The sequence below is a fragment of the Vombatus ursinus genome, unplaced genomic scaffold (assembly GCF_900497805.2).
Source record: "Vombatus ursinus unplaced genomic scaffold, bare-nosed wombat genome assembly UNPS02014945.1, whole genome shotgun sequence".
In the NCBI taxonomy this organism is placed as follows: Eukaryota; Metazoa; Chordata; class Mammalia; order Diprotodontia; family Vombatidae; genus Vombatus; species Vombatus ursinus.
The window spans coordinates 5,255,339-5,543,696 of record NW_020954723.1 but is presented as its reverse complement, the minus strand read 5'-3'; the positions used below and the strand labels follow the sequence as shown (position 1 = coordinate 5,543,696).

At 38.7% G+C, this 288,358-nt stretch overlaps 4 protein-coding genes across 6 annotated transcripts in view; 2 read left to right on the top strand and 2 right to left on the bottom strand.

Annotated features, from left to right (window-relative positions):
• The window catches only part of TDP1 (tyrosyl-DNA phosphodiesterase 1), a 162,158-nt gene extending 119,564 nt beyond the window's left edge, over positions 1-42,594 (top strand). For all 3 annotated transcript variants that reach the window (XM_027844894.1, XM_027844892.1, XM_027844893.1), the window contains exons 15-16: positions 18,732-18,840; positions 42,062-42,594. In XM_027844894.1, the coding sequence (XP_027700695.1) occupies positions 18,732-18,840; positions 42,062-42,135 (183 nt within the window). In that variant the 3' untranslated portion in view covers positions 42,136-42,594. The remainder of the gene's footprint in view (positions 1-18,731; positions 18,841-42,061) is intronic.
• Positions 42,595-70,585: 27,991 nt separating this feature from the next.
• KCNK13 (potassium two pore domain channel subfamily K member 13) lies at positions 70,586-276,356 on the top strand. Its single transcript, XM_027844903.1, has 2 exons — positions 70,586-71,465; positions 275,467-276,356. Exons 1-2 carry the CDS (start codon positions 71,126-71,128, stop codon positions 276,354-276,356), a joined length of 1,230 nt encoding a protein of 409 aa, XP_027700704.1. The 5' UTR covers positions 70,586-71,125.
• LOC114030153 (zinc-alpha-2-glycoprotein-like) lies at positions 191,858-200,856 on the bottom strand. The gene is made up of 4 exons (XM_027844904.1): positions 200,681-200,856; positions 194,919-195,161; positions 193,395-193,667; positions 191,858-192,111 (listed from the first exon to the last, which is right to left on the bottom strand). The coding sequence occupies exons 1-3, from the start codon at positions 200,775-200,777 to the stop codon at positions 193,405-193,407; spliced, it is 603 nt and encodes a 200-aa protein (XP_027700705.1). The 5' UTR covers positions 200,778-200,856; the 3' UTR covers positions 191,858-192,111; positions 193,395-193,404.
• Positions 211,350-217,472, bottom strand: LOC114030154 (zinc-alpha-2-glycoprotein-like). Its single transcript, XM_027844905.1, has 4 exons — positions 217,293-217,472; positions 214,211-214,453; positions 212,685-212,957; positions 211,350-211,597 (listed from the first exon to the last, which is right to left on the bottom strand). The coding sequence occupies exons 1-3, from the start codon at positions 217,387-217,389 to the stop codon at positions 212,695-212,697; spliced, it is 603 nt and encodes a 200-aa protein (XP_027700706.1). The 5' UTR covers positions 217,390-217,472; the 3' UTR covers positions 211,350-211,597; positions 212,685-212,694.
• Positions 276,357-288,358: the final 12,002 nt, after the last annotated feature.

Here is a 288,358-nt window from a genome sequence, read left to right as displayed (position 1 = left end):
GTATATCTCTTCTATCTTACTCTGTGTAGTCAAGAATTTACTCTTCTAAAAAGAATGATTATATACAGAATGCATGGTTACTGCATGGGGCAAACTAAGGGCTATTGGAAAATGTTTATTGTCTCTCCATATACTGAAAAACCAGTTGTCTTGAAGTGTGAATTGACTTTTGATTTCGTGATTATATCTTTTGTGTTAGACTAGATCAGGGATTTTTAATCTGTGGCCTGTGAACTTAATTTTTAAAAAAATTCTGATAATTATATTTCAATAAAAATGGAATTATAATTCTATGCATTTTATTTTATGCATTTAAAACTATTATTCTGAGGTGTCTGTAGGCTTCCCCAGAGTGCCAAAGGGTTTTATAGCACAAAAGGTCAAGGACTCTTTAAATAGTTGAAAAATAGGAATTTTCCTGAATTTTGACTCTCATTAAGTCCTTGATATGACCAACCTTCCTGCTAATCTTTATTATTAGATAGGGAGAGAGATGGGGCAGCTAGGTGGTGCAGTGGATAGAGTGCCACGTCTTGGAATCAAGAAGACCTGAGTTCAAATTTGGCCTCAGACATTTACTAGCTATGTGATCGTGGGCAAGTCACTTTTTTTCTGTTTACCTCAGTTTCCCCCTGTAAAATGAGCTGGAGAAGGAAATGGTAAACTACTCTAGTATCTTTGCCAAAGAAAATCCCAAATGGAGTCATGCAGAGTCAAATATGACTGAAAAGACTGAACAACAACAGTAATAGAGATAGGAGGTAAACCTTTGATTTCACAGGTCCAGGGAACTCACCTCCAAATGCAGGTCAGTACCTCCTCTGTAACTTAGAGTCAATAGAGAGTTGCCTTGGACTATATGAGGTTAAGTGAGGGTCGGACAGTGAGGTATAACTTGAATCCAGGTCTTCCAGACTCCTTGACCACTTCTAAATCCACTGTGCCTTGCAGTGAACAGTAATTTTGCTAATGCTGTCTATTAGTCGGCCAACATTAAACTATTTTTTAACCATAGTATATTTAGAATCACAAAATATTAAAACCAGAAGAAGTTTTAGAAATCATTTAGTCCAGCCTCTTCGTTTTATTGATAAGATAATTTAGCTAGATAGATGAAATGCCTTGCTTGTTGTTCAGCTAGTTAGTGACAATTCAATTCAACAGACATTTATTGAGTAATGACCAAAAGATGCTAGGCTAGTCTCTGAGCAGCTTTTAGCCATAATTTAATAAAAGCGTGTTGAATTGAATTGCCATTAATTGGCTGAAAGGGGGACGCAGTTCTTTCTTCCAATCAAAGAAATGGTAGTCTGGGGAAGAACCAGATTTCTTGCCTCTTAATCTAGTGATTTTTCCATCAGATCATAGTCATTACAACAGTAATAGAATGTCGGAATTTTCCCCAAAGACCTCAACTTCCCATTGTACTATTGGATAGCTTTCATTTGTTAGGATTTTTTTTCCCCTTCTTCAAGCCTAAGTTTGCTTCTTTATAACTTCTGCTCGTTGCTTCTAAGCTTCATCCTCTGAAGCCAGAGCCATCTTGTGATAGGAGGAGTATCTACCATAGTCCTATCCATGTGGGCTGGACTGGTCCTTTTCCCTAAAAGGTGGAGGCTTCCTTGACTCAAGGGACTAAATGGTCAGGCTGTCATCGTAGCTTGCTGATCACGAAAGTACAAAAAAGTTATGAGATGCTCCAGCTCTCACTGATGCTTGGCTAGCAGACAGCAATGGGCAGTTTAGGGGTAGGGGAGTTAACTCTTACCTGAAACTATTCAGTGTCCTCAGTGGGAATCCTTATTGAATATCCTTTGCATTTCAGCTAAGTGAACCTCCTTTGAAGTGAACCTCCAGTGTTCAAGTCTTTCATTTCCTTCCATAATCAAACCTAAGTAACTAAGAAAACTTGTCAGGCTTTTCTGTACCATATCTAATCTCTTTTCTATGTGATATCTCTCTTCAAATGCTTGAAGATGACTATAGTTTCTCCTAAGTCTTGTTTCCATTCTAAACATCTCCAGTTCCTCTGTCCTCATATGGCATGAACTCAAGGCCTTTCATCATTCTGGTTGCTCTTCTTTTGAACACTTTCCAATTTGTTCTTTCTAAAATGTGGATTCCAGAGCAGAGTATTCCAGATGTGGTCTGATTAGGATACACTGTATTATTTATAATGCATTCTTTTTATCCAGAGCAGATGGGAAAATAGGTGTTTGGGTTAATGGAATATTCCTAGTTAACTGAGGTTAATCAAATCTATCATACTAGTAGTATTACTGATTTTCAAATAAAAACAAAGTCATAATCAACATAGTGAAGAGGCACCTCTGGGTGATGTGATGCCTTGGGTTTATCCTCATGAACATTAGTTACTAGGAGCACTGGATTTGAAGTTGTAGGACCCGAGTTTGAATGCTGGCTCTACCACGTAGAATCTGTATCATCATCTATCTGCAAATTATTTCACTTCTCTGGGGCTTAGTTTCCTCATTAGTGAAAAGGACATTAGACAATAGCTAAGAACCTTCATAAGAGGTTGAAAGCTAAGTACCTTAAAAAAATCTATTTATTTGTACTTTCTGGTCAGATATTTTATGTAAAAGAATTTTCTTTCTATCTGTTTCTTACGTACACAGCCCTATACTATCATTTCCTATTTGCATTGCCCTGTACTAAAACTATGGGGAATACAAAAGAAATAGAAAGCTTATCCCCTGCCCATAAAGAGATTTCAAGACTTCTTGGGGAGATATAATAAATAGGAAAGTAGAAAATACAAAGATGATCAGATATACTTTGTACATAGTAGACTAGTGGTGTCAAAAAGTAGAAATGGAGGGTACATGTTGTTTTAGAAAACCACAAATTAATATTATCCGTGTTGTATTTTTATATATTTTGTTAAACATTTCCCAATTGCATTTTAATCTGGTTCTCTAAGTGAGTTTGACACCTCTATAATAAGACAATTAGTAAATGTCAGTGAGTGATAACCCTAGTCATAACTAATACTTGTCTGTTATTGAAGTTTAAAAATCTTGATTCTATACCAGTATCTAAGAGTGTCAACTTTTGAATTTTTTTCATTTGATGGTAGATTTTTCCATACCATTTTTTTCATTTTTTCAATTTTTCATTCCCAGAATCTTCACATTGCCTCCAAAAGTTGTTGTGATTTTTGTTGTTGTTTTGTTTTGTTTTTGCCAAGAGAGCAATTCATCTATCAGAAAATAGACTGTTCTTTTCTTTGACAAAGATTCTACTTTCCAGTTTTGTTTCTCTAGTTAAAAATCCATATTTTTTCCCCTAAGTTTGCAGATTCAAGGCCATCATATAATTTCTGCAAGAAGAGTATATGAGATTATATCTCTAATCCTTGTTTATGGTACAGAACCTTTATTTAAAAAAAAAAAAAAGGAAATATCCTTTATTCCTGTAGCACATTGCAGTTTATAGAGTACGTTCTTCACAGCAGTCATGTGAGGCTCATTAGTGAAAATATTCACCCATTTTTCAGATCAGGAAAATAGTTCAAGAAGAGGAAACAGTATGCTACCTAAGGTCATATGGTTAGTAAGTGGTAGAACTAAGCCAGGTCTTTTAGGGGGCACCTCTCAAGGCTGTATTGGCCTCAGTTTCCTCATCCGTACAATGGAAAAGGCTGGACTAGGTCATTAGTTCTCAAAGTATGGTCCATGGATCCTTAGGAGTTCCCAAGAACCTTTCAGGGGGTCCTTGAGGTCAAAACTGTTTTCATAATTATGCTAAGTTGTTTCTTGCCTTTTGCACTGTCATTCTCTCACAAGTATACAATGGAGTTTTCCAGAGGCTGCATGACTTGTGACTTAAAGAGATAGCTGTAGACAGGAAAACTGAGTGCAGATTGAAATATATTTTTTAAAATTTTCTTTTCCTTGCTTTTATTTTTTTTTCAACATGACCAATATGGAAATATATTTTACATGACTTCACATGTATAATGGGTATCATATGCCTTCTCAATGGGTAGAGGAGAGATAGGAGGATGGGAGAGAATTTGAAATTAAGAATTTAAAAAAGTGAATGTCAAAATGTTATTGGGAAATGTTTAACAAAATAAATAAAAGTATAGTAAAACAAAAAGAAAAGACATGAAGACTGAGTTCTGCAGAATTGTACTTTTACCTTAAAATGGATGAACCTGTAGACGTGACTGGATTTGATGTTTTGCTTGTATGCATCCAGTATTATTAATACCAACTGATCATTGAAGATCTTCTTTTATGAGAATGCTTGGCAACAAACACAAGTGGTACATAAATATTCAAAGTGTTGAATAGGTATTTTGAACTTTATGATTTGTCCTGAAACCACTGTGTTGACATTTGTACTGATCTTGCAAATCCAATGATGATTCAGACTTCTGATGTTTTAGCGTGAATCATAATAGTGGCAACAGACTATACTATTAGTAATTGCATTCTTTACTACCAGACATTCACGGAAGTAAAAAAAAAAAAGAATCCAGTTTTGCTTAAGAATGTCCTCATTGAAACAACAAATATTATTAATTTTATTAAATCTCGGCCTTGAGTACATGTGATATTCTGTGACAAAATAGGTCTTCCTGCCACATGCCCAAGTACAGTGGTTGTCTTATGGAAAACACTTGTACAATTGTGTGAGTTGTGAACTGAAGTCATCACTTTTTTTCATGGAATACCATTTTTACTTGAAAGAATGAGTGACAGACCACAGCTACTTGAGTAATTGGCAGACATTTTCTTGAGAGTGGATGAAGTGAATCTGTCACCTCAAGGAAAAGAACTGACAGGATTCATTACCAGTGATAACAATCAAGTTCTCAATTGAAAATTAGAATTTTGGAAACATGTATCTACCACTTTGAGCTTGACAGTTTCCTGATATTTAAAGACTTTTCTGATGAGATCAGTGGTCATATTAGCAAATGTGGTTTTTTGATAATGCACAGTGAAATGTGTCAGCATCTGGATGATCTGCGTAACTCATTTAACCAGTATTTTCCAAGGGACCAATGTATAATGTCAATAAAATCATATATTGGTAAAAGATCCATTCAAAGTGCAAGATAGACCAGTGGATTTTAATACAGCATGTAACACAATATGAAAAGTTCTTTGATATGGTTTCTAATTCCACATTACAAGTAACCTTTAAGAAGCCACCATTTGTACAGTTTTGGCATATTATCAAAGAAGAATATCCACAGTTATCTGAAAAAGCAACTAATATTCTCCCTTTTTCAATTTTCTGTGTCCATCCAAATTTCCTTCATATACTTCAACCAAAACAGCATTAAAACATTAAATGTAAAAGCAGACATGAGAACCTAGCTCTTTTATTAATCTAGACATTAAACAGATTTGCAAAAATGTAAAACAGTGCCATCCCACTAATTTTGTTTTCCAAAATATAGTTATTTATCATTAAATATTGATATTAAATATAAACATTAACATTAAAAATGATACTTATGTTAACATGTAATGGGTTTATTTTTAAATGAATAAAATTTAAAAATTTTCTAATATGTTAAATATCAGTAGATCTAACCCCAAGAACAAAAGTGCTTTGGGATCCTCAGTAATTTTTTAAAGTGTAAAGGAATCTTGAGACCAAAAAGTTTGAGAACCACTATGGCTGGATAGCTCAGGACCCTTTGTGCTCTAAATCCTCTAACTCTAAGCACTGGGCTTTTTTCACTTCACCATTCTGCCTCAAAACCATGGTAGCATTTCTTTATTGCTAATGGTGCAGTGGATAGAGCACCAAGGCTAGAGTCAGGAAGACTTATCTTCCTGAGTTCAAATCTTACTAGCTTTGTGACCCTGGGCAAGTCATTTAACTCTGTTTGCCTCAGTTTCCTCATCTGTAAAATGAGCTGGAGAAGGAAATGGTAAACCACTTCAATATCTTTGCCAAGCAAACCCCAAATGGAGGCATGAAGAGTCAGACGAGACCACAACAACTTGGCTTTTCTTAAGATTTTTATTTTTGTTATTTTGAGTCTAGATCTCCCAATCTTGCCTGAGCTAGAAGTATAGTCCCTATTTGAATGCTGATGGTTACAGAAGCATTTTTTCCAACTTGGGATGTTTTGTCTCTCTATAGGCAGCCCGGTGACCCACCATTCCAGGGGGCTTGCCATATTAAAGTTGGATTTAATGCAGACTCTGGATTGGCATTAGCCCCACTGTAGCTCAGAATTCTTGAACCCAAGCCACTCACCAACCCCAGCCTTTCCAATAGCAGAGATTAAAGGCATGGTAATTCCTGAATTAACAAATCACTCAAATAATCTCTGCTGGTACTACTTTACTGATGTAATACAAGAGAAAGAGAGAAAATTAAAAAAAAATAGAAAAGAAAATCTATCCTTTTTTATTTTGTACCTTAAATGTAGCATATCTTTGAGCACTGCATGTCCATAACATCCACATTTCTGAATTATCAGCAACCAGTGTTACAACTTTTGTTCTTCATGCTGGTAAGTTGCCCTGATCACAAGGTGTTCCAGAACACATACTTTTGCTGTAAATTTTGCTTACATTGACCTTTCAATTTTTAATGTTGCTGAGTCTTTCACTTCAAAGGAAACTCAGAAACTTTTAAAAATTCTTCTTAGCTGTAAGAATAAATATCTGTTCTCAGAGAGCTCTGGGCCAATAATATGTGACATTTCTTAGGGGTGTGAGGTATTTCTCAGTTCATGCCAACAGACAGCAATGACATTGTTTACCCACTTGGATGGAGAGGGAACCCCCAAAACATGGAAGACTTCTGGTAGTTGATTGGGAAGGCCAGAAGTTCCAAGGTAACCATATACTGAATTGCCCCTGTTTTTGTGCGCCTTTTCGAGTGAAATAATTGAGCCTTAAGCTAATAACTCACATTTATATTTTGTATTATATCAAAATTATTGTATTTAATCTTCATAACAACCCTGTAAAATAAAGATAATATACATATATAGTATAGTATAGTATAGTGTGTGTGTGTGTGTGTGTGTGTGTGTATACATATATAGTATGTTCCAGAAGCCTTAGTTCAGGGACAGGGAGGAGGGTGTGGAAGGAAAAGAGAAAGAGAATGAGAGGGAAAGAGAGTAAGGGAGAGAGAGAATGAAAGAATATCGGGTGGATATTGAGAGAATATGAGAGGGGAATAGGAGAAAATATGAGAAGAGAATGAAAGAGAGAGAGAGAGAAAAAACAAACAAGTACATAAATATCTGAAGGCTTAGGGTATGGTTTTATATACCTCCTTGAGTTGATTGTCACAGCAATTACCTGTTCTTCAAAAGGAGAAACTGAGGCTCAGCAGCCTTTAATAATTTTCCCACAATCACATAGCTTACTAAGTGGCAATCCAGGGCTTTCTTACTCTCAAACTCATTGTTCTTTACATTAGACCACATTTTCTGGAAGAAATAAGCCCAACTTTGCATTGTGCCTAACCAGATAGATACCAAGAGGGAACATGTGGCCCTCTAGGTCCTCAAGTGTGGCCTTTTTACTGAGTCCAAGTTTTACAGAACAAATCCTTTTATTAAGGGGATTGGTTCTGTGAAGTTTGGATTCTGTCAAAAGGCCCACACCCAGGGACCTAGAAGGTCATATGTGGCCTTGAGGCTGTAGGGACCTAAGAAATCATTTGATCTAAATTCAGTCTCCCTCTTCTACATCATTCCTTCCTCATCTCCCTAGCTACTATTATCCTTCCCTCAAAATCACTTTGTGTCTATATTTTGTAACATTTCATATATACTATGTAGGTGTTTTCCTTGGCTGATCGTAAATTCCCTGAGTTTCAGGAATTGTTGCTTTTGTCATCGCATCCCCACCTCCTGTCACATAGTTCTCTGCATGTAATAGCAGTTTAATAATGCTGGTGGATTCATTGATTGGCAAGAACACCTGGAGTTAATCTTGTTATTAGTTAATAGATACAGAGTTGGAAGAGATTTTAGAGACTAGCCCAGATCCTTAATTTAATAGATCAGGAAATCAAGGCCCAGAGAGGTTAACTTATCCAAAGTAGCTGAGCTATAACCTGAATCCAGGTCTTCTGATTCAAAACCCAATATTCTTTTCCCTGTATTATACTTTTTGTTAAGTAGTGATTCACTTGGAGGTTTTAGGAAAGTAAGAGAGCTGGTGATTTACAATTATCCCCTGTTGATGCAGTGGATGGAGTACTGGACTCAGAATCAGGAAAACTCATCTTCCTGAGATCAAATCCGGCTTCAGACACTTACTAGCCGTGTGACCTTGGGCGAGTCATTTAACCCTGTTTGCCTCAGTTTCCTCATCTGTAAAAGCCATGGGAGAGGGAAATGACAAACCATTCCAGTATCTTTGCCAAGAAAACCCAAAATGGGTTCAGGAAGAGTCGAATGTGACTGAATAACAACAACCCAAAAACCTGTTAGGATAAAAAACAGAACAAAGAAGTGTAGGTATAGTCGTCGGTCGGTCAGTAGACTTTTATTAATCACCTACTATGTGCCAAATGCTGTGCTGAGTGCGAGGGATTCAGAAAAAGGTAAAAGATACACTGTGCGCCTCTTGAAAGCAGGGATTGTCTTTTACCTTTATCTGGGGCTTACAGCCTAATGGGAGAGACAATAGGGAAACAACTTTACAAATAATATATCAGGATAAATTGTAAATAATCAGCTGAGAGAAGGTGAGAAGGTTTGGGGGGAAGCTTCCTGTAGAAGGTGAGATTCTAGCTGAGACTTGAAGAAAGCCAAGCTAGTCAGGAGGCAGAGATAAGAAGAGTATTCCACACATGACACCATGCATGATAGTAGAGCATGACTGATATGAGAGAGATTAAGTCAGTATTCAGCTGTGTATCCTGGTATGGCCACTGTGGTATCAGGAAGCGCTGGCTCTCACCTACCCTCAGGGGAGTGTCTGTGGCTGTCAGGGTTAGGGTTTTGCTGGCCTTTATTAGAGGCCTGTGCATGGTGTCTCGTTTCTTTATTCCCTTGGGAGAGTAGGCTTTAGCAAACCCCCTAGTTGCATCTGCCCGGGCTAGGAGAAAGTCCAGTGATAAAAAAAAGACAGAAACATGGTCCCCAGGCTCAACCACATGCTCCATATCTGCTGTAGTCTACTCAAGCTTTCCTTCTTCAAGAGGCCCCCAGCAATTGCTTAAAGTTGCCTTTGGCTAATTTCATCGTATGGCAGGTGCTTGGGTGTCCTGTTTTTTATACTTTGGTAGACCTACAAAACTCTGGTGTAAGAAATTTTCCATCTGTGCCAGTGAGTGAATACTCCAGGAATTTTGGAGTCAGTCCTCTTAAATGTGATGAAGGCAATCTGTGACCATCAGATTAGGTCTAAGTCAACTATCTAGGAAGTGGGTCATCTGTTGCAGTTCTTTATAGTGTTAGAAGATAGTGGGGAATGGTGAAAAGGACTCTGGACTTGGAGTGAAATGACCTGATAACAAACCCTGCCTCTGTCCCTTACTAGCCATATGATCTCAAGCAAGTCACTCACTAATATGAGGCAGCTAGTCAGTGGACAGAGTACTGGACCTGCATTTAGGAAGACCTGCGTTTGAATTTGGCTTCAGACTCTTACTGGCTGTGTGAACTTGGACAAGTCTCTTAACCTATTTGTCTCAGTTTCCTCATCTGTAAACTAGAAATAATAGCACAATCACCTAGGGTTGTTTTGAGGGTAAAATTAGATAATATTTGTAAAGCACTTTGCAAACCTTAAAACACTAGATAGACTTCTGGGTCACATGAGCAGTGAATTGGTGGACTATTCTCCCATACCTTTGACCTCTCAAACTTCTCCAAAACAGAAATTATGTGCCAAATATAAAGTAGCTTCAGCTGTTTGCATGGCCTAGGACCCCCAGAATCCCCCCAAAAAGTTAAAAAAAGGAATCCCCTTAAACTCAGGAACTGATACTCACTGACCCTGAGCTCACTCAGCACCCCTCCTCTATTTCCCCTGTTACCTGCATCAGGGCTGTACCAGCAGGCCCAAGGACACAACATAGAGTTGCATCAAATCCCACCATTGCACCTTGGTGCCCCATTACTTTTTCCAGAGCCATGGAGACCCCAGCTCCAGGTTGCTGAAATTTGCTCATGCCTTGACAGCCAGCTTGGCCATAGCCCTTCAGAAACCTGCTGGGAGCTACAGCCTGAAAGCACCAGTGCTGCAAAGTTCTGAACTGCCAGTGCGAGACCAGAGAACTGTGAAACAGAGGAAGTGGGACAGATCACCAGGACAGGACACTGTGCATGTGGGGAACTATGTATTACTCAACCAAACCAAAGGAGAAGGGCACAGTACTCAGCTGGGGCCAATTCTGAGAAAAATCAGCTCTGTTAGAGGCCTAGGCTGGTGATCCAGTGCAGAAAGAGGCTGAGATGATTTGAGACCTACCCAAGGAAAATCACTGTCAGAAGGGAAGTAGTCAGAAAGTGAGTAAAAAGGAAAATGGGGGGGGGTGGACTGAAATTACAAAAGATTTTAGGAAGAAGAGAACTCAGACCTCAAACATAAACAAACAAAACAACAGGAAAAAGTGTTAGCAATAGAAGGAAATAAGGCCTACACATCTATGAAGCATCTATGAATAAATACTGCAAAACAAAGGAAGATGATATGATACTTGATGAAACAGAGGACCCTGTGGAGTTTGAGGAGAACACAGGACCACCCCACGCCAATCCTGCATGGTTTAAAGGAGAAGGGAGATTTATGAAAGAAAAATTTATGGCCTATACAACAAAAAGAATGAACAGAATAGAAAAACTTGTATCTTCAATGGTTAACCTCATCAAAGAAACAAAAGAGGGAACAATAGATAGGAAATGCAAATACACAGAAGTAGAGAAGAAAAGAGAAAGAAAGAGAAGAAGAAAAAAACATTAAAAATATACTCACTATACAAGCAAAACATGGATTTCAAAGACAGGATGTGCGAGAAAACCTAAGGATTATAGGTCTCCCGGAAGAACACAACAGAACAAAAAAAATCTTAACACCATGATGAAGGAAATAATAGAAGAGTATTGCCCTGAACTTCTGAGCATAAAAAAATGAAGTTCTAATGGAAAGAATTCACAGGTCACCTGAAACAAACCCAACTCTGCAAACTCCAAGGTACGTAGTGGTTAAATTTAATAGTTCAATAAAGAAACAAGTTCTGCAAGCAATCAAGAGAAAGACCTTCAAATACAAAGGAGAAATTCAAACAATGCAAGACTTTTCTGCACCCGCTAGAAAACATAGGAAGGAAGAGAATGATGTGTTTTGAAGAACAGCAGAGCTCAGGATGCAGCCCAGGGCAACCTACCTTGCAAATCTGAGCTTAATCCTACAGGGGAAAAAATGGGCATTCAAAAATATAAATAAGAGTTTAAAACATTTTTAGAAACAAATCAGAACTGAAGAGTTTATGTGTTTCTGGAACACATCAAACAACAGAAATGCAGGACGAGTGAATAAATGCAACAGGCAAGGACAACAGCAACAAAGTGACAATAGAGAGACCAGTAAGAGACTCCTTTTCAAATATATGCAAAGGGACAGGGTTGAAGGCAGAAATCTGGTAGAGGTAACAGTAAAGAGACAGACAAGGGGGCATTATGGACAGAATCTGGCAGTGCCCTTTCTACAAGCGAATGCTCTTGTGTGACCCACATTACAACATAGAAAAGTATATAAAAGGAGGAGGGAAGAGAAGGGGGATAGAGAGGTGTGAGGGATGTGCCTGGGGTTAAGTCAAGGCTAGCATTGAGGGGAAGGTGATCTCTTTGGTCTCAGAGAAGTGGGAGTGATTGTGGAAGACAAAGGAAAGATTGAAAAGAATGAGGGCTGGAGGAGGAAGGAGGCTTTGCTTTGAAGGTGAGAGGGGCTTTCACTGATGAATACTTCTATGAGTGAAGAGAGGGTGTTGGTGTAGATGAGGACCTTACATCGGATGAGGCCTGGGGACTTTGGTGCTTGAAAAGTCTACTTGTCCTTGGGGGTGGGACCTCTGGGAAGCAATTGGCACCTGGGGGAGTGGGAGAGCATGGACCCAGCAAAGAGATTTCCAGGCAAATGTAGAAAAAAAAAGGTTAACAAGAGAGGATATGGAGCAATAGTGGACTGCATTATCATGGACGTGGTGGGGGAAGGGTCCTACCATGGGGCAGTGTCTTCTCTGACACCTAGAATAATTGGCATTGTTCTGGAAATGAGGCTGCAATGGAAAAGGGGAATCCATGGGGCAGACCCTGGATGGCAGTGGCAGACAGCACCTATAGGGGAGAGAGCCTAGAGTAGATGCCTTTGAAGCTTTGATAGCATTAAGAGTACAAAGAAAAGACAGACCACACAATTATAGGTATCATGAATTAGAAACTAAAAGTCTAGAGTAAACAGAAAGAGGATGGATGGATAATGAAGAGAGTAAGAGAAATTCTCTTTGGAAGGGGCACCAAAAAATGATACTTAAAAACTAAGGAACAGGACCAGTTGAAGGGGAGGAAAGAGAGGGGGAATATCAAAGGGGAAGAAGGGATTGGTAGTGAAGGGAAGAGAGCTAGTGAGAACAGAGCCACCTTTAAAATATTAAGTAAAGTATTAAAAGTATTTAAAATATTAAAGTAACAGAAGGATAATAATACCATGTTTAAAGCAAGAGGGAAATTGAAATTGAAAAGCTTCTGTACTGACAACTTTAATGCATCTAGGATAAGAAAGGAAGTGGTTAAATGGGGAAAAAAAAGTTCTTTGTGTCAGATTTCTCTAATAAAGGTTTGATATCTAAGATGTACTGGCAGTCAGGTGGCACAGTGGATAGAGTACCAGGGCTGGACGTGGGAAGACTCATCATACTGAGTTCAAATCCAGCTTCAGACATTTATTAGCGGTGTGACCCTAGGCAAGGCACTTAACCCTGTTTGCCTCAGTTACTTGTCTATAAAATGAGCTGGAGAAGGACATGGGAAACCACTCCAGTGTCTTTGCCTAGAAAACCCCAAATTGGGTCAGGAAGAGTTGGATGTGACTAAACAGCTGAACAAGACATTGAAGATTTATATCTATCCATTCATGTATTCATGTATATATGTGAATAGCAGCCATTTCCCAATAGATAAATGGTTAAAGGATATGAACAAACACTTCTGCAAAAAAGAACTGCAAAGTGTTCAAAATTATGTGGAAAAAATGCTCCAAATCACTAATAATAAGAGAACTATAAATCAAAACAACCAGAGGTTTCATCTCATACAACCTGCAAATTGGCAAAAATGACAAAAAATGGCAAAAGTCAGTTGGAGGGATTGTGGAAAGATAGGTGCACTAATGAATTGTTGGTGGAGGTTTGAAATTGTACAGCAATTTGAAATTATGCAAGTGGACATGGGACCTAGGTGGTACAGTGGTTAGAGCACTAGTCCTGGAGTCAGGAAGGCCTGAGTTCAAATGTGACTTCAGATTATTAGCTGTGTAACCCTGAGCGAGTCACTTAACCCTGTCTGTCTCAGTTTCCTCATCTGTAAAATTATCTGGATAAGGAAATGGCAAACCACTCCAGTATCTTTGCCAAGAAAACCCCAAATGGAGTTGCAGAGAGTTGGACGCAACTGAAAAATGACTGAACTGCAACATGGTTAGACCTGCAATTCATAGGAAGATCACATTGGCAGATGAGTGGAGGATGGACTGGAATGGAGAGAGTCTAGAGATGGAGAACAACCAGAAAACTATTGTGGTAGTAATCCACAAGTACAATGTTGACTGCTTCTACCAGGGCGGTGGTTATGGCTGTGGAGAGAAGGGGATATACAAGAAATGTTGGGAAGGTAGAGATGGGAAGACTTGGTAACAGCTTGGACATGTGGGGCGACCACGAGTGAGGAGCAGAGGATGATACTTAGATTCTTGGAGGTGAGTGACTAGGAAAATAATGGTACCCTCAACAGTAACAGGGACGTTTGGAAGAAGGCAGGGTTGGAGTGAGAGGGGATGTGTAAATGTGTTTTAGAAACCATAATGCACTATATAACTGGGAACTTTTATTATGATTGTTGTTATGCAAGCTGATGACTACCATTGTCTTAATTGCTTGTCAGCTGCTACGTCTTTGAACAGTATATTCTTGGAGGATTCAGTAATGTTTGAGCATTATTTCTGGGAGGAAAACGTTAACCTGTGTATAGGTTTCTATGTAGAGCATGCTGCTTTAGTTTGTGTCTAATGTAAACACCCACTTCCTCCCCCCCATTCCCTCCCCAGTAACCACAAAAAAATGGAATGCAGTTTGAGATTCATGCTGTTTGTGCCGTATGATGGAACTTTGCTGTGGAGCTCAAATAGGTGCAGAGCTGATGAGGTCTTTCACTGTCAAAGCAATTAGAGGAAAAAGCTGGCAATTTCTGAGCTATGAGATGCATCCTCCCTCTCACCTGGTGTTTTATGCATTGCATTGTCTTTTCTAGCATAGAAGCATCTGCAGCATAGAAGCATCTCCTTTGGTTTCAGAAATGCTCGGGAATACTGCAGATGATGAATAAATAAGAATAATTAGCCGAAGGCCTGAAATTATTTTACGAACAGATTGAAGGAAAAAGAATCCCCTTTATGATAAACCCTAGAATTTGGAACAAAAATGGCACTCCAGGGACAAAAATGCTTATTAGCTGTTGTCAGAATTGGATGGAGCCAACCATCCTTTGAATAGAAAGCCAAATAGACACAACAAAGCAGAAACACATGGCAAGATGTGTAGGACGGCAGATCTGGGTGTCAAGTGAATCATAGTGAGCTTAGGAAGCTATGAGAGTCTATCCATGGTGACTAAAGAAGAGGAAAAAGAAAATGGCTTCTATCTGAATTTCCAGGAAATATTTAACAGTGACTGTGATGGCCATTAGCCTGCAACCTGTTTCTCTTCTCAAATGTTTCCAGTTTTAATGCGTTGCACGTTTTTCTCACATTGACCTGGTTTTCCCATAACATATTTCAGATCCTTTGATGGGTCCTACCAGCAGCATGACTCATAAGGGAGAGAACATCAGGCTTTTTCTCAGCCCTGTGGATAGGATGAGAACTAAATCAGGACACTTGAATTTGAATCCTATCTCTGTTAACTTACCAACTGGGACACGTTGCTTAAGCTCTCTGAGGCTGCTAGATAGAGCACCAGGCCTGGAATAAGGAAGACCTGAGTTCAAATGTGACCACAGACACTTACTACCAGTGTAATCTTGGGTAGGTCACTTAACCTCTAGCCTGCCTCAGTTTCTTCAACTGTGAAATGGCCATAATAATACCAGTTGCCTCCTAGGTTTGTTTTAAGGGTCAAATGAGAGAATATTTGACAAGTACTTAGCACAGTGCCTGGAACATAGTAGATGTTGATGATGAAGATGACAGTGGTTGCTAACATTTATATAGTATTTACTATGTGCCAGGTATTGTGCTAAACACTTTACAGTTATTGTCTTGATTGATCCTTGAAACAACCCTTGTAGGTAGGTGCTATTATTATCCCCATTTTACAGATGAGGAAACCAAGGAAGACGGGGGGGGGGGGTTTGTTTTTTAAACATTTATTTAGTGCTTACTGTGTGCCAGGCACTGTACTAAGTGCTCTGCAATTACCTCATTTGATCCTCACAAAAACCCTGAGAGTTAGGTGCAATTATTATCCTCGTTTTATGGATGAGGAGACTTAGGCAAACAAAGGGTAAATGACTTGCCCAGGGGTAACACAGCTTGTAAGCAACTGAGGCCAAATTTGAACTCGGGTCTTCTTGACTTCAGGCCCAGGGGCTCTATCCACATCACCATCTAGCTGTCCCTAGTAGATGCATAATAAATATTTGTGTCCTTCCTGCCTCGTTTTTGAAATAAGAGGAGTTGAATTAAATCATGTCTAACTCCAGCTCTCTAAGGTCAGTGAAATTCCTCCATAGTCTACTGTTAGGACTTTGAACAAGTCATTTAACCATTCTGGGCTTCAGTTTCCTCCTCTGTAAAGTGAAATTATTGCCCAAGATGATCATGAATGTCCCTTTTATCCCTGTGAGCCAGAATATGTCTATGCTGACTGTGAGAGGTACGGCTTTAGAGAGAAGGAGCAGTACCAGGTAGATTTAAAGATACTACACTGATGTCAGGCTGTGAATGGTTGTTTCCCTGATCACTTTCCTCTCAGTACCACACAAAAATGCCCTGTGTAACAAAAAAATGTAAGAATTCCATTCACTGATTCACTCACTCATATAGCAAGTATTTCAGGGCCTGCCCTGTAACAGTCACCGTGCTGGGTATTTGGGGTAGAAATGGTTTCACTGACTATCATTGTCCTCCTTGGATCATTAGTTACATTGCTCTATGAAGTGAGAATTAGCCCCAAATGAGGGCTGTACTTCCCTCTTAAACTCTCACATCAGACTTTCTGCTATAATTCTACTGCAGGAATCTCCAGTGTCATTGCCTTTTGGAAATTTTTATGGTTCTTTCAGCAAGATTATCAACTTCATTTCAAAAAAGTCATAATACTCTGCATACCTTTTGAACTAAGCCTATACCTCAAAGAGAATCCAAAAAAAAGGAAAAACACCCACATGTACAAAAATATTTATAGCAGTTGTTTTTTGTGTTGGCAAAGAATTGGAAACTGAAGGGGTGCCCATCCATTGGGGAATGTCTGAACAAATTGTGGTATATGATTGTGATGGAATACCAGTGTGATGAAGGTGATGATTTCAGAAAAACCTGGTGAGATTTATGTGAACTGATATGAAGTGGAAGTGAACAGAACCAGAAGAACATTGTACACAACAACAGAAATATCATAATGATAATGAAAGACTCAGTTACTCTGATCATTACAGCGATCAAAGATACTTCCAAAGAATTCGTGCTAACAAATGCTATCCACCTCCAGGGAGAAAACTGATTAACTCAATGTAGATTGAAACTTTTTTTTTTAACTTTCTTTACTTTTCTTGCTTTTTCTTTTTAACATGGCTAATATGGAAATATTTTACATGATTTCATATGTACAATGAGTATCATATCGCTTGCTTTCTCAATGAGTGGGGTATGAACTGGAGAGGGAGGGAGAAAATTTGGAATTGAAAATTTTAAAAAAGAATGTTAAAGAATATTTTTAAAAAAGTCATAATGGCCACAAGAACTCAAAGAACTTGTAAGTAGCTCTGACCATACTAAGAGTTAAAAAATATTTCTACTAAGAGAAATACTTTCAAAATGTTCTGGTCACTCATTGTGCACATCTGCATGGGTACAAATTCAAGGCGACAACATCTGATCATAACATTAAAACTAGAAGCTATCTTTGAGGCCATCAATATGAATAGCTAATGTATCACTATGTGTTAGGGATTATGCTAAACACTTGACACATTATTATCTCATTTGATCCTCCTAACAGTCGTGGGAGGTTGGTGCTATTATTATCCCCCTTTTACAATTGAGGAAATTGAGGCAAATGAAGGTTAAGTGGCTTATCCAGAGTCACACAGCTAGTAAGTGTCAGAGGTGGGATTTTGAAATCAGGTCTTCTTCCTTCACTCGATCTACTCTGCCACCCAGCTTTTCAGTTTCTAATTTGATGCTACATAAGTGACCATGCTGTATCATTAAAGATAATTTCTCTTGGATAATAAATGAGTGCCATAGCAAATTTAATTAATATTCTTTTGGCCACCTGTTTTCCAGCTTCATGTCTAAACTTTCCCTTTCCCAAAAGGGTAAACCATGACTTCAAAGCCTGGTCTAGTTTGGACCCTGTTCTGCGTGCTTCTCTTTGTATAATCCTAGGACACTGTCAGTCTTCCTCTTCAGACTGCCCTCTAAAGTAACAAAGTCAAGTGAGTTGTAAAAAGCCTGGTGTCAGCTCTACTGCTTTACTCCTCCTATTCATCCGGTCTCAAAACCTCAGCATCATCTTTAACCTTCCTCTCATCTTCAGTGCCTCACTGAATGGCCTTCTTATCTGTTTGGCCCTAGGCAGTTTCCATCCCTTCTCTCAACTTTTGGTCCTCAACCACAGAATGAGGATGTTCAACTAGATAATTTGAAGTCTCTTCAAAACTTATATCACAGAGCTCATCTCTGGTGAATTCAGCAAGTGGGACGCTCTCTGGCCCTTTATTCACTATATCTTGTTTCTGTTCTCACCTCCCTGTTCCCTACTGCCATACCCCAAATTCCTAGGCTCAGGCTCTTGCTACCTCTGCTGGGACTTTTGCAGTCACATCCTCCACCTTATTCTACTACAAGTAGCCTATTATTGTGACAGTGCCTGTCTGGGAAATTGGTAATAATGTACTTGGAGGTGTTTTTGCACAGTGAGTTACATGAGCTCCCTACAAACTTTATGTGGGATTATGGTGAAAATGGGTTGTGATGCCTAAAATTGGTTCCATTTTCTCTCTATGAAATTTGTACAGGCATTATCTGCTTGTAGATTTCTTCCTGCTTGAGCCTCTCTTCCTTTTAAGTAACGTTTTAGATGAAAGAATAGGAAAGATGATTTGGGTGGGAATGGAGGGGAAAATATTTGGCTTCTCGGGGCTTTTTAACTTCCCTGAACCAACTTGGATTGGATAGTAAATTTCATAAAAGATACGTTTGTTCCATAAAGCGTCTCTTTTCCCAGAATTTTGCATGCCTTAGTAATATCACCCTCTGTTTCTTCAGGGAATGGATACCTTCAAAGTCAAGAGGAAAGTCTTTTCAGAAAACCAGGAGCCAGCAACCTCTTTTCCTGTGCCTTATGATTTGCCTCCAGAAATTTACGACCATAACGGTAAGACTTGGATTAATAAAAAGTATGCGTGTGTGTATGCCCCCAAAGCAAAAAAAGCAAATTACATGACATCCCCAAAGAACGAATTTTTATGGTTTCTCTGTAGTAAGAGAAGGAGCACTAGATTTTGCTTCAGGTCATGTGGTGTGCTAGAATGACTGGAAAGTCATAGAGGCCCTGAGTTTGAATTCTGACTCTACTACTTGCTAGCTGTGTGACTTTGGATGGCTCATTTAAGATCTCTGGGCTTAGATTTTCCTCAGCTGTAAAATAAAAGCATGGGACTAGGTGACTTCTGAGGTTGGCTTTGTGACTCTTACCCGTTCAAGGTTTTCCTTGATCTTCCATCTTAACCTGATATAAAAGTATTGAGGGTGGAGGTTAGCAGGACACACACAGAGTGTGACTTAGGTTCCACACCATCTAGATGGGTATGTGGTCCTGGGTCCCTTACTATCCTGATCACCTTTTTTTTTTTTAATAATTAATTTATTTTTAGTTTTCAACATTCATTTCCATAAGATTTAGAGTTAAATTTTCTTCCCCTCCACCTCCTTCCCCTCCCCCAGACGGTGGCATGCAATCTGATACAGGCTCTACTTATACATTCATATTGAGCATATTTTCCCATTAGTCATGATGTAAAGAACAATTAGAACTAATGGGAGGAACCATGAGAATGATGCAATAAAATAAAACAACAAAGGAAAAGGAGAGCAAATAGTATGTTTCGATCTGCATTCAGACTCCATAGTTCTTTCTCTGCATGTGGATAGCATGAGTCTTTTGGAGTTGTCTTAGATTCTTACATTGCTGTGAAAAGCCAAGTCTATCAAAGTCAGTCATTGCACAGTATGGCTGTTACTTTGTACAATCTTCTCCTGATTCTGCCCATTTCACTCTCAGAGAGCATCCTGATCACCTTCTTGTGGACCATATCATCTAATACCAGTCATAGAAAAAAGCCAGGAAAGCAGTAATGGAAGATAGGTGTCCCAAATGGTGATCCATTTAGATTTTTTTTAATTAATTTTTTCCCAATTAACTGAAATTTATTTTCTCTCCTTTCAACCTAACATCTCTCTCTCATTGGAAAAGGAAAAAAAAAAACCACAAAACCAAAAACCTCCTTGTAACTAGTATGCATAGTCAGGCAAAATTAATTCTCTAAATTGGCCATATCCAAAAAATAGATGTCTCATTCTTCACCCTGAATTCATTACCTCTCTGTCCAATAGTAGGTGGCATGCTTCATTATGCTTTTCTCTTGTTTCACGTAGTTGACCCTTGTATTCTTCGTTAAGGATCACATTATTTCCCCTTGAAAAATGCTCTAAAGGTCTTCCTGCAGAGAGCAAAGCATCTTCCTCAACTATGCAGCATTTTATGTACTGTTAATACCCAATAACATGCTGAAAATGGTAGTAACTGAAATATAATTTCATGTCGTTAATGCTATAAATGGGCATTTGGACTATGAGGAAAGGCATTTTTTTATTATGCTTTGGGAAAGTGAGTGGCTAATAACATTTCAAAAGCGTTTTTCATTTTTCACAGTGGTTTGTGATCTATTCCCATACCTATAAAAATATTTCTGGTTATTTTCACATCAAAGGATGATGGTTAAAAAAAAATGCGGCTAGACTTCAGACATAGGCAAGATCCTTTCTTTGTTTTTGTGGGGACAGGTTTAGATGTACACATGACCATCGAGATGGGGGCTGCCTGTAGGGTGAGTCTGTGATCAGGCTTTACTAATCTTTGATTTGAGACCCCATCTTCACTTGTGATTAGGTGGGAATAGAATTGGAGAACTTAGGTCACTATGAAAAGAAATTAAAGATATGTAAGGTACAGTAAAAGAGACAAACGGAACTGGGAACGTTAAAAAAACCAATTTGATATTAACTGGGATTACTTAAATTTAGGATAACTGTGTTGCATGTAAATTAAGTTGTATTTCCAGTATATTAGGGCAGCTGGCATTGTTGCCAAGGGAAAATATAGACAGAAACCAGGACAATAGCACTGGGATATATTTGATATACTCAGTTAGTGGGCATGACATTGATGATGAAGCAGCAGGAGACTAAGAAGGAATGGTCAGGAAGGTAGGAGGAGAACCATCTGTGATCTCATTAATCTGGATACCTCCTGATTGTACAAATTATGACCTATCAACCTATATGATTCTTGCCCATCTCTTACCATAAATCCACTGCAGGAAGAACCCCACAGTATGCTCAAGGCCATCCCCTAAGTCTCAGCATTATGAGGGTGCGAATTCAGCACATCCATCTCTTCTGTTCTTTGCAATGTGTCTGGCCCACATCTTTTTCTGGTTATATATCTCTGATGCAATCTGCCCCTTGTATGCAGTTCCTTATTGGTAATAGGCTTCAGCTCACTTACAACCAGAGTGGGCCTTTTCCTTTGAGTGGCCTATAATTTTGTGAGCCTTTCCTGCTTTGAGTGACCTATAATTTTGACTCCTTAAAGATTTTGGTATCCCACAAATCACAGCCATTTAGCATCTTCAAAAGAAAGGTAGTCAGGGTTTACACAGCTAATATGTGTCAGAAGTAGTTTTGATCCCAAATCTTCCTACCTCCAGTGCCATCTCACTCTTTTCTGCCACATTGCCTCTGTAAAATACAAAACACAGTTTAACTGGGGAGTCAGCCCTGTATAGTAAAAAGAGTCATGGAATGACCCTTTGGAACCTTAGGTTCACTTCTCAGCCTTGCTATTAAGTAGCTGCATGACTTGGAAGAAGTCACTTCTCTCTGGGCCTAGTGTCTTTCATCTCATTATATGAGTTATGATTTATAATATGAAATGAGGAAAGATTTCAAGGTCCCTTCTAGCTGTTTCCATTCAGCAATTCAACCAAGAACAGTTAAATGCTTGCTCTGTGCAGAGTACTTGCTGTACTAGGGTTACACATTCTGTGTAAGAATTGTATTCCCCCTGCCCCCCCAATATTCTTTAGAATAGAGGAGTTTGTAAATGACTTGATACTTAGATGGATCCGTGATTATGGTGGGTTCTCCTTCCACCTGTGAGGATTACAGCCAGTCCTTGCTGTGTAAGGCCCTCCCCCAGGAAGGGTAAAAGGTATTGCAATTATCTTTAAGGCTTAATTGGTTCAAAGGACTAAGGCCTGGGCTGTTTATGTAGTTTCCTGGTGGCCTACCTAAAAAACGACTGGACATGAGCAATTAACTTGCTTCTCCCTCAGGCTTCTGACCAGAAGACCAGCATGGAGAGCACAGAAGCCCAGAAATTACCCCCTGTGGAATCAATACTCTGCTCTCACTGAATATCTTTTCCATGCTATTGCCAACTAAAGTCTTTCTTTGTTAGTGGTTTGATCTGCAAGTGTTTCATTTTATTCAAGTCTCAAACCCTGAGCCTCCAGAATGGCCTGAGTTGATTTCACCTGGTCCACTCCACATGACATCTTATCCTATATGATTCTTCCCATGCCTCTCCATAAGTCTCTCTTATTGGGTGATCCACTCTGCATTTAGGGGCTTCTGATTCTTTTAATATTTAAATGAAATTCTTTTTAATATTTCATGAAAATTTCATGAAATGAAGTCATTTAGCTAAAAAGAATTTTTTAGCATATTAAACATCTGTGAGTTTATCATGTATTTTATATGTAATTACTCAGGTGTTGTTGAGTCATTTCAGTCATGTTTGACTCTCTGACCCCATTTGGGGTTTTCTTGGCAAAGCTCCAGGAATGGTTTGTCATTCCCTTCTCCAGCTTATTTTACAGATGGAGAAACTGAAGCAAACAGGGGAAGGTAACTTGCCCAGGATCACACAGCTAGTGTCTGTCTGAGGCCAGATTTGAACTCAGGCAGATGAGTCTTCCTGACTCCAGAGCCAGTGCTGTACCATTTAACTGCCCAGTTATCCAGATCTTCCCTTTTAGTTGTGATTTTACACAGGGCTGCCAAAGTAATATTACTACAGGACTTCCCTGTTTGATATTTAAAGCTCTTTAACCATCTGCCTTCAGATGACCTTTCCACTTACTCCTTTCTAATTAACTCTGCTATCTAGCTCATCTGGCCCATGTGCTGCTCCTCACACATAACAGGATCATATCTACCATTGTTTTTCCTTTGCACAGACTATGTCAAATCTCAGCTCAAGTGCCATCACCTAGTTGAACCATTCCCTGATCTTTCCCCTCATCTCAATTTACCTTATATTTATTTTGCTTTTATTTGGTAAGCTCACAGACTTTCATTTTTGCCTTTGTATCCCTACACCAATGCCTGGCATAGAATAATAACTTAAGGTTATATGATTGATGGATCTTAATCACTTAACCGTAAAAATCTTATCATTTAAGTTTGGTTTAATTATCCTACTCCATTTGCCCCCTTCACCAAATTGTTTTTAGTTTCATGACTTTTACAAGGACCTGAAATTAAACTGCCAACCCTACTTTGAAAATTATTCTGTGATCCTGGAGTATAAGGGACTAGGGAGCTGTTAGAGCAACTACATTGTGATTTTACTCTGGTGATAAGTCAGTAATAATCAATAAGCAATTATTAAATGCCTACTCTGTGCCAGACCTGGGTTAAATCAAGGGCTAGCAATGAGAGGAAGGTGGCTTCTATGGTCTCATAATCTGATAGCCTCTAGGGGAACAGGAGGGGTGAAAGATGAAAAGGGGCAGGGGAGATTGAAAGGGGGGAGGAAAAAAGGCCTTACTTGAGAGGTGGGAGGGGATACTACTGACGAATGCTTTTGAAGGGAGCACCTGAAGGGTGAAGAGAGAAGGGAGATGAGGACTTTGCCCAAATAGGATAAGACCTGGGGGTATACCATCTGAGGGATATGTTGGGTTTTACAGGCTAGATTTCTTTCTTAAGGACCATGACTTAAACCCAAATCACTCTGGCTCTCATTGATTGGTCAATAATACATCTCAGCCCAAGCTCCACTTGGTCATTATTTGGGACCTGATGTCTCAAAGTGGATGTAAATAGCAATTGTTTCTGTTTTGGCCAGAAACCCTGAAGGTCTTTCCCTCCCAGATTGATTTTTTTTTTTTAACTAGCTAAAAGAGGCCATTCTTTGCCTCATTTCTTACCTAGCCTTAATCACTGAATGGGCATTGCTTCAGTCAAACTGAGACCTGGGAAAGACCTCAGCTTAAAAAGGCCAAGGTCTCCCACTGTATCCTGGGCCATCTCCAGTCATCCTGATGAATATCTGGGCGCTGGACCCAGATGGCTCCAGAGGAGAGAGTGGAGCTGGTGACTTTGCACAGCCCTCCTTCACTTAAATCCAATTCACTTGCAAGTCATGGCATCACCTGTTTGATGTCATGGTCCTCTTTGAGAATGAAGGACAAACAATAACTATGGTACATAATCTAGCACGTACCATATATAAAGAAGAATCTCAAGAAATTCACAGTCTTATGGAAGAGGTGACATACAAATGTGCCATGGACTTCTAATCTGAATGCTATATCTGATTTCTTTGAACCCAGTAAGCATCTGGTTTGTAGCAGGGTACATGGTTGCTTCTCTGACCATGATGTTTCATCCCATTCTGAGTTGCATAATCACAAATTAATATGTGGTAGATGTGGACCAAGAGGCATGTACTCTCATATTTTAGTTGATGTTGATATGGCAATTACAAAAGATTGCATTATTTCAAGGCTTACAATCCCCTATAAAGTCTTGGGTTCTCTGTGTCCAGTTCTTCAGCTTTTCCTACTTTTAAAGTATTTCTGGCACTTATCTCTTATGTAGTTCTCAAATTGAGAGCAGAGCAAAGTACAAAGAAACGAAATGTGCTAATTGGTTTACCAGCATTTGGAGGCTGCTCCTGGGAAATAAAACCACCCTGGATTGGATTTGTAGGAACAAGTTAGGATTTAATGATAAAAGAGGAAATAAATGCCTGAGAAGAGTATCCCCTCCCAGTAGGACCCAGTAAGGAAAGGGAGGATGTAATAAGCCCTTTAGACTAGCACCAATTGAGAGGAGAGGAATGAGTTTTGAAAAACTGTACATGAGGAAGAACAATGAATTTATGTGTCCTTAGTGCCTAACACAGTGCATGGCACAGAGTAGACACTTAATAAGTGTTTGTTATTGTTGATGTAGAGCCAGAATTATTGTTGTTGTTATTCAGTCTTTCAGTGAAGTCTGATTCTCCATGACCCCATTTGGGGTTTTCTTTGTTGTTGGTTTTGTTTTGTTTTTGCTGAGGCAATCAGGGTTAAGTGACTTGCCCAGGGTCACACAGCTAATAAGTATCAAGTGTCTGAGGCTGGATTTGAACTCAGGTCCTCCTGACTCCAAGGCCAGAGCTCTATCCACTGCTCCACCTAGATGCCCCCCATTTGGGGTTTTCTTGAAAGAGATACTGAAGTGGTTTGCCATTTTCTTCTCTAGCTCATTTTACAGATGAAGAAACTGAGGCAAACAGGGTTCAGTGACTTGCCAAGGGTCACACAGCTCGGAAGTGTCTAAGGCCAGATTTGAGCTCAGGAAGATGAGTCTTCCTGACTCTAGGCCTGGCACTCTATCCATTGTACCATCTAGCTTCCCCAGAGTCAGAATACTTGGGTTCAAATCCCAGCTCCCCTTACTGTCTGTGTGTCCCTGGGCAAGTTACTTGGCCTCAGTTTCTTCATCTGTAAAATGAAGGAATTGGACTGGTTGACTTCAGAGGTTCTTTCCAGCTTTGTATATAATCCTGTAAACTAAGAAAGTGGAATAAAATTCTGTGCTTTTGTGTTTACTTGTTTCTTATTAAGCAATGAAACCCTGATAATTGGCAAAGCAGTCTAGGAACACTGAAAACGATAGGCAGTCCAGTCTGTTGTAGAACCTAAGTCAGAAGAAATTCATGCTTTGTGTGGTTTGGATTTTGGTCATTCTCTTCAGATTGCTTCTGTCTCTGTGATTCAAGTAAAAGTCATCTTCATCAGCAGTAAGAACATTGTGAGTGCCTCTTGTGTACAGAAATCTGTGGTAGATACAGAGACTTTAAAGAGATTAAAAAGAATCTTTTCCCTCAAGAAGCTTCTAATTGAGAAGACAGGATGATAATGGTCATGCAGGGGCCAGGAAAATATCAGCTAATAATTTCCCATTGACTATTTAGGAAGATTTTAAATAAATTCCCATGCGATATTTAACTCACCCCACTAAATTTCTTCTCCGATACCTTTTTGGTGCAAGAGATGATCCTATGTGCTTGAAGGCATTATACCAAATGACCTCAAGCTCTAGAAGGTCCCACCAAGACAAAAGAAAAAGTTTCAACTATGGAACCAGCCAGTGATTGTTTTAAAGACTATTCCAGCTAAGTTTGGAAAAAGGCTCATTGTCAGAAAGTTAGCTCCAGGGAAGAATTTTTTGTTTTTATTTTTTTGACCCAGAAACTCATAAAGGTAAGGGTTTCAGTCTGTGTCAACACGGGGGGAAAAAATCTTAGCTCTTCAAAGTGACAGTGTAGGATTTTTAACTGGCAAGTGTTCTAAAACTGTAGAAGTAACAGCAGAAATCTTAGAGTGATAACAAATGAGGGCTGAGATGTCTCTTGTTCCTTGATTTCCAATGTTACCACTGAACTTCAGCTCTAGAATGCAAAGGAACAGACAGCTTGTAAGGCATGATGTTGTTAGGAGTCTTCAATGTGTAAAATATTTGTCATTTGTCAAGATCAGCCTAGGAAGGGGAGTTAGCCTGTATCTTTAATTGTATGATGAATCAGAAGACCTAAATTTTAATTCTGTGTTTGCCACTTGATTAGATTTTTGGATTTTGTCTTGTATCCTTGTGTATATTTATATGAAACCTTGGAAAAGAAAGTCATCAACCCTACACAAGTGGTGCTTCTAAGAACATCATTCCTGCTGTTCAAAAACAAGGATTTGAGAAAGGAAAGGCACTCTTGGGGAGTGAATAGCTGCTTAAGAAGACATTACTTGCAAATAGAATCCAAATTCCTGGATTATGGTTTAATAATTTCTGGATTTTGGTACATTCCTATGGGCTAGGAAGTCTTGCAGTTCTGATCAAAATATCTTTAAGTTCAAAGGAAAAGAATGGCAAAAGTGCCTACATATATCTTAATAGTCTGGGTATTATATAGAGTAGTTACAATGTAGGAAGAAGATTAGTAGAGCTCTTCAGAAATAAATAGGAAACAAAACTGTGAAAGAAGCAAGCAATAAAACCAGATGCCCAAAATATGGATAACAGAAAGAGTGAAGTAGAAATCTTGTGCAGAGAAGCAATTTTGACTTCATACGTATCACTGAGATTTGGTGATAGGAAACTTAATGACAGGAATGTAGGTTTGAAAGACTATATATTATCCTAATGGAACATGACGGGTAAAAAGTCAAGGCAATAACATTGTATCTTCAGAAGATATGCTCATGTGAGGAACTATAGGAACCAGAAAGAGAAGCAAAGTGGAGAGGGTTTGTGTGAAGATCAGCAGAGGGTCAAAAGGAAGTTATGGGGGCAGCTAGGTGGCGCAGTGGATCGAGCACCGGCCCTGGAGTCAGGAGGACCTGAGATCAAATCCAGCCTCAGATACACAATACTTACTAGCTGTGTGACCCTGGGCAAGTCACTTAACCCCATTGCCTAGCCAAAAAAGAAAAAAAAAACTTTTGGGGCAGCTAGGTGGCACAGTGGATAGAGCACCAGCCCTAAAGTCAGGAGGACCTGAGTTCAAATCTGGCCTCAGACCAAACACTTCACACTTACTAGCTGTGTGACCCTGGGCAAGTCACTTAACCCCAATTGCCTTACAAAAAAAAAAAAAAGGAAGTTATGGGCGTAGCTAAGTGGCGCAGTGGATAGAGCACCGGCCCTGGAGTCAGGAGGATCTGAGTTCAAATTTGACCTCAGACACATAACACTCACTAGCTGTATGACTCTGGGCAAGTCACTTAACCCCAGTCACCTCACACATAAAAAAAGGAAGTTATGTTATCAAAGTACACTAAAACCACCTAGACTGGAGGAGGTTACAGTTGAGTTTGGAACATAGATCACAAGCCGCCTATGTACAAAGTAGAAGCATGTGACAGTCGTGATAGGGCAATTCAGTTATCTGGACATTTGCTGAAGGTCTGCTAAAAGCAGAACAGCTAATTATTTCTAATCTTGCCTTAATGAATAAATCAGTCAATCAATCCACAAGCACCTACAATGAAAATTTCATTCTTCAAAAGGTGGAGTCAAGATGGCAGAGTGAGAGGAAGCATTTTTGCCTAACTCTCCTGATAGATATCCTGCATAACAATGTAGAAAATTTGCCAGACCAAATTCTGATCAGGAAAACAAACCAAAAAACTCACAATGAGTCATTTTTCTACCTCAAGGAAGCTTAGGAAGAGAGGCAGAGAGATCTGTGGTCACTGGAGTGAGGACTGGTCAGGAGTACAGTGAAGTGGTAGCAACAGCAGTGGTGGGACCCAGAACCTTCCAGTGCCCGGGGTTGGAAAGGGAAGTAAGAGAACACAGGGGCAGAAGGAAGCACTAGGACAGAAAGAGATCCCAGAGGACCCTTGAATGTTAAACACTGACCGTGGGAATGGGTGCCATCAGGCATCCCTTTTACTCACTACCCAGTTCCAGGAAGGAGAGGGCAGCTGCAATTTCACATGGGCTTTAGCTGAGTATTAAGCACAGAACAAGTTCTAGAAATTTAGCTTTGTCTGTCTGAGGACAGACCTTTATCCCAGCACATAAACCTGTAGTGAAAAAACAAGGGCAGAAGACCAAGGCTAAAGGGGAGCCAGCAGTCCAAGTTATCTGAACCTGCAGAACCTCCCAGCAGACTAACAGTGACTAACTCCAACAACAATCTATGGAAAGTCAGCTATATACAAGCCAACAGACCCAAACCTGAATCAGGAATTTAGAGAGTTCAGACCAGGAGGGCTATAAATAGACCTCTTCCCAGATCATACCGCTTTGGAAGCACTGAAAGCTTACAGGCCCCCAGATTGAACTGTGAAAGCAGCAGAAGCAAAAAGAGCAAAAATGTGATTTTACAAACCAAATGAGAGCATTAGAAGAAAAAATGGGAAGAAAAATGAGAGCTAACCAAAAAAGTTATAAAAAGAGAATTAATAGTTTGGTTTAAAAAAAAGGCACAATACCTTACTGAAGAAAATAATTCCATAAAAATTAGAATTAGTTAAGTGGAAAGGAAAACTACCTAGATATCTTTGAACTAGAGGGCAAAGTAGAAATGGAAAGAATCCACCAATCACCTCCTGAAAGAAACCTCAAAATGAACACTCCCAGGAATTTTGTAGCCAAATTCCGAACTCCCAAGTCTAGGAGAAAATGCTGCAAATGGCCGAAAAGAATTTAAAAAACCATGGAGGCCACAGTGAGGATCATACAAGATTTGACTGACACAACATTTAAGACATGGAGGGCTTGGAATGTATTTTGGGAGGCAAAGGATCTACAGTTAAAAAAATGGAGAAAGTAACCACAGGAACTCCTATTCTGGACCTGATTATCATCCAAATGGAGGAAATGGCTCATAGGATCATAAATTTAGAATTGGAAGTGACCTTATAGGCCAATCCTGTTCAGCTCCCTCATTTTACCAATAAAGAAATTGAGGCTGAAAGTTAAATTGTTCCCCTTTCCCATTATAAGTACTTGATAACTACTTGTTGTCTTTTCCCTTGCCAAGAATCATTAATTGTCTAGTGTCAGAGGTGGGATTTGAACTCTAGTCTTTTTTACTCCAAACCAATAGGAACTTGGAGGGAAACTAATGCTTTATCTTAGGAAGAGAGAGACTGAGAGATAGACTAGGTAGGCAGGTTCAGAGAACACATTTCAGAGGGTACAGAGAAAACTTTAGAGCCCATAGTCTAAACTCCTACAGAGGAAGTAAGTTTAGGACAAGTGGGACGCTCTCAAGAATGAAATTCTAAAGACACAAAGAGAAACTATTCTGATGAAAAAGGAAAGTGGAAGTTGTCTGTAGAAAGGATACACATACACAGGAAAGATATCAGCAAATTTAGGTTTTAAAAGATGCACACAGGATGGAAGAGAAGTGTAGGTAATAGGATGAATACAAAATTGTGACACTTTAAAAAAAATGAAAAACTCACAAGCTGAGGCTGACTAGAAAGGTAAAGCTAACAAAAGGATTTCTTTTAGCTACATTGAGAACTGGTAATAAGAGGTGGGTCCCCTTTTTGGCCAAAGACAGTTCAAATGCAGCCTCAGACACTTACTGGTTTTTTTTCTTTGTCTGTTGAAAGATTTATTTTTAATCATTTTCATGTTAAAAAGAGAACATTTAAAAGCAAGAGAAAGTGTGGTTAAAATGAAATGTGTCAGTACTTTTAAAGGAGAAGCAAAATCATTGCATTTCAAAGGTTTCTCTTTCCATTGTCTGATGTTCATGAGAATGGTATTGGTTATAGAGGATAACATGCCCTTAGTCATCACATTCATATAGTTTCTATGTACTATGATGCTTCTGATGGTTAATAAGGTGAGTTTTCTGGCTAAAAGCCTTTCCACAAGGAGCTTAACTTCTGTTTGCCCAGTGTGCTTATCTCTAAAATTGGAATAACAGCACCTATGTTCCCAGGCTTGTTATGAGGATAAAATAAGATCATATTTGTAAAGTGCTTTGAAAAATTTTAAATGCTCTATACATACTAGCTATTATTATTATTACTGTTACACAGGGTAGATGAGATAGTAATTATCAATGACTGAGAGAAAACTGAATGACTCAGCTCTTATTTTCCTTCTTTTTTCTCTACAGAGGGAGAGTGATCTGTAGAGAACAAAAATAGATAATGAGGAGTTAATACACCAGATAAGAAAGGAGATAATAAAGGTACCCAGTTGTTCTTGATGAGCTCAAGTCATCAGGCCTTTACCAAGTATATCCCAGGGTACTGAAGGCATTGATGGATGTAATTGTTTAGTTAGTGTCAGTGATCTTTGAAAGAATGTGAAAAGCAGAAGTGGTTCCTCCAAGGCTAAAGAATTGAAATGTCCCAATTTTCAAGAGTCTATAAACTAAAATCCATTGAACTTGACTTTTCTGGCAAAAGTCTAAAAAAGTGTTATCAGAGTAATCACTTGTGAACAGCTACAAAAGAAATTGCATCACAGAAAGTCAGCAAGGCTTCAGAATAGATAATCCCAAGTGTGTATGGGGAAGGGAGACAGAGAGGCCTAGGGACTGAGTGAGGAGGGGAAAAGAAAAGCAGCAGAATGGAAGCAGATTATGTTAAATAGGCACTACTGGAATTGAATACATTCTTTAGCTTTCATTATCCACTTCTTTGTAAAGGAGGAGATATCTATGTGGGAAGGATAAAATGAGGAGTAATGGGGAGGAGAGTAGACAATTAACAGTCAGAACCATGAACATAAATGGGATAAAATCAACAATAAAAGAGAAGAGAATAGGGAAATAGGCTAAAAATCCAATTTTGTTATTTACAAGCTCATTTGAAAGAGGAATATTCATATATAGTTAAAGCAAGGGACAGGAGCACATTCTTTTTTGCTTCAGGTACTCATCAAAGCCAGGAAGAAACCTAGGTCATTTATAGTGATATTTTAAAAATGCCCCAAATCACCAATAACAAGAGAAATCCAAATTAAAGCCGTTCTGAGGTTTTACTTTATACCTATTCGATTGGCAGAGGGGGAAAAAGGAAAATGGAAAATGTTGGAAGGGCTGTAGGAAAACACGTGCATTGATGCACTGTTGATGGACCTGTGAATGAGTACAACCATTCTCAAAACCAATTTGGAGTTATACATTAAAAGTTACTAAATAGTATGTGTGCCCTTTGACCTATCTGTGCCACAGCCAGATATGTGCCCAAAAGAGATCAAGTAAAGAGGAAAAGGTCCTCTATGTACAAAAATATTTTGTGCTGGCCAAAATCTGGGAACTGAAGAGAATACCCATCAATTGAGAAATTGCTTGACAAATTATGATATATGAATGTGATGGAATTCTGTTGTACTGTAAGACTTGAGGAGATAGATTATTTCAGTCACACATGAACTACAAAAATAAAGGAAGGGATGCTACCAAATTTTATGATTAAAAACAGGGAGAAAGGATATATAAGCTAATTAATCAATGTTAACATAAATTTAAAAAAAATTATCAAAGAGGTCACAGCAACCTGCCAAGAAAATTATATAGTATTACTGAGTTTCTGTTACACCAAGAGTGCAAGGTTGGTTCAGTATTAGGGAAAATATGAACAAATTAGACCTTATTAATAATAAAAAGTAAAAATCACAATTATGTAGATGCAGAGAAGGCTTTTGACAAAGCACAGCACCAATTCCTGTTAAAATCACTAAAAAGCATTGAAACAAATAGGCCTTTTCTTAATATGTTCTAAAACTATGACCCAGATATGTAATGAAGATAAATTAGAGGAATTTCCAGCAAGATTAGGGGTAAAGCAAGGGTGTCTGTGAAAGGAATAAGCATAAGCAAATAGGAAATAAAATCACTTTTTTGCATTGATATGATAGTTTAACTTAGAAAACCTCAAAAATTCAGCTAAAAAAAAAATGAAACAAACCAGCAAAGTAACAGGATATATAATGAACCCACACAGACATCTAAATTATTAACAAAACCCAGTAAAAGGAGATAGAAACCTTTCAAAATAATTATAGAATCTACAAAATATTTAGTAGTCCAGCAACTAAGGCACACACAAGAATTAAATGAATACAACTACAAAACATTTCACATAAGTAACAATTAAATAATTTGAGAAATATTAATTGCTTATGTTTGGGCTACACCAGTAAAATAAAAATAATAAAACTACCTGTCAGTTTTGCATTTAGTGCCATACTAAACAAAATACGAAAAGATTATTTTTTAGAGCTAGAAAAAAGAATAGTTTATCTGGAGGAACAAAAGATCAAGCAAGAATCTCAAGGGGAATAATGGAAAAAAAATACTGGGGAATGAAGAGGTCTGAACATAGCACATCTCAAGGTTGGAAGAAGTAACTTTCACAGCTATAAATGGTGAAAGAATTAATGTCCAAATAAGTGATAGAAGATCACAGAAGATAAAATAGACAATTTTGACAAAAATTTACAAGTTTTTGCAACAGTAAAGCGCGGCTAAAATGAGAAGGGAGACAGTTGTCAGAAAAAAAGTCTTTGCAGTAAATGTATCTGATAATGGTTTGATATCAGAGATCTCCATGGAAATTATTAAAATCAATAAGAATGAGCCATTTCCTAATAGATAAATTATAAAAGGTTATGAACTAGAAGTTTTTAAAGGAAGAAAGGCAAACTTTCATGAGTTACATAAAATTCATTGTCTAAATCACTGGTAACTAGAGAAATACAAACTAAAACTACTCTGAGGTTCTACTGCACACCCATAAATTTGCAAAGATGATAGGAAAGCTAAAATGACAGTAGTCAGAAGAACTGGGAAAAACAATCCCGCTAATGCTGGTTCTTAGAGTTGTAAATTGGTCTAATTGTCTGGAAGACAATTTGTAACTGTACCAAAAATGTCGATGAAATATGCTTACTCATTACCCCAAGGAGATCTAAGAGAAAGGAAAGGAACTCAGGTATACAAAAATATTTATTGTAATAGCTCTTTGTTAAAGCAAAGAACTGGAAAGTACAGAAGTGTCACATCTGTTGGGGAATGCCTTTACAAGTTGTATATGAATATATTGGAATATATTTTCTCTGTTAGAGACTAAAGGGATGGTTTCAGAGAAAACTGGGTAGTCGTATAAACGAATTGAGTTATATGAGTAAAACCCAGAGACCAATTTATACAATAACAACTACATTGTAAGAAAACATAACTTTGAAACACTTAAAAGTTGTATTCAACACAGTTACCAAATCAGATTACAGAGGATTGATGTAAGAATATACTAATCCTGACAGAGAGGTGATGGGCTCAAAATGCAGGATGAGAATATTTTTCTAGACTTGGAGATTTGTTTTGCTTTACTGTATATAGTTGTTTAAAGAATAATTTTGCTTTCCTTTTAATTTGGGGGTAATAGGAAACATAGGCAAGAAAAGGGAGCCACATTTGAAGCATTTTTTAAAATGCACTGAAGGGAACAGAAGGAAGGCCAGAAGGAGCAAAGACAACATGAACAGCTTTGACAGTTATGCATTGAATTTATCATATACCCAAAAGGACCAACTGTAAAAATTCTGTCCCACCGTATATATGGAAGTGCTTATTTTATTTGAGATCTGTCAATTTCAGTAGAAAAAAAATTTTAAATATTTGGTAGTGAAAAATGGGAAATGGACAACAAAATAGTACCAACACTAATTATAATTCACACAGAAGTGTACCTGATATAAATTTGTTGCTGCCATAAAAAGAGCAAAAAAGCCATGAAATCATCTTAGCAAACATTTTACTTACTGGCCAAACAGAAGGAGATTGTGGCCAAGGGTAACAGCCATTTAGAATATAAATTCATTTGTAAAATCTTCTGAAAAAGGATAATATATGATTAACAGTATCAATTCATAAAGTAGAAAGAAGCAACAGAGAATAAATCCAGTTTAAAGAAAGCTTAGCAAGAGATTCAGTTAGGTGAAGTCATCCCAAAGACATTTAAGGACAAGAAATAGGAAGGGGGAAAAAAAAAATGAGAAAACATCTGCGAAGATTACTTTAACAACTGTTTTCACTATTAAGGACAGTTCAACTACCACACTTGTAACTCTTCGCAGATATGCTTATAGGGGAGATAGAATTGGCACTAAAAGAAATAAAAATGGGAGAGGCAGCCAAATTGGACCAAATGTATATAGGGACAATCTGTGCTGCAGGTGACACAATTGTGAGGGCATTGAAGCATCAATGTCTAAAGTATTTGAATGGATGGAATTTAGTAAAGTTGGGGGGAGGAGGGGATTGGTGATCTTGGACCTCATTATTACTTCAAAAAGGCAACTGAGAAATTATTAACAATTGCCTCCTCAATACTTAGTCTTTCATTTGTACAAAATCTTTATGAGAGTCCTCAATACATGAATTGAGGACATCCTCAATGAGAGTATTAGTAAGGAACAAATGGATTTTCCAAAGTTACATTCAGCAATGGATCACATCTATACCATTTACCATTTGACTGAAAATTGTAGAGAATATAAGATTCCACTATAATAGCTATTTGTTGATTAGTTTCTTTTAGTATTTCTTTCATTAGAGTAAAATAGTGCCTTAAATGCCCTTATCCAAAAGGAATCCTATTTTTGGATGTAAACATCAAAAATCATTCAGAATTCCTTGAAAGACACAACAACAGAAAGAACCCAGTTTGATGATTCTGTGATCATAGATAACAGGCAAGGCTTAAAACAGGGAGATGTGTATTCACCACAAATGTGTTGGAGGAGGGAACTCCAGCACAGAATATAAGTGAAGAGAAATTCTCTGTTGATTGTGACATCCTCCATATGCTCTGGTTGTGGGTGACGTTGTATATCAAGCCCTGCAACAATACAGAGAGAAACTGCGTCGGAAAAAAAAAAATTATATGGATAACCAGTCAGAAGAGATTTGCCTGAACATCCACATAGGAAAGTGAAAAAAGTAGATAAATAATGTATTTTGCCTAGATTACAACATGCATTTGGATGGACAACCTCCAGAGATTGCCTATCAGTGTATATACCTAGGACAGAGAATATAAGTGGATGCTTTGAGCACAGGAGTTGAAGAGGAGAACTGTCTGGATTCAGGAAATCGTAAAGTACTTTTGACTACAGCTTAAAATGGAAACAAAGGCCCATCTTTTTTAATACCAGTATTTTATCTATCAGGGCAATGTGATATAGAATACAACAGCCTTCTAAGAATTAAAAATTATTATCTTACAGAGGTCGTTAGACCGGTGCATGGTGGTTGTGAGCTCTTGAAACAATGCCAATATAGATCTTCAGAGAAGACAGGAATAAAAGATAATCATCACGGAAATTATGATAGGAAGCAAAAATGGGCTGACTATATCACAAGGATGAAGGATGACAAACATCGGGAGTATGCCCTCACTAGTGCCCTAACATGTCTGGAGAAAGAAACAAAGACTTCCAACATGTAGGGTGGACCTCCTATGGCATTCTTATGAAAGGGCATGGACAAGAGTGGCACTGTGGATAAGGTTGTGACCCATATCATTGATGGAACTTTTAAATCAGTAAGTTCACATATCCATTTGGATATTCAGGAGTAAAGAAGATGGAAGCTAGTACCAATAATCAGAGACAAATATAAGGGTAGTGTTGTCATCTGGCTGACCTAAATAATATCAATCACCAAGTATTTACTGAGAGCCCAGGATGTTCTGGACACTAGGGATACAAAGGCAAAAATTATATTTTGAATAAAACAAAATTGTAAAAAAAAAAAAGCTAAATAATTTTTTAATTGTCTTTTTTAAGGGAAGGAGATAACATGTTAGGATATACAGAATAAATAAAAAATAAATGGAAACCACAGCTGAAATTAAATACAAGGTAGTGAGAGGGGACAAGTCACCAGAATTCTCATTCTTTTCTTCTTTGCATGATACTTAATAATTTACTTAGAGGCTGTAATTTCTCCCTATTAATGAGTTTTTAAAACAAAGAACAGACTAATCCTTCATTCAGATGAGTTCTATGCTTTATTTCTAGCAGTGAGAAATGCCATTCACCTATAGTGGGAGATATATTTGCTGGCCTCTTCCTGCTATTCTCCCACAGTATATTGTAATGCAAAGAGAGCATTTCATCTGTGAAATGGGAATAATGAAACTTGCATTTTTATATCACGTGGTTGTCATGAGCAGAAGACATCTTGGAACTTTCAAAGTGTTATAAGAACATGAGTTCTATCTTCACTAATTTCTCACTCAGATATCTTCTCCTGATGTAGAAGTAAACATGGGTTCTCGAGAGCTGTGTCAACAGAGCATATGATCTGGGGGGTCCTGTTGAGCTAAAGGGGCTTCAGACGCAGTGATTGGGTACTGGTCTGATGACTAGTCTATATATTTTCAGCAAGGCCAATTACTGGATTGGCCTCATAATAAAATTTCCTGTGGCAATAACTCTTTGAAGACTGCTTGGCAAGTCATTAGCTGGGTTGTGATCTGTTTTTGTTACCCGACACATAAGGATTTTTTTTCATCCTGGACATTTCAAATTTAATAGTGACAGATTCTGCCCTGAAAAGGAAACATAGGACTTTCTCTACCATTTTCTGAAGACTTGGTAAAAGCTTTAGTTGAATGTGAGTCATATAGTTGTAGTTCTGGAAGGACCCTCAGAGAACATGTAGCCCAGGGGGTCTTAATTTTTTTTGTCTCATGGATCCCTTTGGGAGTCTGGTAAAGCATATATGAAGAATATTTTTAAATGTATAAAATCAAACACATAGTATTACAAAGATAATTATATTGAAATATAATTACTAATTTTTTTTTAAGTTAAGAACCCCTGATCTAGTCCCATCAAATGGTGTATTGGCTAAAGCATTGGACTTAGATTCAGGAAGACCTGAGTTCAAATGTTATTTCTGGATCTGTGACCCTGGGCAAATCATTTCCCTTTCTCCTGGCCTCAGTTGCTTTCTGTCTTCAAAAAAGAAAGGGGTTGTTGCGGGGAATAATAAGATAGTATGTATTCAAGGCACATTTTGAACTTTAAAGCACTACATAGATATTATTAAATATTAGCTATATTATAGTTGAACAAACTGAGGCATGGAGGGGAAGTTACTTTCCCATGGTTATATGGTCAGTAGTGTTTGATCTGGAATTAGAACTCAGGCTTCCTGACTCCCACTTCACTCCCACTTTTTACAATAAGAAAAAAATAGATACAGTTCAATTCAGCAAACACTAAGTTCCTACTTTGTGCAAGTTACTCTACCAAAGACAAAAACAAAACCATCTCCATACCTCAAGGACTTTACATTTTTCTTGGGGATGGGGCAGTACACAAAATAGTTACAGGTAGGAAGGAACATTTACCAACGAAATGAAACAGAATAAACATTTATTAAGCACCTACTGTTTGCTAGGCATTCTGCTAAGTGCTTTATAAATATTATCTCATTTGATTCCTTGGTAGGGAAAGGGGATCAGGAGAGGCTTCTTCTAAGAACTCAACCTAGAAGGAAGCCAGGAATTCTGAGGCACACATCAGAAGGAATCCCAGATAACGTTGTTTGGACAGGGGACTGGAGGATAGGAAAGTGTCTGAGTATCAGGGCTGCCTTAAAGGTGAAACCACCTTGTAATGAAGTTCTTTGAGTATTCCAATCAATAGGGAGCTTCTCTCCAAGGAATAATGTTCTTAGAAAGATTGCTGTGTACTCCCTGAGCACGCTGTGGTCTCCTTCAAATAGCTGGTTAAGTCAGAGTCTATGAATCAGGAACATCTTAACACATCAGAGACAAACCTAAGGCACTCAGATAATGGACCGTACGGGATGCCTAGCTGCAGTCCAAAGATTTGTTCAGTTTAGAAAATCACTACAAATACAGTGCCAGAAAAGAATTGAAGACCTTTCTGGAAGTGATGAATGACTCGTGTGTATCATTGAAAATGGGTCCCATCTTACTGATTCTATTGACAGCCTAGCCTTCAAATCAGTCACGCAGTCTTGCAAAGTCTCCAAAAGTGGAGAAAGAAGGCTTTGCTGAGCCATCAGAATGAGAAATCACCTGTCTGAAAGCCCGCGAAAACAGTAATGCGAAGTTGGCATTAGCACTGAAAAGTCTCTGAAAATCCATCTGGTGAAAGACTATGTTATAGTTACTTTATGCTATTTGTCAATATCCCATCATGCTGTGTCCTTTACGCTTTGCCAAGTGCTTTCCTCAAGACCAACCCCATGATGTCAGATTTGTGTAAGAAGTAGCTGAAGTTCAAGAGATTAAGTGCTTTGCCTAAGGTCACATGAATAATAAATAGTTGAGAAGGAATCTGAATACAGATCTTTTGAGGCCTGGTCTAATGTCCTTTCCACCGTACTCCAGTGCCTCTCAAGGCATATTATGTTCATTCAAGCACCATTTGGAGAGGAAGAAAAGAGTTAGCTAGTAATGAAAGAGTAATAGTGGCTTCTAGCTTAAAGCTTTGTGAATTATATATTTTCCACTTGCCCAGCAACTACCAAAAAAAAAAAAAAAAGTAAAAAAGCCATCTTCTCACAATAGCAAAAAGTATTCAAAGAAATATTTAGTGTCACCTTCTTGGCAGTGTTGATAGGTCAGGCCTAAGAGATCTGGCTTTTGCATACCTAAGTCAGATGCAAAATGATAATTAATAATAGATCAGGGTCAATCTAGTGATGATTCCATAGAGTTTTATCTCAAGACTTATTCTGTTTACCTTTTTTTTTTAAATCACTGACTTAAAATGAAGACATGGAAAACACTCACCAGATTTTGTGAGTGACAAAATTGGGAAGAATAGCTGGTTGAATGAAAGAATCAGGACTTTTAAAAGTAAGGCCTGAAAGATACACCCAGACTAACAAGGCGCAGTCTAACCGAGATAATGATAAAATCCTGTACTTATATTGAAAAGTCAATTACATAAGTTCAGGATGGAAGGAGGGGTTAGCTTAACAGTTTTTCAGTCATTTTTCAAGTTATATCTAACTCTTCGTAACCGTAGTTGGGATTTTCTTGGCAAGGACTTATTCAGGAGCCTACCACCTTGTATTGAAGTTACTCAAGGTGACCAGATGAGTAGCTTAGAGATAATTCACAATTCAGGTCTTAGACGGGCTTTGGGCTTTTTGGATTGTTTTTCTCTTCAGTTTTTCGGCACTCAGTGGATAGAATGCCAGACCTTGAGTCAGGAAGACTCATCTTCCTGAGTTCAAATGTGGCCATAGATACTTACTAGCTGTGTGACCTTGGGCAAGTCACTTCACCCTGTTTGCCTCAGTTTCCTCATCTGGCAAATGGGCTGGAGAAGGAAATGGCAATGCTCTAGTATCTTTGCCAGGAAAACCCCAAATGGGGTCACAAAGAGTTGGACACAAATGAAAATGACCGAACAACAACTCCAATACATTTAAAGTTCCATAATTTTACTAGTGTGGATAGTCTCTCCCCTGATTCAGGTCACAATTCCTCTATGTCTTAGTAAACAGTCAATATCAGTTGCTATGGGGGAAAATATCTCATCACCCTGCAGAGACACTGGTGACGAGCCTCTCCAAATTTAGCGAGCTGAGTCTTCGGATGCCAGACATACTGTACACTCTGCAGCCAGACTCATTCTCAAGGCCTTTCCAGCTTAGCGCACAACCTGCCAGAGTTTGTGGTCCACTGGCGTAGCGTTCTAAATTCCAGAGTCACATTCGTGTCACACTGAGGCATCTGAGCAAGACTTTGTTAGAAATTCTCATTAATAAGGATAGAAAAATTCCTTGCAAATCTTAACGCCAGAGAGTAATACCCAGAGTCAGAAGTGTTGGCTTTGCAGAAACAAATCAGCATCTGTTTCTTAAAAGGGAGGCCATCAGAATATATAAATGTGTGTGTGTTTAAATATTCACTGTGAGGATTCATAACGAAAAACAGACAGTCTGAAAAAAACTTGGGGGGAAATGGCAGAGACTGTTTCTAATAAAAAAGATTGATACAGTTTCTTCGGGTTTTTTTTTCCCTATTTAAACTATTAAATGCCACAATTTTTTCAGTGATTGAAAAATTGTATTGACCTCATTAAAAGAAAATCATATTTTGGTCCAGCTATATTTAATGGAAACATTAGTCAAGTGACATATTTTTTGAGTTTGATCATTTCAGACCATTATTTATTGGAAAGCAAATCCGAGTATGCATAGTGGTGGAGAAATAATAAGAGTATTAATGGAGGGGAGGATAAAATGGAAAGAGTGGGAAATGGAAAATGCATATGTAAAGTACTAACTAGTGGAAGGGTGCATGGTCCAAGCCCAGGCTTCCCAGTTATTTAAATTTGCATCTCATGGCTCTTCCCTCTGTTCCTCTGGATTTTACTTACAGCAGAAACTACTCAGAGGAGCCAGCTTTGATGATCAGAATCATAGAATTCAGAGGCATATATTTTTGACATGGCCAGTATGGGAATGTGTTTCACTTGACTGCATGTTTGTTACAAAGGTTTTCTTTTTCTTTTTTTTTCTTCCCCTCCCTCCTGTCCTTCCCTCCCTCTCCTGCAATGTGGGGAGGATGGGAGGGAGAGAAGAAAAAAAGACTTGTTAATTAAAAAATAATAATAAATTGAATTGAAAAAAGAGAGGTATCATAGGATTCTTGCCTGGAAGGAACGTTAGATATTATCTAGTTTAACTCCTTTATTTCACGTAAGAAGAAACCAAGACCCGGAAAAGTGAATTAACTTGCCTCAGGTGCCACAGTTGGGTCAGTGGTTGATATGAGACTAAGACCAAGGTTTCTTGTCTCCTAATCTAGTTATTTTTACCATAGCAAATGATCTTGATAGGGAAGGCCTAAGGTCTAGTCCTGGCTCTGCTGTTCGCTCACTTTGTGACATTGAGCAAATTATTTCATATCTCTGAGTCTCTTTCCTCAGCTGTAGAATGAGGTGATCCTTGGACTACCTTATGTCATGGAACTGTTGTAAGGATACAGGAAAGTAATGTAAAGTTTTATAGAAATCTGAGCAATTGTTATTTTTACCATTTACTACTCTGGTACTGAATTGTACACAATCAATTCTATGTATCATCCTTTTTTTCATATGGCCCAAATCACTCTATGCTTAGAAAAAGAATGTTCTAGGATAAAAGTCAGTGATGGTTCTAAATTACAGCACAAACATTCCAAAGGAGTCTTATATGAGAAAGTATGTGATTATTCTGTGGCTCTATAATATCATTGAATGCCCCAGCTCCCTCCAGTGTTGCAGACCAGTGCCTCTCCTGTGAGTCCTTTGATGATGTCTTCCCATAAATCTTGCTCAAGATCTCCACCCAAAGTTCTGTGTGTAATTATGACAGTTCTCCTCAGGTTCACGTTTGGGGTTGTTTAGGGCTGTTTGGGGCAAAGCTTATCATGTCTTGTACAACAGTGTCACTGAAGTGATCTTTCCCTTGAATTGTTGAATTTTATGAAATTTTGTTCATCTTTACGTTTCAGATCGTCCATGGATTTGGAATATCCCCTATATTAAGGCACCAGACACCCATGGAAATATGTGGGTTCCATCATGAAAAGCTTAAAGCAGCCTGAAGTAGGAAAATCAGACAGATACAGAGCCCAGACACTGGATTCTTTCTCATTCTCGGGTATAAAATTACACAGAGAATGTCCATTTAAAAAAAATAAATAACCATATGGAAAAAGTATTGAACAAGACAACTTTAAGAAAATCTGTCCAAGGAACTAAAGGTGATGGTCTTTCCTGGATGTATTATTACTAAAACAACATATTATATTTTAACTCACTTTGTTATACATACATTTTGAATTGGGGCTATTAAAGTTAAAAAATGCTTAAAAGAAATTACATTTTAAAAGAGCCTCAATGTTGTCCAGATTCAAACTTGTCTCAGTAAGTTTTAATCCAAAGTTGTTCATGTTTCTTTATTATGTTCCCACTGTCCACTGTGAAAGATGCTGTTTGTACAACTGAAACTCCTAAAGAGTAAATAAATGATAATTTAGTTAAACTGTTTCTGTCAAACACGTTTTATCATCTTACATTCTCCAGGGATTACCTCAAATGTTGCTGCAAATAGGTGGAATTCACTGCCTCATAATATGCCTTTGTTATTATTGTCAAAACCAGTCTGCTTGTTTAACTCACTTACGGTAGCTGGTCATCACCCATTCCCTTCGTATAGCTGGAATCCTTAATCCTTTTTGTTTCCTAGGTTGGCTCCCATTCAATCTCTAGCAATTGCCTGTCTGCCTGAGTTATTAGATTCCCATTTGGGAACAGACTTAAGTTAGTTCTATAGAGACCTCCAGATTGGCAGCTAAGATATCTCATCCCTTATTTTCCTAAAGATCTCTAGTGAGGGTCATTCATCAAGCTGTGATTATATAATTTAGAGCTACAAAGGTACCTTTGTGGATATTTAGGCCAATTCCTTCATAGATAGATAAATAGATTAGGTGTAGATGGACATTTGTGTTGGTGTATGTATACATATATATAAATGTATATACATACATATATTCAAATGCACATATGGGTATAGACACACATTTTTATTTGTAACTTTTGTTTTTATATCCTCTTCATTTCTAAATATATTCTCCCTCCCCTACCCAATGGCTCATCCCTTGTAACAACGACAAACAAAAAGAGAGAGAGAGAGAGATAAAAGCCAAAAAAAAAAAAAAGCTTAGCAAAACCAACCAACACATGGGTCAAGTTTGACATTATGAGCATTTTCCATTCTCATAGTATCCCACTGCCAGAAAGAATGGAGAAAGGTACGTTGTTGTTTTTTATCTATTTGGGATAAATGGGTTCATTATAATTATGCAGCATTCAGTTAAATCTTTTTTATTCTTTCCATTTGCCTTGTTGCTGCTATATGTATTATTTTCCTACCAACCCTTTCATTTTATAGATGAGGAAATTAAAGCCTTGAAAAGAGAAATGACTTGTCTGAGGCTGCCATGGGTAGTAAGATGCAGAGCAGGTTTTGGAACCCATGTTCTCTGGTCCAAGATCCAATACCCTTACCACCAGTGCCCTCTTTGTTACCAGGAAATTGTTGTAATTTTATCCCCTATTTGTGTCCTAGTCTCAAGGTAGCTGGTAGACCATTCATTGCCGTCTGTTTTGTAATGGGCCTCTATAATCTTAAAAACTGTTAACCTGCCTTCTCTTTTCTCTGAGATGATTCTTTCCTCAGAGGTCTTGTTTACCAACTTTTTAAATGCATTTGCTTTTCTTCTACAATTCCCAAACATTCTCTATAGCTTTCAGGTTGCGCTTCCTAGAAATGGTCTAGGGAGCTCTCTGTGTAAAGCATATATTAAAAATAACTTAATAATATACACAAGGATAATTGAGAGTGCACCGCAGAAAATACCAAATTAACAGTTATGCGTACCTTGTGCCTTCCTGAAAAGATCACCTGAATTCCATGAAGAGCTACAAAGAGTTAGTGAAATTAGTATGGTAGAATGCATAGAGCTTATTGGTCAGGAGACCCATGAAGTAAAAGAGTTGTTCTAGGCACCAGATTTTTGGAAGGCCATTAATAAACTCAAAAACATCCAAAAGAGAAAAACTGGAATGGTCAGTCAATAAGCATTTATGGACCAGGGAAGGTGAAGTGAATGAGCATTTATAGAGCACTGACTATTTACCAGGCACTGTACTAAGTGTTTTAGAACTGTGTCATTTGATCCTCATAACAACTCTGTGAGGTAGTCGCTGTTATTCCCAATTTACAATACAGGAAAATGAGACATGACATAAAGTGACTTGCCCAAGGTCACACAGCTAGTACACATCTGAGGCAGGACTATGCCATCCAGCTGCCTCAGTGCCTAATCAGGCTCTGTACCAAGTGCTTGGGATAGCAATCAATCAGTAAATGTTTATTAAGCACCTACTACGTACCAGGCACTGTGCTAAGTGTTGGGAACACAAAGAAAAGGGGCGTGGGCCACTCCCTGACCCCCAGGGTTGAAGAGCCTTGAGTTTATGTCATATGAGAACCGGTTGAAGAAATATGTGATGTTTGGCCTGAATAAGAGAAGATTTAGGGAAAAAATGGTGCTTTTGATACAAAGATGCAGTCTTGACTGTGTTGGAAAAGCTGCAGTAGAGAGACTGGATTTGTTCTGCTTAGCCCTAAGGCATAGTCAGGTGCAAGGCATCAAAGCTGCAAAGAAGCAAATTTATGCTTGTAAATGATAGGAAAGACTTCCTAACAATTAGAGAGACCCAAGGGTGGAATGGGCCGACTGTGGAGGTCTTTGGTCCCCGCCTCTGAAAATCTTCAAGCAAAAGCTGAATGATGGGATTCTGATCTGGTATAGGTTAGTCTAGAAGGTTTCAAAGGTCGAACTCTAACATTCAATTATCTCTATAGGACAATTTAGGCTAGATTATACCTAAAGGCTTTCCAGCTTTTAAGGATCCATGAACTTCCTATGAAAGGAAGTTTTAGGATAAATAGTATGTACAGCATTCAGCTCTAAATGCTGAGGGCAGAGAGGGGTTGGCTGGGTGGTCCAGTGGATAGAACACTAGACCTGGAGTCAGGAAGACCTGAGTTCAACTCCAGCTTCAGACATTTACTAGGTGTATGCCCCTGGGCAAGTCATGTAAGCCCTCTTAGGCCCAGTTTCCACATCTGTAAAATGGGGATAATAATAGCACTAATAATAGCAGGATTATTAAAATCAAATGAGATAATAATTGTAAAGCACTTAGGAGAGTGCCAGGCACATAGTAAGTGCTATATAAATGTTAACCATTACCACTGCTACTACTATTATTATTTTGTTTCAATTTCTTCCTACCTCCAAAAAATCCTAATGGTGCCTGCATCTCTGTGGTGCCTATTTTTGCCACCCCCATAACCCCCTTCCTTTTCAGATGTCGTCAACAATAAGCATTTCCTTAGCAGTGGGGATACAAAAAGAGGTAAAAGACAGTTCCTGCCCTCCAGGAACTTACAGTCTAATGGGAAAGAACGTGCAAACATATATACAAAGCAAGCAATATACAAGATAAATAGGAAATAATTAACAGAGAGAAAACACTGGAATGAAGAGGGGTTGAGGAAGGTTTCCTATAGAAGATAGGATTTTAGCTGGGACTTAAGCCAGGGAGGTCAATAGTCAGATATTATGGTGAAAGCTTTGTCTGTGTAGGTATACCATATCCTTTTAAGAGTGATGGCTACATGAAATGAAATGAACTATTTTTTTCTTCCTCCTCTTAATACACCAGTACAGGAGATTTGGTAGGTGTTTTGTAGACAAAGGTAATAACATTCTTAATAGAAATAATAATCTTGTTCATCTAAAATCCACAGTATGGAACAACTACAATGAAATCCTAAGTTTAATACAGAAAAAATAACCAGTCTTAGGCTAGCTCTCCAATGGAGTCAAGAACTGTTTCTCTACCATCTGATAATAAGACTTTTTTTCTCTAAATCACCATTGAAATCATTTTAAAAAATCTAAAAATATGTTTTTTCTTGGCCTTCTCACCACAGATAGAATTGATGAATCTCAGCAAGGCAGTTCCAGGGATAATTATTGTATAGAGTTTTGTACATGAATAAAGTTAATCATAGACACAAGAATAAAAACAATTCTGTACTTGAACCCACCATAGCATGTTTTCATTTCAAACCAAACTACAAAGGAATGACATTCTAGATAACTGATGTCTATGAAAAATTCATCAAAATCTAGTGATTTGTAACTTTTCTTATATCTAGGTAACTATAGGCATATCTACTTCACTATATTTGTCTGTGGATGATAAACCCCTCAATAGCAACAGGATTCAAACAACTACAGTTTGAACAGATGGTCTGTATTTATGATAATAAAACTGTTATTATTATTTATTACCCATTTGTAACTACATAATGTAAATGGTTTAGTTATATATATTTTATATGACAAGTGATAACTGCATTATCGTTTAGTCAAGTCCCAACTAAAATCCCTCCTTCAACAGGAAACCCTCTCTAACCCCTATTAATTCCAATGCCTTCTCTGTTAATATTTTCCTATTTATCCTGTATATAGCTTGCCTTGTATATATCTGTTTGCATGTTGTCTCTGCTATTAGGCTGTAAGCTCTTTGAGGGCAGAAATTGTCTTTTGACTCTTTTTGTATGGTTAGTACTTAGCACACAGTAGGTGCTTCATAAATGTTTATTTTTGTTGTTATTTTTTGGTGAGGCAATTGGGGTTTAGTGACTTGCCCAGAGTCACACAGCTAGTGAGTGTTATGTGTCTGAGATTGGATTTGAACTCAGGTCCTCCTGACGCCAGGGCCATTGCACCACCTAGCTGCTCCTTCATAAATGTTTACTGACTCATTAAAGCTCATTAGAATGGAAGGAAATAGAAGCTTGTTTCTTAGTTTACCACTGCCCTATATATGTTGGACTTTAACTCAGTAGCTTCCTCAAAAAAATGATGATGGTCGGATTTAGCTTAAGGAGGGAATAACATACACACTCAATTGGGCATGGAAATCTATCTTACCCTACAGGAATATGGGGGGGGGGGGGATAAAACAGTAGGGGAGATGATAGAAGGGAGGGCAGATTAGGGGAGGGGTAATCAGAAGCAAACACTTCTGAGGAGGGACAGGGTCAAAAGAGAGAATAGAATAAGCATGGGGTGGGATAGGATAAAGGGAAATAGAGTTAGTTTTTCCCAACATGACCACTATGGAAGTGTTTTGCATGACTACACATGTATAACCTATATCGAGTTGCTTGCCTTCTCAGTGAGGGTGGGTGGAGAGGGAGGAAGAGAGAAAATTTGGATCCCAAAGTTTTAAAAACAAATGTTAAAAAATTGTTTTCACATGCAACTGGGAAATAAGATATACAGGCAATGGGGTATAGAAATCTATCCTGCCCTACAGGAAAATAGAAAGGGAAGGCAATAAGAGCAGGTGGAAGCGGGGAAAGATAAAAGGGAGGGTAGATTAGGGGAAGGGGTATTCAGAATGCATGCCGTCTTGGAGTGGAGGGAGAGACAAGATGAGAAAATTTGGAACTCAAAATTTTGTGGAAGTGAATGTTGAAAACTAAAAATAAATAAACAAAAATTTTTAAAAAAATTTTTTAAAAAGAATGATAAGACCAAAAATAAAATTATGATGGACATTATAAGCCCTTCCAACTAATTTTTTTATGATGTAAAGCAAAGGTATCAAACATGTGGCAACACTTCTGAGTGCCTTAGAAACCAGATTAAAATGTAATTGAGAAATATTTAACAAAATAAAGAAAATACAACAAAACATAGATAATGGTAATATGTGGTTTTCTAAGCCAATCTGTGGCTCTCAGGAATCCTTATGTACAATTTAATGGCCTTGTTTCTATTTGAGTTTTGACACCAAAGATATAGAACAAGTCAGTTAAACTCTCTTGACTTCCCTTGCCTCATTTATAAAAGTAAATAGAAGGGACTTTAGAATCTATCTAATGTAAACCCCATTGATGAAATGAAGACCCACATAGGACAAAGAATTCTAAGTTCTAATTAGTGGTAGAACATGGACTAGAACCTAGGTCTTTTTGACCAATGCTCTTTTTTAAAATTTTTTATTATTTTTTAAATTTAATTTTTATAATATTTATGACCAATGCTCTTTTGACTAATACTGCAGATATTCCTTCTAATGCTAAATTGTATCAATCAATCAGTCAATTAAAAAGCATTGATTAAGCAGCTACTGAGTGCCAGGCACTGTGCCAGGAGCTGAGGATAAAAAGACAAAAATGTCCTCAAGGAACTTACATTCCGTTGAGATGATTCAGGACTTAGAGCCATTTTGTCAGATTTCCTTTCACTCATGGAGCCAAGTAGAGGAAGAAGCAAATGTACAGTCTGAAGTACAAGAGGCAGAAAATGGGGCAGAGGTCGTACATGGCTGAAGGCTTTGGAGATATCACTGAATTGAGCACTGTACCAGCTCTCTTAGGGGCAGCTAGGTGGCACAGTGGATAGAGCGCCGGGGCTGGAGTCAGGAAGACTCATTTTCCCCAGTTCAAATATGGCCTCAGACACTTACTAGCTGTGTGACCCTAGGCAAGTCACCTAACCCTGTTTGCCTTAGTTTCCTCGTCTGTAAAATGAGCTGGAGAAGGAAATGGCCAACCACTCCAGTGTCTTTGCCAAGAAGCATGACCCCAAATGGGGTCATGAGTCAAATATGACTGAAACAACTGAACAGCAACAACAACCATCTCTTCCATACGATCCTGAACTATCATCTATCTCTACTGTCCGATATAGGACTTTTAATACCATTTGAATCTTCCCTGACACAGGACATTTTTTAATCCAAGGTCAACCTGCCTGAAATAATCCACTTAGTTTTATGCCATGGACCTTCTTGACAGTCAACTGGTTGTTTTTGTTGTGGTTGAGTGTGGCACTTAAGTAATAAAGCGTCTCTCCTTGTAGCAATTCTATGAAATTTAGCCTAAGTTCCATTCAACAAACATTTATTAAATGCCTACTATGAGTAAGTCACTGTAGATTTTTTGTTTGTTTTTGGTTTTTTGTCATACAAAGACACGAACAGAAGAGTCCCTGCCTTCAGTGAACCTGCATTATGTATACAGGCATAGGATACGGGCAGGGACTAGACCTGTGATTTCATTGGCATAAGATTAGAACCTAGGTCTTCCTGGCTTCAAGGCCAGCTCTCTATCTTCCACCACCCTACCTCCCATGTACTGTACACAAATAGTGCCAAGAGAATTGAGGAGACAGAAATCAAGGAATTTTTCCCACAGAAGCTAAGCTTTGAAGGGAAGGCAAGGAATCTGAGATGTGGAGACAGGGAGGGATGGGAAATAGTTTCAACAAATGCACTGAGATGGAATGTAGAGTTCAAGGAATAGTTAGTAACCCAGTTAAAGTGAACTAAAAGAATGTGAAGGGGAGTATAACAAATTAGGACTGAAAAGTAGGTTAAGCCAGATTGTGGAGGGCAATGCCAGGCTTGAGTGTTTCTTATATCCTGCAGGTAATGATGAACAGTGGAAGATTTTTGTGAGGAAGTGACGTGGTCAGGTTTGTGCCTTAAGAAGATGATTTTGGCAGCTATATAGATAATTTTGGAGAGAGGAGATGCTAGAAGGAAGGAGACAAAATAAGAAGTTTAAAGATGTCTGGATGAGAGGTGACTGTCACAAATTGGGGTGATGGTAGTGGAGAGATCTAATATAATGTACAAAGCCTATGGACTTTCATTTTTACTATCTGAAGGACTGGCACCTGGCAAAATGTGTTTGGCCCCAGTGGACAAAACCAGTAGCAATGTGTAGATGTTGCAATGAGACAAATGGAGGCTTGATGTAAGGAACACAGTTCTTCAGCAATTTTAATCTAAATATAATCTCCCGCTCTAGATCCCAGTGACAATGATTTCTACTGGCCTTCAGAGCATTCTCCCTCCTTTTAGCAGCTGCCAGTCTTCCTCTCCACTCCTTTTTCTGTCCTTATACTAGTTAATAGTAATATAATGTCTCCTTAAACATCCTAATCTCCTAATTACTCAGTTTCTTCAACTTCCATGGGCTACCTATACCTCTTCTCCCTCATCTAGGATTACACCTTTCGCCATGACTCATAAATGTTCCACTTCCATTTGAAATTTCTTTATCATGTAACTCCCTATCATCCCTTATTTCTCTATGTGATGTGCCTTATAAACCTGTTTTTCATCTTCAAAGTGACCTCCAATCCTTCCAACCCTTACATGTCTGTATCATCACCCGGGCTCTAACTTCACTGTCATCTTTTCCCATTCTCAACCCTAAAGTTAACACTTTAGTGTTACACTGTCTACACTGTCTCTACACTGTTCTCTGTTTTTTAATTCCTTAACTATGTTCCTTTCTATGTCCATACGTTGCAAACCCTAAGCTTGGATTGCTTCTATTATCTGCCTCCTTCATGCTTATTCATGTACTGCTAAATGGAGCTGCACTTGGGGTTCTTAATTTTTTTGTGTGTCATTAACCTCCTTTGGCAATATGGTGAATCCTATGGACCTCTTCTCAGAATAATGTTTTTTAATGCATAAAATAAAATACACATGATAACAAAGGAAACCAATTATACTGAAATAAAGATTTCATTTTTACCATTCAAGTTCATAAACTCCCTAACCATAGATCCTTTGGAGTCCATGGACTCCAGATTAAGAACTCCGTAGCTAGAGGAATTCATATAACAGAGCTGACTGGGGCCACTACAAATTTGTTTTCATTCTCAATTGGGTCCTCACTACAACATTTCTTCCTAATTGATTTTCTATCCCATTTCCCACAGATTCCAAACCTCTTCTTTCCTCAGTGAACAAAAGAGGATTAAACATGGATACAGGAAGAGTTTGGCATAGAATATATCAAACTCAACTTTGAAAAGAATAGACTTAGGGAGATGGTTTAAGAGGAAGTTTAATGCCAGAGAATGAATAGTCATAGACAAAACAAACTTCCTGATCTTGAAGAGGGGAGAAAACAAAAGAGAAAACAGAAAAGCAAAAACTGCCTCAGATCACCTCTTAGACAGATGGAGAATGGCTCAACAAATTGTAATAGGAATGCAATGGAATATCATTCCATAATAAAAAATGACAAAGGAGTCCATTTCAGAGAATCCTAAGTAGCAAGAACTGTAGCAGCTAAGTGAGCAGAACCAGGAGAATAATTTATACAAAGACAACAAGGTTGTAAATGCAAGCAACTTTGAAAGACTTAAGAACTCCGACCCATACAGTGACCAACCATATATCCAGAGGACCTATGAGAAAGCAGAGAGGTAATGGACACAAGGTACAAAAGGAGATACGCATTTTTGGACATGCCACTGTGGATTCCTTTTGCTTGACTATGCTTATTTTTACAAGACCTTTTTCTTTCTTTCTCTCAATTTATTGGCAGAGGACACAGGCGAGAAGGAAAAGCTTAACAAGAGTAATGTCAAAAATAAGGCTACCACTGAAATTTTTTTTTAATATACAGAAGAGAACAGAAGATAGCACAGTTTTAAAAATAATGTGTAGAATTTATTGTATACTTTTTTTTAAGCAAGTGGCAGGAAGTTGAGATTCAGTTTCACAGAGCATCCTCTTTTGGTGTTCTGCTATGAGTATGGAAATACTCTTTTTATCGTAGTTAAGTGTGGTATAACTTTATTTAAAGTGAGTGTTCTCACATTCTGAAGAGAGAAGAAAGGAGGAGGAGAAGAATCAAGGTCTACAGCTTTGTTTCTAGCCCTACCAGATTTTAGTGGTGCAGTTCCCACCCTAGGCATGATTTATGCATGCTTCATCTACCCTGCTTTGCTCAGGATCCTTGCAGTTGCTCACTCTACTTAACGATAGCTCCAATGTTCTCCTTTCCTTGACTCTTGCTACTCTGGTAAGTCCAAAATTGGGAAGGGTGAGGTTAGTAATCCAGGTCAGGCCACTATCCCAAGTCTCTTGAATTATAATCTCCAATTACATTCCTTCTCAGGATCAGAAATTTTTCAGTCCCTTGCAAAACCAGCTATAGCATATTTGAAATCTGTAAATATGGATCACAAGCATCCAAACAAACATATATTCTTAACAGAATGAGGATGATTAACCCAGTGTTCCAGGTGCCCTTCACAATAAATATATATCAACAATACATGGAATAGATAAAAAGCATTGTTGACAGCCTGCTTTGATGTGTACAGGTCTAAGTTAAATGCAGGATGTATCACATGCACATATCATAATAGCAAGTGACTGTCCACAGAATACAGGTTAATAAGCATAATAGAAAAATGAAATAAAGCAAAACAATAACATCAGTAGACCTTGATAATAATAAACATACATATTCATCAGTGTATATTCAAATAAATATACAGCAAAACTGCATAGCTCACAAATAAGTATCTCACATTCATGATTGTTACCTAAGCAGATTTAAAAAAAACCACAAGCATACTCAAAATACACCAATTGATGTGTGTTAGTGGGCATATGAAAGTATATATAAGATACACAGTAAATAGGTAGTCACTAGTATTGTCATCTGGCTACATATGTAATCACTTCTCCATTGTCCACTGAAACATCATGTTAGTCTGGTCATTGGTTGAATAGACAGATTTATTGTAACCTGCTGACCTATATGCTTTATACCTGAGCTAATTGATGGTATGGGCTGATCATAGCCATCATCAGAACTATAGAGAACTTGTGATTAAGATGGCAATGTGAAAAATCCTAGAGGAACCCAGCTCTCTTTCAAATATTCTGGCAAAATTCTAAAAATGAACCAGAAGAAATAATGACAAAGAAAACAAAGATAAAATAAAAAAGCCACTAAAAGTTTCTGCAACTTGTCCAGGGCTTCACAAAAATTTCCCAGGAATCTGTGGAGACAAGTCAAAGGAGGTAAAAGCCACAGCACTGAGGGGGCATCCCACACTAGAGCTTTGGGAGGAGTCAAGGCCAGTGATATACCTGGGCAGCACAAGCCCCAGGGACCTTGTAGGAGACCTGCTACCAACACAATTGGCAGCATCCAGTTGGGACATGTCAGGGCCTCAAGAAATTTGAGGAGAATTTTGGGAGAATATTGGACTCCCTAAAAATAATGTCAAAATAGAAACATGGATACCTCATTTCAAGAAATCATTCAATAAAACTACCTATATCTACTAGAAACAGAGGACAAAGTGAAAATTGAAGGAAATCATTGATTACTTTCTAAAAGAAAACTCAAACTGAAAATGCCCAAGGATTTCATAATCAAAATCCAAAGTTTACAGGTTAGAAGAAAAATATCACAATCAAACAGAAAGGAATTCAGCTAACCAGAAACCATATTCAAGATCGCAAGACAATGCTGCAGCTACTATAAAGGAGAGAAAACCTTTAACCATGATATTCCAAAAGGCAAAAGATAAAGGCTTACAACCAAGAATAACTTACTCTGAAAAACTGAGTATAATCCAAAAGGATTTTTTTAAAATAGGCCATTAGCCCTTCAAACATTCCAAATGAAAAGACCAGAACTAAGTAGAAACTTTTAAATGCAAACACGGGAGACAAGAGAAAACTAGAAAAGTTAAGCAACATGAAAGGCTAAATGATAATGAAGTGACTGCATTTTAACAGGAGGAGAAGAGTAAGTACTCCTTCAGAACTCTACTGGTCATAGATGGAGTAAAGAAAGACAAACACAGCACAGTTACATGTCATTGATATGATAGAAAGGAAAGGAAAGCAACAGAAAGTGATGCATAGGAACAAAGAGAAATTTACTATGTCTCATAATTAGGGTATGCAAGAAGAAGAGTATACAAACATGAAGGAGTGGGTAGTAGGAAAGTATATTGTAAACAAAAGAAGAAGGGTAAAGTCAGGAAGGAAATAATCACAAAAAAACCAAACTTTAACTTTGGAGGATGGATGATAAAGGGGGATAAAAAGTGAAGAGAGAGGAAATAGTCTACTTCAATCTGCGTTCAGATTCCATAGTTCTTTCTCTGGATGTGGACAGCATTTTCCATCACGCATCTTTTGGAGTTGTCTTAGATCCTTGCATTGCTGAGAAGAGCTAAGTCTATCAAAGTCAGTCATTGTACAATGTAGCTGTTATTGTGTACAATCTTCTCCTGGTTTTGCTCACTTCACTCAGCATCAGTTCATATAGGTCTTTCCAGGTTTTTCTGAAGTCCACTTGCACATCATTTCATATAGCACAATAGTATTCCATTACATTCACACACCACAACTTGTTCAGCCATTCCCCAACTGATGGGCATCCTCTCAATTTCCAATTCTTTGCCACACAAAAGCTGCTATAAATATTTCTGTACGTGTAGGTCCTTTTCCCATTTTTATGATCTCTTTGGGATATAGCCCTAGAAGTGGTATTGCTGGGTCAAAGGGTATGCACATTTTATAGCCCTTTGGGCATAGTTTCAAATTGCTCTCCAGAATGGTTGGATCAGTTCACAGCTTCATCAATAATGCATTCGTGTTTAAAATTTGGAGCTTTTAAAAATTAACAACATAGACAATAGTTAACTAATTAAATATTTTCAAAACGATAGGAAAACCAAATTGCCAGTATCAAAAATGAAAAAAGAATTCACAACAAATGAAAAGGAAATAAAATAATTAATGGAAACTATTTTGGCCAATTATATTCCAATATAAGTAATAACTTAAATGAAATGGATAATTGCAAAAAATATAAATGCCTAGATACACAATGAAAAATAGATTACTTGAGTAAACCAATTTCAGAAAAAGAAATTAAATAAGACATAAATTAATTTCCAAAGAAAATAACTCCATGATTAGATGAATTTACAAGTAAATTATATCAAGCATTTAAAAAAATCAACTGCACTTATACATAAATTGGTTGCAAGAATAATGAAAGATAGAATCCTACTAAACTCTTTCTATGAGACAAATAAGTTCCTCATAACCAAAATGAGGAGAGAGAAATCACAGAAAGAAAACCATAGACTGATCAATGAGTATCAATGCAAAAATATTTAACAAAATATTAGTAAAGACACTGGAGCAACATATTAAAAATAATTTACACTATAACCAAGTTGAATTTATATTAGTAATTCAGGGATGGTTTAATATAAGGATAACTATAGCATAACAGACTATATTAATAATGAAATAATAAAAGTCATATATTATATCAATGGATGCAGAAAAAACTTTTGACAAAATGTATTACCCTTTTATTTTGTAAAACAATAGAAAACATAAGCCTAAATGGAGTTTTCCTTGGTATAATAAATAGTATCTACCTAAAACCAAGCACTATCTGCAATGGAGAAATGCTACAGGCCTTTCCAAGAAGATGAAGGGCAAAAGGATAGATGTTTATTGTCATTTTATACAGATGCATAAATACTAGTTATAGTAATCAGACAATAAAAAGGAATTAAAGTAATAAGCTCAGAGAAAGAGGAAATGAAAATTTTTTGTATGTATAATGGTTTACTTTGAAAACTCCAGATATTTAACTAAAATTTTCATAGAAATAATTAACAGCTCTATAAACTAGTAAGATATAAAATGAAACCACAAAGATCACCAGCTTTTCTGTTTATTACCAACAAAAACCAACAGGAAGAGGGGTTTTTGTTTTAAAGAATTTCCATTCAAAATAACTACAATTTGTTTAAATGTAGGAATCATCCTAGATTCTTTACTGCCTCACCCCACCCATATCCACACTATTCCCAAGGCCTGCCAATTTCATCTTTGTAACATGTGTTGAATATACCCACTTCTCTTTTCTAATACTGTCACCACTGTAGTGCAGGCCCTCATCCCCTCATGCCTGGATTATTACAGTAGCCTCCTGGTGCGTCTGCCTGCCTCAAGTCTCTCCCCACTCCAATCCATCCTCCATTCAGCCACTGAATCAATTTTCCTAAAAGACAGGTCCCACCCCATCCCACCTCACCCCACCCCCCCCCTTACTCAATAAACTCCAGTAGCTCCAGAAGCCTCCAGGAGCAAATATAAAATTCTCTGTTTGGCATTCAAAGCCTTTCATAACCTAGCCCTTTCGTCTCTTTCCAGTCTTCTTACATATTACTCCCTGATGTGTACTTTTCCATTCAATGACACTGGCTTTCTGGCTGTTCCATGGACAGCCACAAACTCCATCTCTCAGCTTGGAATGCTCTCCCTCCTTCACTCTGACTACTGATCTCCCTGACTTCCTTTCAAACCCAACTAAAATCCCACCTTCTAGGGGCAGCTAGATGACACAGTGGATAGGTCACTGGCCCTGGATTCAGGAAGACCTGATTTCAAATCCGACCTCAGACACTCGACACTTACTAGCTGTGTGACCCTGGGCAAGTCACTTGACTCCATTGCCCCCAAAAATAAATAAATAAAATAAAATCCCACCTTCTACAGGAAGCCTTCCCTAACTTCTCTTTATTCTAGTGCCTCCCTTCTGTTAATTATTTCCTTTTTATCCTGTATATAGCTTGCTTTGTATATGTTTGTTTGCATGTTGTCTCCCTATTAGATTATAAGCTCCTTGAGAGCAGGGACTGTCTTTTGCCTCTTTTTGTATCTCTAGTGCTTAACAAAGAGTAAGCACTTAATAAATTTTATTGATTGATTGAAAATACCTGGGAGTCTACCTACTAAGACACGAATTATATGATTACCACTCTAAAACACTTTATAGAAATAAAGGAAGACCTGAATAATTGTAGAGATATTAACTGTTCATGGTTGGACTATGCTAATATAATAAAAATCATAATGCTATTTAATTTACATACTAAGTATGGCATCAAAGGAGTCTTTTATAGAACTAGATTTATTTAGATTTATAGAACAAAATTTATCTAGAAAAACAAAAGGTCAAGAATTTTGAGAAAAAAAAAATGAAAAGAGTACAGAGTGCCTGACAGTACTGGATCTCTACACTACAAAGGAATTATAAAAACTATATGGTACTGATTTAAAAAATAGAAAAAAAAAGAATAATGGAATAGATTAGGTAAACAATATATGGATGAAATTGGACATAATGACAGTGGTTGATAAACTCAAGGCCGCCAACTATTGGGGTAAGGATTCATTAATCAAAAACTGCTGGGAAAACTGGAAAGCTGGAAATTGGGCTTAGACTATCATCTCATTCCATATACCACAATAAGCTCCAAAGGAATATAAGACTTAGGTATATCATTTCATATCATAAATATTTTAGAAGAGTAGCAAAGGAAATGTCTTTCAAAAGTATAGGTAGAGGAAGAAATCTGGACCAATGAAGGGATAGAAAGGATATGATAGACAAAATGGGCATTTTCAAGTGTAAAATTGTAAAAGTTTTGCATGTGTATGATCAATGCAGTTAATCTAGAAGATAAAGTTAGCTGGGAAAAATATTTGATGCAAATGTCCCTGATAAAGGTTTGATATGCAAGATATATAGGGAATTAATACAAATATATAAGAACAAGTATCATTACCCAATAGATAAATGTTAAAAAAAATAAGATATAAATTGGAAATTCTCAAAAGTAGTATAATCATATGAAAAATGCTCCAAAACACTTATAATAAAAGAAATGCAAATTAAAACAATTCTGAGATTTTTATCTCACCACCAAATTGCCAACGATGAAAAAAACAGGAAAATATTGTTAAGGGACTTTGGGAAGAATCCAATGTAGGAAGAATTGGGAAGCTGTCCAACCCTTCTGGAAAAGAGATTTTGAATATTATTCCAAAAGTCACTAAATTGTGTGTATTCTTTGACCCATCAATACCACTATTTAACTTATATTCCAAAGAGATGAAAGACAAAGAGAAAGGGCCCTAATATACAAAATCTTTACAACATCTTTTATTGTATCAAAGAACTGGGAACAAAGTAGGTACCTGTCAATCAGGGAATGGTTGAGAAAATTATAGTATATTAATATAATGGAATATTATTGTGCTCTAAGAAATGGAGAAAGGGATGAGTCAGAGAAATATGGAAAGTTTTGTGTGAACTGATGCAGAGTGAAGGGGGCAGAACCAAGAGAATAATTTATACACCACCAACAGAACAAGGACAATATCTGAACTCTGATCAGTACAGTGACCAATAATGATACCAGAAGATTAATTATGGTGCATATCTTCAGTCTTTAATGGAGAGATCATAGATAGTAGGTAAAAATGAAATGTGCATTTTCAGATATAATTAATACATTTTTTTTTGTTTGACTACATTTACTTGTTACAAGAGTCTTTGCCTTTGGAGGTAGTGGGATTCCCCTCCCTGGAGGTCTTCAAGCAAAAGCTGGATGATTATTTGTCAGAAATGCCATAGAGAATATTTCTGTTGGGGTTCAGGTTAGAATAGATGAAACAGAAGAATGACTCAGGTCTCTTCTGACTCTTATCTTCCATGATTCATTAGATTGTGGTTGATGAACAAGTTAGAAATTGCCTTTCAGATCTGTGGATAGGAAAAAAGTTCATGGCTAAACAAGCAATAGAGAGATCACAGAAAATAAAATCGACAGTTTTGATTATATAAAATTTAAAAGTTTTTGCCCAGACAAATCTAAAGTAGTAAAAATTAGAAGTTATCTGTTCGTTAACTGGGGAAAAAATCTTCCCTGCAAGTTTCTCTGATAAAGTTTTCATGTCTAAGATATATAAGGAACTAATGCAAAATTATAAGATTAAGAACTTTTTCCCAACAGATAAATGCTCAAAGGACATGAACAGTTTTCAAAAGGAGAAATCCAAGCTATCAACAATCATATGAAAGAATGATCTAAATAACTAAGATTAAAGAATGCAAATTAAAACACATTTGATGTTCCATATCACACTTAACAGACTGGTAAAGATAACAAAAGGAAAATAACAAAAGTTGAAGTGGTTGCAGGAAAATAGGTACCACTAATGCAATGTTGCTGGAGTTGTGAATTGGTCCAGCCATTCTGGAAAGGAATTTTGAACTATGCCCCTAAATTAGTAAATTGTGCATGTCTTATGACCCAATAATACCACTATTATGCTTATACCCCCAAATAGATAAAAGAAACAGGAAAAAAACCCACATGCACAAAAATATTTGTAACAACTCTTTTCATAGTAGCCCATAATTGGAAACTAAGGTGGTGTCCTCCAATTGGGGAATGATTGAACTAATTATGGAACATGAATATCATAGAATATTATGACAAATATGAATTTATCATAAGAAATGACAAAACAGACAATTTTAAGAAGAAACCAGGAAGATATTTATGAAATGATGCAGAGTAATGTGAGCAGAATCAAGAGAGCAATTTTATATGACAACAAAATTTTAAAAAATAACTTTTGAAGACTTTCGAATCTGACCAATACAATGGTAAATCATGAGTTCAAAAGAATGAAGATGAAACTTGCCACCCATCTCCTAAGAGAGAGGAAATGACCTTAAAATGTATTAAAGGACATACATTTTCAGATGTAGCCATTATGGGAATTTGTTTTGTTGGATTGTGCAGTTATGTATTAAGAGCTTTATTTTTCATTTATTTTAAAAATTTGCTTGATGGAGGTATGAATGTTTTTTTAAAAAACATTGTGTTATACATGTCTGAATAAAAACAATAGTATGAAATTAGCTATTAAATGTCACTTTAGTGTTCAGAACTGAGCCATGAAACTATTGGAGGAAAAACTTGGAATCATGGAATATCGGGGCAATAAGAAACTTTAAGGAGGCAGTATTACAAACTGGATCGAGCATTGGACTTGGAATCAGAAAAAAAAGAAGAAGGTTCAAATCTTCAGGCACTTACCATGATACCCTGGGTACATCATTTAACCTCTCAGCCTCAGTTTCCTTATCTATTGAATGGGGACAATAACACCTACTTCACAGAGTTGTTATGAGGTCCAAATATAGAATATTTTGTAAATCTTAAAGTGCTATATAAATGCCAGGTATCATTAGCTATCATTTTGCATTGGAAGAAATTGGAACCTGGACAGAAGTGAATTGTCCAGAGTCATACAATTCATTAGGGAACAAGCCAAGATGACAACCCTTAACTTCCTTTGTTCTTAGCTTACTCAATAATATTGGAGCTGTTTTCTTTAACCTAGTATTTTTTCCTACCTCAATATTTTGTATTCTTTTGCATATGACATTTTAACTTTGTTTTTGTTGTTGAATTGAACATCCCAGTTTCATCAAATCAAACAAAAACACGGAGGGAAGGAGTAATGAACAACAGAAAAGAATTGTCCACCCTTTGGGAAGGAGTCCTCTGTATTGAGTTGGAGAAAGGAATGGAATTGTGAAGTTTCATAGCAGTGCAGGTATGAAGAAAGCTGGGAATTAGCAATAGTAATAATGATAATAAATATTTATATAGAATGTTACTAATTCAAAGTGCTTTTGTGTTCATTATTTGAGCCTCACACCAATCTTGTGTTGGGCAAGTATTGTTACCTCCACTTAACGAATGAGAAAACCGAGGCCTAGAGAAGTGATTTGCCCAAGGTCGTGTAGAAGGCAAGTACTGGAACTGAGACTGGCATGTAGGTTTCTACATGCCAAATTCAATGCGCTTTCTACTACACCACGCTGCCTCTAAGAAAACTAATAAACTGTAATGAGTGTGAGCAGTTACTGAGACCAAATTATCAATAGGTCCTTGATAGATTTTGTATTTTTAAATATAGAAATCGGTTCATATTGGATTTCTTTTTACTGAGTTCCAACTAATTTCTGTGTCTGAAAATAATCCAATTGAATGAATGATTGTAAATTACAGAATTTATTTTTGTCATCAGATCCATAAGAGTTTCCACTAAAATAGCATCTTTCCAGATATTTATTGTTATCCTATACTCTTGATCTAATTTCTTTCATTCTCTTTATAAAATGTTTTTGGGAAGTCCAAAAGCATTAAGTCAAATGGGTTCATTTTCCAAATAGGAAACCAGGAGTCCATAGAATTTAGTCTTCATAGTAGTTACAGAATGCAAGGGGTGGAAGGGCTCTTAAAATTCTTATAATTCTTATAATCTCTTTAGAGATAAGGATGTTGGAGCCCAAAGAACTCAGGCTTCATAATAGTAGTCATAATCATAGAAAGTTAGACTTGGAAAGGACCTTAGAATATAGAATGCTACAGCTTTATGGGACCTTAGTGATAGTATACTCCACCTACTCTGTCTTATATCTATAAATATCCCTAGATCTCTCCCATTCTCTAAAAACCCTTCATCTTGACATAACTTTAAGCTATCATCCTACCTCTCTCTTCCCTTTCACTTCCAAATTCCTGTTTACACACATTACCTTCATTCACCCCCCACTCACTTCTCAATCCCTTGCAATCTGCCTTCTATCTTCATTTTTGTTCAATTGTTCAGTCATGTCCAATTCTTCATGACCCCGTGGACCATAGAACGCCAGGCCCTTCAGTCCTCTACTATCTCTATAAGTCTGTCCAAGTTCATGTTTGTTATTTCCATGACACTATCTATCCATATCATCCTTTGTGGTCCCCTTTTCCTTTAGCCTTCAATCTTTCCCAAAATCAGGGACTTTTCCAATGAATCCCATCTTCTCATGATATGGCCAAAGTATTTAAGCTTGAGCTTCAGCATTTGATCTTCCAGTGAATAGCTTGAATTAATTTCTTTCAGTATTGACTGATTTGATCTTACTGTCCAAGAGACTTCATTACTCATATGAAATAGCTCTCCAAGATTACTTATATTCTAACCGCTAAAGTGATTGGCCTTTTCTCAATCCTCATCCTTCTTGACCTCTCTGCAGCCTTTGACATTGTTCATCAATCCTCCCTAGGCTTCCCTAACACTGCTTTCTCTCATTTCTCCATCCTTCTAACACTCCACCAGATCTGAATATAGCTCAAGGCTTGGTCCTGGGCCACCTTCTCTCTCTGTACTCTTTCCTTATCAGAACTATATCAGCTCTCATGGATTCAGTTATCAACTATGCATATGACTCCCAGATTTACATATTCAGCCCTTATTTGTCTCCTTAGTTCTAATTTCCTATCACCAAGTAATTGTTGGGCAGCTAAGTGGCACAGTGGATAGAGTGCCAGGCCTAGAATCAGGAAAACTCAAATCTGGCCTCAGACACTTACTAGGTGTGTGTCTCTGGGCAAGTCACTTCACCCCATTTGCCTCAGTTTCCTCAATTATAAAGCTAGAGAAGGAAACGGCAAACCACTCCAGTATCTTTGCACAGAAAACTTCCAAAACAGGGTTGTGAAGGGTCAGACACAACTGAAACGACTGACCATCACCAAACTAGCTATTGACCATCTCTAACTGTGTATCAGTCATCATCAGAAACTCAACACATTCAGACCTTCCTAGTATGGCACAGTAGAAAAAGCAATGGGCTGGAAGTAAGAGGACCTGTGTTCTGGGTTCATTCAAATCCTAGCTCTACCACTTACTACATGTCTAATTTTGGGCAAGTCACTTAACCTCTCGGCCTCAGTTTTCTCATCTGTAAAATGAAGGTGTTGACCTAGCTGACCTCTGAGTCCCTTTCAGCTCTAAAATCTATGTTCCTATGATCCCCTCAAAATGCATCCCTCTTCAAAAGTTCCCTATTTCCATCACAGGTACTACTACGGTCACCCAGGTTCAGAATCCAAGAGTCATCTTCAACACTTCACTGTCCCTTGATCTCCTATATCCGATTGAATAACTCTGATTGTATAACTCTGCAACATGTCTCAGATGTGTCTCCTATTTATTTATACAGCCACCAACGTAGTTCACAATCATTACCATCACCTCTTGTTTGGGCTATTTCTGTAGCCTCCTCTTAGGATTCTCTGACTTGGGCATCTGTCCTCTTCAATCTATTGTACACACGGATGCCAATGTGATATTCCTAAAGTGTATACCTGACTCTGTCACTCCCCTGCTCAAGAAGCTTCACTGGTTCCCTATTGATGCTAGGATAAAATCCAAATTCCTCAGTTTGATTTTTAAGGCTCTTCACAATCTGGTTCCAATTTGCTGGTCCTCATACACAATATTCCATCTCCTGTCCCCTGCCTTTGCACATGTTGTCCTCCTATCCCTTTCTTTCCTTACCTCTGCTTTTTAAATCTTTTTTTTTTTTACAAAGCATAGTCCAGGTTGCACTTCCCACACAAATCTTTTCTATGTTTTGTTGTATTTATTCATTCCTTCTTTCTTTCAATCATTCATCCAACAAATTCTCTGTTTTATAATTATCTGTGTCCATGTTTTGCCTTCCCTACCATATCCCTTGTCTTTGTGGCCTCATAGAACTCTGCTCAACAAATGTTTATTAATGAATGAACAAAATTAATAAGTGTATTTATATCAGTTCTAACCATATTGTTCCAGAGTAACATTATTGACCTTTTTCTGCATGAACTTTTTACAGGGTTACAATTTTATTAAAAATGGAAAGGAAACAAAGCCTAGAAAAAGAAGAGTCAGGGTTTCTTAGAGAAAAGTTCAGAAATTAATAAAATCATCTAATTCACTCAGCTAGGAAAAAATCTGCTATAATTGTTTTGTATTCAGAAAAAGACTTTGTCTTCTACAAAGTTTAAAACACTATAGAAATGCAAATTGTTATTATTACTTTTGTGATTACTAATAAACCTATGAGATAACTGCTATCACAGCAATCTCACTTTGAGTATTTTAGGTAAGCCAAAAAAAACACTTTGAAACTGTCAAGGCAACAAGCATTTATTAAGTGTTTACTGTGTGTCAGGCACTGTGAAAAAACCTGAGGGGATACATACAAACCAAAGAAATATAGTCCCTGCCCTCAAAGAGCTTATATCCTAATAAGGGAAGACCACACATAAAGGGGAGCTGAAAAGGAGGAGGGGAGGTACTGTCCTGGGAGTATGGTGGTGAAATCTGGAGAATGAAGGATGACTAGTCGGGGCCCTTCTTCAAGGTGGAGGTTTCAGAATGAGCTTACCAGCAAGAGAAGACTATAGGGATGGAAGGAGAAGGCAGCTGAATCATGGTGGCAAAGTCCAGAGAGTGAAAGATGGCTAATCTGGGCCCTTCTTCAAAATGAAGGTCAAAGTACATGTTCTTTTTGTGGGTTTATTTTTTTCTGTTTTATTATACTTTTATTTATTTTGTTCAGTACTTCATAGTTACATTTTTAAAATTAATTCATTTATTTTTAGTTTTTAACAGCAGCTTCTGTAAGCTTTTGAATTTTAGATTTTCTCCCCCTCCCTCCCTGTCAACTTCCCTAAGACAGCTTGCAATCTCATATAGGCTCTACATATACATTCCTATTAAACATATTTTTTCATTAGTCATGTTGTAAAGAAGAATTAGAACCAATAGGAGGAACCACAAGAAAGAAGAAACAAAACAAAACAGAAGAAAAAAAAGAGCAAATAATATGTTTCGATCTGCATTCAAACTCCATAGTTCTTTTTCTGGATGTGGATAGCATTTTCCATATCATGAGACCTTTGGAGATGTCTTAGATCCTTGCATTGCTGAGAAGGGCTAAGTCTATCAAAGTTGGTGATCTCACAACATAGCTGTTACTGTGAACAACATTCTCTTGGTTCTGCTCACTTGTCTCAGCATTGGTCCATACAATCTTTCCAGGTTTTTCTGAAGTCCACTTGCTCATCATTTCTTATAGCACAATAGTATTCCATTACATTCATATACCACAACTTGTTCAGCCATTCCCCAATTGATGGGCATCCTCTCAATTTCCAATTCTTTGCCACCACAGAAAGAGCTGCTATAAATATTTTTGTACATGTGGGTCCTTTTCCCATTTGTAGGATCTCTTTGGGATACAGCCCTAGAAGTGCTATTGCTGGGTCAAAGGGTATGCACATTTTTATAGCCCTTTGGGCATGGTTCCAAATTGCTCTCCAAAATGGTTGAATCAGTTCACAACTCCACCAACAATGCATTAATGTTTGAATTTCCCCACATCTTCTCCAACATTCATCATTTTCCTATTTTGTCATGTTAGCCAATCTGATAGGTGTGATGTGGTACCTCAGACAAAGTACATGTTATGTTTTCTTTTTTAATTTTGTCTCAAACCTCTATTGAACATTTGTCAGTGAATAACATCCTGTCACTTTAATCTGAAATTCTCTTCTCTACCAATTTCATCCATTCACAATTTCTATATATAATAGGTATGGTACACGTTATCATATTAGGGAGTAGATTGAGCTAACATGGTGTAGTAAATAGGGCACTAGACTTGGAGTCAGAAAAACGTGGGTTCAAATCCCACATCAGCCACTTATTAGCTGGAAAATCAGGTGGACAAATGATTTCACCTTTATGAACCTCAATTTCCTCACCTGTAAATGAAGGACTTGGCCTTGATAGATTCTAGGGTCCCTCCCAGCTCTAAATCTTTGATCCATGATCATGCATGAGTAGAATGGATTTTGTTCCTCCTCCTCATATGTAAGGCACCAATCTTACTTCTTTTTATTCCAAGGCACTCTGGCTGTTAACTCTTCCATTTTATCATCTGCCACTCAATTCTCAATTCTATGGAATCTAGCTTCCAAACCCACCATTTAACTGAAACCACTCTCATTTACTTGTCCTGTGTAGCTGTTGATACTTTTGACCAACTCTTCCTCTTGGATAATCTTTCCTTTGGGTTCCATGACACTTCTCTCTTCTCATTCTAAATATGTCCAAAACAGAACTCATTATCTTCCTCCCTCAACCTGCTCATCCTCTAAACTTCGGTATTTCTGTAAAGGAGACCATTATACAGTGGAAAGATTGCTATCTAGAGAGTGAAAGGTTGTTGTTATTATCCAGTCATTTAGTCACATCCCACTCTTCATGACCCTGTGGACCATAGCACGCCAATATGGTCCAAGGGGTTTTCTTGGCAAAGATACTGACGTGTTTTGCCATCTCCTTCTCCTGCTTATTTTACAGATGAAGAATTGAGGCAAACAGGGTTAAGTGACTTGCCTAGGGTCACACAACTAGTAAGTTTCCGAAGCCAGATCTAGACTCATGAAGATAAGATTTCCTGACTCCAGGCCCAGTGGTCTACTCACTGCACCACCTAGCTGCCCCAGACTCAGAGGACCTGAGTTTAAATCTTACATTTTGTGTTTCCTTGGGCAAGTGGCTTTAACTTTCCTGGATCTATTTTTCCTCATATGTAAAATGAGGAATTTGAACTAGATGGCCTCTGAGATCACTTCTTACCTTAGATCTATGACCCTATGGTCAGTCATCTTTCCAGTCACCCAGGTTCACAATCTCAGAATCATCCTCTATCCTTTCCTTTCCTTCATAGACTATATTTAATCAGTTGCTAAGTCTTGTTGGTTCTCTTACATCTGTCATCTTTTCTCTACTTCTCTGGTCACCTTCACAGTTCTACACCCTGTTGCTTCTCATGTGGACTATTGTAAAAATCTGTCTGGCTAACTCAGTTCCTATTTTTCCTTTCCCCAATTTAATCTTCCAAATAGCTGCCAAAATAATCTTCATAAAGTACAAGGATGAACCTGTAATTTCTTTGCTCAAGAACCTTTAGTTATTCTCTATTGCCTCTAAGATAAAATGCTTACCTTGGCATTTTAAACCCTTTAAAATCTGGTTCCAGGCTTTCTTTCCAGTTATTTCAAACTACTCCCCTTTATACTTTCTATGTTCCAGCTAAAATGGGCAAACTCAGAATTCCATTTTCCTGTTTCTGCACCTTTGTACTCACTGTCTTTTATGTCTGAAATATGCTCCCTCCTCCTTTTTATACCTCAGAATCTTTTAAGGCTGAATGCAGGTGCTGTGTCCACATAAAGCCATTCCTATTGCTAGCTGTGTTATCCCTTTCCTAAAATAATTTTGTATTTATTTATCTGCATCCAATAATGTGCTCGCACAGTGTGTGTGTGTGTGTGTGTGTGTGTGTGTGTGTGTGTGTGTAAAGTAGGTGGCACAGTAGATAAAGCACTGGGCCTGGAGTCAGGAAGACTTGAGTTCCAATCCAGCCTCAGACTCTTACTAGTTGTGTGAATGACCCTGGGCAAGTCACTTAACCCTGTTTGCCTCAGTTTCCTCATCTGTAAAATGAGCTAGAGAAGGAAATGGCAAGCCACTCCACTATCTTTGCCAAGAAAACCCCAAATGGAGTCATGAAAAGTTGGACACAACTGAACAACAATTATAATACTGAATTGTTAAATTGGGGGAGGGGGACAGCTAGGTGAAGCAGTAGATAAGAGTGCTGGGACTGGAGTCAGGAAGATTCATCTTTCTGAGTTCAAATCTGGCCTCAGACACTTACTAGCTGTGTGATGCTGGGCAAGTCATTTAACCCTGTCTGCCTCAGATTCCTCATCTATAAAATGAGCTGGAGAAGGAAAACAGCAAACCACTTCAGTATCTTTGCCAAGAAAACCTCAAATGGGGTCACACAGAGTTAAACAGGACTGAAACAACTGAACAGCAACAATATAAAAGCTCCTTGAAAGAAGAATTATTTTGCATTTTTGCCTTTATATGCCCTACACTGAGCACACTGCCTTGCACATTGTAGGTGCTTAATAAAAACTTACTGCATTGAATTAACTATCACCCAATTTTAAACTTAAAGACTGCATCAAAGGTAAAAAGAGAATATGTTGCATGTTAGAAATAAATGTGTATTTACCACAACAGCTCTGTGAGGTGGTAATGCAAATCCTATCCTCATTTGTGAATAGAGACAGAGCCAATGAGTAGAGTATGCAGAGGCAGCGTCTTGCAGAGGGCAGACCTGAAACTACTATGTTTGTCTCCTGACTCCAAGGCCAAGTGTCTATATGACACTCTTAACACTCCTGTCTTTCCTCCCTTTCTCCACTCCCCCTCCCCCTCCCCCGCCCAGCCAAAAAAGTCTTTAGAAGTTGCTGGGCCAGATCAGAGAGTCACCAAGGAAGGGGTAAAACACAGCCTTCCCACTCCCAGGTAAGAAAATTCCACCCCAGCCATAGATTTCTCCTGCAGGGCCAAGTAAATTTTCTGCTCACTATTTTGCCAAACCTAGATTTTCACCATCCTAAATCTCCCTTGCCAATATGCTAGAGGAACTGTACAATTATTGAAAGAGTGGATTGCATTTGTAGGGGCTTTACAAATATTATCTCATTTGATCCTCACAATAACCCTGTGAGGTAGGTAATATTATGATCCCTATTTTACCATTAAAGAAACTGAGGCAGCCAATTTTTTTTTTTTTAAGGGACTGGTGCAGGTTCACTCAGCATGTAAGTGTTTAAGGCAAAATTTGAACTCAGGTTTTCCTGATTCCAGGCCCAGTGCTATAAAGATGATGATGATGATGATGATGATGATGATGGCAATGATGACTAACATTTATATAGCACTTACTGTGTGCCAGGTACTGTGCTAAGCACTTTGCCATTATTGTTTCATTTGATCCTCACAACCACCTTGGGAGGTAGGCTCTATTATTATCCCCATTTTACAGAAACTGAGGCAGTCAGAAGTTAAGTGACCTTCATGGGGCAAACAGTTATTAAGTATTTGAGGTCATATTTTAAGGCAGGTCTTCCTGAATTCGGGTCCAGCACTCTATCCAATGTACCACCAAGTTTCCTTTAGGCTCTTAAAATGAAGACACTTAAATTTTATTACTTTGGGTGAGTCATTTTCATCTCTTTGGCTTTCAGTTTATTCATCCGTTAAGTTTATTTCTAAGGTTTCTTCCAGGGGGGTGAGGGGGTGGGGAATGGGGAGACATTCAGGCAGGTCTATAGGGGACCGGGCGCCCTCTCCCGGCCTTGTAGAGTCATATCCAGATGGGTTAATCCCACCACACCCACCACTACCTTCCCCATCTGCGAGAAGAGCTGGCCAGGTCCCCCGCTTCTGCCATCCTAGCAAACACTGCCGCTGCGTGTGCCTACCCAGACTCACAGTTGTCCGGGGCTGAGCTACAGGCTCTCTCTGCAGCGAAGCTCACCTCCATACTCGTGCAGTCTGGAGACAAGACATCTGGAGAGGAGAGGTGGGGAACGGGCGTCGGAGGTGAGCTGGGAGAGAGTACCAGCTGGACGGGGCGGGGTCTCGGCAGCCTCCTCCTACAGAGGGACTAGGGGGATTTGCAGTCCGCGGGTCTCCACCTGTTGCATTTCAGTGCGCGCCGGCAGAGGCGGAGTTGCGGAGCGCGGAAGGTGGAACCCGCTGCTCGGTAACTGAACTAGGAGGGTGCTTAGACGCTGGAGGTGGGGAGTGGAAGCAGGCTGGGGGGGAGTCCGGGACGGGGCGGCCTCAGCAAGGAGAAAGAACCGCAGCTCAGCTGCTGCTTCCAGCAGCCTGGAGAGCGTCCAGGCTCTAGGCAAAGAAGCACCAAGCACAGGGGTAGGTGAGAACGAAGCAGGGGCACTGCACTCTCATGGAGAGGGTGGGAGGAGGCAGGCGCTGTAGAAGACCCTTCCCTAGTCTTCCTTGGGGCAGGAAAAAGGAGATAAAGCAATACTGCAGAAAAACTTAAAACCAGCGCAACCCACGATAAAACAGGAGGGTCCGGGGTTCGCCCTGGTTCTCTCTCAGGGACCCTCCCCCGGGGATTGATCTGTGATTTGGTCGCTCGGGATGTGTTGGCGATCCCGTTAGAGAGCTCCCGGGGAGTGGGAGGAGGTAACACGAGGATGGGGGTCGCGACCTTTTGAGTGGGTACTTGGAATGGGGGAGAACGCAGTATATGAGCTTGTCTCCCGTAGGCTTTTCATAAGCACCCTTCCTCTCCCCTTTCCTTTTTTTCTTTTCTCTTCTCCCTCCCTCCCCCCCACACCTCCCTGCCAGCTCATTTGGCTTCTGGGTATTGGTGATGTCTCTCAGCGGTTCGAGAGATGAAAATATTTTCTAGTTCCAGACCTCCTCTAAATTACCAGTTTTTCTGCCTTTTGTTTTGTTTTGTTTTGTTTTGTTTTTGTTCTCAGTGGCGGATCACCAAGCACTAAACTCGGATTTATTTTTTTTTCCTCCCCTGCCCTCCACCTTCGGTGACCTCAGCAGCAGACCTTCGAAAGTTTGTGTTCCATGGAAGAGAGATTTGGACACTGGAAATACTGGAGTATTTCTACTGAACAAGAGACTCCAAAAATAGAAGAATGTGAGATTTGAGCAAGAAAAAAGTCAACTGAGATTTTGTGGTGCTGAAAGAATTGGTGAATCCCAATGTAGGATTCTGTGCAAGGGGCATCAGAACCTGGGTTCATAAGCGCTTAGATCTGGAAAGGACTTTAGAGCCCAGTCCAAACAATTATTTTACAGAAGATACTGCTGGGTAGGAATTTCAAGTCTGGAAGGAAAAAAAGAGCCTAAACTTAAGCCTGTAGAGGATAAGACTTTGGGAGATTTGAGACGGTTGAGGTTTTCCTTTAGCCACGTGGAAACAAGAACCTCCTCCCTACTCCTTGTCACTAAGAGCCAAAAATATTGAGAACACTGGAACTGGGGAGGAGAGAGAAGAAGGATTTGAAACTGAGCAGCAAGGAACAAGCTGGCTTGGGGAAGAGGCAATAACCAAGAACTGCAACACTGTTCGTCTTTGAAAGACATCTGGTGGGGAAAGAACCCTGGAGGGGACTACTGACTTTCCTCCTAACGTACAAAGGCACCCTAAAACTGTCCAGATAAGGCTTTAGCATACCACTGGTCTGAAGAGAAAAACAAACAAACATTTCTTGGAAAGTGACTATCATGGGCAGAGCCAGGAATCCCAGTTCTGACTGACATCAGTGTAAGGCATCCTACCATACTCTCACAATATAAAAACAAATCCTTTTTCACCATTGAGCTGCCCACCCTTTCCATCACAGTAATCTTCCTCCCCACTCCCTTCCTGTCACCACAGTGGGTTGGAGAGGACCAAATTGGGCAAAATTTCCTTAGGGACCTTGCCAGCCATGGCATGTCAGGGCTGCTGCTGCTGCTGGAGTGCTGGGCACCTCAACCAAGACAATGCCAGATTCTTGCTACTGGCTGCCTTGATTGTCCTATATATGTTGTGTGGTGCAGCTGTCTTCTCAGCAATTGAGAGAGCTCAAGAGTGTAGGGCAAAGGAGCAGTGGGGGGAGAAGTTACTAAACTTTAGCCTGACTCACAATCTGAGCCTTGATGAGCTTCGAGGTTTTCTCCGGGATTATGAGGAGGCCACAGCTGCTGGAATCCGAATTGGTGATAGCCGGCCCCGGTGGGACTTTACTGGTGCTTTCTATTTTGTAGGCACTGTGGTGTCCACCATAGGTAAGTGAATTCTTGAAGGGAGCAGGTAGAGAATGGTGTAGCCATGGAGGAAGTGGAGGAGACCAGACAGCCTGCAGGCAGGCCAAACGAATGGGGTAACTCGATATTTACCTTATTGTGTTCATTCATTCGTTAGCTAATAGACATGTATTCAGCACTTTGTGTCCAGAATTATGCTAGTCCCTAGAGGTTCAGAGAAGAAGAATAAGATTATTTTCAGGGGCGTATGCAAGAAGAGAGATGACTTAGAGAGACATTATCTCTTTTGATCATCCCAGTAGTCCTAGGAGGTAGACAAATATGGTAGTACTCTGATATAATGAAAAGAGCGCTGGACTAGAAGCCAGAACACCTGGGTTTGAGTCCAGTGTGACCATTTGCCTGCTGTGTGGGCTTAGTCAAGTCAATTCACTTCTCTGAGCCTCAGTTTCCTCTTCTTTAAAATGGGGGCAAGGTAATACTTGCATTCAGTATCCCAACAGGGCTAAGTTGTGAAGATCAAATGATGTAACATATGTGTATATATGTTATACGCACACACATCTACCGGTACTTAAGGAGTATATAAATGTGTGTTGTAATTATTGTTGTTATTAATAAGAGAATCATTCAGGCTTGCCTCCTGCTCCTGGGATTTACAGAAGCCCTTCTTGTCCCTGGCTTTGTTGTATGTCACTTGAGGAATGTGATACCATTCTCAAGAATGTTTTTTTTTTTTAATGTAGTGGAAATCCTTTATGCTGCTGGAATGTGGAGACAGAATTAATGTCTATATTATACACTAGGTGTTATAAGCAGGTTTTGTAGTAGAATGGGGCATTGTGGCTGAAAGGTATGTTGGCCTATTGGAGCAAATGTAGAAGAAGACAACCAGGTTGGTGAGGGGGGGTTGGCAGCCATGTCATAGGAAAACTGTCTGAAGGAACTGAGAATTTAGCCTGGAGAAGAGAAAAATTAGTGGTGAGGAAAGGAAAACATACAACCAAGATCTTTGAATGACTGAAGGCTGTCCTGCTTGAAGAGGGCTTAAGCTTGTCTCTTGACCCCAGAGGGTAGGGCTAGAAGCAATGGGCAGAAATAAAAAAGGGCAAATTTCAGCACCAGACCTTTTTAACACTTGGAGCTGTCCACCAAACTGAAATAAGATGTCTTAGGAGATAATGAAAGCTAGCATTTACAAAGCACTCCAAGGCAAGCAAAGGGCTTTACTATCTCATTTAATCCTTACAACAGTCTTGGAAGGAAGGTGCTATTATTATCATCCCCATTTTCCAGATGAGGAAACTGAGGCAGACATAGCTTAAGTGACTTGCCCAGGGTCACACAGCTGACATGTGAATGAGGCCAGATTTGAACTCAGACCTTCTTGATTTTAGCTCTGTTGTTCCATTGCTGAAAGTCTTCAAGTAGAGAAGGGAGGGTTGAGGATAGACATTATAGAGGAGTTTCCTCCTTAGTTTGAGGTTGGACTAAATAACTCCTAAGGTCCCTTCCAGTTCTGGTATTCTCTATTTTAGTGGATACGAATGCATCTTGAGTAGATTGGGGCTCTACAATATGCATTTTAGAGCACTCATTTGGGGTGGGGGAGAGGGAGGGGAAGTTGTACAGATCTTACTAATATTCAACTCCAAAAACAGTGGGAATAACCAGTTTATAGTATTAAAAAAACATTAATTCCTTGAAGTAATAATTATCATATTCACGTCAGCAGTACATGGTCTGAAGGCTGGAGAATGTGGTTGAGTACACAGATTAATTGGGTAGAGGGGGCAGAGAGGAAACAGGTAGGAAGAAGTTTCAAGTCCATTCAAGGTGCCATTTGAAGGGTTGTCTGCCTTGTATGTTGTCTATCTTGAAAGACTTCTAGGAGGAGATGTAGCATAACTTCTGGGAACCCTGGCATTGTTATCCACTGGTACCCAATTCAATGAATATTAATTAAACAGTGACCAAATTGTGTCCGGGTCCTAACTCCCTGATATTTTTACAACACAGTTTCATCACTTGGCCATGATATCCCTTTTCTCTCTTACCTTTAACCCCAGGCTTGGCACCACCCTCCCCTGCTCCATGATTTAGCATTTGAGCTAGGAAGCGGCTCCAGCTTTCAGGGAATGAGATCCAAACGTCCAACCCAGAAGCTGTTATTGCAGAGGGCTGCCCAGTAACCTCATCTTCAGCTTAGCCAGCTGGGAAGGGAGTGTTTTGCATTTGGTCAATATCCTTCTCACCTCCTAACTCTATCTCCTCCCTTGTGAGTTTTTCTAGGTGACAGTTTTAAAGGTTTCAAGCCAAATGTTTCTTTCTTGAATATGTAAGGCACTTTGCAAACCACAAAGTGCCATAAATGCCAGCTGCCACCACCATCAATCATCATCATCATCATTATTCAGCTAAACTTTGTTTTCTACCTTATATAATCAATAGATTTCCCTTGAATCATGTGTATACCCCTGACGCTTGCAAATGCTGATTCATGCACTTTGCTGTATTCGTTTATTCCATAGAGGACTAACCTTGTGGTAGTCAAGTGAGCGTATGTTTTCATTCAATGCTTACTCTGTGACACATTTTCCTGCGAACATTTATCCTTTCACAAGTAATATTTTAACTCTTTCAACACATATCCTGTCCTGTTACTCCTCATTTTTTTCCCTGAGGGCAGCCTCCTATAATTTTGATTATCAAGATCATATCTTGCTTATGTTTGTACCCCTCATAATGGCCTCTACCTGTGATGTTATGGTAAAAGGACTGATCTCAGAGTCAGCAAGACCTGATTCAAGTCCCATCATTGGCATATGCTGGCTGTGTGACCCTGGGCAAGTCACTTAACTTCTCAGTGTCCCATACAATTCTTTAAGATTACATTATAGACCAGGCGCATTGGTAGAAGAAGTATCCTCATTGAAAGTTCTCTGTATGGATGAAATCACAAATATGGTTTTGTTTTTTTTTAAAGGTGTGTTGAGTTTGTTTTGTGTAGCCAGCTTATGGAACTGTGCATTAAGGCAGCAAGGTACAGTGAAAAGAGTTTTCATTGCAGAGCTAGAAGACCTGGGTTTGAGTCTTGGCTTTAACAATTGCTATGTTATCCTGTGCATGTTAAACTCTCTGAGCCTCAGTTTCTTCATCACTAAAATGAACAACAATAATCTCTACACTCCTTGGTGAATATGGGCAGGAAAGCCCTTTGTAAACCTTAACTTACTGTATAGGGCTGTGTGACCCTGAGATCTAATTTGCTTATGTGTCCTTGTCCCATTGTAATGGAAGGGGGAAGTGTATAGGAAAAGGAGTTGGATCCTGTTGGTAGCACTGCCCCCTCTTAAGATATGAATGGGACAATGACAGGAGCAAATGATGGACTCCACAATCGCAAAGTTGCTTGTGAATTACACTACCTCACACCTCCCAGTAGAGGGCTCAGCAGGGACACTCCCATTAGCTAAGCCCTAGAGTTAGCAAGGCTGAGAGAATAACACAGACCTAAAGAGACTATTACTCAAAAGACTTAATATCAAGGATTATAGAACAGAATAGAAGATGCTTAGGCTGAACCTGACTTAGAATTCTGTCGCAGACACTTACTAATTGCATGACTGTGGGCAAGTCACTTAATCTTTCAGTCTTAATTTGCTCATCTATAAAATGGGAATAAGGCAGCTAGGTGGCTCAGTGGGCCTAAAGTCAGGAAGACCTGAGTTTAAATCCAGCTTCACACACTTACTAGCTGTATGACCCTGGGCAAGTCACTTAACCCTGTTTGCCTCAGTTTCCTCATCTGTAAGATGAGCTGGAGAAGGAAATAGCAAATCACTCCTGTATCTTTGCCAAGAAAACCCCGGCTGGGATCTTGAAGAGTCAGACATGAACAAAATGACTGAACCACATCAAAAATTATCAGATAATGTTTCCTTATGCTGAGCTGAAATCTGTCTTCGTGGGTTCTAGTTTTACCCTCTGGAACCAAGTAAAACAAGTCATTCCATGTCTACACCATGGCCCTTTCAAATATTTGAAGACAGTAGTAATGTCCCCCCTAAATCTTTCGTTAGATGGTGTGATATAGTAGAAAGTGCATTGGACTTAGCGTCAGAAGACATAGTTGTACTTAGTAAGACTTTGGGCAAATTATTTAACTTCCCTAAGGTTCTTCTTGCTCACAAGATTGTTATGAGCAAAGTGCTGTGTAAACCTCAATGTACTAAATAAGTGTGTGTTGTCATTGTTATTCTTATCACCAGTTCATTTAATCGAATCTCACGTGACGTTTCCAGTTCATTTTCTATTCCAGTGGCCCTTTTAGGGACACTCTCCCTCTTGTCAGTTTTAAGGACCTGTGATTTCATTGGGAAGGAGCTCCCCGCAAGGAAGCATGTGAACATCTTCTGTACTACTTCTAGTCTAAGAGAATTCCCCAGGGTCCCTGAGAAGGTAAGGGGACCCCTTGCCCAGGGTCCTTTAATCATCATGTTTCAGAGGTAGCACTTGAACCCTGATCTTTCTGACTGATTCATGTTCAGTATCTATTGCACCAACAAGTCTGTCTCTCAGCCTTCCTAAAATGTGACCTCGAACACTACATTCCCTTCCAGCTCGTAAATCTTATAATGAACGTAATACTCCAGGTCTGGTCTGACCTATGCAGAGTCTGATGGGGACCATCATCTCCTTCACTCTGAGTACCATTTTAATAGTAATAATAGTTTTTGTTTTCAATTGTGCCCAATTCTTCATGACCCTATTTGGGGTTTTCTTGGCAAAGATACTGGAGTGATTTGCCATTTCCTTCTCCAGCTCATTTTACAGATGAGAACATTGAGGCAAATAGTATTAAGTGACTTTCCTGGGGTTACACGGCTAATAAGTATCTGAGGTCAGATTTGAACTCATGAAGATGAGTCTTCCTTATTCCAAGCCCAATGCTCTATCCACTATGCCACCTAGTTGCACCTGGCTTCCCACTGAGGAAGCAAAGCCAGGTCTCTCACATGACAGGCAAGGATGCTCACCACTATACAAACAAATATATAACAATAACAATAATAATAGATGACATTTATATAGTGATTTAAAGTTTATAATTCATTTTGTGTATAATATCTATTTTTTTTTGGCAAGGCAGTTGGGATTAAGTGACTTGCCCAGGGTCACACAGCTAATAAGTGTCAAGCATCTGAGACTGGATTTGAACTCAGGTCCTCCTGACTCCAAGGTCAATCCACTGAGCCACCTACCTGCCCCCTGTATTATCTAATTTGAATGTCATTATAGTTATCATTACGCCTGAAGAAACTGAGGTACCGAAAGGTTAAGTGATCTAGGCACGGTCAAACAACTACTAAATGTCAGAGGCAAGTTTTGAACCTAGGTCTTCCTGAATACAACTACTCTGCTGTATCAATTGAGTCATATTGCCTCCCAGTGCCACTTGTTAAGGAACTCACTCAGGAGAAAGAACAGTAATTTTTTACCACAAAACCCCTTAGAGTTATAGGCTCAGAAAGTCTGAGCTGAATCTGGAGAAGTTTAAATTTATAGAGAAATTTAAACAGTAACTCAGCCCTCTTGGTAAAAAAAATATTATTGCACTTCTCTCCATAACAGTCACTGGTTATGAGTTCAGTTGGACTCCATATCTGAGTTCTTATGCTTGGCAAGTTAGTGGGACTTGTCTGCTGGTATTTTGGTGTTTCCACCAAGGAGTCAATCTCTTTAGGATGTACCCTTGAGAGATGTGGAGTGCAGAGTCATATCTTCATGTTTGGGCCAATTAGAATAATATATTGCCCTCAAACCAGCTTTCAAAGACAAATTCAGAACAATGGTGGGAAATTCCAAGACACTGCCCCACTATGGGGGAAATAGAGTCCTCGGGGAAGAGCCAAGAGGACTAAGTTGGCAGTCATCTAAGGTGCAGCCAATGGGGGGAGATAATTTACTATTTTAATTAATTATCCTTACCAGGTATCAGCTAGTTGGTGCGGTAGATAGAACACTAGGCTTGGAATAAGGAAGACTTATCTTCCTGAGTTCAGATCTGGCCTCAGACTCTTACTAACTGTGTGACCCTGGGCAAGTCACTTAACCCTTTTTGCCTCAAGTTCCTCATCTGTAAAATGAGCAGGAGAAGGAATGGTAAACCACTTCAGTATCTTTGCCAAGAAAACCATAAATGGGGTCCTGAAAAGTTGAACATGACTGAACAACAACAAAATCCTTACTAAGTAGACACCAAGTTAATTTGTTTCTATTGTCATCACTTTCTAAATTCCATTAAAACCTAATTTCCCTAGTCTAGCTGCATCTCTAGTAGTAGGGTAGGAGAACCTAATGAGGCAGGCTTATGTTATGATGTGGTAAATGGAAGACTGAGTTGGGCAAAGGCAGTTTTGACAGTGATGTTTTACATACAGTAGGAACTCAATAAGTGATCATGAAAATAATGATAATGAAGTCCTGGTCAAGGAGAAGTTACTGTAATTGCACAGAGAGAAGTAGGAACTAGGCTAGTACTATAGCTTCAAAAAAACCCAAACCCTCATTTAGAGTTATTATATTATTCAGTGGTTACAGAACATTATAAGTTCATGGTTTATTTTGAGCCTTACCATAACCCTGTGGAATAGATAGTACAAATATTATTACCCCCATTTTACAGGTGAGGAAAGTGAGGTTCATGGAGTTTAAAGATCACACAAATAAATGTCAAAGCCAAGATTTTAACCCAGGTCTTTTGATTCTAACCAGAATTCTTTCCACTACATCATACTGTTTTCTTAGGTTTCTGGCTTAGGAGAGGTAGAGAAGCCAGTTAGAAGATTATTGTGATAGGCCAGAAGAGATGTAATGAGGGCTCAAGTTTCAATGGTGGCAGTGGGAATGAAAAGAGGTGATGGGTAGAAAAGATACTGTGAAGGAAGAATCAATAACATGACTTGGATGATGGTATAGATGGCAATAAGGGGGCAAGACCAAGAGTGATGTCAAAGAGGATTCTGGAATTCTAAGGTGATTGGAAAATTCTGACTTCATATGTTTTGGCTTATGGATTCAACTTGTCAGTTTATTCGCCCCAAGAAAGTTGTTCAAACCCACAGAGGTTTGTAGTAATTTCATCGTAGTCTTTTTAAGAGTGGCTATGCAAGACGTCCTCCAAGGCCACTGCATAAAGTTGCTTTTGTCCTTGTAAGGTCATTGGAGTAGTGAAAGGAAGTTTTCCTTCTGCACCTGTGTAAACCCAAACAACTTTCCTATCTACCACATGACAGGGAGAATTAAACTAAGTAGTCCTTAAAACTGGAGGCAATGTAGATTAGTGGGAAAAACACTAAACTGGGCATCACAAGACCTGGGTTTGATTCCAGTTCATTTGACTAGCTAGCTTTGTGATGCTGGGCAAGTCCCTTGGCCTCAGTGGGCCTCAGTTTCCTTTTCTGTAAACTGAGAGAGTTGAAGTAGATGACTTCTAAGGTCCCTTTCAGCTTTAATGCTATATTCTTTTATGATCCATTAAGTCTTCTAAAGCCCCTTATTATTAAATCTAACTACTTAGCAAGGCTTTAGTCATAAAACAGTGGTTTACATCTAACATAGCCTTAGCCTGCTCTTATTCACTTATTCAACAGACTACTGAATATCTGCTATGTTTGATGCACTCTGTTTTCACCGTAGGATATATGAATAATCATAAGAATTTATGGAGTTTGAAGGCTTTGTGGTGTATTGCAGATAGCTTTCCATTGTTCTAGAATGAGAAGGGGGTCATTTCACTCTAATATTCTTGAACTTGCCGCAGAGCTGTGGTCCTTACATTGCTTGGGCCCTACCCACTGCATGAGGTAGCATAACTACTAAAATACACACACTTGAGCAAGAACAAATATCATTTTATGGCATATTGTCTGCACAGCTGTGTTATTATTGGCCTTTTATAAATCAAGGCTAAAGTGTGTATCTCAGGCAAGGTTAGAAGACTGCAATCCATGTGTGTTTAACTATCCATTGGCAACTTTGGGCCTCTCCTACAAAGCTTGTGACTTGAGAAGGCATCTGATGCACTTGGAGTCAGGAAAATCTGAGTTCTAATTCTGCTCCCAAACAGTTTCTAGCTGTGACCCTGACCAAGTCATTTAACCTCTATGTGCCTCAATTTCCTCATCTGTAAAATGAGGGCATTGGAACTGAATTGCCAATAGGCACATCTAATGGGAATTTTCTAGTATCTATATATCTTTGTGTATATGTGAATGCATGTGTATGTATAGTCCAGACTTGGTATTTTATGGATGTAAGGCACTTCCAACATGGAAATTTATTTTCGACTGTAGATCGGCCACTCATCTGTGATGAAACATTAGGTAATTTGCCCATGATTACACAGTTATTATTTGTCAGAAGCAGGACTTGAAGCTAGGCTGTCCTTCTATGCACTGTGCCTCTTGTTATATATGTTTATTTTTTTAAAAAAATCTAAAAGCATTCCCCCACATTGTGCCTCAACTGCATGCTGTTCCCTAAGCAACTAGCTACCATGCTATCTCTAGCCTCAGCTCTGCTGCTTACTTAGCCTTTGTTTCCCTCAGGGCTTCTGATATTACACATATTTCATAGAATCTTCAAGTTGAAAGGGGTTTCAGACGCCACATTGTCCAATGCATGCTTTCATAATCAGGTTTTTTTTTTCAAATTTTGCTTTATAATTTTAAGCAAAAATTTGAATATATCTGATTTTCTTTTTAAAGTTAAGAAACCCAGTATTGTTTACAAGATTTCTTTGTTAAGGAAAGGGATTAGGTGCTTTCTGATGAAATATTTTCTTACCTCAACTGAAACATGCCAACCTTGCTAATTAATGAATAAGGCCTTGTAGCTGTGATCAGAACCTGGAAAAAAAAATAACCCGTAGAAGAGGTAAAACTCTTTAAAAACAATTGAAAGAAAAATGCATAGCCCTGGCCTGTTTCTTAATGCTTCTAACGCCCCCTACATCCAATGTATTTTTACAGGGACTTTGGTAGATACAGTGTATGTCTTTAGGAGTTGATAGCTTACAAAGTGTTCCCCTGCCAGCATGGGTGTGTAACAAGGAAAAAGTGGGAGATAGCCACACTTTGCCCCAGTTGTTCATTTTCCATTCTCTTCTTCTCATCATCACCTGTCAGGACATTAAGTCTGACACTTGGCTCCAAGAAGGCAGGACAACCAGAAAATTAAAATAAGATCAGGATGATTTGGAATGAAAGGGAAAAGGATAAACTGAAACCATAGTAACCAATATACAGTGAGCTCTCTGCTCTCCAATGTGGTCAAGCAAGGGCGTTAGTCGCTGCATTTCTTTGAAAACTGGCATACGGTAAGGTACACTTGATGCTAAAACTCTCCTGAGAATAATTTAAGATTCCTTTGGTGATTCAGAAGTCTCTTTAGGACGTTGGAGTACCTCTGGGTCATCATTACGGGCATTAACTGACCTTCGCTTTTAAAAGAATTAGTGTTTTTAATCAATACTTTTATTATTATATTACATTCATTTCCAAATATATCCGTCCTATGCCCTGTGAGCCATCCCTTGTAACAAAAATGTTTAGAGAAGAAAAGGAGCAATTCAGCAAACCACCTAGCCCATCAAATAAACACAATATTGCATACCCATAGCCCCCCACCTCTGCAACAAAGGGAGGGAGATGTGCTTTATCAACCAAACTTGGTCCTGATTACAGTGGTCAGTTTTCCTTTGCTGTTCTTATGTTCAATGCCATCATTGTAGTTATTACATATGTTGTTTTATTGGCTTTGCTTATTCTACAACAGTTTATGTGTCTTCCCCTGTTTCTCTGAGTTCTTTATATTTATCATTTCTTATAGGATAGTAATATTTCATTATATTCATATACCACGATTTGTTTAACCACTCCCAGGCGATGGGCATCTATTTTGTTTCTAATTCTTTGCTCCCACAAAAACTGCTACAATGAATGTTTCAAGACATATGGGACCTTTCTGTCTTTGTTAGTCTTAGTTACCCTTGTACTTTAAGGAAATGTAAGATGGACATTTTAAAGCATTATGATGGATACTTTTTTTTTTGGCCATACTTTTTTTTTTTGGCCATTATTCCAGAACACTTTCCAGACTGATTGGATCAATTCATAGTTCTACCAACAGTATATTAGTGTGCCAGCTTTTCCCCAGCCTCTCCAACACTAATTATTCCAATCTTGTGTCATCTTTTAATTTTCTGGGTATAAGACAAAACCTTAGAATTGTTTTGGGTTACCTTTCTCCTATTTGCAATTCTTTTTAAAACCATTATTCATATCCTTAAATTACTTATCAACTGAGAAATGAGACTTAACCTTATATGTGTGTATAAGTTCCTTCTATATCTTGGGTAACAAACCCTTATCAGAGATAGTTGATAGAAAGATTTTTCCCATTTGACAGTTTACCTTTTTATTCTGGCTGTATTGATTTGATGTATACAAAAACCTTTCAATTTAATGTAATTGAAATGATCTCTTGATCTTTTGGGATCTCTTCTATCCATTCTTTGATTAAGAATTCTTCCCCTAGCCATAGCTATGAGAGGTACTTGGTTTGATTTTATTCTCTTCTAATTTTTTAAAAATGTTTTATTAATTTATTTTGAGTTATCGACAATCACTTCCATAAGCTTTTGAGTTTTAAATTTTTCTCCCCCTCCCTCTCCACCTCCCTCCCCACCTCCATCCTCAAGAAGCGAGCAATCTAATATAGGCTATACATATACATTCCTATTAAATATATTTTCACATTAGTGATGTTGTAAGTAAGAATTAGAACTAATAGGAGGAACCACCAGAAAGAGGAAACAAAACACAACAGAAGAAAAAAATAGCAAATATTATGTTTCGATCTGCATTCAAACTCCATAGTTCTTTCTTTGGATGTGGATAGCATTTTCCATCATGAGGCTTTTGGAGATGTCTTAGACCCTTGTATTGCAGAGAGGGGTTAAGTCTCTCAAAGTCAGTCATCACTCAATGTGGCTGTTACTGTGTACAACGTTCTCCTGATTCTGCTCACTTCACTCAGCATCAAACCATACAAGTCTCTCCGGATTTATGTGAAGTCTGCCTGTTCATCATTTCTTATAGCATCTCTTCTAATTTTTTAATGGCATGATCTTGTATAGGCAAAAAATGTGTCCGTGTGAGCTTATCTTAATATACTATGTAAACATGATGGTCTAAACCTAATTTTTTTTTTAGCAATTCTTATCAAAAAGAGTTTTTCTTCAAATAGTTCATGCTGTACAGTTTATCAATTGCTGGGTTATTGATTTCAATCACTTCTTATTTTTCATCATCTAATCTTTTTTATTGATTATTTTCCTATTTTTCAACCAATAAAATAGTTTTAATGATTTATGACGTTTTACAATGTAATTTGAGATCTGGGAGTGTTACTACCCTTTAATTCTCCCTTTCCCCTAATTATTTTCATTGAGATTCTAGGCCTTTTGTTCCTCCAAATTTAATTTGTTATTTTTTTCTATTACTAGAAAGAACTCCTTTGGGTAATTTAATTGATATAGTATAAAATCAGGAAGCAAAATGCTTTAGCACAGTGCCTGGCCCATAGTAGACACTTAATAGATGATTGTTCCTTTCTCCTTCCCCCTTACTGTTATTAGCTAAAGGAATCAGCTGATTCCATCGACACATCAGTTTGTCTGGGACTCATCAACACAGGGTGAGGAAGTAGTTTCAAAGCTTATATTTTCCATTATTTTATACAGGTCCTCAAAAGTCATACAGTATAGATCCTGCACAAATCGTGAATCCCATCTACACTAAATTTTCATCTAACCTCCACCCGAAGAATTCTGCTGATGAAATACTCAACTACAGGACAACCTGTTTTAATTTTGGACAACTCTTAATTGTGAGAAAATTTTTCTTAATTTTGAGGAATAATCATCCTGTTTATAGCTTCTACTCTTTACTCCTTGTTCTGCCTTCTGGGGCCTAGCAGAAAAAGTCAAAGCCCTCTTCCATATAGTATCCCATTTGTTATTTATAGAAATTCATCTTGTCTCCTCTGTCTTTTCTTTTCTAAGCTATATGTCCTCGGTTCCTTCAATTTATCCTTGTATGGGGCAGCTAGGTGGCGCAGTGGATAGAGCACCAGCCCTGAAGTCAGGAGTACCTGAGTTCAAATCTGGCCTCAGACCAAACACTTGACACTTACTAGCTGTGTGACCCTGGGCAGGTCACTTAACCCCAATTGCCTAAAAAAAAAAAAAATTATCCTTGTATCACATATTTTTCTAAACTACTCCAAATCTCATTTCATAGTATTCCCCTTCAAAAATTCCAGTCAGTCACCAAACTGGATTGTTCATTTTTTTTAATCTGCTGCCAAATCTTGTCATTTCTACCATTACAAAGTCAAATGTTACCTTCTGTCCACCCGGACAGCCACTACACTCGTCTCTCACCTGGACCATCAAAAATAGCTTTCTAATTAGTCTCATTATCTCTAGTCTTTCCTCAACCTAACCTGCTGTGCACTCAGCTGTCTGAGTGATTTTCCCAAATGTAAATCTGACCATGTCCCAGCCTTATTCAATAAATTTCAGTGGCTCCATGTTACCTCCAGGATCAAATATAATTCTTCTGTTTGGTATTGAAAGCTCTTCACAACTCAACTTCTTCCTCTTTTTCCAGTCTATTTATGCTTCTCTCCCTTCCATGCATTCTGTAATCCAGCTACACTTACCTACTTGCTATGTCCCAAAAACATGACACTCTCATTTCTATGCCCTTGTACCGACTAGCCCCCATGGTGGAATGCTCACCCTCTTCACATTCAATGCCTTTTAGTTTCTTTGGATTTCTTCAAGACTCAGTTAAAATCCAACCTTCTCCAGGAGACTTTTCCTTTCCCCCTAGCTGCCTGTACCTTCTTGTCTCAGATTACCTTCATCTGCTTTACATGAAGCTTGTACTTAATTGTTGTCTGTTGTGTGCACCTAAATGTTATCTCTGTCATTAGAAGATCAGCTCTCTGAGGCAAAGACAATTTCTGCCTTTCTGTGTATCCCCAGCATTTAGCACAGTGCCCAGAACATAGTAAATACTTAATAATTGTTTATTGACTGATTAGATTTTTGACTGACCTATCACACTGTTGACTCAGAGAGTTTTCAATCTACTGAAACTTCCCCCCCGCCCACAGGAACTGTTTACTAACCATATTCTGTATTTGTGCATGTCTCATTTTTTTTTCAATCTAGGCATAGGACTTTGTATTTAATTCTATTAAATATGTATCTTATTAGATTTAACTCACTGTTCTAGCCTAGTAGATCTTTCCAAGCCACTTTACCTTTCTGAACCTCAGTTTTCTCATTTGTAAAATGAAGGGATTGAACAATATGGCCTCAGAGGTCCCTTTCAACCATAATTCTGTGAGCCTGTGCTTTGGTTTACAGGTGATTTAGGGATATGAAATTTGTGAAGGAGAAATTGAGAGGGGATAAGGTGACTGGCAACTGAATAAAAGGCAAGGACGTGTGCAACCACACTAGCTGTTGTGGAGGAGGAATATGACTTTGACAATTTATAGAACACATTTTTTCTCTTTTTTGGAGGAGTCAATTTAGAGAAGCTCTTGGTAGAAACCTTAACCTGATAAAATGTTTCCTGGGACTTTTCCAAGAGTGTCCTCTCTTCTCTCTCTTCTAACTGACCTTCCTTTGTTTTGTTTTGCCTAAGGAAATTAAAACATTAGGCTTAACTACATAAAGCTAGCTGTTTTTTTTCTTTCGCAAATAATGTAGTATTTTCTATTCATGGAAGAGTGAGGGGACTTTTAATTAAGATATTCCATTTTCTAGACAGATATATTATTGTTGGTTGTGCTTCATTCTTGAAGAAAACCATGACATCAGGAAGGTGATGCCGTGACTTACAAGTCTCCAGCCACACTTTCTCCTTAAGAGCCATCTGGGTCCAGTGGCAAGATATAGATCAGAATGACTGGTGATGGTCTGGGATGCAGTGGGAGACCTTGGCCTTTTTTAAGCTAAGGTCTTTTTGAGTTCTCACTTTGAGGCAACACCATTTAGTGATTAAGGCTAGGTAAGAAATGAGCCAAGGAATGGCCCCTTTTACCTAATCAAAAAAAAATCAATCTGGGAAGGGAAGACCCTCAGGTTTCTGGCCAAAACAAAAACAATTAATTTACCTTCACTCTGAGCCATCCGGACCCAAAGTGACCACCAAGTGGAGCTTGAGCTGTGACCCATTGTTGGCCAATCAATGAGAGCCAGAGTAAATTGGGTTTAAGGCATGGTCTTTAAGAAAGAAATCTAGTCAGTAAACTTCAAGATATCTTGATAGGTTTCAGCCATCAAAATTTACATTCTTTGGGCAGGAAAACCACAGGTCAGGGTATGATACCTTATGTGGACAGAAGGAGAGAAAAGGAAGGGAAGAAAAGAGGAAGGAAGGAAGGCAAGAAGGCAGGAAGGCAGGAAGGAAGGAAAGAAGAAGGAAGAAGAAATGAAGAAGGAAGGAGCTGCATTGCCAACTGAAACTGGCCAGTTGGATCCCCAGTGGGGCAGCTTACTACTCATAAATTGTTGTTTGTCCTTGGTTCATGAAGAGGACCATGACATCAGGAAGCTGATGCTATGACTTGCAAGTGAAATTGGATAAAGCCACAGCTCAAAAGATACAAATGCTAAGGTTTGCCTTCAGAGTTATTTTAAAGGATCAGAGAAAACCAACCTGCTAGAAAGGAGATGGTTGAGTTTCCAAGAATTATAGGAAAAAAAGTGTTGGATTTTGCTTTTCCTGTTTGTTTGAAATGCATTGTGCTCAATGCAGCACCACACTAAAATGGTGAATGATTAATTATTGAACATCATATTCAGCTGTTGGATATTAGAACTGAAAACAACTTTGGAGCACAGAATGCTATAAAAGAATAGAAAGAGCTAGGAGGAGCCTGGAACAAAATAGAATGTTAGAATTGTAAGGAACCTTAAGACGGAATGTTAGAACAGAATAGAAAGTTAGATCTGGGAAAGAGCTTAGAATATACAACATTAGAAAAAAAAATAGAATGTTAGGGCTGGGAGAGCGCTTAGAAAATAGAATGTTATAATGGAGAATGTTGAAGCTTAAAGGGACCTAGAAAGAGTATTGGATTTTGGAATGAGAGGCCATAGGTTCAAATCTTGAGTCTGCTACTAGCTATGTGATGTTGTGTATGTCACCTCACTTCTCTGGGCCTCAGTTCCCTCATCTGTAACATGAGGGAATTAGTCTAGATCACTGCTAAGGTTGCTTCCAGCCCTTCGTCTATGGCCCTCGAACATAAGAATGTTGTAATTCAGAGGGACTTGCAAATATGGAGTGTAACAGCTGGAAGAGACACTAGAAATCATTTAGTTTAAATTTCCCCATTTGATGGATGAGTAAAGCTCTCTGTAAATGTGGACTCCCTGTAAAAAAAAACTCAGGCTCATTATCCAGGCACTGAAGGAATAATATATTTTAAATATGGATTGCAGATGGGAACTGAATTCATAATCGTGCTTTCAGGATTTTTTTTCTTTTTTTTTTCTTTCCCTTCCAAGTTATGTTGAATCTAAGAAGAGAAACCTATTGGGTTTTGCTGGACTTGTTGCTTTGGATATAAGTCTCTGTTGCTTCAAGCCTGAAAGCACATCAAAAAGATAGTAGGTAATTTAAGGAGTCTCTAGTGACCTGTGTGTAGTAGACGCTCAAAGTTATTGCTTGACGTGGCATGTTGCAAAATTGGAGAGTAGAAAGGGGAAGGGTCTAAAATCCCTGCAGCTTAAGTGTTGGAACTTCCCTTCGGAGAAAGAGAGAAGATGGAGATAGATAGAGAAACAGAGAGATAGAGAGAGAGAGATAGGGACAGAGACAGGAAAGTATCCTCTTCCCTCTTTACTTATTTTATTGAAGCACTGTTTTCACAAGTCACTTCCAAATTACTCTGCCATCCCACAATTGATTATAAAGAACAAAAAGACCTCATCTTACAGTTGACTCAAGATTCCACGTTGTATAATGTCATGTCATATATTTAAAGCTGGAAGAGACTTTAGAGGACATTTAGTCCAACCATCTCACTTTACAAATGAAGAAACTGAGGCCCAAGGCCACACAGATAGTGACAGACGTAGAATTTGAACTCAGGTTCTCTAACTCCAAAGCTAATACTCTCTGCACTATATCATACTGTCCCCAAGGGAGAGGCAAGTGTATTTCTTGCTAGGTCCCGTAGAAATGAGACTGAGTCATTGCACTTGAGTTCTGATGCCCTTTAGTGGTTATTTTCATTTAAATTATTATAGTCGTTTTGCATTTTGTTCTACTGGTTCTGTTTTCTTCTTTCTTGATCAGTTCATATAAGTTTTTAGGTGCCCCTAACCCTCCACCCATCAATTTATTTAGAATCTCACTTGGTATCTCAGTTCTTCTATGTGGAAACTCTTCCCTTATCTTTCCTCCCCCAAATCCAGACTGAAGAGATTACCCTGGCAGTGTGTAGACAGACACATGCCAAGATCCATTTTAAGGGTAGCTAGGTGGCACCTAGAGGCAGCTAGGTGGCACAGTGGATGGAGTATCAAGCCTGAAGTCAGGAAGACCTGGGTTCAAATCCAGTCTCAGACACTTTCTAGCTATGTGACCCTGGGCAAGTCACTTAGTTTCTGTCTGCCTCAGTTTCCTCAATTGTAAAATGGGGGATAATAATAGCATCTACATCCTAGGGTTGTTGTGAGCATCAAATCATATTTGTCAAGTACCTGGCACATAGTAAAGTATAGAAGCTTAAATGTTTATCGCCTTCCTTCCTAGGGAATTCCAAAGATCATCTCAATTCTTTCTTTTTACTAGAATGTTGCTACATCACTTGTTGCTTCAATGCCTACATTCAATTTTGACTGCCACGTTTTAAGAACACTGACAAGCTGGAGTGTGTCCAGAGGAGTTGCAGCTATGATAATGAGGAGATTCACTGGCAAGTGATTTGACGAACAGCTGATGGAACTGGCAATGTTTAGCCTGAGGCAGAGCACATTTTAGGGAGGATTTAATGACTGTCTTCAAATATTTAAAGGATTGTCATATTCAAGAGGCCCTAGAGAATAAAACTAAGGGGAAAAAAGCCATAGGAGTTGCAGAGACATATTTTGGCTCAATATAAGTAAAAACTTCCTAACTATTGGAGTTGTTCAAAAGTGGAATGGGCTGCCTCAACAAGCAGAGATCTCCCCCTCAGTGGAGATTTTCAAGAAGAGGTTGGATGACCATATGTCAGGGACATTGTAGAGAGGATTCCTATTCAAGTGTGGATTGGACTAATTGATCTATACCACTGTACCTCTAAGGTCTCTTCCTGCACTGGAATGCTATTCATAAATGATCTGGGAGTCATTTTTGGTTATAAAATTCCTGTTCTTGAAGTGAGATGTACTTAGGACTGTGCTAGAGCTGTCTCATGCCAGTTTGTAAAAGCTGATTGTTAAATTTTCAGCATGAGCATTTACACCTTGGAAATTAGCAAATGCTAAAAGTCAGAGCTTGCTTTATTGTTTTGTTGATTTTCTGGACTAAGAAAGTGATGGAAAAATGTTAATGACGTAGATTAAACCTGAATATGTTGTATGTACATTCCCCCTCCCAGAACCAATTGTTAAACATTTAACCACCAGATATTATGTAATAGGAATTGACCTGTATCGATTTCCCAGCTCTTCCTCCATCCCTTCTTCCTCTTTTATTTCTAATTTCCATTTTAGTTCACTATGTTGAACCTCTTCCAAAGTTCTTCTATGTGCATGGATAGAACCTGCTTTGGATGTGATGATTGTGATGATGATAATGATGATAATGATGATGATGATGATGATAGCTAACAATTATGTAATACTTAAAGGTTTACAAAATATTTTTAGCATTCTATCCCATTTGATCCTCACAACAACATTGTGAGGTAGGTGCTATTATTATGCGCATTAGTCTGAAGATCACCTGGCAGGTTAGGATACCAGACACTGAGGTCCTTTCTCAAACTAAACTGCTAAGCATTCAAACTCTGTTGCAGAGAGTGCAAGTCCGATAGGCTGGCCACATTGTTCTAATGCCAAACATACACTTGCCAAAAAGACTTTTATGGAGAATTCACATAGGGCAAACGCTCACATGTGGTTAGAAAAATGATGGAAGTACACTCTCAAGGTCTCTCTTAAGAACTTTGGAATTGATTGTGTGACATGGGCGACATTGGCACAGGACCACTCAGAGTGGCATGCCGTCATCAGAGAAGGTGCTGTGCTCTATGAGCAAAGCACAATTGAAGTAGCTCAAAAGAAACGTGAAATATGCAAATTTAGAGAATCCACCCCGAAAGTTCCCACAGACTATTTGTGCCCCACCTGTAGTAGAGCCTTCCGAGCTCATACTGGTTTGACCAGCCACAGTCAGACACACTGTAACTTGACTCTACCATAGTGATGTCATTTTGATCCTGTTCAGGAACCAAGGACAGCAACCAACCAACCAATGCCCATTAGTGATGAAGAAATTGAGTCTGAGAAAGGTTAAATGACTTGGCCACGGTCATAGCTAGTAAATATCCAATGCTGGATTGAAACTCAGATCTTCCTTATTCCAAGTCCAAAAGTGCCAAATGGCTGATCTTGTAATTCTTTTATCCTACTTTGATCATCATTTGTTGCAATCTAGTGTAAGGGGTTCCTTAAATTCAACCTTCTATTACAGTAGTTCTTCTACTAATGATTATATAACATAGAACTAGCTATTATGCAACCCAATTATCAGAAATTCAACAAGCCTAAATTACTTGCAACCCAATTATCAGAAATTCAACAAGCCTAAATTACTTGCTAAACTTGATATTGTATGATTTACCAATGAGTATTTACTATCTTGATATCATCTAAGTGTATTATCTAGTTTCAACTGACAAACTTTTCTTACTTCCTCTGATAGGAAAGGAGGACAGTGTCCTCTACTTAACTTTCCTCTGCCTAACCAGATAAAGTCATGCATAGCCAGACCAAAAGAAGGAAATGAATTGTTCCAGGTTACATGGAAAGCCAGAATGTCAATGCAGTAAGAATGAAATGCAGTAAGAACTCATCAATTGTCTGGTAACTCTAGATTAATCTTTTAAGCATCAACACTTGAAAATGTAAGCATTTCAGGTAGAAGTCTTTCCAAAAAATTATGTACTCCCCTACCTTCCTAAGGAATATAATGAACAAATTTAACCTTTTTTATTTTTTTGGATTACTCAGGCTTGTCATTATGAAAATCAGAGACATGGTATTGTACTATGGAAAGGGATGGCTTTGGAATTCAGAGGACTTTGGTTCAGATTCTACCCCTACCACTTCTATGTGACCTTAGGCAAGTCACTGAACTTCTCTATGCTGCAGTTTCCTCATCCATAAAATGAAGGGGTTGTACTAAATGACCTCCCAGCTCTAAATCTATGATCCTATGACCTTGTGAGGGACACAGTAAATTCAGATAAGTGAGATATAGTAGAAAAAGTCCAGGTTTTGGAATCATTTGGAATCAAATGAAACAAGTTCCAGTGCTGATTTGCTTGCCTACTTTTGGAGTCTTCAAAGTTCAAATCAAATAATACCATTTATATGAGGCCCTTTTTTCATTCCAGCAGCTACTAGTACCTACCCTCTACCCCTGTAATTACTTTATTTTTTGGATTATTGTTTTATTTTTATTATATGTAATATTTATTTTTATATTTATTATATATAAAATTTATATATATTTTATTTTTATTTTTTATTATTTTGGATACACTTCTGTGTGTATGTGTCTAAGAGTGGGGTCAACTGAGTGAATCACTCAAATTATCCTACTGTACTTAAAGTAAGTGATAAGAGGACCTGATCCCCAAATAAGGTGAGAACAAATCCAGTCAATCAGCCAATCACCCAATCAGTTAATATTAATCCCAACCAGTCAATCATTATTAAACCCTCTGGGCTACCAGATGAAATTTAGGAGAGTAAATCCAGAGAATGCACTAAATGTTCTTGTTATCTCTCGAAAGACTATATAAACTCCTTGAGACCAAGGAATACTTCTGGTTTTGTCTTTATATCTTCAGAGCCTTGCATTGTGGTAGGTGCTTAATAAATTCTTATTGATTGATTACTTGTAACAGGAATGGTATGAGTAGATGACTTGTTCTTGATGTATAATTAAGTTTCTGCATCTTTTGAATGAAAATACCTAATGCTTCCCATCTGGGAAATGTGGTATTCTTGTTAATTAACTTTTGGGAGCAGGTAACAGGTCCACTTTAACTCTTTTTGCAAATCTTTTTTAAGTACAGATCATATCAACAGAAAACTGTACTAGAAAAGGATAAGGGCTAACAAGAGTAAAGGATAACTGATGGATCATCTACATATTCCATTGGTCTCCACATAACATGGAATACTTTGATAGTTTGAGGCACCTGGGAGATCACTGATGTGAGTTCTCTTTCAAACATAGCACATCATACCTTCTCCTCCTATTACTCTTTTCTGCATCTTCCCATAAATCCACCAGAGGGCCATTCAACCCACCAAGGGCTTTCCTCTAGTATGCCTTGATGTTATATGGAGATCAGTGGAATACGTAGACGATCCATCAGTTATCCTTCACTCTTGTTAGCTCTTATCCTTTTCTAGTACAATTTTCTGTTGATATGAAGCATACAATAAATTAAAATTATACTAAACATAATTCATCTGGGGGATGATCATAATAGGATCCTACAGTGCCTCTAAGCCATCATTGTAAAGACCAATTTTGAACTGCACAGAATTGTAAATGTGAGGAAGTGCAGGGAGTTAGGGGTGAGTCTATACCAGCACCCCCAGGACATCCCTCTTGTGGGTGATTTACTTCTGTTTTTAAAAATAAATTCTTGAGTGTCAGCCTGTTTTATTATATTTTGCATCGTTCTTCTAAAAGTCAAGTGCAACGGAGGAAATTTCAGGTATCTTGGGATCCTGTTTGGTTCTGGATAACATTTAGGAGGTGATATTATATGATTGTTTTTAACTCATCATCCAATCTATGTATCTGCAGACTTTCCATTTGGGAAAACTCAGTAGGAAAAGCAATAATGGTTTTTTGAAAATTTTAAACATTTTTATTTAAAGTTTTGAGTTGCAAATTCTATCCTTCCCTTCCCTTTCCCCTCCCTTAGATAGGAAGCAATCAGATATAAATTATACATGTGTAATTATTTTAAACATTTCCATATCAGTCATTTTGTACAAGACAACTCAAACAAAAAAAAATGAGAGAAAGTGAAAAATAGCATGCTTCAGTCAATATCAGTTCTTTCTCTGGAGGTGGATGGTATGCTTCATCATTAGTCCTTTGGGATTATCTTGGATCGTTATATTGCTGAGAATAGCTAAGTCATTCACAGTTTTTCATCGAACAGTATTACTGTTACTGTGTAGAACGTTCTCCTGGACTAACAGCTTTTATTACTTTTGTGAACTCTGTATAAAAGGCATTCATTATTAGATCAGCGCAAAAGAGCTGAAGACAGACTCAAGCAGCAACAGGGTAAAGACTGGGAGTCTGGTCGTGGGGAAAAGGGGAAAGAATGGGGATGGGTCATTCACTGGTGATTAATGACTCGAAGGTGTTGGAATAACTGCTTGAGGGAGACAGTCCCAGGGATCACTGCAATTCTCTAAATGCTTCCTTCCACAAAGCACACTCTGGATTTTTTCCCCCACTGGTAGAGCAGAGGAAGGATACAAGATGGAAAACAGGGATAGGGGCTAGGATCTGAGATTTCATTAGCTTAGAAAAGTCCCAGGTGAGGAAATTTCCTCTACCAATCCAAGCTAGTACGTTCTCTCCGACTTAGAATTTTAGAATGTTATCAGGGATGTGGTCCAGTAGATAGAACACTAGGCCTGGAGTCAGGAAGACCCGAGTTCAAAGTTGACCTCAAACACATACTAGCTGTGTGACTGTGGGGAAGTCACTAGTAACCCTTAGTAACAAATCAGGTCACTCCTAGTCACCCCAAGTCACAAGTAACTAATAATCGCTAGTTACTCTGTCTGCCTTAGTTTCCTCATCTGCAAAATGGCAATAGTAACAGCACCTACCTCACAGAATTGTTGCTATGAGGATGAAATGAGATATTTGTAAAGTGCTTAGCACAGTGCCTGGCACATACTAGGTCATATATAAATGCTAGCTATTATTATTTTTATTGAAAGGTTAAGTGAGTTGCCTAAAGTCACATAGACAATATATGTCTGAAGCAGAACTTGAACCCAGGTCTGGTTGATCTTGAAGCCTGCTTCTTTCTCACGAGGATGTGCTGCCTCTTGTGAAACAGGCATCAAATTTTTCTGTTTGGCTTTGAAATGTGTCATATGGTAACCCCTCCCCCCACAATCAAGAAGTTTCATCTCCTCAATTATAGTTCATTAACCAAAATTTAATTGTTCATATAGCCCACAGGGGTGGGGAACTTGCAGCCTCGAGGCCACGTGTGGCCCTCTAGGTCCTCAAGTGTGGCCTTGACTGATAAAGGGCAGCACTTGAGGACAGGACCTAGAAAGCCACATGTGGCCTTGAGGCCACAGGTTCCCCACCCCTGATAGGGGATCACACCATTGAGATGGGAGGTGGGGAAGAGGTGCTCAGAGACCAGGTGCTAAAAGAAACCCAGCTTAGGATGCCCGTACAGCCAGTTCTGCTGTAATACTTGTTTCCAATACTCCAATTTGTTCTCTTATGATTAATATACTGTATTTAACTGCATAATCGTCACCACCGCATAATCTGAGCACCCCGTTTTTTCAGTCCAGAAATTGGTTTATAATCTTTCATCGAGTAATCGTTGCATGGAATAATTCTGTTTTGTCCTGGAGAAACAGAGAGAGAACACAAACCACTTCACAATAACTCACAAGCTGCAACCCTTCCGATGTCCACTGCCATAAGCAAACTTCAGGTCTTGGTCAAGGTAAGGTGCCCTATTTATTGCGTACCTTCTGTCACAATAGGAATTATGGGTAGAGGAGGGCCGGTCTGCTCCAAACTCACCCCCACCATGCACCTAGGACTCCTGCCCCCAGGCCTCAAGTTGCAACCCGTCCCTGCCCACCTTGCCCCAGAGAGTTTCTTCAGCTAGGCCCTGTGGCCGAGCAGCAGCCTGAGGCTGTAGACACAGCCGCTATTTGTTGTATTATTTATGTATTTCCTGACAATTGAACCATTTTATTAGGTTCTTGACTTTTTAATGTGTCACTGATGAAGTTTTATGCATTGTGCCCCAGACCCATTTGTCCTGTGAACCTTGAGGTTTTGATTGTGAGATTGTGCATAGTCCTGATGCTTTTTGGGAGTGTGTACATAGTCGACTTTTAGCAGAACTGACCATACTTGTTGCTACAGAAAATGAGAACTGGAGACTTAGGGGGCATCTAAAATGTCTCTAAAATCATCCAAAGTTAACCTCTTCAGTTTTATTTTTAGGGATAATAATAAGGGGTGATTATAGGCCCATGGATCTACTTTACTATACCATCTATGTACATTTCACTAGAGGAAAATATTATAGATGAGGAAACTGAGGAAAGGATCTGGGAAGCCATCTATTTAGTCTAGGCATCTCCTTTTACAAAGGAGGAAACTGAGTCAGCGAGGTATAGTGGATGGAGGCCTGACTTTGGAGATGTAAAGTCTTGCACACAAGTCCTGACTCTGACCAATACTAGCTGTGTGACCTTGGTAAGGTAAGTCACTTAACCTCTCAGTGCCACTGGTTAACTGTCTGTTACAGATGAGTGGCTGATTTGCATCAGTGAAGAGAGTTTCCACGCTGAAAATTTCTTACTCTGATAAAATAGCCCCAAAGAAGTTTTAACAATAATAACTCACATTTATATTGGTTTTCAAAGCATGTGATTAATCAATCAATTAACTAACATGGGAAACATTGTGGTAAGTGCTAGGGGTACAAAAATAAAAGTGAAACAGTCCCTACCTTCAAGGAGCTTACACTCTAACAGGAAGGACAGGTACACATATAAGAACATACATAGTATGCTCAGAATGAACACAAGGTATCATCTGGGAGATAGTATGTGAGCAGCTGTGGGAAACAAGAAAGGCTTGATATATAGAAGGTGATGCTTGAACCGTTTCTTTTTTTTTAAAAAAAGTATGCTTCAATCTATATTTGGACGCCATCAGTTCTTTCTCTGGGGATGGATAGCATTTTTCACTCTCAGTCCTTCAAAGCTGTCCTGGATCATTGTATTGCTGAGAATAGCTACATCATTCATAGTTGATCATCTTAGAATATTGCTGTTACCGTGAACAGTGTTCTTGTGGTTTGGCTCATCTAACTTTGCATCAGTTCATGTAAGTCTCTCTAGGTTTTTCTGAGAGCATCCTGCTCATCATTTCTTATAGCACAATAATATTCCATCATAATCATATACCACAATTTGTCCAGTCATTCCCCAGTTGATGGGCATCCTCTCAATTTCCAATTCTTTGCCACTAGAAAAGAGCTGCTATAAATATTTTTGTACACATAGGCCCTTTTCCTTTTTGGTTTTTTTATCTCTTTTGGGATACATACCTAGTAGTGGTGTTGCTAGATCTAAGGGTATGTATGCATGGTTTTATAGGCCTTTGGGCATAGTTCCAAATTGCTCTACAGAATGGTTGAAACAGTTCACAACTCTACCAACAGTGCATTAGTGTCTGCTTGAGCTGTTTCTTAAAGGAAACCAGAGAAGAGTAGAAGGAAAAGAGAAGAGAGCTTTAGGCTGCTGCTACAGTTAGTGGGCATGATATGGAGTGTTTCTTTTAATAACCCTATGAGGAAGAGAGTGAAAATATAATTATCCCCATCTCAGAGGTAAATAAACTGAGACTCAGAGAAATCAAGAGATTTGCCCAAGTTCATATAGCTAGTAAATTATAGAGTCAGGATTTGAATCCAGGTCTTTTGACTCCCAAGTCTGGAATTCCTTTTACTATACCATCTATGTACATTTCACTAAAGGAAAATATTATAGATGAGGAAACTGAGGCTTAGAGGAAGGAGGCTACTGACACAAAATCAGTTGGTGAACAAGTATGGGAACCAAGGGCACCTGACTGCTAAATCAGTGCTCTTACAACCTTGTGTCTCTCTGTCATGGCTAATATGTACCCAGGTAACTAAGGGATTGATTTGACATAGAGAAAAGGCTTCTATAGGTACCATGGTATTGAAGGGTTGAGGACTATATTTCATCCAACTTAGTGGTACAAATTTGAGGAGCCCCCCAAATCAGATACTATAGCCACCATCTTGTAGCCTTATTTTAAGCCATTGACTCAGCATTGGGTGGTATCCTGACTCTCATGCAACTTTCTGAACTAACTCTAACTTGACTCTGCATAATGTGATTAAACTAATAGGTCACTTTTCTGGCTGGAAATGATGACCTACGTCCTACTAGGCCTTTCCTGGAAGGAAAATCGCCTTCCTAATTGAAGGCAAAAGCCTAATGAGCCCCTCGGATATTAGACAGACCCCAATCTGGTAATACTTGGGCAGGGAAAAGAAAAATTGTTAATTGGATCAAATTAATGCCTGGGCATTTACATAGCTTTGATTTGGCCAGGAGTTGGGAGTGGGTGGGAAGGAGGTCAGGAGGAAACAATGGTACCCACTATGGGAAATAGGGAAATGGTTTTGAAAAATATGCCAAAGAGCTATTTCCCCTATACGTCTGACTCAGCCAAATGGCTGCACAGTCTTTCCAATTTAGTGGGCTGAGTCACAGAACTTGAGGGCAGAAGGGACCTTGGGGTATTTAGGCCAACTCTCTTATTTTGTAGAGGAAGAAACTCAGACTGAGAGGGTTAAAGTGATTTGCCCATGGAGACATGGCTGGTGAATAATGGAGCTGGGACTCAGATCCAGGTCTCCTGACTGCCAGTGGAGTATTGGGTCATATTGAACCAGAAGCAATGGGTGGAGGCTCCAAAGAGCACATTTAGGCTAGGCTTGATGTCAGGAAAAACTTCCTAACCATTAGAGATGTCCAAAAGTGGAAAGGGCTGGCTCAAGATGTAGTCCATTCCCTCTCCTTGGAGGTCTTCAAGCATAGGTTGGATGGCCACTTGTCAGGTGTGTAAACCAGGGATTCTTTGTGGTATGAATTGGACTGATGGGCTCTGAGGTACCTACCAGCTCTAAGGTCTGTGATTCTGTAACCAGTTTTCCATTCTTCCTTTTGGCCCCTCTTTGCTTCTTTTTCATCCAGTTCCCTAGGCCCCTTGTTCATCTTTCTCCTTAGGTTATGAAACAGAAAGGAAATGAGTAAGATAGTGGAATTTTGAGAATTGGTGAGTATCAGATCATGATCTTTACATTACCCTCTATCTTTCCTCCCTACCGCTTCTAATGTCTTCTCTCTGACTTTCCATTCTCTCTTTCTCTCCATATGCATATATACATATACACACACACATACATACATACATATATACACATATATATGTACATATATATAATACACATTGTCTATTTAAATTTTAATTTAATTTTTCAATTAATAAGTATTTATTTTCTCTTTCCCCAAAAAGTTTTTGCACAGAGTAAATGTATATATATTTTTATACTATCTTATATACAGGCCCATTTCTTTCTCTCTCATTCTCCCTCCCTCCCTCTCTCTCTTTCTATACATATATATGTATATGTATGTACATATATAGTAGACAAACATTATCTATAACTTTTTAAAATTTAATTTCATTTTTTTAATTAATAAGCATTTATTTCCTCTCCAAAAAAGCTTTTGCACAGAGTGACTGTTTATATCTTGCATATTATTTTATATACAGGTCTATTTCTCTCTCTCTCTTTTCTCTCTCTTGCTCTCTCTCTATCTCTTGTGCACTCTCTCTCTTCACATATATAATATAAAATATTATATATTATATTATGTAATATATATCATATTATATTATATATTATATGTTATAAAATATCATATAATATTATACATAATTATATATCATATATAAAATATTATATTTAATATTTAATATTATGTATAATATATAATATTAAATATAAGGTAAAAGATATACATTAGCATGGAAAGCAAGAATGGAATGCGATTATTTTTCAGAATTGGGATTGAGAAGAAAATATAAACATAGAGAAAAGAATGGAAGGAGTTGCTGTAAAATGAATCTCATTGTTATTTGAAAATGACAAAGGAGAGATATCTTGTATAATGCAAACATGATTATTTACATGTTATCACTCCCATTAGACCATAGGCTCCTTGAGGGCAGGAACTGTATTTTTGCCTTTCTTTATATTCCCTGTGCTTAGTACAGTGCCTGGTACATAATAAGCACTTCATAAATGCATATTAGTTAGTCAATTAATTGATTTCTACTCCTCAGACCCTCTTCTTCTAGCACCTGAATGCCCCTTTCCCTATCTACCTCATCTCCTCTCACATATTCCACCTGGGCCTTCCTGTCATCATCAATGATTTTTCTGTATCAGACATGGAGAACCACCTGACATACTCCAGCTATATTCTTAGGAAACTTGATTTTTGTTCCATCATTTAAGACTTTTCCTGATGCCTCATCATAGCATGGTAGTGATGCTGGGTTCCCAGATGCTATCCCTGTGGAACATGAACTTGGGCATTTATTATCAAAGCTGCCAAGGCATCAGCTATTAACGTGGCATTTGGCTATATATCCGTCTGAGAACCAGATCAGTGAAGGTCATTGAGGCCAATCACAAGAAGAATGGTGGCCAGTGAAGAATTCTTTGGCCACAGCAACTCATGAAGACCACCTAGTGAGGCTCAGAGGCTCTGTGAAAGCAAGTAGTAGCACCAATGAAATTGCTGGGTTTTTTTTTAAGAGTTGAAAGAGTATTTCTTCCTATGACTCCTCTGCCCATCTTTATATTAACCTGGGTTCTTTCCATTGCTGCTACAGTTTCCCAAAGTTGCCTTAGTCTTCAGTGACAACCACATTCAAAGCCTAGTGGCCCTTTTTTTAAACTGACATTTCTAATTTCCTTCTTCACTGATACATTAATAGTACTACCTATCCTCCACTGTCAACCCCCAGATACATGGGCTCTTTTCTCTCTTCAGATTACCTCAAGTATATCTAAAACTGCTCTGCAGAGTTGGTCCTTGAAAATTTAAATAGTTGATATACATGGCTTAGTGGATAGAGAGCCAGCCTTAAAATCAGAAAGTCTTGGGTTGGGCAAGTCACTTAACTTTGCAGGCTCCAGATACTTCTAGAAAGACTAGAAATTGCAGCCAAATTGCTGATCTGCGTTGGTATGGGAAGTCTCCTATGCACATAAAGTCAGGTCTGGTCAAAAATAATTTTTTTTTCTGGAAACCCCATTCCCAGGCTCCTAGTCCTTTCATATTACCCTGTCTGCCCAGGATTCTGTCCTCAACATCCATCTTTCAAGCCTATGCCTTGACCGTGCTCATTTTCCCCTCTTGTCTCCCATAGCCATAGAATCATACAATTCTAGCCTAAGAAAGGACCTTATATATCATCTGGTCCAATCCTATCATTTTACAAATGGGGAAACTGAGACCTGATGATGTTCAAGAAGTGACTTGCTGTGGATACATAGTGAATTAGAGCTAAAACTCACCTCTCCCGATGCCTGTTTTCATGATCTTTCTGCTACATAATCTGCTGCTTTGAAACATCTACCAGGGGTAGGGAACCTGTAGCCTCGAGGCCACATGTGGCTTTCTAGGTCCTTGGGTACGGTCTTTTGACTGAGTCCAAGTTTTACAGAACAAATCCTTTTATTAAGGGAAGTTGTTCTGTGAAGTTTGGATTCAGTCAAAGGGCTGCACTTGAGGACCTAGAGCGCCACCACCTAGAGAGCAATCCCTTCATGAACATCACTGGGTCTCAGTTTCCTCATTTGTAAAGTGAAGAAATTGGACTAGATGATATATAAGGCCCTGTCTTAGGCTAGAATTGTATGATTCTTTGACTATGGCCTCAAGGTTGCAGGTTCTCCATCCCTGAATTTTGTGCCTCCTTCTCTCAAGGCCCAATTCCTACTTTCCAGACTCATCTGATAAATTAATCTGTGCCTGTATGCTAATAGAAAAATACAAAATTCATTTTGACAGAATCCTTCTGGTGGTATCATGCTATAGTGTAGCCTAGGAGAACATTAGCTTTTCTTTCTTTCTCTCTCTTTCTTTCTTTCCATCTTTCCTTTCTTCCTTTCTTTTTTTCTTTCTTTCCTTCCTTCCTTCTCACTCCTTCCCTCTCTTTCTCTTTCTCTTTCTCTCTCTCTCTTTTTTATTTCACAAGCATATCATACCATTGAACTTATAGTACGATAAAATCCTGTGATCTCTTGTCCCATCCCAAATACCTTCCCTAGGAAGATGAAAGACCTCTCCCCTATTTATTTCAGGTTGACCGAAATGCCTCATTCCTTCTCTGAAGAGATGATAGGATCATCGATTTTGAGCTGGTAGGAACCTTAAAGGCCATCATGTCTACCCCGGCGATAAAACTGAGATCCAAAGACATTAAGTAACTTGCCCATGATCACATAGCTGGAAAGTGTCTTAGGCAAGATTAGAGTTAGATTTTCCTGACTTCAAATAGCATCCCATCCTCCATGCTACCTAGATGCCCAAGGAGTCTCTAGCCACTATTATTCCTCTCTCTTTCTTCAGTCCATTACTGCATAATCTCTCCTTGGATGGCACCTGTGGATCAGACTTGTCATTCTTGGATCCTGTTTCTTATCCATGAAGGAAGCCTTTCCTTCCTCCCTTGTTGGTGGTCACTTCTTTCTACTGAAATTATCATGCATATCATGCATCTACTGATCCATTTGTCTGCTGTTTCCCTTTAATAAACCATGGTAAAAATAAATTTAAATTTAATTAAATAATTTAATAAACTTCAGTAAACTCCTTGAGAGCAAAGATATTCTTCCATCTTGCCTTCTTTTTCCCAACACCCAGCCTAGTGCTTTGCCCATAGAAGGCATTTACTCAATATTTGTTCAGTTGGGTTGGATCAGAAAGTCTCCCATTCTAAAGAGCCTCTTATAGCTCCAAATGATCAGCACTCCTCCTTTCTCTTTTTTCCCCTTTCTCTCCATTTGTTACACTTTTCCCCCCCATGGTTCAATTTTTCTTCTTCCATAAATGTCCTCTTCTGTACTACCTAGCTGTTGTTTCAGTAGGTTACCCCCAAATCAAAGCCCTCACGGCATTCTCTTCCTTTCATGTTTGTTGGCTTATTTATTATGCTCCTACTAGGTGTTGGGCATTGCCCAGATAAATATTGGATTTCCTCTGTAAGCCCTTTCCTGCCCTTACAGTATATGTGTGTGTATGTATGTGTGTATGTATATATATGCATTTTTTTGGTAAGACTATTTAGATATTTAAATCTACTATTACATCTGTCATTCAACCATAGGATGGTTAGGGAGCTACCTAAAAAGCAAAGCTATTGGAGACCAAGTTTCCTTTTTCCTCGCTAGAATGCAGATGATTTGTAAATTTGCATTTCCTTTGGTATTACTTCTATTGCAAATAATAGAGCAGCAGTGATCCTGTCATTATCTACATCTCAATTTGCTCCTGATTAATTTGCAAAAGTACCCTGAGGGGTAGGTATGCCAATTAAGTACAAAAATCATCCCCACATACTCTTACTTGAATATGTTGTTTATTTAGTATTAAGTGGCTCTGGCTTTTAATTACCCCCATTAAGTTGGTGGGAAGGTTCAGAAGGACCAAAGAGAGCTCAAAGCTGTGTGTCTATCCACCAGATTCATTGTTCTCTTGGAGGTTTTTTGTTTTTTGTTTAAGAGCTAATGAATGGGATAATAATTACACAGGATAAGTAATGACTTAGGTGGGATGGATGGCTGAGTACCTTCTGAAGGAAAACATCCTTGTTCAAAAAAAATATGAGCATCTGCTAAAGGCTTTATGTGAGAAGGCCTTGCATTATTACTTTTTCTCTTTGCCTATAGTCAAAACTATAACTACAAATTCTGCCATAAGGGGCAAATTCAACTGAGGGGGTAGAGTGGGACATCTATCCCCATATGATACAGGTGAACCAGGAGAGGAAGGAGTGGCCTAGTCCTCAAAAAGTCCTGCCCAAGCCCACAAGGCATGGCTAACAACTCTATACCTCCCTGCTCCCAGGAAGAATATAGTGAGGATACAACAGATATGAAGAAGGTGGTGGGGCAAGGGGTACTCAAGGGAAAGGATGCCAATGCAATGGGACCCTTGAGAGTAGTGACAGACGAGCAGGGGAAGAGATGGGAGAGGGGGATGGTTGTGGCATGTTGCACCAGTTGTTAGAAGACTACGAGATGTGAGGGTGAATGGCTGTGATTGCCTCACCCTAGTTTTTACTTACCTGAAGTAGAGTTATTGGACAAAGGCTAAATACATTGAAAGAAGCTGTGCCCGAGGGAAGGCTTTTGTAGAAATGAAGCATGCCTGTGTGAGTGTGTGCATGAGTGTGTGAGCGTGTGCAGGAGTGTGTGTATGAGGGTGTGTGTATGCCTGTGTGAAGCGATCAGAGTTTGTCTGCCTCTTCCAAGATGGCAGGCGGAATAGCCCACCTTCTATTTTGGGCTGCGGTGTTTGACATAGCTCAGAGACTGTGGATGAGCCAAAGAAAATCTGGTTGAGTTTTGAGAACATATTCAGCATTTTGAACATAAAAAGCATTGGATCCTGACATATGGCCCCTCTGGCCTTCATTTTCTTTTACTTCTAGAGGGAGGTACTAGATGGCTGCTGAAGTCTCTTCCAGCTCCCCATCCATGATCTTGTTACCTCGAAGAAGGGACAGGGGAAAAACAAAATTCTTCCACAGATTTCTGCTGGGTTCCCAGGCAGTCTTCATTTCAAAGATATTTACAGAGTATCTGACTATGTGGAAAGCCTTCCTGGAAGGTGGCTCCTGCCTTCAAGAAGCTTGTTATATAGTAGAAGATATGAGAAATACTCCCAGAATATAAGAATGATATGGTGGCGTGGGTAGGGCACTAAACTTGATGGCAGGAAGATCTGGGTTTGAATCCTGCTTCAGACAGTTACCAGTTGTGTAGTCCTGGGCAAGTTGCTTAAACTCTCTTGGACTCAGTAGCCTCCTCTGTAATGTGAGGGAATTGGTTGGACTCAATCTTTGGAATACCTTCCAACTCTAAATCTATCATTCCATGAACTGTAATACAAGGTATACTGTAATAAGTGCCTGCTATGATCTTATGAGAGATTACAGTTATCCCTTCCACACCTTGGGGGTTAGGGGATTAGTGCCCCCGAGAGCTAGAAAATCCATGTTAAAATTTTTGGCTCTTCTTTTGCTCCAGAAAAGTCTCAATTGTCATGGTATTAAAAGATAAAATATGTTAATGTTATACAATTCTATATGTATATTTTATGTATTTCTGAGCTTCTAAACTTTTTCTGTGCCATTTGCTGGCCTTTGTATGTTATCTGCGGCTTCTGCAAAACTCCCCCCAAATTCCCGTTTATTTTCTTGTGCCAATCCACAATATATCGAATCCACAAAAGGGAAAGTTGTGACGTGGAAGGGATAACTATAGTTCAAATGATATTTGAACTAAGCATTGATAGATAGAATTTTAATTGGCAGAGCATAGAGAAAGGATAGGCACAGAGGCAGGAAAGCATAAGGAATATTTGGGGAATGGTAAGTAGATGGGATTAGTTAGAACTTAAGGTATATGAAGGCATGCAGTGAGAGATAGAAGTTGGAGAAGGGTAGGTTGGGGTTAAATTGTAAAAATCCTTGAATAGTAAAGAAATTTAAACTTTATTTGATAAATATTGGGAAGCCTCTGAAGGTGGTTGATTGTGGGAGTAACATAAGGAATAAAGCATTTATTAATTACTATGTGCAAAGCATTGTACTTGGAAAAAAACAATTCCAAGGTCCTTTGGAAGCAGTGGTAAAGCAGATGGTAATATCTCTTCTTTAACAGCATTATTTAATTCACTATTAATATCCCTATTCCCAGGGCTCTTGGGTTCAAGGTCTGGGGCTATGCCCCAGCTGAGGTCTGAAGAGAGATGGTGGTGGTGGTGCTGGTCATACAACTTACCTCCTTTCTTTCCATCGGGGTATCTTGCTACTTCAAGCTAGGCTGACTTGTCTGCCCTATGTGTGGCAGTTGGTGGGGATGACTGGTCCTTTCCCCATAGGCATTGCCTCTTTGGATGATGTCTATGAGGGCTAGAAGCAAGAAGTCAGGAGTGTAAGGGGAGTAAGGAATCTCAGGATTCCCGTGCCTCTGCCTACTGGTGGCAGGCGGTCTGCAGTTGTTGCTGATGGTGATGAGGTGATAACCAGAAGTCTGCATTAGAAATCTTTTTTTTTTTCATTTTTTTATTTTAGACTTAAATACTAAAACTTAAATACACAACAAAGAAAAGAAAAAGAAACATATTATAAACTTAAATATTGAAACTTAAATACATAAGAACATAAGAGAGGATTCAAAGTATATATAGCAATAAATTTCTATTTCAAGAAAGCCTGCATAATAAATACTACACGTTGTGTTGAAAACTGTCCAATTTTTCTTTGCTTCCTTGTAAGGTTTCTTTTGTTCTCTGCTGTGCACTTTTTTTTGTTTCCCCCATGCTGCAATTAAGCATGGATATATTTATATATGGATATTGATACATATATATATATATATATACATACATATATATATACTTTTCCTAACAAATTCTTCTCCTGATTTTTATTTTTGTGTTTGTGTGTATCTCTTATTTCTTATCCCTCCTGTGTTAGAAATCTTAACCAGCTAGTTGTGTAAAAGATAATTTGGAGGGAAAGACACTGAAGGGAGGAAGGCCAGTTTAGGAAGCTATTGCAGTAATCTTGATGAGATGCAACGGGAGCCTAAAATAGGTCAATAGCAATGAGGGAAAAGAATCAAAGATGCTCAAAGAGATCTGTGATCTTTTCAGTTTGAAAGTTCCGTTCAGTAATGCAGATCTCAACCCATCTCTGCTAGCCTATCCCACTTGACGCTTTCTGTTTTTTCATAAATTCACCACAAAGGCTTTGCTCAATGGTTTAGAAGACTTCTTCACTTTGGCTTGCTATCTGAGGACACCTGGGTAGCATTCAGGCTGTCCATTCTCATCCTTGACACGTGACCAGCCACTTTTCTCTTCCTGTTATTCAATTCCTTAACATATTTTATTTCTTTTCTTTAAACACACACATGCGTGTGCACACATAAGTCAACCTGCATTTATTAAGTGCCTACTATATACTTAATACTGTGCTGAATGCTTGAAATACAAAGGCAAAAAAGAGTTTTTGTTCTCAAAGAGCTCACAGTCTTACTGGTAGGTACTCTTGTACTCTCTTGCTTTCTCTCTCTAACCCCCCCCACCTCCCTCCCTTCTGTCTCTCCCTTTCTCCTCCCCCCATCCTCTCTCTCTCCCCCCTTCTTCCCCCTCCCTCTCTCCCTTTCTCTTCCCTTCCCTTTTTCCCTCCCTTTTTCTCCCTTCCACCCTCCCTTCCCCCCTCCCTTCCCCTCCTACTTTCCCCCTCAACTCACACGTTCTTTTCCTCTCCCCCCCTTCCTCCTTGCCTCCCCCCCCCCCAATAACAAGTCAAGTCAATAAATCCCAAGCATTTTTTAAAAAGGCCTACTAAATGCTGGGCACTGTGCTAAGCACTCAGGATACAAAGAAAGTTAAAAAAAAATCCCTGTTCTTAAGGAGCTCACGATAGGTAGAGTCTCTCTCTCTCTCTCTCTCTCACACACACACACACACACTCTCTCACTCTCACTCTCACTCACACACACTTACACACACTCTAATTTGGGTTAAGACAATGGAACAACAAAAACTAGGGGAATCAAGAAGGAAGAAAAATAATAGATGCTCAAAAAACATTTCTTGACTGATTGACCATGTTGTGATATGCTCTCCTCTTAGATGGGTTTGGCAGGGTTAAGAGACTTCATTATCAAGGGACCAGCACGCCTGGTGATTTCCCTTTTCTCCTCACTGGGGCCTTATCTTTGAACCCAGCCATCTGATTGGCTTCCTGTGCATATAGAACATGAACTTAGGTTGTGCATTCCACACATAAAATGTGCAAATCTCAAGATCTTATGTTGCTTTGAGGCAAAATCTGGCAAAAAAAAAAGAAGGAGGGAGAGAGACAGAGAAAGAAAGAAAGAAAGAGAGAGAGAAAGAGAGAAAGAAAAGAAAGAGAGAAAGAAAAATACTTTTTTTCTATAATCCCAGTTCATCAACATAAATGTCTGATTGTAAGTTTCACCATTGGATGTTCTTTGGGCAGAAACTGAAGCTCATTCTGAGTCATTTACAGAATCTAGCATATTATCATATTATTCTTATTTAATTAAAGGCAACTTGTACCAGATTGGGAAATTTCTGTCTGTTCCTACAAACAGAAAGTGCCTATTTTATCCCTGAAAATATATTTATAAAAAGTAACTTATTTTTTTTTCAAATTCAAAAATATTTGCTGAGAGCTTATCATGTGTCTAATACTAATGCTAGGTGCTGGGGGAATTACCTGCATGATTTTTTGTGTCATGCACTCCTTTGGCAGTCTGGTGAAATCTAAGGATCCCTTCTCAGAATAATATTTTGTTGCCTACATTCTTAATTGAAGGAGATGCTAAATTTTAGTGAGAGGTTAATAAAAATAAAGATCTAATTTCTTCCAATTCAAGTTCACATCCCTCCTGAAATCTGTCAGTGGGTCCCTTGGGGCTTGGTAGACCCCAGGTTAAGAACTTCTGATCTAGAAGATAGTACTGGATTGTAGATGGTAACCTGGGGCTTAGTCCCAGCTTTGCCACTAAAAAACTGGGAGACCTTGGGCAAATCACTTTGGTTTTTTTGCCTCAGTTTCTTCATCTGTGAAATAAGAGGAGTAGGTTAGATGATTGTAAGCATCCCTTTCTGCTCCAATGTTTTATGGTCTTCTGGATATAAGAAGAGCATAAGATTTGGTCCCTGTCCCCAAAGAGTTAGAAGTGTACCCCAGGCCCATGAAGCAGTGTAAGAAGAGATGCAGAGACGTGAGCCCATGGCACGTTTGGAGAGTAGAGTAAGTAGAACAATTTGTTTGGAACTTAGTGTATACAGAATAGTGTTGTTTTTGAAATTTGAGGTAAACTGAGGCACAAGTTTCTGAACATATTCATTTTATTGATAAAGCACAAATTTATCAATAAATAGGTTCTTAGCGTCTCCAGCAAAGCTAAGACCCAGTTATGGGTCAACAGCACTTTTTATAGTTATTAGGGAAGCATAGAACAAGTTGGGTAGGTGGCAAAGACAGTGCGATTGGTTACCCAGCATCACGGGGGTGGGGGGTGGGGGGTGGGGGTGAGGTGGAGACAACATGATTGGTTACATCAAGCTGGCACCCAGGTGAGGCTAGTAACCACCCCTCTCGGTCATTAAGGAATACCTGATTGATTTTTGAAATCCATCTGCATGTTGCAAACTTTGCTAGTTGTCCTGAGTTAGCATACTCCTGGCTCTCAAGAGGATTTATTAGGGAGGTAAGACCCTCCTTAAATGTACAGGGACAGGCAAGGACAGAGAATACATCTTGTGGAATTATATCAGGTCAGTTTGTGGGCCTTTAAAGATAACAAACAAATATCATGGAATTTTCCCAGGAGCCAAAGGTATGGTAGATAACAAGTCTTTTCCCTTTAATTACAGTGACTTATGGACAGGCTGTCTGAGAGAGTAAAGCTTAGCTAAAGGACATAGAGAGGTAACAGGTAGATAAAGAATCAATTGTAGTATTATATCAATACAGCATTGGGCCAATTACAATTAGAATTAATTTGAATTTCTCACTGGAATAATAAGAGATAAGGCTGGAAAGGTAGGGTGGCATCAAATTGTCTAGGCCTTCAAATGCTTGGCAGAAGAGTTTGAATTTTATTTGGAGGGTAATAGGGAGCCACTGAAGATTTTTGAGCAGAAGCATAACATGATGAAATCAATGTATCACAATTATATAATATTTTTAAAGCACTTAGCAAAGTGCCTGGCACATAAGTAGGAGTTTAATAAATAAATGTTCCCTTACCTTTCCAATGAATTAAAAAATATTATTCTGGTAGCAGTATAAAGGGTGGATTGAAGCATGTGAAGATAGTATAAGAACTAAAATTAAGCTATGATCATGGTTCAGGCGAGAGGTAATGAGTGTTTGGTATTAAGGGGCAGAAGTGAGACTAGAGAGGAGGGAATGGATTGAGAGGTATAAAATTAGATTCAGCTGCATTTGCTCATTGATTTGATGTGAGAGAGAAAGGCAAACAAAGAGTGACAGATGACCTTAAAAGATTAGGAACATATAAGACCACAGACAGAAATAGTGAAGTCAGATGTTGTTTGAAGCGTCAGCGGGATGTTCGGATGATAGCAACGCTTCTACACAGCTGGAGATGTGGAACACTTGAGAGTCATCATGGTATAGTGGATTCTAGAACTGGAGTCAGGAGGTCCTGGGTTTAAATTCCACCTCTTAAGCTATTAGTTGTGTGACTGCAGGGAGCTCATTTAACATCTTCTTAGAGCATTAGTTTTCTCATCTGTAAAATGGGGATGATGATAACCGCAGGATTATGAGGCTCAAATAAATTTGTGTTTGCAAACTTGGGAACACTATATAAATGTCAGTTATGTGTCAACCCCTAATTCAATAAACTCTTTGTCGTTTATTTGTTTTCAGTCAAATCTGATTCTTCATGACCTCACTTGGGCTTTTCTTGGCAAAGATACTGGAGTGGTTTGCCACTTCCTTCTCCAGCTCGTTTTACAGATGAGGAACTGAGGCAAACAGGTTAAGTGACTTGCCCAGGGTCACACAGCTCGTAAGTGCCTGAGGCCAGATTTGAACTCAAGAAGATGAGTCATCCTGACTCCAGGTTGGGAACTCTATCCACTGTGCCACCTAGCTGCCCCTAATAAACTCTAGTGGTTCCCTATTGCCTTTTGTATCAAATATAAACTATTCTGTCATTTAAAATTTATCACAACTTTATCCTTTCCTATCTTTCTAGTCTCAGACATTATTACTCCATTCTGTGCCTTCTGTGGTCCAGCCACACGAGCTGATTTGCTGTTTTTTGTGCATGATGCTTCTTCTCCCATCATTGTACTTTTGCACTGGCTGTTCCTCATGTCTGAAATACTCTTCCTCCCCACCTTTTAGAGTCCCTGGCTTCATTTATGATTCAAAAGACCCTTTCTTTGGGAAGTACTTTTGGTCCCCACAAATACTAGTGCGCTTACCTTTTGAGGCTGTCTTGTGTCTATTTTGTAGGTATCATATATATCCCTAATTACATACTTGTCTCACTCGTTAGAATGTAAGTGCCTTGAGGGAACAATTTGTTTTGATTTTTTCTTTGTATCTGTACCATTTGACACATTACCTGGCATATAATGTAGAAAGCACTTAAGAAATGCTTATTTATGTGGGGCCAGAACTCAGAGGACAGATCAGGAATAAAGAGAGATTTGGGAGCCATCTATGTAGATATATATGGTAGGGTTTTTTGGGGGGGGGCGGGGTTAAAGTAAGCATTATGTGTCTGAGGCCGGATTTGAGCTCAGGTCCTCCTAAATCCAGGGCTGGTGCTCTATCCACTGTGCCACCTAGCTGCCCCTGTTAAAAGATATTTAAATGATTGAGGTTGCTAAAGAGAAAAGGTCTAAGGACAGATCCCTAGGAAACATGCACATTGAATATGGGGAAGAAAGTGAAGGGGCAAATGAATGAGAAAGAAGATCGATTAGAGATAGAAGAGAATCCTGTGAGCATGTGATATTTCTGATATTATGAGAGGAGACAGTATCCAGTAGGAGTTAGATCAACATTGTCAAAAGCCAAGAGATCAATAGGGATTAGGACTTTTTAAAAACAAAAGGCTATTGTGTTTGGCTGTTAGGTGGTCATTAGTGACTTTGGAGTTTTGGTATGGTGGCAAGTGGAGAAGTCAGATTGCAGGAGGTCAGGAGAGTAGGTAGTGAAGAAATAGAGACATTGACAAGAAATTGATTATTGTAGGAAAGGAGACAGTTGGAATGTAGCTGGATGGACTAGAAGACACAGGGATGATTTTTTTCTATTTTTTTTATAATTGGGAAGACCTGGATTTATTTATAAGCAGATGAGAAAGAGTTATTGTGTAGGAAAAGACTGAAAATTAATATGAAAGAGATGAAGACCACAAGAGCAAGAACCTGGAGAAGGCTGGAAGGAATACATCATTTAGATCAGATGTGTCAGACAGGTTGCTTGTGGGCCTTATTATACCCAAATCAAATTAAAATGTAATTGGGAAATATTTAACAAAATTTTAAAAAATACAATAGAACATTATGTTCATGTGGACCAATGGGTCGGTTTAGTGGCCCAGTTTCTATCTGCGTTTGAAACCACTGATTTAAATGGTTGGTGGGGCTCCTTAGGGCACAACTGAGAACAAATGGAAGAAGCTTTATGGAAGAAAATTTGTGCTTAATATTTACTTAAATGGATCCCACATCAGTGTGGATATTTGCTCCTTCACTGCAGATCACGTGTCATCCGTGTTTTCTCAGCCTGGGTAACTGTTGTCCATTCTTCCAAAGAGCTCCCACAAAGAAGTTAACCCATTTCCATGAGGCCTTCTCCTAATTCTTTTTAAAATTTCATGGGTATCAGTGCAGTGTTTGAACTGTCTGTCTTTTTTTTTAAATCAGTTTAGCATCTAATTTACCTCTTATATTTATTTAAATTTCACCTCTGACATTTAAATGATGTATCCATTAAGTGTTTATCTTGTTATATGATGTCAGATGTTGGACAATACTTAATTTCCATCAGATTGTTTTCTACCTTTCCCAACAGCTTTTTCAAATACTGAGTCTTTAGTAGGATTTTTAGATTTACTGAATGCTAACTATGCTAAGTATATTTCTTTGTTTCTATATGTGTGTGCCTAATCTCTTCCACTGATCTACTCCTCTATTTTTTTAAACAAATATCAAATCATTTTGATGATTATTTTGTAATATAATTTGGTGGTTTTGTACTGTAGTTTGATAGGTGCCCTTCTCTTCTACCTTTTCTATTATTTCCATTGAGATCTTTGATTTTTGGTTCCTCTAGATAAATTTCATTGTTATTTTTTCTAGCTTTATAAGATATTCTTTGGTAGTTTGATGTAGTACTAAAAAGGTAAATTGGTTTGGGAAGGACTGTAATTTTTATCATATAGGTATCATCTACCTATGAGCAGTTAATATTTATTCAATCATTTAGGTCTGAAAAGTCTGCTTTATAGTTGGATTCATATTGTTCCTCAGCATATCTTGGAGCAGCTAGGTGGTGTAGTGCATAGAGCACTGGGCCTGGAGTCAGGGAAGACCTGAGTTCAAATCTGACCTCAGGCACTTACTAGCTGTATGACCCTGGGCAAGTCACTTAACCCTGTTTGCCTCGGTTCCTTTTCTATAAAATGAACTGGAGAAGGAAGTGGCAAACCACTCTAATATTTAGCCAAGAAAACTTCAAATGGAATCGCAAAGAGTTGGACGTGGCGGAAACGACTGAACAATAACAATCTTGACACATAGCCTGCCAGGCTTTTTATACATTTTGTAATTAATTCTGAGCGGAATTTGTCTTTTTACATCTTCCTGCAGGAATGTTGGTGTTTCATGTGGATTTATTTTATTTTATTTTATATTTTGCTGAATTTATTGTTTAAATTAATTTTCAATTGATTTTGTAGGGTCCTGTAAGTTAATCATCCTATCATCCACAAAAAGTGATAGTTTCGTTTCCTCTTTGTCTGTGCTTGATCATTCAGTTTTTCTTTCTCGCCTCAATGCTATAGCTAGCATTTCTATAAATAGTAGTGGTAATAATGCGCATTTTTCCCAGACTGCCTGAAATCCTGTGGTGGACTGCAAGCAGCCCATGGACTGTATGTTGTGCAGGCCTGCTGTAGGACACCTGACTTAGAAACTCACTCATTAATAGTACCTATGTTTTATTGATTTTTTTATTATTTAAACATTTCCCAGTTACATTTTAATCTGGTTTCACTGCTCTGAGTTTTGTAGGCTGCAGAGACCAAGTCTGACACCTCTCTTCTAGTCCAAGCCTCTCACAGAATGAAGACCGTGAGGCCCAGAGAGTGGACAAAATGTTGGACTTGGAATCAGGAAGGGATGCGTTTAAATCTCAGCCATGATACATACGTATTAGCTGTGTGGCCTATGTTAAGGCACTTGTATGTCTGAGCTTCAGTTTCCTCAGCAATAAAATAGGCATCAATAATCAATCAATTAATATTAATTAATTAATAATAGAAGAATGTTAAGTACCTACTATGTGCTAGGCACTGTGCTAAGCGCTGAATGGGAAAGGGATGATAATAAGTATAGTACCTACTTTTGCAGAGATGTTGTGTGTCTTAGTTGAGATAATGTATGTAAATTGCTTTGAAAACTATGTAAATGGCAAGGAAGAGGAAGAGGGGGATGAGGAAAAGGACTGGACTTGTGAATACTGGAAATTGCCAAAGAAGAAAAAAATCTCTACCAATACAAGGTGGTATCTTCTCAGCAATTTATAATCTTAGAGAACTGCCCAGAGAACAAAGAAATTAAGTGACTTGCCAAGGGCCTAGTGTGCGTCAGAGGAGAGACTTGAACCCAGGTTTTCCTGACTCAGAGTCTGACTTTCTATCCACTATGTCACACTGTTGCTCATTACCATTATTATTATTATTATTATTATTATTATTATTATTATTATTATTATTTATATTATGATTATATGACTTGTCCATGGATACCTGGGTAATTGGGGGAGGGGGGGTCTTCAGACACTTGAATAGGGAGAAGATTCCCCCAGTATCCTAACTGCTAGTTCAGTGTTATTTCTGCTAAATACACAACATTGGCTGAGTTACCCCCTTCATCATAGAGATTCTATTGGAAGGAAAAAGAACGAAACATCATTTTTTGCTATTCACATCATGGCATAATTTATTCCTTTCCATGCATAAGTAGATGAGTGACCGTTTCCAAGGACCATAATATTTAGAATTGGAAGGAACCCTAGAGTTCATCTGGACCAGCTCCTTTAAGGTTACAGATGATGAAACTGAGGCCTACCCAAGACCACATGGGCAGCAAACATCAGAGCTGGAATTTGAAAAAAAAAAAACCCAGACCCTTAGACTATAAATTCAGCAATCTTTGGGCTTTTAGAACTTTTATGTTGTATATTTGGATAGATAAAAGACCCTGCTGGCCATCATTACCACCCACAGGGAAAGAAGAAGAAAAAAGAAGAAGAAAGCACATTCACATTAATGGGGAAAATTACTCTGCTTTTGATGAGGTGCTAAGAAAGGACAGCTAAGTATTAGAAGTATGACTGCCATCTTCATGAAATGCAAAAATCAAATTTAACAGACATGTGTGATTACGCCTTCATCAAGAGATGAATCTATGTGGGTTAAAGACCTTACTTCAGTAGGCAGATTCTAAAAATAAGTAGATAAGGGGTTGCATTTGAGGAGAGGTGAAGCTAGCTGATTTCTATAAGGACCAGCAGCAACATTCTCCTTCTCTTTTCCTCTCTCCTTACAACAAAAACACACAAATCCTCAACATGAACATTACGGGAACCTTCATATTATTTTCCAGGAGCCAGAGAATTAAAAGACAAATAGCTTCATAGATATGCCATTGTTGGTTGGGTGAAGAGACTGAGATCTGGGAAATATGTGTAACCTCAGTACCCACGAATAGAAAAACAAATCTGGTGTTTTTAGAGGAGCTGTGAGTTAAATTAGGAGGAACCTCCCACAAAGGCAAGGATTTAGGGGATTTATTCATGTGGAATAGTGGAAAATATTGTATTGGGAATAAGAAAATTTGGATTCAAATCCTACCTTTTATTGTCTTTGTGACCTTGGGAATGTCACCTCTCTAGACCTCAGATCCTCATCTAATAAATGAGGTGGATAACCTTTGCCCTGTCTGTACTCCACAACTATGATTTCGTGTTTCTGGGCAAAGATGCCCAGGAAAAGGAGAAGAAATTCATTTGTTCTTTTCTGTGCCACCTAATGGGTCTCCTACCTAGGAACTTGGACCCTTCTTAGGCTGCTGTTCTCTTCCTTCTGGGCTTTAGCTGTAACTCCTTAAAAAAATGTGGCCACTCTTACCACCTCACCTCAGGAGAGTACTTTCACACTTTTGGTGGGTGTTAATTTTGCAACCAGAAGGAGATTATTGCTCACAATCATGGGTAAATGACCATAACCTAGCAAGAGAGCTGGGCACGTTAAAGAGTCCATCTGGACCCTCCTGGTTGCCTGGTCCAGGTGAAAGCCGTAAAGGCAAGCACATGACCCTCCTTGTGAGAGATGGAGGTTAAAAACACCTCATATCAAAAATGACTTCCTCATATAGAGAAGGCTAAAAGGAAGCTTCTTGTGGGGAGGGGAGAATATTAAAAAGAAAGGTAAGCTTAGGTAAGTTTAAAGATAAGAGGAGGTTTTCGCCCAGTGTTGTATATAGGTTTTAAAGGAGTGGAAGGATTTAAGTTAAAGATTTAAGAAGATGATATCTGTATGTATCAGACTGAATATTTTACTTCATTAGTGGCTCTAAAATGTGTTATACTTGAAGATTTAGTGTTTAATCAATAGTTACTTAAGTGTTCATTGTTTAAAGCAATTATACTTATTATAAAATCCATTTTATAAGTTGATTCCTGGCCTCTTCTTGCCACCATCATATACATCACCTGATGAACACATATAGATTTGCATACACATGCCTACATAACAAACACACACACACACATATACATATATATGTGTGTGTTCTGTGTATATACATACATAGTTACATGGCAGATTCAGTCCTTGAGAAATCCAATTCCATTTTTAATAATAAATACATTTTAATAAGTGTATATACATATATGTACACACAGTAAGCACAAGGAAATCTCTATTGCGCTTTAGATTGGGGATATATGTATATATGTACATACACATAAAAATATGTGTACTATACTATTAAAATTAGGTACTTTGCAAACTTTAAAGAACTACATAAAAAGCTATAGTTCTATATTGGTGAAGTTGAAAATTAATAATAAATAAAACAGAGCCATCCGTCTGTAACCCTGTAGCAACAGTAGGCCAGAATTTAGCTTTGTGCACTACTTAATGAACTGATTAACGAGCATTTATTAAGCACATCCTACATTCCAAGCATTGTGCATTGAGGTATCTCGTCCCTGAGATCTTCCCTAACAACTAGGTAGAATATATTGGCATTGGGGCTTATGTGACCTTTGTACTCTGAAGTCAAGTCATATCACCAAACATTCATTGAGTGTTTTCTATGTGCCAGGCATTGTACTGAGCCCTAGAGATACAAAGAGAGACTAAAGCAGTCCTTGCTCTAAAAACCAGATATTATAATGGGGAGACAACATACAAACAACTGTGTACATATAAAACATAACACTGACCAGATAGGAAGTAATCTCAGAAGGAAGGCACTAGTGTTGAGGGGGACTGGGAAAGACTTCTTGTAGAAGATGGAATTTAAACTGAGACTTGAAGGAAGTAAGAGAAGCCAAGAGTCAGAAATGAAGAGAGAAAGCCAGGTATAGGGGTGAAAAGTCAGAGAGTTGGAAGAGGGAATGTCCCGTGTGATGAACAACAAGGCCAGTGTCAATGGATCACAGAGTACGTGTATAGCAGTAAAGTGAAAGAAGACTGGAAACATAGAAAGGGGCCAGGTTGTGAAGAGCTTTAAAAGCCAAACAGATAAATTTATATTTGATTGTGGATAATAGGGAACCACTGGAATTTATTGAATGGGGAGGTGACATGTTTAGAGGGGTGCTTTAGGAAGATCACTGTGATGGCTAATGGAGGATGGAGTGGAGGCAGGGAGACCAACTAGCAGGCTATTTCATTTGTCCAGGCGTGAAGTGGTGAGGGCTAGCACCACGGTGGTGTTTGTGTAAGAGGAGAGAAGGGTATGTATGTGAGAGATGATGCTGAGGACTTGGAAACAGATAGGATAAGGGAGGTGGGGTTGAGTGAGAGTGAGGAGTTGAGGATGACCCATAAGTTCTGAGCCTGCGTGATTGAGAGGATGGTGGTGCCCTCCTCAGTGATAGGAAAGTTCAAAAGAAGGGGCAGTTGGTCAGGAGTGGAGGGAGGACATAATGAGTTCTGTCTCAGAGCTGGTGGATGGGAAGAGCCAAGACATTTGGCACCATTGTTTTTTGGGGGGGGGGATGTGGATAGATGAAAGTGACTCCTTCCATCAGACAGTAGCTCTTTCGAAACATCTTTCCATTCATGAGCCCAAGAAAATCCTGTTTGCAAGAACGTGTTTCAGACAAAATATTCCGTGTCATAGAGTCAGGGTTAAGGGAAATTAGGGCAGAGCTCTTCTGATAAACGAGTCACGTACAAATCAAGATGTCAGTGGGTTAGCCATTTCAGTGACTATGATGTGTATTGAATACTGAAGAAATGCTGAAATGTAGGTAAATGAGCAATGGACTACTCTACTTCAACTAAGCTCTCCTTGAGATCTTCTTATTCCTATTATTTCCCTGCACAGTCCCCACAGTATCTAGGCCAGATCTCCATTCTCTTTAGATTCTCCATCTCAACTGCTCCTTTTCAGCATAGATGACCTTGCCAGCTGCTTTACTGTTTATCGAAGTGAATTGAATTTGCTGAGAAAATTGAGACCATAATCATTTTCTCATCCCTGAACTTATCTCTTCTTGTCTATGTTTCCTGTCTCAGTCTTTATTACACTCATACCATTAACCAGACGCTGTGCTAAGTATTGGGAATACAAGGAAAGGTTTAAGAAAATAGTCCCTATCCTTAAGGACAGTACGGGGGATAAACATGTAAATTAATAGGTATGTGTTATGGAAGGTAACTTTAGAGGGGACAGCTAGGATGAAAGGGAACTAGAAAAGGTCTCCACAGAAGGCAGTTATCTTAACTGATACTTGAAGGTAACCAGAGATCCCAAGAAGCATTTCTCTATGTTCCTTAGGCTAAGCCAACGTGGCGCTCTTTATTCTTTCTTCCTAGGGAGCCAGGCTTCCTTAATTATTTCCTTTAGCACTAGCATCTTAAATCTCTTCTTCTCCATTTGCTCCTTCCTTTCAACCTTCAAATATCTGTAGCAAAAATTGACTTGACTCTCCAACCTACTGATGCCAGCATCCTATTTGGGCCTGAACATGTGCTCCTCCGCTTGCTACCTCTATTGACTCAGCACCCATTCCCTTCTTTATCTCCCACAGTCTGATTTTCCATCCTCATCCCTGGACCAAAGGTGTTTTTTCAAATGTCCCTAGTGACCAGTTAATTGCTGCATGAAGTGACTTTTTTTCTAAGTCCTCATCCTTCTTAATTTCTCGATAGCATCTGACACTATAACTCACCTCCTCCTCCTTCTGTCTCTTTCACTTGACTTCTGTGGTGTTAACTGTGTGTTCCCTGAAGCTTAGTCCTTTGCCCTCTGCTCTTACATTTCCCTCAGTGAGCTCATCCACTCAAATGGTTTACAATATTATTGAACTTGAACCTTATCTTTCCAACTGCCTGCCAGACATTTCCACGTGGTTAATCCACTGTCACTTCAAACTCTACATATCTATTATAAAACCAAGTCCATCATCATTCACAAAAGAGAGAGAGAAAAAATATTTCTTAAAAGAGTGAAAGAGAAGAAAGCAAAATTCATTTCCAAGTCCAGATTCACTGTAATTTTTCTATCAATAGAGTCATCATTTTCTAATTACCTGTGATCAAAATCTTGGACTCTTTCTTTCCTTCACATCTTAGGAAAGAAACATAAATAACTCATCAAATCCTACTGATTCTTCCTTTGTAAAGCTGTTCACATCTCTTCCTTTCCATTCTTATCCTATTCTAGACCCTCACTACCTCATTTCTAAAGTGGATAGAAAGTAATGATTGTGGCTTCAATTTTCTCAGTAAATCCAATTCAATTAAACAAACAGAAGAAGGAGACAGTTATCCCTATCTCCAGTGTCTCTTGTCTAAGATCTCTCTGCCTTCCCAGGGCACCTAGGTGGTACAGTGGATAGAGCACAGGCCCTGGGGTCAGGAGTTCTTGAGTTCAAATATGACCTCAGATATTTACTAGCTGTGGGACCCTGGGCAAGTAACTTAACCCCAATTGCCTCAAAAAAAAATTTGCAAGCTCTTTGAGGGCAGAGTTTGCCTTTAGGCAGCTAGTTGCTATGGGCCCCACAGTCAAGAGGACCCAACCTGAAATCTGGCCTCAGACACTTACTAGCTGTGTGACCCTAAGCAAGTCACGTAATCCAGATTGTCTCAAAAAATAGTATTTCACCTAAAATCTCTCTGCCTTCCGTTCTGCAAACTATCACCAGATTGAGCTCCCTAAAATGTAGTTTTTATTGTTTATAACTGCTTTGATTAACAATCTTCCACGTACATCTGAGGGTTGTTGTGAGGATCAAATGAGATAATATTTGTAAAGTGCTTAGCACAGTGCATAGCATGTAGTAGGTTCTATATAAAAATGCTTATTCCCTTACATCCCTTCCCATATCTCTCTATTATCTGAAGGATAAAGTCCACCCTCAGTCTAAAATTCAAGGCCCTCCATAGTCTGAATTCAGCCTTTCCAACCTTATTTTTCATTTCTTTTTTTTTTAACCTAGAAAAGAGAAAATTTAATTTCAAAAAATCAATGAATCTGGTAGCTGTACCTTTTTTTTCAAAAGCTGTATTGATACCTTTTGTCATTATATTATTAATTTCCAGATACATACTCCTTCTTTATCCAGGCAGCCATCCTTTTAAACATAGATTAAAAAGAGAGAGTGAGAAAAGCAACTCAGTAAAACCAACCAACCCACTGAACACATCTGATAGTATATTCAATATTCCACATCCATAGTTTTTCCCTCCCACCCTACCCCCCAAGGTAGATGTAGTTCCTCAGTTCTTTTCCCAGATCAAGCTTGGTCATCATAATTCACAACAATCAGTTTAAAAATTTTTTTCAATTATCTTTTAAAAATTTTGTTTATTTTATCCTGAACTTAAGAAATAAGACAAGTATTTCCATAACATAGTAGAATAGAAAAAAAGATGATTGTACATAAAACTGTAAATCTATTATGTGCAAGTTGCTATTACTGTTAAATATATCATAAAGTTATATAATTTTCTTTTTTTTGTTGTTTTTTTCTTCCCCCGTAGCTATCCCTACCCTAGAGATGGCTGCCGTTAGACACAAATATGTATATGTATGTAAAAATCATTCTATACATACTTCTATTTAACAGTTCTTTCTCTGAATGCAGATAGTGTCTCCCTTCATAGGTCCTTTGTAGTTAATTTGGGTGTTTATAATAGTCCAAATTACTTAGTTGCACAAATTTGTCCTTAAAACAATATTGCTGTTACTGTATACAATGTTCTCTTGGTTCTGCTCATTTTGTTCTTCATTATTTCTTGCAAGTCTTTCCATGTTTTTCTAAGATCATCGAGCTCATCATTTCTTATAGTCCAGTAATATTCTATCATGACAACTTGTTCAGCCATTCCCCAATCAATGGGCATCCCTTCAATTTACAGTTCTTTGCCACCACAAAGAGAGCTGCTATATATCCATTTCTCCTTTATACAAATCCTCTGTCCTGGCCACGTTCACTAGTCCTCGACTATGTCATCCATGTACAGTCCAACCACCACAAAACCACCACAACGTATTGTAGGCCCTTAATAAATGCTTGTTGATTGATAGATTGATATATTGGCTTTCACCTTTTTCCTGAATGCAGTGACTTTCTCCCCTTTTCTATTCTGTCTGAATCCTACCCTTTACCCCTCTGCCATCTAAAAGTTTTCACTTGTTTTTTGAAATGTCCTGAAATTCTGCTCAACAGAAAATCATGTGGTCTAATGATCATCCTTTTGAGGCAGCATGGTGTAGAAAAGACAGTACTTACTGGCCTTGGATTCAAAAGACCTGGCTATGACACTTGTGACTCTGGGTAAGTCATTCAACTTCTCTGAGACTCAGTTTACTTATCTATTGAATGATAGATATTTGTCCTACCTACCACGCAGGTTAGCTCTGAATGAAGCATTTTGTAAATAATAATAATAGCTAGCACATATACACATGTATATATATTTAGATATAGATATATAGGTATGTATAGAGTGCTTCAAGCTTTACAAAGCATTCTACATGTTATCTCGGGAGCCTCCCACCATCCATCATTAGTACTATTATTATTACTCACAACTACCCATTATTAGGTGCCATTATTACCCCCATTTTACAGATGAGGAAATTGTGTCTAAGAGAGGTTAAGTGACATATCAGATATGTAGCAAAATATATATTGTAGCCCATATGTATCAGATGTAGGGCTCGAGACGAAGTGCAATGGAATCCAAGGTTGACCATTACCAACCCATCCTTTTTTTTGTTGTTCAGTCGTGTCTAATCCTTCATGACCCCTTTTTGAGAGTTTTCTTGGCAAAGATACTAGAATGGTTTTCCACATCCTTCTCCAGCTCATTTTACAGATGAGGAACCTATAGCAAACAGGGTTAAGTGACTTGCCCAGAGTCATATAATATATATGTAATAAATATAATATAATATATATAATATATTATTATATAATAAGTGTAATCAATATTATATAATAAATATTATATTATCATATAATAAATGTTTGAGGCCAGATTTGAGGTCATGAAGATGAGTCTTCCTGTTTCTGAGTCTAGTGCTCTGTTCACTGTGCCTTGTAGATGCCCTAACCCATCCATTACTCCATGATACCTCTTTCTCATAACTAAAGAAACGATTAAGGAAGTTAAATCATCTTTTTGTAGATAAAGAGAGTCTAACCATTCTTGAATTGTAAAGGTTTTTCTCCCTAGTCTGGATTGTAAGCACCTGGAGGGGAGTCACTGGTTACCTGGGTAACCTCAGGCAATTCACTCAACTTCTCTGGACCTTAGTCTCCTTTTCTGTAAGAAGAGAGTGTTGAATTAGATGGTTTCTTAGGTCCCTTCTATTCTAAATCTGCCATCTAGGTGGTTACATTTTTCTTTTTGTAGACCCTGCAGTGCCCCAACCCACCCAAGAGCTCAGTATATGTTCAATGTTTCCATTCACTGCCACATCGCACATTTGCCTTAACATTATTTCTGTGGGGAAATCTATTCCACATCCTAAACAGTGAATTTACAAGGTTTCTTATTGTTTTTTGACACTTGCACAATTTGTGAATTAGCCCAAACTCTGGTGTTAATTATCCATCCATTTATACATCCATTCAATCAACAAACATTATTATGCACCTACTGGATCTAGGTCCTAGAAGGTAGGGGAGATAAAAAGTTTAAATAAGATGTTCCTTGCCCTCTGAGCTTATAGTGTAGTAAGAAAGGTTGAGAAATAAACACAGTTAAGTTTAATAGACAATATGTCCATTTTAGAGGTGGAATGCTAAAGGTCTAAGTATGTGGGTGGGGTAGGGATTGGGGGAATCTTGTTATCAATTGGGAAGGCTTCATAGAGGAGATTGCATTTGAGTTGGGGTTTGAAGGAAGTCTAAGAACTAAATTGGTAAAGAGGGGGAGAGAAGACAAGTGTTATGCAATGTATGTATTTTACCAAAACCATAGAGAAAGAAGTAGGCCTCATGATTTTTGTACTCACTTTGTGCAAAAGGTTTATGTTAAATTAATCAAAAAAAAACTTTTAAAAAAAGGTTGTGGGGGAGGAGAAGAAGAAATTGCTGAGATCATCACTGGCTACCCTGTTCATTTTTTCTTCCTTGAATGCAATGGAGACTTCCTTAGGATATGTTTTCCACTGTCACCAGGAAATCCACCTCCACCTCCACATTTTAGAGGTGACCCCATTATGCCGCTGGAGCAAAGTGCTTATGTCAGGGCATGGTGAATGTGTACATGGATTGCAGTGAAATGATCATATTTCCTGGGCAAAATGCATCTCCTGGGCCTTGAAAAAATCTGGGCCTCAGAACCCAGGCTAGCATGACCAATTAACATAGGAAAGATGAAGGCTAGAACTCATCTGAAGCATCTCTCCAATCTTTGAAATTCTGTGATGCTATGATATGTTAGGATAACTGGAACAGTAACTGCTGGCTTCCAATCATAGAACCTTATGGCTATGAGGGACCCTCGCAATTTTCTAGTCCAACTTCTTCATCTTATAGCTGAAGAAACATCATATAGAGTGGAAAAACTGGTCCTGGAATCAGAGGACCTGTTCAAATCTAGCCAACAATACCTACTACTGATATGACCTTGGCCAAGTTATTTGGCCTCATTGGGCCTCAGTTTCCTCATCTGTAAAATGAGGATGTGTGAACTAATTGATCTCTGTCATGCCTTCCAGTCCTAGAGCTATGAGCCTTTGATAATTTATGATTCTCTAATACATTGAGTCCCAGAGAGGGAAAGGGGCTTGCCCAAAGCCCCCAGCTAAGTAGCGTTAGAGTCAATGCTCAAAACCAGGTCATCTGAGCTCTTTTAAAGAAAACCTGCTAAATAGACTTGAAGCATCTGTGTGACAGTACCCTAATCACAAAGTGTGGGCGTGAAAGAGTGATCCAGGACTCTCTGTTTCTTAAATTGCCTTCACTTTGAAGTAATCAGCTTTATGTATAGACTGGCCGTGGCAGTCATCAAAATACAAGAGCAAAGAGAATGGTGGCTGTCATTCTAAGCCTCGCCAGAATGCAGAATTTCAGCTGAAGGTGTTGGTGAAGTAAGAAACTAAATTCATTTTATAATACCTGAAGACTGGAGCCTGAGGAGTGACCATACTGTATACTTCATGTGGTAACCAGCAGTGCTTTCTGGGAAATGAGTCCAGCTTTTGGCATTGTAAAAATCTAGGCAGAAAGAAAAGTCAGAAAACTGTGTATGGAGGAATTGTTCTGTGGAGACTTGTAGTTCCTGACTGGCTTGACACTATTGGTATGTTGTGATACTCAGAATGTGAGGGGGTCAGTTACCAAAAAGTTTAGTCTTTTCAGCTCCAAAAGTTTCAATTGATTTTTAGGTGATATGTACTCCTTACCACAGGGCAGTTAGGGATAGAGTGTCAGCCTGGGAGTCAGAAAGACTCGTCTCCCTGAGTTCAAATCTGGCCTCAGACAACTTACTAGCTACGTGACCCTGGGCAAGTCACTTAACCCTGTTTGCCTCAGTTTCCCCATCTGTAAAGAGCTGAGGAAGGAAATGACAAACCATTCCAGTATCTTTGCCAAGACAAGTCCAAATGGAGTCACAAAGAGTCAGATTCCATTGAACAACAACAGCAATAACTATTCCTTACCTCCCTCTGGAACACTTCTCATTTTGGAATAAAAGAGGATGAATGTAAAAATGAGAATCATTTTATAAAAATTCCCTTTAAAGCTAACCTTACTAGCGTACTCTTAATTCTATAAAGTAAGGGATATGAGAGTCTCAACATGTTCTGGTTTCCTTTAGATGTAGCATCTAAACACAGCAATATTATTTTTTTTAATGTTTATGCTTAAGGTAATCTGAGTAGGCAGTCCTCTCACCCAGCTGCTTTTGTGGTTTTTTAAAAAATACTAGTGTTTAAAATCTTTAGGTTATGTCATTTATGTTTATAATGTTTCACATACCACTAATTCATCCAAGTGCTTCTGACCTATTTAGTTCAGAGACCTCAGAGTTTAACTGTCCCATTTTATAGATGAGACAGCTGAGACCGAGAAAGTTTCAGTGACTTGTCCAAGGTTTTGTTTAATTGTTTTTAGTCGTGTCCAATTCTTCGTGACCCCTTTTGGGGCAAAGATACTGGAATGGTTTTGCCATTTCCTTCTCCAGCTCATTTTACAGATGAGGAAACTGAGGCAAACAAGGTACAGTGACTTGCCCAGGGTTACACAGCTCAGAAGTGTCTGAGGCCAGATTTGAACTCAAGTCTTCCTGACTTTAGGCCCAGTGCTCTATCCACTGTGCCACCTACCTGCCACTCGAATCCAAGGTTTCACATATAATGAATGTCAGAGGTCTGATTTAAACCTAGGCTCTGTAACTCCAGAGCCACTGCTTTTTTCCCTAGTATCACACTGCTTTTTAAACAATGCATTTTGTTTGATACTATGCAATTGGTGCCCATTCTGAAAAAAAAATCTCCACTGGGCAAAGATCACATATAGTTGTCAAGTCATCTCTAAGCCTAACCAGAAACCTATAAGAGTTCTTTAGCTCCATTTATTAAACTGACACTTTCTAATTACTCTTTGTGCACTGGTAGTGGTGGTAGTAATGAATTCTCATGGCAGATATAATTAAATTTCTGTATTCTATTCCATCTTTCGTATACACACCATCTGTAAAAAAAATAACAGGATTAGAGCATGTAGCTAGGTGACTTAGTGGATAGAGTGGCAGAACCAGAGTCAGAAAGACTTGCGTTCAAATTTGGCCTTAGACCCTCACTGGCTGTGTGACCCTAGGCAAGTCGCTTAGCCTTGTTTGCCTCAGTTTCCTCATCTGTAAAATGAGCTAGAGAAGGAAATGGCAAACTCCTCCGAATCTCTGCCAAGAAAATCCCAAATGGGGTCACAGAGAGTCAGACACAACTGAAGGAACTGAACAACGACAAAATATAACGCTTTACAGTTTGCAAAGCACTTTACGAATATTACCTCACTTTATCCAAATGGGGTCACAAAGAGTTGGACACAACTGAACAACCACAGCAAAGACCATGTGACCTCTAGGGTCCTTTCCAGCTCCATATTCTATTAAAAATTAAAATAAAACAAGACAAAAAGACACTTAAGCACTCCTAAGTAAATCCTGGGGAATATACAAATTTAGATAAGACACTTCATGAATATTATAGTCCAGTAGAAGGCTGACATATGAACATAATGTTAAGTGATGAGTTTGTTATTTCACAGGATTGTTCTAAGGATCAAGTAAGATAACACAGGTAAAATGATCTAGAAACCTTGAAGCTATCCCAATGTGAGCTTTCATTAAAAGGTATAGCATCAGTCAGTCAAAAAAAGACTTATTAAGCTCCAGCTATGTTCTAGGCACTGTGCTAAGTACTGGGGATACAAAAAAAGAAAAAGAAAAGATAGCCCTGCTCTCAAGGAGCTCAGTCTAATGGCAGAGAAAATATGTGAACAAGTCTGTTCAAACAATATACATGCTGGATAAATTGGAGATAATCAACATAGGAAAGGCACAAGCAAGGGAGGTGGGACGTAGACTTTTTGTACAAGGTGGGATTTTAACTTGTACTTGAAGGAATTTAGAAAGGGCAGGAAGTAGAGATGAAGAGGAAGAGAATTCCAGGCAAGGAGGACAGCCAGTGAAAATGCTTCAAACTGGTGGATAGGCCATCTTATGTGATGGACAGTAAGGTCGATATTGTTGATTCTTGTTATTGAGTTGTTTCCATTGTGTCTGACTCTTTTGACCCATTTGGGGTTTTCTTGACAAAGACACTGGAGTGGTTTGCCATGTCCTTTTCTAGCTCATTTTATAGATGAGGAACCAAGGTAAACAAGGTCATACAGCTAGTAAGCGTATGAGATTGGATTTGAACTCAGATCCTCCTGAATCCAGGGCCAGCCCTGTAGCTGCCCGAGGCCAATATTACTGGATCTCAGAGTATGTGAGCAAGCTATGCCAAGCATAGCATGTCATGCTTACCAAATACAGAGATGACAAAAAGCACATTGGATGATAGGGTCCAAAAAGACCCAGATAGGTTAATAAGATGATATTTATTCCTATTAAATCTTAGGCCTTCAGTTTAGATCTTTAAAATATCAATGTCAACAAGTACAGGATATGGGAGACGTGACTAGACAATAATTCATCTGAAAAAAGCAGAGGGTAAAGTGCTGAAAACCATTATGAATTAATAGTGTGCTGTAGCAACCCAGAAAATAGCTAATGTGATTTTATTAAAAAAAATGCATTGGGTTAGTGTGTAGAGAGGTGATAGGCCCATTTTATTCCATCCTGAATACTGAACATCAGTTCTGGGCAGCAGCTGGATTTGCCCATCTTGCCCCCATTGGAAATGCAGCAGCCCCTCATGGCCCGATTCCACTTCTGATTGCCACGGAAGCTCCGACCTGCTTAGTTTCTTGATCTAGGCTGACTGGTGGACCTCTGCTCCATATTGGTGTCAGACTTAGTGTGGATGCTTGGTTGGCTTTACCCAGACTATCCCTCGGAACTTCTAGCTCAAGAGATCTGCTAGCCTCAGGCTCCTCAGTAGGAGGAATTACAAGCATGTTCTGCCATGTGTGGCTGAGAGCATGTTTTAGGAGGGACACAAACAAGCAAGAGAGCGGCCCAAGGAATGTGACCAGGATGGTGAAGGACCTTGGGAGCCACAGGAAGATCTAAGGATGTTTAGCTGGATGGAGAGAATAATAATATTATAATAATAGCTAGTATTTAGATTATGGTTTGTAAAGCACTTTGCTATTTAGTAAATACTCGCTATGTGGCAGAATCTATGCTAAATCATGCAGTTACATGGCTCAGTAGATGGAATGCTGGGCCTGGAGTCAGGAAGATTCACCTCTGTGAGTTCAAATCTGCTCTCAGACACTTAGTGGCTGTGTGACCCTGGGCAAGTCACTTAACCCTGCTTGCCTCAGTTTCCTCATCTTTACAATGAGCTGGAGAAGGAAATGGCAAACCATTCCAGTACCTCTGCCAGGAAAACCCCAAAATAAGGTCATGAAGAATCAGACATGATTGAAAACGACTGAATAACTTATGTTCTATCCACCACATCACCTCGCTGCCTCTAAGAAGATGACTTAGGAAAGGACAGCTATTTTCAAGAAAAAGTCTCAATGAAGCAGGAAGCGTTTGATATAGGCTTTAAAGGATTGGGTAGGAATTCAGTAGATAAGGGTGGGAGGAGAAATTTCTAGGCAAGCAGAACAGGTTGAGCAAAGGCGTCAATGCAGGAAAGTAAAGAATGTGTTCAAAGAGCAGAAAATGATACAATTTGGCTGGAAGATAGAGTGCATGAAAAGAAGTAATATAAAAATAAGGCTGGAAGAGCAGAGAATAAGGAACAGAATATTCTGTATTCTTTGAGTAGTTGCACAAGCCCTAAAGTATTTTGCTCAACATGGTATATTCAAACAATGCTTAGTCTTTGCAGTTCTTTATCCAAAGATAGAAAACTTTTCTAGGGAGTTGTCAGAACTCTGGCTTCTGGCAGTTTTACCTCTTTAAGACTCGGAAAGACCCCCCAAGAGAAGGATGCTTGGCTATCCTTCTTTGGATGACCTTGATGTCTTGCACCCAAACCTTATCTCTAAGGGTTCTTGATCTGGGCTTGCCTTTGACTCTTCACATCATTCTAGCCCCATCTCCTCCTGTTTACCAGGTTTCTGACCTAACTTTTGGTCTTCTCAAAATTTAGCTTCTTTAGCAGCTAGGTGGAGCAGTAGATAGAGCTCTGGGCTTGGAATCAGGAAGACTCATCTTCATGAGTTCAAATCACACTTACTATGTGACTCTGGGCAAGTCAGTTTACTTATCTATAAAATGAGCTGGAGAAGGAAATGGCAAACCACTCCAGTATCTTTGCCAAGAAAACTCCAAGTGGAGTCATGGAGAGTCAGACACAACTGAAACAACTGAACAACAACAAAATATAACACTTTACAGTTTGCAAAGCGCTTTACAAATATATCTCACTTTATCCTTATAACAACTCTGGGAGGTACGTACTATTATTGTTCCTATTTACAGATAAGGAAACCAAGGCATATAGAGGTTATGTGACTTTCCAAGAGTCACATAGCTAGTATGTATCTGAGGCTAGATTTGAACTCAGGTCTTCCTGACTCCAGGTCCAGTGCTCTTTCTCTTGTTCCACTGTGTTGCCTTTGACTTCATGCATTTTTTTACTATTCATTGACCACTAAAATCTCAATCAAAGAATGGGTAGAAGAAATAAAAGAGATTTGCAGTTATTTTGTCTATTTGACAAGGAGTCGGGTTCAAAAAAAGTTTGATGCTGAGGTAAAAAACAAAATTTAGGAAATTTAATGAATTCCAGACAGACCTCCACACTAACCCCATCCCTAATGGTAGTGGACATGCACAAACCAGTAACACTTTGAGAAGAGTGGAAATACCAATTCCAAATGGTATTTATCCTGCTAATGCATGTGGTCTACTTGTAGTGTTCATCCCAGTGATCCTGGGAATCATTTAGTTCAGCCTCCACAATTTACACATGAAGCAGCTGAGGCCTAGAGATATTAAGTTCGAGGCAGTATGATATTTAGAGTGGGAAGAATAGTCAGCAAAGAGCTCTCTTTGCAGGTAGGAGAGGTCAGTTTGTACCACTGACAGTTATTTCTGTGACTGTGGGAAAATTGCTTAAACTTTCTGAGCCTCATCTTTGTCCCCAGTAAAATGGGGGTAATCATACCCATAGTACTTACCTCACGGGTTCATTGTGAAATTCAAATGAGATCATTTTTGTAAAGTGTTTTTGGAAGCTTTAAGGACTGTATAAATGTCATTGGTGGTGGTGATGATGAGGATGATGTTACTTTCCCAAAGTCATACAACTGTTGAATGCTATTAGAAAATGAATGTGACTGATCATTTGGGAAGTGAGATAATTATGATTACAGTGAAAAGAGGTCAGAGGATGTGGGTTCAAATCCTAACTGTTACTTTACTCTCTGTGTGATCTTGGGCAAGTCACTTAACTTTGAGGGGGGCCCTAACTTCTTTCGCTTATAAAATGAATAGGTGAGACTAGATGATCTCTAAGGTCCCTCCCAACTGTACATCTATGATCCTATCATCCCAGTCAATAATAGAGTAACAAGATATACAAATGGCTGAGTCATATGGATTTTTAAAATGGAAATGGAGGATTTTATGATGGCAGTTCAGGACTAGGTTGTTTCCATTAGAGATCATAAAAGAGTTATTTCATCATCAATTCTGATTATCCAAGAAAATGGTAGAGCAGTAGAATACAAAACTGAGGGCTACAAAAATTTAGCACCTAATGAAAACCTATTAAGATATGATCTAGTGGCTAGATTTCTACATTAGAAGCTTGTTCTCTTTCATGGACTGACAGTGGCTAAATCCCCATAGAGGCAGCTAGGGGACACAGTGGATAAAGTGTTAGACCTGGAGTGGGGTATCCCTGAGTTCCAATCCAGCCTCAGATACTTACTAGCTGTGGAACCCTAGATAAGTCACTTAAACCTCCATTTACCTCAGTTTCCTCACGTGTAAAATGGGAATATTAATAGCACCTACCTCCCAGGGTTTTTATGAGGACCAAATGATATAATATTTGTAAAGCACTTAAAGGGGTAGGGAATCTGTGGCCTCTTGGCTACATGGGGCCCTTTACATCTGGGCCACCCTTGAGGACCTAGAGGGCCACATGTGGCCTTGAGGATGCAGGTTCCCCACCCCCTGGAGCACATTGCCTAGTGCATAGTAGGTGCTATAAATTTGCTATTTCATTTCTTCTTTCCTTCTGTACTGCAAATAAAGAACTCAAAATATACTTGAGAACTCAACTATTAAATTGTATTGGAACTGGAACATTTTCAAAGACTGAACAATTTCTCAGATATAGCATTGATTCATAAAAACTTAGGACAATGGTTTTTTATATTTGTTGTGATACCAAATGCTCATAATCTCAAAGCTGTGTTGAATTTAACCTTCTAATACATGAAGACCTAACAGAAGAAATGAAAACCATTTGGGAGCACGATGGGGTACTTCTCATCTCCATCACCCTGTCTTCTATAGGAGTTGACCTGACTATGCTTTTGGTGAGCTTTCAGAAGATGAGTCTGCATCCTAATGCTTTTATTGAGCTATGTATTTTACCTACCTATTCAATAGTTAGTAGAACATTAAATACAAAAGAAAAATGGTCAGTTAATGACTTGTTCCAAAATAGCTTCTACGTGAACTCTGTTGAGAAAATGAGAAGAATGATGTAATAATAATTCCTTCAAAACCTGACCCATTGTCCCCAACCTTAGGAGTGGGAAGCATAAGGAGGGCTAGGCAAGAGTGCATTTTAAAGCCCAGATTCATTAAAATCCGAATGGAAATAAAAAATTATTTAAATTTGCAAAGGACAAAAGCATTCAAAATCTACCCTTAATGCAACCTAATAACTCTTCTTATTCGCTCACCCTTGTATAAACCTCCATTGTCACCTTTTACAAATGTTAACAAACCGTCATCTTATTTGTTTCTCTATCCCATCTTTCAACTGAAAGGAAGTTGTCGGTTGGCCGCTTCCATTTTCACAAAGATAAACTGTTTTCACTGTGGCAAAAGATTTAAGATAAACTTATGGGAGAATTTTGAGACTGAGATTAATATGGCTGGAACAGATAATTAAAAACGTGGTCATGGTAATTGCTTAAATGACATAACTGGTGGTAATAGAGAAAACCACCTATTTAGAATAGGATAGATTTGGTTGTGTCTAACAGCAAAACTCTGGAATAGGTAGGTCTTGCATTAAGGCCTTCTTTCCTAAAGCCATGCTAATAAGCCTTGGTGGGCAGCTAGATGGTGAAGTGAATAGAGTGCTGGGCCTAGAATCAGGAATGTGATCTCAGATATTTACTAGCTGTGTGACCCTGAGCAAGTCACTTGACCATGTTGGTCTCAGTTTCCTTATCTGTAAAATGAGCTGGAAAAGGAAATGGCAAACCCCTCTAGTATCTCTGCCACGACAACCCCAAATAGGATCACAAAGAGTCAGGCATGACTGAAACGACTGAAGAACAACAAGTCTTGGCATTTTTTAAGAAGGAAGGCATGTGTTTTTCATTTTTCACATTTAAGTTTACTTTGTAATTTTGGGGAAAATAATGGATTCATTAATAGAATACTTTTAGAACCTCATAGAGACACTTTTAAAATGGGTGTAATATTTGTTTTTTGTTCTTTCATATGCAAGATTTTACTTTCCTTATCTTTTAAGCAGCAGGCAATGTGGTACAGTGGAAAGAGTAATTAACTTGGAGTCCCAAGAACTGATTTAGAATACTATCCCTGCCAGTTACTACCTTTGTGACCTTCGGCAAATAATTTAACCTTTCTGGACCTCAGTTCCCTCAGCTGCAAAATAAGGATGTTGGACTAGATGACCTCTAAGATCCCTTCTAGTCCTTGTTACAATGAGCCCAAACAATGAACTCCAGAAGTGCTATCTAATAATGACCCATTCTATTCCCAGTGAGGAGCAGTGTGAGGACTCTATAGGAATGAAAGCATACCAGAGCCTTGTATTTCTGGTGTTATAAGTAACCTTAGCCACATGAACTCCCTGCATCTGTGCCTCACTCTATGTATATAGCCACTCTTAACTGCTGTGTGTATTTGTGGGAGAGTATACTCTATGTTTATCTTTGTAGCTACTCTTCTAACTATACCATCTTAGTAAATGCTTTTGCTAACAACTTTCTGTTGACTGTTAATGGGAAGCATACTGGTAGGGGCTCATAAATTGTAGTTTTAGCAGGAGGTATACACAGGGTACTTTAGACTTCAAGGTAGTATCCATCCTCTGGGGAAATAGCTCAGAGAGGGCATTACACTACCATAATAGAAGTAAGAGAACTATTGAAGATCTATGAAAAGACATTGTAAGATTATATCTTTATCTAGCTGATACATACTGTAAGAAATGAAATATCATATTGCCTTATTAAAGGTAATGAAAAGAAATAAAATAGAAAATAAGAGTATATCAGAAATTCTTGATACCCTTAATCACAATTAAAAGTGACAACCAAAAAATCAGGATTATACAGAGTCAAAGGAGTACCAAAAAAAAACAAACCAAAATAAACAATTCAACATCAACTAAATACTAAACTGTAAAGACTTGAGAGGGGAAAAAAATAGAGGAAAGAGAAAATCCCCAAGGGAAGATGTAGAAATTTTCTGCTTACCTATATGGTTGAAAGAAGTCCAAAATAATGAAAAAAACTGGATCAAACACAAAAGAGAAAGCTCATTGTACCACTAGTATTATCATGAAAAACATTACAGGTTGTCAGGCAAAGTGATGGAATTTCTAGCATCCAATGCCTCTGCAGAAATGGAAAATGATGGGTGTAGACAAGATTTATATTTATTGGTTCAAACATTTCACAATAGTGCAAAAATAACTATCAAAACTCTTTATCAGCTTTCTTTCTGATGCAAGCCTGACTCCATCTTTCTCAATCAAAAGAATTACATACTCCTTCAAATATAGGTTGATTATATCATTGTGTAGTTTTATACAGAGCATTTACAGCTTTCATTGCTAAAAATATATGTAACGACATTGGAGATAGATAGCTAGATAGACTGACACAGAGAGATAGACAGATAGATAGGTAGACAGACTGACACAGACTGATAGAGAGCTAGATAGAGACACACATAGAAAGAGGAGACGGATAGATATATCTCTGTGCTTAATTGTTGCCTTCCTGGGAGAGGGGAGAAATTAAAAAGTACGAAGTAAAAAATGCACAGCAGAGAACAAAAGAAAACTCACAAGGAAGCAAAAAAAGATGGACAGCCCTGAACACAATGTGTAGTGTTTATTATGTAGACTTTTATAAATGGAAACTTATTGGTGTATGTTTTGAATCCTCTCTTACATTCTGTTGAGCACATGGCAATTTTTTTTCTTTCCTTATTTCGTATTTAAGTTTATAATATGTTTCTTATTCTTTTCTTATAGTGTATTTAAGTTTTAGTATTTAAGTTTAAATAAATTAATCTTTAAAAAAAGAATATGATACAAAAGTCACATCTTGCAAGCAGCTGGTTTAAGAATATTAGGGTTCTTTTTGTGTGTGTATGGTATTTAGTTTAGTTGTTTCAGTCATATCTGACTCTTCATGACCCCATTGAGGTTTTCTTGGCAAAGATACTAGAGTGGTTTGTCTCTTTCTTCTCCAGCTCATTTTACAGATGAGGAAATGCCACAAACAGGGTTAAGTGACTTGCCCAGAGTCACATAGCTAGTAAGTATCAGAGGCCAGATCTGAACTCAGGAAGATGAGTCTTCCTGACCCCTGGGCGGGCACTCTATCCACTATACCATCTGGTTGCTATTATTACTCCTGATTAAGCTATAGCTATCAAATTTTTAAAAAGGGAGACATGCCCAAAAACATTACTTACTTAATGTATGTGGTTTATATCAAGGTATATTTCTCCACTCAAAAGCATAATCAGTAGCTATTTCATCTCTTGGAGACTCTCTGCAAGTCCAAAATATTTAATGTGCCCTAAGGAAGAATATAGAATGAAGGCTTTGAGCTTGAAACCAGATACATTAGCATTCCTCAGGTTAAGACAAACTGAACAAAAGTCTATCAAGAAGAAAACTGAGGCTGTGTTATGTCAAGAGATTAAGCGGCATCCTGCAGTGAAAGGAAGAACATTATTAAAAATGTCTAACACCATACCTATGAAAAATCAGTCTAAACCTAGTGTTCTGGCACTGGTAAAATGAATGTGGAAAGTATCCAAATAAAAATCCATAGAATGTTGATGAAATATAGATCCTATCACTCCAAGACAGCTATACAAGTATTAATACTTTTTCATTCAGAAAGAAGATTTAATAAATGTTCTCAAAGCCAATGATAACCAAGTTAAAAGTTTTCAGAAATACTTTTGGAATGAATGGGCTACAGTAAAGACTGACAAAAGATTTATACCACTGGATTTGTTCAGTATGACTGAAAGTGTTTTCATTAGAGTCTGTGAAACACCTAAGATCCTAAGTGAAATCAGTCAGCCAATAAGCATTTATTAAGCACTTACCATGTGCCGGGCCCTGTGCTAAGCACTGGGGAAACAAAAAAACAAACAAAAAAGACAAAAGATAGCTGCTGCTCTTGAGGATCTCATAATCTAACGGGGGAGATAACACACAAGCAAAGAAGCAAAAGGTTTTCCACAAAGAATCACCAAAGGAATGACAGAGCCTTGCGGATTTGTTAATAGAAACAGAGGGTTTGTATGATAGGGATTCAGTATCAGATGACTGCCACCAGAACTTACAGAAAGGGGGTCTTTAATGAGCCCAGGTCTACTGAATAGATGCAGATTGGGCAAGTTATCACTGCAGGTGGCCCCCTGTCCTCCCCCCAAAAAAAGCATGTGCCAAATACCTAGGAAGACATGATCAGGTAGCTAAAAGGATACAACAGAAGTTCTGACAAACTAACATCCAATAAACTAACAGATAAAAAAATCCCTCTATGACAACTACAAATCCCACGACATCCTTGATACTTCAGCAAATAAACTATATTGTTATAGTGCATCGTTATAGACAGAATTTCCAGCTACCACCTGGACAAAATATCAATCTATAAAGATTTAAGAAGTGGTCTAAATAGATACAGCTTTACTGAGTACTCATAATCTCCAAAAAATATGGAATGAGAAGCTTTCTAAATAAGAAGGAAGGCAACAAGCATTTATTAAGCACCCACTATATGCCAGGCACCATTGCTAATAAGTACTTTACAAATATTACCTCAGAAAGTGAATGTTGAAAACTAAAAATAAATAAATGGAAAAAAATATTACCTCAGTTGATCTTCACAACAACCTTGAGAAAGTAGGTGCTATTATTATCTCTGTTTTACAGCTGAGGAAACTGAAGCAGAGGTTAAGTGAATTACCCAGGGTCACACAATCAGTAAGTATATGAGGGCAGATTTAAACTCAGGTCTTCCTGATTCCAGGCCCAGCACTCTGTCTGCTATACCACCTATCTACTACACCTACACTACCTCTAGTGGCAGAGAGAATTAATAGAAGAAATGAAGCCACATGATAGCTGGATATGATATATGTCATTTTTGCCATCTTGTCAATGATTGGAGTTGTACTGAGTATGCTTTCAGTGGGTCTGTAGAAGATAAGCTTACAACCTGATACTTTCATTCAATTATAAAAAGCAATCATTTTAGGGGCAGCTAGGTGGCGCAGTGGATAGAGGTCCGCCCTTGGAGTAAGGAGCACCTAAGTTCAAATCCGACTTCAGACACTTGACATTTACCAGCTGTGTGACCCTGGGCAAGTCACTTAACCCTGATTGCCCCACCAAAAAGCAAAAAAGAAAAGAAAGAAAAAAGCAATCTTTTTTTTTATCCAACTTTGAAATAGTTCACAGAACATTAAATATAAAAGAACAATGAAGGATATTATAGTGCCTTGCCTACACTCTGTTTCTATATGAGTCTCAACAAAAAAAGTGAAAATGAGATAACAGTGATGATAATAAAAAGAGCACTTTCCTCCTACCAATGCTTTAAGGACATATATATGCATACATATAGATATATATACACACAGACATATATGTGTGTATATATATGTGTATATGTATGTATATATAGGTATATATGTGTATATGTATATATATATATGTATGTGTGTGTGTATATAAATATATATTTATATATCACTGTGGTAAGCTCAACCTAAGGAGGTATATTCACAATAGGAAACAACCAGAACAAGACAATAAAGATCATTGAAGATGAAATGTTATATGCTTGACTAAAAAGAAAAATGAAAATGGAGAAGTCCTAAGTTCTAAGCTTATGCAGTGATGAGGGGCATAATTAAAGTTAATGTGGAGTCATTGCTAAAATACTAGAAAAGGAAAGGAATAAGCATTTATTAAGTACCTGCTGTAATCTAGGTACTGTGCTAGGCACATTATAAAATTTATCTCAACCCTGTGAGGTATTATGATTCCCACTTTATAGTTCAGGAAACTGAGGCAGACAGAAGTTAAGTGATTTGTCCAGGTCACATATATAGTAAGTGTCTGTGGCCAGATGGAGAGGGAGAGTCTTTAGAATTAATTTGCTGTTGTTGTTCAGTCATTTCAGTTGTGTCTGACTGTTTCTTGGCAAAGATACTGGAGTGATTTGCCATTTCCTTTCATTAGAATTAATAAAGGAGTATATTACTTAGCTCAAAGTATTTAATCCAAGATATAGTATATGCTGAAAATAGAAATAGAGTCAAAAAGGTTTTAGATAAATTTATTTCTGATAAATCAATAAGGGGTATCTTGTAGCACATCATGGAGGGTAAATCATCTCCTTTCATGAAACAACCTTTGGTGTGACTCTTGAAAACAAAATGTTGGTGTATATGGACCACTGATGTAAAGCCGTGTGGGATATTTTTATGATCTTAGAGTTGGACTTGTAATCTCGGTATTAATGAGGGCAAAGTTATATTTTCAGTCTTACATACATCATTCAACTTAGGTTTGTTCTATAGCTTTAGTATTATCTTCCACCTTATAAAATTGGTCACTTTACAGAGCCCATGTGGAAAAAAAATGGCTGACAGCGAAAACTCGTCACTGATTCTGTAAAAAGAACTCAGGGGTCCTTTCCAGCTGACTGAGACTTTATATGAGTACATCTTTACAGAAATGACAACACAGCTTTATTCTGGACTATCTTCTTTACCATTGCAATCATGCAAATATAATGCTGCTGGGTATCATTGTGGAGTACTTGGTTCTTTTTGCTCTCTCATCCATTCTGGATAGGGTAGAGCTGAAACCTCAGGCTTTGACTATCTCCTTTTTGGGAGGTGATTTAAGGTATAATTTTTCTTTGGCTGACACCCTCTCCTCTCTAATCTTTAGAGATATAATCAACAGAATTCTGTTTTTAAGAAATTACTCCTCTTTTTAGCTAGAAGCAACATAATCATCCTCAGGTACAAATGTCCCCTTCTTTGCTGTTTTATGAAATTTATATAAAATTAAAAGTAAATAGAACAATCACAGTAGCTCAGAGCCTCCAGTTAGGAAAATTACTAACATTCAAGCAGAGGTTTTGTTCTCTGCTCTAACTTCAATTTCATTTCTTTCCATTTAACCCTTGCTCTCTATATCTGAGCCAGGATCAGCAAGAATTTAGATTTTTAAAAAGTGAACAGAATATATTCCAGTGCCAGTTATTATGGAGAGGATAAGTTGGAGAAAGAGTAGACTTTGTTGTAACTTCCCTCAGTTCATGGAGAGATGAATACAGCCAGTCATTTCATCCTGAGCCCTCTGTTCCAAGATGCTTGCAGAGGCCTGATGGCCTACTTCATTTTCTCCCTTCTCTCTTTCAGCACCACCCTTCTTATAATTTCCTTTTGGCTTCTTCCATCAGATGTTGTTCCATGCTGCTGCTCAGTTCACTTTTCCAATTCAGCTTGTTAAGTCCTGGGAAGGGCTGAGGACATCGTCTTTCTATTCTTTCTTCTTCTAAGTTTTCTTTCTCATAGGTTTTGTGTATCTTTTTAAAAAGCTCTTGGGTGTGGCTAAGGTCCCTCTTATGGCTTACATACAGTAAATAGTACAAATTGCTCTCAGGATTATGAATGAATACTTGTCCCTCTGAGCCACAAATCACAGACTTCCAGTCAGTTCTCAAATTCCTATTTTACAAGCTAGTGTAGACCCAGAAACAAGAATATAACAGAAACTAAGTTAAATCAGGCAGTGAGAAAGAGAGAATTTCAATAAAATTTCAATAAAATAATTTCAATTCAATAAAATTTAAATAAAAATTAAAAGTACTGTCTACTGAGTACTGCCCCACTGAGAAGACAAGAAATACAAAACCCATTACAAATATGAAGTCATGCAAAATAAATTTCCATGTTAGCCATATTCTGGGGGGGGGAGGAATGCAAGAAAAAGGAAAAAAAAGAGAAAAAAATATGCTTCAATCTCTACTCAGAGTCCATCAGTTCTCTATCTAGAGGTGGATAGTATTTTCCATCATGACTTTGTGGTGGATCATTGTGTTGATTGGAATTATTAAATCTTTCACAGTTAATTATCTCTATAAAATTGCTGTTACTGTGTAAATTGTTCTCCTGTCTCTGTTGATGTCACTTGGTATCAGTTCATATAAGTCTTCCCAGATTTTTTTGAAACCTTCCCCTTCACCATTTGTTATAGTGCAATAGTATTACATCTCCTTCATATAGTGTAACTTGTTCAAACACTCCCCATTTGATGGGCACCCCCTTAGTTTCCAATTCTTTATTACCCTGAAGAGAGCTGCTATAAGTATTTTTGTACATATGGGTTCTTTCCCTCTTTGTTTTCTCTCTTTGGGGTATAGACCTAGTTGCAGTATCACTGGGTCAAAGGGTACATACACAGTTGAACAGCTTTTTGGGCATAGTTCCAAACTGCTTTCCAGAATAGTAGAACTGGTTCCCATCTCCACCAACAGTATCCAAATTTTAGGGAAGACACTAGAGAGACTCAAGTAGAGGGCAACCAGGGTGATGAGAGAGGTCTTGAGTTCACTCCATCTAAGGTCTTGTTGAAGTAAAATAGAAATGTTTAGCTTAAAAAATAGAAGAGTGAAGTACATGATTGCTATCATCAAGTATTTGAAGTGTTGTCTTGTTTGACCCCAAAGAACAGAATTAGGAGCAATGCATTTATATTTCATTTAGGTTCAAATTGAGGTTTAATGTAGGGAAAATGCCTTAACAATTGAAGCTATTTAAAAGTAGAATGGACCATCTCAAGAGGCAATGTCTAAGTCTTTAAGCAAAGGCTGGATGGCTCCTTATTGAGTATGTTGTAAGAGGAATTCTTTTTCGGCAATGGGTTGCTAGATGGTTACTGAGGTCCCTTTGACCTCGGAACTTCTGTTATATAGCATTCTTATGATAATGCTCCTAATTATTGTTATTCACTGTGTGACTAGAACTTGTGGAAGTGTTTAGGCTGGGAAAAAAATGCTTGTGAGTATTTTGATCCTAGCTACAAACCTGACTCAGGCATTAAAGATCATCTTGAAAGCTCATTAGAGCTAAGCAAGAAGGATTTAATGGCTCATTTTAGAGAATAGCAGCTCTCATCTGCTGACCCAGTTTATTCTTATGAAAACACAAATGCTATGGGACTAATTCTGTAAAGGGGCTAATTTGAAATGAAAACAAAGATAAGGGTAGATTGGCTTCCATGAAAGAAAATGACTTATGTGCCCTGTGATTTCTTGGCAAAGAGAAGAGGGAAATCTGTTGCCTAGCCAAGCTCTTCCAAAGGCAATTGAATAATGACCATTCTCTTGGGGTGGCTTTTTGTCCATATCTATCTCCCACATAACTGAGGGAAGGGAGGGGTTAAGGTTCACTGATTTCTTGAATTGTTTCATGGCTGATAAAATGTGCTATGCAAGCAATTTTTCTTTTTCCAAAACATGGAAATATTGAGAGGGAGTATTATTAATATTTCAGTGCCATGGATACTGTCCAGTATGAGCTCTTATGAGGCATTCTTACTTTTATATAACCACGTGGTATAAGGGACAGAGACTCGATGTGTGAGTTACTGGTAAAGGAAACTCTTTGGTGAGCAAGCTCCTTCCATCAATGGAAACTGGCATTTTTCTGAAAATTTTAGTCTTTTTAGTCTTAGAGTATGCTTAGAGCATGAGGTTAAGTGACTTGCTCAGGGTCACATCATTACCATGCGTCAGAGGCCTGATTTGAACCCAGGTCTTCCTGGTTCTGAGGCCAGATCTCTATTATACCATTTTGTTTGTCATCCAGGTGGCATGATATTTATGGCTAAATGGAAGGATACTATAGAAAGGCAGCTAGGTGGCACAGTGATTAAAGCATTAGACTTCAAGTCAGGAAGATCTGAGTTCAAATCCATTTTCAAGTACATCTTAGCTGTGTGACCCTGGGCAAGTCACTTAACCTTTCTGTGACTCAGTTTTGTTTCTAGTAAAACGGGGTTACTAATAGCATCTACTTGCCAGGTTTTCCGAGGATAAAATAATATTTGTAAAGTCCTTTGCAAACCTTGAAGCACCATATAAATGCTTGCTGTTATTATAGAGAGGAGATACTCGATATATTCAAAAAATAACAGACATTTTTAAATGCTCTGATGTTTAAAGTACTGTGCACCAGGGATATGAAGTTAAAAATCTCTTCCCCTGAAGGTGCTTCCAGTCTAAACTGGAGATATCAGTTTAGATAAGTATGATCATTTATATTATAAAATAGAGGCAGAAAAAGAGATCCAGGCAAAGTGCTCTAGGGAAATTTGAGGTGGGAAAGGTGACTTTCAGCTGCTGAGGTCAGGGAGGACTTCATGGCAAGAGGTGATACCTGAGATGGACCTTGAAAGAAAAGAAGGATTTCTTTCAAGAGGCATCAATGATGAGTGAGAGAGTTGCAGGCATGGAGGTTAGCTTAGACAAATGCACAGAAATAAAAGAGGATAGGATGCCATCAAAGGATGGCTATTAATTTGGTTTGGCTGGAATGTATGGTATAAGAAGATGAACAGGTAGTAAGGGCTGAAAAAAAAAGGTGAATTGGTCCTAGGTCATGGAAAGCCTCGAATGTCAGAATGTGAAGTTTGTATTTTTATCCTACAAGCCTTAAAGAGTCACTGAAGAAGACTCTGACCTCTTTGGGTATTCAAATTAACTTTTGCTTCATGCCCTAGATTTTTCTGTGGCCCTGTGGGAAAGTCCCAGTGTTGTTTTTGTTTGTTTAATCATGTGGGTAGCGTCTTAAAAAAAGAGGAAGATTTTTTTTATCAGCTTTCTTTTTTGATTGTTTATGATTCTTGCTCTCCCCTGCCTCCCCTAGACCATGGGCTATCGTCATGGCAATGTCTTTAAAGTAAACAGATATTAAATGCATTTGGAAAAGCAGCATACTGCCCCCAAAGTGAAGCTGATGGTTGAATCCATGCTTAATTAGGTTTGGAGTTTTTGTTATTGTTGTTTTGTTGATGTCGAAAATATTGGAGTGGTTTGCCATTTCCTTCTCCAGCTCATTTTACAGATGAGAAAACAGGCAAACAGCGTGAAGTGACTTGCAAAGAGAATCATACAGCTAGTAAGTGTCTGAGGCCAGCTTTGAACTCAGGTTCTCATGACTCCAGGGCCACAACTATAAACTGCGCCTCCTAGCTGCCATTGGTCTAGGAACTCAGAAAAACTTTTTTTTAAAAATAGCTTATTTATATTATTTGTTTTTATACCACATTCATTTACAAATATTTCCCTCTCTTCTTTCCTACCCAGCAAGTTATGCCTTGTAATAAAGATTTAAAAAGAAAAAGGAGGGGGAAAGCAGCTCAGCAAAACTCACCAACATATTAACCGTGTTTAACAACATGCAATCTTCCATTCCCAGGGTCCCTCAATTCTGCAATGAAGGGAAGAAGGTACATTTTCTGAACCTTTATTCAGGAATAAAGGTAGTTCTTAGGATTACACAACATTGATTTCCTTCCTTTCCTCCTTCTTTTCTTCCTTCTATTCTTCTTTCCTTCTTTCTTTTCCTTCCTTCCTTCCTCCAACTATCCCTTCATTCTTTCCTTCCTGTCCTTCTTTTCTTCCTTCCTTCCTATCTTATCTTCCTTTCCTTCCTTCCCTTCCCTTCTCTTTCCTTTCCTTTCCTTTTTTCCTTTCCTTTCCTTTCTCTTTTCTTTCCTCCTTTCCTCCCTCCTTTCTCTCTCTCTTTTTTCTTTTTCCTTCCTTCTTTGAAAACCTTAGGATCCTTCTTCTTTTACATTTACATTATTATAATATAATTTTTTCTTTTTTTTCTTTTTTGAATAGTATTTTATTTTTAAATTAATAAATAAATACATGTCAAGACAATTTTTAGCATTCATTTTTACAAGATTTCGAGTTCCAAATTTTTCTCCCTCCCTCCCTTTCCTTCCCTCTTCCTAAAATGGTAGGCAATTTGATATAGGTTATACATGTGCTATCATGTAAAACATATTTCCATATTAGTCACAGTTGGGAACGAAGAAATAGATCAAATGAAAAAAAAACATGACAAAGAATAAAGTAAGTGAAAAAAGTATGCTTTAATCTTCATTTAGCATCCATCAATTTTTTTATCTGGATGTGGATAGTATTTTCCCTTGTGAGTCCTTTGTATTTGTCTTGGACCATTGTGTTGCTGAGAAGAGTTGAGTCATTCATAGTTGACCATCACGCAATGTTGCTGATACTGTGTACATTATTTTCCTGGTTCTGCTCATTTCACTTTGTATTGGTTCATAAAAGTCCTTCCAGGTTTTTCTGAAGTCCACCTACTCATCATTTCTTATGGAACAAAAGTATTCCTTTACATTCATATAGCACAGCTTGTTCCCCAATTGATGGACATCTCCTTAGTTTCCAATATTTTGCCACCATAAAAAGGGTTGCTATAAATATTTTTGCACACATAGGTCCTTTCCCCTTTTTTATGATTTCTTTGGGATACAGACCTAGTAGTGGTATTGCTAGATCAAAGGATATGAACAGTTTGGTTGCCCTTTGCGTATAATTCCAAATTGCTCCCCAGAATGGTTGGATCAGTTTACAACTCTACCAACAGTGCATTAGTGTCCCAATTTTCCCACATCCTCTCCAACATTTATCATTTTCCTTTTTTGTCATATTAGCCAATTTTGTAGGTATGAGGTGGTACCTCAGAGTTGTTTTAATTTGCCTTTCTTTAATCAATAGTGATTCGGAGCGTTTTTTAATAAGACTATAGATAGCTTTAATTTCTTCATCTGAAAACTGCCAGTTCATATTCTTTGACCATTTATCAATTGGGGAATGGCTTGTATTCTTCTTATAAATTTGACTTATTTCTCTATATATTTAAGAAATGGGGTCTTTATCAGAGACACTTGCTGTAAAGATTGTTTCCCAGCTTTATTTTCCTTCTAATCTTGGTTGCATTGATTTTGTTTGTGCAAAAGCCTTTTAATTTAATATAATCTATATTAACTGTTTTATATTTTGTAATACTCTCTGTCTCTTGTTTGGTCATGAACTCTTCCCTTCCTCATAGATCTGACAGGTACACAATTCCTTGCTCTTCTAATTTGCTTTTGGTGTCATCCTTTATATCTAAATCATGTACCTATTTTGACTTTATCTTGGTATATGGTGTGAGATGTTGGTCTATACCTAGTTTGTGCCCTTTTGTTTTCCTGTTTTCCCAACAGTTTTTGTCCAATAATGAGTTTTTATCCCAAAGGCTGGGGTCTTTAGGTTTATCAAACATTAGATTACTATGGTCACTGACTACTGTGTCTTGTGTACTTAATCTATTCCACTGATTTACCATTCTACTTCTTAGCCAGGAACAGATAGTTTTGATGATTTTCGTTTTATAATATACTTTGAGATCTGGTATTGCTAAGACACCTTGCTTTGTATTTTTTTTCATTAATTCCCTTTATATTCCTGATCTTTTGTTCTTCCAGATGAATTTTGTTGTTAATTTTTCTAGCTCTATCAAATAATGTTTTGATAGTTTGATTGGTATGGCACTGAATAAGTAAATTAGTTTAGGCAGAATTGTCATTTTTATTACATCTGACTTGTGTGAAAAGCATTTTGTAATTGTATTCAGATAGTTCCTGGGTTTGGCTTAGCAGGTAGACTCCTAAGTATTTTATTTTAAAAACAATTTTATTTTATTATGTTATTTTAAATGGAATTATTATTATTAAATTAAATATTTATCTAAATATAATGTAACTTACATTAATCATATAATTACATTATATTATTATATTTATATTTATAATTATTATATACTTATATTAAAATTATATAAATAGACATGTGTATAAATATAGCACTATTTATGACAATAATACTATGCATAAATATTATAAATAAATATATTTAAATATAAACATTATATAAATTTAATTGGTATTGAATTATTAGAATATTGTTATTAAATCCCCTAAATTAAATAAATATTAATTTATTGTTATTAAATCAAGTTAATTAAATTAGATTAAATGAAATTATTAAATATTAAATTATTAAATGATATTGTTATTATTAAATGGAATTATTAAATTATTTTAAATTTAATTTCTCTTTCTATCCCTTGCTGCTGGGCTTTGTTGTTCACATAAAGAAATGCCAATGATTTGTGTGGATTTATCTTATATCCTGCAACTTTGCTAAAGTTGTTAAGTATTTCAAGTAGTTTTTTGGTTGATTGTCTAGGGTTCTCTAATTATACCATCATATCATCTGTAAAGAGTGATAGTTTTGCTTCCTCATTGCATATTCTCATTCCTTTGATTTCTTTTTCTTCTCTTATTTGTGTAGTTAACATTTCTAGTACTACATTGAATAATAGTGGTGATAATGGGCATCCTTGCTTCACCTTTGATCTTATTGGGAAGGCTTCTAGCTTATTCCCATTAAAGATAATGCTTGCTGATGATTTTAGATAGATACTGCTTATTACTTCAAGGAATGTTCCATTTATTATTACACTCTCTAGTGTTTTTAATAGGAATGGGTGTTGTATTTTGTCAAGAATTTTTTCAACATCTATTGAGATAATCCAATGATTTCTGTTGGTTTTGTTATTGATATGGTCAATTATGTTGATAGTTTTCCTAATATTCAACCAATCCTACATTCCTGGTATAAATCCAACCTGGTCATAGTGTATTATCCTTGCCATATATTGCTGTAATCGCTCTTCTAGCATTTTGTTTAAGTTTCTTGCATTGATATTCACTAGGAAAATTGGTCTATAATTTTCTTTCTGTGTTTTAGCTCTTCCTGGTTTAGGTATCAGCACCATATTTGTGTCATAAAAGGAATTTGGTAAGACTCCTTCTTTGCCTATTTTCCAAATAGTTTATATAATATTGGAATTAATTGTTCTTTAAATGTTTGGCCTAATTTACTCGTGAAACCATCTGACCCTGGGGATTTTTTCCTGGGGAGCTCATTAAGGCTTGATCAATTTATTTTTCTAAGAGTGGGTTATTTAGGCATTCTATTTCCTGATCTGTTAATCTAGGTAATTTATATTTTCATAAATATTCATCAATTTCACTCAGATTGTCAGATGTATTGGCATATAATTGGGCAAAATATTTTCTAATAAATGCTTTAATTTCTTTTTCATTGGTGATGATTTCACCTTTTCATTTTTGATACTGGATATTTGGTTTTCTTCTTTCTTTTTAAAAATCAAATTAACCAATGGCTTATCTAACTTACTGTTTTTTTTTTTCATAAAACCAGCTCCTAGTTTTATTTATTAGCTCAATAACTTTTTTTAACTTTTATTTACTTTTATTAATCTCACCTTTGATTCTCAAGATTTCCAATTTGGTGCTCAATTGGAAATTTTTTATTTGTGCTTTTTCTACTTTTTTAGTTGCATGCCCAATTTATTGATCTCTTCTTTCTCTGCTTTGTTGATGTAAGAATTTAGAGAAATAAAATTTCCTCTGCGTACTTCCTCTAAGTATGCTTTAGCTGCATCCTATAAACTTTGGGATGTTATCTCATTGTTGCTATTCTCTTTAATAAAATTATTGATTGTTTCTATGATTTGTTCTTTGACCCATTTATTCTTTAGGATTAGATTATTTAGTTTCCAATTAATTTTAATCTATCTTTCCATTCCCTTTTGTTAAGTATAATTTTTATTGCGTTATGTTCCAAAAAGAATACATTTACTATTTCTGCCTTTCTACATTTGATTGAGGGTTTTATGCCCTAATACATGGTCAGTTTTTGTGTAGATGCCATGTGCTGCTGAGAAAAACATATATTCCTTTCTGTTCCCATTCAGTTTTCTCTGTCACACCTAACTTTTCTAATATTCTATTCACCTCCTCAGTTTCTTTGTTATTTGTTTTTGGGTTAGATTTATCAAGTTCTGAGAGGGGATAGTTGAGGTCCTCCACTAGTATAATTTTGCTGTTTATTTCTTCCTGTAATTCACTTAACTTCTTTAAGAATTTGGATGCTATACCACTTGGTGAATATATGTTTAGTATTGATATTACTTCATTGTCTATGGTACCTTTTAACAAGGTGTAGTTTCTGTCCTTATTTCTTTTAATTAGGTTTATTTATGCTTTGTCTAAGATCTGAATTCCTACTTCTGCTTTTTTTTTTTTACTTCAGCTGAAGCATTACAGATTCTGCTCCAGCCCCTTACCTTTACTCTATGTGTCTCTGTTTCAAATATGTTTCTTGTAAACAACATATTGTAGGATCCTGGGTTTTCATCTACTTTGCTATCGACTTCTGTTTTATGGAATAGTTCACCCCATTCACATTCACATTTATGATTACTGTGTATTTCCCTCCATCTTATTTTTCCTTCTGTTTGTCCTCTCTCTCCTTTCATTCTTTCCCTCCTTGGCAGAGTTTTGCTTCTGTCTGTCGCCTCCTCTGGTCTCCACTCTCTTCTGTTAGTCCCTGCCCCCTCTTTATTTAATCTACTCCACTCTTACTTTCCTGCCAGATAAGATAGGTTTCTATATTCTACATATTGTGTATATTATTCCCTCTTTGAGCCAGTTCTGATGAGAGGAAGGTTCAAGTGATGCCCATCTCTCCCCTCCTCCAATCTTTCCCTCCACTGTAATAGGTTTTTCATGTTTCTTCATGTGAAATAATCACCCCATTCTATCTCTCCCTTCCTTTTACACCCAATGTACTCCTGTTTCTCATACCTTATCTTTTTATGCCATTCTCTCAAATTCACCTTTTACCCATACCCTCTCTCTATGTATATTCCTTCTAGCTGTACTATTAGTGGTACAATTTTAAAGAATTACAAGTATAATGTTCCCATGCAGGGATGTAAACAGTTCAGTTCCATTGAATCCTTTATGTTTTCTTTCCCCCTTTTGCCTTTTTAGGCTTCTCTTGGGTCTTGATATTGGAGATAAATTTTTTTGTTTAATTCTAGTCATCTTATGAAAGCTTGGAATCCTTCAATCTCATTGAATAACTTTTTCCCTTGAAGTATAATGTTTAATTTCACTGGGTAGGTGATTCTTGGTTGTAGTCCTATCTCCTTTGCCTTCCAGACTATCGTGTTCCATGACCTCTGATCCTTTAATGTTGTAGATGCTTAATCCTGTGTAATCCTGATTGTGGTTCCCTGATATTTGAATTGTTTCTTTCTGGCCACTTGCAGCATTTTTTCCTTGACCTGATAGTTCTGAAATTTGGCTATTATGTTCCTTGGAGTTTTTATTTTGGGATCTCTTTCCCGAGGTGATGGGTGGATTCTTTTGATGCCCTTTTTGCCTTCTGGTTCCAGGATATCAGGTCAGTTTTCCTTGATAATTTCTTGAAAGATGCTGACCAGGTCCTCCTTTTGATTATGGCTTTCAGGTAGTCCAATGATTCTGACATTGTCTCTCCCGGATCTATTTTCCAGGTCAGTTGTTCTTCCAATGAAGTAATTTTACATTTTCTTCTATTTTTTCATTCTTTTGAATTTGATTGATTATTAATGTCTCATAGAATCATTAGCTTCCACTTGCCCAATTCTAACTTTTAAGGAGTTGTTTTCCTCAGTTAGCTTTTGTACTTCCTTTTCCATTTGGCCAATTGTACTTTTTAAGAAGTTGTTTTCTTTTTCCAAGCTGTTGACTTTTTTTCATAATTCTCTTGCATCACTCTCATTTCTTTTCCCAATTTTTCTTCTACCTCTCTTATGTGATTTTAAAGCTCCTTTTTGAGCTCTTCCATGTGTTCTTTCTGGGTTTGAGACTACTCCCCTTTTTTCTTTAGGGTTTTGCCCATAGACGTTTTGACATTGTTATCCTCTTCTGAGTTTGTGTCTTGATCTTCCCTGTCAACATATTAATGGTCCTCTTCAAGAAAGAAGGACAAACAACATCATAACTTTCTATGGTCAGATTAATTTTTTTTGTTCATCTTTTTTGGCCTTTCTTTTAAATTTGACCTCGGTTTCCAGGGTGGAAGGGGTACTGTTTCAGGCTTCTTGTGCCAGAGGCTGCAGGCCCTGGCTGTTTGCCTGATGCTTCACTGATGTTGCCCTGAGGCTCATGGGGGACCCCCATGTCTGGTGCTGCACTGAGGGAGTGGGGTACAGGCTCCTGTTGGGATGGCTGGCGCTGCTGGAGGCCATAGGGGTCTGGCAGCTTACCTGGTGCTGAGCCATAGTCTGAGTGCTGGTGTCTGGCATGTGCTGAGGACATTGGGGTGTTTCTGCATTTCTCTGGGGCTCCACATAGAGGTCTGGCCACTGGAGGCTGCCTGTTTGTCCCAGAGCTACACTGAAGTACCAGGTGGTTCTCAGAACTGGAGTGTGCCCATTACCCTGGCTATACTGAGGCATGTGGGTCCTGGTGTTGGCATTTACTTACTCCACTACACTGGGGCTCAGGATCTCCTGCTGGTTTGCTGAGGTGGGGCTTTCTGGGACACTTCCTGTCCTGGACTGTGCTCCCCTTTTACCTGAGTGAGACAGACCTTTCCTATCGATCTTCCAAGTTTCTTGGGCTAAAAGATTGTTTTGCCCTGTCATTTTGCTGGTTCTGCAGTTCCAGGATTTGTTTTGGGGTACTATTTTATAGTTGTTTGGAGGTAAATATGGGAGAATTACAGTGAATTACCACTTACTCTGACATCTAAGCTCCCAGAAGTCTATATGTGTATGTATATACAATATATACATATACGCATATACACACATCTGCTTACTTTACTCTGTATCTCTTTATTTAAGTCCCAGAAGAACTTTAAAAAATTACTATATGAGGAGTCAAATTTGGGAGGAGGAGGAATAAAATATAATAGGTGATAATTGGAGTCATAGAAGCTTGTTTGAAGACAACTCTTGTATCTCTTCAAAATTCTCTCTTCTCGGATTCAACAGTGCAAGTTGCTTCAGCCAGTCCTTCGATGGCATGTCTGCTAATCTCTTCACCATCTTAGTTACCCTCTTCTAGGCTAGCTTGTCAACTTCTTTCTTAAAACTAGGTGTCTAGAAATGAGTGCATTGCTCCAGATATGGTCTGAGCAACACAGAGCATGGTGGAGCTCTTAGCTCTCTTATCTGTTGATGCAGCCTGAGATTTCAATGTCTCCCTGTGTTTATTTTTCCTTTATTTAATGACCAGTTGATTCATGTAAGCTATCCCTATTGTTGTATCATGGAACCTTGTCTTGTTTTAATGTACACTTGAATGAAACCTTGTTGGATGGGAATCTTTAGGGCTGCATTTTGCTCTATAAAACCAAATATGTGATTTTTTTTAATAGTCAGGAAGCAATAAATACAGGGGCATCATGCATTCCCTGAATCATTATAAATTTGTGTCTGTGAAAATGTGGTTTTCTTTAGAAAGTCATTTGCAAAATCCTGACTATCCCCTTCTCTTATTTTCATTGAGGTTGTCCTTCATACTTATGCAAAATCCATTCTTATTAAAGGTGTTTGGCCCTCTTTATAGGATATACAACATGGAATGCAATCATCTTTTTATTATTATTATTATTCTATGTTATGGAAACTATGGTTATTTTTTTCCATAAAAAAAATAAATAAATAAAAATAGAAGGGGGATTTTCCCACAGGTGATGAGGTTCTTCAAATGCTTCTGTTTGGGGATGACATCATGTTAATGGATCAAACCCTATAGCATTACAGAGACTCCTAAATGAGACTCATTCCCATTCAAAACCTAACAAGCAACAAAGGGAGAACCAAATGTATGTAGACTGCCTGTTTTCCAGCCTATGAAATGCAGTTGGAAGGATAATTTATTGAGGGGATAATTCAGCATGTACAACTTGGACAGACACAGAAGATGAACAATGACCTGGTCTAAGAATTAAATAAGAGAAAAGGAGCAACCAGATTGTATTTGGGAGATTGAAGGATTTTCCGTGAGCCTGAGGTTCTCCAGTCCTCTCTCTTTAAGACCAATATTCTGGTGAGGCTATATGGATACACATGATGGCATACCACAGTCCCCAAGTATTCAAAAGTGTGGTTCCTCCAAAAGGCAACAGATGATGATTATAATTGGGCTGTAGCCTATTACCATGAGTTGCATATTATAAATGTTAAAAATATCCAAGAGCTATATGGCCATAAAAGTAGGTGAGCCAGTCATGTAGCAAAAATGAAGGGAAACAGATGTGCAAATCAGGGAGTGAGTGCACTGATTCCTACCTAATGTTAACCGGAGGAAAGCTTCCAACACATTGGTTTTAGGGGAGGTTGTTGTCATTTTTCAGTCGTGTCCGACACTTCATAATCCCGTTTGGGGTTTTCTTGGCAAAGATATTAGAATGGTTTGCCATCTCCTGCTCCAATTCATTTTACAAATGAGGAACTCAGGCAAACAGGGTTACATGATTTGCCCAGGGTCCCACAGCTAATAAGTGTTTGAGCTGAGATTTGAATTCAAGTCGTTCCTTTTTACCTCAGTTTCCTCATCTGTAAAATGAACTGGAGCAGGAAATGGCAAATTATTCCTGACTCCTCTATCTACTGCACCACTTAGCTATAAACTTTTCTGCCAATAGTCAGTAACAATGTGTATTCTAAAGTTATATACAAGCATACCTCAGAGATATTGTGGGTTCAGCTCTAGACCACCACTTTAAAGTGAATATCACAACAAAATGAGTCACATGAATTTTATTTCCCAGTATATATAAAAGTTATGTTTATACTATAATGTAATCTATTGAATGTACATAAATCTATTATGTCTTGAAAAACAATGTACATACCTTAATTAAAAATGCTTTATCGCTAAAAAATGCTAGCCATCATCTGAGCCTTCAGTGAATTGTAATCTTTTTTGCTAGTAGAGAATCTTACCTTGATGTTAATGGCTTCTGACTGATCAGAATGGTGGCTGCCAAAGATGGGGGGGTGGCTGTGCCAATTTCTTAAACTGAGAAAACAATAAAGTTTGTCTCATTGATTGATTCTTCCTTTCATTCACTTGAACATTTAGAAGCCATCATAGAGTTCTTATTAATTGGCCTAATTTCAATATTATTGCATTTCAGGGAATAGGAAAGCCAGAGGAGAGGGAGAGAGATGGAGAATGGCCAGTGGCTGGAATAGTCAGAATACACACAACATTTATTGATTAAGTTTTCTATCCTATATGGGCATGGTTCATGGCACCCAAAACAATTACAATAGTAGCATCACAGATCACCATAACAGATATAATCATCATGAAAAAGTTTGAAATATTGTGAGAATTATCAAAATGTGACACAGAGACATGATGTGAGCACGTGCTTTTGGAAAAATAACACTGATAGACTTGCCCAGCAGAGTTGCCACAAACCTTCAATTTGTTAAAACACACACACATACACACGCATGCACACATACACGCACACACACAAACACACATAATATCTGAGAAGAAGCAATGAAGTGAAGCGCAACAAAATGAGGTATGCCTGTAGTATCATAATCCTTCTTCCCCCGCCCCATGTTTTCTGGCCTTGGAACAATGTCTACAGGCTACTGCCTTCCAGCTCTTTGCATGTATATGTGTTTAGAGATTGCATTGGAGAAAGGAATGAAATTGAAAGGAACTATTAATTTGTGAAGTTATTCCAAAAATGGAGGTGGTAAAAGAATTGTAAAAATGTGAACATAATTGACTCCCAGCTGTGTGTTTAGCACAATAAGTCGGCAAATGTCAGAATTCATTTTCCCACTCGCTGCTTTGATACAGTGATAATCTACTGCTAGTGTACGTAGTTGTGCCTTTTCGGGCCCTCAAGCTTTTTATCATTAGAAATTAATTTCCCTTTTCCCACTCCAAGCTATTTAGCTTTTGGCAGTGAGACAGGATAACTTCTGTTACCACTGGGTCACTCTAATCTGGGGATCAGGCAGGAGTAATAATATTGCACTGGACCATTGATTACTCAGGGGCTCTGATTACTTAGGTTCTTTGCTATTGTCTTCCTCACTGACTCACTTCTGGACATTTTGTTGTTCATTAGCATCCCCACCAGAGGATGGATCAGAGAAGCTGCAACTCCAACTAATTAATCTGTCTCCTGGTAGTAACTTTGATGGTGGCAGGGAGTGGGTGGAGGATGAACATTGTTTAGGGCTGAGGGAAATTGTAATTATTGGCAAAAAAAAAAAAGAGGTTTAGGGATTCTGAGGATTTTGGTTCTCCAGCCCTTGTTAACATGGATAATTGAACATTGACTGTAAATACCCAGGGAGCACAATTTGTGGGGAAAGCTGAAAAAATACTTCCTAGCGTTTTTTAGGCATTTGGTTTCTGATGCTATCTTAAATTTGTTGTTGTTGTTGCATCACAGACATACTTCTACTACCTAATGAAACAAAGAAAAAAGTTAAAACCAACCAACATAGTCACTGAATCTGATCATGTATGCAGCATGCTGTACCCATAGCCTCCACTTCTCCACTCACAGGAGGGAGATGTATTTTGTAATCTGTTCTCATAAACAAAATAATAATTATAGGTTATAATTACCATTATAAGTTTATTATTACATATTATAATACATAAGTTATAATTACCATTATAATTATATCACATATGTTATATTATAATTACACTATCATACTTACCGATTATAATTACCATTATTAGTATAATATATTATAATTACATTATAATAAATTATAGGTTGTAATTGTTTAGCATCATTGTAAGGTTCTTTTTGTGTCCAACACCATAATCATTGTATGCATTCTTCTGCTGGCACTTTGCTCACCCTCATTTCATATAAATCTTCCGGTATTCCTTTGAAACACTCTAATTCATCATTACTTACAGTGCAGTAGTCTGTTATATTCATACACCACAATTTATTTGTTCAGTCATCCTCCAGCTGATGGTGACTCAATTTTTTCCCTTAGTTCTTTGGTACCATAGAAATGTTGCCATGCATATTTCGGTACAGTTAGTGTCTTTCTGTGTTTGATCTGCTTTGAAAATACATGAAATTCTTTTTTGTTATATAAAAATGTGTTTATTTATCATTATAGGGAACACAGAAGCTGCCTTCAACTATTTGACAGGTGTCATGTAGGCTTGCTAGTTGGTTGACAGATTGAGCGATTGACTGTTCTGCTTGGCCTCAGAGGGCAGAAGTAGTAGTATCAATGTATAATTGCTATACAGTGTATATTGTGATGGAATATTACTATGCAATAAGAAATGATGAGCTCAGTGATCTTAGAAAAACTTGGAAAGACTTGCATGAAATAATGAAGAGAAAAATGAGCAGAACCAAGACAACATTGTATACAGAAACAGCAATATTGTTTTAAGAACAACTAAGCAAATAAGTCATTTTGACTATTATAAATACCCAAATTAATTACAAAGGACATATGAAGAAAGATGCTATCTGCAACCAGAGAAAGAATTGATAAATAGAGGCATGAATAAAATAAGTTTACACATACACATATGTATATATACACATATGTGTGCACACACATGTATACATACATGCACACATGTGTGTATGCATGTGTGTGTATATACATGCATATACATACATAGTACATATATATGTATATACCTATTTGTGTCTAATGGTAGCCATCTCTAGGGTGAAGAGGGAGGGGAAAAAAAAGAAAAAAATTATACATGATAACTTTATTATATATTTAAAAGGAATAGCAAGTTGTACATAATAGATTGGCAGTTTCATGTGCAATCATCTTTTCTATTATATTATGTTATGAAAATGCTTGTTTTATTCCATCAATTAAAAATAAAATAAATTGAATGAAAAAAAGAGAAACTACAGAGAGGCGGATTTAGAGGAAACAAAAAAAGGCCTATTGTCTAAAAATGGAATGGACTGCCTCAGGAGATCATGAGCTTTCATTACCAGCGGTTCTCAAATGCAGATTGGATGACCACATATTATGGATTTTGTAGAGGGGGTTCCTGTTTAGGTAGAATTTGGACTAAATGACCTCCAAGGAGCCTTCTAACTCTAAACTTAATAGTAATGATGATGATGATGATAGCTAACATTTATATAGAGCTTGCTATCTATAGATAGCAGACACTGTGCTAAGCACTTTATGATAATTATCTCATTTGATCCTCACAACAACATTAGGAAGTATGTGCTGTTATTATCCCCATTTTACATATAAGGAAACTGAGGCAGACAGAGGTTATGTGACTTACACAGGGTCACACAGTTAGTAAGTGTCTGAGGCTGAGTCTGATGTCAGGTCTTCTTGATTCCGGGCCCAGCACTCTATGTGCTGTGCCTCCTAGCAGCCTCTATTCTCTGAAATATAGAGTCACGTAGGTGGTGTAGTGGGGACAGTTAGGCAGCTCAGTGGATAGATACCAGAAAGTCCAACTTGGTCCAGTCTAGGGAGATTCCCTGGGGAATTAAAGTCCATAAAGAATTTGCACAAGACCATGAAACCCAGGAAGTCTTCTACTCAGTAAATAATAAAGGTGGTTGGGAGAGAGGAGTGGAAGGCAGGTTCTAGATGTATCCAAAAGGAGAACTTCTGACTTACAGAGCTGGTCGAGAAAAGAATCTGCCCTCTTCACCTGGACTCAGGGGTCTGTGACAGCTGCCATAAGCACCTCTGGGGTCTCTGGAACCCTCTACTGGTAGGCTTGCCTTATAATATGCAGTTGGGAGAAAGAGGATTATTTTCTAGTCTTTTGAAGGCTGAGCCAACAAAACCACTCTGGTTATTAGGCAAAATCCCAGGCAGGGAGAAGGGCATTTCCCATTGAGGTCAAAGAGATGGAATCTGAGTTTAGAGGGGAGCAAGCATAGATGAAATGCCTAGTTGTGTTGTACCAGGTACCAGGGTATCAAATGGAAATACCTGGTGCCAAAAAGGTTCAGGGCCAGGAATTAGGAACCCAAAATGCAGGAAGTGCCGGAGAGTTGAACATTTGCATGATGCAACCTGATTCCCTAAAGCTTTATTTTATTTTATTTTATTTAGCTTTTCTGTTTGTTTTTCTGCATTATTTTTTTTTATGGTATGCATCTACCAACCAATGTAGCATTTCTCCAGTGGTAGATATCTCTGGCAAATAGGAAAACTCTATCAGTTAACAGCCAGACTACAAAGCATTGAAGGGATTTTTATCTTCAATAGGAGTAATTTAATTAGAAGTACGTAAAGGGCACTGAAGAGTGGGGACTATAGCAGGTAGAAAGGTATACTTGGGGTGCAGCTGTGTCATTGGCTAGAAGGAAGCAGAGACCTTAGACTAGGGATTCTCAATCCTTTTCAGTTATATCTTTTGACTCTTTCCATCGCCACCTCAAATTCAGTATAAAAGGAAATAAATTCTAAACTTTACCATGCCCATACACATAGAAATTAAAGTACCTTGATGCCTTGGAGTATTACCCAGGGACATCCTGTACAAATTGGTGACTGTTTTTCCCCAACCACTATTTCAGGAAATCCCCAGCTACCATGTTCCACTTTATTCCCTAATCCCCAGATGACATCTTTTCACCAACCTACTTGTCACCATCCTGATATACTTTCCTCCTGAACTCCCCCCAATCTTCACAAGTTCAATTCTACTATTTTTCTTGAATAGAGTGTGTCAGTCTATTCCTCTGTGGCACCACTTATCCTCTCTGTAACTTTTGGGACCAACATATCCTTCCCTGGCTACTTTGCCCCATTGTGTTGTCTTCCCATCACAATTAACCATACATACTGGCTATCTCTCCTTTTCCATTTGTATCCTTACTACTTAGCACAGTACTTAGCACATTGTAATTACTTAATAAATGCTTTCCTCCCGACTTATTCATTCATTTCAATAGGATAACAGTTATTTTTAAAAAATTATTCTCTTTTTAAACTTTATTTTTAACACTTTAAAAAAATTTTTTTGAATTCCAAATTCTCTCCCTTCCTCTATCCCCTCCCCCAATCATTGGGAAGACAAGCAATATGATATGATATCAGGATAATATAGTCATTACCAAATATTCCCATCCCTCCTTAATAAGTTTGCTCCCCGGGTTGGGAATTATTGCACTAGACCTCAACCTGTGTAAAATCAGAAGCACCCGTGCCATTCAGAGAAAAGCACACATCTCCTATTTAAGAACAGCTTGGAGGGCAACCACCCCAGAGGAGTGGAATCAGTAGGAAATTCCAAGATTCTTCACTCCTAGCAGCAGCTACAGAGATTGTAAAAACCCACCATTCAGAGGTGCAGGTGAGGTGGGAAAGTGGGGCCTGGTCAGCCTTTGAGCGTAGCAACTTAAACCAATATTATTTGTCTAGTTGTCTTAACTCCTTGTCTGTTACCTAGCACCAAATACTGAAATCCAAACCTCAACTTCAGCTAGACGTGATCTCCTTGTGAATCTCTGGTTCTGACCTTGTTTCTGCCTCTGACACTGCCTGCCACTTCTGGCCCTTCCTCTGACCCAGGTTTTTCTCCTGGGCTTCCAGAATTAATTTGGTGCACTGAGGTCTCCATTTTAACTAATACTTTTTTTTTACAGTTTTTCTGGCTCCCCAAGCAAGGAAACGTTCAGCCATGAATGCTGTTGAGCCATTGTCCTTGCCAGATCTTAAATAGGGTCCTTCCCAGGAACAGGGCCAGAGGGTGACATATAGAATCAGATTCTGATTGTGCTATTCAGATCAACCTGTGCAAATTCTATTCTCTGTCTGTTTCCAGCTGTAGATGCTGTGGAACCATCTCTATACATGTGCTATATGCATCCTGCTGCCTAGTCTGGACCTCTGGGTACTAGTCCCAATTCACGTAACAATAACTCACATTTATGTGTAATGCTTTAATGGTTACAAAGACCTTTCTTCCCAACAACCTGTGATGTGGAAAAGGCAAGTACTATCACCCCCATTTTATTGCTGAGAAAACTATTCTCAAAGAAGTTGCAACCTACCCAAATTAATGTAGCTAATAATTGAGGCTGAGACTCAAAATTGGGTTTCCTGTCTCCAACGCTGATGCTATGGTGCAGTAGAAAGCATGCAGAATTTGGAAGGGGAAGAACTGGGTCTAAATCCTAGTTCTGCCAATTAGTATACCTAGGTACTTGACTGGGTCAAATCTTTTAACCTCTCAGTTTCCTCATTTGTAAAATGGGGGAGAGGGGTTGGAATAGGTGGTCTCTAAGATCTCTTCCAGCTCTAAATGGATGATGCAACTGAAGTTCCTTTTGTGTTACCAATGAGATTTATATGTTTGTGATTTTTTTTTCTCTTTAAGGTACATAGAAATTGATCTTATAGGTTCACCTTTTTGTCCTTCCCTCCTGTTATTTCAGGGAGGTGGTTGTGCCATATAGTAGTAAAGGAATTCAGTAAGCTTCTTCCAAACTGGAAGAAATATCTTCCTTTTCCTGACCACTAAACAGAGACTGGTTTCTCTGCCAGTGATTATTTCTCTTCTTACTCAACCTTCTATAGCAAACATGGACCAGAAAGCAATAAAAGTTGGCTTATCTTTATCTGCAGACAAAACCTATACTAAAAATACTAATAGCAAATAAGCGGGGGTTGTTTTTTTTTTAAGCAGGGAATTTAAAAAGGGTAAGCCATGCTGATTCACCAAGCAGTGATAGGAGAAATGGGGAGCAGGAAGGGAGTGGGAAAGAAGTAGAGAGTGGATAAATTCACCAGATCCTAGCAATGCTTCAAGGAAGATACATTCAGACAAACAGTAAGTTGTGTCTAATTAGATCACTCATGAAGTGGATCCATGAGACAGAAGAGGATACAGCTGTTGACCAGTTTGGGCTGGCACACATCTGCACTTCATGCCTTTCTCTACAGAGTTCTCAGGCTCCCTTGTTCTGTGGCGGCTGCTCAAAAACAAAACAAAACTGTACTTTCCACCACGTCCTACCTCCAGTATGGGGCTGCCCTTTGATCCTATGATCCCTTTCCCACTATACCAGGCCTCCTTACTTGTCCAGGTACCCCGCCTTATCTGCTTCCTCCTAGGCTGACAACCTAGAATCTTGCCTTGGTATTGCCAGTTGTTTTCATGATATTTATGCATAGACCCAGGATGAGACATTTGTGTGCTCTTTACCACTTATGAAAGTTGCATGTCTAATTCAATAAGTATTTATTAAGTACCTGCTATGTATTAGGAGTTGTGCTGGGTACTGGAGAAAACTGTCCCTGCCTTCAAGAAGCTTACATTCCTCACCTCTCCTTACCTGCTCACGGTGTTTGAAAATTGTACTTCTTGTACATTACTTACCACTGGAAATTTTGAGCATTTTCTATAAGAAGAGAATTTATTCTCTACATGAGAATTGGTTATGGGACAGCAGCATGGGTCAGTGGGAAAAGTGCTGAATGTAGAGTCAGAGGGCCTTGAACCCTGGTTTGAACATAAATCTGCCACTTAATATCTGTGTGATCTTGGGCAAGTCACTTACCCTGTATGTATTTCAGTATCCTCATCTGTAAAATGAGTGGGTTGGACTTAATGGCCTCTAAGGTACCTTTTACCTTTGAATCTATGACACTACTTAGGATCCTATGACACCACAGAAATCTCTGTGTAACAGGGCATTTTCTCTTTCAAATCTGTGCATTTATAAAAAATAATATGAAAAAATGTCTATCCTTTGGTGCCCCACTCTCCACATGTTATGCTGTAGGTGACTGCCTACCTTGCCTGTTAAGGCTGGTAAGTTACTTTAGCCTACCCCAACTCCTAGTCTTGGGCCTTCTGTGTCTACCCTTGTCCACCCACAATCACTAGTGCTGAGAGTAGCCTTGGCTGTATGGAACAGAATGGCCAACAGTGGTTAGAGAGAGTTGGCTCTAACGGGTACTACAGCGAGTGAAAGGCAGGAGTCAGGAGCACCTACGTTCAAATCCTTCCCTTAGACACTTACTAGTTGTGTGGCCCTGGGCAAGTCACTTTACCTCTGTTTGACTCAATTTCTTCTTCTGTTCCAACGAGGCAGGAATGAATTTGATGGTCCCTGTGGTCTCCTTTGGCTCTAAACACATAATCCTATGACAATAGATATTACTGAATTATCTGACAAAGCTTGGCAACAAATTATTCTCTTGAATAATTGAAACATTCCCTTCCAAAAACTTGGTTACATTACTTATATGCCAAATCAGTCTTCTCTTTATGGATAATGCATAGACAAAATCCAGCCTGTTCCCTATGGTAGTTAACTATGACTTCTGAATACATTAGTAGAGTTGATATGAATGGAAAATTATTGTTACCTCACCGCCACACCCTAGCCAGACAAACTCTCTTGTTGCCTCCTTCTGGAGGTGCACTCTGAACTCTCTCTGACCCATTACACTTGCAGTCACTTAAATTAGGACCACTCAGTGAGTCTGAGGACCCTCATGTGAGTACCTACATGAGTGCTTATTAAGTAACTCAGCATTCACACTAAGGAAAGGGGAAAAGAATAAATCTACATGCAAGATTGAAGTGCCCTATAGAAATTTATTAAAAGATATTTAATTAATTTAACTAATAATTTAATTAATTAATAATCTAATTTATTTTATTAATTTATTTTAATTTAAATTAATTAATTAAATTTAATTTAATCTATTAAAAGATATTTTGGAAAGTTGACTGAAGTCTCATGAGGGCTAGAGAGTAGAGTAGTATACTGTAATCTTGGCTTCCAGTTTTCCCTTTTTTAAAAAAGAAAACTCCCTCCTGACATGGTGAAGATGCTGCCTTCTTTTTTTGGGGGAGGGGGCATGGTGCTCCAGGATGCCGATTGGTGGGTAGCACGGTGTTATCTGCTCACTCTATTTCCATATCAACACTTTGGGATCTTCATGCATGGTAAATGATGGAAGAGGAAGAGAATGTGAGACTGGAATACTGCATTTCCCACTTTTCTTAAGGTTGGGCAACAAGGGATGGTTGGAGGATCTTTCTGTGATTCCAGGTCTTATGGGGAGATTTGGGCCAAGATGGACTTTTATTCAACAAGTTATAATTGGGTAAGTGGTTAGGATGGGGTGGGATGGAAGACCTTGGCTGACTTCTGGGGTAAAAGCAAAAGAAAGCAACAAGTAATTAAAACTACATAGGAATACAGGACAGTAGCTGACTGATGATATGCGCACAGGTCTTTCCTGGGAGTTCTGCCTCTTAAATTGCTTGTTAGTCGCAGGAGAATGGCCTTGGGGTTGTTCTCTGTAGTGAGGCTCAAAGGAGATGCTTACCGCTTTCCCTTGGGATTCAACATAGGAATGCTAATGCAGATTCTACAGGATCGTGGGAACAAACTTCCAATACATAAAGACCATAACAATGGGAGCAAGGCCATCATTATTCCTATGAATGAAGGAAAAAGCATTTATTAAGTGATTACTATGTGCAAATCACTATGCTAGATACTGGAGATGAAGTCAGAAATGCAAGACGGGGTCTACCAAGTTCTAATAGGACACCTTTATGAACATGCATGCATACATACATACATACCTGCATGCATTGCTATGTGGTGCTTGCTAGGGAAGAAAAACCAATGTCTGAACTCTAATATCTATATATCTAGATGTAGGTATATAGAGCTTCGGAAGACATATAGTCCAACTCCTTCATTTTACAGATAAGGAAACTGAGGCCCAGTATCTATCCCTTTTTCTTTTTTTTAAGGCAATTGGGGTTAAGTGACTTGCCCAGGGTCACACAGCTAATGTCAAGTGTTCAGTCTGAGTCCGGATTTGAACTCAGATCCTCCTGACTTCAGGGCCGGGGCTGTATCCACTGCGCCATCTACCTGCACCCCTCAGTATCCATCCCTACCTCTATCTATCTACCTCTATCTATCTGTATCCATAAATGGATAGTTATAATAGATAGATATCAGAGGTCAGAGGTTGTTTTGCTTTTTTTTCCTAGCAAGCACTTACCCTTCTTGGAGCTGTTTCCTTATCTATTGTTTGTTTGTTTTTTTTTTCAGTCATGTCTGACTGTTTGTGACCCCATTTGGGGTTTTCTTGGCAAAGATACTAAAAGGGGTTTACCATTTCCTTCACTCACATATTTTACAGATGAGGAAACTGAGGCAAATGGGGTTAAGTGACTCACTCAGGGTCACACAGATATTAAGTGTCTAAAGCCAGATTTGAACTCAGGAAGATGAGTCTTCCTGACTCCAGACCTGGGCTCTTCTATGGTCCTTTCAGCTCTCTATCTATGAGACATGATTCGTTTGCATTCCCCATGCAATGATACTTGGAGTTATGAGATTCTTAAATATTCTTACACATAGCCTTATACACATAATAAGCAGGATCATAGAAAACACGATCCCGACAACATGAAGGTCCTACAACAACACTTCAACACTGAACCTTCCTTTCTCTCCTTCTTTCTGCCAAAACACCTTCTTTGAAGATTGTCAAGAGTCTTGACAGAACCTTTTTCCAGACCAGTTACTCTTGGCTGTATTTATTTCAACAAATCCCTCCAGGAGAGGCTTTCAAGACTTAAACAGGTGATGGACTTTCCTCCTCTCCCATTTCCCAGCTTGGCATTTTCACTGTGTGGTCCCCATGCCTGATATGCCATTCTTCCTCATCTCTGCCTCCTGAGCTTCCTGGCTTCCTTCAATTCACATCTAAAATCTCACCTTCTACAGGAAGGCTTTCTCAATCCCTCTTAATTCTAGTGCCTTCTCTCTATTGATTATTTCCTATTTCTTCCTATAGATAGGCTGTTTGTACGTAGTTGTTCGCATGTTGTCTCCCCCATTAGAGTGTTAGCTCCTCAAGGGCAAGGACTATCTTTTGCCTTTCTTTGTATGCCTGGCACTTAGCATAGTGCCTGGCACATAGTAGGTGTTTAATAAACATATACCAACTAACTACAGTTTTCCCTTCCACATCACGACTTTCCCCATCACAGTTTTGATATATTGCAGGTTGGCATAAGAAATTAAATGGGGATTTTGGGGGAGTTTTGCAGAAGTCACAAATGACATATGGAGGCCAGCAGACAACACAGAAAAAGTTTAGAAACTCAGAATTGCATAAATGTGTATACATATATATTATATAATTATATAACATAATATAACACAATACAACATACTATAATATAATGTATGTATGTATTATATAATTATATGATAATGTCACCTATTGTAATTATATTAATTATATGATATATTATATAATTGAGTTGTAATGTCAACCCAAATTTTACAATAAGGTACTATAAACACTCCATAAAAGAAAAAGAAAAAATTCGGACTTCTTCTCTGGTATGAAGGGAGGGCCAAAAAATTTTCGGCAGGTTTTCCAGATTGGAGTGGAATGGGGGTGCCATGCCCCTAACCTCCACGATGTGAAAGGGATAACTGTAGATTAGGTGGATTAGAGAGGTAGTGTATTGTAGTGGAGAGAGTGCTGACTCCAGAACCAGGATGATCTAGGTTCAAGTCGAGCCATGGACCCATACTTATCTGGGATAAGTCACCTAGCTTCTCAATCTCTCAGTGAACTCTACATGACTCCAAGTTTCAGAGAAAGTGCTGAGCTACATGGGCAGAGAGAGTTTCCTCATCCAGTAGTTCCCTAAACCAACAAAGTCGTAGGTCCAGTTGTTACCCCTTTCCTATGAACTAGGTGACGTCTATGAACTAGAGACCTCTGTGGTCCTTCCCACTCTGAGATTTTATAGTTATCTGTCATGTGTGTGTATGTATGTGAGCATTGACACTCTACTTTTCATCTTTTCTAATAATCCCTACATATCTTATCTGCACGCACTCCTAGCTGTTTGTGTGTGTTTAGTATCAGGTAAACGTATGTTTTTATATATTAGATCAGCAGAATTTTACCATACACACACACACACACACACACACATTTAGTGGCCATTTATCTTGACCCATAACAGCCAGAAATCTCAAACAACCAAGGCTTTTTCCCTTAAGTTCTGTGAAGTAATTGATGTTTATAACGAGGACCCTGAAGCAATGTAAGATTCTGAAGTGACTTTTAAATCAGCAAAGAAACACTCAAGCTAAGTATAATTTTAATGTTAATTTATTTTGTCTTCTGATTCTATGCTAATTTGTCATTTTGCTCATTATCTGTTAAGGAGGGGAAAAAAAGTGATGTAATGGGAAGAGTCACCAGATTTAGAGTTGGGAGACTTGGGTTTGAATCCAGCCCTTGCCACTTCCTGGCTATGTGACTTTGGGCAAACCACTTCATAGCTATGGGCCTTTGTTTCCCTACCTGTAAGCTTAGAGGAAGCTAGGTGTTGCAATGGATAGTGTGCTGGAGTGGGAATAAGGAAGACGAATTGAAATCAAATCTTGGACACTTACTAGCCGTGCTATCCCGGGAAAGTCACTTAACCTCTGTCTGCCTCAGTTTCCTCATCTATAAAATAGTGATAATAATAGCACCTCCACCAAGGGTTGTTAGAATAAAAGAAGATATTTGTAAAGTGCTTTGTTAATCTTTAAATGATATATAAAGGTTCTGAGATGTTTTCTAAGATCCCATCCTTACCTAATATTCTATGATGTTGGTAATTTCCAATTAACCAGATGATTAATGTGAGCAGAATTATTATTTCTGCCAGCATTCTGAGTTAATAGGAGTTTATTGTATCAAGATTTGTTCCCCAAATAGAGGATAAACTCCTTAAAGGTCAGCAGCGATTTGAGAGGTCAGGGTTAATTCACTTCAACACCTGAGCTGGGTCTCAAAGAAAAATATTTTCAAGTGCTAGAGGCATGGAGGTGATGTCTTCCAGGTGTGGGAACTGACCTGCAATAATGCATACAGGCAGAAGAGGGCAGGGCAAGACTGGAGACAGTTGGCTGGAAGGTAGCATATATAAAGGAGAAGAGTGTGAAATCTCGTTGAAAAGGAAGGTGGGAGCCAAGTCGTGAAAAGTCTTCAATGCCAGACTGAGTTGTCACTTTTTGTTGTTGTTGTTGTTGTTGCCAAGCATCAGAAGTAGAGGGTGCTATGGCAATGTTTGCACCAGTCATTGCCTTGTTAGCTAGGCAGTAGAACATGGACACAAAATAATTTAGAACATAGAATAATTAAAGGAAAAGAATTTTATTTAAGGGGGGCAAGGAGTTTGGGAGTCAGATAATGGAGAGCCTTGCCCAATAAGAAAAGCAATTTTATCCTTCATTTAATTTTAATAGACAATAGGGAGCTACAGAGGAGTGATATAATTAGAGTAATGCATTAGGGAGATTATCCAGAAAATGGTGTGAAGGATTGGCTTGAAAAAGGATAGATTAGAAGCAGAGTGCCTTTAAAAAAAAAAGCTTATCTTTTTTTTTAAGTACATTAGAAAACAGCCTAGAATTATATACAATGAGTGGCACACTGGATAAAGTGCCAGGGATGGAGTCAGGAAGACTCATCTGAGTTCCAGTCTAACCTTAGACACTTATTATCTGTGTGACCGTGAACAAGTCACTTAGCCCTGTTTAACCTGTTTCCTCGTCTGAAAAATGAGCCAGAGAAGGAAATGGCCAACCATTCTGATATCTTTCCAAAGAAAACCTCAAATGGGGTCACAAAGAATCAGATACAACTGAAAATGACTGAATGACAACAGCAAAATGCTGAAAGCTTTTTCTTTTTCTTTTTTTAAAATTTTTATTTAGTATTTTATTTTTCCCCAATTACATATAAAAAGTTTTAACATTCATTTTTAAAACTTTGAGTTCCAAATTCTCTCCCTTCCTCCCTCCCCTGACACCCCCCATTGAGAAGGCAAGCAGTTCGATATAGGTTATGTATGTGTAGTGATGCAGAACATTTCCGTAATCGTCATGTTGTGAAAGACTGTATTTCCCTCCATCCTATCTCACCCTCCATTTATTCTATTCTCTCTCTCCTTTCACCTTGTCGCTCCTCAAAAGTGTTTTGCTTCTGGCTCCTCCCATCTGCCCTCCCTTCTATCCCCCCCCCCCCCCTTTCTTTTATCCTCTTCCCCACCTACTTCCCTGCAAGGTAAGATAGATTTCTATACCCAACTGAATGTGTATGTTATTCCCTCTTTGAGCCAATTCTGTTGAGAATAAGATTCTCTCACACCCTCTCACTTCCCCTTTCTTCCCTTCCACTTTAAAAGCTTTTTCTTACCTCTTTTATGCAAGATAATTTACTCCATTCAACTCTCTCTTTCTCTTTCTCCCAGTACATTCCTTTCTTACCCCTTAATTTTATTTTTTAGATATCATCCCTTTGTATTCGACTCACACCTGTGCCCTCTGTCTATATATACTCCTTCTAACTACCCTAATAAAGAGAAAGGTCTTATGAGTTACAAATATCATCTTTCCATGTAGGAATATGAACAGTTTAACTTTAATATGTCCCTTATGATTTCTCTTTACTGTTTACCTTTTTATGCTTCTCTGGAGTCTTACATTTGAAAATCAGATTTTCTATTTAGCTCTGGTCTTTTCTCAAGAAAGCATGAAATTCCTCTATCTCATTGAATGTCCATTTTCCCCCCTCATGGAGTATACTCAGTTTTGCTGGGTAGGTGATTCTTGGTTGTAATTCTAACCCCTTTGCCCCACAGAATATTATGTTCCAAGCACTCTGATCCTTTAATGTAGAAGCTGCTAAATCTTGTGTAATCCTGATTGTGACTCCACAATACTTCACTTGTTTCTTTCTGGCTGCTTGCAGTATTTTCTTCTTGGCCTGGGAACTCTAGATTTGGCTATAATATTCCTGGTAGTTTTCATTTTGGTATCTCTTAGGAGCTGATCAGTGAATTCTTTCAATTTCTATTTTACCCTCTGGTTCTAGAATATCAGGGCAGTTTTCCTTGATAATTTCTTGAAAGATGATGTCTAGGCTCTTTTTTTGATCATGGCTTTCAGATAGTCCAATAATTTTTAAATTATCTCTCCTGGATCTATTTTCCAGGTCAATTGTTTTTCCAATGAGATATTTCACATTTCTTCTATTTTTTCATTCTTTTGGTTTTGTTTTATAATTTCTTAATTTCTCATAGAGTCATTAGCTTCCATTTGTTCCATTCTAATTTTTAAGGTATTATTTTCTTCCATGAGCTTTTGGACCTTCTTTTCCATTTGGCTGATTCTGCTTTTTAAGGCATTCTTCTCCTCATTGACTTTTTGGACCTCTTTTGCCATTTGGTCTAGTCTATTTTTAAGGTGTTATTTTCTTCAGTATTTTGGAGGGGTCTCCTTTAGCAAGGTGTTGACTCATTTTCCATGATTTTCTTGCATCACTGTCATTTCCCTTTCCAGTTTTTCCTCTACTCTCTTACTTCATTTTCATAATCCTTTTTTGAGCTCTTCCATGGCCTGAGACCAATTCATATTTTTCTTGGAGGCTTTAGATGTAGGAGCTTTGACTTTATTGTCTTCTTCTGCATGTGTGTTTTGATCTTCCTTGTCACCAAAGTGAGTTTCTATAGTCAAGAATTTTTTTTCCTGTTGTTTGCTCGTTTCCCCAGACTATTACTTGACTTGTAACTCTTTGTTAAAATAGGGCTCTGTTTCCAGGGTGGAGGGCACACTGTCCCAAGCTTCAGGAGGTTTGTACAGCTGTTTTCAGAGATACTTCTAGGGACCTGTAAGTTTTCAGTTCTCCCAAAGCGATATGATCTAAGGAGAGGTATTTATTCCTCTCCTGGCCTGGGCTGTGGTCTGTGAGTGATCACAAGCACTCTTTTCTGCCCTGGAACTGTGAGAAGGGTCCCCTCTCCACTGCTGTCTTAAGCTCTGCTATGCTAGTGCTTCTCCTCACCCCAGGACTGCCACCTAGGACTCCACCCAGATCCAAGTACAAGCTGTGCTGGCCGCGCCGTGCACTCTCCTCCTATAAGGAGCAGGCTGCCAGAGTCATACTTACCAGTCTTCGGGTACTACCCGGATAAACATACAGAGACGAGCCGACCAGGAGGTGCCAACACCCGAGCTTTATTCAGAGGCCATCACAGCAAGGCCAAGCAGGAAGGCCAGAGCAACAGAGCAGAAGCAAAGAGAGCGCGTGCTCCGACCAGGACCGTTCCTTAAGTACCTACTTAGCCCCTCCTCCTCAGCCCACCTACTAGTCAATGATTGTAGGGTCAGATACCGGAAGGGGATGTCTGAGTTTAGCGCACCAAGGGAGAGGAAGTGACGCAGGAGGCTAGGACCAGATACAGGAAGGAGGCATCTGGGATTAGTGCATAGACAAAGAGAGAATACATGACCCAGGAAGTCAGGCCCAGATACCGGGAGGAGGCGTCTGGGGTCAGTGCTACACAAAGGGAAGGTACGTGACCCAGGAAGTCAGGAAGGACACAGGAAGGAGGCATCTGGGGTTGACGTTGCACTTAGGGAGGGGACTAAGCAAAGGGAACTCGTCCTCTGCCGTCTCGCTCCCACGTGGCACAGCCCCCTGCCTCAGGAGCACAGGCTCCGGCTACTTCCTTGTATCCTGTTCCTTCCCCAGCTTGTCGCAGCTCACATAGCACTGCCCGCTGCCTCAGGAGCGTGAGCTCCGGTTACTTCTCCGTATCCAGCCCCCACAACTCCGCCTAGCACAGCCCCTGCCTCGGGAGCGTGAGCTCCGGTTACTTCCTAATACCCAGTTCCTACCCCATCTTGCCACAACCCCCATTTGGCAGTAGCCAACATCAGACAGTCCCTCACACAGGCAAAGCAACAGAATCCTGCCTCAGTGATAGCAAAGAGACTCCTGTAATCTCCTTCTGACCAGTTGTTTGATTCCCTTCCTGTCTTTGAACTTAGAGTTCCAGAAGTTGCTGCTGCCAATTCAGTCACTCCCAAGGCCTACTTCTGGTTTGCTGGGGATGGGGCTGTGCTGGTGTGGCCTGTGTTCCTCTCTCACCTAGGTCCAACAGACCTTTCCTATAGACCTTCTAAGTTGTCTTTGGAATTCATGGGCTGAGAAGTCTGGAAACTACCACTGCTGCCAGTGATTCAGTCCCCTGAGGCCTGCTCCAGATTTGCTGGGGCCTGGTCTGTGCCATGGCCTCCACTGGTCTGCACTGCTCTCTCACCCTGGTGCAACAGACCTTTCCTATCGACCTTCCAGGTTGTCTTGGGCTGGAAATTTGTTTCACTCTATCTTTTTGTGGGTTCTGCTGCTCTAGAATTTGTTTAGAATCAATTTTTATAAGTATTTGGAGGGGTTTGGGAGGAGAACTCAGGTAAGTCCCTGGGCCTTTACTATACCATCTTGGCTCTGCCCCTGTATCTGAAAGAGTTTTTCAAAGTTATCTAGTCCAAATGCCAGTGTCTGAGTTAGGAAAATCTAGAGTTAAATCAGATCAAATTTCCTTATCTGTAAAATGGTGATAATAATGGCACGTACCATCCAGAATTGTTGTGAGTATCAAATGAGATAATATTTGTAAAGTATTTTGTAAACCTTAAGGCACTATATAAATGTTTTTAGATGTTTTCTAAGATCCCATCCTTACCTAATATTCTATGATATTGGTAATTCCCAATTAACTAGATGGTTAATGTATCAGAACAATTATTTCTCCTATGAGACGTACTGGATGTATGACACTGAGCTAGGTACAAAACTTCTTGGTGCCTCCAGGAAATTCTCCAGGATTCTAAGTTTTAGAGAAGGTGCAGATCTGCTTTAGCAGTTTCCTATCCCAATGAAATCACAAACCTAGTCCTGTCCCTGGTCTAAATTCAACATTTTGCCTATGAGGAAACCAAGTTTCATGGAGGGCAAGTGACTGACTCAAGGTCATACACTCAGTATCAGAGCTAGTCTTAGAATAAAAATCTCCAGTTCATTGTTCTTTCTGCAATATCACTGTCTACTTGTTACTGTCTCTGGATGAAGGGTTCATGTCTTCCATAGGTTTGGTTAGAGCAACTGAAGAAGACTCTTGCAGATATAAGCACCTTGTAAGTGCCAGTCCACTGTACTCTTACTTTTCCTCCAAGTCATTGTGCAAACAAACTAAGGTAGAAAAATAACTGAACCCAGATTCTGAACCAAGCCCTTAGTATATTGATGGAATTGGAGTGCCTGATTAGTTTTATCCTGTGAGAACAGTCTGTTTCCTATGCTGTTGAGTGTGCTAAGTGCACCAATTTATTATATATCAAGCCCACAGGGTATTTTTGTAGACTATGAAAGAAATTCATAAAGACAAGAGAAGTCTTTTGGATTTTAGCTTAATGATTTTCCAGTGCCATTTATGAAATAAGGAAAATTAGAGTTCTGGGTGAGACTTCTTGAACTGATATGAATATCAATAAAATTGCATTTTTGTTGTTTTTAAGTGGAATGCCTGTGGTTGGTTTATAATGCTAAATACTCTTGGAATATTAATGATAATGAACATTGGATCTTGTATTCTGTTAACTTTTCAGTACATTTTATGACTGTAAAGTATAATATGCTATGGAATATAATTTGTGAAAGTCTACCTCTTCTTTTCTCATGCCTTCATCAATGATGTCTTCAATATATGTGTAGAGTATTATATTAAATATTTTGTAGAGATGCAAAAGTAGGCATGTGGGTTACTAATTAATATTTCAGTTGCCTTTTTTGTTGTCAGTAAGGCCCAAGATTTTTTTAAGATTTTGGTATCTTCCTCTTTTTTTTGACGTGTTTGAGAATTGTCCCCTCAACATACTAAAGATCATGTTGCCGCCATCATCAATAACTCTGCCTACATTTGGTCAAGTCACTTGCCCTTCTTATGTTTTTGTTTTTGTTTTTTATTAGTGCCATTTCTATGTTCTTATTGTGAACTGTGAGATTATAGTCCAGATGTGATGGGTTCATCATCACTGATAGAGGGAAAAAAAAGAGTTTCTGGACAAATCTTTTGCATTTCTTTTCATTTGTTCATTGTCCTCCGAATTTCATCCTGAAATGTCCTCACAATGACCTGGCTTGACTGTTATCTTGCTAGGTTTTCTGTAAACTTATTTTCCCCTTCATTGAATCATATCTATTTTCCTCCACAAGATTTTACAATCAAATTTGTATTATGTCAGCATTTCCATGTCTTTCTGCTTGGCAAAAAGGTCAATTCTTTCTGCCAAATTCTGACAAAAATTCTTTTTGTCCTCTTTTGGTTTCCTCCTTGTGTTGATTGATTTGCACAAATTAAACATTCTTAGGAATAGTGATAGTCTGTTTTGAAGTCTGTTCTTTTATCCATTTCCAATTTTCAACCTCAACAACTTGTTTAAATAGATCAGATTGGAATTGCCTCAGTTGTGTACCATGTTGTCTCATTTCTATTCATCTAATTTGTTATGGGTTTTGATCTTTGCTCACTCTCTCTCGCTTTCTCTCTCTTTACACACAGACACACACACACACACAGATGTATATGTGTGTGTGCGTGTATAATGTTGTTTAACAAAGTAGTAACAAAACTGTTCTATTCCCTTCTGCACTTCTTTTTTATTCTGTGCTTTTTAAAAATGTTTTAATGATGTTCTTTCTTTTCTTTTCTGTCACTACCCACTAATCAGTAAAGTGTTGGTAAATGTTTAACAATTAATTAAAAAAAACAACCCAAACCTGTACCTGCAAAACACTTAATTTTTTTTCATGTTTTCGTTGGTATTTTCTGTTTCTTATTTACTGTAGTTATACCAAGTGTACCTTCTCTCCCTCTCCCAGAGAGTCATCCCTTATGACAAATAGTATTTTTAGAGAGGGGAAAAAAATCAGCAAAACTGATTGACACATTGAAAAAAATCCAAAAACATGTATAATGTTTAACACTGGTAGACCTCCTACCTCTATGTAGATGTCTTCCCATATTTCTTCATTTGAGTCTCACTTGATTTTTTAAGATTTTAGTTACATTTACTTTTGATTTTTTTTTTTTGGTGTATAGTTGTTCTTTCTATTTACATTGTTGTAGTCACCGTATCTTTTTTTCTTGGCTCTGCTTATTTCACTCTATCAGTTCATATAGATCATTCCATGTTTCTCTATATTCATTAAACGCATCATTTCTTACAGCACAGTAGGATTCCAGAATTGATGGGCATATCTACTTTGTTTCCAATTCTTAACTATCACAAAAAGTACAGCCATAAATGTTTTGGAGAATATGGGGATTTTCCTCTTATTAATGGCTTCCTTATGGTATATGGAGTCTCTGGTTCAAGGGATGTGGACATTTTAGTCACTTTATTTGTATAATTCCATATTGCTTTCCAAAATGGTAGTATGATGTCACAGCTCCACCACAATATATTACTGTGCCTATCCTTTTACAATCCCTCCAACATTGACTGTCGTTGTTATGATTTTTGCCAATTTGCAGGTTGTGAGGTGAAAACTCAGGGTTGTTTGAGTTTCATTTTTCTATTCATAACTTGGACCATTTTTGTGTAGTTGTGAATACTTTGAAATTCTTCAGAGAACTGTTCGTATTCTTTGACTGTTTATCTATTGGGGAATGGCTATTAGTTACACATACACACATATGTACATATACGTGGTGTGTGTATATTATTTATATATCTTGGATACCAATCCCTCATCAGAGAAATTTAATGCAAAGATTTTTTTTCAATTTGACCACTTCCCCCCTTATCTTAGGTGCATTAATTTTTTTTTCTGTGCAGAAACTTTTCAGTTTCAAGTTATTAAAGTTATCTCTCTTTTCGTAATTTCCTCTATCTTTTGTCTGGTTAAGAACATATCTCCTGCTTATAGCTGGGTGAAGTATTTGATGTTTTTCTTCTAATTTTTTAATAATATAATCTTTAGAGGCAGCTAGGTGGCACAGTGGATAGAGCACTGGCCCTGAAGTCAGGAGGACCTGAGTTCAAATCCAGCCTCAGACCAAACACTTGACACTTACTAGCTGTGTGACCCTGGGCAAGTCACTTAACCCCAATTGCCTATGTATATACATATACATATATATATACATATATATAATATGTATGTATATACATATATGTATGTATGTATGTATGTGTGTATATATATATAATCTTTAACATTAAGATTGTATATACACTTAGAATGTATTGTAGAATTTGGTGTAAAGTATTTGTCTAAGCTGAATATCTGTGAGACTGCTTTCTATTTTACCCAGAAGTGTATCAAATACAGTTTTTTCCTAAGTAATTTATATATATATGTAATTATATTTAACACTTCATCAAACACTAGATTATTGGGTTCTGTTATTTCTGAATCTCCTTTGCCTAATTTGTTCCATTGATCTATCTCTCTATTCTTTAACCAGTACCAAATGGTTTTGATGACTGTTGCTTTATAATATAGTTTGAGGTCTGAAAGTGCTGTTCTCTTTGTTCTTATTTCTTTTTATTATTTCCCCTGATATTCTAGATCTTTTGTTTTTCCAAATGAATTTTGTTATTATTTTATCAAAATCTATAAAATATCTCCTTGATATAGCATTGAAGGTATAAATTAATTGTCATTTTTATTATATTGGCATGACCTGGCCTTGAGCACTAAATATTCTTCCATTGATCTTTGTTATTCTTTATTTCTTTAAGGATCATTTCATAATTGAATCTATACAAATCTTTGTATGCTTTGGGACATTGATCCCCAGATATTTTATGCATTCTGTAAATGCTAAGCATATAACCAAAGGCAAAATAGTTCCTGCCCTCAAGGAGCTTACATTATGATGAGAGGAACAACACATAAATAACTAGGTGGTGGTGGTGTTTGTCCTTAGTTCAAAGAGGACCAATGATATCAAGGTGATGTCTTGACTTGCGCAATTAAGTGAGGCAGAGCTGGGCAACGTCTTCAGCCTCACTCTGTCCTTCAGACTAGGTAGGGAAGAGGGAAAGCCTTTCAGACATGAGAATTAGCCAGTGAAAAGGAAGGTAGGCTGGGATATGGGAGGGTTCTGTGTGAGCAGCCATAAGCAGTCCAGTGTGTAGCTGGATCAGAGTGCGTGGAAGGAAGTAAAATGTTGAAAGGAATGGAAATGTAGGAAGGGGCCAGGTTATGAAGAGGTTTAAAAGTCAAGCAGGGGTCTTTATGTTTCATTCTAGAGGTAATAGGGAGCCACGTCAGTATATTTAGCAAGGGGAGTATATTGGATAAATCTACACATTAGGAAAATCACTTTGGCAGCTGAGTGTGTGATGGACGGGAATAGAGGGAGACTTGAGGCAAGGAGGCCAGTAGAAGGTTACTTCAATAGTCCAGATGAGAAATAATGAAGGCCTGAACTAGGGTGAGGGGATGAAGCCAAAAAGGAGAGCAACTCTTGCCCCTTCACATACCATAACCTATTCATCTCAGGGTTGGAACAGGGCAAGAGGAACGTATTCCCAGTTATTGTCCATGACCCACAGGGCACATTCTGCTTCACTTAGGCACATCTGCTCAGAGCTCCCATCATCCTACATTTCCCCTGCTGTCACCCAGCCATCTTTCTTGACTTTCTGATATCTGGAAGCCTTCTCCCACATTTATTCCATCATTCCTAAAGCCCCTGAAATCCCACCCTTTTCAGGAAGTTTTCGCAGTTGATCAGGATGAATGAGCTGCTTTCCCAGCCCTGTTATGTCTATACCTGGAATTCGTTAGACTGCCTTCAGCCCTCTGCTGCCTACCCAAATGATGCCCCTATCCTTACCTCACATTCTTGTTAGCCACAACCTGTTTATAGTGACTTTTTAGTAATGTATTTATTGAGAAGCAATGTGTAGTAATAGAAAATTGGCCCCAGAGTCAAGAAACACATGAGTAGAAAACATGTGTCAAAAGGAATTCTTGTGTTTTTTGGTTGCTAGATGTCTTTTTCTCCATTTGTAATATCCTCACAAGGTTTCATTTAGGTATAGTTCTCTGCTTGACCCTGAGGGTCAGTGCCTTGTAAAATTCAGAGCTAGCAATTTTCTCAGTGACTCCTACAAGGGTGTCCTCATGGCTATCTTTCTGCCTCCTTTGACAACCTCTTTTGCAGCCTTCAGCCTCTACTGTTCCAGTGGCTACTGCTACTGCTACCGTTCAGGTCCAGCTGCTAATGGGACCTTTGGATCATCTGGACTCAGAAAGTTGCCTATATACTACCATCCTAGAATACTTTTTTGTTTGAGATCAGGAAAGAATAGAGAGTAATCACAAAGAGACAAGAGTGGTCGTATACTCAGCTACCAAGGCCAAGTGGGAGATAAGAAAGCTAAATCTTCCCCTCCTGACTCTTGAGACCATATTTGTTCTGTTTCATCAAGCTACAGAGAAAAAGAGCTTGACTTGACTGTAAGTAGTCCCTATTGTATCCCTACTCAGTTCTAGCTCTGCAACCTCTGAGATAATAATTCTTTCAATTCCACAACCAATTAGAATATATTTCCTTATTACATAGTGCAAACCCCTCCATCATACATGGCCAGAAATTGGCTTCCCCAGAGTTCCACCTGGTAGACTAAAACCAAGGATGAAATATCTGTTCATGCTCCATATACACACCAGGAAGAACAAATCTAAGCATGCTCCCTGTGTAATATTTGCCAAGCATGCACTAGACTTTTTTTTTTTTTAGCAGTGAAGATATATGATCATAACTTTGATTTAGGAATATCATTTTGACAGATGTGTGAGGCATAGTTTGAGGAGGAATGGGGCAGAGATATCAATTAGGAAGATGTAATAATCCAGGCAAGAAATAACAAAATACTCTGTTAAGGTGGTGTCCATATTAATGAAGAAATATAGAATAAAACTTGACTGTTAATTGGATATGGAGGATTGGTGAGGTAAAAGGAAAGTTTGAGAATGATTCAGAGACAAAGATTTTAATCCTGGGTGACTTGGAGGATCTACAGAAACAGAGAAGTTACACAGAAGTTAGGCTTTGGGGGAGAAGATAACAAATCAAGTTCTGAACATTGTTGAGCTTGAGATACCCACCACTTTTTCAAAAGACAGGGCTGTGGAAAGACTATTATTTTTCCTGAAACATTTTTTTAAATTGCGAATTTAGCAATCATCAACAAACACAAACATTTCAACATACAAGGAACAAGGAAGAAGATGATATAAGAAATTATGAACTTAGGTATAGTTTTTAAAAGAAATTTTATATATGCATACATACATATATGTGTTTTTTATAAAGTTTGTGTTCCTTCTTTTCTTCTATTAACTTAAAACTGTTTTATTAATACTCTTTCTTTTAATCTCTATTACTCCCCATTAACCTATCTTCCTCTCAAAAAACCCAGGTAAAAATCCCTTCTTGTAACAAATATGCAAGCAAGCAAGGCAAATCAATACATTGGCCTTGTCTGAGAATGCACGTCTGTTTAACTACCTCTGGTGTATCACCTCTCTTCCAAGCAGTGAGATGTGTGTTTTGTCATCAGTCTTTTGAAATCATAACTGGCCACTGCTTTGGTTAAAGTTTTAAGATTGTTTAGAGCTCCTTCCCTCTCTCATTATTATTATGGCCATAAGGTAAATTTTTCTCCATTTATGCTCATTTTACTCTGCATCAGCTCTTACCATATTTCACCAAATTTATTGTATTCAGTATTTCATAAGCCACAGTAAAATTCCATTTCAGTTATAGATCACTGTTTGTTTAGTCATTCCCCAATTAATGGGCAGGTATTTGGATTCTAGTTCCTTGTGGAGTTTTTTGCTTGTTTGTTTAGTTTTATTGATGTGTTTTGTTTTTACATTTCAAATACTTGACAATTATTCCCACTATATGAGAGCAAAACATTCGAATAAAATTAATAGTACAGTGACCTTGTCTGAGAGTGCATGCTATATTTCACATCTATAGCATCTCCCCATTTATGTACCATTCCTCAATTAATAGACATTCCCTTAGTTTCCACTTCTTTGCCACCAGAAAAAAAGCTACTATAAATATTTTTGTACATGTAGGACATTCCCCTCTTTCTTTGATCTCTTTTGATGACAAACCTGCCAGTGGATATCTAGGTTGAAAGGAATACACTATTTATTAATTTTTCATGTGTATTTCCAAATAGCTTTCCACAGTGGTTGTGTACCCGTTCAGAAGTTCACCAACAGTCTGTTTTCCCATAGCCCCTCTCGCGTTTGTCATTTTCTTCTTTTGTCATCTTTGCCGCTCTGGTGAGTCTGAGATAGAATCTCAGAATGGTTCTAATTTGCATTTTTCAAATAAGTTGTAATTTGGAATATTTTTATATGGCTATAGATAGCCTAGGTTTCCTCCCTTGAGAACTGTCTGTTCATAGCCCTAAACCATTTCTCCATTGCGGAATGGCTCTTTTTTTTTTTCTAAGTGTGCATTAGTTCCTTATATATTTTGGAAATGAGATCTTTTTCAGAGAAACTTGCTGCAAAGGGTTTTTTTTGGACAGTTGTTTCCCTTTCAATTATAGTTTTATTAGATTTTTTTGTACAAAAACTTTTCAATTTAATGTAATCAAAATGATCTATTTTCTCTTCTATAGTCCTCTCTTTTCCTTGTTTGGTCACAAAATTTTCTCTTAGCCATAAATTTTATAGATAATTTTATTTCATGTTTCTCTAATTTATTTATGAAATGACTTTTTCTATGTAGGTCACACATTCTTTTGGAGCTTATCTATGTATAAGGAAGGAATGAAGTGTTGGGGTAAATCTAATTTATTCCATGCTGCTATCTATTTTTCTAGTTTCTAGTTCTTTGCTAAAGCAAAAATTGCTGCTAAAAACATTTTTGTCTATAGGGCCCTTTCCTTCTGTCTTTTTCCTCCATGGGTCATATGCCTATTAGTAGTAGCTTACCTAGGTGAAAGGGCATCCTTCCAGTTGGAAATGTCCAACAGACAGTTGGTAGTGTGAGATTGGAACTCAGGAGAAAGCCTGGGAGTACGATACTGATATATGGTAGTTGAATCAGTGGAAGTCAATACCACCTAAAGCTAAAGTTCTTTATGTTTTTTTTTTGTATCATGGACCCTTTGGCAGTCTGATGAAGCCTACGGGCCCCCTTTCAGAGTAATATTTGTTGCCTATCATTATAATTGAAAGAAATACTAAATTTCAATTAGAAGGTAGTGAAAATAAAGATGTAATACTATATCCCATCCAAATTCATGGAGATCTTGAAATCTAACCACAGTATCCTTGAAGATCTATGGAACCTGGATTAAGCCCTTGGGGGAGAAAAGGAGAAGGCCTAAGACTAAGCTTTGGGGAGGGAGCATCCATGGAAAGGACATGGGTGATGATCCAGTAACAGAGATTGAGTAGCAGCCCTCATCTAGGTAGAAGAACCATGAGGGAATAACATCATAAAACTCAAACCAGGGTCCCTAGAAAATGCATTTATTTACCTGAGGCACAGTTGTGAAGGGTCTGGGAAGCCTTCCCTTGACCCTCAAATGAGGGGACAATTTTGGCAGGTGTTCTGGAGGATGGGTGCTCTACTTGCCTCTTCTTCAGCCCTAGCTCCATCAATCTTTTCTTGAGTTTGGACAGACAAGAGTCAAGTGTTCCTCACTTGCTGCCCGTGCCCTGCTTGGGGCACATTCTAATCCCTCAGGCATGTCTTCTCTAACCTTGTATCATCCTTTTTTTCTCCCTCCTGTCATCTATCTTCTTCCTTTGGTCTTCAGGTACCTGAAACCCTGTTTCTACTTGGCCTCTGTCATCCCTGCTACTCCTGAAATACCATCCTTTCCAATAAATTATTTCAATTGGATCAGGAAGAATAAACTGCTTTCTCAGCCATAACGTATCTAAAATCAGCATTTCTTAAACTGCCCTCAGTTCACTGTTTCTACCACAATGATGCCTACATTCTTATCTCACATTCCAGTTAGCTACAACATGTATACATATATACATACGTATGTGTGTATATATGTATATATGTGTATGTAGGGAGTGTGTGTATGTCTATGCATGTATATGTGTAGATATTTTTTAATTGTTTTGTTACGTATTTATTGAGAAACAATGTGCATTAGGCAATAGAGAGGTGGCCTCAGGGTCAGGAAGAACTGGGTTGAAGGTCTTTCCCCTACCATAAACTGATTGTGTGACTTTCCAGCAAGCCATTTAACTCTTTGGTGCCCCACACAGTCATCTAAGTATTTAAATTGCAGAATAGTTGTATTGTTCGGAGGAGTTTTCTCACTGGGAGAAAATGAAACCACATGAAATCACATACATTGACCTTTATTTCTTCATCTTAGTGTTATTTGTCTCATATTGTAAGTTTTGACAGGGAGGGCCTGGGTGTATTTAATTCTCTTTGCCAGACACCCAAATATGGCTTACTGTTGAAATGAAGGCATGGTGATGGTGGGAGTGGTTATGAGGAAGATCTTTCCATATTCCCTTTCCCATCTTCATTGATAGAATTATGGAGCTGAATCTCTAAGGCCCTGTCAGCCTCTGACTTTCTTATTACTTGTCCCAGGCCACAATGAAGCTCTCAGGTAACCACATGACGGGAATAACTTGTCTTTCTCTAGAAAAGGAACTTCAACAGTTTTCCAGGCCTGATAAGTGCCATCTCCAATGGTCTGGGTTTCTCCAACTTCTTTCTCCTGGATCCCACTTATCCAATTGTCCCAAATTTATTTCTAGACCCATTGAAAGAATCGTCTTGAATCTTCTAAAATCTCAGCTCTACCAATTAAACAGCTGCTATGCACCAGGCACTGTGCTAAACACTGGGGATCCAATGAGAGGCCAAAGACAGTCCCTACCCTCAAGGAGCTTACAATCTAATGGGAGAGACAACATGCATATAAATATATGTAAAGTAAACTAATACAGGATAAATAGGAAATAATTAAAAGAGGGAAAGCCCTGGAATTAAGAGGGATTGGAGAAGGCTGCCTGTAGAGGATGGGATTTTAGTTGGTACTTAAAAGATAGCTTAGAAGGAGAGGAAAGAGATCATTGTATCAGAGGAAAGAGCATAGCCTGAAAAAACAGAATCCTCAAGGCTGCCAGTTCTAGTGATTAATTTACTTCCAAAGTTCTACTGCTCTTTCTCCTCAGGTCTACCACCCCTCCCATGAAATCTACCAGTGGTTCTTCACTGCTTACCATATGAAATTCCAATTTCTCAGCTTTCCCATCAATGTACCACCACCAACTAACTACCTCCCAGTGTTGCCTCATCTCAAAATTCTCCTTTCTCATTCCATTCCACCATATCAGCCTCTGTACAATAGCCAAATTGATTCATTGTTTTCAGTGAAAACAACCCAACAGAGATTATTCTCTGTCTGTACCTTCTCTTCTGCACCAAGCCTCCTTTCTTCTATCTTTCTAAAGTTCATTATTAATGAATCTGCTAGTATTTATTGATTCTCCTCCCCACCCCCCCAGGTAGGGTCCACACTCTTCTGAGCCCTGCAATGAATGCAGGGAAAGTGAAAGATGTGGTCACTCACATTCAGGAAACAATCAGAAGACTCTATTGCTAGATTATGTGATGCTGACTTTAAAAATGAAAAAGGACCTTAGAAAAGGGAGAGTTCACTGTGACTGTTTGTATTCCGAGATCAGTTGGGATTTAAAATAGGTCCTGAAAAATAGGGAGACTTTTTAGAAAAATTAAAGAATGGAATGAAGGCATTCCAGGTGAGAGAAACAACATAGACAAAGGCCCAGAGCAAGAGTGACTATGTTGTGAATGTGGTACCTTGAAAATACCTTTTTGACTACTGAGTGTAGAGTTTAAGAATTAGTCATCAGGAATAAGATTTGATGAATGGAGAAAAAAAGCAGTTGGATAGGGAGAGTTGAGTCATATTATAGAAAGCCTTGAAGGCCAAGCAGAGGAGTTGGAATTTAAGATGATAAAAAGTTCTTTGTAAGTTCTTGAACAAGACTGATGAAAGTCATGTTTTAATGCCATGATTTTGGTAATGATGTGTAGGATTAATTTGGAAGAAAGAGAGAATGAAGCTTTCGTGGAAGGCAATTACAGTTATGTCTTCCACATCACAACTTTCCCCATCGCAGTTTTATTTTGATCTTCTTTGTCACCAAAGAAAGATTCTATGGTCTGATTTTTTTTTTCTGCGCATTTTGCTCATGATCCTAGCCAATTACTTGAGTTATAAACTCTTTGTTAAGGTAAGGTTCTGCTTCCAGTGTGGAGAATGTACTGTCCCAAGCTTTGGGGGTTTGGGGTAGCTGTTTTCAGAGATACTTCTAGGGACCTGTAAATTTTCCATTCTTCCAAGATGGTACTATCATGGGCGAGGTGTTTATTCCTTTCCTGGCCTGTACTCTGATCTATGAGTGACTACAAGCATTCTTTTCTGCCTTGGAACTCTGAGGAGGATTCTCTTTCCACCACTACTACAAACTCCACCATGCCAGCACTCCTCCTAGCCCCAGGAATGCCACCCAGAATTGTGACCCAGATCCAAGCACAGGCAAAGCAAGAGAATTCTGCCTCAGCACCAGCAAAGAGATCCCCCTCTAATCAGCCATATGATTCCCCCTTAATCTGTGGGCCGATAGCTGTGGAAGCAGCCGCCTCCCCAGGGCTGCACCAGGACTGGAGCTGGAACTGAGCTTCTCTCTCACTGCCGTCACATACTTTTCCTACTGACCTTCTAAGTTGTCTTTGGCATTTGTGGGTTGAGAAGTCTGGAAATTGCCATAGCTGCCCGCAGTTCGGTCCTCTGAGGCCTGCTCCAGCTTCGCTGAGGCATGTTTTGCCTGCATGTTCCTCTCCCTGCCCGCTGTGATAGATCTTTCCAACTAACCATCCAGGTTGTCTTGGGCTAGAAATTTGTTTCACTCTGTCTTTTTGTGGGTTCTGCTGCTCTAGAATTTGTTTAGAGCCATTTTTATAGGTATTTGGAGGGGTTTGGGGGAGAGCTCAAGCAAGTCACTGCTTTTACTCTGCCATATTGGCTCCACCCCCTCTTTACCCCCATCACAGTTTTGATATATCACAGGTTGGCATAAGAAATTAAATGGGAATCTTTTGGGAGTTTTGTGTAAGCTCAGATGACATGCAAAGGACAGCAGATGACACAGAAAAAGTTTAGAAACTCAGAAATTCATAAGATATATGTATAGTATTGTATAATGTCAACATTTCATCTTTTAATATCATAATAATTCAAACTTCTTCTCTGGTACAGAGGGAGGGCCAAAAAATTTTATGTGGGTTTTCCAGATTGCAGGGGGGCTGTGCTTCTAATCCCCAAGATGTAGAAGGGATAACTGTATAATACTATAAGTATGTAGACCTAGAATAAAACCATAGACCCTTAAGGTTAGAAGGACTTAAGAGATGATGTGGTCCAATTAGTACTTTGATAGCAATCTTTTCTCTACCATCACTGACATGTTATCCTATAGCTTCTATTGTAGTAATGAAAGACTCCCTATATCCTTAGGCAACCAATTGCGTTTTTTGAACATCTCTAATTATTAAGATGGGGCAGTTAGATGGTGCAGTGGATAGAGTGTCGAGCTTGAAGTCAAGAAGACTCAACTTCATGAGTTCAAAACTAGTCTCATACACTTGTTGTGCTATCCTGAGCAAGTCACTTAACCTTGTTTGCCTCCCTTCCTAATTTATAAAATGAGCCAGAGAAGGAAATGGCAAACCACGTCAGAATTTTTGCCAAGAAAACCCCAAATGAGGTTCCAGACAGTAAGACATGACTGAAAAATGACTCAACAACAATTTTTAGGATGATTTTTCCTTGTATTGAGCCAGAATTCTGCCTCTCTGTAACTTTCAGATATTCATTGCTCCTAGATCTTGAATGGTTAGTACAGAGAAGAAGCTGTGTACCCAAGATATTAATTTGAAAGAAAAATAACAGAACATGATAACCCATTGTGTATAGAGGATGAAAGAGACTGTTGATAATAAACTAATGGAATCCATTTAATCCAAATGGTTAACTGATTCTTTTATTTTTATCTAAACTAGTGATTTCATTAGCATAGGGAATCCCCAAAGTGGAAACACCCTTTTTCCATGCAAATCAGCAACTCTTTTGCAAATTATACTCTTACAGATTTCCCTAAGGGCACTGAGACATTCTGGGACTTTCCCAGACTGACACAGCCAGTTGGTCAGAGGCCGAAGCTGAACTTCTGTCTTTCTGACTTTGAGGCTTGTACTCTATTCTCTAATCATATGATAGCACATGTTTTTCTTGTATCTTAACCAGTGTGCAATAGGAGCCTTCCAGGAAAGAGTCCTCTGTCTGTGGCATTGACCCACTCCCACAAGTTCAACTGCAAACAGGGACAAAACTTGGGAACTTTTCTGGGACATTCCCTTGACCTGCCTTGACTTTCTACAATGACCAGACACACAAATTCCTAGAAGAGGAGATCTGCCAATCCTAAGAGTAAAGGTGGAATCATCACTCAATGGGAAGCGACACCCAAATCATAAAATTCTTTTGACTTCCTGTTCCCCTTCAGATTAAATATAAATGCTTTCATTTGGTGTTTAAAGCTCTTCACTACCTGGCTTATTCCTTCCTTTCCAGCCTTATTGCAAATTACTGTCTTCCATGTACTTTATGGTCCAATCATATTGGCATTTTTGCTATTCCTATGACATTGTTTGTGATGTCATTGGTCCTTTTTGAAAACAAAGAATGAACAACAACAAAAACAGCACACATCCCTTCTCCTGTCTCTTTCACTTTGTATTGGCTGTCCTTCATGCCTGGAATGTCCTCCCTCCTCATCAGTACATCTGGGAATCCCTGGTTTCTTTCAAAATGACTCCCAGGCATCACCTTCTACATGATGCTCTTCCTAGTCCCCTTGTTGCATTCTAGGGGTACTAGGAATTCCAAAAATGCAAGGGTACAGGGCAGGAGTATGCTTCAAAAGAATTCGACCACTCAAGCCTTCTTTCAGTCTAAGTAGGGAGTTTATCATGACATGGTTGGGTGGGCGAGATTACTAGTGAGTCTGTGCATTTGATAAGGACAAGACTGATACTTTTATAGAGAAAAAGACTGTGGGAAGATCTGGATGGGATCTAAGACTGGCAAGTAGCCTGGGGTGATCTGGAGATAACAGAGAATAAAGGGCTGAGCTGGGGGAGGGGGGTTGGCTACATGTACAATATCAAAGAAAAATGTAATTTGGTCTCAAGCCCAAAAAGAATTCCTGGAAAAGCTTAAAAAGGATTTTAAAAGCAAATTAGATAAGTAGAAGAAAAATTGGGAAAAGAAATGAGAGTAATGCAAGAGAATCATGAAAAAAAGAGACAATAGCATGGGAAAAGATATACAAAAATTTACAGAGGGAAATAACCCCCTGAAAAATGGAATTGGCCAAATAGAGAAGGAAGTACAAAAGCTCACTGAAGAAAATAATTCCTTAAAAATTAGAATTGAACAAGTGGAAAGTAATGACTTTCTGAAAAACCAAGCTATATGATAAAACAAAATCAAAAAAAAGTTTAAAAAAATGGAAGAAAGTGTAAAATCTCTCATTAGAACAACAACTGACCTAGAAAATAGATTCTGGAGGTATAATATTAGAATTATTGGATTACCATGATAAAAAAAGGGTTGGACAACATCTGTCAAGAAATTATCAAGAGAACTGCCATGATATTTTAGAACCAGAGGGCAAAACAGAAATTGAAAGAATCCACCAATCACCACCTGAAAGAGATCTCAAAATGAAAACTCCCAGGAACATCATAGCCAAATTCCAGCACTCATAGATCAAGGAAAAAGTATGGCACACAACCAAAAAGAAACAATTCAACTATCATAGAGCTCCAGTCAGGATTACACTGGATTTGGCACATTAAAGAACTGGAGGACTTAGAATATGACATACTGGAAGGCAAAGGAGTTAGGATTACCAAGAATCGCCTACCCAGCAAAACTGAATATAATCTTTTGGGGGGAGAATGAACATCTAACAAAATGGGTGACTTTCAAGCATTTCTAATTAAAAGACCAGAACTGAATAAAAAAAAAATTTGACCTTCAAATCCGAGACTCAAGAGAAACATAAAAGGTGAAAGAGAAAAAAAAAGAGAAAACATAAGAGATTCAATAAAGTTAAAATTTTTATATTTCTGTATGGCAAGATAATATTTGTAACTCTTAAAAACTTTATTACAATAAGAGCAGTTAGAAGGAGTATATGTAGACAGAGGGTGTGAATATAAGGTGACTTTGAAGGGATGACACCCAAAAAAACAAACTCGAGGGATGAGAAATAAAATTTAACTGGAAGGAGGGGGGTGGTTGTTGAATGGAGTGAATTATCCTACATAAAATATGTATGAAAGAGCTATTATAATGGAGGAGAAGATGGAGGGAGGGGCAGGAAAGCTTAAATCTCACTCTCACCAAATTGGCTCAAAGAGGGAATATCATGCACACTCAGTCGGATATAGAAATCTATCTTATCCTATAAAGAAGTGAAAAGGGATGGGGATAATAAAAGGGGGAGTGGGGACTGATAAAAGGAGTGTATATTGCAGAAGGAGGTAATCAGAAATAAAACACTTGTGAGGAGGGAAAAGGCAGGGATTAGAGGAAGGATAAACATGTGAAAAATAGAAATGCACAGTTAGCTATCATAACTATAAATGTGAATAGGATGAACTCACTCATAAAACAGAAGTGGATACCAGAATTGATTAAAAGTCAGAGTCCAACAATATGCTGTTCACAAGAAACAAAGCTGAAGCAGAGATACACACAGGGGCTGGAGCAGAATCTAGTATGCTTCATCTGAAGCAAAGAAAATAGGAGTAGCAATCAGACAAAGCAAAAGCAAAATTAAATCTAATTAAAAGAGATAAAGGAGGAAACTATATTTTGTTGAAAGGTGCCATAGACAATGAAGTCATATCAATACTAAACATATATGCACCAAATGGCATGGCATCTAAATTTTTGGAGGAGAAGTTGAATGAGTTGCAGGAGGAAAGAGATTATAAAATTATACTAGTGGAGGACCTCAACTTTCCCTTCTCAGAACTAGATAAATCTAACAAAAAGTAAACAAGAAAGAAGTTAAGGAGGTGAATAAAATTTTGGAAAAATTAGCTATGGTAGATCTCTAAAGAAAACTAAATGGCAATAGAAAGGACTATACCTTTTTCTCAGCAGTACATGGCACCTACACAAAAACTGACCATGTATTAGGACGTAAAAACCTCACAACCAAATATAGAAAAGAAAAAATAGTCAATACGTCCTTTTCAGACCATAATGCAATAAAAATTACATTCAATAATGGACAATAGAAAAAGATTGAAAGCTAATTGGAAATTACATATAATCTAATCCCAAAAAATAAGTGAGTCAAAGAACAAATCACAGAAAAAATTAATTTCACTAAAGAAAATGACAACAATGAGATGACATACCAAAATTTATGGGATGCAGCCAAAGCAGTACTTAGGGAGAAATTTATATCTCTAATTGCTTATATCACTAACATAGAGAAAAAGAAGATCAATGAATTGGACATACAACTGAAAAAAAAACTAGAAAAAGAAAAAATTAAAAATTCCTGATTAAACACCAAATTGGAAATCCTGAAAATCAAAGGAGAGATTAATAAAATTGAAAGTAAGAAAATCATTGAACTAATAAATAGAACTAGAAGCTGGTTTTATGAAAAAAAAAGCCATTGGTTAATTTGATTTTAAAAAGAAAAGAAGAAAATCAAATTACTAGTCTCAAAAATTAAAGGGGTGAATTCACTACAGTGAAGAGAAAATTAAAACAATTGTTAGGAGCTATTTTGCCTAATTATGTGCCAATAAATTTGACAACCTAAATGAAATGGCTGAATATTTACAAAAATATAAATTACCCAGATTAACAGAAGAAGAAATAAAATACTTAAATCACCCAATCTTAGAAAAAGAAATTGAACAAGCTATCAATGAACTTCCCAAGAAAAAGTCCCCAGGACCAGATGGATTCACAAGTGAATTCTATCAAACATTTAAAGAACAACTAATCCCAATACTGTATAAACTATTTGGAAAAATAGGTGAAGGAGTTCTATTAAATTCCTTTTATGGCACAAATATGGATCTGGTACCCAAACCAGGAAGAGAAGACAAAGAAAATTATAGACCAATTTCCCTAATGAATATTGATGCAAAATTTTTAAATAAAATACTGGGAAACAGATTACAGCAATATATTACAAGGATTATACGCTATGACTGGGTGGGATTTATACCAGGAATGTAGGACTGGTTCAATATTAGGAAAGCTATCAGCATAATTGACCATATCAATAACAAAACCAACAGAAATCATATGATTATCTTAATAGATGCAGCAAAAGCTTTTGACAAAATACAGCACCCATTTCTATATAAAAAACCACTAGAGAGCATAGGAATAAATGGAGCTTATCTTAAAATGATAAGTAATATTTATCTAAAACCATCAGCACGCATTATCTATAATGGGCATAAGCTAGAAGCTTTCCCAATACAATCAGGGGTGAAACAAGGATGCCCATTATCACCTCTATCATTTAATATTGTACTAGAAATGTTAGCTATAGCAATAAGAGAAGAAAAAGAAATTAAAGGAATTACAATAGACAACAAGGAAACGAAACTATTATTCTCTGCAGATGATATGATGTTATACTTAGAAAATCCTAGAGAATCAACTAAAAAAACTACTTCAAATTATTAACAACTTTAGCAAAGTTGCAAGATACATATAAATCATCAAAGTCCAGCAGAAAGAGATAGAATGAAAAATTCCATTTAAAATGACTGTGGACAATATAGAATACTTGGAAGTCTACATGCCAAGGCAAACCCAGGAACTATATGAACACAACTGTAAAACACTTTCTAAACAAAGTCAGATCTAAACAATCAGAAAAATATTAATTGCTCATGGGTAGGCTGAGCCAATGTAATAAAAATGACAGTTCTACCTAAATTAATCTATTTATTCAGTGCCATACCAAACTATCAAAAATTATTTTATAGAGCTAGAAAAAATAATAACAAAATTCATCTGGAAGAACAAAAGCTCAAGTATATCAAGAAAATCAATGAAAAAATATGAAAGAAGGTGGTCTAGCCATACCAGATCTCAAATTGTATTTATAAAAAGGTAATCATTTAAAAATCTGGTTCTGGCTAAGAAGTAGAGTGGTGGTTCAGTGGAATAGATAAGGTACAAATTGCATTATAGTAAGTGACTATAGTAATCTAGTGTATGAAAAACACGAGGATCCAAGATTTTGGAACAAAAACTCATTATTTGACAAAAATTGCTGGAAAAACTGGAAAAGAGTATGGCAGAGATTAGGTATAGACCAACATCTTACAATGTATACTAAGATAAGTTCAAAATGGGTGCATGATTATATATTATTATAAATATTATATTATTATTATAAATGGTAATCCCACAAACAAATTAGGAAAGCATGGAATAGTTTATTTTTCAGATTTGTGGATAAGGGAAGAATTTAGACCAAAGAGGATATAGAGACCATTACAAAATGTAAATTAGATAATTTTGATTATATAAAATTAAAAAGTTTTTTTTTCACAAACAAAACCAATGCAACCAAAATTTCCTTATAAGAAAGCAGAATACTGGGAATTTTCTTTTGCAAAAAATATCTCTGATAAAGGCTTCATTTCTCAAATGCATAGAGAACTGAGTCAAATTTATAAAAATACAAGTCATTCCACAATTGATAAATGGTCAAAGGATATGAACAGGCAATTTTCAGATGAAGAAATCAAAACTATTTGTAGTCATATGAAAAAATGCTCTAAATCACTATTGATAAGATAAATGCAAGTTATAACAACTCTGAGGTACCACCTCACACCTATCAGAGTAGTTAATATAACAAAAAAAGGAAAATGTTGGATGGTGAAGGGGATGTGGGAGAACTGGGACACTAATGCACTATTCATGGAATTGTGAACTGATTCAACCATTCTGGAGAGCAATTTGGAACTATGCCCAATGGGCTATAAAATCGTGCACATCCCAGAGAGATCATAAAAAGGGGAAAGGACCCACAAGTACAAAGATACTTTTATAATAGCTCTTTTTGTGGTGACTAAGAATTGGAAAGTAAAGGGATGGCCATCAATTGGGGAGTGGCTAAACAAGGTGTGGTATATGATTATAATGGAATATCATATTGCTATAAGAAATTATAAGGAGGATCATTTCAGAGAAAACCTGGAAAGGTTTACATGAACTGATGCACAGTGAAGTGAACAGAACCAGGAGAACATTGTACACAGTAACAGCAATATCATTCAGTGAAGAAATGTGAATGATGTAGCTATTCTCAGAAATACAATGCCAAAGGACTGATGATGAAGCATACTATCCATCTCCAGAGAAACAACTGATATTGATTGAATACAGACTGAAGCATGCTATTTTTCACTTTGTTTCTTTCATTTTTTTCTTTTATTCAACTCTTCTTGTACAAAATGACTAATATGGAAATATTTTACGTAATTGCACATGTATAATTTATATATAATTGTTTATCATCTCAGGAAGTGGGGAAGGGAGAGAGGAAAAGAGGGAGAGAATTTGGAATTCAAAACTGTAAATAAAAATATTTTTAAAATTGGGGGAAAATGTCTACCAAGTGCTATACTAAGTTCTAAGGATAGAAACAGAAAAAAAGAAGTTAGTTCCATAGATCTCAAGGATCTCACATTCTAAGTGAGGAAAATACACAATAAATAGGATTCTTCAAAGGAGGATCTCCAAGATGACAAGAACGTTCAAAACTCCGTCATATGCATTGAACAGGAATCTTTAACCTGGAGAAAGGAAGGAATCGATGTGTGTTTTGGTTCAAAAATTCATGATAGCTGTCTTAAGTATTTGAAAGGCCATCAGATGGAAAAGGGACTAGCCTTGTTCTATCATTCTGGAGGACTTAGATTTTTGAAAGAGGATCAGTGGGTTGAAGACAGCTTTCAACTCAATATAAAGAAGAACATGGTACATCTTTGATTTTTCATAAAATGCCCTCCAAGTAGTGAGCTCCTAAAGTATTCAAGCAGAGATTGAATGACCATTGTATGGCATGTGGTAGAGGGTATTTCTGTGTTGACTGGCAGGTTTCACTGGATTCTCTCTGAAATCCTTCATTCTTCTCTTGAAGAGTCTGGTACTCGATGAACCTCATATCCCTAGGGTCCCTGACCCAGTTCCCAGCACAATAGCCCCATGATGTTTCTTCCCTGTTGTTGGTCTGAGGGGGTAGGCTGCCTCTGCTCCCACTGAAGGAGCACCCCGGTCTTCATCTGGAAGAAAGGAGGCTTGAAGAAAGAAAAGAGAAGCAGGGGGTATTATGGAAAAGGAGGCTCATAAGCTCTCAAAGCTTCAACTTTCTCACCTGTAAAATGTAGATGGTAATATGGGGACAACAGTGCTCAGGGTTTTGATAGTATGTTATAACACAAAGAGTCCTGGTTTTAGAGCAACTGGGTATAAATCCTGGCTTTGCTAATCAATACTTGTGTAACCTTGGGCAAATCATTTTAATTTTAATTTTTAATTTTTAATTAATTTTAAATTCAATTTTAATTTTTATTTAATCACCTCAATTTCCTCCTCTATGAAGCAAAGATTATATGATTTGCACACTTCCTTTGGTCTGCTATAAGCAGAATTCTTTGCAAATTCTAAAAAATTGTGTAGTATAAATGTAAAGTATTATTAACATACAAAGATAAGAACATAGAAATTGCTTTCCTGGGTCAGTCTAAGCATCCCCTCACTCTGATTATGTCTGTGAGAGGGTTACCAAGGGACAAGGAGCATGGGCTTCCCCCCCACTCCAGGATTTCCACCTCAGATGGTTCGTCATTTACTTCAGAAACCCCAGGTTCCCTACATCATCTCATTCCTGAGCTTCATGGCAATGCCTGATAGAAAGAAATAGGAGCTCTAGGCCTGCCTCCTTCTAATTCCTCCCGTTCCCCATTACATCTTTGTAGTTTGAGAGGTGGAACATTGCTGGAACTTCTAGGTGACTCCTGGCATTAAATCTTAGGGTCCACACTATTTTCCTCATTCCCAATTCCCCTATGTGCCCACCAACATCACTTATGGCTACAGCCACATCACACAGACAATGCCTTCTGCATAGCCCCGGGGGAGGTGTAGTGCCCTCTGAAGGTGTCCCGTGCTCACCATGTCACTCTTGTTCTGCCTCAACAGCAAGTTTTCCTGGTCCATAGCATCAATACTTTTCTAGACCTGTTTTCTTATCTTCATTTCCTTCCTTAAGGTTAAAAGGTTGATAGAGAATCGAGATAGGAAGGAACTCTTCAGGAAAAATGAATCTTATGCCCCTATTGACTCTGTGTGTGTGTGTGTGTGTGTGTGTGTGTGTGTGTGTGTGTGTGTGTAGCATTTGCCCTTTCCTATGGTGTGATGGAGGAACAGTGATCCCTAAGTCTAATAGATGCCAATCTATGATACAAAATAGAGAATAGACTTGTTCTCTGTGGCTACAGATGGCAGAAGGAGGACCAGAGGACTCAGATGTAATGAGGAACACATTCCAAATGTACTTCCTATCAAGAAGAACTGTTCAAAAATTGGAAAATGGGAGTTTATGGAGATTATATGAATTGCTACCTACACTCAGTTCTGCTACACACAAAAACTGTACCATTTTACAATTACACATTCAAAATACAAATTTCTCCATTTCTAGGTGTGTGTGTGTGTGTGTGTGTGTGTGTGTGTGTCAGTGGTTATATGAGGCTTCGAAACTAGGCACTGTGCTAAGCAATGAAGACACAAATATGGAAAAAGAGAGTCCCTGCACTCAAGAAGCTTACAATCGAATGGGGATAAACAACACCCAAAAAAAAACCAGAAAAGGGATGGGGTTGGACATCCCCACCAGAGGGGTAGAATTTGGAGGAGAAGATGGTTTAGAAGTCAGAGACATCCCACAGCAGAGCAGCCAGGTGAGAAATGGTTGAACTCAGCTCCCTCATTTAATGGAGGCTTTGAGGTTCATGGCTCCACTCTCCATTCATTTACTGGATTACTTTATACCAGAGACCTGCACACACACACACACACATACACACACACACACACACACACACAAACAGATAAATGGTATGTAACTTTTATTTTCTTTATGAAATTTTTAGTTTTTCAGCTTAATGTTGTTTATTACACATTGAAAGCTCTTACAGGGAAGAACCTGGGTCTACGTATTTCTCTTTTCTAGAAATCCAATGACAGGTCACTCTTAAGTAGAGTAGTAATGGTGATGGCAATGAAGATCTTCACAGCTTTTCATTCTCTTCTTGGTTGGGCTTAAGATGGAGCTCCATTCCTGAGTCCCCCTCAATCTTGGCAACCTGTTGAAACATACTATTTACCAAGTGATTCATTTACTCCTATTATTCTTCTGTTCTTTCTCTTCCTGTCCCCTTTCTTCTGAGAAGTTGACAATGACTTTTCACAGTTCTCCTAGCCAGTCATAGCTTCTTAACTTCAGCTACAATATCCCACCCACCACCAACTTCCTCCACATTCTTTCTTTCTCAAGATTCTTCCATCTCATTTAGCATTTCTCTTTTCTTATTTCATCTCATCAGGATTTCTATGGTAGCCTGTCAGATTGATTGTTTTCAACAAGTTGTTGTCCAATCATTTTAATTGTGTTTGACTCTTTGTGATAACATTTGGGGCTTTTGTGACAAAGAAAACCAGCTCATTTTTTTCCAGATGAGAGAACTGAGGTAAACAAGGTTAAGTGACTTGCTCAGGATCACAGAGCTACTAAGTGTCTGAGGACACATTTGAACTCAGGAAGTGCTGACTCCAGACCCAGCACTCTATCCCCTGTGCTACCTAGCAGCCCTAAGTAAGTGTGTGGGACTTGATTCTCAAGTCTTTCTGACTCTAGACCCAGAATTCTTTTGAGTTGACCACTTCTAGGCAAAGAGATAGGAGTAACTTTGTTTTGGGTAGTTGGTCATTGAAGAAACTTGATTGCCCAGAGAGGAGTATATGGATTCCCATCAGAAGCTAGTTAAGAAGTACTCAGGTGCGGCAGATAGGTGGCGCAGTTGATAGAGCACCGGTCCTGGATTCAGGAGGACCTGAGTTCAAATCTAGCCTCAGACACATAACACTTACTAGCTGTGTGACCTTGGGCAAGTCGCTTAACCCCATTGGCTAACCAAAAAAAAAAGGAAAAGAAAAGAAAAAAAGAAAAAAGAAGTGCTCAGGAGTATGGTTAAACAATTCCTATTGATAATCTGAGATTTGATGAATGGAGAGAGTTAGGGAGGATTGAGTCTTATTATGGAAGGCTTGTTTTCTGTTTCCTACACCATCCTGCCTGAGTACCCCCCATCTTTCCCTGTATCTTTCACAATGCCCAGTAGAGAAGGACCTCACTTTAGTGGCTGGGGCTTTAATTTCAATTCCAACAGAACTAAAGAGGTTTATGAATTCATATTTTCAAGTATCACTGTCCCCTGGTTAGTGGAAATGGGGGGTGGAGGAAATATTTTGAGGTCAATGAAGGCTTTAAAATGTCTTCAGACCCTCTAATGGTAGTGTTTCCAAGTGTCCTCAATCCCTAAATTGACCCAGCCATAGTAAATATGACAACAAGGTATAGACAGATTACCTCGTTTATCCTAATTAGCCTTCTTATAATCCTGGTATTGTTTGAGACGCTCAATACATGTCTTTTCCAGATATTCCTTGGCCCGATATACAGCACCATCTGCCTCCCATTTCGCTTTGATCATTTCAGCTGCCGGTTGCTTTGGAATCCAGGCTGGTATTCCTTTGTCAAACTCAATGAATGGTCGTTCATCATACTCACAACGCCAGAATCCGTTGGTGGCACCATTCTTGCAAAGTTCACAGCCATAAGTTCCAGTCAAGACATGTGAACCTGAAACACCCAAGCCCCAAGTATGGTGAACTCCCTAGAGTATAGAAAAATGTGTTTCCAAATAATGATAGTGCTGAGATATATCCATACACCCTTGCAAATGAAAAGAGTGTTTCCTTAAAACAAGCATCCAGTTCTTTTCCTTTAGGCAGCTAAGGCATGAACAACCAGATAAGCAAGTTTAAAAAGAGAACAGATCTTTTTAGGCTAATTCCTTGAATCATTATAAATCTTATTCCATCCATGTACCTGCTGTAGGAGTAGAATGAAAAGAAGAGCTGAGCAGAAGAATTGTTGGAGTCAGAGCTGGAAATGACCTTACCATTATCTATCCCACTCTGCTCCTATACAAATGAGAAAACTGATGCCCAGAGGAGGGCAGTGATTTTCCTGAGCTTTTTAGGATAGCAAATAAAAGAGTCAACATTCTACCCTAGGTTCTCAGACTCAAATCCAGAACTCTCTCCATTCCAGTAAGTTGTTACAACCTGTGACTAACCATCCTAACAGCTAACCTGTCCTGGTATGTGGTTGCCTACTATAGACAATGGGGAATAACAGTCAATGTGGTTAAATGGAAAGAGAGCTAGACTGGGTGATTGGACATCATGAGGCCAGGCCTGGCTTTGCCACTGACTGATCTGTATCAGATCAGTGGATCAATGATTTATAGATAGATGGACTATCAGAAGCCATCTAGGCTCATGACTAATTGTTTTTCCCAATGTACCAGGATCATGATCACTTCCCTCTCTGTAAAATGGGTGCATTAGATGATTTCTAAGGCACTTTTCACTTTTAACATTCTCTCAGTCCTAGAATCAGGAGCATGTCAGGCAACAGTGTGGTGCCTCCTATAAGAGGCCCAAATGCCCAGTGGGGTAAGGAGAGAGAACTTACCTAAGCTAATAACTGAGGAGCAAGAATTGATCTATCCTCATTTCCTGTTTCACTCAGATCATTGTGTTGGGGAGAATAGCAGGAAAGGGGAAACATGAAGAAGGCAGGTAGAGGACAGAGTTGTGTTTTTGGGATGGTTCTATCTCTGCCTCTCACTGGATTCGTTCTCTCCACCTTGAGGCCTATGGTCAGTCGTTGCTCTTCCTTTCTCCCCCTTTTCTCCTTTCTCCCTCCTCCCTTTTATGTACCCTTCTTCCTTCTGCCAACTGAGGACAGTCTCTGTTAGGCAGAAGGCTACCAGGGTTAGGCATTGGCCCCCATGGTCCCTGCCCTATGTACTTATCCACTCACCACTGACATCTTTATAGTAGGCCATGATTTCTTCCAGGTTCTCTGCTGCAAAATCTCCTCTTTGTTTTTGAAGCTGACTCTCCTGGTTCCAGTCTTCCACATTTTCCCATCCTGGTTCAGGCACTGCCTTCTGGCTATTGCTATCATATTGGTAGACGAGTCTTCCATTGAAGTAGGCCTTGTTTGTGAATAAAGGTGTGGGTTTTGACCGAACTACATCTTTGTATACCAGAGAATCACACTCTAAGAAAAGCCATAGAAAATTTGGTGAGACATTTTAATGCTAATCTCCCAAATAGAGTCACTTGTTGGGGGTGACAGATAAGGGGGTTAGAAATGGGGTACTGACATGTGAACTTTGGCTACCAGGACCAATAACTCCCCATTGAGAATACTTTCTCCTGGTTCTCCCCTCTTCTATCTGTCTCTCAGCCAGCAGCTTTGACCCCAAATGATCCCAATCCCAAGTTATTCTTCCTATGATGCATTTGGAGTATGCCACAGATCTCTGTCTACCTACTTGTAATGAATGAATGAACTCGTGAATAAAAATGCTTTTAGTAAATACTTAATATTTACCAAGTGCTATACTAAGTTCTGAGGATAGAAACAGGGAAAGAAGTTAGTCCCAAATCTCAGGGATCTCTTCCCCTCATTGGGAGCAATACACAATAAATGGGATTGTTCAAAGGAGGATGTCCAAGATGACAGGAAAACTCAATATTTTGTCATATACAGATCAGGGATGTTTAACCTAGAAAAAAGAAAGAATGGATGTGTGCTTTGGTTTGAGTGCCTATGATAACTGTCTCAAGAATATGAAAGGCCATCAGAAAGGAGAAGGACCATATTTGTTCAGTGTCACTCTGGAGGACTTAGTTTTGAAGGAAGATCAGTGGGTTGAAGACAGCTTTCTTTTTTTTTTTAATTTTAATTTTTTTTATTTTTGTTTTCAACATTTACTTCCACAAGATTTTGAGTTCCAAATTTTCACCCCATCTAGCCCCTCCCCCACCCCAAGTCAGCATGCATTCAGAATACCCCTTCCCCTAGTCTACTATCCCTGCTATCTCTCTCTCCCTTCCCCTTCTATTTTCCTGTAGGGCAGGATAGATTTCTGTACTCCATTTCCTGTATTTCTTATTTCCCAGTTGCATGTGAAAACATTTTTTTTAAATGTGTTTTTTTAAACTTTGGGTTCCAAATTTTCTCCCTTCCTCCCTCCCCACCCACCCTCATTGAAAAGGCAAGCAACTCATTATAGGCCATACTTGTGCAGTTATGCAAAACACTTCCATAGTAGACATGCTGTGAAAAACTAACTCTATTTCCCTTAATCCTATCCCACCCACCCATTTATTCTATTCTTTCTTTTGACCCTGTCCCTCCTCAGAGGTATTTGCTTCTGATTTCCCCCTTTCCCAATCTGCCTCCTCTCTATCATCCCCCTACTCTCTTGTCCCCTTTCCCTCCTATTTTCCTGTGGGGTAAGACAGATTTCCAGACCCAATTGAGTGTGTATGTTATACCCTCCTTAAGTCAAATCCTATGAGAATAAGATGCATTCATTTCCTGTCACCTTCCCCTGGTTCCCCTCCACTGTAAGAGCCTTTTCAGTTTTTTTGTGAGATAATCTACCCCATTCTACCTTTCCCTTTCTCCTTTTCCTAGTATAATCCTCTCTCACCCCATAATTTTATTCTCCAGATATGACCCCTTCATCTTCAACTCACCCTGTGCCCTCTATCTATCTATCTATTTATCTATCTATCTATATATACATACATATAATTTTTCCCTCCAACTACCCTAATACTAACAAAGGTCTCATGAGTTACAAATATCATCTTTCCATGCAGGAATGTGAACAGTTCAACCTTAATAAGTCTCTTATGATTTCTCTTTCCTGTTTAACTCTTCATTTCCAACTTGAGTCTTGTATTGGAAAGTCAAATTTTCTATTCAGCTCTGGTCTTTTCATCAAGAATGCTTGAAAGTCCTCTATTTCACTGAATGACCATTTTTTCCCCTGAAGAATTATACTCAGTTTTGCTGGGTATGTGATTCTTGGTTGTAATCCTATCTCCTTTGCCCTCCAGAATATTATATTCCATACCCTGTGGTCCCTTAATGTAGAAGCAGCTGAATCTTGTGTTATCCTGATTGTGTTTCCACAATACTTGAATTGTTTCTTGCTTGTAATATTTTCTCCTTGACCTGGGAACTCTAGAATTTGACTATAATATTCCTAGGAGTTTTCCTTTGGGGATCTCTTTCAGGAGAAGATTGGTGGATTCTTTCAATTTCTGTTTTGCCCTCTGGTTCTAAAATATCAGGACAGTTTTGCTTGATCATTTCTTGAAAGATGATTCTAGGCTCTTTTTTTGATCATGGCTTTCAGATAGTCCAATAATTTTTAAATTCTCTCTCCTGGATCTATTTTCCAGGTCAGTTGTTTTTCCAATGAGATATTTCACATTGTTTTCTAATTTTTCATTCTTTTGGATTTGTTTTACAGTATCTTGATTTCTCATAAAGTCACTAGCTTCCAATTGCTCTATTCTAATTTTTAAGGAAGTATTTTTTCAGTAATCTTTTGGACTTCCTTTTCCATTTGTCCAATTTTGCTCTTTAAGGCATTCTTTTCTTCATTGACTTTTTGGACCTCTTTTGCCATTTGGGTTAGACTATTTTTTAAGGTATCATTTTCTTCAGTAATTTTTTGGGTCTCCTTTAGCAAGCTGTTGACTTGCTTTTCATGATTTTCTTGCATCACTCTCATTTCTCCTCCCAGTTTTTCCTCTACTTCTCTTACTTGCTTCTCAAAATCCCTTCTGAGCTCTTCCAATGCCTAGGACTGATTCATATTTTTCTTGGAAGTTTTGGATGTAGGAGCTTTGACTTTGTTTTCTTCTTCTGGTTGTATGTTTTGATCTTCTTTGTCACCAAAGTAAGATAATATAGTCTGACTCTTTTTGTGCTGCTTGCTCATGATCCCAACCAATTACTTGAGTTTTAAACTCTTCGTTAAGGTAAGAGTCTGTTTCCAATGTGGAGAATGTACTGTCCCAAGCTTTGGGGGTTTGTACAGCTGTTTTCAGAGATACTTCTAGGGACCTGAGAAGTGTCAGTTCTTCCAAGGTGCTATGATAAGGGGCGAGGTGTTTCCTCTCCACTGCCACAACCACCTCCACCATGCCAGCACTCCTCCTCACCCCAGGACCACCCCTCAGAACTGTGACCCAGATCCAAGCACCGGTAAAGCAAGAGATTCCTGCCTCAGCCCTGGCAAAGAGATCCTTGCAATCCCCCTCTGATCAGCCACTTGATTCCCCCTTAGTCTGTGGGCCAGAAGCTCAGAAGCCAGCCGCTGCCCTCAGGGCGGCTGAGATCTAGCTTCTTCTCTCACTGCAGTAACAGACCTTTCCCACTGACCTTCTAAGTTGTCTTTGGCGTTCGTGGGTTGAGAAGTCTGGAAACCACCACAGCTGCCCGCAATTCAGTCCTCTGAGTCCTGCTCCAGGGTCGCTGTGGCCTGTGCACCCACGCCAAACTGCGCTCCTCTCCCAGCCCAGCACGATATACCTTTCTGATCAGCCATCCAGGTTGTCTTGGGCTGGAAATTTATTTTACTCTGTTTTTTTGTGGGTTCTGCTGCTTTAGAATTTGTTTAGAGCCATTTTTTGTAGGTATTTGGAGGGGTTTCGGGGAGAGCTCTAGCAAGTCACTGCTTTCCCTCTGCCATCTTGGCTCCGCCCCCCTGAAGACAGCTTTCAACTGTTTAAAGAGGAACATGCTACATCTTTGATTTATCGTAAAATGCTCTCCAAAGTAGTTAGCTCCTAAAGTATTCAAGCAGAGATTGGATTCCATTGTATGGCATGTGGTAGAAGGTATTCTGTGTTGACTGGCATGTTTCATTAGATTCTCTCTGAAGCCCCTCATTCTTCTCAAGAAGAATCTGGTACTCAATGAACCCCATATCCCTAGGTGCCCTGGCCCAGTTCCCAGCCCCATAGCCCCGTTATGTTTCTTTCCTGTTGTTGGTCTAAGGGGCTAGGCTGCCTCTGCTCCCATTGGAGGAGCAGCCTCCATCTCCATCTTGAAGGAAGGAGACTTGAAGAAAGAAAAGAAAAGCAGGGGGCACTGTGAGAAAAGAGCCAGTTAACCTCTCAAGGCTTCAGCTTTCTCACCTGTAAAACTGTAAATGGTAACATTGGGATAACTTACTACCCAGGGTTTTGAGGACAGTATGCTATGACACAAATACTTCTGGGTTTAGAGAAACTGGGTTTGAATCCTGGCTTTGCTAATCAATACCTGTATAACCTTGGGCAAATCATTTTAATGCTCAAAACTACAATTTCTCCCTCTGTGAAGCAAGGTTTGATTTGTGCTACTCTTTTAGGCTGCTATAAACAAGCTTCTTGCAAACTCTAAAAAATTATACAGTAGACTTATAAAGTATGATTAATATACAAAGATAAGAACAAAGAAATGACTTTCCTGGGTCTGAGTGTCCTCTTACTCTGATTCTGTCTCTGACAGGGTTACCAAGGGACAAGGAGCATGGGCTTTTCCCTCCCCTCCATGATTTCCACCTCAGATGGTTCATCATTTACTTCCTAAGCTCCAAGTTCTCTACATCATCTGCTCTTGCACATACCTGAGCTTCAGGGCAGAGCTTGATAGACATGGGAATAGGAGCTCTAGACCTCCCTCCCCCAAACTCCCACCCTCCTCCATCATGTCTTTGTAGTTTCTGAGAGATGACACACTGAATGCTGGAACCTCTGGGTGATTCCTGGCATAAAATCGTAGGCTCTGCCCTCCTTTCCTCTTTCCCAACTCTGCTCCTTCCCCACTAATATAACTTATGGCCAGAGCCACATCACACAGACAGTGCCTTCTGCATAGCCTCTGAGGAGATGCAGTAATCTCTGAAGGTGCGCCAGGCTCACCGGGTCATTCTTGTTCTGCCTCAACAGCAAGTTTTCCTGATCTTTAGCATCAATACTTTTTCTAGATCTCTGTTCCCATCTCCACTTCCTTCCATAAGTTTAAAAGGTTGATAGAGAACCTAGAGATAGGAAGGCAATTCCTCAGGAAAAATGAAGCTTGTGCACCTATTGACTCTGTGTGCATGAGTGTGTGTGTGTGAGTGTGTGAGTGTGAGTGAGTGTGTGTGTATGTGAGTGTGTGAGTGTGTGTGTGTGTGTGTGTGTGTGTAGCATTTCCCCTTTCCTCCTGGGTGATGGAGGAGCGGTGACCTCTGGGCCTAATAGATGCTGATCTATAATCTAGTATTTTGGGAGTACCATGGTAACTGTTCAGAATCCTGCCACTTCTTTTGTCATTTCAATTCCGTCTCTCCTTGCTCTATAGATTTCCCTTCTCTTTGTCTCTTTGCCTAATTTTTCTCCCAGCACAGTGAGTTTATCTACACAAAACCAGTTCAGGACTGGCAACCAAGGCACGTGTTGAGGGGAGAGTCCCATTCTGCCTCTGAGATTGCTCTCCTTATAAGTTCATAGATTGAGAACTAGAAAGTATCTTAGAGGCCATCTATTCCAAGCTCCTTACCCTGCTCCCATTTTCCCAAACTGGCCTATAGAGTTTAAATCACTTACCCAAGGTTCCACAGCTAATAAGGTAGAAAAAGATTCTTTGACTCTAAATCTAATCATTTCCTCTCTACTCTTTGATTTCACCACACCTCTCACTCCCAAACCAGACATCTCTTTCCCATTTGCTCTACTCACGTTTTCCTGGTTTAGGGGCACTTTGAGGCTTCTGTCCAAGAACTGTGGTCCCTGAAAACAACAGCAGGAAGAAGGCAGTGATCAGGGGCCCCATCATTCCAAATTCAGAGGTGTATTTCAGTTCAGAAATCTGGTCTGATTCAGCTGAGATATGATGGATGTTGTGATAGCTCACTTTTCTGCTGTATTATATACTGTTGAACCCTCCTCAGGAAATGGCAGTCCAATAGCCAATGAGAGTTTCAAGGTAGAATCCACCCCCTGAATACCAGAAACAAAACAAACAGAACCTGAAATTCCAGAAATAGCACCAACAGGATGTGTCCCAAGAGGAGTTCTTAGTGGACAGCAAGCTCAGGGTGAGCCAATAAAGCTGGTTGCATTAACCAAAGCAAACCTAATGTAACATTGTGCTTCATGAACATCACTATGGGGTTTAGAGGAAGGAGCTTAGGGTGTGATCATTCTTGTGCATTCTTCCCTATTCTAGCCACATGTGGAATACTTTGTGGAGTTCTAAAGACACATTTTAGGAGGGCAGTGGCAAACTGGAATGCTTCTAGATGAGGGGCACCAGGAAGGTGAGCAGATTAGAAACCAGAAAGATCAATTGAAGGAACAGGAAATATTTTCTCTGAAGGTTATGTTCATGTAGGATACACTGACTGTCTTCAAATATCTAAAGTGTTTTCACACAGAATAGAGAATAGGCTTGTTTCCTGGGGCTACAGAGGGCAGAAGTAGGACCAGAGGACTCAGACATGATGGGGAGCACATGTCAGATGGAACTTCCTACCAAAGAGGGAAGTTCTGCAGAAATTGAATGAACTGCTTCAATGACAATGAGCTCTCTATTAAAGGCCTTCCAAGAAGGGGCTGCAAAGTGAATTCAAGATTTGAGATAGACTAGAATACCTCTGAGGTTTCCTGTATCTCTTAGAATCTATGACTCTGGGGGCAGAGCATCCAAACACACTTGCTATAGTGTTTTGGGGAAGTGCCTGGGGTAACCACAGCTAGGTCCGGGTGCTGGTTGGAAAATGACTAGTCTTCAAAGTTAATCCCAGGTTTAAACTGGGAGTTTATCAGTGGTCCATGTGTCCCAACCTAAGATGACAAGAAAGCAAGTGTTAAGTTATCTTGGGGTAGGGATGAGTTCATAATAGCAATTTGTATTTTGAGTGTTTTTGGTAAGTGTAGGTGTGAGGAATGGGGAGCAGCAGTGGCCAGAACCCTTTAATTTCTCTTGGTCATCAACATGCTGACTTTCCCAAGGGAGCTAAATTAATTGACCCCTTCCTGTTTGGGAGATCTTGAAATCAATTCTTTGTGGCCTTTGTGGATGGATAAAAATTGAGGGTTCTGATTATAACTGACTAAATTTTAACTCCCCAATGAAAACTCCTATTCATTCAAAGTCCTAAAACTTTTCCTTTTGATGAACTGGCTAAACAAAGGTACCCCAAATAGAAATAGGCTAAACCACATGGTTCCCTATTTGGACAGCTAGGGAGGTGATTCCTGGTGCCTTGCTTGGATGCCACAAGGCATTAAAACTCAAATTCAGCTGGTCCAGTTATAAGGGACTAACTCTCAATCCCCTCACATGACCACTTTCATGATATTGATAACAACACAAGAAACTGTCATTCTTATTCCCCCCCATGAACCAAATCCTATGAGAGTAAGGATCAAACAATGTTCATCTCCCTCCCTTCTTTCCCTCTATTGTAATGTTTTTGTACCTCTTCATGTGATAAAATTTACCCTTTTCTGCCTCCTCCTTTCCTTTTCTCCCATTACAATCCCTTTTCACCCCTTAATTAGGCTTTTTAATCAACATATCAGAGTCAATTTATACCCACACCCTCTGTCTATATATGTCCCTTCTAAATGTTATAATAAAGATACAGTTTTCAAGAGCTGAATCCGTCATTCTTAACTAAGGAGTATTAGCTTTACCTTGAAGAGGCAAACAGTGACTTCAAGAAGTTGGAATGTTATTTTAAGTTTAAGAGGCTTCCTTGTTCTGACAGCCTAGCCTTGGCACAGGCTGTAAGTGATTAAGAAGAGTTAAGGTAGTTAGATGGTACAGTGGAAAGAGTAGTGAGCTGGGAACCAGGAAGACTTATCTTCAATGTTCAAATCTGATCTTAGACTCTTACTCTGTGTTACCCTGGGCAAGTCACTTATCCCTGTCTGCCTCAGTTTCCTCGTCTGTAAAATGAGCTGGAGAAGGACATGGTGAATCACTCCAGTGTTTTTGCTTAAAAAAAACAACAAAAAAAAAACCCAGTAGAATCGTGAGGAGTTGGACACAACTGAACAATAACAAAAGTCTGGCAATAATATGGTGAGCCCCCTAAAGGTGACATGGTGTGGACATCAGCCAGACTAAGGAGGGATTAATGGTTCTGGCCTGGAAACAGAACAAGGTAAAGCTTCCATCCCAGTCAGCAGTTTGTTCAGCCTACAAGTGGCTTCTACACTTCCATCAAGAGGGGGTACTGCTTCTCAAAAAACAAACAAATACAAATATATTTGATTCAAAGGACAAAACATCAGGCCTCAAGGCCTAAAAACTTTCTTGGTGAAAATTGACTGATTAACCCCCAGCACCCCAAGGTAGAAAGAAGCTAAACTAATTGCCTTCTCCCTTTTTGGAAGATTTAGAAATCAATTCTTTGTGGCCTGTATGGTTGCATCCCTGGGAGCTAACACCAGAATTCCATTGTTCTGGTCATAAAGGCCTATGTTCCTCTTTATCCCATGAAAACTCTCAGGTTCTCACACGAGTCCAAGGTCCTAAAAAATCTTCCTATGAATTAATTTGCTGGCTGACTAAAAGTTTCCAATTTGGAAAAAGCCTAAACCACTTGGTTGTCTATTTGGAGGATTGGAAAATCAATTTGTGATACTTTGCTTGGGTGCCCCAGTAGGGTAAATGTCAAATTCAGATGCTCCTACACATTCTCACAAGATGATTTTGTACACACACACACACACACACACACACAGACTCACACATACACACACACATTCCCACACACGAGTCAGTGACATGTAGGGGATAGACTTATAGTCAGAAAATCTAGATCTGAATTGCTTGTATTTCATAATATTCACGTACCATAATTTTATTAGCAATTTAATAGGCATCTGCCTTGTTTACAGATCTTTGCTGCAATGTGAAGTATTGCTTTGAATATTTCTGTGTTTATGAGACCCTTATTTCTATCTTTGACCTTCTTGGGGAGCTTCATGGGTTCAATGGGATGGTCCATTCTATTCTATTTGATCCATAAATTGCTAACCAGGCCTGGGACAAGCACCCATGGCAATTCCCCTAATATCCTGACAAGCATCGTGCTCTGATTCAGAACTCGTAAGGCAAGGGCTAAGGGTATCAACCCCATGCCTATGCAGTGGGGAACTCCTTCCCCTTTTTAGATCCATGAATGCTAACCTAGGCTCGGACTAGGGCCTTTGGCAGCCACACCTTTAAGAGCAAGATGTGCTGCCTTACCAAAGAGACAAGGGCCAGGGCCTGAACTGAGTATTTTAACAATGGGAAACACTTCCTCCTTGTATCCAAGGCAAGGCCAGTGCCCTCTATGTAATGCAAATGGATTGAAAAAAGGTTCATACCTAAAAGCATGACTGTATATACTCTTTATATATCCACATATACATATACTATATAGGGTACAGGATGAGATATACATATACATACATATATATACACATACATGTGTGTATATGTGTATATATATGTATAGATAGATATAGATAGATAGATAAACAGATAGATAAATTCTGTACCCTAAATTCATCACCACTGTGTTATGGATAGTATCTTTAATTATCAGTCCTCTGGAATGATAATGATGATTATATTAATTAGAGTTCTTAGAGCTTTCAACATTGTTTGTTTTTACAGTTTGTCATCATTTTGTAAACTGTTCTCCTGGTTCTGCTCATTTCATTCTTCATGTATTTAAAAAAATCCTCAAAATTTTTCATTTCAGTTATGTACTAATTGTTCTTTTGGTTCTGCTTACTTCACTCTATGTCAGTTCATAGAAATCGTTCCATATCTTTTTAAAATATCTATTTCTTCATTTCTTAGAGGACAATAGAACTTCATCAGATGTACATACCACAATTTATTTAGCCATTCTTCAATTAAGGGATCTCTTCGTAGTTTCCAGTTTTTGGCCACTACAAAAAAGAGCTGATATATGTGTATACATATATACACACACACATATGTGTGTATATGTATGTTTACATGTGTATGTATACATATACATGCACATATGTATCAATAACATAGTATTTTATATTGTGTTACATTTACATATATGTATGTGTATATGCATGTATACACATGCGTGTGTATTTTTTTAATAAATTTTTTAAAATTTATTATTTATTTTTAACATTCTTTTCTTTTTAAATTGAGTTCCAAATTCTTTTACTCCCTCCCAGGCCTCCCCTACCCATTCAGAAGACAAGCAAAATGATATCAGTTATACATGTGAAATCATGCAAAAAAGGAAAGAGAATGAGAAAATTATACTTCAGTTTCCGCATTCATAATCTGGAGGTGGATAACCTTTTTGAAATTGCCTAGGATCATTGTACTGATCAGAGTAACCAAGTAATTATCATGTAATCATCACAACCTTGCTGTTACTGTGCACAATAATCTCCCAGTTCTTCTCACCTCACTTTGCATCAGTTCATATAGATCTTGTCATGTTTTTACTTAAGCCCCCCCATCTCCTCATTTCTTATAGAACAATGGTACTTGTCACAATCGCATGCCGCAATTTGTTCAGCCATTCCCCAACTGGTGAGCATCCTCTCAATTTCCAGTTCTCTGCCACCACCAAAAGAGCTGCCAGAAGTATTTTTGTACATATAGCTCCTTTTTCTTTGCTCTTTGCTATGGTATAGACCTACCAATGGTATTTCTGGGTTTCATAGCCCTTTTGCCATAGTTCCAAATTTTTCTTCAGAATGGATGGACCAGTTCACAACTCTACCAGCACTCCATTAGTGTGCCTATTTTCCCTAATCTTCTCCAACATTTGTCATTTCTGATAGATGTGAGGTCTTATCTCAGAGTTGCTTCAATTTGTGTTTTTCTGATTAATAGTGATGTAAGGCATTTTATATGATTATAGATAGCTTTGGTTTCTTCTTTTGAAAACTGACTCTTATCCTTTGACCATTTGTCAATTGGAGAATGGCTTTTTTTTTTAATTTTGACTCAGTTCCCTATATATTTGAGAAATGAGGCCTTTATCAGAGAAACTTGCTGTAAAAATGTCTTATTATTCTTTATTATCTCTGGTACCATTTATCAAAATGTAGTTTCAGGCTTTTTCATGTTGGTATTTTCAGAGCTAGTTCTGGACATCTGCAAGTTTTTAGTGCTTCCCAGGTGGTATGATCCAGGGAAACATGTGGTCATAGCTTCCTTGGTCTACACTCTAATATTTACTCAGGAAAAGGCCCCCTGCTTCCCTGCAGCCACAAATGCTAGTGCTCCCTCTTTTTCTTGGAACTGAGACCACAGTCACTCATCTGCATCCTGAAACTGTGACCCAGAACTGCTCACGGACAATAGAATTGCCAATCCAGAACCAGCAAAGGGTCCCCTGTAATCTCTTTCCAACCAGTTGTTTGAACCTCTTACTATGTCTGAGCTGAGAGCTCCTGAAGCTGTTGTCACTGCTGGAATCATGGTAGCCTCCAAAGCCCACAGCTTGTGCTGTTGCCATGCTCTAGGTGGGCGCCCTCCCCAGGGTCACAGACCTCTCCTGCCACCCTTTTCCATTTCGACATGCTCGTCTTATTTGGGTACTTTCTCATTTTTAAAAAAGATTTAGAACAATCCTTTAGTTCTCATCTACCATCTAAACCTCTTGCTTTCATTCTTCCTACCTCAGGTGGCTTGCATTTTTAAAAATTCAATTCAATTTTTTTTTGCTTACATTTACATTCCAAACTGTCTGGCTACCTCCTTCCCAACCCTGCACTGGAGAAGGCCACCATTTGACATATGCGTGTACATCTATGTATCTTAGATATACATATACATATATGTGTATATCTGTAAACATATACACAAACATGTGTAAAACCATACTGTGTATCCTTCTATTTATTAGTTCTTTCTCTGGAGATGGACATCATGTTCCTTCATGAATCCTTTGTAGTTAATCTGAGTACTTATAATACTTAGAAGAGGAGAGCATCTTCCTTCATGAGTTCTTTGTAGTTAATTTGAAGATTTCTAATACTCAGAGTAACTTAAGTCATTCCCAGTTGTTCTTCAAACAATAGTGCTCTTACTATATGTGGCTTGCATTTTCAAATACTCAAGAAGGGAGAGCTCCCAAGTTAAGTGACTTGCTCAGAATAATTATGCAGCTAATAAATAAGTGCCTGATGGGGGATGCAAACATAGGCCTTCATGAATCCAAGCTTAGTGCTCAGGGGTGACTCATTGTCTGCCTAAAGAGGATACATGTCTCAGCAAATCTATCAACAAGCATCTATTGAAAGCCTACTATGTGCCAGGATTGGAGGAAACAGAGTCAAAAGTGAGATAATCCCTGCCCTCAAGGAGGTTTTGTTCTATTGAGGGAGACAATATGTACACATACATACATGCATACGTACATACAAAATAGATGCAAGGTAATTTTGGGAGGGAAAGCACTGTGAGGAAATGCTTTGTGTCGAGTGTGGAGCTTCACGAGTCTTGAAGGAAACCAGGGATTCTAAGAATCGTTGATGAGGAGGAAGAGTTCTAGCCATGTGGACAGGTCAAGCAAAGGCATGGAGATGGAAGATTGAGAGTCATGTGTGATGAATGGCAAGAAGGTTAGTTTCTCTGGAGTGCAGAGTTTAAAGGAGGAGTTTTGAATTGAGTTTTATTCAGCTGGAAAGAGAGGCAGCTAGGTGGTGCCATGGATAAAGCGCCAACCCTGGAGTCAGAAGGACCAAAGTTTAAATCTGGACGTAGACACACTAGCTGTGTGACCCTGGGTAAGTCACTTAACCCCAATTGTCTCAAAAACAAACAAAAAAAAACCCCAAAAATAGTAAAGCTAGAAAGGTAGTTTGGAGCCAGGTGGTGAAGGTTAAATGCCACAAAGAGGCATTTGGAATTATTGGGAAATTATCCTGCAAGGTCTCATTATCATCTTGTAAAAGGCCATCAGCCTTGGTAGTTCATCTCACCACTACTCTGGCCCTCTAATTGGAGAGTGAGCAATGAACCTCAAAGCCTCCATTGAAGGAGGGAGGTGAGTTCAGCCATTTCTCACCTGGCTGCTCTACTGTGGGATGTCTCTGACTTCTGCACCACCTTCTCCTCCAAATTCTTACCCCTCTGGTGTAACCCCATCCCTCTTCTGTTTCCTTTTAGGTGTTGTTTTCCCCCATTCAGTTGTAAGCTTCCTGAGGGCAGAGACTCTCTTTTTTCATATTTGTATCTCCAGTATCTAGCACAGTGCCTACTTCATAGTAAATATTTAATGTTTATTGATCGTTATTTACTATTTAGAAACATCACAAAACCACTCACACACACACACACACACACACACACAGACACACACACACAGACACACACACAAAATACAGAAGATAGACCTTCAGGTCAGGAGCCCTGGATTTGAACCTTCCTTTACACACTTTTGAGCTGTGTGGTCATGGGCAGGCCGGCTACTTGCCCTCCCAGAGACTCAGTTTCCTCAATTGGGAATAGGAGTTTATGGGGATTATATGAATTGCTACCTACATTCAGTTCTGCTATAATATTTGCTTTGAAATTGCCAATTTGTTCTAATGCAATTGTTATTATTAGGAAACATTTTGAGGGTAAGGTGAATTTTGGTTTGGTTATGCTTGATTTCTTCATTGAGAATCAGTGAAAATGTAGAAATCTATACCATTTCATAATTATTCACAGGCTGTAACCCTTCTGTTGACCACATTCATGAGCAAACTTCTGGTCTTTTTTCAAATAAAGTGCCATATTTCTTATATATCTTATGGTGCACTAGGAGCTGTGAGCTGTGGAAATTTGGTCTGAACCCCCACACTCACATTTCAACATGGCCTCCAACTCCAGATTGCCCAACTTGCTAAAGACCTTGCCAGCCCTGGGGCACAGACCAAGCAGCAGCCCGAGGCCATGGATACTGACACTATTTATTGTTATATTTATATATTTCTTAATCATTTAACACGCAAAATTGTGCTACCATTTTTAGTAAGTTGCATGTTTTTATCCATTTTTTATGTGTCACTAAGAAAGTTTTTGAGTACTTTGCCCCTAACTCCACGTTCCCCATAAGCCTTGTGGTTTTTATTGCCTGATTTTGCATAGCTCCATGCTTTGGGGGAAATGTGTATGTCCCAATATAGGAGAATTGACTGTATAACAGAACTGAGTTGCTATGAGGAAACTATTTTGCAAAGCATAAGCAATGGTGCTGTCAAAATGTATTATTATTATGCACAATTGTAAGAATATAAGAATTACTTTCTTGAGTTAGAACAAGGTCATCATACCTTGATTCTGTCTCTCACAGGGTCACTTGGAGATGCTGAACATGGGATTTGCCTTCCATGATGTCAGCCTCACAGGATTCAGCTTTTACCCTGTAGCCCCCAACTTCCCTAGATCAGCTGCTTTTGCACATCCCTGAACCTTAGGGTGGTGCCTCACAGGGACGGGAATGGCAGTTCTTGACTTCAGTGCCCCAAACTCCTCCCCACCACTATCAAACAAAGCCTTGTGCTGTTTGAGAAGTGACATGGTGGCCACTTATTACTCGCAATGCTAAATGACTCATGTAGTTAACTCTTATGGCCCTTACTTGGTCCTTCTATGCAAACACTGCTTCTGGTCCTCTAGTATAGCCTATGACCACAGCCATACTGCCCAGATTGTGCCTTCTGCACAGCCCAGGTGGGAGGTTCTGTGCCTCCTGAAAGTGGCCTAGCACTTATCACATCCGTCCCATTGTGCCTTTATCTGGCCTCTTCTGAGGGTAGTTCCTCTTAAATAATAGGGCGGTTGTGTATGTGGGTGTGGATATATCTGTGTGTCTGCCTGTAATATGCCATTTATCACATGCCAGGGGGCGATGGAGGAGCAGAGCAGTGACTTCAGACCTGAATAGACGCTAACTCTTATTCTTATATCTTAAGGATATCATGGTGGCTTGGGGAGGGGGCCGAAATGGTCTTTTTCCTGCAGTTTCTCCCAGCAGAATGAATGAATTACCTAAGGTCACCCAGTCAGTAGGGGAGAGCTATCATTATAACCTAGTTTCTCTGATTACAAATCCAGTTCTTTATTCTCTGGTATCTGAACCCCAAACCAGACAATTCTACTCACCACTTCCAAATTTCTTAGACATTGTAGTCCCTAAAGCAGGAGCAGGAAGAAGACAATGACCAGCGACCCCAGTCATACCAAATTCAGAGATCCATGTTGACCAGGAGTCATATTCCACAGAAATGACATGGAGGCTGTGAAGCCTTGCTTCTCCTTTGTTATATGCTGTTGAACCCACTCCCAAAGATGAGAGTTCAGTGATCAATGAGAGTTTCAGGGTGGGAATCTACCCTCTACATATTGGAAACAAAACACAGAGAACCTGGAATTCCCAAAGGAAAAAAAAGCCAACACGATATATATCCTCAGAAGCATTCATATGAAAAAGACCTGAGGGTTGTATTGGATAATAAGGTGAGTCAGTATAGCTACCCCCAATAACCAAACCAAAGTAGAACAAATCTAGCTTAACATCATTCTGCATGCCCCTAAGTATAAGGTGTAGATGGAGGGCCTTGGGGTATGATAGTTTTTCTCGTTTCTGCCTGATTCACACTACACATGGACATTGTGGCTAGCTCTAAATGCCACATTTTAGGACAAGCATTAGTAAGCTGCAGTGATTCTAGAGAAGTGAGTAGAGCAGGAATGTTAATTGAAGGAATGAGGAATATTTACTCCAAAGGAGAAAAAACTCAAGCAAGACATACTGTTTTCAAATAATTGAAAAAGGGGTGTCATGTGCAAAGGGGAATAGACTCCTTCCCTGTGACTTCAGAGGGCAGAACTATGACTAGAGGTTAGAATTCAGGTACAAGTTACAAGGAAGCAGACTTCAAATGGAAATTCTTGCCCTCCCCCAAAGAGAGCTAATGGGGCGGAGGGGAGGGGCTCAGCAGACAAGGAGTTCTTTCTCTTCCAAAATGACATTGTAGAGAGAATGCCTGTTTGAGATGGAAGTTAGGCTAAAAGATCTCTGAGGTGTCCTCCATTTCTACAAATTCATGACCTGGGGAGAGGGGGAGAGACATCCAAATACACTTGTTACAGTGCTGTAGGGAAGGTAGGATCAGTGAGGGCCTTTCCATGAGCTGAGTGTTGACTGGGGATGGCCAGGCCTAGAGCTAGGAGTTACTGGTTGTGTGACCCTGGGCAAGTCACTTAACACTCAATACCAAGACTAGAATATCAGAAGTGGCAGAACCAGTTGCATTGTTACAACAAATTCATTTGCTGGATTACTTTAGACCAATGAAACCAGAGATCTACACACACACACATTAACAGTAACACCTCAAACACAAGTAAATACTGTATGACTTTTATTTTGTTTTATGAGACATTTAGTTGTTCAGCTTAATGTTTTTTATTTTACATTGAAAGCTCTTACAGGGAAGAATCTGGATCTATGTAATTCTCTTTGCTGGAAATGCAGTGAAAGGTCACTGTTAAGTAGGGGGATGGTAATGAAGATCTTCACAGCTTTTCATTCTCTTCTTGGGCTTAAGATGGAGCTCCATTCCTGAGTCCCCCTCAATCTTGGCAACCTGTTGAAACATGCTATTTACCAAGTGATTCATTTACTTCTATTATTCTTCTGTTCTTTCTCTTCCTGTCCCCTTTCATCTGAGAAGTTGACAATGAGTCTTCACAGCTCTCCTAGCCAGTCATAGCTTCTTAACTTCAGCTACAACATCCCACCCACCACCAACTTCCTCCACATTCCTTCTTTCCCAAGATTCTTCCATCTCATTTAGCATTTCTCTTTTCTTATTTCATGCCATCAGGATTTCTATGGTAGCCTGTCAGGTTGATTGTTTTCAACGAGTTGTTGTTCACTCATTTTAATTGTGTTCAACTCTTTGTGATCCCACTTGGGGTTTTCGTGGCAAAGAAAACCAGCTCATTTTTTACAAACGAGAGAACTGGGGTAAACAGGGTTAAGTGACTTGCTCAGGATCACAGTGCTACTAAGTACCTGAGGATACATTTGAACTCAGGAAGTCCTGACTCCAGACCCAGCACTCTGTCCCCTGTGCCACCTAGCAGCCCTAAGTAAGTGTGTGGGATTCGATTCAGTCTCAAGTCTTCCTGACTCCAGGCCCAGAACTCTTTTGAGTTGACCACTTTGAGGCAAAGAGATAGGAATAACTTTGTTTTGGGGAATGGTCATTGAAGAAACTTGATTGCCCAGAGGAGAGAGTATGTGGATTCCCATCAGAAGCTGAATAAAAAGAGCTCAGGAGTGTGGTTGAGCAGTTCCTGTTGACAATCTGAGATTTGATGAATGGAGAGAGAGAGGGAGGGTTGAGTCTTATTATGGAAGGCTTGTTTTCTGTTTCCTACACCATCTTGCCTGAGTACCTCCATCTTTCCCTGTATCTTTCACAATGCCCAGTAGAGAGGGACCTCACTTTAATTTCAATTCCAATAGAACTAAAGAGGTTTTTGAATTCATATTTTCAAGTACCACTGTCCTCTGGTTAGTGGAAATGGGTGGTGGGGGAAATATTCTGGGGGCAATGCAGTTTTTAAAATGTCTTCAGACCCTCTAATGGTAGTGTTTCCAAGTGTCCCCAGTCCCTAAATTGACCCAGCCATGGTGAGTATCACAATAAGATATAAACAGATTACCTGGTTTATCCTAATTAGCCTTCTTATAATCCCGGTATTGTTTGAGATTCTCAATACATGTCTTTTCCAGATATTCCTTGGCCTGAGTCACAGAACCGTCTGCCTCCCATTTCTCCTTGATAATGTTAGCTGCCGGTTCCTTTGGGATCCAGGCTGGTTTTTCCTTGTCAAACTCAATAAATGGTCGGTCATCATAATCATAACGCCAGAATCCATTGGTGGCACCATTCTTGCAAAGTTCACAGCCATAAGTTCCATTGAAGACATGCAAACCTGAAACACCCAAGCACCAAGTATGGTGAACTCTCTAAAGTATAGAAAAATGTGTTTCCAAATAATGATAGTCCTGAGATATATCCATGCGTCCTTGCAAATGAAAAGAGTGTTTCCTTATAACAAACACCCAGTTCTTTTCCTTTAGGCAGCTAAGGCATGAAGAACCAGATAGGAAGCAAGTTTAAAAAGAGAGCAGTTCTCTTTAGGCTAATTCCTTGCATCATTCTAGATCTCATTCCATCATTTTCCTGATGATAGGAGTAGAGAGAAAAGAACAGCAAAGAAAAGAATTGTTGAAGTTAGAGCTGGAAATGACCTTACCATAACCTATCCCACCCTTCTCATATATAAATGAGAAAAATGAGGCCCAGAGGAGGGCAATGATTTTCCTGAGCTTTTTAGGACAGCAAATAAAAGAGCCACCATTCTACCCTATGTTCTCAGATTCAAATCCAGAACTCTTTGCATTCCAACAAGTTGTTACAACCTACGACTAACCATACTAACAGCTAACCTGGCCTGGTATGTGTTTCCCTGCTATGGACAATGGAGAGTAACAGTCAATGTGGTTAAATGGAAAGAGCACTAGACTGGGTGATTGGACATCATGAGGCCAGGCCTGGCTTTGCCACTGACTGATCTGCATCAGATCAGTGGATCAATGATTTATAGATAGATGGACTATCAGAAGCCATCTAGGCTCCTGACTAATTGTTCTTCCCAACGTACCAAGATCATGATCACTTCCCTCTCTGTAAAATGGGTGCATTAGATGATTTCTAAGGCACTTTTCAGTTTTAACGTTCTCTCAGTCCTAGAATCAGGAACATGTCAGGCAACAGTGTGGTGCCTCCTGTAAGAGGCCCAAATGCCCAGTGGGGTAAGGAGAGAGAACTTACTTAAGCTGATGACTGAGAAGCAAGAATTGATCTATCCCCACTTCATGTTTCACTGAGATCATTGTGTTGGGGAGAATAGCAAGAAAGGGGAAACAGAAAGAAGGTAGGTAGAGGACAAAGTTGGGTTTTAGGGATGGTTCTATCTTTGCATCTCACTGGGTTCGTTCTCTCCACCTTGAGGCCTATGGTCAGTCGTTGCTCCTCCTTTCTCCCCCTTTTCTCCTTTCTCCCTCCTCCCCTTTATATACCCTTCTTCCTTCTGCCAATTGAGGACAGTCTCTGTTAGGCAGAAGTCTACCAGGGTTAGGCATTGGCTCCCATGGTCCCTGCCCTATGTACTTATCCACTCACCACTGACATCTTTATAGTAGGCCATGATTTCTCGCAGGTACTCCATTCCAAAACCTTCTCTTCTTTTCTGAAACTGACTCTCCTGGTTCCAGTCATCAGCATTTTCCCATCCTGGTTCCGGCACTGCCTCCTTGCTATTGCTGTCATATTGGTAGATGGGTTTTCCATTGAAGTAGGCCTTGTTTGTGAAAAAGGGTGTGCCTTTTGATTGTTCTTTGTCCTTGTATACCAGAGAATCACACTCTGAAAAAAGCCATAGAGAACTGGGTGAGACATTTTAATGCTAATCTCCCAAATAGAGTCACTTATTGGGGGTGACAGAGAAGGGGGTTAGAAATGGGGTACTGACATGTGAACTTTGGCTACCAGGACCAATAACTCCCCATTGAGAATACTTTCTCCTGGTTCTCCCCTCTTCTATCTGTCTCTCAGCCAGCAACTTTGACCCCAAATGATCCCAATCCCAAGTTATTCTTCCTATGATACATTTGGAGTATGCCACAGATCTCTGTCTACCTACTTGTAATGAATGAATGAACTCATGAATAAAAATGCTTTTAGTAAATACTTAATATTTACCAAGTGCTATACTAAGTTCTGAGGATAGAAACAGGGAAAGAAGTTAGTCCCAAATCTCAGGGATCTCCTCCCCTCATTGGGAGCAATACACAATAAATGGGATTGTTCAAAGGAGGATGTCCAAGATGACAGGAAAACTCTAAACTTTGTCATATACAGACCAGGGATGTTTAACCTGGAGAAAAGAACAAATGGATGTGTGCTTTTTTTTTTGTGGTCACATGATAGCTGTCTCAAGAATGTGAAGGGCCATCAGATAGAAGAAGGATCATATTTGTTCTCTGTCACTCAGGAGGCCTTAGTTTTTGAAGAAGGATCAGCTTTCTACTCTATAAAAAGAAGAACAAGGGGGTAGCTAGGTGTCGCTGTGGATAGAGCACCCGCCCTGGAGTCAGGAGGACCTGAGTTCGAATCCGGCTTCAGACATATAACACTTACAAGTATCTGTATGACCCTAGGCAAGTCACTTAACCCCATTGTCTACCCAAAAATATAAAAAGAAAAAAAAGAACATGCTACATTTTTATTTAAAATAAAATGGACTGCACTGCCCTCCAAAGTAGCTCCTAAAGTATTCAAGCAGAGATTGGATTCCATTGTATGGCATGTGGTAGAAGGTATTCTGTGTTGACTGGCACGTTTCATTAGATTCTCTCTGAAGCCCCTCATTCTTCTCATGAAGAATCTGGTACTCAATGAACCTCATATCTCTAGGGTCCCTGGCCCAGCTCCCAGCCCCATAGCCCCATTATGTTTCTTCCCTATTGTTGGTCTAAGGGGCTGGGCCACGTCTGCTCCCACTGGAAGAGCAGCCTCCATCTCCATCTTGAAGGAAGGAGACTTGAAGAAAGAAAAGAAAAGCAGTGGGCACTGTGAGAAGGGAGCCGGTTAATCTCTCAAGGCTTCAGCTTTCTCACCTGCAAAACTATAAATGGTAACATTGGGATAACTTACTACCCAGGGTTTTGAGGACAGTATGCTATGACACAAATACTTCTGGGTTTAGAGAAACTGGGTTTGAATCCTGGCTTTGCTAATCAATACCTGTGTAACCTTGGGCAAATCATTTTAATGCTCAAAACTACAATTTCTCCCTCTGTGAAGCAAGGTTTGATTTGTGCTACTCCTTTAGGCTGCTATAAACAAGCTTCTTGCAAACTCTAAAAAATTATACAGTAGAAATATAAAGTATGATTAATATACAAAGATAAGAACAAAGAAATGACTTTCCTGGGTCTGAGTGTCCTCTTACTCTGATTCTGTCTCTGACAGGGTTACCAAGGGACAAGGAGCATGGGCTTTTCCCTCCCCTCCATGATTTCCACCTCAGATGGTTCATCATTTACTTCCTAAGCTCCAAGTTCTCTACATCATCTGCTTTTGCACATTCCTGAGCTTCAGGGCAGAGCTTGATAGACATGAGAATAGGAGCTCTAGACCTCCCTCCCCCAAACTCCTACCCTCTTCCATCATGTCTTTGTAGTTTCTGAGAGATGACACACTGAATGCTGGAACCTCTAGGTGACTCCTGGCATAAAATCGTAGGCTCTGCCCTCCTTTCCTCTTTCCAAACTCAGCTCCTTCCCCACTAATATAACACATGGCCACAGGCACATCACACAGACAGTGCCTTCTGCATAGCCTCCGAGGAGATGCAGTAATCTCTGAAGGTGCGCCAGGCTCACCGTGTCATTCTTATTTTGCCTCAACAGCAAGGTTTCCTGGTCTGTAGCATCAATACTTTTTCTAGATCTCTGTTCTCATCTCCATTTCCTTCCTTAAATTTAAAAGGTTGATAGATAACCTAGAGATAGGAAGGCAATTCCTCAGGAAAAATGAAGCTTGTGCACCTATTGACTCTGTGTGCATGAGTGTGTGTGTGTGAGTGTGTGTGTATGTGAGTGAGTGTATGTGTGAGTGTGTGTGTGTGTGTGTGTGTGAGAGAGAATGTGTGTGTGTGTGTGTGTGTAGCATTTCCCCTTTCCTCCTGGGTGATGGAGGAGCAGTGACCTCTGGGCCTAATAGATGCTGATCTATAATCTAGTATTTTGGGAGTACCATGGTAACTGTTCAGAATCCTGCCGCTTCTTTTGTCCTTTCCATTCTGTCTCTCCTTGCTCTATGGATTTCCCTTCTCTTTGTCTCTTTCCCTAATTTTTCTCCCAGCACAATGAGTTTATCTGCACAAAACCAGTTCAGGAACTGGCAACCAAGGCACATGTTGAGGGGAGAGTCCCATTCTGCCTCTGAGATTGCTCTCCTTATAGGTTCATAGATTTAGAGGTAGAAAGTATCTTAGAGGCCATCTATTCCAAACTCCCTACTCTGCCCTCATTTTCCCAAACTGGCCTATAGAGATTAAATCACTTACCCAAGGTTCCACAGCTAACAAGGTAGAAAAAGATTCTTTGACTCTAAATCTAATCATTTCCTCTCTACTCTTTGATTTCACCACACCTCTCACTCCCAAACCAGACATCTCTTTCCCATTTGCTCTACTCACGTTTTCCTGGTTTAGGGGCACTTTGAGGCTTCTGTCCAAGAACTGTGGTCCCTGAAAACAACAGCAGGAAGAAGGCAGTGATCAGGGGCCCCATCATTCCAAATTCAAAGATGTATTTCAGTTCAGAAATCTGGTCTGATTCAGCTGAGATATGATGGATGTTGTGATAGCTCTCTTTTCTGCTGTATTATATACTGTTGAACCCTCCTCAGGAGATGACAGTCCAATGGCCAATAAGAGTTTCAAGGTGGAATCCACCTCCTGAATACCAGAAACCAAACAAACAGAACCTGAAATTCCAGAAATAGCACCAACAGGATGTGTCCCAAGAGCAGTTCTTATGAAAAAGACCTAGGGGTTTTAGTGGACAGCAAGCTCAGGGTGAGCCAATGAAGCTGATTGAGTTAACCAAAGAAAACCTGATGTAACATTGTGCTTCATGAACATCACTGTGGGGTTTAGAGGAAGGAGCTTAGGGTGTGATCATTCTTGTCCATTCTTCCCTATTCTAGCCACATGTGGAATACTTTGTCGAGTTCTGAAGACACATTTTAGGAGGGCAATGGCAAGCTGGAATGCTTCTAGAGGAGGGGCACCAGGAAGGTGAGCATGTTAGAAACCAGAAAGATCAATCGAAGGAACAGGAAATGTTTTCTCTGAAGATTATATTCATGTAGGATACACTGACTGTCTTCAAATATCTAAAGTGTTTTCACACAGAATATAGAATACGCTTGTTTCCTGGGGCTGCAGATGACAGAAATAGTACCAGAGGACTCAGACATGATGGGGAGCACATGTCAGATGGAACTTCCTACCAAAGAGGGTTCTGCAGAAATTGAATGAACTGCTTCAATGACAATGGGTTCTCTCTCTATTAGCGGCCTTCCAAGAAGAGGCTATAAAGTGAATTCATACTTCAGATCTGAGATGAAGACCTCTGAGTTTTCCTCCATCTCTCAGAATCTGTGACTCTGGTGGCAGAGCATCCAAATACACTTGATATTGTGTTTTGGGGAAGGTGCATAGGTGTAGCCACAGCTAGGGCCAGGTACTGGTTAGAAAATGACTAGTTTTTTTGTTTTTTGTGTGTTGTTTTTTTTTTGACTAGGCGATGGAGTTAAGTGACTTGCCCCAGGTCACACAGCCAGTAAGTGTCAAGTGTCTGAGGCAGGATTTGAACTCAAGTTTTCCTGACTCCAGGGTCAGTGCTCTATCCACTGCGCCACCTAGCTGCCCCCAAAATGACTAGTCTTTAGAGTTAGGCCTAGGTACGAACTGAGAGTTTATCAGCGGTCTCTGTGTGCCAACCTAAGATGACAAGAAAGCCAGTGTTAAGTTGTCTTGGGGTAGGGATGAGTTCATAATAGCAATTTGTATTCTGAGTGTTTTTGGTGAGTGTAGGTGCAGGGAATGGGGAGCAGCAGTGGCCAGAACCCTTTAATTTCTCTTGGTCGTCAACATGCTGACTTCCCCAAGGGAGCTAAATTAATTGGCTCTTTCCTGTTTGGGAGATCTTGAAATCAATTCTTTGTGGCCTTTGTGAATGCATAAAAATTCAGATTTCTGATTATAATTGACTAAACTTTAACTCCCCAATGAAAACTCCTATTCGTTCAAGTCCCTAAAACTTTTCCTTTTGATGGACTGACTAACCAAAGGTACCCCAAATAGAAATAGGCTAAACCACATGGCTCCATGTTTGGACAACTGGGGAGGTGATTCCAGGTGCCTTGCTTGGATGCCACAAGGCATTAAAACTCAAATTCAGCTGATCCAGTTATAAGGGACTAACTCTCAATCCCCTCACATGACCACTTTCATGATATTGATAACAATACAAGAAACTGTCCTTCTTGTTCCCTCTTTCAGCCAAATCCAATGAGAGTAAGGTTCAACCAATGCTCATCTCCCTCCCTTCTTTCCCTCTAGTGTAATGTTTTTATGCCTCTTCATGTGATAAAATTTACCCTTTTCTGCCTCCTCCTTTCCTTTTCTCTCATTACAATCCCTTTTCACCCCTTAATTAGGCTTTTTAATCAACATATCAGAGTCAATTTATACCCACACCCTCTGTCTATGTATGTCGCTTCTAGATGTCATAATAAGGATACAGTTCCCAAGAGCTGAAACCATCATTCTTAACTAAGGAGTATGAAGAGGAAACCAGTGACTTCAGAGAGTTGGAATGTTATTTTAAGTTTAATAGGTTTCCTTGTTCTAACAGCCTAGCCTTGACACAGGTTTTCAGTCAATCTACTCATATCTCCCCAGCTGGACTTGTGAAATTTGGCTTTTGAACTCAAGGATAAGATTTTAAAATTTATCCTTATTGAGTTTCATCTTATTCAATTCAGGCCAGAGCTTTAGCTGCCAAGATCTTTTTGGTTCCTCATTAAATGATTAAGAAGAGTTTAGGCAGCTAGATGGGGCAGTGAAAAGAGCAGTGGGCTGGGAACCAGGAAGACTCATCTTCCTGAGTTCGAATCTGACCTCAGATACTTACTAGGTATGTGACCCTGGGAAAGTCACTTAATGCCTGTTTGCCTCAGTTTCCCCATCTGTAAAAGGAGCTGGAGAAGGAAATGGAAGTATCATTGCCAGGAAAACCCCAAATGGGGTTCAGACATGAATGAAATGACTGAACAACAACAAAGGAGATAATTAATAATACAAGCTAATACTTAGCATTTATATAGTGCTTTAAGATTTGCAGAATGCTTTCCATATGTTATATCATTTGATCCTCATAATAACCTTGTGAGGTAGGGGATATTATTATCTCCATTTTACCCAGATGAGGAAAAAGAGATTGGGAGAGGTTAAATTGCATATCCAGATTCACTTAGCTAGGGTCTGGGGCAGGATTTGAACTAAAGTCCTATCCTTTATACATTGCACCACTTCACTGCCCCCCACATGACAGCTAATGCTGAAGAATTGGGGAAATTGTCAGTGGGAGACATATTGAGGAATTGGGAGGCCTTCCCATGAACCTCCAATAAGAGAGAGAATCCCAGGGGGGCTGGAGGCAGGTGTTTTAGAGGGTAGACCCTCTACTTGCCTTTTCCTCTACCTCAACCCCATCCCTCTGCTCTTGGGTTGGGACAGAGTAGCAGTTAAGTATTCCCACTCACTGTCAATGCCATACTATACGCTTTCTGCAATACTTGGGTACGTCTGCTCAAAGTTCCCATCATCCTATCTTCCCCTCCCATGTAGCTTCCTTCCTTGGTTCCCAAGTACCTAAACTACCTCTTCCCACTGTCTTCTCATCCCTAATGCTGCTGAATTCCTACCCTTCCCAGGAAATTTTCCCACTTTGATCAGGATGAATGAACTTCCCAGCCCTACTGTGTCTCAACTTGGAATTCCCTAGATGGCCCTCAGGTATCTGATGCTTACCTCCACTGATACCTAAATCTTTGCCCCACTCTTTGGTTAGCACCAACATCTTTATATTTATTTTTAACTTATGTTTGCCTCAAGCATCATTGTGGCTCAGTGGAAAGAAATTTGATATTAGAATCAGGAAGCTAGGGTAACACCCTTCTGCAACATGCCTTAGGTAAGTCATTTAATACTTAATACCCAGACATGTCTAGGATAGCAGAAGTTGCAGGACCAGTCATATTGTTACCAAGAATTTCCTTACTGGAACTATACTAAACCAATGAAATCAATGCTCTGCACCCCCCTCCCCAGTGCTCTGTGACCTTTATTTTACATTGACATTTATTGTTCAGCTTAACATTGTTTGTCTCTATTGTAAATTCTGAAAAGGAAAAAAAATTTAGGATTATGTAATCCCCTTTGCTAAACACTGAATGACAGTTAACAGTATGGGAGTGTGGTGATAGTGACAAAGACCTTCATAGCTTCTCATTCTCATCCTGACTGGGGTTATCATGGAGTTACATCTCTAAGTCTCCCTCATTCTCTGCCATCTTGTGAAATATGGAAATCTGGCTACTCAGCCAAGTGATTCATCTGTTCAAAGTTTCTTCTGTTTTCTTCTTGTTTCCTTGTCATCTGAGAAATTTCCAGTGACTCTTTACTGTTCTGCGTATCAGGTCCCACCTTCTCAATTTTAGATACAGTGTCCCATCCATTTACCACCACCTTCCTCCTTCCTCCTTCTTTCCTAGTATTATTGCATCTCACAATTCTCCTTTCTCATTTCATCCCAAGTCAAGATCTATATAGTGCCCCATTTCCAAAGAGATGATTCCCCAACCTTCCCTTCTTCTGTGCACCAAGACACCTCCTCCTGCCCCACTTCTAAATGTTACTATCAATTCATCAGCAGTATTTATTGAGCCCCGACTGAAACAAACACTGTTCTGCAGGTTATGGGGAGTGCAGAGGAAGTTAAAGATTGAATGCCTATTCTCATACTTGGGAAACATTCAGAAGAATGTATTTCTAAATGAGGTGGGCCTGACCACCAAAGTGAAAGGAAACTTTAAAAAAGAGAGTTAAGGTGAGATCTGAAACAGATAGTGAAAGATGAGAAGGCTTTCGACAAGTAGAAGGATAGAGTGAGGACCCTGAAAGTGTGAGAAAAAAAACAGTAATCAAAGAAGTGAGGAAACAAATAGGGTCTACTATGTGCTAAATGCTTTATAAGTATTATGAAATTTTATCTTCACACCAACTCTGGGAGTTATTATTATATTATTATCCCCATTTTGGAGTTGAGTAAAATGAAGCAAATAGATGATAAGTTATCTCTTCTACTACAACAGCTAGTTAATGTGTGAGACCAGATTCAGACAAAGGTCTTCCTGACCTCAGGAGTAGTGCTCTCTCCAATGTGTCACCTACTTCCTTTTAGAAATAGAGATAGGAATGACTATTTCAGCGTATCAGACAATGAGAAAACTGATTGCCTACGTGGAAGTAAGTGTGTTCCAGTAAGAAGCTAGAGATGTGATGTGGTCAGGAATGGGATAGAGGGGCTTCTGTTGAAAAGCTGAGATTTGATGAAGAGAGAGATATGTAGTTAGATGGGAAGAGTTGAGTCTTTTTATGAAAGTTTTGTTCTCTATTCACTACCTCATCCCCTCATGCTCTGCACCCCCCTCTATAGAATGAGGATAGAATGAGGGACCCTACCTCGAGGACTGGAAACATTTGACATCACTTCAAGTAGAGCTAAGGAGGGCTCATAAGCAATCTGAATTCATATCTTTGAGCCATTTTGGCAATGGGAAGAAGAGGAAATAACCTGAGGCCAATGGAGACTTCAAAATATGAGCCTTCTTTGTCCCTTCTACTGGACATGTTTCTATGTGTCCCCATCTCCTAAGGTGGAATGAGTCACTCAATCCAGCCATGGAAAGCAAGAAGACAAGATACAGGCATTATCTGGTTCATCCTTGTAAACATTACAGAATTTCAGGTATCTGCCAAATATCCTCCATATTGTCCTTGATCCTACCCACAGCACCTGGGTCTGTCTCCCACCTTTGCTTGATCAGGTCAGTTACAGGATCCCGGGGGGGATCCAGCCTCATATTTCTTTGTTGAACTTAATTATTATATCCATAACTCTAGAATACCTTGGTCACACCATCTGAGTAAAGTTCACAGTCAAAATGTCCACAAAAGCTATGGGGCCCTGGAATACCCTCCCACCCCCCAGCCTAGTATGATGAGCTTTCTGGAGTAGAGCAAAACATGGTTCCAAATATTGATTGATTTGAGGACTATATCTATTTATCCTTGGTTCTAGGTTACATCCAGGTGCCCTCGTTAGAGATAAGAGTTGTTCCCTAAAACAAAACTCCCAATTCTTTCCTTTAGGCAGTTAAGGCCCTATGAACCATTCAGAAAGCAACTTTCCAAAACAGAGAAGTTGTGTTTAGGTTAATTCCTTGTGTCAATCTGAATCTCATGCCATCCAAGTAGGAGTAGAGAACAAAGAGCAAGGGAGCAGAATTGTTGAAGTTAGTGTAGGAAATGACCTTAGCATTATCTATCCCAACTTGCTCATTTACACATGAAAAAACTGATTGTCCTGAGCTTCTTAAGTTAGTAAATAGCAGAAGCCACATTCTGTCCTAGGCCCTCTGGATCAAATCCAGAACTCTGCTTTCCAACAAGTTGCCTCACTTTGTGACTTCTATCATAAGAGTTAGCTTGACCCGGTCTGATGTTGTCTGATAGGGAGAGCCTGGTGCAGTGGAGAGAGCCCTGGACTGGGTGTCCATAGACCTTGACTGTAGGCCTGGGTTGGCCAGTAATTGATCTATAGGCGATCTTTAGAAGTAGAAGGATATTAGAGGACATCTGGTTCAATTCCTTCATTGTACAGGTGAGGAAACAGGGCCCAGAGCAGTCATTGATGTACCTAAGGTCACACAGGTAGTAGGTATCAGAGACTCCTGAGTTTGCTCTTCCCACTGCACCACCATCTTGAACAAGTCACTTCCATCCTCGGGAAATCAACTCGGTTAGATGATCTCTATGGTACTTTTTGTATCAACATTCTCTGAGTCTTAGAGTCAGGAGCATACCAGAGAACAATGAGGTACCTCATGTAAGAAGCTCAATTTTATAGTGTGGGATAGAGGAGACTTACCTTAGCTGATAACTGAGACTTCCTATTTCATTGGGAGCATTGTGCTGGGTGGGATAGTAGCAAAAGGGGAGATAGGAAGGTGTCTGGTAGAGGAGGGAGGTGGGTCTATGAGTTAGCTCTAGCCCTATCCCTCCCTGGATTTGTTTTCATCCATTTGAGGGCAGTGGCCAGTCATTGCCTTTCCTCTTTCCCTTCTTAATCCTCTTGCTATCTTTCCTCTTTTCTCCCTATTAGGGTCTGCCTCTTTTGGGCAAGAGCCCACAGAGGGTCTCTGAATCCTTTCCTAGTCAGAGGGTCCCAGGGTCCCTGGGCCCCTGTATCCCTGCCCTAACACAATCTACTTACCATCGCCATCTTGGTAGTACTTCATGACTTCTTGTATGTTCTACTGAAAATCTCCTCCCTTCTTTTCTTAAGCAGCCTCTCGATGTCTCAGTGTGCCATTCTTTGTCCCATGGTGGCAGGGATTCTGCCTTCTGGCTCTTGTATGGGTAAACAGGTTAACCATTGAGGTGGGTGTTATCTGTGAACCAAGGCTGCTTTACTTTGGCCTTGGCTATGACAGACCCAAGTCCTCATAGACCAGAGAATCACACCCTGAGGAAAGCCACAGAGCTGGATATAAATATTTGAGTGCTGACCCCCTCCAAAAAAAAAAGGCTGTTTACTGGGGGTGATGAAAAATACATGGGTCAGAAATGGAGTGCTGACATGTAGGCCTTGCTTTCCAGAACCAATAGCTACCCAATGGGAATACATTCTCCTGAATGTCTGTGTTTCACCCAGCAGCTTTGTCCCTAAGCTTAAAATCACTTGCTTCTCTTTCCATGGTACTCTTCCCTTCTAATAGTTGGAGTATGCCAGGAGGACAGAACCAGACAATGAGTGAAGTAATTAGCTAATTAATCAATTAATTAAGAAAAATGTTTTTATTAAACACATACTATTTGTGAAATGCTGTACTGAGTGCTAAGCATACAAATAGACGAATAAGGTCATTCCATCATTCAGGAAGCTCAAATCCTAAGTGGAGGAAACAGAACAAAAGGAAGGGACCAGAGGAGCTTTCCAAGATGGTAAGGAGAGTCAATATTTTGTCATATGCAAACCAATTGAAAGAATTGGGGATATTTAACCTGGAGAAGAGAAAGAATAGGGGTACATTTTATATAGTGGACATGATAGCTGTCTTTAAGTATTGGAAGGGCTGTCAAGTGGACAAGGGACAAGATTTATTCTGAATCATTCTGGAGGACTTTAGTTTTTAAAGCAGGATCAATGAGTTGAAGTAATAAGAAGGCAACTTTCAACTCAATAAAAAGGAGAATTTCCTACATCTTGTAGCATTTTTAAAATTTTTTAATTTATTATTTATTTTTAACATTCTTTTCTTTTTTAATTGAGTTCCAAATTCTCTTGGTCCCTCTCCAGTCTCCCCCACCCATTCAGAACACAAGCAATATGATATCAATTATACATGTGAAATCATGTAAACCATTTTCATATAGCCATATCACAAAGAAGGCAAAAAAGGAAAGAAAATGAGAAAATTGTACTTCAGTTTGTACTCCAATTCATAATCTGGAGGTGGATAACTTTTTTGAAATTGCCTGGGATCATTGTATTGATCATGTAATCATCACAAGTTCGTTGTTTTGTGCACAATAATCTCCCAGTTCTTCTCACCTCACTTTGCATCAGTTCATATAGATCTTGCCATGTTTTTACTGAAGCCCCCCCCATCTCCTCATTTCTTAGAGAACAATAGTATTCTGTTACAATCATATGCCACAATTTGTTCAGCCATTCCCCAACTGATGAACATCTTCTAAATATCCAGTTCTTTGCCACCACAGAAAGAGCTGCTATAAATATTTTTGTATATATAGCTCCTTTTTCTTTGCTCATTTTTAGGGTATGGACCAACCAGTGGTATTTCTGGGTTGAAGGGTATGCGCAGTTTTATAGCCCTTTTGGCATAGTTCCAAATTATTCTTCAGAATGGATAGACCAGTTCACAACTCTACCAGCACTCCATTAGTGTGCCTATTTTCCCTAATCCTCTCCAGTATTTGTCATTTTTGATAGATGTGAAGTCTTATCTCAGAGTTGCTTCAATTTGCATTTTTCTGATTAATAGTGATGTAAGGCATTTTTATATGATTATAGATGGCTTTGATTTCTTCTTTTGAAAACTGACTCTTCTTATCCTTTGACCATTTGTCAATTGGGAAATGGCTTTTTTAAAAAAAATTTTGACTTAGGTCTCTATATATTTGAGAAATGAGGCCTTTATCAGAGAAACTTGCTGTAAAAATGTCGTCTTATTCTTTATTGTCTCTGATACCATTTATCAAAACGTAGTTTCAGGCTTTTTCATGTTGGTATTTTCAGAGCTAGTTCTGGACATCTGCAAGTTTTCAGTGCTTCCCAGGTGGTATGATCCAGGGAAATATGTGGTCATAGCTTCCTTGGTCTACACTCTAATATTTACTCAGGAAAAGGCCCCCTGCTTCCCTGCGGCCCCAAATGCTAGCACTCCTTTTTCCCTTGGAACTAGACCACAGTCACTCCTCTCCAACCTGAAACTATGACCCAGAACTGCTTATGGACAATTGCCAATCCAGAACCAGCAAAGGGTCCCCAAAAATCTGTTTCCAATCAGTTTTTTGAACCTCTTACTATGTCTGAGCTGAGAGCTCCTGAAGCTGTTGTCACTGCTGGAATCATGGTAGCCTCCAAAGCCCACAGCTTGTGCTGTTGCCTTGCTCTAAGTGGGCACCCTCCCCAGGGTCACAGACCTCTCCTGCCACCCTTTTCCATTTCGACATGCTCGTCTTATTTGGGTACTTTCTGATTTATTTTTTCACTTTTTCTTAATTTATTTTGATTTATCAATAATCACTTCCATATGCTTTTCAGTTTAAAATTTTTCTTCCCCTTCTTACCCATCACCCTCCCCAAGATGGCTCACAATCTGATATAGGCTATACATTTGCATTCATATTAAACATATTTTCACATTAGTGATGTTGTAAGTAAAAATTAAAACCAATAGGAGGAACCATCAGAAAGAGGAAACAAAACTCAACAGAAGAGAAAAAAAATAGTAATTCAATTTCCATAGTTCTTTCTTTAGATGTGGATAGCATTTTCCATCACAAGGTCTCTAGAGATGTCTTAGATCCTTGTATAGCCGGGAAGGGTTAAGTTTATCAATATTAGTCATCACACAATGTCGCTGTTACTGTGTACAACGTTCTCCTGGTTCTGCTCACTTCACTCAGCATCAGTCCATACAAATCTTTCCAGGTTTTTCTGAAGTCAGCTTGTTCATCATTTCTTACAGCACAATAGTATTACGTCACATTCATATACCACAACTTGCTCAGCCATTCCCCAATTGATGGGCATCCTCTCAATTTCCAATTCTTTGCCACCACAAAAAGAGCTGCTATGAATATTTTTGTACATGTAGGTCCTTTTTCCATTTGTGTGATCTCTTTGGAATACAGCCCTAGTAGTGCTATTGCTTGGTCAGAGGGTATGCACATTTTTATAGCCTTTTGGGCATAGTTACAAGTTGCTCTCCAAAATGGTTGGATCATTTCACAACTCCACAAACAATGCATTAGTGTTCCAATTTTTCTGCATCTTCTCCAACATTTATCATTTTCCTGTTTTGTCATTTTGGCTAATCTGATAGATGTGATGTGGTACCTCAGAGTTGTTTTGATTTGCATTTCTCTAATCAATAGTGATTTAGAGCATTTTTTCATATGACTGTAGATGGCTTTATTTTCTTTATCTGAGAACTGTCTGTTCATATCCTTTGACCATTTATCAACTGGGGAATGGCTTGTATTCTTATAAATTTGACTTAATTCTCTATATATTGTAGAAATGAGGCCCTTATCAGAGAAACTGGTTATAAAAATTCTTTCCCAATTTTCTACCTTCCTTCTAATCTTAGTTTCATTGACTTTGTGCAAAAACTTTTCAATTTAAAGAAATCAAAATTACCCATTTTGCTTTTTGTAATGTTCTCTATCTCCTGTTTGGTCATGAATTCTTCTGTTCTCCATAGATCTGATAGGTAAACTATTCCTTGCTCTCCCAATTTGCTTATTGTATCAGCCTTTATATCCAAATCATGAACCCATTTTGACTTTATTTTGGTATGTGGAGTGAGATTTTTGGTCTATGCCTAGTTTCTGCCATACTCTTCCAGTTTTCCCAGCAGTTTTTTTTTCTTTTTTTCTTTTTTTTAAGGCAATTGGGGTTAAGTGACTTGCCCAGGGTCACACAGATAGTAGGTGTCAAGTGTTTCGTCTGAGGCCGGATTTGAAATCAGGTCTTGACTTCAGAGCCAGTGCTCTATCCACTGTGCCACCTACCTGTCCCACCCAGCAGTTTTTTTCAAAGAGTGGGTTCTTATCCCAGAAGCTGGGGTCTTTGGGTTTATCGAATAATAGATTACTATAGTCATTGACTACTGTGTCTTGCATATTGAACCTATTCCACTGATCCACCACTCTATTTCTTAGCCAGTACCAAGCAGTTTTGATGATTGCTGCTTTATAATACGATTTAAGATCTCGAATGGCTAGGCCACCTTGCCCTGCATTTCTTTTCTTTAGTTCTTTTGGTATTCTGGACCTTTTGTTCTTCCAAATGAATCTTGTTATTATTTTTTCTAACTCTATAAAATAATTTTTGGTAGTTTGAACGGTATGGCACTGAATAAGTAAATTAGCTTAGGTAGAATTGTCATTTTTATTATATTAGCTCGGCCTACCCATGAGCAACTGATGTTTTTCCAATTATTTAGATCTGACTTTATTTGTGTGAAAAATGTTTTGTAATTGTGTTCATAGAGTTCCTGGGTTTGTTTCAGGAGGTAAACTCCTAAATATTTTATAATGTCTACAGTAAGTTTAAATGGAATTTCTCTTTCTATCTCTTGCTTTGTTGGTAATATATAGAAATGCCAATGATTTATGTGGGTTTATTTTATAGCCTGCAACTTTGCTAAAGTTGTTTATTATTTCAAGTAGTTTTTTACTTGATTCTATAGGATTCTGTAAGTATAACATCATGTCATCTGCAAAGAGTGATAGCTTTGTTTCTTCTTTGCCTATTCTAATACCTTCAATTTCTTTTTCTTCTCTTACTGCTAAAGCTAATGTTTCCAGTACGATATTGATTAACAGTGGTGATAATGGACATCCTTGTTTCACCCACCCCCACCCTCATCTTATTGCAAATACTTCTAGCTTATCCCCATTACATATTATGCTTGCTGAAGGTTTTAGTAGATGCTATTTTTATTTTAAGGATGACTCCATTTATACCTATGCTCTCTAGTGTTTTTAATAGGAATAGGTGTTGTATTTTGTCAAAATCTTTTTCTGCATCTATTGAGATGATCATGTGGTTTTTGAGTTTTGGTGTTGATATGATGAATTATGCTGATAGTTTCCCTCATATTGAACCAGCCCTGCATTCCTGGTATAAATCCTACCTGGTCATATTGTATTATTCTTGTGATAAGTTGCTGTAATCTATTCGCTAATATTTTGTTTAAAATTTTTGCGTCTATATTCATTAGAGAAATTGATGTATAATTTTTTTTCTCTGTTTTGACTCTTCCTGGTTTAGGTATCAGCACCATATTTGTATCATAAAAAGAATTTGGTAAGATTCCTTCTTCACCTATTTTCCCAAATAGTCTATATAGTATTGGAATTAATTGTTCTTTAAATGTTTGATAGAATTCGCATGTAAATCCATCTGGCCCTGGAGATTTTTTTCCTAGGGAGTTCATCAATGGCTTATTCAATTTCTTTTTCTGAGATGGGGTTATTTAAGTATTTTACTTCCTCTTCTGTTAATCTAGGCAATTTATATTTTTGTAAATATGTATCCATTTCACTGAGATTGTCAAACTTGTTGGCATATAGTTGGGCAAAATAATTCCTAATTATTGTTTTAATTTCCTCTTCCTTGGTGGTAGCTTCATCCTTTTCATTCTTGATACTAGTAATTTGGTTTCTTTCTTTCTTTTTTTTAATTAAATTAACCAAAGTTTTATCTATTTTATTGGTTTTTTTCATAAAACCAGCTCTTAGTTTTATTTATTAGGTCAATAGTTTTCTTAATTTCAATTTTATTAATTTTTACTTTGGTTTTCAATATTTCTAATTTGATGTTTAATTGAGGATTTTTAATTTGTTCTTTTTCTAGTTTTTTTTAGTTGTATGCCCAATTCATTGATCTACTCTTTTTCTATTTTATTTATGTAAGCATTTAGAGATATAAAACTTCCCCTAAGAACTGCTTTTGCTGCATCCCTTAAGTTTTGGTATGTTGTCTCATTATTGTCATTCTCTTGAATGAAATTATTGATTGTTTCTATGATTTGTTCTTTGACCCAGTCATTTTTTAGGATTAGATTATTTAGTTTCCAATTATTTTTTAGTCTATCTTTGATGGCCCTTTATTACATATAATTTTTATTGCATCATGATCTGAAAAGGATGCATTTAATATTTCTGCCTTTCTGCACTGGATTGTGAGGTTTTTATGCCCTAGTACATGGTCAATTTTTGTGTATGTGCCATGTACTGCAGAGAAAAAAGTATATTCCTTTCTATCCCCATTCATTTTTCTCCAGAGGTCTATCATACCTAACTTTTCTAATGTTCTGTTCACCTCCTTAACTTCTTTCTTGTTTATTTTGTGGTTAGATTTATCTAGTTCAGAGAGTGGGAGGTTGAGGTCCCCCACTAGTATAGTTTTGCTGTCTGTTTCTTCCTGTAACTCCCTGAACTTCTCCTCTAAGAATCTGGATGCTATACCATTTGGTGCATATATATTTAGTAATGATATTACTTCATTGTCTAGGGTGCCTTTTAGCAGGATGTAGTTTCCTTCCTTATCTCTTTTGATGAGATCTGTTTTTGCTTTTGCTTTGTCTGAGATCAGGATTGCTACCCCTGCTTTTTTTTACTTTAGTTGAAGTATAATATATTCTGCTCCAGCCTTTTACCTTTACCCTGTATGTGTCACTCTTTTTCAAATGTGTTTCTTGTAAACAACATATTGTAGGATTATGGTTTTTAATCCAATCTGCTATATGCTTCCATTTTATTGGAGAGTTCATCCCATTTACATTTACAGTTATGATTACTATCTGTGTCTTTTTCTCCATCCTTTTTCCTCCCTGTTTATGCTTTTCTTTTGCCTTTCTCCCCCCCCCACTGGTATTTTGCTTTTGACCACCGCCTCCTTCAGTCCCACCTCCTTTCTATTAGCCCTTTCCCTTTTCTTTCCCCTTTTCCCTCCTACTGCCTATAGGGCAATTTAGATTTCTGTACCTAACTGATTATGTTATTCTCTTCTTGAACAAAATCTGATGAGAGTTAGGTTCAAACAACGCTCCCTTTTTTTCCTCTGCTCTGATAGGTTTTTGTGTCTTTTCCTGTAATGTAATTTACCCTTATCTGCCTCCTCCTTTCTCATTTAACCCACTTGATTAGATTTTTTTTTTATCATTACATCAAAGTCAACTTATATCCACCCCCTTTACGTATACTCCTTTAACATGGTGTAATAACAATACAGTTCTCAAGAGCTGCAAGTGTCATCTTCCCTTGTAGGGATGTAAACAGTTTGCCCTTATTAACAACATATCGTGTCTTTCTGTCGCATTTACCTTTTTATGTCTCTCTTGAATCTCGTACTTGAAGATCAAATTTTTTGTTGAGATCTGGTCTTTTTATCAGGAATGTTGGAAGTCCCCTATTTTGTTGAATATCCATCTCCTTCCCTGAAAAATCATGCTCATTTTCGCTGGGTAGTTGATCCTTAGCTGCAATCCAAGTTCCTTTGCCTTATGGAATATCATGTTCCATGCCCTACGGTCTTTTAATGTAGAAGCTGCAAGGTCCTGTGTAATCCTGACTGTGGTTCCATGATATTTAAATTGTTTCTTTCTGGCTGCTTGCAGTATTTTCTCTTTAATCTGGTAATTTTGGAATTTAGCTATTATATTCCTTGGCATTTTCAATTTGGGATCTCTTTCAGGCGGGGAGCGGTAGATTCTTTCTATAGTTATTTTATCTTCTGGTTCTAGGACTTCAGGGCAGTTTTCCTTTATGATTTCCTGAAAGATACTGTCCAGGCTCTTTTTTTCATCATGATTTTCAGGTAGGTCAATAATTTTTAAATTGTCTCTCCTGGATAGATTTTCCAGATCAGTTGTTTTACCTGTGAGGTATTTTACACTTTTATCTATTTTTTCATTTTTTTGTTTCTGTTTGACTGATTTTTGCTCTCTCATAGAGTCATTTGTTTCCATTTGTTCAATTCTAATTTTTGACATATTGTTTTCTTCTGTTAGATTTTGTACTTTGTTCTCCAGTTGGCCAATTGTATTTTTAAGGGATTTGTTTTCTTCAGTGTACTTGTTTTCCAGTTGGTCGATTGTGTTTTTTAGGGACTTGTTTTCTTCAGTGTACTTTTTTTTTCCAGTTGGCCAATTGTGTTTTTTAAGGACTCCACTACCTCTCTCATTTGACTTCTAAAATCCTTCTTGAGCTCTTCTAATAAGGCTTTTTGGGCTTCAGACTAGTTCATATTCCCTTTTGATATTGCAGATGTGGGTTTGTTGACAATGTTGTCCTCTTCAGAATTTCTGTCTTGATCTTCACTCTTCTCATAATAGGAATCTGAACTTTCTGATTTTTAAAAAAATGATTTAAAACAATCCTTTAGTTCTCATCCACCATCTAAACCTCTTCCTTTCATTCTTCCTACCTCAGGTGGCTTGCATTTTTAAAAATTCAATTCAATGTTTTTTTTGCTTACATTTTAATTTCCAAACTGTCTGGTTACCTCCTTCCCAACCCTGCACTGGAGAAGGCCACCATTTGACATATGTATATACATCTATGTATCTTACATATACATACACATATATGTGTATATCTATAAACATATACACATACATGTGTAAAACCATACTGTGCATCCTTCTACTTATTAGTTCTTTCTTTGGAGATGGACAGTATGTTCCTTCATGAATCCTTTGTAGTTAATCTGAGTACTTATAATACTTAGAAATGAAGAGCATCTTCCTTCATGAGTCCTTTGTAGTTAATTTGAATATTTCTAACACTCAGAATAACTTAAGTCATTCCCAATTGTTCTTCACACAATAGTGCTCTTACTATATGTGGCTTGCTTTTTCAAATACTCAGAGGGAGAGCTCCCAGAGTCCAGCCTTCTCATTTTAGCGATGAACAGCCTGTGTCAGAAAGGTTAAGTGACTTGCTCAGAATAATTATGCAGCTAATAAATAAGTGCCTGATGTGGGATGCAAACATAGGCCTTAATGAATCCAAGGTTAGTGCTCAGGGGTGACTCATTGTCTGCCTAAAGAGGATACATGTCTCAGCCAATCTATCAACAAGCATCTATTGAAAGCCTACTATGTGCTAGGATTGGAGGAAACAGAGTCAAAAGTGAGATAATCCCTGCCCTCAAGGAGGTTTTGTTCTATTGAGGGAGACAATATGTACACATACATACATACATACGTACATACATACAAAATAGATACAAGGTAATTTTGGGAGGGAAAGTATTATGAAGAAATACTTTATGTTGAGTGTGGAGCTTCATGAGTCTTGAAGGAAACCAGGGATGCTTGATTTCTTCATTGAGAATCAGTGAAAATGCAGAAATCCATACCATTTCACAATTACTCACAAGCTGCAACTCTTCTGTTGACCACATTCATGAGCAAACTTCAGGTCATTTTTCAAATAAAGTGCCATATTTCTTGTATATCTTATGGTGAACTAGGAGCTGTGAGCTCTGGAAATTTGGTCTGAACCCACACACTCACATTTCAACATGGCCTCCAACTCTAGATTGCCCAACTTGCTAAAGACCTTGCCAGCCCTGGGGCACAGACCAAGCAGCAGCCCGAGGCCATAGATACTGACACTATTTATTGTTATATTTATATATTTCTTAATCATTTGACATGTAAAATTGTGCTACCGTTTTTAGTAAGTTGTTTTTTTTTTATCTATTTTTATGTGTCACTGAGAAAGTTTTTGAGTACTTTGCCCCTAACCCCATGTTCCCCATAAGCCCTGTGTTTTTTATTGCCTGATTTTGCATAGCTCAATGCTTTGGGAGAAATGTGTAAGTCCCGACATAGGAGATTTGACTGTATAACAGAACTGAGTTGCTGTGAGGATACTGTTTTGCAAAGCATAAGAAATGGTGCTGTCAAAATATATTTATATATATAATATGTATATATATATTAATATATTAAAAAATACACAGTTGTGAGAATTTAAGAATTACTCTCTTGGGTTAGAACAAGGTCCTCATACCTTGATTCTGTCTTTCACAGGGTCACAAGGAGATACTAAACATGGGATTTGCCTTCCATGATGTCAGCCTCACAGGATTCAGCTTTTACCCTGTAGCCCCCAACTTCCCTAGATCAGCTGCTTTTGCCCATCCCTGAAACTTAGGGTGGTGCCTCACAGGGACGGGAATGGCAGCTCTAGACTTCACTCCCCCAAACTCCTCCCCACCACTATCAAACAAAGCCTTGTGCTGTATGCGAAGTGACATGGTGGCCACTTATTACTCGCAATGCTAAATGACTCATGTAGTTAACTCTTACGGCCCTTACTTTGTCCCTGTATCCAGACACTACTTCTGGTCCTCTAGTATAGCTTATGACCACAGCCATACTGCCCAGATTGTGCCTTCTGCACAGCCCAGGTGGGAGGTTCTGTGCCTCCTGAAAGTGGCCTAGCCCTCATCACATCCGTCCCATTGTGCCTCTGTTCTGGCCTCTTCTGAGGGTAGTTCCTCTTAAACAATAGAGCGGTTGTGTATGTGAGTGTGTGTGTGTGTGTGTGTGTGTGCCTAAAATATGCCGTTTATCTTATGCCAGGAGGTGACAGAGGAACACTAGTTTCAGGCCCAAATAGACTGTTTTATATTTGTATCTTGAGGATGCCATGGTGGCTTTGGCGGGGGTGGGAGGGAGAGAAATGGTCTTTTTCGCGCAGTTTCTCTCAGCAGAATGAGTTCACCTCCATTAAACCCGCTTAGGGACCCAAGGCAAATATTGAGGAGAGTCCAACCCTACATCTGAGGTCTCTGTCTGTATAGGATTTAGAGCTAGAAGGGACATTAGAGGTCATCTAATCCACACCCTACCCCCATTTAACTGTTAAGGAAACTATGTCCGAGAGAAAATGATACCTAGCATTTGTATAGTGCTTTAAAGGTTGCAGAACACTTTTCATATGTTATCTCATTTGATCCTCATAATAATCTTGTGAGGTAGGGGATATTATTATCCCCATTTTACAGATGCGGAAAAAGGTGAGAGAGTTTAAATTACTTATCCAGGGTCACACTCAAAACTTTGTCATTGATTGTTGATAAATCAAAATAATTAATAAAAAAATTAAATAGAAAAAAAAACTTTGTCATAGATAGACCAGTTGAAGGAACTGGACATTTTTAACGTGGAGAAGAAAAAAAATAGATGTGTATTTTGATGTGACATTATAGTTATCTTTAAATATTTGAGGAGTTATCGAAGAGGGACCATATTTGTTCTGTGTCACTCTGGAGGACTTAGTTTTTGAAGTAAAGTCAGTGGGTTGAAATTACAGAGAGGCAGTTTTCAACTCAGTATAAAGAAGAGCGTGCTAAATCTTAAGATTTATCTTAAAATGGACTAGGCTGCCTGGTGAAGTAGTGAGTGCCTATTCACTGGAGGTATTTAAGCAGAAGTTAGATGACCACTTCTCTGGCATATGGTAGAGGGTACTTCTGCATTGGATGGATTCTTTCTAAGGCCCCCTCAGAATCTGGGACTTTACTAAGCCTGGGTCTCCAGGGGCGCCTGTCCCTTCGCCCAACCCAGTAACTCCATGGTATATTCCCTGTTGCTGGTCTGAGAGGCTATTCAGTCTCTGCTTGCACTGGAATAGCAGCTGGGTCTCTCTCTAGAAGAAAGGAGGCTTAAAGAAAGAAGAGAGAAGCAGGAGGCCTGGTGGGAAAGGAGGCACTTGACTCCTCAAATTTACACCTTTTGTTATCTGTAAAATACAAATGATAATATTGGCATGATTTACTGCCCAGGGTTTTGAAGGGAGTATTTTGTGAGGTGAAGAGGTCTGAGTTCAGCTATAAATTCTTTAATATAGGTATTACATCATTATAAAAATGTTAGCCATTATTATCCATACTTCCTTGACTAGCTTTCCCAGAGCGCTTTGTCCACAGGGAGTACATGGGAAGAGGCCTGGCTTAGGAGAAATGTAATGTGAAGATAAGGATTCTCTCTGGACTTGAGAATAATTAGGCAAAATACTATAGGCAGATTTGAAAATAACATTGAATCCACTATAAGCTTTTTAAAAAAAAAAAAAGCTGTTCATATGAAGATTCCTAGCTTATGTACAGCCCTCTTTTTCTAGTCTGCTTTCTTATTTGGTTAATTTTTGATTTTTTTTCATTTAAAGAATTTGTTGATATACACCATCCATAGCTCTTCTTTCCCTTCCCTGGGGATAGGAGATATTAGATGATGTGGTAGGAGGAGGATCAGAAGACATTCAGGTTGAGTCCCAGCCTATCTGAAGCCTCCTACTCCCTTCCGTGTTCTTGCCTCTAATTCTGGCCCTAAGCCAAGGCCTGGATCCATTGCCTGAATGAGGAGACTGAGGCTATGCCAGTACAGGATCACTGCTGCTTCCCTCTGTCCCTACTCAGAGTATTGGGTCTCTCCCAGACCCACAGAGGGAAAGTGATCAGATAAGGTGATTTATTTAAGGTGTCTATGAGTCTTAATGGCTTCATCCTAACTCAGGTGGTTTGAAACTAGAAATAGGGAGAGTTCCCTGAATCTAACCTCTTCATTTTATAAATGAGGAGCCTTAGTCAGAGAGGTGTAGTGACTTGCTCAGAATAACTACCCAGCTAATAAATAAGTGACTGATGTGGAATGCAAATACAGGCCTTCCTGAATCCAAGTTCAGTGCATTGCCGCTATCCCATGCTGCCATTCACTGTCTGCCTAGAGAGGACAGATACATCAGCAAAACAATCAACAAGCATTTATTAAGTACCTACTATGTGTCAGGACCTGAGAAAATAAAGAAAGACGAAAGTGAAATATTTCTACCCTCAAGGAGGTTATGTTCTATTGAGGGAGACAATATGCATACATACATGCATGCATACATATCTACATACATATATACAAAACAGGCACAAGGTAATTTTGGATAGGAAAGCACTTTGAGGAAAGGCTTCATGCAGGATGTGGAGCTTGACAAGTCTTGAAGAAAGTCAGAGATTCTAAGAATCGGTGGTGAGGAGGTAGAGTATTCTAATTATCGGGGCAGCCTATACAAAAGCATCGACATGGCAGCTGGCGTGTCATGTGTGGGGACCAGTAAGAACACAAGTTTCTCTGGATTCTAGAGAGTTTAAAGGAAGTTGTGAGTAATAAGTCTGGAAAGGTAGTTTGGAGCCTAGTTGTAAAGGGCTTTAAATGCCTCTAAGAGGCATTTGGAAACCTCATATAACCGCTCAAGTACATATACACACACACATACATACACACACACACACTCACCAGCAAGTGTAGAGGATAGACTTAAACTTTCAGAACAGGAGCCCTGAGTAAGGGCAGGCCACTTACCCTCCCAGAGCCTATTTCCTTCTCTGTAAAATGGGGATTATATGAATTGTGTTCCTTATTTGATAGGGTTGTTATGAGGAAATTGCTTTGCAAACTCTAAAAACTGGTGCTGGGTGAATGTTAGTGTGTAAATTATTATTACTGTACACATGTCAGAACATGAGAATAGTTTTCCTAGGTTATACCAAGGGTCCTCTCACTTTGATTATGTCTCTGATAGGGTTACCAGGGGACAAGGAGCATGGGATTTGCCCTCCACTACCATGATGTCTACCTCAGAGTGTTCAACATTTACCTCAAAGGCTCCAACTTCCCTACATTGACTGCTTTTGCACATCCTTAATTTTGGGCACCTCACTCCCCCAAAGTCCTCCCCCCTTCCATTCATTTGTACTCTCTGAGAGATGTTGTTGTGGGCCTCAAATGCTGACTTTAATGGTAACTCTTGACATTAAATTTTAGGGTCCCCACTCCTTCTCTCTATCCCACCTCCATCCCCTAATATTACTTATGATCACAGCCACACCACACAGACTATGCCTTCTGCTTGGTCTTGGAGGAGGCTCAGTGCCCCCTGAAGGTGCCCCAGCACTCACTATGTCACTACTATTCTGCCTCTACAAGTATTTTCCTGGTCCCCTGCATCAATGCTTTTCTATATCTGTATTCTCATCTCCATCCCCTTCCTTAGGATTACAGGGTTGATTAAGAGTCTAGAGAGAGAAGAGGTTTGGAAAACTCCTCCACTTTTTTCTGTCTCCTTGCCTATTTTCTGTATTGCCAACAGAATGAATTCACCTCCACAAAACTAGTTTAGGTTCTGGCACCCAAGGGAAATATTGTGAAGAGTCCTACCCTAACAAAGGATCATAGATTGAGAGGTAGAAGGGACCTTAGAGAACGTTTAGTCTAGCCCTGCACTGAATTTACTGGTAAGGAAACTGTCCTTCAAAGTGGGTCTTGCCCGAGGTCAAATAGGTAGTAAAGAAGAGCCAGAATTAGAACCCAGATTTTCTAATTCCAAATCCAATACTTGCTTTACTGCTCTCTGATTGTACCCCACCTCTCAAGTTCCAGAGCAGACGGCTCTTTCCTATTTGCTCTATTGACATCCTCTTTATTTATTGGGTGCTGTTGTCCCTGAAAGTAATAGCAGAAGGAAGACAGTGGCCAGGGACCCCATCATTGCAAGTGAAGAGATTTATTTTGACTGTGAGTTAGATCCAGTACAGATTTAATAGAGCCTATGATTGCTCTTTCTTCTCCTTTATTATATACTGTTGAACCCACCCTTAAGAGATGATAGTCCAATGGTCAATCAAAGTTTCAGGGTGGGATCTACTCCTGGATATTGCAAGCAAAACAAACAGGACCTGAAATTCCAGGAACAAAAGAATATCACAAGATATCACAGGAATAGTTCTTATGAAAAAGACCTAGAGGCTTTAGTGGACTACAAGCTCAGAATGAGCCAATGCATCTGTCTTCCGTTACCAAATCAAACAAAACCTTAGTACAATATTGTACTGCATGAACATAAGTATAGGATCTAGATGGAGGGGTTTGGGGATGTGATCATTCTTCTGGATTTTGCCTAATTCAGACCACATGTACAATATTGTACTTAATTCTAAATGTCACATTTTGAGAGAAGCATTGGCAAGCTTTAATGCTTCTAGAAGAGGGGAAGCAGGATGGTGAACAGACTAGAAATCAGGAACATCAGCTGAAGAAACTGGAGATATTTACTCCGGAGGAAATGCGATTCAGGAAGGACACACTGTCTCTCTTCAAATACTTAAAAAGTTGTCAGGTAGAACAGGGAATAGATGTAGTCTCCATGACTACAGAGGACAGAACAAGGGCCACAGGTCAGAACACAGGTAGAAATTACAGGGAGGGAGATTTCAATTGGAATTTCCTGTCAAGTAGAGCCATTCAGAAAAAGAATGGGGGCCTGGGGGGAAGCTCAGCAGGTAGTGGGTTCTTTCTCACTCAAGATTTTCCAAGAGAAGGTGGTAGTCGGGATTCATGATTCAGTTTGGTGTTACACTGGAATACCTCTGAGGTTTTCTTCAACTGAGAGTCCATGATTCTGGGAGCAGGTCATCTAAACACTTAACACAATGCTGTAGGGAAGGTATGGTCAGTGTGGTAACAGCTCTGGGCTGAGTGCTGATTGGGGGATGACTAATCCTGGAGTTAGGCCCACGTGTGACCCAGAGGTTTATCAGTGAGCAGTGAGGCCTTACTGCAGAGGACAAGAAAGCGTGTGCTGAACATGGGACATGGGGAAGTGCTATGCAGACACTTGCTTTCGGTGAGTATAAATGTGGGGAGTGGGCAACAGTGGAAGCCCGAACCCTAAGCTCTTCTTGGTCTTCATTTATTGACTGTTATCAATGCTTCAAGCTGAAAAGAAAATAAAGTAATTGTTTCTTTCCTATTGGGGAGATTTGGAAATTGATTTTTTGTGGCCTGTGTGAGTAGATGATGGAGGGAGTTGGGACAACCATAAAATTAAAAATTAAGCATTCTGGTTATAACTGACTAAAAACTGTTGCTCTCATTAGCACTCACATTCATTTTTAGGATTCCAAGGCCCTAAAAATTTCCTATTGATGGAATAATTGACTGACCAAAGGTTCCCAAAATAAAATAGGTGAAACCAGTTTGGTTTAGCTCCCTGTTTGGAGGACTGAGGAAACAATTCTTGGTGCCTTACTTAAATGCCACAGGGAATAAAGTTCAAATTCAGAGGGCCTGGAGTCAGGAAGACTCATCTTCCTAAGTTTAAATCTGGCTTCAGACATTTAGTAGCTGTGTGACCTTGGGCAAGTCACTTAACTCTACCTCAGTTCATCATCTGTAAAATGAGCTGAAGAAGGAAAAGGCAAACCACTTCAGTATTTTACCAAAAAAATAAGGAAAAAGAAAAAAAACTCAAACCCAGATAGGGTCACAAAGAGTCAGACATGACTGAAATGACTAAATAACAAAAACTTCCAATTCCCTCAACATGTCCATTCTCATGAAATTGATAAAGATACAAAAATCTCTCATTCTTAACTGAGCAGTACTAGCTTTCCCTTGAGGAGGAAACAAGTGAATATAGGGATTTTTAATATTATTTTAAGCTGGAGAGGCTTCCTTGTTCTAACATCATATGTCTGGCCTTGCTGATGAGCCAGGCTTTAAATCAGAGATTCCCAAACTTATTTGACCTACTGCCCGCTTTCCAAAAAAAAAAATTACTTAGTACCACTCTGGAAATCTACTTTCTTTAACCCTTTAATGTTTTTTTTAAATTTGCATCATTTCAAAAAATATATGAAATATTTTATTATATATATTATATATTTATTTTATATATATTTTTAAATGATGCATCTTAAATTTAATAATTTATTGTAAATTTGTAGTTTTTCCTGCATTGAAATTTTGATAATGCAATATTGCATCATGTAATCATATAGTATCATATTGTAAACAAGTCATTACATGCACATATTCCTGTCAGTGCATGCTAGACTTCCTGACAAAGCAAGACACATTTACCTGCCAACACTTGCTTGTTAAGACCTGTCAGTGGACTTGACTGCTGATAGGTTGTAACTTGCACTTTGTGTATTTATTTGGAAAATAATGTAATCACTACTACTTTAACTCTGCTACACAACAAATGAAGCATGTAGAAATTGTTTTTCAAATTTTTCTTATCTTCTCTTCCTTATGCTTCTACCCCCTCTTATTTTTATTCCACAGCCCCTCTGTGGAATACCCCTTAAGGCTACTACCGGGCCCCCCAATCATTCCAGCATCCCCCATAGGGTGGCATCTCCCACTTTGAAAACCTCTGCAATGATTAAGAAGAATTAACTCAGCTCTGTCTTCTTTGATGTTCTTTCCCTTGATTGTATTTTGTATCTGGGATTTTCTGGACAAACTGTTAATTGTGTTAATTAATAGCCTTTGCTCTTTCAAATCCAAACCAACAAACATTTATTAAAGACTTACTATGTGCCAGGCATTGTACTAAGGGCTGGGAATACAAATGTAAGCAGAGAGAAAAGCAGTCCCTGCCCACAAGTAGCTTACATTCTAATGGGAAAAGACAACACATAGAAGAAAACTGAAGGGGGCTTCATTAGGAGAATTATTTTTTCTTTAAATACACACTCATAAGGGAGTGAAGTGTAGTTTATAGACATGGAGTCAGGAGACTTGGTTTTGAATCTTACCTCAGACATTTGTAGTCTGACTGCTGAGCACAGGCCTGTCTATCTCACAGTCTATTTCTTCCTCTAAAATGGTAGCTGTACTACCTGCATGTTTACTGGGTAACCTGACTGAGCTGTTGAAAAGAGAACGCTTTGCAAACTATAGGAAAGCATGCTATGTAAATGTAAGTTATCAATACACAAATGTAAGAATGTAAAAATTGTCATGTTGGGTTACTAACCTAATTATATTTCTGACAGAGTCACCAAGGTATGCTGCCTTTATTGGATGAATATGGGATTTGTCCTCCATGATTTCTACCTCAGATAGTTCATAATTTACTTCACAAACCCAAACTTCCCTATATTAGCTGTTCTTGAATTTCCCTGAACTTTAGGGCCTCTCCATGCCAGGGGTGCACCTAGGGCTTGGGTAAATCCCTTAGGTAAAGATTGCGTTTTCACCAGGGTTCCCTGTTTGCATGGCCATTTGCCATTCTCCAGAGCTAAATTGTCTGCTGCTCGTTAGATAAATCAGAAAGCAGGATGTTTGCTGCTCTTTCTGCATCTCCGAATTCAGCTAAAGTTTACTTGCAAAGGATCACTGGAATGTCAAGAAGCCCTGGGCTTCAGAAATCCTCCTGATTGTCTAGTGGTAGGGCTACACCATTGTCTAGTTCCCCTGTGAAAAAAAAAGGAAGAAGCTTTAGCATATTTAATCAGTTAATACAGGCATTCCAGAGCCCATGTTCACAAAGGTGACTATTATACATGTCACAATCATACAAGAATCCTTGAAAGATGTATCAACAAATATAAAGGCAGTAGATGTATGCTGGCTAGATGTGCTGGCCATGGTTGTGGAGAACGTCCAGTACAAGGTCCAAATCAAAGAGGCATTTACTAGAGTGCTAATCACCTTAAGTCCAATTCCCTAGAGTGCTAATCACATTAAGTCCACCCTAGAGTGCTGATTCCATTCAGTCTCAGAACATTGCAGAACCTCCTCAGTGAGATCCATAATCATCTAAAAGAATTCAACTAATTATCCACCGAAGTAAAACCAAGTGAATAAAGAAGACCTATTGTCCGGTTTAGGATATGTAGTTAGATGGCCAAATGATAAAACATCCTATGGTACATATTCTTGAACAAATACTGAAAATAGATAATGAATTGGCCCAGAACTGAGCAGGTAGTAGAGGGGGCCTGATTGCCTTTTAGATGTTGTACAACTTTTTTAATGACTCAAAACCTCTCTGAAACTAAGGTCCATTTTTTAAAAACTTCATATTCTTTGGGTGATACTTATTTGCTACATGTCATAGAATACCAAAACCTCTATAGAACTGAAGTTAAGGCACTTGCAAGAAGCAGTGGAGAGCTTCTTGGTGTAAATCCACATGGGAGACGTGATTAAGTTTGTATCATCAAAGTAATATAAATCCAGTGGTTTCAGTCTTGCCCATCTCTTCTTGACCCCATTTGGGGTTTTCTTGGCAGAGATACCAGAGTGGTTTGCCATTTCCTTCTCCAGCTCATTTTATAGATGAGAAAACTGAGGCAAATAGTGTTAAGTGACTTGCCCGGGGTAACATAGAGTGCCCAGCACTCTATCCACTTTGCTATGTAGATGCCTAAAAATTTGTTTAAATACAAAGTGGATCTTAACAGAAGTGTAAATTAAAAATCAAAATCATTAATGGAACATTTGGCTTTTAAACATTTTTATTTATATATTTTGTGTTTATATCACCTTCATTTTCAAATATATCACTCCCTCTTTCCTTCCCCAGAGAATTACCTCTGAAAACAAAGATTACAAAATAAAGAGAGAGAAAAAGCAGTTCAGAAAATTACCACATAACTTGCATCTGACAGAATATGCAGTATGACTACATACTCTGTGACGATAGGGTACCCTCTGCCATTCCCAACTTCTGCAACAAAGAGAGGAAGGTGAATTTTCTCATTTCTTCTTCAGATACAAGTTTTGTCATAATAACTCAGGAGAAAGCCTAGTGCTAGATATATAGAACTAGGCATCGTCTACACAAAGATGATGTTTGGATCCCCAGGAGCTAATGAAATCACCTAAAAGGAGACTTGGTGGGAAGTGGAAAGTGGGGGAGAACACCCAATTTTTGTTTGTGCAGAACCCTTTCAATTTTGTGTAATCAAAATGATATATTATATCTTTCGCAATTTCTTCTAGCCCCTGTTTGGTTAAGAAGACATCTCCTACCCATAGCTTTGAGAAGTATATGATCTCTTTCTCTTCTAATTTTTTTATGGTATGATCTTTAATATTCAGGTCACATATCCATTTAGAGTTTGGAATGAAATGGGTAAGATTTTCTTCTGAGCCTAATTTCTGCTAGATCTCTTTCTAGTTTTTCCAGCAGTTCTTATCAAATAAAAAATACTTTCCTAAGTAATTTGTGTTTTCAGATTTATCAAATACTGAGCTACTGAATTTAATTATTTCTGATTTTCCTTTGTGTAGTCTGTTCCATTGATATACATCTCTATTTTAACCAATACCAAATGGTTTTGGTGACTTTTGTCATGATAATGTTTTATGAAATAATTTGAGATATTTAATTGCTATTCCTCATCCATCCCTACCTTTTTTTCCTCATTATTTACCTTAGTATTCTAGATTTTTTATTTCTCCAAATGAATTTTGTTATTTTATTAAGTTTTTTAAAGAATCACTTTGATAGTTTGATGGACATAGCATTAAAGCTGTAAATTAACTTTGGTTGTAAGGTCGTTTTTATTATATTGGCATGGCTTAGCCATGAGCACTGAATATTCCTCCACCTATTTAAGTTATTCTTTATTTCTTTAAGGAAGAATTTATAATTGAATCTATGAAAGTATGTTGTATATTTGGTAGGTTAAACCCCAAATGTTTTATGCATTTTATAGTGATTTCTGAATGGAATTTAATTTTCTATGGTTGCCTTTTGGATTTTGTTATTATTATGCACAAATGTGTTTTAATTTTTCTGAATTTAGTTTGTAGCCTGCAACTATGCTGAAGTTATTGTCTAGATTAATATCATTGTTAATTCTCTAGGATTTTCCAAATAAACCATCATGTAATCAGCAAGTAGGGATAATTTTCTCTTCTCTTTGCCTGTCTTTTCACCTTTAATTTCATTCTCTTATTTTACTGCTACTGCTAGCATTTCTATATTTATAGAAACTATATTTAAATAATAAATAAATAAACTATATTTACAAAATGATAGAAGAGTTGATATTTTTGTTTTACTTTTGTATTTACTGAGAAAGTGCCTATTACTACATATGATTTTTGCTTTTGGTTTTAGATAGATATTTTTCATATTTTTCATGATATTGAAAAAGATCCCTCTATACCTCTGCATAGGGAAGAGGGTGGCCTTTGTTTTTGCTATTAGCATAAATAGGGTTTGTATTTGTCAATGACCTTTTCTGCATTTATTGAGATATTCATGTAGTTTTGGATGTTTTGTTTTTAATGTGATTAGTTATATTGGTTTTTTTTCTTGAATGTTTAACCATACTTGAATCCCTTGTATAAATTCAACTTGGTCATAATGCTGGATTGATATCATTTGAATTGATGTTATATAATGGTATTGATCTATAGGTTTTGTTTGTTTGTTTGTTTTGCTCTATCTTTCTCTGGTTTAGGTATTTGGACTATATTTGTCTTCATAAAAAGAGTCTGGCAGAATGCCTTCTTAGTTTTTTACAATAATTTGCATAGTATCATAGGCATGAATTATTCTTTAAAAGCTTAAAAGATCAGATATTATAAAGCAGCAATCATCACAACTGTTTGGTACTGGCTAAGAAACAGAGTGGTGGATCAGTGGAATAGATTAGGTACACAAGACACAGTAGTAAATGATTACAGTAATCTGTTTGATAAACCCAAAGACTCCAGCTTCTGGGATAAGAACTCACTATTTAACAAAAACTGCTGGGAAAACTGGAAAATAGTATGGCAGAAACTAGGCATAGACCAACATCTCACACCGTATACCAAGATAAGGTCAAAATGGGCACATGATTTACACATAAAGGGCTATACCATAAGCAGATTAGGAGAGTAAGAAATAGTTTACCTGTCGGATCTATGTATAAGGGAAGAAATTATGGCCAAACAAGAGATAGAGTACATTATGAAATGCAAAATGGATAATTTTGATTACATTAAATTAAGAAGATTTTATGCAATGCAACCAAGATTAGAAGGAAAGCAGAAATCTGGGAAACAGTTTTTATGGCAAGTGTTTCTGATAAAGGCCTCATTTCTAAAATATATAGAGAATTAAGTCAAATTTATAAGAGTACAAGTCATTCCCCAATTGATAAATCCTCAAAGGATATGAACAGGAAGTTTTCAGATGAAGAAATTAAAGATATCTATAGTCAAATTAAAAAATGCTCTAAATCACTTGATTAGAGAAATGTGAATTAAAACCACACTGAGTACCATTTCACACCTATCAGATTGGCTAATATGACAGAAAGGAAAATGATAAGTGTTGGAGAAGATGTGGGAAAATTGGGACACTAATGCATTGTTGGTGGAGTTGTAAACTGATCCAACCATTCTGGAGAACAATTTGGAACTATGCCCAAAGGGCTATAAAACTGTGCATACCTTTTTATCTAGCAATACCACTACTAGTTCTGTATCCCAAAGAGATCATAAAAAAGGGAAAAGGACCTACATGTCCTTTTCTATACAAAAGACATGTACATATCTTGTGTACATGTACAAAAATATTTATAGCAGCTCTTTTTCTGGTGGCAAAGATTTGGAAATTGAGGGAATGCCCATCAATTAGGGAATGATCGAACAAGTTGTGGTATATGAATATAATGGAATATTATTGTGCTATAAGAAATGATGAGCAGGCAGATTTCAGAAAAATGTGGACTTACATGAACTGATGCCGAGTGAAATGAGCAAAACCAGGAGAACATTGTACACAGTAACAGCAACATTTTGTGATGATCAGCTATGATTGACTTAGTTCTTCTCAGCAATACAATGATCTAAGACAATTCCAAAAGACTCACGATGGGAAATGCTATCCACATCCAGAGAAAGAACCATGGAGTCTGAATGCAGAACAAAAAAAATGTTTTGTTTTTTTGTTTCGTTTGTTTTTGGTGGCTTTTTCCTTTTGTTCTGTTTCTTCTTTCATGGAAATATATGTACATGATTGCATATGTATAACATATCAGATTGCTTGCCATCCTTGGGGATGGGGGATGGGAGGAAAGAGGGAGAAAAAATTTGTAACTCAAAATCTTATAAAAAATGAATGTTGAAAACTATCTTTACATGTAATTGGAAAAAAATAAATTACTATTTATAAAACAAAAACAAAAACAAAAAAATCTTGAAAGATCCTCTTGTAAATCCATACAGACTAAGTCCCCTCTCCCTCACCTTTGGCTGTTTCTTTAGAGTTCTGTTTTTTTTTTCTGAAACTGAAATATTTAAGTTAATTAATTAGTCCTCAGTTTGGGTATTTCATATTTTTGAAAGTAACCTATTTCTTTTGTATTCTCAATTTTGTTAGCATTTAACTGCATAGGAGATTCTGATAATCCTTTTCATTTCTTCTTATTTTTTCATTTTACCTAATTCACTCACTACTTTGTCAATTTCCGCTCTCTTCTTTTTAATCAGATTGGGTGACGGTTTATCATTTATTAGTCTTCAAATTAGCAGCTTTGGGTTTTGTTTACCATTTCTATAGATCTTTTGATCTCTAATTTATCTATTTCTCTCCTAATTTAAAAAATCTCCTTTTTTGAACTAATTTTGGGTCTGTTTATTTAATGTCTTTCTAAATTTTGTAAATGTATAATAATTTTCTCTTTTTATTTTTTGTTAATGTATTTTTAAAAATAACATTTTCCCCTTGAGGATTGCTTGGGAAACTTAATTTCTGAATTCCAAAAATTTTGGTATGTTGTTTATCATTATCATTGTCTGTCACATGGGTTCTTTGATCCACTTATTAAGTAGGATCCCATTATTAAGTTTCTGCTTTGATCTGTGTTTTTTTATTTCTGCTCCCTGGACTGATTTCTGTTTTTATTAGAATATAGTCTACAAAAGACATATTTACTATTTCTACCTTTTTATGTTTATTTGCAATACCTCTGTTCCTAATATAGGGTCAATTTTTGTAAAAGTTTCAAGTAGTACTGAGAATTATGTATATGTTAGTGGTCCCATTTAAAAGACATCATAAAGCTTTTAGTTCAAGGTTCTTGAACATTTGGTTCAATTCTATATTATCTCTTTAGTTTATTTTTATGTAAGATATGTACAAATCAGAGAGGGACATTAAAGTCTTCTACTGTTATTTTGTTATGTCTTCTTGTAATTCGGTTCATTTTTCCTTTATGAATTTAAATATTATGGCTTTTGGATATTATAAATTTAATGTTGATATTAGGTTATCTTCTATCATTCTTTTCAGTGTGATATAATTTTCTTGTTTAGCTCTATTTATAGTGTGATGATTTTTTTTTTTGCTTTGTCTGATAGCATGATCTTTTTTTGGATTCACTTGATGCATAACAAATTTTGTTCCAGCCTCTCATTTTTATTCTCTGCATGCCTTTGCCCTTTAGGCATGTTTCTTGTAAATAACAGATTGCAAGAGTTTTGTATTTTTATTTAATCTGCTATCCTTTTTCACTTTTTTGGCCTGTTTAATCCATTTACATGTCACGTTATGACTTAGGTTTACTTTTTTTTATTTGTCTCTATTTTTTTTTCTGAATTAGGATTTTTTTCCCTCTTCCTTTTTTAAGACAGTACTCTGTCTCTTCAGTTATTTCTGTTTAATCTGCCTTTGGGCAGTTAGGTGGTCCAGTAGATAGCTCACCTGGTCTGGAGTCAAGAAATCTCTTCTCCCTGAATTGAAATCCAGCCTCAGATGCTTACTAGCTGTATGACTCTGGGTAAGTCACTTAACCCTGTTTGCCTTAATTCCTTTTTTATAAAAAGAGCTAGAGAAGGAAATGGCAAACCACTCCATTATCTTGCCAAGAAGACCTTAAATGGGTTCATAAAGAATCAGACATGACTGAACAACAAATTTATCTTAAGGCAACCCCATTCCCTTAGGGTGTCCTCCCTAAACCTTCAACCCTCTCCCCCTAACCTCTTCTTATTGCCCCTTCCCCTAGTTTTTGAGTTTTATTTAACTTATTTATTTCTTTTTCTTTGTTCCTTTTATTTAGTAATTTAATTCTTTTCATTTTTTTCTCTCAGCTAAACCATTCCCCCTTCCTTTCTTCTCCTTCAACCTCTTTTATTTTTTCAGGTTCTTTTAAAAAAAAATTTGTAACTTGTTCTAAAAAGAATTTTGTTCCTTCATTGTCTTCATCAATTCTCTTCCATTTCTGACTGTTATAAAGTTTTATTCTTTGATTCATGGTTTTTATACTTATTCATTCTTTTTTAGTCTTTTTGTGTTCTCATATAATTAAAGCTTCTAAAATACCAATTTTAATTTCCTCCTCTAAACAAGTTCTGTTATTGCCTTGTAAATCTCAATTCTTGTGGAAAGTAGTGAGCATAGCAGTACTATCCAATGGTAGAAATTTCCTAGACTCCCTAATCATACATTCCAGTTCTTCCTCTTTCTCTCCCCCATGTTCATTTTCTTTCACATTATCAGGGAATCTCTTCTGTGGGACAATGTTCTCCTACTCTTGTGGATACCATTTCCCCCAAGGAGCTTCTCCTTCTCCTGAGACATGATGTTGTCTCTGGAGGCATGATACTCTTTCAGAGGTAGCGATCTCTCTAAGCACTAAATCCCTACAGATTATGCCAATCGGAAGATCCCCATCTCCCATTACAGAATATATCTCTCTCTGCAAGGAAGTGTTTTTCCAAAAGGATACTCTCCCACTAGTGAAATGATATTGGCCCATTTCTTTCCCCTTGTTTCAATCCCTCCTTTTGTCATCTCACATATTCTCCTGTAACCCCTATTCTTCCTGAGAGTCTTACAGGAGTTATTTTCCCTCCATTGTTTACTATTGACTTGATTAGGATAAAGCACACGTTCCCCTCCATCTTCTACCTCCCCTTTTTTCTTTTTCTGCACCCTCCCATGCCGGAGTTTAAATGTTTTAGGGCAGGTAGGTGGCACAGTGGATAGAGCATTGGGTTCAGAACCAGGAAGACTGGAGTTCAAATTTGACCTAAGATGTTTACTGTTACCCTGAGCAAGTCACATAACCCTGTTTGCCTCAGTTTCCTCATCTGTAAAATGAGCTGTAACCTTAAATGGGGTCACAAAGAGTCAGACAAATGGAAAACAACTAAAGAACGACAAATTATTTTTGCTGTATAGGCCACACATTCTTACATTTGTTCCTTTTAACTTCTTTCAAGATTATAATTTCTCTCTTGAACCAATCAGGAACATCCTGTTGTGGTTCTGTATTCTCTTGAGAATCCACTTTTTTATCAATTGTTGGTGCAGTTTTCTTTGTCCGGCAATATTTATTTAGAGAATTTGGCAGTCATTTAGATATCTTGGTGGCCATCTTTTTTATGTTTTGCCACCTTCCTTGTTGATTTATCTCCTTGTGCTTTAGGTTTTTAACTATTTTCTTCCTCCTAAAATCTTTAGCAGCTTTAATCTTTTTTTCCTTTTATTCCTCTACTATTCATTACATGACTCCTTCCCAACTGAATGTGGATCCCCTGAAGACTATATTTCAAAGCTGTTTTAGCCTTCTCTTAAATTCAGGAATTCAGTTTGCATAGGCCTCAGTCCTCTGGGAGGACAGTACTGGTCCCAACTGGATTCCCTTTCCTTCAGGCTTGATACAGCCACACACATATTTCTCTTGCCTTACCCCATTTCCCTCTGCTCTTCAGTTCTCTGGCTGAGCATTGCTACAATGTGCTGCACCCCTACCCCACCACTCATCCCAAGAGATCACACTACTGCCCCAGGCAGACCATGCTTCTGCCTTCCAATACCTCGCCCTCCTCTGTAAATAGGTAAGCAGAGGATATGGGAGCTGGTGGACGGAGTTTAGGGGTACTGAGTATAGTAAGCATACTAGGGAGTACTATTCTCTACAGTTAATTTATAAGGTTCTTACCTCATTACATTTCTTTGTGTGCCTTGGCCTGTGGAGACAGCCACAATTATTTTATCTCTTGCATGTAATTCCTATTTGGGGGAGTTTTTCAAAATTAGTAAGAACTGAGGAGAATGTCCAATTCTACATTTTGGTGGTCACATAACCTGTTTCTTTTAATTTCATCTTTTTTGGTGATCACATAAGCTTAAACAGATGTTCAAGTATGCAGATAATTCCCAGATCTATTTATCCAGACCTAATTTCTTTCCTGACCTCTAGTCCCACATTACCAAATGCTTGTTGGATACCTCAAGTTGGCTGTCCCCCCTAGGCATAGAAAACTCAACATTTCCTAAACAGAACTTATTATCTTTACCCCTAAACCTTCTCTCTTCCCAACTTGCCTACTGTTGAGGATATCACTATTTTCCTAGTCACCTAGGCTTGAAACCTAGATGTCACCCTTGATTCCTCACTGGTACTCATCTAGATGACAAGAGCTCCCATTAAACTCAGGAACTCCATGGTGTTATTTTCATCACGTAGGATCGTAGATTTAGAGCTGGAAGAAACATTAAAGGGCAGCTAGTCCTCAAAGATGATCAAGGTCAACACCCTTCTTTTACATATCAGGAAACTGGGGTCGAGAGAATTAAAGTGACTTGACCAATGCCATGTAGATAATAAGTGTCAGAAATGGAATTTGAACTTAGGTCCTTATGACTTGCAATAACACAGTACATTGCAACTAAACATGCTGAGTACTGATATCTGAGCTCAGTTGAACACGTTGTCCTAAGATTTCACATATAACTTGAATGAGGCTGTGGGTGGGTGGGTGTGTCTCTGTCTCTGTCTCTCATAAAGCAGTTTAATGAGTCTGTGTGGGTAGGTGAGGATATCATAGCTTTACTTTCTTATTGACTCTGATCAGTGCCAAAAATTCAGACTAGATTGGCTCATAAGCCTTAGAGTTAAAAAGATATTAGACATCATTCAGTTTGATCACTTCAATTTACAGATGATTCTGAGAGTGAGAGGTTGTGACTTGCTCATAATCACATAGGTCATAAGTAGCAGAGCCAGGGGATAGCCAGAAAAAATATTCAGAGGTGAAAGAAGGAGTGTCCTGTACAAGGAACAGCCAGGTGGCTGGTGTCTGTGGATCAAAGAGTATGTGTTGGGACGTGAGGTGCAAGAAGACTGGAAAGACAGGAGGGGCTAGGTTATGAAGGGCTTTGAATGCTCAATAGATTATTTTGTATTAGATCCTGGAGAGAAGAGAGAACCTCTGGAGTTTATTGAGTGAAGGGGTGACATAGTCAGACCTGTACTTTAGGAAATCACTAGTGACTGAACAGAGGATGGGTTGGGGTATGGAGAGACTTGAGGCAGGCAGACCTTCCCCAACCAGCAGGCTATTATAATAGTTGGCAGCTAAGTACATGATCAGTGGGAGTAGAGAGAGCCTTGAGTAGAGGCTCCAACTAGAAGGCTACTGCAATAGTCCAGGTGAGAGATGAGAACCTACACAAAATTGGTGGCGGTGTGAGTGAAAAGAAGAATACAAATAGGAGAGTTTTATGAAAGCAGAAATGACAAGGTTTGGCACCAGGTTAGAAATTTGGACTTAATGTGGGAGAGGAGTAGAAAATGACACCACGGTTGTTAGCCGGGGTGACTGAGAGAATGGCTGTGCCCTTGATAAGTAATAAGTAAATTCAGAAAAGGAGGTTTGGGGAGAAAGATAAAGTCTGTTTGGGGCAGATGTGAGCAAGCATTGTACTGAAGGAGTCATTTCACCATGTGAAATCAGCCTGAAGTGTCTGAATACAGTAAAGGCAGCATGTTCAAGTAGAAGGAGCACTTGGAATCAGAAGTCTTGAGTTCAAGTCCCAACTCTGCCACTCAGGCCATTCATGAACTTTGTGATCTTGGACAAGTCAGATATCCTTTCTGACTCAGGCTCCTCATCTGCAAAATGAAAGGATTGGACTGGATGATCCCCACTAAGGTCTCTTCCAGTTCTAATATTCAGTCTCTCTACCATGGCCCAAAGAATCTTTGTATGCCAGTCCAGGGGCTTCCAGGCAAGATTTAGCCTGGCGAAAAGACAGAGGTATGTTTGCTCTTTCTGGTACATGTTCTTAAAGCTGTCTAGCTGCATATTCAGCAAGTAAATTGTTTTTACTCAGAGCAATAGCCTCAGCAAACAGAGAAGGCTAGAAAGTCTGTAACTAATAATATTTGCATAAGTTCACATTTATACGGACTTGTAGAGGACTTTACGTTATCTCATTGGATCCTCACAACAACTCTAAGAAGCAGACAGTACTGATGCTGTTCTTCTCATTTTACAGATGAAGAAACGGAGGTTTAGAGAGCTTAAGTAGTGTATATACCCATGGCCATACAGCTAGTAAGTATCAAAAGCAAGATTTGAACTCAGGTTCTCATCTTTTTGTACATGCAACCTTTTACCTTTTTTTTTTTTAAAAAAACTTTTATGTTTTAAATGAGCAAATATTTATTTTCTTCCCTTCTCAGCCCCCTTCCAAATTGGAAAAAAGAAAAGAAAAAGAAAACTTATATAACAAATATCATAGTAAAGAAAAACAAATTCCTGCATTGGGCATGTCCAAAAATTCATGTCTCATTCTCTGTCTTGAATTCCATCACCTCTCTGTCAGGAGGTGGGTAGCATGCTTCATCATTAGTCCTCCGGAATCATGATTACTCATTGCAATGACCGGAGATCTGAAATCTTTCAAAGTTCTTTGTCTTTACAATGTTATCGTTATTGTATAAGTTGTTCCATCTTTTCTTCATTTCACATCTGGCAATGTGTCATACTGCCTCCAGTAAGATCATAGATCTAGAGCTGAAAGGGAACTTTAGAGGTAATCTAATTCAACTCCCTGATTTTACCAGTGTGGAAACTGAGGTACAGAAGGATCAGTAGACTTGAGCAGGGTCACACAGGTAGTAAGTGGAAGAGCTGGGGTTTGAATTCAGGCTCCATGACTCCAAATTCAGCACACTTCTTACTTTGCCATGATACCAACTACATTCTCATGATCTTGGAGACAGAATGGTTGTTGCCATGGAAATCCTGCCTTTTCTACCTCTCCTTGCCATCCAGTCTGTGGCTGATGCATCCAGAGGGGTGATGGATTGATCATTCTGACAGACTCCCAAAGTAAATGATGTTGGCTTCCTGCCACTTAGCCAACAGAGCTTTAAAATTGAAGTGTCTTTTTTTCCCTTCATAACACCATTGGGTCACATAATTCAACTTCCTACTCACTCTATATGTATTCTCCCTATTGGTGTCCAGGCTGGAGATAATAGTCGGTAAGAACTCAGCGCCGTCAAGGTCAGAGTCACAGGTCTGATTCCTCATGAGGTCTCTTTAGCCTTAGAGCTGGGACAAGAGACCTAAATCACTGTTCTTTTCATCACACTACCCAAGAACACATTAATGTAGCCCACCACCACTCCTAGAAAATCAACTCAGCACATTATATTCACTAATGGGAAGACAGCAGTGTCATCTTAATATACAAATAACAGTTCTCTTTTCATAAGCAACTGCTGTCCAGTGTAGAAGATGTCCTAGTAATCAATAGGGTTCTAATCTTCCTATATTTCACAAAAATCCGTGAGTTGGTTGCTTTTTTCAGCTTTTAGGCTTTTTTTGAGGTTGGCAGATATTTCTCTTTGTGTGAACACTAATTTTGTGCATAAATTTTTCATGTGGAAAAAATAACTTCATTCTTTATTCTGTCTACATTGTTCAACAAGTATATTAAGTACCTAATGTGCTCTGGCTTCCTTTAAGACTCAGCTCAAGCATGACCTTCTTCTTCAGGCCTTTTCTGGTTCTTCCAAATGCTAATGCCATCCACTCCAAGTTTACATTACTGCTACTCAATATTTATCTTGAATGTTCTGATTTATATATGTTGTCTCACTTATTAGAATGTAAACTCCTGGGAGGTGGAGCCAAGATGGCAGAGGGAAAGCAGTAACTTGTTTGAGCTCTCCCCCAAACCCTGCCAAATACCTGTAAAAAAAGGCTCTAAACAAATTCTAAAGCAGCAGAACCCACAAAAAGACAGAGTAAAACAAATTTCCAGCCCAAGACAGCCTGGATGGTTGACTGGAAAGGTGTATTGCACTGGGCTGGGAGAGGAGCGCAGTGCGGCATGGGTGCGCAGGCCACAGCTTACCTGGAGCAAGCCTCAGAGGACTGAATCGTGGGCAGCTGTGGAGGTTTCCAGACTTCTCAACCCAGGTACGCCAAAGACAACTTGGAAGGTCAGTGGGAAAAGTCTGTGACTGCGGTGAGAGAAAGAGCTAGGTCTCAGCCTCCCCCAGGGCCGCGGCTGTTTCCTGAGCTTCCGACCCAGAAACTGAGGGGAAATCGAGTGGCTGATCAGAGGAGTATTGCAGGGATCTCTTTGCAAGCACTGAGGCAGGAATCTCTTGCTTTACCAGTGCTTGGATCTGGGTCACAGTTCTGGGGGGTGGTCCTGGGGCAAGGAGGAATGCTGGTGTGGTGAAGCTTCTTGTGGCGGTGGTGAAGCTTCTTGTGGCAGCAGAGAGAAAACACCTTGCCCCTTATCATAGCACCGTGGAAGAACTGAAAATTTTCAGGTCTCTAGAAATATCTCTGAAAACAGCTGTACAAACCCCCAAAGCTTGGGACAGTACATTCTCCACATTGGAAACAGACTTTTACCTTAACAAAGAGTTTAAAACTCAAGTAATTGGCCAGGATCATGAGAAAGCAGCACAAAAAGAATCAACCTATATTATCTTACTTTGGTGACAAAGAAGATCAAAACATACAATCAGAAAAAGACAACGAAGCCAAAGCTCCTACATCCAAAGCCTCCAAGAAAAAATATGAATCAGTCCCAGGCCTTGGAAGAGCTCAAAAGGGATTTTGAGAAGCAAGTAAGAGAAGTAGATGAAAAACTGAGAGTTTTGCAAGAAAATCATGAAAAACAAGTCAACAGTTTGCTAAAGGAGACCCCCCCCAAAAATACTGAAGAAAGTAACACCTTAAAAAATAGCCTAACCCAAATGGCAAAAGAGGTCCAAAAAGCCAATGAGGAGAAGAATGCCCTAAAAAGCAAAATTGGACAAATGGAAAAGGAAGTCCAAAAGCTTACTGAAGAAAATACTTCCTTAAAAATTAGAATAGAGCAATTGGAAGCTAGTGACTTTATGAGAAATCAAGACACTGTAAAAACAAATACAAAAGAATAAAAAATTAGAAAACAATGTGAAATATCTCATTGGAAAAACAACTGACCTGGAAAATAGATCCAGGAGAGAGAATTTAAAAATTATTGGACTATCTGAAAGCCATGATCGAAAAAAGAGCCTAGACATCATCTTTCAAGAAATTATCAAGGAAAATTGTCCTGATATTTTAGAACCAGAGGGCAAAATAAAAATTGAAAGAATCCACCAATCTCCTCCTGAAAGAGATCCCCAAAGGAAAACACCTAGGAATATTGTAGCCAAATTCCAGAGTTCCCAGGTCAAGGAGAAAAACATTACAAGCAGCCAGAAAGAAACAATTCAAGTATTGTGGAAACACAATCAGGATAACACAAGATTTAGCTGCTTCTACATTAAGGGACCGCAGGGCATGGAATATAATATTCTGGAGGGCAAAGGAGATAGGATTACAACCAAGAATCACATACCCAGCAAAACTGAGTATAATTCTGCAGGGGAAAAAATTGTCATTCAGTGAAATAGAGGACTTTCAGACATTCTTGATGAGAAGACCAGAGCTGAATCAAAAATTTGATTTTCGAATACAAGACTCAAGTGGAACATGAAGAGGTTAACAGGAAAGAGAAAATCATAAGAGACTTATTGTGGTTGAACTGTTTACATTCCTGCATGGAAAGATGATATTTGTAACTCATGAGACTTTTGTCAGTATTAGGGTAGTTGGAGGGAAAAAATTATATGTGTGTATATATAGATAGATAGAGAACACAAGGTGAGTTGAAAATAAAGGGGTCATATCTGGAGAATAAAATTGAGGGGTGAGAGAGGGTTATACTAGAAGAAGGAGAAAGGGAGAGGTAGAATGGGGTAAATTATCTCACAAAAAAAAACAGAAAAAAAAGGCTCTTACAGTGAAGGGGAAATGGGGAAAATCTTATTCTCATAGAATTTGACTGAAGGAGGGAATAGCATACACACTCAATTGGGTATGGAAATCTGTCTTACCCTACAGAAAAATAGGAGTGGGGGGAACGGGGACAAGAGAGTAGGGGGATGATAGAGAGGAGAGCAGATTGGGAAAGGGGGTAATCAGAAGCAAGTACTTCTGAGGAGGGTCAGAGTCAAAAGAAAGAATAGAATAAATGGGGGGGTGGGATAAGATTAAGGGAAATAGAATTAGTTTTTCACAGCATGTCTACTATTGAAGTGTTTTGCATAACTGCACATATATAACCTATATTTAGTTGCTTGCCTTATCAATGAGGGTTGGTGGGGAGGGAGGAAGGGAGAAAATTTGGAACCCAAAGTTTTAAAAACACATGTTTAAAAAAAAGTTTTCATATGCAACTGGGAAATAAGAAATACAGGAAATGGGGTACAGAAATCCATCTTGCCCTACAGGAAAATTGAAGGGGAAGGGGATAAGAGAAGGGGGGGAGAGATAGAAGGGAAAGCAGACTAGGGGAAGGGGTATTCAGAATGCATGCCACCTTGGGGTGGGGGGAGGGGCAAAATGGGGTAAAAATTTGGAACTCAAAATCTTGTGGAAGTAAATGTTGAAAACAAAAAAATAAATTAAAATTATCATAAAAAAAGAAATGTAATATAGGGTTAGATAACATTTATATGTAAAAGACCTGAGGATTTTAGATGCTTTAAACCTCTTTGAGTCAATACTATGATATCTTAAATAAAAGTCTAATTCAAATTAAAAAAAAAAAGAAAAAAAATTTGGAACCCAAAGTTTTAAAAACGCATGTAAAAATATTATTTTCACGTGCAACTTAGAAATAAGAAATGTAGGAAATGGGGTATAGAAATCTATCCTTACAGGAAAACAGAAGGGAAAGGGGATAAGAGAAGGGGGAGGGGAGAGATAGAAGGGAGGGCAGATTAAGGGAAGGAGTATTCAGAATGCATGCCATCTTGGGGTGGGGGGAGGGGTGAGATGGGGAGAAAATTTGGAAATCGAAATCTTGTGGAAGTGAATGTTGAAAACTAAAAATAAATAATTTAAAAAAAGAATGTAAACTCCTTGAGGGCAAAGACCATTTCTTTGTACCCCTGCCACTTAGCACTTACATGCAGTAAGTGTTTAATAAATTACTGTTGATTGCTTGGTTGATTTAGGGCACTGTGCTCAGTGCTGGAAAAACAAAAATGAAAAGTAGCCTAGCCTAGTAGGATGAATACAGATAACTACAATATGACTTAAAATGTGGTAAGTTTGTAGGAGAGGTCAGAGAGTAAGTTATGAGAAATTGGGAAAGTCTACATCACTTTTAGTTGGGCCATTAAGGAGGTGGCACTTGAGCTGGGTCTTGAAGAAAAGGAAGGATTTCACCAAGCGGAAATATGGAAGAAGTCTGTTTCAGTTACTGGAGGTAACCTATGAAATGCATGTAGGCTAGAAAGTAAAGTACTAGATCAGGGAAATAGCTAATAGTCCATCACCCAGTGTGCTTCTGTCTGAACACAATAGTGCATGAAGAGGTAAGTGGAACAAAGTCTCAAACAAAAGCTGCACAAAGAAGAATAGTGTTAAGTAAATCTGGGAAGGTAATTTTTAGCTAGACTGTTGAGGGCTTTGGATGCCAGGCCAAGGAGTGTTCATTTTATCCTAAGAGCACTTTGGAGCTACTGAAAATTTTTGAGGAGGAATGTGACATTGTCAAACCTCTGTATTAGAAAAATTAATTTGGCAGCTGCAATGATGATAGACTAGAGACTTTTCTGGAGATGCTGGAGACAATAAAACCAGTTAAGAGGCCATTACAGTCATCCAAGAAAAAATAAGAGCAACATAACAAGGAGTGTAGTATCAGTATGCCTGTGTGGTCCTCTTTGAGCAGTCAGAATCATGGACAGGGATTACTGGCATTCAGCCAGCACCTTACCCCAGCACAGTCATATCCCCATTCTTCTCATCTCTTTATTTCATCTAGGAGTATGACTCATACAGTCCCTGACTTATGCCTTTTCCTACTTGGTCACATTCTCCCTTTGCTCTACTTGCATTCATTCAGAATATAAATGCACAATTGTATTACTAAATACATAGTAACTAATTGCCTCTAGCATAAACTGCATATTCTACTCACGTCCCAGGTCCAACCCAACCAAGTCCAGAAAAATCCCATTAGGGTCAGTCACTGTTTCTCCCTGGCTTTAGCTAAGGGAGACTAGATCACTGAAATCTAGGAAGTTAATATGTGGCTATAAACAACTAGGTTCCCAGCTGCAGCATGGGACAGAAGGAAACACAGCCTAATCTTAAAAATAGGCATGGCAGCTGGGAGTCCAGAAGGCTCTTTTTGCTCAAGCTACAGTCTATCTGCTGCTTCATTCCCCACCAGCAATTTGAAAAATTTTCCCCTCTTGCTGTGGTCAAATTTTTCACTGGGAGATAGATGCAACAAAAGTATCCTTGCCTCCTTTCTAGGACTCTGACATTCTAATATAACTTCCTCTTTAGCAGTTTCCATAGTGACAAGAAGGGTCAGCCTGATAATGAGGGTAGATAGATGAAGGTGATTTCAGAAATGACTTGCATGGAGTTTGAAAAATGAAGGGGAAGAAACAGGGAAAACTACTGACTTGAACAATACGAGCACATAGGTCTCCCTACCCCCGAACTACTATGCTATTCTAATCTTAGGAGCCTTTAAACATTGTTGCTGCTCAGTTGTTTTTCAGTTGTATCCAACTCTTTGCTACCCCGTTTGGGGTTTTCTTGGCAGAGATACTGGAATGGTTTGCCATTTCCTTCCCTACCTCATTTTACAGATGAGGAACTGAGGCAAACAGGGTTAAGTGACTTGCACAGCTAGTAAGTATTTCAGGCTAGATTTGGACTCAGGAAAAGGAATCTTCCTGACTTCAAGCTCAGCACTCTACCCACTGCACCAACTAGTTGCCGCTTTAAGCATCAACCGTTTCTAATTAAGGTCAAATGCTAAGGACAAACATTTGTGCTAGAGTGGTGGATTTTAGTGGCCCTAACTGACCACAGCCAGAGGTGTGTGTGGGGGGGTAGGTGTGTGTGTGCATGTGTGTATGTTGGAGGTAAAGGAAGAGTGTGACTGTGCAATGTGGGGTGGGGGTGCTGGTTGTTTGACAGTCGCCTCTGTCCGTGGTCTTGACTCCTTTGAGACAATCATATGCAAACTCACTGCTATCACACACCTTGTTACAACCATGAAGGTGTGAATAAAAAAGAGAGAATGATTCAGAAGGTAGTATGAGGATTTCGACAACTGAATGTCTTGTTTTCCCTCTCATCTCTTTTTTTGTCAGCAGTTTGATCCTTTGTTCTTCCTCTGAACTTCCATAACACTTCTCTTTTCTCTGGTTCTTCCCTTTTATTTCTGTACATCAAACATTCCCACCCTTTGTTTTGCAACATATGATGTTGTCTCTCTCAGGAATTGTTACAAAATCCCCAAAATAAAATTCACTCTGATTCTTAAGAATAGATTCATAGAAAATCATTCCATCTAAACTATTAGACAGTTTTAGAAATTGAATTAGTTCTCCCTGCCCTTTAACCATTCTTTTTGTCACATGGAATTCTGTTGTAGACAGAATTGATCTGAAAACTATTTCAGACTTGGACATTGTGTTCTATAATTAGTCAGGGAATAGGCAGGAAGGCGGCTAGATGGTTCAGGGGATTGAGTTCTGGGAGTCAGGAAATCCTGAGTTCAAATCCAACCTCAGACATTTACTAGCTTTGTGACCCTGGGCTAGTCACTTCACCTCTGTTTGCCTGAATCCACTAGAGAAGCAAATGGCAAACCACTCCAGTATATTTGCCAAAAAAAACTTTGATGGACGGTATTGGTATGCTATGGGGTTATCAAGAGTCAGACACAACTGAACTGAACAAGAACAAGGCAGGAGGAAGTCATGATCAGTTTGCTTCTCTAAGGAAAGGGCTACTCCCTGTAGTATACATGGCATCTGATGCCCAGCCCAAAAGGAAAAGTCTATAAATAAGTCTGGCTATGGGGGAAGAGGGAAGGAAGAGGAGGAGCACAACTCAGAGTAGTAAAGGAAGGGGTTAGACTAGATGATCTTAAAACTCTCTTCCAGACCTTCAGACTTTACTTCTTTGGCACTATTATGGAGAAGTACTAGTTATAGTCACCCTAACTCATAATACTGTGAGGTAGGTAGAAGAAGTATTAATATCTCATTTTGCAGATGAGGAACTTGAGGCTTAAAAGATTGGAGTGACTTGATTGACAATGTTAAACAGCTAGTAAGAGTTAGAACTAGAGGGGCAGCTAGGTGGTGCAATAGAGCACCGGCCTTGGAGTCAGGAGGACCTGAGTTCAAATCTGTCCTCAGACACATAACACTTACTAGCTGTGTGACTCAGGGCAAGTCACTTAACCCCAATTGCCTCACAAAAAAAGAGTTAGAACTAGGCTTCAAATTCAGGTGTCCGGAATCTAAATTCCTCTTTCTATATTTTCTGGAGCAAAATCATTAAATATGGAGGAAGGAAGGGTAGGAGATGAGATTAAATTGTCAACATTTCCAATTAGAAAAGTTTTCCCAATATCTCACATATTGCCCCCTAAGATAGTCCTTTTCTTGTTGCTTTGTGGCTATCTGCTCCAATTATATTTGCCCCTTCTGCATTCTCATTCATTTCCTTTAGTTCCCAGAATACTTTGAAACGTGATCAGGTCAGTAATAGTTTACCCTTTTCACAATCCGGGAGTTGCTTTTTCAGTGAGCAGTAATGGGGAGTTGTCAGGTCTCTTATTCTATTTAGTCCCATTTTCCAATAGCTAGGTAATTAAGCTCTCTCCATCAGCACCCAAGTGAAGGTGTCCTTGATTCAATTTATTGCAAGAAAAGCTGAAAGAGAACATAGAGACCATCTATTCCAACCCCCTAATTATAAAGATAAGGAAATTAAAATGTCAAGTGACTCACCCAAGGTCACACAGAAAATGGCAAAAGTGGGACTCAAACTCATGTCCTGATGCTCTAAATCCATTACTCTTTCCACTATACCATTTTTAGAATCTGCTTTGTATTGTGTTTTATGGTCCCATGCCTTATTCCCCTAGGAGATTAAGTGCCATAAAGATAGGGCTCATGTTTTGTTTATCTTTGTATCCCTCTTTGCACCTAATACAAGGTTCTGGACATAGTTAAGTGCTCAGGAAATGTTTGCTGAATTATAGAATCATAGACACACTTGGAAAGGACCTCGAAAAGGACCAACTCATACCTAAATCATAATCCAGTCTGCATCTCCAATAAGCACTCGTTCCCATTCTCTGCTTGAAGATCTCCACTGACACAGAGCTCACTCTCTCCAATGAAACCTTTTCCACTTTTTTTCAACTCTAATGGTTAGATGATTTTTCCTTATATTGATATAGTCAGCCCCCTTCAATTTCCACTTGTTTCTATAATCCTCTGAAACCAAGTGAGATAAGCATAGGATCATAGCTTTTGATCTGGAACAGACCTTAGAAGTCATTGAGTCCAACCTCATCAATTTACAGATGAAGAAACTGAGGCACAGAGAGGTTAAGTTACTTAAGTAGCCCCCCCCCTTCCCATGACAGCCCTTTGGATATTTGAAGACAGCTATCACATTCACTCAAGTCTTTTCTTCTCTGGGTTGAACAGACCCAATTCCTTCGACAGGTCTTCATATGTCTTGGGCTTTAGTTACCTTATCATCCTAGTTGTTCTTTTGTATAAGTTCCAGCTTGTATCAATGTGTATTCTAAAACATACAAAAACTGAATATAATCCTCCAGATGTAGTAATTTTCCTCATTTTGGACTTATGCTTATGTAATGCAGCCTATGACCAAATTAGCTTTTAGGCTGCCATATCATACTGTTGACTTCCATAGAGATTGCGTTTACTATAACCCATAGGTCTTTTATGAGCTTATATATGAGCTGATTTTCAGCTCCATCCTGTAGTTGTACAAGTTTGCTGTTTGCCCCCAAGTACACATTTATATGTGTTAAATTTCATCTAGTTAGTTATGTTCAAGAACCAGTTCTTCCTTATTGGTCAGCACCAGGTCTAAACTAGCAGCTCCCTTTATTGTTTCTTCCAGCACTTTTTGGTGATTTCCCCATTGTACGTGTTTGTTCTTTTTTTTAATTACCAACCATTTTTTTCTCCTTCCCACTTTCTCTCTTCAACAATGAGAAAAAGAAAAAAGGAAAACAAAGTCCCTTTTAAACAAACATGCATGGTCATACAGAATAAATTTCCATTTTGACAATGTCAAAAAGTGTATGATTCTTCCAATTTTTGAAGGCTCGAGTTATCATTAAGGCAAAGGAATTTTGGGGGCAAGTGATCCTACTTGATAGAAGAGGAGGAAGACAGACACAGCCTGATATACACAATAAATTTGGGGAGTACAAATTTCACAGTTAAGAGAAAGTGCAGAAGTAAAGTCTTGCTGGCTGGTGTGGAAAGGAGAAAGTAGGATGGTGGGAGAAAGGACTTCACTGAAGAATGAAGTCTCCTCACTGAGTTAGAGGAGAAGGAAAAGGAAGGGGCCTGCTCTTGCCTCCTCTATTTCCAGTGTTTGTAGGGGAGCCATTCCTCCAGCTCCAATGTGGCTCTTTGGAGTAGAGTGCACCAACGTGAATCTTCTGGAATCAAGCCTCAGTCTTATGGTCTCTCCAATAGTGCCCTCCTTTGGTGGCAAATTGTAACAATGCAATAGAATTTTAAAAACTCCAGAAGCTGGGTTTGACTCACTCATAACTTGTATTAGGTTCGTGATCCCCAAGCCATTAGTGCTGGCCCCTTTTAGCTATCTTATATTTACTTACATTTGTACAAGTTGTTTCCCCTTGACTGAATATAAACTCCTGAAGGCGGGAACTGGGTTTTTTCCCCTTTGTATACCTAGCACCCTTTTATAGTGCTTAGGAAAAGGAAGAGGAAGGAAATAAGCATTTATAAAGCATCTGCTATGTCCGAGGCACTGTGCTAAGTGCTTTACAAATATTATCTCATGCGATCCTCACAAAAATCCTGCAAAATCGGTGCTGTTTTTATCCCCATTTTACATTTGAGGAAACTCAGGCAATCAGAGGTTAAGGGACTTGTCCAGGTTTATATAGCTACTAAGTGTCTGAGACTGGATTTGAACTCAGGTCTTCCTGACTATAGGCCCAGTGCTTTCTGCACAAAGGAGACACTTAATAAATACTGGTTGATCAATTTATTGATTAAATGGTCTAATATTTGTAGGGGAAATCTACTCCAGAGGGATAAGAAGGTCTCACACATGAAATTGTTAAGACACAAGAAGAAATAACTTGGATGAGGAAGGGAAAGGGGAGCTGCCCAAAGAAATCCATGTGCGTATGTAGGGAACTCATCCCCAAATCAGTGAAGCTTCTCTTATAACAAGGAAAAGCAGTTAGGCAAAACCAATTGAAACAGGTACAATGATGGTATACGCACTAGTCCACACCCATGGTCACTTCCCACTCCAACACAAGAAAGGTAGAACATCTCTCCATTTCTTTGTGATCAAGATTGGTCATTATAATGCAGCATTCAACTTTGTTTTATTTTCTCTTTTGTTCATATTGTTGGTCGTTGTGTCTGTTTTTTCATGGTTCATCTAATTTTGCTATACATTAATTTATTAAGGTTTTCTCATATTTTTCTGAATTCTTATGGCCTTCCCCATTAATCCCTCAAGCTATCTGGATTATCAGACTGCTATACCCCGTCTTTCTTCTGTTTCAGCTGTTCCAAGGTTTTTCCTGGGGTGATATTTTCTGGGCTTTCAGAGGTTAATAAGGGACAGTGAGAGTAACTTACTTCTTACTCTTCCATCTTGGTTCCCAGAAGTGGAAACCCAAATTGTTTTATAAAATGGTTGGACCAGTTCAAAGCTACACCAACAGTACCAACTCATATTTTTACTTTTTTGTATATTTTTTTCCAATTACATGTAAAGATAGTTTTCAACATTCATTTTTTATAAGATTTCGAGTTCCAAATTTTTCTTCTTCTCTCTCTCCTCTCCCCTCTCCCCAAGATGGCAAGCAATTTGATATAGGTTATACATGTGCAATCATGTTAAACCTATTTCCTCATTAGTCATGTTCTGAAAGAAGAAGCAGAACAAAAAGATAAAAACCACAAAAAAGCAAAAATATCATGCTTCCATCTGCATTCAGATTTCATAGTTCTTTCTCTGGATATGGATAGCGTTCTCCATCATGAGTCTTTTGGAATTGTCTTGTATCATTGTATTACTGAGAAGAGCTAAGTCTATCATAGTTGATCACCACAAAATGTTGCTGTTACTGTGTTCAATGTTCTCCTGGTTCTGCTCACTTCCCTCAGCATCAGTTACTGTAAGTCTTTCCAGGTTTTTCTGAACTCTGTCTGCTGATCATTTCTCATAGCACAATACCAACTCATATTTTTAAAATACATATCTAGAAGATAGAAGCAAAGACACGTACCTGAAGGTGACCACAAAAGAGTAGTAAGAATCTTATCCATAAGACTAAAGATAAGAATGAACTGCAGTCAGTAATAGATGTTAAGTACAACAAAAAGGTATTTCTTTAGTAATTCTGGAATCAAGAAGAGGATCAAACAATGGACAAGACTCCTTCTTGGAGTAGATGAGATAATACTGAATGATGATGATAAAGTTTGAAATATTCATCTTTTGTTTTGTTTCTGTTTATTCTTCCAAAAAAAATTATCTTTGGTCCGAAGATGGGCTGAGGCAAATGGGGCTGGGGGTAGGGTGGTTAGCAGGGAGGAAAAAACTCAATACAGCTTAGAAGATAAGACAGCATCTAGCTGCCTTCAATGAAATCCAGGTCCTAGGCCAAAAGAATGAGACCCTTGGGTCTTGAAATAAATAATTGTTACAATTGCTGAACCACTATTGGAAATCAATGAAAGAGCTTGGAGAATAAGAGAAAGGCTACAGGGCTCTAAGAAGACCAATCTTGTCCAGATTTTCCAAAAAGAAAAGGCTGGGTCTGTAAACCATAAGCTGAATTTAGCTTTAATCCCTGGCAGAATTTGAGAACACATTCTTAAAGGGATGTTCAGTGAGTACTTATAAAGGAAGCAGAGAGCTAAGTCGTCAAGAACAAGTCATGTTATTACAAAATGCAAAATGGATAATTTTGATTACATTAAATTGAAAAGTTTTTGCACAAAGTCAATGCAACAAAGATTAGGAGGAAAGTAGAAAATTGGGAAAGAATTTTTACAACCAGTGTCTCTGATAAGGGCGTCATTTCTAAAATATATAGAGAATTAAGTCAAATTTATAAGAATACAAGCCATTCCCCAGTTGATTAAATGGTCAAAGGATATGAACAGGCAGCTCTCAGATGAAGAAATTAAAGCCATCTATAGCCATATGAAAAAATGCTCTAAATCACTATTGATTAGAGAAATGCAAACCAAAACAACTCTGAGGTACCACATCACACCTATCAGATTGGCCAACATGACAAAACAAGAAAATGATAACTGTTGGAGACGATGTGAGAAAATTGGAACACTAATGCATTGTTGGTGGAGTTGTGAAATGATCCAACCATTTTGGAGAACAATTTGGAACTATGCCCAAAGGGCTATAAAAATGTGCATACCTTTTGACCCAGCAATAGCATTTCTAGGGCTGTATCCCAAAGAAATCATAAAAATGAGGAAAAGACCCACATGTACAAAAATATTTGTAGCAACTCTTTTTGTGATGGCAAAGAATTGGAAATTGAGGGAATGCCCATCAACTGGGGAATGGCTGAATGAATTGTGATATATGAATGTCATGGAATACTATTGTGCTACAAGAAATGATGAGCTTCAGAAAAACCTGGAAAGACTTGTATGGACTGGTGCTGAGTGAAGTGAGCAGAACCAGGAGAACATTGGACGCGGTAACAGCTGCATTGTTCAAGGACTAACATTTATAGACTTAGCCCTTCTCAGCAATGCAAGGATCTCAGACATCTTCAAAGGTCTCATGATGGAAAATTCTATCCACATCCAAAGAAAGAACTATAGAGTTTGAATGCAGTTCAAAGCATACTATTTGCTATTTTTTTTCTTCTGTTATGCTTTGTTTCCTCTTTCTCGTGGTTCCTCCTATTGGTTCTAATTCTTCCTTACAACATCACTAATGCAAAACTATGTTTAATAGGAATGTATAACCTATATCAGACTGTACACTGTCTTGGGGAGGGAGGAAGGGAGGGAGGAAGGGAGGGAGGGAAAGAAAAAATTTAAAACTCAAAAGCTTGTTGATAAATCAAAATAAATTAATAAAAAAAAGAACAAGTCACGTTAAGTACTTTGTAGAAATGGAATACTTGGTGTATTAGGAGCATCTTAGAGATAGAATCTTACATTTCTAAAAAACATTTACCAGAGTCTTTCATGAGAATGTTCTCCACAAGGTAAAGAGATGTGGGCTAGATGATAGTGGAATTAAATAGATTGAGAATTGATTGAATGACCAAAGAGTAATCATTAGTGGCTTGGTACCAAGTTTGAAGTTCTCTTTTGGAGTGCTCCAGGAATCTGTCATTGGCTCTGTTTTGTTCAATGTTTTGGTTTTCAGTTTTTGTTGGGGTTTTTTTTGGCTAGGCAATGGGGTTAAGTGACTTGCCCAGGATCACACAGCTAGTAAGTGTTATGTATCTGAGGTCGGATTTGAACTCAGGTCCTCCTGAATCCAGGGCTGGCACTCTATCCACTGCGCCACCTAACTGCCCCGGTTTTGTTTTGTTTTGTTTTTTTTTATCAGTGGTTTGTATAATGCCATAAAAGGCAGGATTGTCAAATTTGTACGTGACACAAAGCTGGGTGGGAGAACTAACATATGGGATAGCAGAGTCAAAATATAAAATGATGTCAAGACACTAGAACAATGGGCCAAATCAAATGAGATGAGATTTAACAAGGATAAAGGAGTAAAATCCTACTATTGATTTCAAGAAAGCAACTTCACAAATACAGGTTGGGGAATGTATAACTAGATATCAGTTCCTGTGGAAAAGATCTAGGGGTTTTAGTGAACTGCAAGCTCCATATGAGTCAACAGTATGACCTGGAAACTTAAAACATTAGTGAAGCACAGTGTCTAGAACAAGGGAGATAATTATTTTACTATACTCTGTCCTAATTATTCCACAGCTGGAGAACTGTGTTCAGTTCTGAGTGCCTTATTTTAATAAAGACAAATACTTTATCAAAGAGTAAACAGAGCACATCCCAAATAGTGCATCCAGAATGGTGAGAAGACCAAAGGTCATGTTGTACAAGAATCAGTTGAAGAAAATGGGCATGCATAGAACCAAAGAGGGGAAAAAAAGAGAAGATGGGAGTGGAGGATAACTATTACCAAGTATTTTCAAGAATTGTAACGTAGAAAATATATTCAATTTGTTTTGCTTTGCCCCAAAGGGCATAATTAGAACAGATGGATTTAGGATTGATGTAAGGAAAACCTTCTCTAGGAATTTGTTATCTTTCAGTTGTTTCAGTCATATCTGACACTTCATGACCCCATTTGGGATTTTATTGGCAAAGATACTAGAGGGGTTTGCCATTTTCTTCTTCAGTTCATTTTACAGATGAGGAAACTGAGGCAAGCAGCATTAAGTGACTTGCCCAGGGTCACACATCTAGTAAGTGTCTGAGGCCAGATTTGAACTCAAGTCTTCCTGACTCCAGGTTTGGCACTCTATTCACTACATCCCCTAGCTGTTCTTCCCTGGAATTAAAGTAATCCAAAAGTGGAATGGACAGTCTTGGAAGTTAATAAGTTGCCTCTTCACTGGAAGTCTCTAAGCAGAATCTGGATGTCTTGAGATTGTTGTAGAGGATCCTTGGTCAAAACTGGGTTGAATTAGACAGGCTCTGAGCTATCTTCCAACTCATTTTGAAATTCTCAGTAAAAACTTCCTGGGCTTAGGTACTTGCAGTTGATCAGGGGGAAATGAAAAGTATGTAACTAATTAATTAGATACACAAGAAACATTATACTCCATAATCTAAAAGGGAAGATTGACTGGGGAAAGGGGTACTTCATGGAAGGCTTCATGGAAAGAGTGGCATTTGACCCTTGAGGGATGAAGAGCAGGACATGAGGGTATGATGCTAGGAAACGGGACACAGGTAGGAAAAGGCAAGCTGAATTCACAAGATGCTAATTAGTACTTCAACTCCTTCATTCTCAGAGTGAATTTAGAACTAGGAGATGATACTAGTGAGGTTCCTACAATTTTTAGAAGAAGAAGAATTTTAGGATTTTAGAATGGGGGAAGTTAACTTTGGAATCAGAGGTTGTATGATCAAACCTAAAGAAGTAGAGGGAAGAGGGGAAAAAGACATGACTTCTAAAACTGATATGTTTCCTCCTGTTATTGTAAGATCTGAAACCCAAACTCCACTCTGCCTCTGCTCTTTTGGAAAAGTGGCAGTAGACCTCTCTTAAAGCTCTCACAGAATTGTTGAACTGGGTGATGATCTTGTGCAAACCCCACATTTTACAGAAAGGGAAACTTGGTAGTTAGGAGACTTGCCTTAGTATACCCAGCTAGTTGGCAGCAGAGCTGGGACCAGAACTTAGGTCTTCCAAGTCACTTGCTCTTTCTCCTGCTGTAGAACAAGTGGGTGCTGGAGCCAGCTCATGCCTGCTCAAAAGAATCAATTGTTAAATTTTTAGGGTGAGCATTTCCACCTTGGAAATCAGCGAATGCTAAAAATCAAGGCTTGATTTATTGTTTTGTTGCTTATCTAGAATTAAAAAAGCAATGGAGAAAATGTTACTAGTGCAGAAGTGTGTCTTACATATATATTTTTTTTCAGAGAGCCAGTTGTTAAACATTTCCCAGCACACACACACACACACACACACACCCATGTAGAACCCCCTATTTCTCACATGGAGAACAGTGTGGGAAAAGCTTATCTGATATTCCTGATTTTGCCAAAGCCACAGTTTCTGCTCCACTCCACCTTCTCCTCCCAGAGCACAAGCAGAACACCCCTCTCAGGCATGTCCTCTGTACTCATTCATAGGATCATAGATTTAGAGCCAGAAGGGAGCTTAGCGATCATCTGGTATAACCTCTCATTTTGCAGATGCAGTCAAGGCCCAGAGAAGTTAAATGACTTGCCTAAGGTCACATAGGGAACAAATGGCAAAGCTGGCATTTGAATCAAGGTCCTCTGATTCCAAATTCAGGGCTTTTTCCATTGTACCGTACTTAAGGGAACTTTTCCCCAAAGCACCAAAGTAATTAAAACTCCCTTTTCCATTTTGTCTTCTAAGTAGCATTTTCTCCCATAACATAACCATCTGTACCAAGGCTCTTCATGGTTGCTATGGTAAATTGTGTAATTTTTATCAAATGTTCAGAGTAATGTTTTACTCAGAAAAACCAAAACTGTCCACCAGGGCATGAAACCAAACAGCAGGCAAGCATATTCAAGATAAATTGGGAGTAATTTCAGAAGAAAGGGACTAAGATTAAGGAGAACTGGGAAAAACATCTTACAGAAAATGAGACTTTAATTAAGATTTAAATGAAGCCAGGGAAGCTAGGAGGCAGAGATGAGGAAAGAGGGTTTCCAGGCATGGGGGACAGTCGATGAAAATGCTTAAAGTTAGGAGATGGAGTGTCTTATATGAAGAAGAGCAAGGAGGCCAGTGTCACCAGATTGCAGAGTATATGAAGGGGAATAATTTGTAAGAAAATTAGGGGAAGTAGGAAGGGGCCAGGTTATGAAAGGCTATGGAAGCCAAACAAAGGATCTTATATTTGATCTTAGAGTAATTAGTAGTCATTGGAGTTTATTAAATGAGAGTGTATATGAAATGGTAAGACTTGTGCTTTATGGAAATAATTTTGACAGTTGAGTGGAGGAAGGACTGGAGTGAAGAGAGACTCGGGGCAGGGAGATCCACCAGCAGGCTATTGCAGTAGTCTAAGCAGGAGGTGATAAGGGCCAGCCTTGGGGTTGTGGCAGTATCAGAAGAGGGAAGGGGAAAGGTATTTAGGAGAGTCGTTATGAAGGTAGAAACAACAAGATTTAACAACTGATTGAAGATAGAGGGAGAGAGTGAAGAGTCAAGGATGACACCTAGGTTTCAAGCTTGGGGGACTGGGTGGTTGGCGGTACCCTCAGCAGTAATTGGAAAGTTAGGAAGAGGAAAGAGTTGGGGGGTGGGGTATGAGTTCAGTTTTGGACCTGTTGAGGACATCCAGTTGGAAATATAAGAAAGGCAGTTGGAAATGCAAGATTAAAGTTCAGGAGAGAGGCTAGGATTGGACAAGTGGATCTGAGAATCATCTGAATAGAGATGGTAATTGAAACCATGAGAGCTGATGAGATCAACATGTGAAAGATGAAAAATAAAAGAGGAACCAGGTCAAAGCCTTGGGGGACACCCCTGGTTAGCCGGTGTGGTGTGGATGAAAATCCAGCAAAAGAGACAGAGAAGGAGCAGTCATATAGGTAGGAGGAGAATCAGACGAAAGCATTGTGAAAAAACCTAAGATAAGAGAGTATCAAGAAGAAAATGGTTGACAGTGTCAAAGGATGCAGAGAGGTCAGAAAGGACGATGGTTGGGAAAAGGCCAAGATTGGCAATATATTGGCAATTAAGAGATCATTTGAAATTTTGGAGAAAGTCGTTTCAGTTGAATGATGAGGTTGGAAACCAGACTACAAAGAGTTAAGAAAAAGAGTGAGAGGAAAGGAAGTAGAGACAGACAGCCTTCTCAAGGAAGTTAGCCCCAAAAGGGAGAAAAGATCAAGGATGGTATCTAGACAGGATAGACAGATCAAGTGATAGTTTTTTGAGGATGGGGGAAATGTGGGTATATTTTTAGGCAATTGGGAAGCAGTCAATAGACAGGGAGGAATTGAAGATATTAAATAGAGTGGGTATGATAGAGAGAGCAATTGGCTGAAGAAGATGGGATAGAATGAAATCACTTGTGCACATAGGAGGTTTGCTCCCTACCCACTCACCATGGGTGTATTTTTATTTTGTGTATATCCCGTGTTTAACTTATGTTTGAACATGCTGTATTCCTTTAATAGAAGGTAAGCTCTCTGAGGGCAAGGACAGTATACTTTCACATCTGTATCCATAGCATCCAGTACAGTACTTGGAACATACCAGATGCTTACTTAATTTTTGCTGATTAACAGGATAGTGGAAAGAGCTCTGGACTGGTAGAAGTCAGGAGACTTGGATTCTAATCTCAGCATATCTTAATGAGTAAGACCTTGAACAAATCTCCAGGCTTCAGTTTCATCATCTGTAAAATGAAGGCATCAGATTAGATGGTTTTTAACTTTCTTCCAGCTATCACCAATCTATGAATCTATGAAGAAAATGGTTTTCAAAATTTTATTCATTTGACAGACATTTATTAAATACTGTGTGCAGAGCACTATGTTAGGTGTGGGGAGAGATACAAATTTTAGATAAGGTACATTCCCTGCCATTGTGGACCTTTCAGAGTAGTAAGGACATATGTTATGTATACAAATAATATTCATATGAAATAATACAGGATACTTGCATGAAAGATGCAAAATACTCCATAAAATTCATGAGGAAATTTCTGACTAGTGTCTAGGGAAAAATCAGAATGATTTCCTGGAGGAGATTGTATCCAAAAGTCATTCTCCAAATTAATATTACTACTAATTTATAATAATAATTTTAATTAGTAATGTCTCCAATATTAGATGAGAAGGTCTTATTTAAATCCCTCACAATGCCTTACACATCATAGTTGCTCAATAATAATAGTAAGGTATGTTCCTTGCTAGGTGATGCAGTGGATACAGTGCCAGGGCTGGACTCAGGAAGACCTGAGTTCAAATCCAGCTTCAGACACTTACTAGCTGTGTGACCCTGGGCAAGTCACTTAACTCTGTTTGCCTGTTTCCTCATCTGTAAAATGGGGACATATTGGAGAAGGCAATGGCAAGCCATCCCAGTATCTTTGCCAAGAAGATCCCAAATGGAATCACAAAGAGTCAGAAACAACTACATGACAACAAAAATATTCCCTGCCCTTATAGAGCTTACAATGTAGTGAAAAGATAAGAGACAAACACATGTAGATAACTATAATTTGTGATAATGCATTAAGAATGGCCTCCCCCCTTGGAGCTTACGTTCAAGGAGGTGACACATCCTATGGACATGGTTAATTATTTTATAACTCCCACATTTTTCCAGTGAGAAAATAGTATGCCTCCCTTGCATTGATCAAAACCACTTTGATACTTCTCGATGTACCCTAAGGATGTCTGGACTTTGCCATCCATTCTGGAGCTGTGCCCTTAGGACAAGCCCTTCCAACCACCCTGCTACCAAACTCTCCCATGGATGTGATCTCCTTCAACTAGAATGTGAGCTCCATGACAGCAAGGACTGTCTTGTTTTTCCATCTGTATTCCTAGCCTTTAGTACAGTGCTTGGCATACAGTAAGCACTTAATAAATGTATTTTCACCCACCCATCCATCCATTCATTCATTCTCATCTCTTCCACTTTGTGCATCTCTGGCTAACTGACCTATGATGGGAGAATTTAAAGGCCAACAGTAAGCACTAGTTCATGTTAATATTACTGTGCTTCCTGTGAATAATAAACGGTGAAGAACACTAGGCTAAGATTCACATACTTATTATTGAAAAATAACAATTGAAAAAGAAAATACACCCACCTTTTGGAGGTTATGGCTGCAAAATAAACATGATTTCTATCCCAGTGCTTACCTCCATCTTCTTCCACTGTCCTGGTCCCATCCAGTCACTTGATGTGGCCATCTTACCTGGACATTCCTGAATTGTTAAATTGAGTTAAGCCACGTACTTCCATCTCTTAATTATATCCTATTCATTTACTTTACCAAATGCAATTATAAATAAGTGTGTGTGTGTACATATGTGTGTGTGTTATTCTGTAGAGTGCTGTTTGTATTCTTAGGGAAAGAGAATTTAATTGAGTTAGAAAATTGATTAGTGATTCATTATACTTGTCCAGTAGGGTAGTTCCTTGGCTTCTCCTGGGGCAACCCACTTGTCCAGATTATAGAATCAGCTGTGTCACTGGGGTTTGGTCTCCTTGTTGATCAGGGAACCTAGAGAGAGAGAATGACCTCTGGAACCTTTGGTTTAAGGGGTTGGTTTGGGCAAGTGTGGTATGCTAGCTGTAGAAATGAAAATATGGATGGGTTTTCCCCAGTATTGCCCTAGCACTGATGGTCTTGGACTTGACCTGGGGATATAGGAGGGACGTTATATCAGTATTTTAAAAAAAGTAGTAGACTTTCTATCTAGAAACAACTTTATTGTCTTACGAGCTATCATTAATATTAAAACTAGAAGGTACATGAGATATTATCTTGTCCAACCCCAAAGTTTATAGATTGAGGAAACCAAGACTCAATCAATCGATGATTTATTAATTGCCTTCTTTATTCCTGGCACTGTGCTAGGTATGAGGAGGAGCAATGGATGCAAAGAATGAAACAATCCCTCCTTTCATGGAGCTTACATTCTAATGGGAAGTAAAATGCTCAAGGCCACATAAGTGGGTGACACCAGGTCTAGAACTCAGTTTTCCTGGTTCCAGGTTTCATGCTCTTTTCCACTACACATTAGAGATAGTGTTATATAGTAGAGAGCATGCTCAAGTTAGAGTCAAGAGTTGACCAAATGCCTTCACTAAGTGAGTCCTCATGTCTTGGAGAGTGGCAGGATGGAATGTGAAGTATTTCAATCCTCCTTGTAACACTTCATGTATAATTATAGATATATCAGTTAACCCCTGTGAGCCTCACTTTCCTCATCTGTAAATTGGGGATACTATAATAATTAGGGATGACACATCTCACAGAGCTGTTGTGAAGAACAGAAAAGATAATATTTGTCAAGTACTTTGCAAATCTAACGATGCCAGTGTCTGTTGTTATTGCTGTCGTATGATTTTGCCTCATTTAGTAAGACAATGAGAATTTCTCTGTAGAAAGAATCAGTCATTTTTTTAGGTGATTTTCCTTCTGCTCTTTTGTCAGTCCATCAAAACTAAGACCTTGATCCCATAAAAGCCAAGGCCTTCTTGCACTTACTCCTCTCTCCTCTCATTTTTGTCTCTTCCAGGTTTTGGCATGACAACACCAGCAACTGTGGGAGGCAAAGTTTTTCTGATATTTTATGGTCTCATTGGATGTGCAGGCACCATCTTGTTCTTCAACCTCTTCTTAGAGCGTCTGATTACAGTCATCGCCTACATCATGAAGTCATGCCATGAAAGGCAGCTCAAAAAGAAGGGGGAGCTGCAATCTGATAACCAGAGAGGCTCTGGGACCTCAGAGGCAGACAGCATGGTGGGATGGAAGCCCTCGGTGTATTATGTCATGCTGATCCTGTGCATGGCCTCCCTCATCATCTCCTGCTGTGCCTCTGCCATGTACACACCCATTGAAGGTTGGAGCTACTTTGATTCTCTTTATTTCTGCTTCGTGGCCTTCAGCACCATTGGCTTTGGTGACCTTGTCAGTAGCCAGAATGCCCAGTATGAGAGCCAAGGGCTCTACCGCTTTGGCAACTTCGTCTTCATCCTCATGGGTGTCTGCTGCATTTATTCCTTGTTCAATGTGATCTCCATCCTCATCAAACAGTCCATCAACTGGATCTTGAAGAAAATGGAATGCCACTATTGCCAGTGCCAAAGAAAAGCCTTACTCTTACGGAGAAATGTGGTAACTCCCAGCAATGTGCGGAGTGGGCAAGAAATCTCCATTGAGACAGATGGCGTGATCGAGAGTGAAACAGATGGGCGTCGTCTCTCAGGAGAAATGATCTCCATGAAGGACTTCTTAGCCTCCAACAAGGTCTCATTAGCCATACTACAGAAGCAACTGTCGGAGACAGCCAATGGATGTCCTCGACAGGCCAACGTGTCAGCCCGACACAAGGGATTTTCAGGAGGGGTGGGAGCTCTGGCAATTATGAACAACAGACTGGCAGAAACAAGCGGGGATAGATAGAGAGAAGCTCTGGACACTGGAAGCCAAGTAGAGGGCAAAAGACAGAAGGAGTTGTCATCAAAGAGAACAAACAAACCAAGTGGGACTGTCTGCCCTTAGAGGCCTTGGCAACAGCTCCGTAACACTGGTTGTGGTTTGGCATCATCTACAGGCTTGGCCCTTGGCAGAACTTTGTTCCCCTAAACGGCTGCCTTCCAAGGGACCTGTGTTGAATGAAATACCATCATATTTTTGTTGTCTTTCTTCCCCCTCTTTATATATACATATATATATGTATATGTATATGTATATGTATATATATATTCCTTAAATCTGAGACCAGCTCTAAAAATTAATCACAGAAGCATCACAGAGAAGATTAAACTCTCTTCTTCTGAGTCAACTAATGCCTTAAAATTGCCTTATTATTTGTATAGTGCTTTACACTTTACAAAGTGAATTTCCATTTCCACTATCCCATTTGATCCTCACAAATGGGTAGGCCTCAGAGGTGTGAAGGGCAAGGATTACCTTCCCCACTTTAAAAAAAAAACAGGTGAGGAAACTCTAGCTCAATGAGGCCAAGCTTACACAGCAGTAATAGGCAGTAGAAGTGAGACTCCAGGTTAGCTCTTCTATGGGGTATTAAATGTCACACAGAATGGTCCAGTTCAGCTGAGGAAGAGGAGATGAAGGGAGGGTTGTATGTTTTAAGACTTAATTTCTTGCTATTTGTTATCCTTTAAATGGAAGAAGGATCTTGATTCTTGTTTCGCAACTTAAGAGTTGCTGACCTGTTAACCAATGTCAAATTATCCCCTCATTCTACACCTTCTTTATTAACAATCTGGTTAATCTCCATCTCTTCTTCCCTCCCTCCCCAGTCTTCTGTGAACTATATAACTCATATTCTTTTTTAAAAGGGAATTGGTGCCCCTTAGAGCTAGAAGCTGACAGAGCAGCATTTCCAAGTCCAGGGGAAAAAAAACATTTACTTTATATACATGGGTTTTGGTGTTTTTTTTAATGGTGTTTTCTCCTTTATGGTTGCTAGCTGACTGAGTGAGAATTGACCAAGCAGTCAGATTCCATTTCAGGCTTTTGAATTGCAATGAGGAAAAACACTCCTCTATCTCTGCTTGACTTCCTCCTTCCTGATTCTCACACAGCTCCTTTCCTTCTATTATAAAGTTTGGGTCTTGATTAGAATTCACGCTGAACAAATCCATTTTATTCAGTAATATTAGCTGAGCACTTGTCAGGGACCCAGAGAGAAGATCTGGATTAAGCATAACACACACACACACACACACACACACACACACACACATTCATTGCAGGCAGATAAACAAACTGAGGTGACATTCACCTGATGCCTTTAAAAGCCATCCAGCATCATGAGAAGGACCCCCCTCTAAGGTGCATAAGGAAATAAGGCTGAGCCGTTTTTCATCCTTTTCATGCTCTGGTCTCTATGCATCATCTCAGAACTGTTTCTCAGCCTTGCCAGCAATAAGAAGATATTCCAAACAATCTCTTTCTTTAATTTTTCCTTTTTTAATATTAAAAGCACCTCCGTTCCCAGTAGGGTTTGCAAGGCTAACTAAAGGAGGGGAAGGAAGGAGAAAGAAAAAAGAAAGAAAGGGAAGCAAGGGAGGGAGGGAGGAAGGAGAAAGAAAGAAGGAAAGAGAGAAAAAGAGAGAGAAAGGAAGAAGGAAGCAAGGGAGGGAGGGAAGGAGAGAGGAAGAGAAGGAAGATGGAAGGAAGAAAAGAAAAAGAAAACAGAAAGAGAGGAAGTAAGGAAGAAAGGAAAGAGAAAAGAAATAGAGGGAAGGAGGAAGGGAGGAAAGAAAAAAAGAAAGGGAAGGGAGGAATGAAAGAGAGAGAAGGAAGGAAGGTTCATAGTAATTTAGGTATGTCCCTTTCACAACTGCTTTAATAAGAAATACCTGGACCTTTAAGATCTTTCATAGGAAGATCTATTATTAGCCCTGGCTCTGAAAGAAAGATATCATACAACACCGTTTCCTTAAAAAGAACCACCAAGGGGCAGCTAGGTGGCACAGTGGATAGAGCACTGCCCCTGAAGTCAGGAGGACCTGAGTTCAAATCTGGCCTCAGGCCAAACACTTGACACGTACTAGCTGTGTGACCCTGGGCAAGTCACTTAACCTCAATTGTCTTAAAAAAAAAAAAAAAAAGAACCACCAAGCCATGCTGAAAAATTCCCATACTGCTTCTTTTAAAAATAAAATGTTTTGGGGGGAAGGAAGAGTAGATCCATGATTCCATTGGTATAGGGAGCACCAAATGAAGAAACTCGATCTACAAATGCAGGTCGGGAGTTTCTCAGCAACTTCATAGGCTTCGAGAGCTACTGGAGGCACTGACAGGAAGTGACTTGCCCAGTGTTGCACAGCCAGTGTGTGTTGGAGGCAAGACTTCAAACCCAGGTCTTCTTGACTCTGGAGCCAGTTCTCTCATCATTTGGCCATGCTCCCTCTCTCCCATCCTGCTTCTTAATGGTCATTTGCTAGAGCCCGGTCATGGGGGAGTTTAGCCAGTGATCTGAATCACATAGCTTTTCTTTGGTTCTTTGACCTCAGTCTATGTTCCTAATGCAGACCATGCCACTTTCTTTTCCTTTTTTTCCTTTTGGAGGCAATTGGGATTAAGTGACTTGCCCAAGGTCATATAGCTAATAAGTGTCTGAGGCTGGATTTGAACCCAGGTCCTCCTGACTCCAGGGCTGGTGCTCTATCCCCTCTGCCACCTAGTTGCCTCTGGACCAAGCAACTTTTACAAATACATTTTATTGGTCATCAGTGGAGGGTATGAATGAATGAATGAATGACTGTGCAACCCAACCGACTGTGAAAAAAAAATTTAAAGCACACCTGCCCCCACAATTAATCTCTGTCCATCATCATGGAAAAGGGAGAGAACTTTTTCTGCGGAGGCAAGAACAAGTGACTGAGGTCAGGAACAACCTTCATTTTCCTTTTTTTGGATATTTGTTCTGTGGACCAGATCTATCATTTCATTGGTATAAACTAGAGAGTTCCCGGTAAGCTAATACCTACCATTGCAGGTCAGCATCAACTCTGCAATTACTAGCCTTGGGGCACCACGGTTAATTGACATACCAAGGTTCATGCAGCCGGTGTTGGAGGCAAGGACGTGAACTCAGATCTTTCTGACTTCAAGGCCATCCCCCTATCTAGTAAAGCCACGTTGCCTCTCGACAACCCCTTTTTCAATACATACCGTCAGTCAGTACACTGCTTAGTGTACCCTCCAAAATGGAAGCACAAGAGGGAAATATGGGAAAGAAGATAAAAGAGAAAACCTTCGTGGAAAATAAAATCATTTTTTAAAAAAAATCTAAGGATAGATTGTCACACGGCAGCTAGATGGCCCAGTGGATTGAATACCAGGCCTGGAATCAGGAAGACCCAAGTTCAAATCTGGCTTCAGACATGTACTAGCTGTATGACCCTGGGCAAGTCACCTTTCTTTTTTGGTAAATTAATACTTTATTGTTTGCTTCGGTTTCCTCGTCTGTAAGATGAACTGGAGAAGGAAATGACAAGTCACTCCAATACGTTTGCCAAGAAAATCCCAAAAGGGGTCACAACTGAAATAACTGAACAAGAAGATTATCACAGCAGGGCAACTGTGATCTATAGATAGATAGATAGCAAAAACACAAAAGAGGAGACCAGCGAAGAGAAATGGTTTGAGCTGATATTCTTAGAATGAAACCTTGCTTAGGTTCATAGGGCATTAGGGAAAGTCTGCTTAAAGTTCTAAAGTGTGTGTCATTCACTGTGATTCTAATTAAGGTTTCTATAATCAACTAGTCAAGTGTGAGCTAGTTTGAACCCAGAATACTAGCATTAGAAGAGTCCTTAAAGGTCCCATATCCACTTCACAGACGAGAGAACTGAGACATGGAGAAAAGTGACCTGTCCAAGGTCTTGTGTTTTAGCTAAAGTACACTGGAGGTTTAACACCTCTCTCCCAGGGCAGAACTGTCTCCACTACACCATGCTGCCTCAGGGCTTTGTTCTGTTGTTTCCCCATCAGGCAGGAATGCCCTTTCAGCCAGCAGGTCAGCCCAGGCTCCTGCTTTTCTCCTCAAAGTGCCCGACTATAGACTATATCCTGGGCTATCTCTTTTCTCCTTACCTTAAAGGAAACTTCTATTTCCTCATGGTAGGAAAGAAGTCTTTTCTCCCTCCTCATCAAGGCAACGTATTCTGATGGTACCACAGGTATTTTTGCTATTCATCGGTCGGCAAGTATTCATGGGGTGTCTAATCCGTATTTGGCATATGTGTCTGCATATTATTCCAGGGTGGGGAGTAAGACAAATTGGGCAGAGGGTTATGTATTTTTTAATGCATCATAAAATATGATCCTTACCCCCAACAGCTTACAGCTTCCTTGGGCAGACAAGGCTACTTATTATACATGAAACAATCAAAGAACATGATGATCAAACTGTTATTCTAGGCTCTGATGTTATTCCAGAACTCTGATTCCAGGCTGTCTCTTAAGGTGGTAGCTGAGCATTGATGGGGTACCTGCCCTAGGAGTGAGTTATAGATACCAAAAATACAAAGAGGGGAGACTAATGTTTGTTGAAGAGAATTAGATGGAACAGAAATCTTGCATGTGTCCCTAGGACATTATTTAAGAGAATTCTGCTTAGTGTGTGTTGTTCATAATGATTCTAATGCAGGTTTCTGCAATCATATAATCAATGATTAGTCATTTACTAAACACCTTCTATATGCCAGGTGCTGTACTAGGCTCTGGGGATATAAAATCCAATAATGAATCAAACTCTGCCCTCATGAAATTTACATTCTATCAGAGGAGGCAATATCTATACATATGAGTGTATACAAAATAGAGATGAGTGGGCCTGTACTCGGCATGGGGCTCAGTCAATGCAAAGGTATTGAGATGAGAAATGGAATGCCTAATGTAGGGAACAGTAAAAAGGCTAGACTTCAGAGTATGGGGAGCGGAGTAATATATAATAAATGTGCAAAGGTAATTTGGAGCAGATTTTGAAGGACTTTAAAAACCAAACAGTTTATATTTGGTAATAGAGAGGCATTGGAGTTTATTGAGTGACCTGTACTTTGGGAAAATCACTTTTGCAGCTGTTTGGAGGATGGATCAAAATCAAGGCATTATTTATGTATCGGTCAGTCCCATAAGCACCTGGACCAAATTCTTCCAACTGTTGCTGTGGTAGTGGGGTGGGGTGGGTGGGAGTGCTGAAATCAAATTTGGGAAAAGCAACATTCAAATCCCTGATACTCACTAGTTCTGTGACCATAGAAAAGTCTCTTCACTTCTCTGAATCTCAGTTTCTTCATCTGAAAAATGGGCACATAGTGCTTCCTCACAAGGGTTGTTGAGAAGATCAACTTTATAAACCTCAGAGCACCCCAGAAAAGTCAAGTAACTTTTTAATTAGTTGTCACTTCTCTCAGAATGCTGTCATTGAACTGCCTACTTGACTACCTCCCCTTTCAACAGTTGACATCCATCTTCCCTTTCCAAAATCACATTTGATAACAGACACAATTTATGGTTTGACAAAAGACTGATAATCCAGAGACAGCAGTGATTTGGGGGCTACTGTGAACCCCTAGAAGAACTGATGCTAAGGCAATAAGCCTCATACTTGACTTAAATCTTGATGTATAACTGTGCTCTTTCATATCTTCCTTGAGTCTCAGAGATAATTGAACTGGACGTATAGCCATCTTTTGGAAGCATGGTATAACCATTCCTGAATGGGGTGTATTTTTTTCTTTTAGAAAGATGTTTGTTACAAATACTTTGGTTTGTTTTTTTTTTATAATTAAGTAAGTGGGAGATTCGTCACTGGTTCCAGGGACACCTGAAAATATTATAGCATGCAGTTTGTTAAGTAGCATTATTCATAGTGAAATTTTTGCATTCCACAATTCCCCTTCCAAAAAAGCGTTTATTAAGCTAGACATTGTGCCAGGCCCTGGGGATAAAATGACAAAACACATAGCAATCCCTACCTCTCCCAAGGAGGAGATGTTTGGGATTCAGCCAAACGTCCCACAGCAGGTGCCTTTTTCATCTAACCATAGATCATAGAATGTTAGAACTGGAAGGGCCATAAAATCATAGTATGTCAGAATCACAGAACAGTGAAGTAGCTCTTCATTTTCTTGGCCATTGTTATCATCCCATCCACTCTGAGAGGTGGCCCAATTCTTTTTTTTTTTTAATCTTCCACTTGTCATCAACATAATTTAAGTCTCAACTTACTCTTTGGCACTATTGATGCTATTCTTATAGGATTGTTCCCTATTTCCATAATCATTCTTCATTACTTACTTCCATCTCCTATACACCTTTTAAAAATCTAAGCTGATGGACGATTTCCTGGTATACCCCCATTGTTTCTCTTTAGATATCTCCCCCTTTTCTTCCTCTTCAGAGTCATCTGTGTTTGTGTAGTTGGAATTTCAGTCTTCAGAGATTCCCACATCTCTTAGGCCATTTTTCCTGGAGAACTTTAGGTCATGGGATCCATCCTATATTTTCTCTGGTCTCTGAAAACTGCTCTCCTCAAACCTAGGTTATGTGTCAGATTATGCCTGGATTTCTTCTCCTTCTCTGTCACAAATTCGAAGCTCAAGTGGTCAGTTTCCTCTAGGGTTCCCATCAGGAATCATCTCTTCCTTATTTGTCAGAATCAGAACCAGAACAGTAGCTCCCCTCATCAATTTCTCCACCTTTTGAAGAATGGATTTATCATTGAGCCAAGTCAAGAATTTGTCACCTCCTCTGCTTTGGCAGATGTACAGATAGTTGAAGTCTTCCACAGCTTTGTGTCGTATTTATGAACTATTTACTTAAAGTCCTTATCTCTTTCCTCCCTCTGTCCAAGTGGTCTATAGTATGTCCCAGAAGAGTATTAATTCTTTTTCTCCTTTTAGTCATCCTTATCCATATATTCTCCACCCTCTAGTTTCTGGATTTCCTCACACTGGTAGGTCTTCTTTATATGTGATACTACTTCATTGCCCTTCTATATAGAAATAATAAAAATAACTGACATGTATATAGTGTTTTATGTAAATTATCTCATTTAATCCTTACAACAGCTCCATGAAGCAGGTACTAGAAGTATTATGATTCCCATTTTATGAATGGGTTGCATAGAGCTGCTTGTGTGCTCTCCTGGTATTCTTCCACTTTGAAGAGGAAGCAAGAAGCACTGCCCCCCCAGTATGTTGGGTGGACCCCCTATAGTCAACTTATGGGAGAATATGGATAATAGCCACATAAAATTTATACACATGAATGTTCTACAATCTACATCATGGGAAGGAAGACCCACATCCATGAGATCATGAATCCATTTGAGTATTTCAGTTTTATATATGGGGAAACTGAGGCCCAGAGAAGTTATGTGACATTTCCAAGGTCATATAGTTACTAAGTACTGAAGGAGAGGTTCAACTCCCAGTTTCTTCAAACTTCAAGTCAACCTTCTAGTCTCATTTCAGAAGTGGTCTCCATAATTCTAACAACTCAGGGATGTTATGAATCAGTGAGCATCACAGAACCTTGGCATTTTACTGGGACCAGATAGTCTGGGCCTGGTTATAGTCCCCAAAATAGGGTCAGAATTGGAGGGGTTGCTGTTGGAGCCTCATTATTGCACCCAAACTCATCCCCAAACTGAGGCCACCATTTTGACTTCCAAGTGTTGAAATCCATGATTTCATGTGTCATTTATAACAGTGTTTGAGATAGCCAGGAAATTCAGGGATGCCTAGAATGCCTTTCCTGACCTTGCCCTGGCCTTCTGAAATCCTACTCATCCAGCCATTCTTTGAGCCTAATTCAAATGCCAATTCCCCTTTGAAGCCTTCCCAGGCCCCTACCTCCCACCCCCAGGGTTGGTAATGGTCTCTTCCCTTCCCTAGACCTCACACAGCACTTTACCTCTTATACACTTAAAATGTATAGTTTTGTACTATAGGTATAGTAATTTGTCTGTGTCTTATGTACCCCTTCTGAGTGGTAAACTCTCTGTGGGCCGGGACTATCTTATCTAATCTTTGTATTTCTTGCCCTCCCACCCTTCCACACCTAGCACAGTGCTCCTGCCTCACCTAGCAAGCACCTAAAAGTGGTGGTTGAATGAATAATGTCTGTCAGCCCCCTCTGTTTGAACCTCTTACAACTTACCCTGCTCTTCTCTATTTTGAGGGTAGGAACCATTTTGTTTTTGTCTTTGTATATCCAGGGTCTAGCCTGAAAATTAATAAACAATATGTTGAATTGAATCTGCAATCTGACTCTTGATCTGAACCACTTCTAGATGTGCGTGTCTCAGTACCCCTTTAGACTGCCTCATCTCTGGAAAACCCTTCCCTGACTACCCCAACCTAAAGTGGTGTCTCCTTCCATGAACTTCTTTAGCACTTACTGTCTGTACCCTTCAAACCTCAGACCCAGGTTGGCCTCTGCTATATATACTTGATCTGCCACCAACCACCATAATCCAGAAGGGATTTAAATTGTCAGAGAAAAATTTTCAGAGAAAAAAATTTCAGGAAAGGAACAGGGTGTCTATTGCCTCCTTTTCATGAGAATTTATTCAGCAGGATTAGACTCTGACTGGACAGGCTCCCTGTTATTCCCCAGTCTTCACAGAGGGCAACGAGTCATCAGGACACTACCAGCATGTTTCTATCATGGGGCAGTAGGACTACTTCTCTGAGTACCAGCAGGATGGTCAGGGAGGAGACTCTTCCTGTGATGCCAAGCTATGCCAATGTCATTCAATAATAGTAACAATCAAATTTCTGCTCAGAAACATCAAGGCTACTTGTGGGGGAAAAAAAAGGTGCTATTATACTTCTCAGGGCTATTCCTGATCAATTGAATCACACAGGACAAAAATAACCAACAGAAATTATCCTTGGAGTGAGCAGTTAAAGAGAGAGAGGCACATTTAATGGGGAAGAGAAATAGTACTTTTTAATTTATCTTAAAGGACTTTTTTTAAAGACCATACCACTCTATAATCTTCAAGGCCCAACTCCGCCGCAATCTACTCTTGGAAGATTTCAATGATTATAGGCAGCTTTAGAGCTAGAATTATATTTTTGTTGTTCAATATCTTAGGTATGGCAGTAGATAAGAAAGGGATGGACCTGGAGTCAGGAAAAGCCAAGTCTGAATTCTGCCTCACAGATGGTTGGTTATCAGCTCTATGACCCTGGGCAAATCACTAAGCCATTGTCTGCCCCATTTTTCTCTCATGTAAAATGTGGGATGGCCTCTAATGTCCCTTCCATTTTAAAATGAATAAACTGAGTCTCTAAGATTTGGAAATATGTGTGTATATGTATACACACACATACTCATACACATATACATATATGTGTATATGTCTATCTCTTCCTGAAGAAGAAAGAGTTAGACACCCTGAAGAAGAAGCTACCCTTTTGTCCTCTAAAGAGCAATGAGGTGGACCCACAGGTGCTGTAAATTGAGAAATCATCCCCTAAGGGTCAGAGGAAAAAGAGGCAAATAGTGGTGGTTGGTGATTCCCTGATGAGGGCTATTGGGGTAGCTGTTTGTCCACCTAATAGCAACAACAGAAAGGTCTTTGGTCTTCCTGGAACATGACAGAGAACCTTCTAAGACTTGTCAAATAGGTTGACTAGGGCTCACCTGTAGGAATTCATGTGGGCACAAATGACAGAGGCAGAAAGACCATAGAGAACACGGCTGAAGATGATGAAGTCTTGGGAAAGGAACTGGAATATATTAGGCAACAAGCAGTGTTTTCATCACTACTGCCCATTGACAGTAAGGGATTCTGAAGAGAAAGGCAGATTTGGAAAATGAACAGTTGGCTGAGAAGATGGTATTTTAGAATGAACTTTGGACTTTGGAACTACTACTTAAACTATAGGAATGATATACTCCTATCCAAGGATGGAGTGCACTTAATGGTAAGAAAGCATCTTCCTGGAGCCTTGAAAATTCAATCAAAAGGACTTTAAAGTAAAAAGAAATGGGGAAAGAGAAATTTACTGTCTATGTCTATCTATCAAGTTAGATGTCTTAGGGTGTAACTATAATTCAGGAAAAAGACAAGCAGTTCATGTACTTGTATGCCCGGGTACTGAAAGGTCAGAACAAAAAGATAAAGATAAAATAAAGGGGGAAGGCCTTCCAATGTAAGATAAACATTCCTTAACTTAGAAAAGTTTAGAGGCTTGAATAGGTTAACTACGTATGAAAAGGTCAGCAAAGTCAATGAACTTTCCTCCAGGGTACAGGCTACAGTCATACCTTTAACCTTAGTTATTCATCTTCACAAGGCCCCAGTGATCTTCAGGAAAGTGTAACTAGCTGAATTGGAAATGATCACCATAAATAGAGAAATGGCTTGATAAAGCTATCCTGAAAGCAGGAGAGGTTACCAGAAGGAAGAACTTAGACTTTAGAATTTAGACTTTTCCCATAACCTGCCTAGAGCTGACAAATAGATGATCAGAGGGAATCAAAGAAGGTGCCTGTCAATCCTAGACTGAGTTGTTCCATTTACTGAAAGAGCAAAGTAATATTCCATCTGAAAAAAACCACATAACAGCTCCAATTGAAGAAAACTTACTACCACCAAGCCAGGCTAATAGCTTAAAATGGTGACTAGCTAAAGCTATAAATAAATAGATAGAGATATACATATAGACACAGACATACATACCCAAGGAGACTAACAGAATAACCTATCCAGCAAAGACAGGGTCCTTGACAAGAGCCCAGCACCTCAGTGAACAGCATAGCCTACCAGTAGCTACTCAGGGACAGGGTGCCAAGCTCAGTCCAGCAGAAGTCCAGTGGCCAAGTAACCTTCTCAGTCCATCCCAGCTGCAGACAAATCCAGTGAGGAACCAGTTCAATAGTCAAATAACATGTTTGATCCAGTCAGCAGGAGGTTGGCCCATCTAGCCAAGTTAGAGCAAACCTAGTTGTTCATCAGAGCAACTCATCTATGTCCAACAACATATCCCTTTGAGAGTGCCCTCCAGAAAGAGAAAGAACACTGAGGCCCTACATTATTAGAGTTGTGAGTTGCTTTGGCCATATGTGCTCCCTACACGTACACCTCATTACCATGTATTTTAAGTTTATGCTCACTCTTCTCTCCCTCCCCTCCCCCCATCATCATGATCTCTGTGTGCATTTGTTGGAAAGTGTGCCCTTGGTTTGGAGGAAAATGCTTTGTAACTACTATTTTTTAGTATGGGATTTGAGTAAACACATTTGCTAAAGAATTGAGTCTACTGACTGATTTTTATGTGTAAGTCTTTCATGGACGCTCATGAATCAGAGTTAGGAGAATAGCCAGTCATAGAGCTACCCCCTACAATCCTAAAAGTAGTAGCAGCTGCCCTCTGAGGACTACTGCCAGTACCAGGGTAAATTGGGGAAGGGAGCCTAAAGGGTGGCATTATATTCAAAAGAGACAAAATCCAAAAAAGGAACTAGACCCATTGTCTTAGACATCCCTGCATAAATGAATGAAGCATAGGTAACAAACAATCCAATGTAGAGGTTATAATGTAAGAAAGCAAATGTGAACATACTAGGACAGCTTAGCCCCAGTGCACGAATTGAATGAATGAATTAAGTCCCTCAGTACATCATATCTCAAAGTCTAATGGGTTTCAGAAACAGGGCAAGTGACAAGAATATGTCTGGAGTGGATGGCTAATGGGATGGGAAGCCAAGGATAAATGCTTGTCCTTGTGTGATTTAACATTTTCATCAGTAACTCGGATAAAGACAATAGATAGCATGATTATCCAAATTATAAATGACAAAAGGCAAATAGCACACTGGATTACAAAGTCAGCATTCAAAAAAGTCTTGATGTGCTAGAACACTGGGTGAAACTAATAAGAATAACTGTAGAGATTCACTAG

What these genes read in the sequence shown, in the direction of transcription:
- KCNK13 (XM_027844903.1), top strand. Translation starts at nt 71,126, where the DNA reads ATGGCATGTCAGGGCTGCTGCTGCTGCTGGAGTGCTGGGCACCTCAAC. An exon ending in CACTGTGGTGTCCACCATAG is followed by an intron (nt 71,466 to 275,466) that starts GTAAGTGAATTC and finishes TGTCTCTTCCAG; the next exon opens with GTTTTGGCATGACAACACCA.
- LOC114030153 (XM_027844904.1), bottom strand. Translation starts at nt 200,777, where the DNA reads ATGATGGGGCCCCTGATCACTGCCTTCTTCCTGCTGTTGTTTTCAGGG. An exon ending in TGCCCCTAAACCAGGAAAAC is followed by an intron (nt 195,162 to 200,680) that starts GTGAGTAGAGCA and finishes GGCTTTTCTTAG; the next exon opens with AGTGTGATTCTCTGGTATAC. An exon ending in CTACTATAAAGATGTCAGTG is followed by an intron (nt 193,668 to 194,918) that starts GTGAGTGGATAA and finishes TGGGTGTTTCAG; the next exon opens with GTTCACATGTCTTGACTGGA.
- LOC114030154 (XM_027844905.1), bottom strand. Translation starts at nt 217,389, where the DNA reads ATGATGGGGCCCCTGATCACTGCCTTCTTCCTGCTGTTGTTTTCAGGG. An exon ending in TGCCCCTAAACCAGGAAAAC is followed by an intron (nt 214,454 to 217,292) that starts GTGAGTAGAGCA and finishes GGCTTTTTTCAG; the next exon opens with AGTGTGATTCTCTGGTATAC. An exon ending in CTACTATAAAGATGTCAGTG is followed by an intron (nt 212,958 to 214,210) that starts GTGAGTGGATAA and finishes TGGGTGTTTCAG; the next exon opens with GTTTGCATGTCTTCAATGGA.